We start from the raw sequence: 242,127 nt of genomic DNA, 5'->3' as shown, positions 1-242,127 counted from the left end.
GTGCTGAGCAGAATGGGATAATGACATCTTTATCTCTTCTGGTGGTGCCCTTATTGATGTAACCCAGCATGTTGCTGTCTTTCTTTGTTGCAGCTGCACACTGTTCACTCATATTGAGCTTGTTCTTCAATGACACACTAAGCAAAGTGGATATTTGTTTTCAAACCATTTATTTATTTATTTATTATGGCTTTCTGGTACTATATCAAAAAAACCCTTACCAGTCCCTAGATGCTGCTGTGGGGAAATGATGAAGACCCAACTGCTCCACTGCCAGTCTTGTACAGCAACAGGAGGGAGGAAGGGCCAACCCTGAAACACAGATGCCCATCTGCCCTGTGCCAACTGCCATCTATGCTTGTATACAAGACCTGCTACAGCAGTGGAGAAGGCTGGGAGCCCAAAGTTAAGTCCAGCTCCAACTAGATCTGCCACCCATTTTATAAAAAGTGGTCACAGATAATAGCAAGACAATAATGGCATTATGGAAAAAGGATGGCAAGTGCATTAAAGGCTTGACACCAGGACACCCTGCTACCAAAACTACACAGGGTCTGTGCTAGGCTGTGTGAGGTTGGGGGCGTTACTGTTATAGAGAACTCAAGCACACCGTAAGCTAAAAGGGGCCTCATTAGCAGCGCCACTAATGTCTGCAGAGATTTCTGGGTTAACTTTTAAAAGTGTCAGAGAAGACCATACGAACCAGACAGAGTGGCAAGAGAAGCATGATTCAAGTGATGAAACATGAGTGTCTATTGCCATTTTTAAAAACCCAGTATGGCCTGCCAGACCTCTTGTAAATCTGTTTCGTATCTGCCAGCCCTCTGCTGATGTCTCACATTCCCAAGGCCATAAAAAATGTCACCAGGTGGTTATGTGTAAGCACCTCACTCCCACTATCAATGTTCCAGAGACATTTCTAAGGGAGCGCTCTTGGGCTTTGATGAAGATAAGTACTGATTTAAGACAATTACAGCTAAATATGAAAACAAGTGTAATTCTGCCAGTCTGGGCTGTCCCACATGGGGGGCAGCAGGGTGGGATGGGATGGAAAAAAAAATAAAAATAAGTCAGTAATAGCCTTCTGATCTGATTTTCTACAGCTCTTACATCAAAGACAGGAAATGAACCACCAAAACAGAGGTTTGGCTTTCTAACACTGTAATTCCAGAGACAGACAAGAAGCTTCACGATTGTGAATGAGCTCCAAGTTCTTCTCATTTCCCATTCTGTCTCTCTGGTGGCTGAGATGAGCATAAACCAAGCATACAAACCCGTGAGACTGACTCTCAGATATGACAGCTGGTGGTAGACAGCAACTGGGCTAGCGCAAACAGGAAATTGTTACCAGAGAGGCAGACAGGATGGCAGCCGTTGCAGGCTCCATCCTAAACTTCTTTTTCTTTGGGGCATGTGGCAGATTTGGAGCTGCTCTGCAGTTATTTAGGAATACCATGCATTAACTTAGTTATTAGAATGTTTTCTTTCCTACAGCTATGCTGGTTTAATTCAGTCACAGTCTGTCTAGAAAACCAGGCAGGAAGAAAAAGCATGGCAAAATATGTACCACTTCTTTAAGAGTTAAAAGCCTACTGAAAAAAGTAGACCTTTTGCTTCAGATTAGAACTGTGGTCCCTCCCAGTCATTCTTCCAGAGTCCAACCTTTCTCTTACGTGGTGGGAGTGTTTTATGGAAGAGAAAAACTCAGCAAAGCCTAGAATAGCCTTTATGTATGAAAGCAGTGTTCTCCAAGACTCTAGATCAGGGCCAGCAGTATTATCAGTATTCACTCTGAGGTACCAACAACCTGATTCTGTCTTTTGAAAAATGCCAAATAGTGTCTTATTTTTTTGTTACCTGTAAAATTTATCCGAATGGACTCACAACAGTCATTCAAGTTCAGTCTAGGTGTAATTTCTTCTTTTAGAGAGAAGGTTACAATGAGAATGAAGTACAGGGAGCAGCAGTCAGTCAACTCTCCCTGTGATAAGCTTTCTCTGAAATGGTAATCAGATTTTTTCTTCAGTCCTCATGAGCCTAGAATGTTGTATGAAGCCCTGCTGAACTTCTCTTTACTTCCCTAGTTTGTTCAAAATGCAGCTCTTGGAAGCTTCTTTCTAAAGCCCCAGATAAGAAATTTACTTCCTCCAAACATGAAATTGAGGGCTACAATATATACTGAATGGATCACACTGAAAAAAAAAAAAAAAAACCAAAAACCTTTTAACCAAACTTTCATAGAAAGTAATGGGAGTCAATAGTGCAGAATGATGTCAAAGAGCAGGAAAAACTGGACACAAAACATCATTAACAGGCTTCAGTGAGACACTATCTTTACAGTGACAGGAGGCATTATTAGAAAGGTCTACCTTGTCCGGTGACAATCACACACTATTTTATCAAAGGTTAAAACCAAATACAGGTGGCAAAAAATGCCATTATCTGGAACTTCCTAAGCACCAGGGACAAGGTTTTCAGAATAGCAAGTACAACGTCATGATCTCACACTCAAAAATGAATCCTTGGTTAAAAATTCTGGTCATCTAAAAGATTATACTAAAGCCAAAAGTTTGTACTAAAAGGTAAAGGAACCAACACTGGTGTTTCCTAGTGTTCTTTGAGAGAGATGTCAGTTACCTAACTTAAGCTGAGGGAGGCTCTTTAAAAATTTTTAGCAATAACAAGGCAAAATAGGTAACTCGCTGGAATCATGAACACAACCTTTGGATTTGCCATCGATTACTTTAATGCAGGTATATTTCTTTGGACCAGAATATCCATCATATTATAAATGACTTTAATCTGAGTCATATTATACGTATACACATTTATGCTACAGCAGATCTTAATGGATCTTCTGCCATTACAAAAATAGTCCCTTAGATTCTTAGCTTAAAATCAGCTCCTGCTTTTCCAAGAGTTAGTCTGGCATAAAGCTTACTTTCCTAGATGCTGTGCAGCACCACAGCTGGAAAGATGCTGTTGCACATGTTGTTCCTTTTTACAGGTTGTTTTGAGATAGAGGTCACTATCATTTAATAGGAATATTCTTTTATTGTATTACTTATGTCTCAAGACAGGATACAGTAGTTTTGTTAATTGTTGAATTCTTTTACAGGTATTCACCTAGTCCCTCAAGAATACAGCCCATGATACTTTTTTCACAGGTGAGATAGAAAGATGTCAAAATATGAAGCCCACGCCACCTGAGTAAACAAAGACCAATAAAGAGTCCTCTCCCACATTCATTCTCCTCCAACAAAGAAGCTGAAGCTAATTCCCTTGACTAGTGCAAGGGCCTGACCCTTCCCCCTAGTCCCAAACTGTTACCACTACTGGCCATCAGCAAAGTAGACAGCTGTGAGTTTCAGGCTGATGGACAGAACAAATGGCTTGGAGTTCATTTGAAATAGGGAAAAAATAGGGAGCTAATTTTGATAAAAGAATGAGTTTAAAGGTCTCAGGAGCAGGGAAAGAATGTAAGCAAGGAGACAGGAATGAGACAAGGAAATGATTATGAATGTGCTAAAAAGAAAATACAAAGCTCCTCAGGAAGGGGAAGGTTATTCAAGAGGGAGGACAGGGGGAGGAAACAAGGGAACACACTGGCAAAAAACACTGACAAAGATATCTGAAAAAGCACAGCAAAGAGAAATTAGGGTAAGTTTACAGTTTTCCTACTAATATGAAAGTTTTATTCCCTCTACTATTATTTATTTTTCATGTTTTCTCGTTGGCTGTAAAAGAATTCTCCAAGTTCTTTGAGCCAGTCAGTATGACATACACTAGATAAGAGAGAGAATCCCTCAATAAGTGGCAGGATCAACATCATAGCTGCTATCCTCCTAACTTACAATCAGATTTAATTGACAGCCTGGAAAAAGGCCATCAGAAGCACTTCCCAGTCTTCCTCTTGTCTTGTAAAAACAAGGAAACAAACAAAAAACAAACAGGAAACCACCTCTCCTACAAAGGCAGAACCTAGTAACAGCAGCATCAGACCCATAATTGCTGAGTAAATGACAGGAGATTGGGGAAAAAGCAGATAATCTTCAATTTATCACTTCACTGGTGCATAGGTGTCAACAGTCCTGCTATGTTTATTAAATCAACAAGCAGTCCTGCAATCTATTAGCTACATCTCTTCAACTTTATAATGCTGAAATGTGTAATTAATTGTGTGTTGGTGTTATGTTATTTGTTCTAAAGTCACAAAAGCTAATCCATTTCTGTGTTCTAGCTAGTTGACTAGCCTGGGAATCTTTGTATATGTTGATCATTCAATGCTAAACAAGTGGATTATTTACATAGAGAGTCATACAGAAGACTTGTAACTCAGAAATTCTGTTCTTGTAAGTACTTTAAAACCAGCTGACCTTAAAGCAAGTGACTGCGTGAATCCAAAAGAAAATACGCTAAGAGAAGATAGCTGGAAATTTCAACAACCTTTTAATCCTCTCACAGTTCTTTATATTACCATTACTCTTCAGGAAATACACCATCAAAATTAGGCAATTACAAACAGATGTGTGGTGTATTTTAAACCCTTGTCAATGTCCTGGTTACTGAGCTAGAATCCCAAACAGCACAAACCCCATGAACTTAGGGGGTCATAATGCTCCCTCATTTACTCAGTTCAAGTAATAAGAACCATATACTACCGGCTTTATTATCAGTGATATCACTTGTGCACCAAGACAGCACTCATCCTACTTTTGTAAGATTTTTTTTTTTTGTTGTCTTCTCTTGGAATAAGTATAATTTATCCTTGATGATGGAATCAGTGTATGATCCTCTAACCACTCCAAGAAACTCTTCATGCCAACCAGCAGCATAAATGAAACACCATAGTATGAATGTAACTTTGAAATAAGCTAAATCTTACAGTAATTTTGAATGCAATAGACATGACTACACTTCAGAGTTGAATATGTACCACCAAGATGAATATACAACCAATATGAATTACATCACCATGGAAACTATGCACTCCTGATGTGTGAAACATGTCCAAACATTTACTTTATCTTATAAGCATACATATGTAGTTCTCAAGTACAAGGAAATCTGCATTTTGTATTTTTAAAGCTGGGTGAATGAACAAGTATAAATCAGGAAAAATATGAGAATAGAGAGGAAAAAATGGGGGACAATATTGCTTTCAGATAGGAAAAAATGGGGGACAATATTGTTTTCAGATTATATGATGTAAGTACAAACAATTTCATTGAGATTAACATCTTATTAAAACAAAAAAATGAAAGCATAACTCACAGCCTGAACCTAAAAATAGCCAAAGTGGGATTCACCTCATTACCTGCATCAGTCAAAAACTTAGGCATATAAACTCTCCTTTATAGGTAGGCGTCTATTCCAAGGCAGTCTTTCCACCTCTTTCTGTAGTCAGCCTTTCCAAGGGCAAACTCATTCTGCCTGTTGAGGGCACCTACTTCAGGGTCACCATTCCCCCTTCGGAGGGAGGTACCAAAATTTCAGATGACTAAAACTACACAACACAAATCTAAGGTTTCTGTTACTATGACTGCTTCTCAGTATCCTAATTTACTTAGATGACTGCAAAGATAGTGAAAACCTACATCAAATCTGGGATATCTGAGGTGGCTAAATTCTGAAATCTGGCTCTTCGAATGACATTCCCAGCCTTTCTTCAAAAATCTTAATATTCAAAAATATGGAAAATATTTTTATTACTAGCTTCTATTGCTCTTTACAGAACTCCCTGGGAGTAGGAAACACTGGCTCCTTTTTTGTAACAAAATATGAGTAACATTTAATTAACTGATTTATGTATATTTTATTCCTGCTTAACATTAAAAATAATTTTTAAACTACACAAAAAAGATAAAATGAGAACTAAAAGGTACATGAGGGTCTGGGAAAAAAAAAATGCACATATTCTAGAGTAATCAAATTTATTTGGTTTGCTTTTCAGGCACATAATTTTAGAAAGGGATATTCACAGAAAAAAAAATCAACTGGGAGAAAAACATGACTAAAAATGTTCTGAGAAAAATGCAGTCTGTAAAAAAGATGCTTTATGTCTTTTTTACAAGGCAAATGAACTGAACCACATGAAAGACAGAATTTTTATATTACGTTAAATCTTTTATTAAGCTTCATGAGAAATATTTCTGTTAAATGAGACGTTAAAAAAGAAAGAAAAAAGATCCTCCTCATACTTGATTGCTATTCCATCAATAGCTGATGCACAATTAGAGGAAAAGGCACAACAAGCCATGAATTTCAAAATAAAGGTAAAAGAAAATAATGTAACAAAAAAAAATCTGTAAATGTATGAATGTTACATCATTCCTTCAGCTAGCTCAAATTTGTATTTACTCAAGTCTGTGCAGACTCCTTTTTCTGTACAAATAAAACAAGTGTTTGAGGAACCTCTCTCTTTTTTATTTCCCGTATCAGTTGAATTAACTTGTAATATATTATTACTTTTTAAAAAATCTAGATTCCCTTCTAAGTAATTAAATACATCTTTCTGAAGAGAAATTAATATGTTTCAGCAAGAAAAGTTCTGAATATAACCAGATAAACCCAGCAACTATAAGAAAGGCCATTCAAACTTTAGTGATAACCTCTGTGTAAAATCACAGAGGTCTGCTCAGCTAGAAACACTGCTACGACTGCCAGATTGAGAAAATAGTAAAAACTGTCTTTCTGGCAGATACTGTGGTGGTATGCTGCATCTCTAAAAACAGCATATCACTAAGAAGTTGTAACAGAACTGGCTCTCTCATAGGTATGTAGGATACATCACATACCTGCCATCATGGTGAAATCTTGGCACAGCTTGTTTGTGTTCCAGAAGGCAATCCAAGTCAGGCACTTGACCAGTCCGAACGCAAGGCCTAAGAAATAAAAGCAAAAAATTCCGTCAGCATTCACATTTGCAGTGTTTGAAAACAAAGATGTCTTCCATGTCATGCTATCAATCACCCTGCTTTTATGCACTATCTATCATTTAGTTTGTTCCATGACAGAAAGGGCAAAAAACATTCAGACCTCATTTAGGCTCATACAATTCAACAGTGAGCTCTGAAGAGAAGAATTAAGTCCACATATGATTGAAACATACTGTCATGAGCATTTTGCCAAACCATCTATCATCCTGGCACTGTACATTGCCACATATTTTTGTATGCTACTTGATAAAGATTTTCTAGCCAATATACCCATCTGTCATGTATGTGAAAATAATCCCATACAAATAAAACAAGAGAAATATGCTTAAGAAGCTAGAAAAAATTTGGTTCTGTAACACTGAACATTTGAAGTTTTATGAACGTCTAACCCCAAAATAACTTTGTTACACGTTATTAATTAAGAGTAAATATTTATTGAGAAGTTGTACAAAATATCTTTGAAGACTAGAGCAAATTATACAAAGCAAAAGGTATTTTAAAATAAAGATACATTGAAAATAGTTATCCAAAGAGAAAATCATCTCTAAAGCTGAAAATTCAAAACTTGAAAGAGTCTGGTATGCATTATAATTCAATCTTGATCTAGGAGATCAAAAGGCTATTGCCACAAAACTTATCTGTGGCAATAAATCTCCAGAAGCAAAGTTAGAGCTCACAGTCAATGGAGTAGAACAAAAGACAACTTTTAGGGATTGGGCAATCTGCTCATGACAGTGAAAGAATCAATTTGCTATAGACAGCTTCCTTCTTCTGCTACTGAATGTACTGGTAACTGATTATTTTTAACTTGGATATCAGACTTCTGGAAATTTAAACAATACTTCACCACTACTAAAAATAATGGAAAACTACTCAAATTCAGTTTATAGGGTGAAGACATAAGATGTCTGTGTTCACTCAAGTTTTTGCTATTTTACTGAATTCAAGCTCTAAACCAAAATGTTTTGGTTGCCAAAGACATGCCTAAGTTGTCAAAAAGCACTTAGTTGTAACCTATGAAAAGCACTGTGATCACAAATGAAGATGTTACTTTTTCTTCCAAGGGACAATGAACTTGTACTCAGTTTAAAGGTGAAAAACATACACCAAAGGAATATTTTTACATTTAGTAAAGCTATGTATCTTGTAAAATCAAATATCTAAATCCAATTCTTAAATATTGATCTTGTATAATAAGAGCTTAACAGTTTATACTAAAGTGATACTACAAAATTGAAATCCTCGATAAATATTTATACTATTATAAGTCATAAAAAATACATGCCCTACATTAACTTTGTACAAACTACTGAAATATTTGCAGGATAGTGAGTTCTTTTCAGTATAAGGCACTAAAATTCAGCAGACTAATTCATCTCTTCTGAATGCTATACCATACAGAACATGAGTTGTGGAATACATTTTTACCATCCTAAAAGTCTCTAAGAATCTTTCTTCGTCACTTGCAGTTATTCTTCAGCACAAAGTTAATTAGGAAGCGCTAGCTTACATTTTACTTCTTTTTAATCAAAGAAAATAAATGCTACTTCCTAGGCAGGTCAACATAAAAGAAATTAAAAACCTAAAGTTACTAGCTATTATAGTTTAACCTGCCAACTGAAATTATAATAGCAAAAAAGAGCTGATACCCATTTGCTACTCCTTGACAAACTAAGGCATCTATGTATCATGAATAAACCATAGGAATGCTAATGAAACTAGGATCCGTGTGTCTCCAGGGTATCTGCAGAAATCCATTCTGAGTTGCTAGTGCTACACAAAGTGTATAAATTTGAGTGAAAACTTTCATGGAGTTGGTAGCTGAGTCCTTGCTGTCATCAGATACCTCTCTGAAACTAATCTCTGCAATTGGCATCTTCATGAAGAATCTGAGAAAAGAAAGAGGATCTGAACTACATATGTGTGGGAATTAACTATTGATCTCCTGTATTTCCTACAGATTACAATCTCAAAGAAGGATAACTTAAACTTAAGTTTTTTTTCCTGAATACATTAGGCTCTTTTTTTATCTGAACTGCAAGTGATGTAGAGACTTAATTTCCCAAAAGAAAACGTTCTCATATCTCTTCTTCATGATTTTATTAAAAAATAAAGTGCAAAGAAATTGTTAGGAAAAAAAAAATTATTGTCTAGGAGAAATCCTGCTCTTTGTGCAGGACTGGTGTAAGATGCTCAATACCAGCTGAAACCCTTCTGATAGAATATTCAAAAATGCCCTGAGAGTCAGTGAGAGAAGTGCCCACAGCCTTCAACCCATTTGGAAGTAAAAGTCCGGACACTTCTCAAGAAAGAAACTATACAAAGGGCCCTATAGAAAGAGAAGGAAGTCCTCTTCATGCATTTTGAGTTTCACCTTCTACAATTAGACACACTACACTGAAAATCATTATTGGCTCAACTTGCTGCTATGGAAACTGTACTGGGTAGCTATTCCCCTTTGGCAATGGAGATGCTCTGATTACAACAGATGAAGGAAACTTGAATTGTCTTTGTTTTCACCTGACCTAATGAAAATTTGTACGTTGGCACTCAAAACAATCCATCACTGTACTTACACAAAAATAAGTTAGAAGAGGCCTCTGTAAAACGTGTCACCATTTCTTCATGTTTTTTGTATGAAAAGGACAGAATAAAGTAAGTTCTTTCAATTAAAAAAAGTGAAATAATGAGGAGTGAAAGAGCAATAGAGAAAAAGAGACTCAATATTAGCAAAAGTGCACTACTGAAAGATAGTGCCTAAGCTTAATAAAACGCAATTTACATGGCCTCTTTAATTACTAAGTTTGGGCATTGGTAAAGTCTGTAGTTTAAGTCAATCTGTATATAAAAATCATTGTTCATCAATACAAATTGGATACATGGTTCAAATACAAAAAAATTAATCCTGGTTGGTTCTACACTTTCTTTACCATATCTAACCACTAATGATTCCATATTAAAGAAGCATTTCCTGAACTACAATTATACTTGCCTGAAAACAGCCATTAAATACTCAGGTAGCTGTTCTAGGAATACTCTTCCCATTCCCCAGTAGAACTAGTTACCTGTGTAGCTGTTTATCTTTGCTCAGCACACTGAAGAGTGCATGGCACAAGACAGAATGCTGTTCTTGGTACATCGCAGCGAAAGGGCACCCTTCAACATGATTCATGCTCATGGAGTTAAAAGACAAAAGACATACATCCTGGCTTATGCATTTTCTTTCACAAGACTCACAAGATCTCAGTATAAATGAAAACTGTATTTGCAATCTCCACAGAAGATTTTACTTTAAAAAGGAAAACTCATAGTTGTGTGTATGTACAAGTAAAGTCTCCTTGCTTCTAATATAGTAAATAAATTGTTCAGACTCCAGTTCCCTATAGATAAATACGACCTCTGTAATTGCTGTCAAGGTCAATGAGAACAGGCTAAGTACTTAGATGCTGGATATATAATTTACATCGGCGTGGAGCAATTTTAACATGAAGTTTCAACTTTTCTATCCTATTTGTTTAATGTTCATTCAAATACTACACTTTTGAAAAATTGTTATTTTGAGGAAATAAAGTTAGCAAGTGAGTCTATTTGGTAACAATTTTTGTCTTCAAGTATGCGTGCTGCCTTTTCTGCAGCCCTTTATAGCAAGATTTAGAAGAACTGTAGATTTGAATAGCTAAAATTAAAGTCAAATGGTATCACCTTCCCTTCTAAAATATCAACAACCCCAAGATGCTCCAGGCTGAAAGAGAAAACAAAAAAAAAACAAACCACAATCATAAATGAGAACTTTATTTCCTCACAATTTGGTGATAATTTTCTTGTGCAATTAGTTAACTGTTGTTAACATTTATTGAATTTAGCTGAAACGCCTCAATTCCAATGCACAATTTGCAAAGTTCAGTCTCTGGGCTACATCTGTTAACAAAATGTTGCTAAGAGAAAGCAGATTTGTTTAGGTTAGATGGTAATGGGTTCCTGAAATATTCCAGTAGCAAGACTGCATTGGTAGTGAAACTATAAATACCTGTAATGATGAATTCTGACCCAAATGTAGGCTTTATTTACCATTCTTATGTAACACCTCCTTAAATCCACTTGGTGCAGTTTCAAGATGAATGTGACCTGGGATGTTAACAGAACAAAGCTGATCCACACCTCATTAACCAAACCAAAAGAAGCAAAAAGACCAAATTCACCTTCTCTCTTTCTTTTACTTCACACCTGTAGATAAGAAAACACACAGCTCTGGGACTTTGTGAAGCTGATCATAAATGCAGGAGAACAAACAAACAAAAAAAAAAAACAGATTACCAAATGTGCCCATTTACAGCTTATAGCTTTGACCTAGAAGAATTAATCAGCCTCCAGCTGGAATTCATGCAACTCTCTGGGCCCAGCCAGTCAGTTTTCAATCTACCTCACTGTCCACTTAGCTTACTCATATTTCCTGCTTGTTCATTAAAATATTGTGAGAAATAGCATCAAAAATCTTACTGGAATAAGGCAAACATCATGCATTGCTCTCCTCTCACTCATCAAACCAGTCACCTCATTACAGAAGACTATCAGGTTGGTTAAGCATGGTTTCCCCTTCATAAAACCATAATGAATACTTAAAATAAGCTTCTTGTCCTTCACATTTCTGGAAACTGTTTCCAGGATTAGTTGTTCCAACACCACCTCACCTCCTGAGGCTGACCAACCTGTAATTCCCCTTCTTGAAGTCAGCGGTAACAGTCCTCAGAAACATCCTGATTACCACAGCCTTTCAAAGACAGTCAAGTTGCCTTGCAACAACATCAGACAGATCCCATAGCACTCATGGGTGCAATCCATTATGCCCCATGGACTTACCGATGCCCGATTTTTTTCAAGTGTTCCCTAACCCGACTGTTCTTCACCAAGAGAAAACTTTGCTGCTTCATACTTTTCATTGGGTCTCAGGGACCTTGGATTCCTGAAAACTTGTCTCTGTATTAAGGGATATCTTAACATATTTACCAAAACCAAAGCATTTCTAGATAAAATTCTATTCCCAACTCAGACTGCATATGAACAGTAGGATTTTCTTCCAGTACTTCTCTATCCATAGTTATTTTAAGTTAGGAACTGCTATTGCACTTTCATGACGTTAAGATGATATAAAGTAAAGAAATACTTCTGAAATCAAAAGAAAGTTTATAGAAGAGCAATTTCATTGACTGAGCTATTATTAAAAAAAAAAATAATTAAACAAAATTAAACAAAAAACAATTCCAGCTTAAAATACAAGGCCAAGCTGGATGGGGCTTTGAGCAACCTGGTCTAGTGGAAGGTGTCCCTGCCACAGCAGAGAAGTTGGATCTTTAAGGTCTCTTTCAACAAAACTATTCTATGATTACATGAAACATTAGGTTACAAGAAAACTTCTATTGATTTTAGATGAGTAGCTAAGTATATCAGTTACTTTTAACAGTGATGAAAAGAAATACTACCCTCACACATGAGAGTTTTTTGACTGTTGTATAGGATTCTTTCCTGATGTGGAATGGAAGCCACAAGCAGATTCAGAGTAACTGAAAGACTAAATACGGAAGCATTAAAAAATATACCACTGTAGTGAGTGAAACCCACCAGAAAAAGCACCCTGTAAAATTCATACAAAAAAAAATCTGCTCCCTTGAGGTCAATCCAGTTCAATCAAGTTCATTAATGTAAGCATAGTAAGTCAAGCATTTACCTAGGTTTATTTTCACTCTGTCCTCCTCCCCTCCAAATCTGAAGTTGCATTACATTTCATTGAGAAAGTGGTTGTGAAAGGAGCTCTGAAATGAGTATCTATTTCTCAAATATGCAACTGCAAAACCACATGATATATGACCTGGGCTTAAGATTGCACATGGTGACCTGGGTTTAAGATTGCACGCGGCAACTTTTGTTATTCACACAGGGGACAGAAAGAAGAAATAAACACATTAGTAAATTTAGATGGATAAGAACAATACACAGCAACAGAGTGAAGGACTGATATTCTATCAATACTCCAAATCAATGCTTTTCACAGTACCATCTGACAAACATCATTTAATGTAACATTAACGGAAAGTATAAACACGATATACAGACATATGCACTTCCAGATTCTGTGGTTATTAAAATAATTTCTAATGAAGGCTTGGAAAATGCCTTCAGGGATACTGCCAGGTAAGATTATGATGGTGTCTCTGCAAGATCTTGATAACATGCTTAATAACCATTGAAAAACAAGAAATTCTGCTGTGCCAGACTTCAATTAAGGACAAACTTTGAAACTAGGGGGTTTCGTTGTATACACAAGAAGGCTGCAACAAATTACATACATGCATCGTAAGTACCAGAAGTGTTCTTTCACACATGAAAAAATATTGTCTGTTGAGGACAAAAGAAAGTATGGATCCAAAATCTGGGTGCCAGACATGCTGCAAAACTGCACAAAAGCATGGAGAGGGGAAGGAAGGGGAAAAAAAGAACGCAAAACCAGAAAAAAAACCAAACCCACACAGTGACCATCTGCAACAAGCCAACAAATACCTCAATGAAAAGCAAAGTTTTTCCTTAGTGACAGCTGGAAATAGAGTAAATGTTGGGACCTACTGTAGACAGAAGCAAAGATGACCCCAAAAATGTAACAGGCCTATTATGGAAGTGACAAGAAAATAAGCTTTACAAAAATCAACACATGGAATGGAACTGTTCCTCCAGCTAATAAGTGCTGGGTTTTTAAGTATTAGAGATGTTCCAGCCTTCTCTTCCCCTTCCCCCCACCCCTTCTTTCTACAGGGAACCCTCGAGAACAGGGGTGGGGTGCCCATCAGGCAGCCTAGCTAACAGTCCCAGAAGTAGTTATGTAGTTATAAGATGTTTACCAACCAAAACCACTACCATTGTCATGATGCAGTTAAGCAAATTAAGTTTCTTCAACGATCTTTGCTGCAAGCCTCTATATTCAAATTTTGTGGCAAGTCTTTTCTTCTGTGATCTTAATCTAAAAATTCAAAATGATGTCATTAATAAATATAAAATTCCATTAATCTACAGAAAAAATATATTTCTTCCATCATAAAATAATAACTTAATCCCATGTTTCCTTTCATTTTGTACTAATTGCAAAGACAAAGAATCAGATGCCAGCATTTGCTTGCTTCCTTGACTTTTTATTTAAGGGGTTTTATGAGTTTTAAAGAACTCTAAGAAATACTAACCTCAGTATAAGTAGAACACCTAAACAAACCCAAGTTACAGAATTAATTACAGAAGCAAATTCTCATGACAATTTTCACAGGTTTTCACTCTGGATTCATCGTGTATCAGAAAACTCCCGTAATGTATGTACATCTGTATTGCTAGCCCTCTTTGGCAGGGGAACTCTATAGTTACAGACACAACAGAAGTATCATATTGGAGAAGGCCAGACATACATGGCCAGAACATAATCACCAAGCAGAGGGCAATAACCTTGGAATAGAAAAAAAAAGAGAATGGCAAATCTTGTCATTCGCAGTAAGGAGGAAAGCCATTCGCTGCAAAACAGAGAAAAACCAATTTAGAAAGGAGCCCACCTAACCTCCAATTAGCTATAAAGTTGTTCTTTCACTGTGTATGGTCTGTGTGTCTTTAGGAGGAATGTTAACTTCTTGCAGCACGTTTGGACATGTAATCAATTTGGGATCAAAATAATATTCCTGGCTTTCCTATGCAGTAGTAAAATATAGCACCAATAGGTTTATCAACTACTGTTTACATAATATGACTCATAAAGTGTTGTTTCAATGCCATTCTTCCATACACATAAGGGGGGAAGATAGTAACTCCATTCCCAAATGAAAGAGTGACATCTATTCAAAGGTGGGGAACCGCCTACAGACACCAATTCAGTAGTGCTGCACCTGTCCACTTTAGACCTGAATTTGACCCAAAATACCAAACTGGAAGAAAACCAAATAAGTTATTTGAAAATACTTCATTAAAAGTAGTGAATGCATTAAAGTCAAAATAAGAATCGTTATTCTCCAAATACTAAGTAGGTTTCACAATTAGAAAATTTTTTAATCAAAGCCTACAAACCATTACAAAAAATACACGATACATACTCCCCTATATGTACATAAATCCCCAACATCCGGTAGGTATTCTACTTCATTTTAGCCATGGAAAACAGAAAAATTCAAAGCAAAATGATTTGATTATGGGTTTATGTCAAACCTTGACAAAACCCAGAATACTGAGCTCCCCATTATCATTATTTTGTTTTAATGCTGTTGCATTAAGGTAAAAATCTGTTTGCTGCAAAACCTTAGACAGGGTTCCCCCAAGCTTTGGGCAGAGATTGAGTTAACTTATAGCAGACACTAAGCTCACAACCATCTAACAAAATGAACTGCAGTGCTGTTATATTCAATGGGTTTAACAATGCATGCCTTATATACATGTAGCTACAACAGGAAGAAATTTGTATCATCATTTAACTCATGCTTAAGGGGGCCCGCAGGCTCAAAGTGACGGACAGCTCCAGCTCCCCAGACCTCAGACACCTCATCTAGTGCAACTAAAAGATACTTCGTGGTTGCTACAGCTTCAGTGACTTGGGCGAACAGTTTAAAAGTTCATCTGCAGGCTATACAGGAGTCTCACATTATAGAAGACCTTGAGCTGGGATGACATCAGCTGCAAACATTGAACCTTCTTTCTCTATATGAGGAAGAACACCCCTACTGGTTAAGAAAAAGGGAGAAAACTGCACAGTCTGAAGCAAATGTCATTTAATTTAATAACATAATAAACCCAAAGAATCTTCTTGTTTCTCAGATGTACTTAGGGCAGTGAAAGTAATCACTGTTACGCATGTAGCTTGACAATGATTAGCTCAAACATGCTTTAAAAAAAATGCACAGTTGTTCAATTAAAAAAACAAAAAAAGAAGACCAATGAGCTGCACCCAGTCTGCAAGTATTTCTAGAACTTTGCTCTGAGTGTCCATGTATATATTGCAGAGAGTTTACCCATCAGTGTAATCTGACAACAACAAACAAAGATTTTAATTTACCTTCATAAGAATACTGTCCACCATAGAAGTCTGTCTCATGTTTCTGTGATACTGCTCTAATTTCAAAAAGCATAAAGGGACACTTAACTGCCTGAAGAGCAATTTAGAAGCCTTCTCCTCCCCTCTTCAGTAGATTTCATAGAGACTTATATTCTCAGCGATCTAGATGTTCAACAAGAGCTGAAAGCATTACAGTTTTTCTAATTTTCATGCCTATCTGCCTCCATTTACCACCCTTATTGCTTCAGACATGGTAAATTCAGGATGTAATACGCAATTTACCAACTCTTTCAATGAGTTTTAGTAAGTGCACTTGTAAAAAAATAAAAAGTTGGGGGGTGGGGGAAGAAAAGCGAATTTTACTTCTACAAGTCCTTCGGGTTCCATACAGATTCAGATATGGGTGAAGATAACAGTCCTATGCTTTATAGCTGTCTTTATTATTTCTTTACTGAAGCAATAAGTGACTACATGCATTTATTTTGCCTGTTATTTCTATAATTTTCAAACAAAATCTGCCTTTGCCTACAAGCACAAAGCCTGTCTCTACCTACAACTCTCTTAAATGAGGGTTCTGTTAAAGGAAGGGAGTCTCTGTACTCCTAGAAGAAATTTGTCTTCAAGAAATGCAAACAAAAAGATGGCAAACACCTGGCAAAGTGGTATTAGAGTTCTTTACCACTGGCAGGGGGGAAGGTAGGAAAGACTTCATTGACACAGTGGCTGAGAGCTATGAAGAATAATTACAGTATGAGGCTGAGAGAAAACGAAACACTGGATAGAGTTGCTGGGAATCTTCTATGGAGTAAAGTCAGAAAGCACAAGGACAAGAAACGAGATAGCAAGACAAAAAGTGAACAAAGGCACTGGGAAAAAGATTGTGTGAAGCAGAAACAGAGGCATCTCGTTACACACAGGGAAAAGAAATTGCAAAGGATGCAGAAAGGTATTCAGGAAATTACATCAGGTAAGCAGAGGTCCCAAGCCAAATTTGATTTACAATTATACATATGCCTTGATGCTGCTTGCTGCCTTTTAGAGATTCAGAGATTATTTTTAGGAAAACTGAGACAATTGTCACCTGAAATTTTTATTTCAGAGTAACATTAAATGATCAACTGACTCTGCTTCTGTCGCTCTACAACATGCCATATCATTTAAATAAATGCATTTTGAAAGGACAGATTTTCAACATCATTAAAATAACATATTGGGGGATGGGAGAAGACAGCATTTACACCAACATGACTGCAACTGAACAAAATGTGAAGCAAATAAATCATTTGGCTGCAGTTACAAAAAGCAATTTAGCCACTGGAATTCCATGATGATTTTCTGCTTTCTTGGACAAGAGGGACATGAAAACCTGCTACTGACATCTAAAACACAAAAGAGTATCTGTCAAAATACTGCTCTCTGATCTTAAACTGGCAGGCTTGCAGAGAACAACTCGTGCTTTTAACTAAAGAATGAAAAAAATCACTGCAGCAAATGTTAATACTGCTAACTTAGCAATGCCTGTGTATAAAATAGAATGAAGAAAATCCAATTGATGATCTAACAGTCATGCAACTTCTTTGAGCCAATATCCGCATTTTTGAGTGGTCACGTGAATACCCTTCCCCTCCACATCTCAGCTAAAAATGAGACACCTGTCATATGCAATTACATTACCAAACACAAGACAGAAGCAAAGAATGTAGGACACAGTAAATGAGATAACATTAGTCATTTAGTTTGAGTGCAACAGGCAGAAGTATTTGGGTCAGTGATATTAGACACACATGACCAAAATTAACATAAATAATACAAATTATTAAGTAGAATGGCAAATATTTCAAAATTAATAGTTTGAAAATTAAAAAAAACAACAACAAAAAAAAAACAACAAAAGTTTACAAAACTTGCAATCATTTGCAGTAGTTTCCAGCACTATGCTGCATAAAATAAACTAAATATTTTGTAGACTACACTTGGTTTTAAATTCTATAGTCCACAGCCTGAGAAAAACACACACAAGCTGCAAATAAGTTAACTCAAAAAAATGCATATTGCATGGACTGAGGTTTTCCTGTTTGAGCAAATATTGCACACCAGGAGTTCATACTATTATTTCTTATAGAAATAAAATAAAATACACAATCCCAAGAAGCCATTTCATACTAACCATTGTGTATCTTTTTCCCTAAGAAACCTCATAGAGAAAGTAGTGAAACAGTGACTGAGGGATTCCAGGGTGCTGGCAGAACTCCCTCATCTCAGAAAGGTCAATTAGACACTTGCTAGTAGGAAAGGCATGCTGTAAATAGAGCGATGATTTGATAAAAGATTGCAGTTAGGTTTGTACAGAAGTGGAAGGCAAAATCCCCAAAGGATATATTGGCAACTTTGGTCTATCAATCCAAAATTACTGAAGATCTTGTTTGTTAAAGAGGAAAGGTGATAGCTCGTTTCATCTTGGGTTTCTAGGTTTTGAGTGTTGTTAACTATCAGTCTTGATTATGCTTATATACTGTTTGTGATGATTGATATACCATAGCCTCTATTCTCTGATGTTATGCCAAATTTCAATTTAAAACTAAAGCAACTGAACATGAGTAAAGACTTCATAGGGATCTCAAACTCTTCAAACAAAAACCTTTGAAGAAAACACAGACCAACTCAAATACTAGGCAAATTATTCCTTCACTTCTTCAATGTGTTTCATAATCACAATATTGATTTTATAGATTTATTCAGAAAACTAATATAAATGGTCATGAACACCTAAGCAAATTCTCAGTTTTTACTTAAGCAAATGTTGGCTGATTCTTCATGTCATATTCACCCAGCTGCAATTAGAAATATCTGCAGCAAAGGCCACACCAAATCCCTTGCTGACTAAGTCTTCCCTATAGAGGAATATATATAATAATATTACATATAATCTGCATCTATGGCAATACCCATCTGTTTATAACAAGCAATATAAAAAGGATTAAGTAGGATCTGTGATAAAGATTTGTTCCAATTTAGCACTTCTTAGATGATATGACATCATAGTTAATTCCAAACCTCTTGATGTAGTTAACCTGATTTATAAGAGTATCATATTCCCACTTGGGTACAAGAGAAACAGCATACTAAATATGACAGCTGGCACCCCTCCCAAAGAAACCATCAAATATTCCATTCAAGATCTTAAACTGTAATTACCCATTTAAAAAAAAACCCACACATGAACATACCCATTTGCTGTTTCAACAAAGCACTTCTAATATTAGAGTTACAGCTCTCCCATACAAATTAATTCCTTGTTTCACTTTGTCATCATGTATGTAATAAGAGATATTAAATTTGAATGTAACAAAAATCACCCATTATTAATAGATTGCATTAATTACCTTAGTAATGACTTTCATTCTACAAAACAAGGAACACTTAAGATTTTAGGATGGAATCAAACTTTCATTGAGTCAATGCAGCCAACTCATACATATTGTTCCCAAAGTAGGAACCTAAACCTAAATTCTTTCAGGGCAATTGGTGCAATCTCTCGTAACTGTTGCAAAATGTAGCCTCTTCTATCAGTTCACTTTATCCTATATTTTCAAGTATTCCTCCACAGAAGCTTTTGCCATTGACTGCAGCCTCTAAGTGAAGAAATAAAATTTCCTTCTCTCAATTTGTGCCCCAGTAGAACAGATAGCATGGCCAATCTGCACAAAAATAACAATAATAATCCAGTTAAGCACTGCACTATTGTTTCACTAGGCATACTGCAGAAGGAAAACCATATCAGACAAGTTTTACATAAAATCCCAAATGCAAGACATTATAGGAAAAAAAAAAGTTATTTTAGCTTGCTCAGAATAGAACAGAAAGAATATGAAACCGTCTCTACTCAATACCTAAAAAGCAGACAAAAATATACTTACTAAATTCACTGCATAAACTCTCCATGTACCAGTGCTGTTTCAACACTGCTACACTCCCTTTACACCCAAAAGATGAAAACAGAAATAGCTTAGTATTCAGATGTCTGCAACTGTGAGGACTGGAATTCCAGTCATTTGCTCTGTTAAATCTAAGCAAAGCTTGATGATCTTATGCAATACTTGTTTCATGGATTGCATCAAACATTTATTTTGTGAAAGATGTAGATGATTTTAAGTAGAGATTTTATCTTTTCAGATCCTAGTCAGAATTAGCAGTACAAATGTACAGGGTGTTTGGCTGCTACTGAACTGGTTTGGTTATGTAACACACTTCTTCAACTGAAAGCAGGGAGTTTGCACTGGTGACACCAATAATGAAATACGATCTTTTTGTTGAAAGGTGTAGGACATAACTAAAGCCATAAATCATTAATCTTTCTGAATGCAAACTCAAAAGCATGCTTTTCTTTCCCTCGGCTGGCCATCAAACATCCATCCTCAGTAGGGCCAAAGCACACAGTTCTTCCAACGGATACTTCCAAAATATCTTTTTCCACAGGATCTGCTGCGGGGATTTAGTGCTGTCCCTGGACCCTGTATCATTTTCTCCTTTCACCATTTTTTATTTATTTTTTTCCCTTCTCTCTCGACTCAATACCCCACAGCAGCACTACAATTACACTTCCTCACACTGCAAAATGGGATTTAATCACCTTAATGGACATAGGAGCAGAACAATATGAAAACTCTATGGAGGAAGATTGTACTGTCTCTAGAAAGATGATTAGGCCCACATAGAATGCACCTTTTGACATGCATGACAAATCTTGTTCTTCAAGAGACAATCTACACCCCTTAGAAGGCAGACTCATTCAAATTCAACTGTATTATCCCTGAAGAGGCTACAGTGACCTCCACTTCGAGTATCATATTAACACTTTGGATTAAAATATGGAATTTGGGGGAAGAGAGAAATTAATTGCAGGGGTTGGAAGAGAATTCATTCTGTAAATAGAAATAGGGTCAGGGCAAACACTGTCAGTGAGCTGTCATTAAAACCACTTTTCTGTTGCTATGGATAGCTAGTTTTTCTAACAAAAAATTATAAAATCAGGCCGATGTGTGGCAGCATATAAAATATATTAATTTTAGTTAATGTTAAGAGTAGCCTATATCTTCAAGAAATTAGAATGTCTTTTTTTTTTTCTTAATATTACTCCAGAAACCCCTTACAAAAATCTGTAACATGCAGGTGGTATGAATTTCAGAAATTGAAGTAAAATTTGTTTCCTTAGCGACATAGGTTATGGAACCCAGCCATCCACATGTGATCTGGAATGGAACTTGGCACAAACATATTTTAGCAGACAGCATTTTGTCTCTGAAAGAGATACTCCAAAAATTTGGTTTAGCAATGTCTAGGTAGGTGGTTTTGACCAACGCAGTGAGGCTGCAGCATGAACAAAACCCTTTACAGACACCAAAGAAATGTCCAGGAGAGACAGTACATCCACAAGAAAGATTTTCTTGCTGTCTGATAAGGGCTGACCTCACACATTATGAAGATAACAATGCAAGTTCTTTCATTTATTCAGACATTCCTTCTTCCAAACTGCTGTTAAAAACTTGGCTAAGTGTTTCAGTTTATTTGTGATGGGCCAAGCTTCTCTTTCCCTCAATACAATATTCCTCGTATACTTCCAATAATCCCTATGCTTCTACCACCACCAATTATTTTTGCCTTGCCTACTTGCTGGGCAAGTGCTGGTCTATGTCATAGCTGTAAGGTTGCTAAGGCTGCGCTTGCAAAGTGACTGACAGCTGTACCTGTTCTGAAAGTGAGACCAAACAGAGCAGTCTTCATTTCTGATGCTTCAGGGCTGCACAAGGCCTTAGTATATTGAGCAGGCCTTGTGTAAAATGCAGTACCAGAACAGCAACCCCTCTGTCAAACCTGCTTAAAACTGGTATCAGTTCAGAGGTTTTTAAACAGGTATATGGAAGACAGACATGGCACTATTGACTAATTCTCTTCTCCTTAGAAAATCAGGTTAAAATAGAAGTTTGGGGTACTATTAGTTTCAAAGAAGTTTTCCTCGGAAATTACAAAACTAAGACGGGAGTCCAATTCAACAGCACTGAAATTTATAGTCTGAAGGTTTGAGTTTTAAAATAAGAGACAGAACTACCACAAAAATTCTGTGGTGCATGGAAGATGGGACATATTAAAACTCTGGTTTTGTGCATTTATGAAAGCAGTTAAGAAACATTAGCCAAAAAGATTCAAGACAACGGAACAGCTAAAATGATTACAGGTGAAGACTGTAATGTGGAAAAATAAGCATTTCGTGGAAAATCACAAATATTAAACTACATGAATGAAATTTATAATTATTAATTTTCTTTATAAAAAATAATTTTTAAAAATTAAATATTCTGAGTTACTAGCGTCATTTTCTTTGTTTCCTGTTATGTTTCTTGGTTGACTCACAATCCCAGATAGGGTCTGATCCAATAAAAGTTTCCAGATGTATAGCTCATGTTTAATACTCCACCTATAAATAAATCTTATTCCCACTAGTTACTGTTTGTATAACCCTTCTGAGTTCAGACTTTAAAAATAAATAAATAAATAAAAAGAGTCCAAATCCATTAGAAAGTTATTAACTTCCTTATTCCCTGTCAGAGATAAAAGAACACAGGCCTAGGCCATCAATCAATGTATGCAGATCATCCATTTTAGTAAGGTAAAATTCCCTCTGACATCCATGGAAGCTGGGATCTCATCCAGGTTATTAGCAGTCTGACTCAGGACCACTGAGAAGGGGAGTGTGGGATATAGAGTGACAACCTCCTGAATCTTTCCACTGCCCCACGGAAATAGTCCATTCTTAGGTGCTTAGTCTATGCCATTGTGCATTACCTACCATCCTATTGTTAATAAATAGCCCACAGATGTTAAAGGGACAGAATAAAGCTTTTATCCAATTGCGCATGTAACAGAAAAAGGAGAGCACTTAGATTTACTTACAGCATTCTTTCACTGGCCCACAAGTGGAGCTAGCCTTCAGTTTCATGCAATACAGTAAATTGTTTTCCATGCCACCTAGCAATCTTTTAGACATCAATTCAGTTATTTCTGGGTTTTCTTATCACTTCTAAACCTTCCTTGCAACTCAGTCCAGGAGCTCAGCAAGATAACAGACATGGCTGTGCTAAAAGCTACTTTCAGAAAACTGCTGTAATCAGGTCCACAATGCTGACAGGTCTTCTATGCCTCTTTGTATGCCAAGAAATCAAATGAAGCCTTTTAGTGAGGCAAGAAGCATGATGTGATCTCCACAACTTAACTCTCTGCAAAACCAGTAATAGTAGCTTCTACTATTACACATAAATCCAAAGTGCCTCTCAGGTAATTCACCCTTTCTAGACAAGCACAAGTAAATATACACACTGAAAACTGCTATAGAAGGATGTTCAAGGATCTCAGTAGATTCTTCGTCTTCTTTTCTCTGTTTCCTTGCAACAGAACAACTGACTTTTTTTGAGCTACATCATTTTGCCTCTTTTGAGGAAAAGAAATCAAGTATTTTCTCCTAAAAATAATTTTAAAGTTACTTTATTAACGTAAAGAAAACAGAAAAGTAAAAGTAATAGCACATTCCAGACAGTTTATTAAGTAAAATACAAAAGCACCTCTTGGGTGCTGGAAGCATTCATGTTTCAGCCTTATGCCTTTACAGTGGCCCCATCATGTGTTAATGATTACATATATTCATTCACTACCAAAAATAGTTTCCTCTAGAATTATGAGCAAAGAACATTTGTCCACAGTGAATTTCAAGCTTGGCTAGTCTTCTTGGGTTAGAGTTACTCCTAATTTTACAGTGGCAAAAATCCAGAAGTCAATTTTGTGTTAGCAGTTTAACTTTTATGTCAGAAAAATGTATTCATTCATTCAAAAGTTAGGACAGTAGCAGCACCTAAACTTACAATCTCTACTTTATCTGTGGAACCAGGTATCGCAATATACAGGTTACTACACCAAAATCCTAGTTAGTTTGTCTGGAAAAAGCATCTTTCTCTCTCCCTCTTAGCTTCTCCTCTCATTTTGGTCTCCTCAGGAAACCTCAAGTAAGATCTTTTTGATCACTTTCACATGTCTTAAAAAATTAGTATATACTATCAATACTGAAACATTTGCAAGCTTAGTAAGTAATGCTTACAAAACCAGTAGAAAGGGAAATATACAAAAAAAAAAATTCTACCCTTATTATGCTGTCTTACAAAATATGAGTGCTGGGGCGAAGAGGGGAAGTTGCTGCACATTTTTCCAAGTACAGCCATATATTACTTAAAGTGTAAAACATTTTACACACATTTTAAAAGTTAGCTGCATAGAAGCCTTTCAAAGATTTCTTGGTGTTGCTTTGAAGTCCTCTATTCAACCATCCCTCCCCCCCCCCCCTTTTTTTTTTTTTTTTTTTGGATGCAGAATAAAATTGCTCCATTCCTGCTTGGAATCCAAAGGAGAACAGGAAGTAATGTTTGAGCTCCATAGAGATTCATTTTTATTTGCTTACAGGACGTGGCGGATTCAAAAACTGGCTTCATTTTTCAGTATCCTTAAAGGACCTAACTTTTTCTTTTTTTTCTTTTTGGCAGGGAGCATGGTTGGAACTTCAAGTTCAGCCAAAATAGACAATAAAACAGTAAGAAGGCATAATGCCAAAAATGCAAAGGCATCAGCGTCCAGAGCATAATTCCACCCTTTTTTCTCTCCCCCGCCCCCCCCCCCCCCCAATGATTTACACAGGAAAACGTAAAAAACAGACAGAAAACTCTCTTTGTCCTAAAATGAACTTCTCATAGTTTAGAACAGCCTAGGAACATCTCAGACCCACTGGAGGCGAGCTAAAGAATGATATTGCTCATTTAAGATGACAGATTTTTTTTTTCTAATCCATATGTTTTATTGTTATGTTCTTTTGAATATCATACTTTGTTCTGCTTCTTGGGAGAAAACATTTGTATGGAATAACAACATGTGGAATCTCTCACACAACACAATATGAAATCTAGTTCAAGTGTAGCCTTTTTTTCCTTCTCCCTCATGATACACAGTTTTAAACATTTTCACTGGAAGTAAGTCTGTGCTCGCCTCTAAGCCAAAAAAAGTCCCAATTCATTTTAAAAAACAATTTTATTGTGGCAAAACTGAACTATTTTTTTTTTTTGAGGGTCTAACCTGCAAATAGTGCTGTGAAAATGATGTGCAGTGACCAGCAAATAAGTAAAGCTCCTCTGCAAGGATACGTGCAAATGTTTCCTCACATTTGCAACAGGAAGCCAGGCAGGATGGGTCTGGGGGAAGGTCTGGAAGCCGTATAGCAAAAGTGGAGGGAAAGACAAAAATAGCTTTTAAAGAGGATATTGTCTTCCTTGCTGCATTAATTCTTGTTTGGAATTAGAAGCTAACTGTTCAGTATTTCCTTTCCATCATATAAAATTGAACCTATATAATTTGCAGAAAATATCCAGAATCCACACAATGCCTTCTATTTATTAACAGGAGTCAAAGAACTACCTCTGCAGAAGCATGTCTAACTCAGAAACAAAAAAAAATGGAAAAAGAGGCTATCTTCCTCATCTAAGTAGTACAAACTGCAACTGAAAAAAAAATAACTTTCTGAAGAAAATAAAGAATAACTCTGACACTTACATTAAAAACAATTAAAATCTCAATTAGAGAAAAGAGGTAGACTTCGGGAAGGGTGCAAAAGTGTTTGTGAAGCCAAACACTAGAAACCTGGGTAACCGTAAGGAAAAACACAGAAAATACCAGCAAAGCACTGAGGATTTAAACACCTGGTTTTCACAGGAACTGCGATATGAACTCATTTTGAAACACGTGGGGCAAAATGGCACACTAGTCTGAGCTAGTGAAAATACAAATCGTCCATCAGGATTAGTAGGAGCCTACTAGAAACAACAAGGCGGGGGGGCACGAGGGGAAGGTGAAAAGGAAAAAAACTGTATCTGAGAAAAGTTTCAGGACATTGACATTTCAGGCTGCCATGTTAAGAAAGGAAAATGTAGCAGGTACAGTAAATTTAGATACAAACCAGATGGCATCAGCCTTGCGTTGATCATGTGAATAAACCAATGCAAAACAAAACAAACAGCAAAGCAATCAAAAAAAAAACCCCAAAAACTTCACACACCACACAGACAATCAGGCAAGTAGACCCAGAAAGGATGAAACAGTTGGCTGCTACAGATTATTTAACAAATCCCTGTAATTTTAAAAAGATGAACACTAGATCATCCATCAATTTGGATGCTCAATACACAAGTATTTGCATGAGATGCAGCTTGTTAATGCCATCTCAAAGAACATATGAAGTTACAAGTGTAAAGATCATACAGTGTTTTGGACTAATGTAGACTTCCAAAAGAAAAACAAAGTTTAAAAAAAGAAAGATCACAATGGAAGCTGATGATATAGCTGGTAAAACATACCCACTAGGATACCTAGGTTTCCAGACGGAAAATCAGGCTTTTGAAGCTCTGCTTCATGTGAGTCATCACAGTATCTTGTGAAAATTTAATTTGAAGTCTCTCATGTATCCATTCTACAAAGGAAGTCCTGCTTCCTGGCTTCACTGTAACATCCCATAATGAACTGTAGCTGATGTCTAGCAGTACATTGTGAAAATGCACCAACCAGCACAATCATTCACTATGCTGTGGCCACAGGAGTTGTGAGATGTTGTTAAATGTGTATCAACAGAGCCTTCTGCAAGCAAATGCGCACACGCTCTGCTTGCTCTCCAGGTTGGCTGGGTACAAGTCAAGTCTTAATGCAGCTCAGGCTTAGTGCTGCACTGACAAAGATGTATTGTTTTGAAGCAGACAAAACTAACACCAGAAGCAATGTAGGCCCACTGATGAACGGGATGGGTGCCCTGGTGACAGAAGATACAGAGATGGCAGAGTTACTGAATGCCTTCTTTGTCTCTGTCTACTCTGCTGCAGGCAGTCCTGAAGAGCCCTGTACCCCTGAGACCTTAGACGAAGTCAGGCCAACGGAGCGGTTTGCCTTAGTCGATGAGGAATGGGTTAGAGACCAGTTGAGCAATCTGGACATCCATAAATCCATGGGTCCAGATGGGATGCACCCACGGGTGCTGAGGGAACTGGCGGAAGTCATTGCTAGACCACTCTCCATCATCTTTACCAAGTCTTGGGAAACGGGAGAGGTTCCCGGGGACTGGAGGAAAGCAAATGTCACTCCAGTCTTCAAAAAGGGCAAGAAGGAGGACCCGGGTAACTATAGACCGGTCAGCCTCACCTCCGTCCCTGGGAAAGTGATGGAACGCCTTATCCTTGGTGCCATCTTAAGGCATATCAAGGGTAAGAGGGTTATGAGGGGCAGTCAACATGGCTTCACCAAGGGGAAGTCATGCTTGACCAATCTCATAGCCTTTTATGAGGAAATAACACGGTGGATGGATGATGGCAGAGAGGTGGATGTGGTCTACCTTGACTTCAGCAACACATCTGACACAGTCTCCCACAGCATCCTCACAGCTAAATTGAGGAAGTGTGGTCTGGATGATCAGGTAGTGAGGTGGACTGTGAACTGGCTGAAGGAGAGAAGCCAGAGAGTTGTAGTCTATGGGGCAGAGTCTAGTTGGAGGCCTGTAACTAGTGGAGTGCCTCAAGGGTCAGTACTGGGACCGGTATTATTTAATATATTCATCAACGATTTAGATGAGGGAATTGAGTGTACTATCAGCAAGTTTGCTGATGACACTAAGCTGGGAGGAGTGGCTGACACACCAGAAGGCTGTGCTGCCATCCAGCGAGACCTGGACAGGCTGGAGAGTTGGGCAGGGAATAACTTGATGAAATATAACAAGGAAAGTGTAGAGTCCTGCATCTGGGCAGGAACAACCCCAGGTTCCAGTATAGTTGGGGAACGACCTGTTAGAGGGCAGTGTAGGGGAGAGGGACCTGGGGGTCCTACTGGATGACAGAATGACCATGAGCAAACACTGTGCCCTTGTGGCCAAAAAGGCCAATGGCATCCTGGGGTGTATTAGAAGGGGGGTGGTTAGTAGGTCGAGAGAGGTCCTCCTTCCCCTCTACTCTGCCCTGGTGAGACCGCATCTGGAATATTGTGTCCAGTTCTGGGCCCCTCAGTTCAAGAAGGACAGGGACCTGCTGGAGAGAGTCCAGCGCAGGGCAACTAAGATGATTAAGGGGGTGGAGCATCTCCCTTATGAGGAAAGACTGAGGGAGCTGGGTCTCTATAGTTTGGAGGAGATTGAGGGGTGACCTTATTAGTGTATATAAATATATAAAGGGGGAGTGTCACGAGGATGGAGCTAGGCTCTACTCAGTGGTAAACAATGATAGGACAAGGGGTAATGGGTACAAACTGGAACAAACTTCTTCTCCGTGAGGGTGACGGAACACTGGAACAGGCTGCCCAGGGAGGTTATGGAGTCTCCTTCTCTGGAGACATTCAAAACCCACCTGGACACATTCCTGTGTAACATTATCTAGGTGTTCCTGCTCTGGCAGGGGGATTGGACTAGATGATCTTCTGAGGTCCCTTCCAATCTCTAGCATACTGTGATAGTGTGAAATCTTAAATGTTTTGCATTCAATTATCTCCAGGCAGAAGGCTAACCCCATTCACAAAAGACTGCATATAGGAGCATATGAAATTTTCAAGTGCTTTTTTTGTTAAATTTTCAGCTTAAATTCCAGACATTACTCAAAACTGAACTCCAATTTATCCCATGAATAAATACGTTACTCTTCAGCTCTAACCTGGAAATAATACACAAGAAATAACGGTAGTCAGTACAATACAAATAGCTTGAATCTTCAGGGTACTATAAACCTAGTCATAAGACTGTGGTGTGTACACTATTTTAAAGTGGGAGAATATTGCTGCAATACAGTCTAATAAGAACTGTCTATATACCTTTTGTATCTGTAAATGCAAAGGGCAATTGCACCCAAAGAACTTGGAGGTCTCTGTAGCCTCATGTGGGGGTCATTTTGGGGGTTATTTTCAAACTTTTTTTCCTTTGTTTCACTGACTTCTAATGTACATACAAACTACAGCTGGAAAGAACCATATCATAATACATGCACCAATTCTGCAGTAATACAAGGTGAAAGGGCTCCTCCAAGTTCTAGAAACCTCAAAGAGAGCTGAATCCAGAGCCGAAATGTTTTCACACAAACAGGACTCATTCAGCATTAGCAGAAACTCTCTGTGGGCTTATTTATGATGTCCACATTCTCTGTTAAAGACCTAAGAGTTAAAAAAAAGCCCATCCCTGCATAGTCTTTATTAACCTTCTGAACACACTGTTCAAATGACAGCAGAATAGTTAAGTGGCCTAGTGGGCCTACAACCAAGAAAGCAAGCTAAGGCTGGAGGAATGGGAACCAAGCCAATTGTCTAGACAGCAGGCAAAAAAACATGCTGGCTAAATTTAATCAGCTGCCTCCTTTATTTTGTAAAGTGAATGGGTAGATTATAGCCAGGGTGACACATAATTTGTGATTGAAATTGCTTGCTTAATTGTAATTTAAAAAGAGATGAACTTCATCCCAGTTCCATATCCATCATTCTCATACTTGCACATCAAACCAAGAGCCATCTTCAAAATCACCAGCAGCTGCTGAAAGCCTCCATCTTCAGCAGTGTCTCTTCACTCCCCCTACCTTTATAGATTCTTTTGCTGATCCCCTCACCCCTAAAAGAGAAAAAGAAGCCTGTTTTCAGGCTACCATAAGTTCTCTGCTCTCCACAGAAGATCTTTTAAAATCCAGACTGGCAGCTTCTTTCTTGAGAAGGGGGCAAAGTTGGCAAAGGACAAACAACATGATTTATAACATCAACTGACTACAATCAGTTGCACAGATGGCAGTACAGAACAGCTGGCAGGACAGCAATGAATAGTTCTTATTAGTGTTCTGCTATTTAAACTCAGTAACTATATCCAAACTGTGATGCAAAGGCCCTAGAGGAAAAATGGTGAAATTCTAAAGCATTGAGGGGAGTGAGGTGGAAAGGCAATAAAATAAACTTTGACACTCAGTTTAACCCCTCTCTAAAATTTAAAGTGGAATTTGTGATTACAGACCCCCTCAAGGAATACACTGCCCTTCCAAAATGAAGTGTTAACATAGTTTTTCTAAAACTGCCTCTTGCCACCACCATTTCTTTGTCCTGAAGAACTGAAATTTGAGAAAAATCAAGGTAAGTAAATCAAGGTAAGATTATCTGCAATCACTTATTTTTCATCTGTAATGCAGCCACTGAAAATCCCAGTGGAAATCTTAATGAATATTTGAATATTGACCAGTTCTGTTGTTTAAAACTTCAGCATACTTTGATGCTGCTCTAAAGTGATTGTATGCAGAATTGACAAAGTTTTGCTTAAAACTTTAACAAAAGTATTCAAATGAAACATTTAATGCTGAAATATATACTGTATAACAACACCCTTTGTAATTTTTTTTAAATAAAAGCAGAATTGCCTTTCATTACCTTCTCAGTTTGAAGTAAAATAGTGTATTATGATCCCTTTTTAAAAACAGAGAATTGTATCAACAAGACTTCTTGCCTAACGTGAGGATACAGCATAAAAAGTTAACAGCATTAGAGCTCTTTTTTAAATTTAAAAGTAGTGCTCATATGTATGTGCTGGGCAATATTTTCTGAAAAGTGCCAGTGAGTTATAGCAAGCTTATTAATTCCAGCAGCAATAGCTAAGTAAATAGCACAGAATATACACTGAAAACATATTCAAAGATCATTAATCACAAGCATCAATGTTAAAAATCCTATTTCCTGCACTCAGACTCAAAGAACATATATGTATCATGAAATTCACACTGCAATTCAAATAATCTCCATTTCACATAGCATCAGAAGTGACAGACCAAGAGTTATTTACAGGCTTTTGATCAGATGCCTGTAAAAAAACAAATAAACTTAAGAAAATTGCATCTGATTCACAGATAATCTTGATCAAAGAGATTATTTAAGTGAACTGCTCGGATCACAGCAGGCCCCCATAATCACCTCACAGTATAAAATACTGAAAAATAAACACTTTTCTGCTCACCAAAGGAAAGCATGGATATAATTTACCGAATCCACACATTGCCTGTTAAGAACGCCTGCTAACACAAATCTACAATAAGCCAGTAACAACAAATAATTATATGAATATGTGTGTGTTATTTGTACACACTCAGCCTGGAGCTTAATTAAACCCCTCCAGGTTTAATTTTTTTAATAGGTACAAATATTGAAAGGAAAAGAAAGAAGAAAAGAATTCAGCAAGTGAACCTATATGGAATCAATAGACTGCTACTAAGTTAACCTGTAATATATAATACTGCAGACTAATTGACTGTAAGTCAATTTGCAGGCTATTATGTTCTGTATCAGGGCTGCATGGGGTTCCACACACCTGCATAACACAAGTCAGCACAGATGAGAACCACACTATAGGCAAGAAAGTCTTAAAGGAAACAAAAATAAAAATGAAAGGATCCTGTTCCTCAGTGTTCTGTAGAGCTTCTGGGATTATTTCACCTCTCAGTTGAAGCTACCATACAGCAACTACCATAACAGATAAAACTAACTTCACTACATGGCATGGGTTGTAAGTGTTTTCTCTCATTCCATATTCAAAGCATATAGCATCTAAAATACAGTCTTCTCAGAGTGGACTTCATCCTTTGTTTACTTAACTTGGGTGTATGGAGGAAGAGGCCAGAAGGCACACATTATGAACATTGAAAGAGCAAAAAACCCAAGATCTAGAGGCAAAGAAAAAGTCTTATACTCATGAGAGAGAGATCAAATACTTATGCTAGCAACTTTCTAACAATCATAAATTCATGCCAATGGAACAGATGTAAAAAAGGTAAGGAAGAGATTATAAAGAAGTACAAATAAGCTAGTATAGCAAACTGATATGTATCCGATTCCAGGGACAAAAGTTAAATGAATAGACATGTACTGGCAAAAGGCCAGCTCCTAACAGAACACAAACCTCGTAAGATTTGAGTTCTGCTTTTAATTTCAAACCCATGAACTTTAAGTGGATTTGAAATCAGGCAAAACATGTTCACCCATTCCTATTTATAATAGCAAAGACAGACAAGCAAACTCTAGTTTGGGCACTGGAAAGGCAGGCAGGGACACAAATCATCCTTTTGCTTCCCAACCTGAAGTCTGGTAGAGCACGTGTACCCGGCTTTAAAGACAGCACAAAGGAGCAACTCACAGCTGGCAAAGCCCCTCCTGGAAGACTTCAGTGTACAGGCCTGCAGATTGTCTTAAAAGCCCTCTTTTGTCGGGTTGTTGTTGTTGTTAAGTTTACAAGAAAAGGTTTCTATTCAACAAGGCAAATGGGGGGGGGGGCGGGGGGGCAGGGCATCCTGTAGAATTACAATGCAGGCAGGCCTACTTGGAGACCACACTGCACACATCACAGCAATAGGGTTACTGTAACCACTGTGGTTTAACAACACAGGATAGACAAATTTGCAGAGATCTGTAACAGCTCTTAGTAGGCAAACAGATACAACTCGAAAAGAGAAACATTTTGAGCACGCAACTGCTTCTATTCAGAGCTGAAAAAAACCTGGTGTGTCCAAAATCTCACTTGCAGTCTCATCAGCAGGTCTACTGCAAGATATTACTCCTCTCAACAAGCTTTTTTTGGACAAAAAAAAAAAAAAAAATTGAAATAATATGTAAAATGTTACTTATGTTTGGAAGCCTAGAAAAGACTTCAAGACCGAATGGTAAGCACACTATTAGCTCTGGCTCTGACGCTAGCGCCATAATTTGTTGCACCGTCTTTTACTGAGACATCTCACCCTTTACCTGAAAGAACGTATAACACATTCTCTTTGGACAAAATTATTACCATCACACTTGGATTTAACCTAGAAAAGCAGGTAAGAAGAAGGTATTGCTGTAGTTGGAACCCACTACAGCTTGGTGTCCTATGTCATCCGTACCAGGTCTCTGAAACACTGCATCCCCCTCTGGAATAGTCGGTGTTACGTACAAGTAATGTGATACTGTACAGTTGTTACTGTCTTAAGCAGAGAATACTATAACTGTTAATGACAAAGAGGAGCATGAAACTCATTCTTCAGCTTTTTCTTCTTTCCAGTGAGTTCAATCAGAGCAAATTCTTTGGCAAAAAAAAAGTTAACAAAAAGATCCAAGAAATCAAACGTAAATCTGGTAATGTGCCAAGAGGGGAACAGAATTGGCAGGCTTTATTATTAAATACACTTTGTGTTATCCAACAGATCCAAGATTAACATACAGATTGGACTCTGTACAGGAAATCTATTATATTGACTGCTTTCAAGTTATGTATATTGATGATTTCAGAAAGATCAAATACCTAACTCTGGATGCCTCATGAATAAACATGAATAGGTTTCTGTTTTCTTATGTCTGATATAGACCTAGGCAAAATTTTTCCATGGAAGCTGCTCCTCAGCAGTGAAATAGGTTTTCACTAAAACTATCTTTTTGTGAAAAGTATCTGCTTTTGGGCGCTTTCCTGCAATGTAATCCAGCTAGGAAACCAGGACCCTAGAGCAACTAAGCTTATTTTTATAATCAAAACCTGAAGTTCTCATTTTTTCATTTTAAAGTTGTAATTCTGTTTGGTGGGAACTCTTTTCTGGTGAGGCCTTTTTTGCACATTTCCATGCAGGGAATATATTTCTTAATATTGGTATATTTTAGCACTTAGGTTTAGATTTTACAGGTGCAAACCAACCTTTTTTTCCAGTTTTAGTTTTCCATTAAGCAAAATTTGCAGAAAAACACTAATCTCATGAGACCACAGTCTGTTCTAACCTTGTTCAGAGCTAAGCATGACAGGTACTTGTGGACTTCCTGCATCAGTCATTGGCCTTCCTGCTCAAATGGAGATCAGAACACCATGGGTTCTGAATATGGGACCACCCTATCTTCCCCTTACAATTGGCTGCATCTCACTGCCCTGTTCTTCTGTGAATCAACAAAATCCTGCAGAAAAAGGGCTTTCATTAATAGGGCGACTTAATATTTTTAAACGCAGTTAAACACTGCAGTTGACTGCCTGGAAGGCCTTAGAGTTTTTACCACCAGATGCTTCAAGACAAACACTGACAAACTTTCTACGGAAGCTGATCCTGCACTGGGTGACACATAAAAGACAGTTCAGGTGATTCCTCAGCCATGTTCTCCATAATTCTACAACTTGCTCTAACTGACTGTAATGGAAATTGGACAATGACTTCCTATACTAAAGCTTAAAAGTAGTGTTTAAAATTCTTTTTAAAAGTGATTAAACTGTAAAAAGGTAGTGTTTGGTTTAATCCCTTGCCAATTAAAATTAGATTGTATTTAAAATAAAGAATAAATGTTAATACTGATTAATCTCTCCATTTTCAAAATCAATAAAATCTTAAATTAAGGTCTTTTAACCTGCAAGACTCTTCTGTGTAATTTTGAGAAGCCTCCTTTTTATTATTTTAACAGGTAACAAGTGCCCCTAGACAGAAACCACGGTACCAATCCGCAACCAGACCTATGTGTTTATGGAAAAAGTGCTAAACCCTGAAAAGAACTGATAACTGAAGAGTTGCCACAAACTGCTTTGTAGCTAGAGGAATAAAATAACTTTGAACCAAGCAAATTGCTTTAGACTTGAGAAAAATCGGTGCCTAGAAAATCTACATCTAATAAATAAATCTCCTTTTAAAACTTTTATATAAATATTGCAAGATTCAATGCTAAGAAGCAAACCAGTGTAACAACTGACTTTTCAAAGTAATGATTTTCTGGTTTTAGACATTTTTTATGAAATAAGCAGCCCTTACATGCCAGGCATTTTGAATTTAACTAATTTCAGAGCTATTTTGATTTATTATCTCCTTTGGAAAGTACTTTCAAGATACTGGTCAACAGATTTCTAAGATTAAGCTAAGAGCTACATTAATCATAAGCACTTTGTATCTGTTATTCACAATTAAGAAAAATAAATACAAGGTGTACAAATATTTTTTTCTTTCTCCCCTCCCTAAACTTTTTAAGATTGTAATCATGATAATTCATGATTCTATGATTCTATTCTATGATCTTGTTCTGTGAGACAGCACTGACTAATTTCAAAAGGACTCCTTACATGATCAGGTTTACTTGACTGTGCTACAGAAGCACACAGAGCTCCTACAGGCACTATCTATTCAGTTTAACATGCATTATATATAATTACAAAATAGATAACCACACTGGTTCCATAGTCATAAACTTTTAAAACTGCCTTTATGTTCCATAAAGAAGATCTATGTGTTTCCAAACCTGCGGCTGAGTACTAAGGGGGATTCACAAGTAGGTTATTGGTTTATGACATAATAAACTCTCTTTCATGGCATAGTGAGAAAGTGGCTCTCAAAGTAGTTTCAATCATGGCGTCACAACCCAAAGAGCTTTAGAATAACTAGTTCCAGCTAATTATATTCCCCACTTTCTAAACTGTCCATATAATGGAATATCTCTTTTAGCCATCTCTACCCAGCAACAGTGTTAGTTTCTCCGTTATCTCAGGACAAAATTCCACCCATGCAGCTATCTTTTTTTTTTCAGAAATACTGCACTTCTTCCCATCTACAACACCATCCACATCCTTCAAATTTTACAGCCTAGAAAGTATTCCCTGTTTTCACCTTGTTTGCAGTGCTCTCCCTCTCTTCCACTCACCAATGATTTTCTTTACTGTGCCCTTTTCCTCACCATGCTTACACACTTAAAGTCTGGAAAAACTACAAGGACAAAATGATTAGTGGTAGAAATAAAAGTGGATCTACAGGATAAAAAAGATATCAGAGCAGATGACAATGTAATTGCTACACTGAAAGACGAAAGAGAAACAGGGTTTGCCCAAGCTGAAAATAGAAAAAAAATGCTGGAAAAAGTCCACAACTGAAGTGGGAATACAGTCTACACCTTTTAACAGTCAAACCAAGACCCTACTCCACACCATCTCTCTCAGATGGCATGAGAAATTACTGCAGACACAGAGAACTACAGGATTCAGTTCAGCTTTTCATATTTACTTAGCTGTGGGATTTACATGTAATTAAGCATCATCTTAACTATATACCTGCTAATAGAGTTCAATGCCATCCTGCATACTGGAGGACTCTTTAGTACATCACTCCTTGGTCATACAACATATATGCAACTAGAACTGTGCAGAAATTGGTGAATTGGAAGAACAGGTAACAACTGTAACTAAATAACTTAATGTCATACTTAATAATCTCATAAAATCATCCAAAGTTCCAGCAAAAACCACAAAACCCACAAAAATTTTCCTTATGTAAAAACTAACATTATTCTTTTTTTCTGTCATCTCAACCTCCAACATTTTGAAAAAGCACCAGTCTTAGGCCAACAAGAAGATTGATTTAAATTTGAACAATGCATAGGTCAAATGAGAGTGTGACACATTCCTTTTTATAAAAGATGATGCCATTCAAACTGGAAAAACAGCCATATTATTTTCCATTCATTTACTTTAAGAGAAGTATAATACACTGCAAACATTACTTCCGCAGCAGCAAAAAATTAGAACTAATATACAAACATTTCCTAGGGAAAGGGTGAATGCAGGGGGGATGACTAATACACACAGCTCAAAAGGCAAAGCCATTAAATCCAGCTTACAAGAATCATGTGTCTGGAATTAAAGAGAAAGTATAGGATTTCAGCATGGTTTTCACTAAAGAGAAAAAATCCTCTCCCTCACTTTCCCAAACACTGAAAAAGCACACTATAAAAGACATTTAGAAAATTTATAGCCCACTGTTTGAATTGCGTTCTACACAGCTTGTGATGAAACTGTGTGCCATATTTCTTAGGTGCCACTCAAATATCTCATGTTTTGCTGCTTGTGTGCTGCATACTTCATTATTATATGGAAGTATAATTTGAACCCCAAAACATTCAATATTTTTGAATTTAGAAGAAAAATGTGGATACTGTAAAGCTGAAATGTTTATTCTTGATTTTATTAAATATCAATGCAGATTGATATTTGATAAAAGGTGTACATTGCAGAAGAAAACATTCCATTTTAATTGTGAATATTTCAGATAAAATTTGTTTTGGATTAAAAATACTGAATTTGGACTAGAAAATGTTGAAGGAAAATATTCAAATTTATTCTCAGTTGTAAAAGTTCAAAGTCATTGTTATTATTTGCTAAGTTGCTTCAAAAATTAAATCTGTAATGTCTTACTGTTGCTAAATCTGCATTAATATCAATAAATACTTAGGTGGAAGAATTTTACTTGGAAATAAAAAACCAGTATTGAAGCATCTTTCAAATTGAATGAAGTATAGTCTTTATTGGAAATGTAACAAGTAGCATTTTTAAAAGCTTATGTTTTTGTCTCCATATGGAACAGAATTTAGTTACCCACGGGCTTCCTTTTGTCCTTCTGACTTTCTCCATTTCTTATTGTGCTCAGAAGTGAACTTGGAGGTTGGCAAGAGTTACAAATTGCATGTTTGTTACAACACTCCAAATTACTTGAACGAGACAAGGAATAATACAAGGTAAAACTAAAAACATAGCAAAGCCACATAACAAGCAAAATCAAATTTGTTTAACCCACAGGCCTCCTGGAAGCCAGGAAAAAGGGTCAAACTCCCTTCCTTTCCTGGTTTGGACTGAAACATGAGCCAATTTTTGGATTCTGGATGTGATTTGTTTTACTAGTTTACCTTTTTGTGATTACCTTTTCCTCCTTTTATAATGAGCTGGGGGGAGTACCTCTGCTCTTCATGTCCCGTCTTACATGCTCCTGGTGGACCAGATTTCCCCCTCTTACAGCCAGCTCTTCAGCTGCACCTGTCTGCAGCAATTTGTGGGATAGGAATGCATGGGCAGGAATTCCTCCCACCATTCCTCCAGATAATGGATGGAAGAGAATCTCTTTCCCACTCATCCCTCAGGTAATGGTGGGTGGAGTCCCATTTCAGTTCCTCACACCCTTCTCCCAGTCAATGGACACTGGAGTCTTAACTCCTCCCATCCATCTCAGAGAAAAGAGATAGGTGGAATTTCATCTCAGCTTCTCATAGCAATCTTTGAGACAGTGGACAGTGGAGTCTGATTTTGGATCAGTCTCTCACAAATGGGCTTGCAAAAAGTTGGAGAGCTCTTCAGAAGAATCGGTTCAGGGATAGCCACACATCTGAGTTTTGACTGCACTGTTCTGTTCCCTTCTCCCCGAATCCCATAATGAGTTATTGGTGTATTCCATTTCTATTCCATGACTTCTATTTCATTTCACTCCACTCTATTCCATTATGACCTGCTCCATTCCATTGCATTCCATTCCATTCCATGCCAGCACCTGACAATGCAGCCATCACAATGCCCCAGGACAGGATAAAAGGGAGCAGCCTGCTGGGTCCCCTGGCAGAGGTAGCACGGGGCAGCCCTAAGACATCCCAGAGGAAGGCCTTGAGCTTCTGGAGTTAGCTACAGGAGGCTCAGGTAGAAAGAGCAGTGGCTGGTCGAGGCTGCTGGAGGCTCTCGCCTGCAAGGCCAGATCGTGGTGGGAACAGCTTCTTAGCTCATGGGAGGGATAGCGGTCCTTTTCAGCTCGATAGCCATGGCCAGAGCATAGGAATGTCTTCTTGAGGAGCACTGTAGAGCTCAGCATCCTCATCCCCCCCAGAGCCAGGGGCAGCAGCTGTAAGCAATAGGATGCAGAGGTGTTGCCAGGGATCACAGTGCTTCTGTCAGAAGTCCCTGAGGTGGCTCAGTGGCTCTAGGTTGAGGAAGAACAGACCTTGGGTATTTCCTGAGAGGTGTGACCAGCCTGTGGACCAGGAGCAGGTTCTGCTCACAGGTTCAGGGATAGCCAATCACCAGCGCTGGGGTCAGGAAGGAATTTTCCCCTGGGGCAAATTGGCACGGGGGGGGGGGGGGGGGGGGGGGGGAGGGGGGAAGGCTTTTTTTCCCCACGGAGGACCTGAGAGTGTCCCCAGGGGTTTTTCGCCTCCTCCAAAGCTGAGCACAGCCCCTTCATGGGGCTCCTTTGGGCTGTTGTGGCCCAAAGGCTGCTGCTCGTGCTCCATGCAGGGGGCCCTCATGCCCCACATCTGGGGGGAGGAAGCTTTCTGGCCTCCCAGGGTATTGCGTGGGAGCTGCTGCTTGCCCTCTATAACATTGAGCACATCCCCTTGTCAGGGTTCCCCTTTGAATTCGGTTTTTGCCTGCTGCTCTTGCACCTCCAAGGTGCCCTGGCTCTCTTTAGCTCCATTGCTCAGTGCAGGCTTGGAGTGGGAATGAGCTCTGCTCTTCCCTTAGCTTCATCTCCCTGGGCGCTCTGCACAGCAGCTTGTGCTTGGAAGGGTTCCAGCCTTGCTGCCCCACCAGCAGTTGCCACTCTTCAGCTCTCCCTGTGTGCAACACCAGTGCCAGGCAGGCACAAGAGCACTTTCATGCATCCCTGGCCAGGAATCACAGCAAATGAGCGAGCGTTGGGAGTCAATTGTGTGCTTATCACCAATAGGTGTCATGCTTTGGGAAATACCCTGTGCTACCATGTGCCTTCTTCTTCTACTTCCTCTTGCACATTTGTGTGTGGTCAGTGACAATGCTCTTAAACAATAACATCAAACTTTCATGTTGGATATAAGGAAGAAGTGTCAGGGTGCTAAGCACTGGAACAGGTTGCCTAAAGAAGCTGTGTGTGCTCCTTCCTATGGCGATGTACAACACCACCATGTTGTACAGACCCTTAGGTGACATCGCCTGGCATGGTATGAGACCAGGCTGTACCAAGCCTTGGGTGACATGTTTCTCGTGTGAGGTGTCCCTGAAAACGGCAGGGTGGTTGGAATAAGGTGCCCTTGAAGTCCTCTCCAAACCTAACTATTCTATGATTCTAGAATGTAATGATTCTAAAAGAACATAAACTATAAGGAACCAAACAAAATCAAATGGAATAATAAAATAAAAACTTGTTGCCACATGAAAGCTTTGTGATTTGTGTTCTTGAAAGCGTTTTTGGAGCTGAAAATCCCTGACATTGCAGAGAAATCAGCGTCACTGTTATTCAGCTCAGGGTGAGAGTAAGGAATAGAACGGAATGGAACGGAATGGAACAGAATTAAATGAACTACACTAGGCTAGAATTGGTACAGGTTATGTTATGCCTACAATTATGCATGACAAGTGATGCCCTAGGTCTAGGGCATCCACCCAGGAGAGCAGCTCTCTGCAGTGCAGGTCCCAGAGCCATTCAGGAGACAGGGAAAGGCACAGCTACAACATGGCTCAGGCACGGACTGAAGGCCACAGTCTGAGCTGAGACACATCTTATGGGCCCTTGGCAGGAAGTGGTGGGTCCCAGCCGCTGAGGCCTTAGAACACCCCCAGAACCCTGGCAGAAGTAGACCTGCTCTGCTCATAGGCTCTCCTTTAGACACTGATAGTCAGCCACTTTGGGGACAAGAGTTTTGGGCTGGATGGATCTTCTCTCTGACAGAGAACTGTTGTTCTCAGGCTCTCATGTTTCAGTATGTTTCCCCAAGGGAAACAGCTCAGACATTTCTAGAAATGAGCACGAGGAAATAAAACCAGGTTCATAGGGAACTGAAAAGGTATTGCTCACTTCAAAAAGATTTGGACCCATTTGGTTGAGGAACATGTCCTGCTTCAGACTGAGGCTTCGAGCCTTGCTAGTGTCAGAGATGTGGAAACCCAGCTCAACTGGATGAACGCAGAAGACTGCCAAAGAACACATTCCACACCTGCTTTTTTGCAAATCAGATCACATGGTGGAACCATCTCGAGACAATCCACAGCTCTTACCCCATTGGAAGGTACACGCCTCCTTCCCAGAGGGTGATAGAGTGAATGCCTCAGCTGGGATATGGTTATGGGTATTCAGTGCCTTCTGCTAGTGCAAGGCATACCTCCCGTATGAAGATAGGCTGAGAAAGTTGGAGCTGTTCAGCCTGGAGAAGAGAAGGCTGCGTGGAGACCTCATAGCAGCCTTCCAGTATCTGAAGGGGGCCTATAAGAATGCTGGGAAGGGACTCTTCATTAGGGGCTGTAGTGATAGGACAAGGGGTAATGGGTTAAAACTTAAACAGGGGAAGTTTAGATTGAATACAAGGAGGAAGTTCTTTACTGTAAGGGTAGTGAGGCACTGGAATGGGTTGGCCAGAGAAGTTGTGAATGCTCCATCCCTGGTGGTGTCCAAGGCCAGGTTGGACAGAGCCTTGAATCGCATGGTTTAGTGTGAGGTGTCCCTGCTCATGGCAGGGGGGTTGGAACTAGATGATCTTAAGGTCCTTTCCAACCCTAACTATTCTATGATTCTATTCTAAGTGTACAAACAAGTTTATACATAGACATTATCCCACTACAGTAAAAGTTTTGATGCAACATTTGGTGCCCAGGATATAATCCTGGAAGAGGTTCTGCCACTCTCTCACAGGATTTCATGTGTATTTAATTTTTCTAATGACTTATGGCTAGAGACCACTTAAAGGAAATACAGTTCTATCTTTATACACCAGCAAAATAAATAATAGTGTGTCGTGGTTTAAACCCAGTCAGGTAACTCGTTCACTCACTTCCCCCTTTTTCTTGCCCTCCCCCTGCTCTCGGAGGGACGGAGAGGAGAATCGAAAAGAATGCAACTCCCACGGGTTGAGATAAGAACAGTTTAGTAACTAAGGTATAACACAAATCACTACTGCTACCACCAATGATAATAATGATAAAAGAAATAACAAGGGAAGAGAATACATCATCTCACCACCAGCCGACCGATAACTCGCCCCCCCCCAGCCCGACCAAGCTCCGACCGATACCTCCTCCAACCCTGCAGTCTCCCAGCCCTTCCAGCTAACTCCCAGTTACCTCCTGGGCATGACGTGCTGTGGTATGGAATATCTCTTTGGTCAGTTTGGGTCAGGTGTCCTGTCTCTGCTTCCTCCTGGCTCCCCCTCCTCCCTGGCAGAGCATGAGGCTCACAAAGTCCTTGGCCAAACCAAAACATCACCTATCAGCTCTGTTCCCAAGCTGAAAGTCAAAACACTGCACTGCACCAGCTACCAAGAAGGGGAAAAATGACTGCTACTGCTGAACCCAGGACATTATCCACCCCTTATTCCATACCATTCACGTCATGCTCAGATCCCACATTTTCAATATACCATCACTCTTATCTCGGTGCACTCTTATCTTAGTGCATGGACCAGTCCCTATAAAGCTGCTGTGTCCATCTGGTCCATGATGTCAGGCTCCATCTCTTGTAACAGTCTTCCAGAGCAGGAGAGACTGTGTGCAGTGTTCACGCTCGTGAATAACCTGGGCAATAGTGTCCATTGCTAAGTCCACCCCTCGATCATGAGTCCATCTCTATGTTGCATCTCTGCTCTGATGGCCTGAAGTGCCATGGGCCCACCAGGCTTAAAATAATTCACTGTCCCCTTCAGCAGTTTCTGCAGCTTGTTGCTGGGGACTCCATACAGCTGCCTTCCATCTCCGACGCTTCCAAAGCACTGGAGGGGCCCAGTGGACTAGATAGTTGCCCATACTGTCCCACACACCCTGCCACTCATGACTGTCCAGCCTTGGGGAAAATCTCTTGGTCCCCCCATATCCTCGTCTAACCCCAGACAAGACCCAAACCTGACTCTGCTTAACTTTTGAGATCAGACAAAATGGTTGTGGGTAGAACACAGTCTGTGTGTGTGCCAACATGCTGATCCCCATCACAATCAGCAGGCAGGTCCCAAGGACACCCAAAGGCCATTCAAAACCTTCAGAACTCTCAGTTGATGCTGCTGTACTTGTCACTGGGGCTGGTGTAGCTGCTGTGCTTGCCGGCTCTCCCACCACCAGCTTCTCTTTTCCTGAGTCCAGCTCTTCCTCCTCTGCCTTGCTGGGAAATGCTGCGTGGTCTCCTGCATCCTCCTGGGGCTCGGCAGGCGGCTTCCGGGAAACGCTCTCGGCCGTCGCGGGGCTGGGCTCGGCCGCGGTGCTCGGCTCTTCCGCGGGGCTCGGCTCCTCCGCCGCCTTTTCCCGCTGCTCGGCAGCTGCCTCCTTCCGCTCCTCGACCGCCCCGACCTCCTCCACCCGCAGCCGTCCCCTCGCGGCCTCCGGCCCCGCTCCCGCCGCCGCTTGGTCCCCGGGGCCGCTCTCCTGGGTCGCTTCGGCTGCCGCCGGCTCCCGGGGCCGCTCCCCCTCGGCTCCCCGCAGCCTCACGAAGATGGAGAGTAGGGTGAGGGCCAGGACGGTGAAGAGCAGCCGGACGGCCAGGTACAAGTCCACGGCCACGTCCGTCCCGCCCTGCTGCTGGAGCCCGCCCGTATTACAAGCCATTGCCATAAAGCACAGTGAGACAAGAACCTTAGCCCAGGCCCCATACTTGATAAACACTATCACAGCAAATACCGGCTCTACGTAAGTTACAACATTCTGAAGCTGTGAGATCAACAAGAACAACTCTGAGAGCCAATAAATCAGCATTGTGACGAGCTACTATTAATCCAGTCAGATCTGTCGTTATCTCAACCCCTCGATGCCCCACGTTGGGCGCCAAAAAGAACTGTCGTGGTTTAAACCCAGTCAGGTAACTCGTTCACTCACTTCCCCCTTTTTCTTGCCCTCCCCCTGCTCTCGGAGGGACGGAGAGGAGAATCGAAAAGAATGCAACTCCCACGGGTTGAGATAAGAACAGTTTAGTAACTAAGGTATAACACAAATCACTACTGCTACCACCAATGATAATAATGATAAAAGAAATAACAAGGGAAGAGAATACATCATCTCACCACCAGCCGACCGATAACTCGCCCCCCCCCAGCCCGACCAAGCTCCGACCGATACCTCCTCCAACCCTGCAGTCTCCCAGCCCTTCCAGCTAACTCCCAGTTACCTCCTGGGCATGACGTGCTGTGGTATGGAATATCTCTTTGGTCAGTTTGGGTCAGGTGTCCTGTCTCTGCTTCCTCCTGGCTCCCCCTCCTCCCTGGCAGAGCATGAGGCTCACAAAGTCCTTGGCCAAACCAAAACATCACCTATCAGCTCTGTTCCCAAGCTGAAAGTCAAAACACTGCACTGCACCAGCTACCAAGAAGGGGAAAAATGACTGCTACTGCTGAACCCAGGACATAGTGCTATCTGCTATTTCAGCATCTTAAAGTTATTTTAACACTTCTGAAATGTTACAGAATGAGAGCAAAAATATAGAAGCTGCATTTCTCTATTCACAATTGTCGTGGTTTAAACCCAGTCAGGTAACTCGTTCGCTCACTTTCCCCCCCTTTTCTTGCCCTCCCCCTGCTCTCGGAGGGACGGAGAGGAAAATCGAAAAGAATGCAACTCCCACAGGTTGAGATAAGAACAGTTTAGTAACTAAGGTATAACACAAATCACTACTGCTACCACCAATGATAATAATGATAAAGGAAATAACAAGGGAAGAGAATACATCATCTCACCACCAGCCGACCGATAACTCACCCCCCCAGCCCGACCAAGCTCTGACCGATACCTCCTCAAACCCTGCAGTCTCCCGGCCCTTCCGGCTAACTCCCAGTTACATCCTGGGCATGACGTGCTGTGGTATGGAATACCTCTTTGGTCAGTTTGGGTCAGGTGTCCTGTCTCTGCTTCCTCCTGGCTTCCCCTCCTCCCTGGCAGAGCATGAGGCTCACAAAGTCCTTGGTCAGGGTAAACATCACTTAGCAACAACCGAGAACATCGGCTTCACCAACACTGTTCTCAAACTGGAAGTCAAAACACAGCACTGTACCAGTTAACACAAAGGAAAAACATGACTGCTACTGCGGAACCCAGGACAACAATGTACTCCTAAGAAGTCAATACACTCTCAGCTTCTCTAAACCATTTCAACACTTCAACACTTTTACTGTTGCACAGCAAAAAAAAGGAGCCTGTGAATGGAGTGTATGTACCCACTTTATCTCTCTCTGTATGCTTCCTCCCAGTATTGCCAGTAGGGTATAGATAATTCTGCTTCTGTCCAAGTTATCTAAGCAGAGAACAGCCTTCACTCTTGGCACATTACTCAATTGCAGTGTTTTCATAACCTCATTAGCTGTCATGCTTCTCAAAAGTGAAAAATGTTATATAAATAAGACAGAGTGCTGGATTACAGCAGAACTTTGTCAGTATATATTGTTAAACAATCATTCATCACTAAGCAATGGCATTCCTGCTGCAAGAATTTTTTGCTTTAGTTTATTTTAAGGGTACACAGAGAAAATGAGAGGAGACAAACACCTGAAATTATCAGCACTGATCTCCCCTGAGGATGGGACAATGACTGGTTAACAGAGTCATGCTATACAATGAAAGCAACTATTCTAAGCTCATGAGGGTGATGATTCTGAAAAGTTTAAAAGAATTTTACATAACTTAACCCTGGAATGCAAGAACAACTTTTTCTCGTGTACCGTGTGGAAAGCAAGAAGTATTTGTTGCTTGTTTCTACACATAGAGTGGCTTTGCTAATAATAATGTGGCACCATTTCCACATACAGGTTTTGAATAAACAACATGGGCAGCCAAAGCATGCTTGCTGAACTAGTTCGTGTAAAATGTCAATACATTAATGTCCATATCTAAAACCAACTTTGATACTAGTTTTTTTGTTGCACAAGGAAGCAGCAATAAATTAACACGTCTTGGTCTCAGGGAAAAAAAAAGAAACACAATAGCAACAAAAACAAAAAAAGAAAAAAAAAGACAAAAGAACCTCCAACAAACAACAAAAAAAACAACAAATGAACAACCTCACCCTCCCCCCCAAAAAAAACAAAACAAACAAACAAACAAAACAAAAAAAAATACAAACACCACAAAAAAAATAAAAACCCAGACAGGATTTGGGCTTAAGAACATGGATTAAACTACTATTCACTATCAAAGAATTGCAAAAAAAGGGGCACTGTCTGAGTCTTCATAATTGTACGACTCAGCAAATTAACTGTAGGTGTTTGGTTTATGAAAATTTTCCTAAACATTTAAGCTAGCAAAGAGAATTTTAACTTAGCCAGATCAGAGCAGCTACACCTAAAAGTATGTTAGCAGAACAGATGAAGACTTCAACAAAGCCAAACCAAACCAAACCAGAACAAAATAAGGCAACTGACACTGAGTTAAGTTAATATACACTTAACTCCAAAAAGAGCTGCAGCCAAGAGCATGCCTGACCATACCTTACGTCCCTAAGATAATTACTACTGGGAGATCCTTCCTTTTCTCCAGTACTGAAAATGTACTTCTTAGATTTCAAAAGAAACCTGGTGAATGAAGCTTCCCTTTTACTTCTGTCCCAATACAGAAACTGATATCTGGATATATTCTGAAGGAAGACAGTGACAAATCTGAGCTGAAAATACAACACTTACCTGTCTGATTTTTCCATTTATTAGAAAAATATTTAATTCCATTCTTAATATGTATACAAACATTTTCTTTATGAACTAAAGAAAAGGAGGTATATGACTAATAAAAAGAGACTAACAAACCGGTAGCTGGATCTTTCATGCATATTCCATTGTATTAGTCTACTCAGATACTGTGGTTTTGTCACAGGCAGCATGATGGAGAGCTGCCAGCAAATACAGGTGGCATTAACAGCAGTTAGGCTGCTGTTTTGCTGTAGTCATGAATACACGATAGCCAGGTGAATTCTTTTTATTTACAAGCCAAACAACACTCAGTGTTGAATTTTTTTCTCCTAAGCTTCTGTGTGCTACGTTAAAATACCAACAGATGATAAGAAATAAAAAGAGAAACAGTTATGAGAGTAAATTTAGTTGTTTGCATTTTAAAATTCAACTTAGAAGTCAGACCTTTCAGCATTCCCTCTTCCATCCTCACTTTAAAATATCTTGGATAAAATTTGTAAGGTTTATTTTACTGGAAGTATCAGGAAGTATTAGCAGACATTAAGAATTATTTACAGAGTCATACAACCGCCAATCTTATTTGGCTCTGCACTCATCTTTTAGTACTGAACTTGTGAATCATTTGTTTTACAAAAGACAAGCTATTATTTGGTAGAATAATGTAACAAGCCGCAGTGGAGCTTCTGGTAATGATGCCATCTGACCACAAGTTACTTTTTATTATTACTAATATTAATAGAAGTAATGACCTAGACCAGCATTTCTCATACCTGAGTTGCAACTCTCAATGAAATAACAGGAAGATGCAAAGGGTGGGAGGCATAGAAAGGTAGGGGGAAATTTAATTAAAAAATTAAGCCATATAAAAAATAACAAGAAAAACAATAAAACCAAATTACCCTGATTTAAAGCTGGAAGTAGCTCTTTTCCTCCAGGGGAGTCAGAAGCAGCTATAATTATCAGCTGCACATATTTACACTAGCTAGGGAACTACCAGCTCCCCTCAAATGCTGGCAACAGCTCAGTTCCTCCCAGGCAATATAGAGAGTATTTACACCTGCAGCTGATAATTACAGATGATTTTCATGCCTTTTTCCCCCAAACACCCTAAGGAACTTTGCTGCTGCCAGCAATTATAGTACAGTAGTAAATTTTTACTTGGGGATTGCATAAAAGCAGATGAGCTCAAACAGTATTCACATTTGCAAAAAATCTGGGAAACAACTCATCTACCCTTATCCACTATTTCATCAGTGAAGAAAATCTATGTTGGTTAATACAATTAAATATGCCTGAAACTAGGACCATGTTACTTCTCAAGGTTTGTAGAAAACTTTTCCGTCTAGATATAACAGAGTCATACAGTAATTCAGGGCTAGAATTAACACAGATATACAAACACTAACTTCAAACACATACTACAGAAGACTTTGAGTTCTTATTGCTTTAGCTTGTTCTACTTTAGCATTTGATCTAGTAAAACCATACTGTCTCTCTCCTCAAGCCATCACTGTTTCCAAGAAACCATCCAAATCACGAAGGTGGTATAATATAACGACACAGTAGGGACATAGGGTATTCCTGGAAGATTTCCCTACAGGCACATGGGTCACAGTATTACAAAAATCATTAAGCTTCTAAAAATGTGCTCTCCATCCACACTTGGCTTAGATCATTAAAATGGAAAAACATTCTGTGCTGGCTGCTGCCTGATTTACCACGTAGAGTGGCAGATTTTCAGATGGTGCCTTTATGTAGGGGGTAATCCTTGTCATTTGTGAATGATAATATTACTACCTTAATATAATAAAAGTACATGCAGCAGTAAGTGACTTTTGGAAGAGTGGACTGTTTTATGCTGCCTAGTAATGCTTTGTGTCCTATTTTTATGCTATGAATTTATCAAGGTATCACTTTATGTGAATGTAGATTCTTCTTCCTCTCTGCCCACCAGACCACTCATCATGAGGTTATGTTTGTTCCTTAAGACTGACTTTATATTTTTTAATTAAAATATATATTTCTGATGCATTCTTTTAACTGAAAAAAATAAGACATTTCCCAGGGGATCTCTTATCATATAGAGGGCAAAGGTGTATAGCATTGCTGTATGATTTTAGACTTAGTTTTTTGTTTGCTTGTTGGTTTTGTGTTTTTTTTCCTGTGAACAGAGAAACACAGTATTAGTCTGACAATTTTCAGTTCTTCTCTGAATTTATATTATATAATGTAAAGCAGACCATTTAAAAGAAAGTATCACCCATGTACAGTCTCAGTATGAAAATTCTGAAAGTCTAGTCAAAAGAATAATGGCTGAGTATTTTTATTTTTTAAAACCATTGGTTATTTTCAGGTAATTTAATTTCACAACTTCACCTATTCAACATTTGGAAAGCCTATAGATTTCAAAACACATACATCACATCTTCCCGCTTCTATGTACTTACAACTATATTCAACTAGGAATGTGCATCTGTGCCAGAAATAAAACTCAAACCTCCTTCATAATTTAAGTTTTCTCCTAATTGATTTTTAAATTAAAATTATTTCATATCACAGTTAAAATAGGCTCTTTGTTATTCTTTTTACATTATTACACACTGAATAATTATTGTAGCTTCCAGTGGATAATTGCACAAACATAACTACTGCAAAGTGGACACTGATGTAGCAGAGGCTGTAACCCCACATTCCTCACAAGCAGCCCTGTCCTCCAAGCTGTCATGGGACAGGGAGGCATTCCATAGCTACATTCCCTTAACCACTACAGGTCTCTCAGCCTCAAGAACCACCCTCTGCCTTCACTGACAGATAGTTGGGGGTGTTTTATAATAGTCATTTTGTCATAAAATCCTACCTGGAGGCAAGGTTTCATTAAACTACCTTCCAGCAGGTACAGTAAGCCTTAAAACTGTCTTGTGAAAGGATAGCTAATGTGTACTTTGTTGAAGCAGCTGTACCTTACAGGTTACAGAGGACAACCAATTAAAATTAAAGGCCTTAAAGACAGTAACATGTTTATCTGTGATCATGTGCTAATTAGAATTCTAGTTAACTGAACTAGGAGTGTTTGATCAGGACATATAGAAAACATCTGCAAAGTTTGAGATTAATTCTGAGTCATATTTAAGGTCCTTAAAAATTTAGCACTACAGCGATAACGTTTTAATGTTGTACATATGTAATATATACGTCACTACTACTATTGTAATGCGTATGAATGTATAAGTAATTAAATGTCACTAAGTCCATAGAGTTTTACATAGAGCAGTAAGTTGTCATTATTTTGAACTTATTTCTTCATTACATATGACTAAATAAATAAAGACTGGTCACCCATATTGTGCCCACACTCAGGCTAGTTCAGTAATGGGTATTAACAATAGCTTGGGAGAGACATCATTAAGGAGCCCTGCAGAACTAAATGAGTATTTGTCATTACTGAATCTACTTTGTGAGAAGGAAAAACAGATCAAAAACAGACTTCAAAATGCAAAGTGAAATCGCATTTGAAGGGGGAAAAAAAAATATAAAATGAAAAGAGGAAAAATTAAAATAATGAATGAATCAAAAAATAATTACACCTACACTGCTGGCAGCTACTAGGGATTTACAACTGTGTTTACATTTATTAATAAGGGCTTCCTGAAGAGGGAGAGATTAAGAAAAAAAGTGAAATTTAAATGTCATTGACAATTAATTCTTTCCTTTTCCCTTTCCACCCCACCTGACAAAGTTAAATCTCAGAAAGAAGGTCCTACTTATGATCAACTAGCATATGACAATCTTAATTTACCCAGAGCAGGTAACCAGGCCATCCAGAAGATGAAAATAACTACTGCCCTTCAACCTTGTTACTTCCCAAATGCCCTAGTGAAGGATGCCACAAGCATCTATTTCATCACTTGTGTCAACCAGCCTACACTCCTACATGTACCCCCTCTCACCACCACACAGCCACCTTCTAGAGCCCTTTCCTCTTCCCTTAGCAGAGATCCTTCCTCAAGCTTTTCCCACCCTTCTTCCCAGTCACTTTACCCCCATTAGCAGGGAGAGAGGACACCTTAGGACAGAGCCTCCCTCCCCATCCATCAGGTCTGTCCCACAGCCTGCTTGCTGTTCCCAGCTCCTACCAGCTCCTTCCTTCTGTTAGGCCTCCTGAGCAGCCAGGCTGAGCTGGAGATGTTCCCTTCAGTCGCAGTCACCCCTCTCTAGGGAGCAGACACCGTCCCCTTAATACCTTTAGTGTTTTAAGGGCTCGTTGATGGGGAAGGGGAGTACTTTTTTTTGCTGGATCGTTGGGTTTGGGGATGGTTCTCCAAGATCGCTCTAACCTTGTGCCCTCCACGCACCACCTCCACAGGCAGCTCCAGCGGGACGTAAAGGACCTTCCCCACCTCAGCTGGGCCCGTTCGCAAACCGCCTCCCCTGGGGCGGGTGGGGAGCTACTGCCACCCCTCTGCTTGCGCCAGCCTCCCTTCCCACCCTCCACAGCGGGCAGGGACCCCGACACCTGGACAGAACCCTGAAGGGAAGTACCGCCATCCCCGAGCCCCGGACCCCTGAGGGGAAGTGCCGCCATCCCGGACACCCGGACTCCTCAGCTACGGCTCGGGGCTCCCCCGCCCGCCGGTGTGTCAGCGTCCTGACCAAGCTCCCGCAGCCCCACTCACCTCGGGCCCAGCCCCATGCCGGGGGACAGCGAGCACCGCCGCTGTGCACCTGCTGCTGCTGCCGGCGGCGGGAGAGCGGTCGCTGGGCTGGCGCGGCGGCGACGGCGGTGCAGGGGGGAAGCGGGCGGGATGAGCGCTTGGGAAAGCGAAATTACATCTGAGGGAGCTGAATGCGGCAGCTCAGCGTAAGCCCGAGCTTGGCTGCAAGGAACTTCGCACGCCGGCGGAGTGGCTTCCCGCTAGCGGGGACCCCTCACAGCGACCGCAGCCCTCTGGGAGCTGAGGGAGGGCGGGCGGGAGCGCGGCAGGAGAGGCAGCGCGGCTTGCAGCAAGGAACTCTGTGAGGTGATGCACAGGCAGTCACCGCAACACAATACTCGTTTCTGTGGGGTGGGGTGTCGTATTTTGCTGCACACTGAAGAAACAGAATCACAGAATGGTTTGGGTTGGAAGGGACCTTAAAGCTCACCTAGTTCCGACCCCCTGCCATGGGCAGGGACACCTTCCACTAGAGCAGGTTGTTCAAAGCCCCATTCAACCTGGCCTTGAACACTGCAAGGAATGGGGGAAACACTGCCAAGGATGGTCCTCTGCCAGCACCCACCAAGTAGAAAACTCACCAATTTTTGCAGAATTTGTCACAAAAGGAGAGGGTATTAAAGGAAGAGTGAGAAATTCAACACAAACAAGACATACTTAAATATCCCTATGACTTTGCAAGGCTGAATTAGCTGGATTAGAGACTGAAGGCTCATTAATGCATTTCATATTAAATAAAACTCATCTGGAAAAGAGTGTACTTATTCCTAGGCTACTTTACAAGACATGGCCCTGACTTTGAGCTTCTGAGTAATCCAGCACAGTCCCCACAGTCTTCAGGTATGTACAAGGTCTGAGTTTATGTCACCTCCAAGACAGCCACTCTGGGATAGAGAACCGCAGTGCAACAGGTCCTTGAGAATGTGGAATGAAGTGGTTTGGTCAGGGTGCCCTGGTCTAACTTGGAAACACAGAATTTAAAACAAGAAAAAAGCAATAAAATATTTCCTACGCCAATTCTGAATGTATCATAAAAAGGAATTATCAAATTACTTTATTCAAAGCTGCATAAAGATGTCAAGTGATGGTTATTTTCTTGGGTATCTCATTTACATTTGCATCCAGAGTCCCAAAGAGGTGAAATTTAGGTGAGGATCTTTATATTTGTAATGAAACCTGTATTTTTTAAAAAAGAGATCTTTTATTTATTCCTAAATTATAGTAATAATAATATATGTAATAATTTGTTTTCACAATTATTTTTTCATATATGCTAAACTTCTAAGAGAACTTCTCTGAAATCAGTTATTTAACATAAAGTTAACATAAAGTTAAAGTGAAGAAAAGCAAAATGTGGATGTTATAGTTTATAAATTGGGGCATAGTTGTAGCTTGCTGGTATGGCATCCTTAAAATAATCTGCAGTCTTCCAAACTATGACGATCTAGGTGAAATGTAGCTCTTGCCTCCTCTAACCAAGCTTTAGTCTCTGTTTTCAGACAGATTATTTCCTATTTCATTTAGTAAGTATATAATTTATGCAACTTCTCTCTCAGTACTTAATTTGGAGTGATCAAATGCTAGGAGTAAATTCTTTTAGTGTACAGGGAAGAGTTAATTCCCAATTCACAAAGGAAAATTGTTCAAGTGGATTTAGGTGTCCACACATACAAAAAAATATATAAATGAGGCTTTCACTTATGACTGGAAATACTGATATACTGAAAAATTTTTAAAGCATGGGTATGTTGGAAATTCTACAGACTTTATAAATAAATTAGCAATGTTTTGTGTCAACTTTTGTGTCCACTTTTGTGGATTAGATGATTGTGCACATGTTATGTGTACAGATAAAAAGAATTATTCACCACTCACATATCAATCTGAAACCCTAAGATATTCATTGTTATATCCTAGGACCCTTACTTTATTAAACTTGAAAGCATTAGAGAAAAAGAAAGTGTAGTAGATCACACATTTCTTTTTTTTTCTTTTTTTTTTTTTTTTAAAGAGCTAAGAGAAAGAGGCTTTCACCTTTTAACCCAGTTCTGCAGATAGCAGAGTATTTTATCATATGTTCATTTATGGTAAAACAGAAGCTGCTCTCTTGACCACCAACTAGAATACAGACCCTCAGTGCCTTAAACACCATATTATGAGGTCATTCTTAGTCTTGATTTTTCCATCTGTGGTCCAGGGAGCCCCTAATTCCCTATGTACCTGTCAGTGTTTCCAAGGAGACTAAGCAAGCAAAATACTGCTAATTTCTGAAGCAGCAATCAGGGCAAGTGCTACATTTGTTTGGAACTTGACCTGGTGTCACCCGACACTGAAAAATGGCCCAGAAAACTCTCTGAGTTTCTGCCTTTTTCTTGTTTTGTTGTGTTTTTGTTTTTCCTGATGCGTTGTCTGTTTCAGGAGTAAGAGAATTCTCATCTATTCATTTTTTGAAAGGATCAGTCCTTAATCCCCAAAATGAAGCAGAACAGAATGTAGTCTGTTTATACCATTTCCTAACTTTCATAAGAATTTCTGCAAATATATGGATATGTGCTACTCTCTTAGGGCCATTGAAAAGCTGAGCCAAGCAGGTGGATTTCTATACCTCTGTGAAAAACCACAGATATCAAGGGGCTTCAGCAGGCTTTGGAGATCCACCTGAGTGGATCTGACTGCACAGCTGCGGTCATACCTCTAGACTGTATAGAATTCTGCAGCACTGCTTCCATTCAGCCTCAAAGGTTTGCATCACTTTGAAACCTATTAATGCAAATAATGGCAAAATCTCCATCTGAGATCTTGATAGGTTTACAATAAACCCCATGCTCAGGCTTTTTAATCTTCCTTCTGAGTTGGCTATGTAGATTAGCCACAGAGCAAAATATCTCAATTGAGCTCACAATCTATCAAGATTTTTGGAGACAAACCAGAACTGAAAAACTTCTGTTTAAAATTAAACACCTCCAATTAGAAACAAGTAAATAGAAACATTAAAAAGAAGTTACCAAAAAAACTTCAACAAAAATCAAGAAGTATCAGTGTTCTGTGGCTGCTACAGTCATTAACTGCTATGCTTTTAGCATGATTCGCAACAGTCAGTGCACTGCTAAACTGATTATTACTGGATCCATTTCAATGTAGTGTGTCACAAGAGGGTCTAGAATATTGTGACCATAGGAGGATCGCTGTTTGGGAGCGCTGAGATTAAGTGTATGCCAAAAGCGTTAGATTTTCTAACTGCTGTATTAGTAAAGATCTGTATTATTTTTGTCAGTGCTGACATGGAATTAAAGGGAGCCAGAAGATTAAAACCAAGCATGAGTATGATTAAAAATCTACACATGAAAATTGCTGGTTTATTTTTAATGCAAGAGGACAGTAATATAGTTACTGCTGGCTAATAATTGTACAGCTTACACAAATACTGAAATTTCTGGGTTAATTTAGTATTTTACAGGTCCAACCCAAGCACAGTTTTCAGCTCTTCAGGATATCACCACTCCTTAGGGAAATTATAAAATTACTACTTAGAGAACAGAATGCCAAAGACTGCAACCAGATTAAAAACAAACAAAAAAAAAAACCAAACAAACCACAAAACATTGCTTAACTGCTTAAGCAAATAAAATAATTATGCATGTTAAAATGGCAATTAATTTTTTCTTCTACATCATGGCTTAGGCCAGCCATCACAGCCATTAAGTCAGAACCCAGAATAGAGCATTTTACAATTGGTTAGATATGATGCAGTAAAAGGTTACCTCATCAGGCAGTATTTTTCATTTGGTAGACCAAATCTATACCATGTTGTAGCAAATACTGTATTGTCAGTTTCCTAGTTAATGGGCTCCATAATCAAAACCAGCATAAACACAGGGGTATGTATTAGATTCTTTAGCATTCTTCCATTTTAACATGGCAGAACAGTGCTACTAATGCCTATACAAGAAACTTTAAAAACATGGTATTTTTAACCTGGCACTATCAGTTTAATGGCTGAACAACAAGGAGAGGTAGGGAAGGGAAGAATTGACTCTGCTATGAATTATATAGCACTAATCAACAATATCCACCAAACTGTAACATGAGATGGCCTGCTGCACCAGACTGAAATCTGCTGCAAACATATTCTAGGCACCTCTGGGATATATCTATAATGAGAATGATGGAAACCACAAATTTAACAGGTTTTATTTAGTACTATCATATTTCACCGCACTATAAAGCATGAGTGCTTTGAGCAGGTGACTTTACCAGGTAAGCATATTGTCAAAACTTGTTTCAATAACATATTTGTTTTTAATAATGCATTAGTCTATAATAACTTACAATAGTAACTCAAACTGACATTATCTATAAAGTGTAAGATCCAATACAATTCAATTAAACACCAGTCTAACATTTTTTATGCAAATTACTTTACTCCATCTTGCACGTTCTTTTACCTCTGGGGATCATTCTCAATTTCCTTTTCTGTAGCTTTTCTAGCGCTACACTGCATTCTGGTAATATCACCACTGAAGCTGAAGACAATATTTCAACTATTAAGCCTACCAGAAAATTATAGTTAGATTTATATCCAGTTTAGTCATACAACTTTACTTTTCAATGATTTTTCTAAGTATGTTTCCATAAAGACTAGAAAGCTCAGACAGGACACCAACATAGTTTTCAGTCTATTCTGACTTTCAAACTAGTTTTCAAGTATATTAATAGCCTTTGTACAAGCATATTCATTAGAAAGGAGGCTGTTAGCATATCCTAGATTGCCAGGCTCTTCCCATTTTAAGTCCCAGTTGCTTATAATGTTGTCAAACATTATAAGCTTGGGCTGAAATTTTCCATGCAATGTCTGTGCCTCAAGCTGAGATGTGTTGGAAAATTTCAGCTAAAAAAAATACAACTGTTTCCAAGAATGAGGGTAGGGAAAAAACATTCTGTTTCACTTGTGGAGAAAAAAAAAGGAGGAAAGAAATAAGTAAAGACATTTTCGCTGCAAAGCTCACTTGCTGTCATGCACTGCCCTGAAATTGGCAGGAAAGAATAATTTTGTTAAGAATTACACTTTTTTTTACTTTCCCCATGAAAATCAACCCAGTATGGGCTACTTACAAGCCTTTGAAAAATTGTGGCCCGTGTGAATTTACTACAACATGGGATTGGAAGGAACTGCCTAAGGGCTGAAATCAGTCCCATGCAGTCATGACAAATGTATAGTAGATGTCCAGGTCCCAGAGCTGCACAGACAATCTTGGCATGGGCTCCTGCAAGTCCTTGGCCTCAAAACATTCTTATTATACTCCTCTGTTACAACACACTGAAAACATGAAGCATGAGGCTAAAGCCATTATGCCAGTTTGGTACAGGAAGAAAGCAGCAGAAGCTGGAGAAAGAGATGGGAAAGAATTGCTAATACAGTCACTTGAACTTTCAAGGTGACCTGAGGACCAAACTGCAGGGCAAACTGCAAGGCTACACAGGAGGGCAATTGTCCTTTGCAACCTGGGGGTTGGAGGGGAGAGAATTCCTTTTGACCCCAGATCTGGGCTTCATTTCCAGCAGCACCCATCAGTGGCAATTACATGCATGCTGACAAGATTTTCATCTCTGGTCTTAGCATTCCTGGGGTGTATATGTGAACAAAAAACATGACATCTCTCTCCAGTACTTTTAGTGACTGACTGCTGCTGACACAGAGGAAGAATCTGGTTAATTCAGAAAACAGAACAACAAGACCTAGCCGTGCAGCAGCAGCTGCAATACTTACAAAGGAAGTCAGCTGGGAAGAGAAACCTGGATTGGACTGATAGTGGTTGAGCCTGTAGGAGCAAAGGAAGACTGCGGTGCCCAGCAATTCACATATGGCACACACATGCCATTTTCAACTTTGATATCCAAGTGATTTCAAGAGGCAAGGCTGTCCTGCCACCAGCTTTTCAAATATACAAGCCAGCACTTTTCTGCAACCACAAAAGAGCAGTTTGCTAAGACTGTGACTTCTCCGGGATATTCAGCTTCATAAGCCATGATAAAAAGATGGTCAGGATCCACTGCATCTTTATAGGGACCAAACTTCTTATAAGGGTTGGTCATAAAGAAAGAACAAAATTCCAGCTTATCTGATCTTGCTTTTTGAATTGTATAACTTGCAATTGCTTCTTGTTTTGGTATTCTTAGCTGATTCTGCCCTTGTTTTACAAAGCTGTGGTACAGTCATGCTAAAAAAAGTACTAAAAAAAGCACCTTTCATGGTTTCTTCTGGTTTCTTCATAGGGGCAACACACAATCACTCCAACAGAGTCTAGAACATTACTCTGTTATTTTACAAAAACATCTGATGTGAACAAAAATTCTTTGTTGTGTCATAAATATCTAGTTGCACCAGCCCAAACTTTGAATTGCAAGCATCAAATGAACTACATGGAGATCTAGTGAAGACGGTGAGAACCAACTCCTAAGTAACGATTATGGCTCATTTCCATACCAGCTCAGGTATTGCAATAAACGCTGCAGTTCAAGAGATTTGGGATGAGTTTCCATACAAGTTCATGAAAACTTAATTTTTGCATGTGGAAATTCTAGAACCATTGCTGTTCAAAATTAAAAATAATATAAACCTATTTTCTCCGCATATGCATCCTACAGGTATGCCACATGCATTTAAAGAGAGATACAATTATAGTATGGATCACATAAGCCTCATGTTTGTTTTCTCCAGATTCAAACCTTCGCAGCACTGCCCTGAGTGACAGCCCATCATGAACACTTGTGGTGCAAGGACAAAATGCTCCTGTGATAAATTCACAGCTGTTTCATTCTGCCACAAATAGATAAAAATGAGTATCCTGCTGAGCCATTGAAGACAGACATTATACCACATACCAGTGCTTATTCACATTCAACTTTGGATGGCGCTAGGACAGCTGGAATATATCCCTGCCTGCTTTAGCGTCACTCACATGTATTCAACAACTGAAGATGTTGTGGTGATAGAAAATGGTGAATGGAAAGGGGTAGTTTGTAGGCCTTGAGTTCAGGGCAAAGCCTTCAAGTCTACTTGCTATAGAGGAGTGCTACAGAAATTACAGAAATCAGAGGATAAAGAACTACATCTGCTTCTGCTGTGTAGGTCCTATATGGTGGAAATAAAATAATAGTAATCTTCTCTACAGGTTCAAGAACCTGATCTGAGGAAATGCAGAACTGTCACAGCTGGAACTAAAGTAATTGAGAATTGCAGCTTAGGCATATAAAGTGCACTAATAAAGCTACAAACCCTTGAAGCTCAGGAACTTTGAATTCAGCATCTGGCATTTGTGAGTGCTTTTAGTCTCATAATTCCTATGAAAGACTAGGAAGCTGTTTGGCAGACCAAGTAGCTTAAGAAGGATGGTTTTGTTGTAAAGGAGGAATACCCTTTGTTACCTATGACTGCCATCCCATTTTATTAATCAGTTGTGTATGGGTATGTATATTTGGACCCCGTGTGTGAAAACACATCACAAATTATCACAAGAAAACCCCACAAAATAATAAATTGAAGAAAGGAGAAAAGCCATTTTACTACATCTTCCACAAAATGCTACCTCAGAAATAATTTGTCCTCCCTTTCTACAAAGGCTATCTTGAATAAAGAAGAATGAGTGCAGGCTTTTTAGTGTGTGGCAACTGTAACAGTGTTTGCATATATCAGAGCGTCTTTGAAAATCATCCTACTATTACTTTCCATTATGGGATAGATAGATCTTTTAACCTTGAGGAACTGCTAGTGAATCATACTGGTAACTGCACTTCTGTTTTACCCATTTGGAGTAGAATCAGAATTTTCTAATTGAACAAAACCAATTCTAAGTCATGTCAATTTTGATACTTCTTTAAGGAAAAGTCAAGCATAAACTAGGAAGCAATATTTTCAAGTGGTTTTCTTTCTTGCTCAACTAGCTCAAAATGAACATCCAGACATTTTCATGAAGCATCAACCTGAGAAGAAATATTTTTAGTTCCAAAAAATGTATTCCGTGCATAGATTCTTTTAAGTTGTATACAGACAAACTGGGAGCTCTGAATGGTCACAATTCAGTTAAATTGTAACACCTGTACCACAAAGCTATCCCTCTAGTAGCACATAAAAGTAACATTCCCATCAGATATCTACATCACGCTACCACGTATCAATATGATCCCTATGCTTATTAAATCCTTAATGTGATTTTAGTTTAAGAGTCAAGGTGTTTCATTTAGGATGAAAGGGCAATAGACTTCATCACATACTTTGCTGCTCTCCAAGTTCACTTTCTTTTGCATCTCATTTTGCTTCATTCTTACTTGTACTGGATACCTAGAAACTCTAAGAGGCCTTTGTTCACGGAAAAACAGTTGTAGGATGAGCACCTTAATTTGGTTTGTGAACCTGCTACCACCTACAGTCTGCATTGCAACCAGAGAACAATTGAAGAGAAATCAAATCAGAGAACAGTATAGAAATCGTAAGTCCTGCTCTCCTCAGGGTAAGGCCTCAATTTTTATTTTTGTTTGTTTGTTTGTTTCTCTCCTTTTCAAATATCTGCACACTTTAAGCATCACAGTCTTTAGTTTTGCATATGGACAATTTGAAATAAACTTTTGTGATTAAGTTAACAAAATACCCTAAACTAGAAGAGAAAGGTCTCAGTGCCATTGAGCAGTCTGTCTTAAGTCTCTTTCATCCAAAGGCTTTATTGACCTGTTGTAAAAGTTAGCATGTGCTAGTGATTTATCAACACAGAAGAGTTAACTCTGTCATACCTTGAACCACTTGAGGAGGTTTCTATTCCACAAAGAAAATGTTGCATGCAGTCATCATTCCTGAGCTAATTTCCAGGCTAACTACACTTCTTAAATTTCTTGAGTAAAAGCTTGATCTGTCAAATTTATTTTGCACAATTCTTTGCATTGATTTTGTTTAGATAGAACTCAAGAAGGAAATCAGGATCAACTACAGGACATGTAATCTTTGTTAAATATTTAAGGAACCTTAGCACAGTTAAGTTTTTTTCATGTGGGAAGAAATCTTAACTATGCTAAGGCACTATAAACACTTAAGTCTCCCTAGGAATTTAAAGAAGCCCAGCTACACTAGGACAATGTAAGAGCTTAAAGAAATTTTAATTGGTTAACAAGCCATAAATTCTTAACCAATCTTAAAAGATTTAAGGGCTGTAATCCCAAATGCTTGATTCTTTAACCAGTCAAAACAATCAATGAGGTAAAAACTATAAGTCTCTGAAGTTCAGTATATTTTTCCTTTGTATCACTAGGCCAAAGTCTGCATCCATGCTCAGCCAAACCTTTGGTGGTCAGAGAGCTCAGTCTACTCTGAATTAATTATCTCTTTGCTACTTGAATGAATTCGAACTAAGAGCACAATCCAAAATACTGGTTACCTGAAACGTTACCAGAATCTTGCCCCAAGCTTCCTGTGGTACTCACCAGATATGTTTACTTAGGCTCGACCTAATACACCTGCAGTCAAGCACTGAGCTGCCTGCCAGTCTCTCAGATCCCAATTCAGTGCCTAACTAGTGATGGGTCCTGTGATCTAGAAAGTCTACGAGTCTTCATTAAAAAGATGTATTGGTTGTATGCCTGAAAACTATTTCTAAATGAAGCTGAACTATCTTGTTGGGAAAACACAAGAAATTATAGCACTTCCTAAGAAAAATGCAGCAAGCAGTTAATGATCACTTTCAAAATGAGTGCTCCAGACATGTTAGTGAGTTGCATATCAAAAGGCTAAAATAAAGTTCCTATGCCCTACATGGTAGAGAGTTGTAACTACCATTGCTACATATATTTACAATTAAACTATCTGCATCCTTGTCCACCCCATCCCCTAATACGCTATTGTTAAATAACACTTATTTAAAAACTTAGGCATAGCCTAATTATTACTTTTTAATGGTTGGCTGATGACTTTTGTTTTTTTCTGATGGTAGTTGATACTAGTAAAATAATTTACTGACCCTTCCTGGTTAAATACCATTAGGCCAAAACCTCAATTTAAGATCATTTAATAGGGCAGTCACTATAGACAGAAAGCTGTGCAATCAGCAAGCCAAAATGGGTGCAGGGATTAAAGCAATGTTCCAGGAAAATTTATAAAATTAAATTAACTAGGTTTATTTAAAATATTATAGCAGTGTGTAATGGCTCAGAAAAATACATATTTTGCAATTTTAATAATTATTTCAGGTGTTTAAAAACACCTAATAAATTTGGGCATATTGATCCTATACATTGCTGCTTCTAAGTCCTGCAGATAGAGAAAGATTGTCCCACACACCTCAACATTTCATTAGTGGTAAGGCTATGTGTATGTCTTCTGACTTCTTGCACAAAACTGGTTTATGACTATTAAGAGAGTCTTATGAATAAGTAGTAAATTTTGGCCACTGTTTGTAAGACGGAATCCTACTGGCTCCTTGATATAGAAGGGCTTGATATACCAAGGTCCTAAATCTGTAGGTTAGAATAATCTCTCAGAAGAGATATGGTTATATTGCCAGTGAAAGGTTAAACTGCATTTTTTTTTTTCAGCTTTGAAATGAATCAGAGGATGTTACTGAAGAGCAGTTATGCTTCTTATGAACCACTAAACTACATTTGATGGGGGGTTTTGCTTGTTTTTGTTTGCTATGGAATCACTTTAAGCAGCAGCAGCTCATAACTAGATGTTGTAAAGCCTGGCTCAGTTGTTGGGTGTGACATAATGCAGGTGAACAAACAATGAATGAAAAAAACAGCAGGTACCAAGTTTTTGCAGCACTGAATGAAAGTGGAATAGACAAAGCCTTAAAAGAATAAAAGGCCTTAAAAGAATAAAGGCCTTTACGGCCTATAAAGAATTAAAAAAAAAAAAAAAAGGATGAAAGAAAACCTTGTAACTTTAGCCCTGTCTAAGGCAATTATCAGCTGAAAAGTTGTGAGGTACACAGGTAGCGAATGAAAGAGTGTGTGCAGAGACAGCAATCTGGTTCTGAAGCCACATAGAAGGCTTGCAATGAGAAAGAAATACAAGGAGGCCGGTAACTGTACATCCTGGATGAGATATGATTGTAATACACGTGTATTAGGCTTACTGAAGTGGATCCACATGTCCTCAGAGTTTTCTGGTGTTACCAACCGTAAGTACCCAAAAGTGCAAGTCAGTCTTCAAAATATGATGACTTAAAAATAACTAGAGTTATAAACATAAATACCTTTTTTTTTATTACTGCCTTTGTGTTCAGAAACGAATAAAAGTTTGTTTCAACTTTTTTCTCTACAACCATGAAAACTATAAATCCTTATTAAAAATACATTGTTTAAAGAGATGACAATTGTGTCTTCTATTACATAAATTTAAGGGCTGGGACAAATATGCAGCTTCCATACGTATGAGCTAATCTGCCTAGATTCTTCCTGTATCAGTCAGTTTTACTGGAACAATCTGTAATTATGCCCTTCATTTAATGTTTGCTGTTGCCTCAGTGTAACTCATTTTAATAGTGTAATTGCCATATATCTCACAAATCATTACTGCTCGAACAAAGGTTGGTCCCAGGCCTACCTAAAGCAGGAGAAGAATCATTATTACTTTTTATTATTATTCATAACCAGAATATTGCTTCTTTTTATCTAGCAAGTTAATTCCTAAAGCAATTGAGATCTAAGAAACCATGGTGATCTATAAAATACCTACTTATTACAAGTTTTGTGGATTTTGAACAAAAACATTCAGATATTTAAAAACTGCAAATTAAATGCTATGTTAAATGGGATAAATACTTTCGGGAAAAGCGTATTTGTATAAAGGCTAATTCTCTCCAGATTGTAAAGGTGCATATTTTACCTATCTGTAGACATTTTTGAAGGACGAGTTATGCTTTTTAGCTAGGAGGATAGGTTAACTTTTCCATCCTTCATTATTGCTATAATCGGATTAAATTGAACTCCAAAACTGAAGTTATTGAAGTTATATGTATTATGTATGTAAATGTCACATACACACATAGAGACATGTATCTATATTTCAAGATTCTCTTGGCTGGCATGAGGAGAAGGATGGAAGATGGACTGGCAAAATGATTGTAGTGATCTCAGCTATCAGCTACTCAGCCAACCCTCCTACCAAACCCAGGAAGGCTTCTGCTTAGCCTTATTCCACCCTGTTTGGTTTAAGCATGGCTCAAACTCCTTCTAGCTAATTCTTTCTAGACTATTTTGTCATGTTCTGGTTTAGCTGCATGCTTGTTTTTCCAAGGCTGGATTAATCCAGGCCACTCAGGAATGTTTTGATACTTATTTTTTTTATGCTGCTCATGGCATCAATTTGAAGTCATATTTCTGATTACCTTTCTTTCTGTATGCTTATTACCACTACAGATCCTAGGGCTATTGGTCTTTTGGACAGTTAGCAATTGCAGCCATTACAGTATTTGTCCTACAACTTTGGGGAAAAGATACTGGAGATGAACAGATCCTGCTAGACTGGAATGTTTCCCTTTCCTTCCAGCTCATTGTACCAAAGGAATAGATTCTCCCAGATGAATCAGATACTATATTTTCATACCAGACACTGATGTGTTTGGATATTTGTAATTAATAAAAAAAGGTTGTGACCTGATATTTACTGAGTCAGCGTTGATGCCAAATTAGTTGTTTCACAGTAAAAGCTACCCAACAGGTGCCAAGGTTGAAGCTAGTAAAAGCCTGTGAAGGTTATATTGTTGAAATGAGTTGGTAACTCTGCATTTAACAATTTCCAATTAAACACCAGAGTGGCTGTTTCTAGAAACCCACTACGCATTTAGTTTCTGTTTGTGCTCAGTAGGTCTCATTTATGTCATTATTGTTGCCTGTGTTCAGTAACAAGAGACAAATAAAAAGCTTCTTTCTTTTCAGAAAGGTCACTGGTTGTGTTTCTACTTCCAATACAAAAATTTGTACTGTGAATTCTTGATCTGTTTCATTATCTTGACAGCTTTCATACCTCCCAAAAGCTATTTATAAAATAAAGGTGGGGATTTTTGTCATGGCATGGTGACTTTTCCCAGCTATTTGCTACTTATCTGATGCCACAAGGAAAATAATTAATGAATAGTCTAGAGATCTAGTGAATTTGAATGCATATTTACATTCTAATGAAGTCCATAGGTCTTAGGCACACAGTTGAGCACTTGGCTGTGTGTCTAAGTAAAAGAAAATCCACAATACAAAAAGAATGCAAGCTTGAATACACGTTTTCAGAAGCGATCTCTGTAAAGATATATTTCTTTTCCTGGGATATCGTCTTTACTTAATAGTAATATTTAATTCTGAACTTATCTGCTCGTGAAATATTAGAGAACCAACAACATGCCACCTTCTCTCTCCTATTCCATATATGTGCGGAAAGGAAGTTATCTGTTGATAGACCAACATATATAATAAGGTTTGCAATACTTTTCCAGCAGTAGACATGCTTTATAGCTTCTGTAACAGCACAACAATTGTAGCCTATTGTATTTTTTTTTCCAGTAGATTTATGTTAAAGAAACGAATCTCCATTTGTCCAAATTGCACAGGAAAAAGGCAAGTGGAACTAATTCTAAAATCTTGTGCAGGTGTTAAAATAACTAAGTAGTATTGCACCTATTCCAAAAATGCTACAGTAAATACATCATAGCAGTACAGTGTAGTACACTGCTGGGTTCACTGGGATGTGCCCCCATTTGCTTGCTGTCGCCAGCCAGCCCAGAGAGCTGTCTTTGGGTGGTCAACACTTACACAAATAAAGTTGGAAAAACCTGAAAAGAAATTATGGGGTTTTATATGCAGTGTTTTCAGGACTCTAACCCACTCCTCTGGCTCAACCTGCTATTGGGCTGTCCCACTTTGCCCTTCTTCTGTGGTTTGCAGCTGAGGGGCAAGATAGAACATAGCCCCGATACAGCTCTCATAAAACTGGATTGCTGCAGGCGGTCAGGTCTGTAAATAAATCGGAGTAAGTTCAAATCATGGATAACATGGCCCTTGTTTCTCCTCAGAATGCCTTCCTTGCAACTCCAGTTCCTGCTGTGCTGCTGCCAGGCCTCACATATCCACCAAAGGTCAGTGCTCCTACATGCCTGCCTGGCTTCTGGTTGCCCTCCTTAGAGAGCAGGTTGCCTGAAGTTGCTAGCATGTGTCTTTTTATGCTGTTTGGGCAGACAACCTTCAGGCTTGGTGGAGGCTGACCTAGAAGAACCAGTCACGCTTCTTCGGTGAGGATTTACATTTCTGCACCGTGACGAAAATGAGTTTGTGCTCCGTCTTTGGGCTCTCCAGTAGCATCTGGAAGAGCAGCTTTGTAGGCACATCAAGCGTCTATGCTGCCGGAGAAGAAAGAGTAAGATCCCAGAAATATCCTATAAGCCAAAATGGCCATTAAGAATCTTTGTTAATTAAAGATCAGCTATGCTCTGATAGGTATCTGTTGTATGTTATTTATCCATTCTTCTCCATAAGTGCTGTGAAGAGCATGACCAATCAGTTAATTCATATAATGGCACTTATATAACCTGGTTTGTAAATACAGCCAAGCAGAGACAATGTCATTCCTGGAGCTAGAGTATTTCAGGAATGATGTCAGCCAGTTCTATTTATATTACCCAGCAAAACTATTTTCTAAAAGTACAGCAAGAGGCAGTGAGAACCATCAAGACATACAAGCCTGAGATGGACGGATCTGCCCATTAGGTCACCAGCCTTTAAACTGGTGAAGCAGGTTTAGATTGACTTGCTTAAATTGCATCTTTAACTTGGTTTTCAATATTTGGAGACTACTACACAAACCGTTATCCAGATTAATATAGAACAGAGGGGCTAATCTCAGTTCCCTGAATTTAAGACCAATATTGAAGCAACTGGGGTAAGGGAAAACTGTGTCTGCAAAAGAAGAAATTACACATATGAGGACTTCGTGTGTATCACATCACATTAATTTTAATCTAAAGAAGAATTTTATATCATGAAAATTCAAAACCCAATAATAAAACTCTTGTAGCATCTCTGTTAGCTAAATAAACAACATATTCACTTCTAGAAGTCCAGGATCATTCCTCTGACTTTACTTAGATGTATATGTGTATGACCTTACATCTTTTGTTAGTTTTCAGTATGAATATGGAGCTGGAGACAAATGGCAATGTCACCTTCAGTCAGGGCTGCAAAAAAATCCAACCAAACCAACACCACCAACAAAAAAATACTACCAAAAACCCCACAGGACACCAAAACACCTTTTCAAAAGTGAGGTTTCATGAATGTGGCAAGTCATCAGACCTTTATAGTCTTTTCAACTGCACTGGAGGTGTGGAAAACAATCCCTTTAAGACAATATCCCAAACAAAGACTTGTGGTGACGTGGGGGTTAATTACAAACAACAGAGGCTCATTATACATTCCACAATGTTGTCCTCTTACACAAAAGGCTCTCTCACTTGTTAAATGTCTAGCCTAGACTATCAGAAATTGCATTACACTGCTGCCCCTCCCCTTATTCCCGGACTTTCTTACCCTGGCCTTTCCCCCCCACCCTTCCTCCCATCTCTATTGAAAGATAGTAATTAAACACTAAAGCCTCTCAGTTTCTGCAGCACTGCAGGGGAACTCCTCCCTGTAATAAGCACCAATTACTGGCTGCGACTGCAGCTGATGAAGGATTATCCTCTCACTCGGCTACGGCAAGCTCTAGAGTATAATCTTCAATTAGTTCAATTCATGTAGCACACTGGCAGGCAGGCCACTACGTTTCCCACGACTTACACAAACAGCCTTTCTTTGACACCCCCCATCTCTGCACAGATGGTCCCAGGACTGTCTGTTGCAAAGTTCAGTGCATCTGGCCCCTAAACCCACCTAATGCAGGCAGCAAAACAAAGACTGGGACTCAAGTGCTCTACAGTACCTATTTGTTTCAGTAACAGCAGGCTTTTTTTTTTTGCCTTCTTTTTTTTTTAATAAAAGAAAGAGAAATTATTCAAGGAGTCAGAAAACAGGTGGATAAACAAAAAACAACCAACAAATCTTCTGGACCAATGCTATAAATCACTTCTAGTCATTTTCAACTGTGTTTAAATGTTTAAAAATCAGATCGTATATTAATATGAATGATATGGCTGCAAAAGGCAGAAGCTAAGGAAGGCAAAATTAAAACTACAAGTCTATTTTTAGCTCTTTCTCTTTGTGCTCAGGTACTGCAGATATCCTCTAGAAGTAGTTGGGGGTTTGGGTTTGATTTTTTTGTGTCATGTCTGTTCAGTACTTGTAACAATGGCTGGTTTGAACTCAGACTTATTCTGGGCTCTGATGTCTTGTTTCTGCATCCTGATATTTTGTACGGTCTACGTATCAACTTTCTTTAATTGCTGACTCTAAAAATAAATGCAGTGTTACTTGTTTAAAGAAAATATTTAAAAGCAGGTAAAGTTTAATTAGTTGTTGGTCTGCCTTTTTCTGTTTGTGATACTGGAAGGTTTTGCTGTCTGACAGCTAAAAATAATAATTAAATAGACAAAAATAGGTTAGTTCCACTGATGTCATCTCATACACTGACTAATTCTGTTGCCCCTGCCTTCGTTTCAGAGGAGCTGCCAGGACTGTAAGGAAGGCTGTACCTTAAGGCACCCTGCTTGTAACACCTACTTTTATGACCTAACATTTGCATCCAACAGATGCAATTTCCACTGCTGCCTTCATGTGGCTGCCTAACCAGAAAAGAAAAGGATTTTTTTTCCAAAAGGGACGCTTGTCTTCACCTGTAGAGAGGTTGTGCACTGTTACAGGATGAATTACAGCAGATAGTTAGCCATATTACGAAAAAAAAGAAACACCAAACCAATACCATAGTGATAACTGAATTGATTCTGCATTTCCATATAGACTAGATGCAGAGGCCTCCAGTCCCAAGCCTATTGGTCAAAGAAATTTAGCAATATAAAGACAGTCTTTCAAAAAATCCACCCTACCATAGTAATAAACATCAAATGTGCATTATTAAAATTATTCCTTATCTCAGGACATCCATTTTCAGGAACCTGAGGAGAAGCATCTTACTCCATACCTCATCCCACTCCTTGGGTAGGGACGCTGCTCAACATGTCAAGTTCTACAGACCACATCATAAGCTGACTGCATCTGTCTGAGTACCCAGACTTCTAGGACAGCTGCAGTACAGTTATATAGAGTAGGACAGAGTTTATGAATACTTAACTTTTTTCTATTTTTTTTAACCAGAGCACAGTAACTTCTTTTCCAACCTAACAAATTTTATGCCTTTATGTACTTAAGGTGTATGGGCTGTTATATGTCACCAGACCTGGGAAAGCGCCCCTATGTCTGAAAGTGTTTCTGATTTAATTCATTGTTTTGGTGGTTTTTTTCCCCAACTACGTTTAAGAGATTAATTTGTAAAGCTTATCTCAGTCACATCCTTATACTATCATTTATATCGTCCTGTTGAGGATACAACCATCTACATTTCAACCCCCCAAAAAAAGAAAACCCAAAACAAAATACACAGACAAAACCCCCAGATTTGTTTTAGCTGGGCTGTTTATTTCAGATAGTGTGGCAAGAAAGCCAAAAGTAAAATGTAGGTCCCAGTTTATGAAATGCCACATACCTCATGCAACTTTCAAGTAAACACCTTCTAGCCATTCTTCACTCTACCTCTCTTCTAATTCCTCAAATTATATAGTGCTGAGATGTTTTCACAGAGAATAAAATAAAATAGAATCAGCCATTTCCCTAAGGAGCATTTAGTTTATAAGTGTGTTTTTCAAGATAGAAGTTGTATTTGCAGTAATTCAGACTTCTAGACTTCAAACACCCTAGGTTAGTATTGTGTAAACATATGCATGGCTTCCAGACAGAGGCAGAATACTAATAAAGAGGCTCTGAAAGAGAATACCTTTCTTATTTTCTATAGGCCTAGAAGTTGAAGGAATCCAAGTTACAGATTTCTAATACTGCGGTGGATGATTGAGGCATCCTGCTACCATGAAAACAAGCAAATGTGAAAGAAAAATATTCTGTAACGTTAACTTTCCTTTGTGCTGGGGGCTCGTAGGAAAAAAAAATGAAACAAGACAAAAAAACCTCAGCAAACAATGGCCCTCACTTGTCATGTGGACAGTTTTTAAGTGTGAGGCCTTACATACAAGTTTGTGTCTCACATCTGGATGTTGAAATGAGTACTTAGTTTTACTAAAATCAGAAGACCATCTTCAGTGCTGCTATAAACACCCAACTGCTGGAATCTGATCATATTAAAGTGTCATATTTAAAACTGCATTTGTCACAGGACCAAAATTAAAATCATGGAAGATTTCTTTATTTTATAACTTGGTTGGCTGACAGTGTACTGAGCCTGAGATCCCACCAAGCTTACAAACCTCACATCTAAGCAGCTGAGTTCCTTCCCTGACTACCTGAGCACTTTAAGTTTAAAGCTAAAATTGCCTGATGAAGCAAAGATGCACGTGGGAGAAGAGCACTTTGCATCTGAGCTTTCCTGACTTTGGTTGTCCTCTTTCACCTTCTCCTTCCAATATTTCTCCCACATTGAACAACTTGTTTAGCTCACTACCTGGACAAGTAACATAAAATAGGCTCATGCTCTCCTTTGTCCTGGGCATTTTTGTCAGAGAATAACACAGAGTCTATTACAAATAAGAGAAAAGTTTCCCCCAAAATGCTGTAACCACTGAAATTTGAGGAAATAGAAAACAAACTAAAGGGAATTAGTGGAAAGAGTCAAGTGAGCACCTGATCACTGACCCTTGGCAGCTATAACCAGGGGCAGACAGCAGGTCATGACCATCATGCAGTGCAAGTATTGCTTCTACTGCATAGTGAAAGCGATCATGGGTATTATACGTCCATTCTTCACGCAGTTTGGAAGAAAAAGTAAATAAGTGAAAATTATCAGGCCCATAAGGATTTAAAAAGTTGTAATGCACTGAATAGATAAATAGACTCTATACAGTAAGCACAAAACACTGATCAGAAAGTATCTCAAGTTGGATGGGACCCAACAAGGATCAAGTCCAGTATACTGAGAATGTTAACCTCAGGCCCAAAAAAAATGTTTTCAGAATTGGATACATAGTGTTTGTAACAGACAGAAATCAGAGTATATTCATATGAAAAGAACTGACACCAGTATTTGCTGAGGACCCTTTTTTTAACTGGCAATTTTCTTTGCTCAACCAGAAAAAAGAAGAAAGGAGTACAAGTAAGCAATTGTAATGCTGCCTTAACTCAGGAATTCCATCTTAGTAAAATTAATCCAAATGATCTACTTCCTACCTTGGAACCCTACCATTAACTGGTTATTCTTGAATGATACTCTAATCTAGTTTAAACTTCCAGTTTGGGCTCTAGACCCTATCAAATGCCATTTTCAATTAGCAGTAAGATAGCTAATACAGGAACTTAACAGAGAAATCACTTCACCTCAATCAAACCATAGATTTTTTATATGTATAAATGTGCCTATCTACATATATATCTATCTGCAACCATGCTAAAAGTGAGCTCACATGCAGCACTGGGAGCAAACAGGCGGAACTGGAGGTCTGTTTTTCACTGCAGTGCGACAGTCTCACTGCAGTCACAAAGATGTGGTGCAATAGCTCAAACAGTGCAGCAACGGCTGGACACAAGTTCTGTGGGAAGGACAGGCTGGGAAAATGAGGAGGGGGAGTTGCTCAGTATGTGAGAAAGCAGTGGGAATGTGTGGAGCTCTGCCTGGGCCAGACAGCAAACCAGCTGAGAGCTTAGGGGTCAAGTTTAGAGGGCAGACAAATATAGGAGATGTGAAGGTCGGTGTTAACTATGGTCTGCCTGGTCAAGAAGAAGCCATTTTCAGACTACTGGAAGAAAGAGGGTCACATTCACATGCCTTGGTCCTTATGACAGGCTTGAGCCTCCCCAGTATCTGCTGAAAGGCAGCACAGCAGGACACAAGCAATCCAGAAGGTTGCTGGAGTGCATTAACAACAGCTCCCTGAGACAAGGGGCTGAGGACCCAACAGAGAAGTGCTCTGCTGGGCCTGCTCCTTACAAACAAGGAAGATCAGGTCAGGAAAGAGGAGGTTTGGGGCAGCAAACAGTGAAGTGTTTGTTTTAAGCACAAACCAGCAAAGAACAGCAAGTTTCAGACACCAATCACCTGCTTAAAGTTAGGTGCATGCTTAAAAGCTTTCCTGGACCAGGGCCATTATTGGCCATTAGGATATACACTGGGAGAAAAAACATGCCAAATCGGTTATAATGTGTCTAAAGAGCAAATTGTGTCTTCAAGCTGAACATACATTGTTGTGCTCTGAGTTGATGAAGCATGCATAATTGTAGTGTTTGCATTAAACAATGTACTATGTTTCATGTAAATACCGTAAATAGGAGGCAAGCTGAACAAAGAATGCTGTCATACCTTTTAATTGAGAGTGGGAGGATTTAAGTTTAAAATCTTGTTGGATAACACCAATCATGCTCCTTTATAAACTGCTGAAACATTAAAGGACAGCTTTCTCTCTAGCACCCTAGGAAATAGAAATAAAGCATGATGTGTTATTACTGAAAATATTTGTAAGACATTTACAAAGCCTGCAACCAGCATTATTAACTGCACAATAACAGGGGCTTTATTCATCAGGATGTGCATGTGATTTATTCCATGTAAAAATCATTATCACAAATATCGAACATGCAGTGGATAATAAATGACAGGGCAGTAATAAAACAAAAAGAGCTTTGTTTCAGGACACAAAAGCAAGTTGACCCTTTTGATTTATTTGTTTTTCTAAAGGAAGGAAATGCTCATTTAGCAGATTAAAAATGAAATAGGGAACTTGAACGACAAAAATCTTGATGAAGATGGTACTTGTTAGAACTGTATGGAAAGATAACAAGTGATTATAACAGAAAATGTGAACAGTCCAATAAAAACCACAAGTATGATCAAAGCTGCGAAAAAAGCAATTAAGCCATTTTGACATCTGACTGAAGTGTTGAATGCGTGTGTGGATTTGAGGCATTTAAACTATGTTCACAAACACTTCTGTTTACGGAGCACCTATTAGCATAATTTTCTTTCATCTTGCCACATAAAGCAAAATGGAGGATATTTCAGGAAATACAGTGTCACTGGATTAATCAGACTTATGTTGCTACACTTTCATGGAATACATGAATTTTACATTCCTACAAGAATGACACCTGAAAATTACACAATGGTTGGAAGATTCATTGTAACACAGGGTCTTTCAATACAGGGTGTAAGAGCAACTCCAGAGCTTGTACAATTTCCTTTCAGAGAAACTTCTTTATGTAAGCAACTGAGCTATCCAATATGCAAGCATAACTGGAACTTTTTTTCTTTTAAGGCTACAGGAAAAAGTGTTAATAGCTTACTCGGTATCTAAATCCAAGACAAGAATTGGATCTAGAAGGCTGTTTAAAGTCTGATACAGTGTAATATAATAAAACAGATTGAGGTTAGCATCAGATTCAATTGCGTTAGACATTGGTTTGAGATGTAATGTTAAGAACCATAAGATGATAAAGAGGACATAGTTGTTTCTAATTGTTACCACGTTTTTGATGCAAGATCCAAACTGACACAGTCGAAGGCAGTTTTTGCATTGATTTTAGTGAAAATGGAGTTTCCTGCGTATCATCTGTACTCAAATGCTTGATTCTTTCTTTTTAAAGTTACTATATGAGGAGTTTGACAGGAAATATAAACAAATGGTAGTAAGTAAGAGCAAGACATGACTTCTTCAGTGTTTCTTTGTGGTGTGCAAATATAAGGCAGGGCTTCAACTCTAGACATTTCCAGGGAAACTTTGGACAAAACATTCTGTTCTCCAGCATTGCAAAGTCAGCTCTACTCATCTGAGACCCATTACACTGAACACAGAACAGAAATACCTCTGTCACCCTGACTAACAGGCAAGTAGAGGTTGCATTAAAGAGGTAAGGTTTCAATACAAGATTCCTGCATGCACTGTCCTGGAGGGGTAGCGTTTTGAAACACAGGAAGATGACAAAAGTTCCAGAAAAAAAAACCACCAAACCATCAGCCAGTAAAATCCAGTGGCCCCTATTCTTGTGTGTTCGTTGTTTCTGAAGGCGTGAAATAGTAATAGAAAAATAACGTTTCCTTTGTAGAAAGCACTTTGGAAAAGGCTAGGAGAAGGCAGCTGGTATCCTGCCTTTTCACCTACAAGTGTTGACTGCATCCTTCTCTCATTGCTCCTTTGCACTTTGGAGTGGTGGAAAAAGGCAAACAAATGAAAAGAGATAAAACTCTCTCAGGTTGGTTTGCCCTGATGCCATGCCAAAAAGAGACTGTGAAATGAAGCAGGTGGGTGACCTTGTTTCTAGACACTCTAGTTTTGAGTGAGGGCTAAAGTTCAACGAACTATGACATGGTAAGATGAACACACTTGTTATATCCAATTTAGTTAAACATATGCTGACAAATATAAATCAAAAGCTTCATGATTTCAGTTAGAGGCTACGTTATTACAGCTGAAGTCTCAGATCTTAAGAGTAGTGACTACAGCACACTAAAGATGAAAGAAGTAGGAAAAAAAACTAGCCACAAGGAACCACTGATGCAAAAAAGCTTCGATTCCATGCAGCCCCCTATGGACACCTAAAAGACCCCATCATAAGCCTTGGAAATGGACAATTGTAGATACGAGTGTAGACTTGACAGTTTGGAAGGAAACCACTGAATTAGCCCTAGAGAAAGCTGTCAGGCTCTCCCAGCTCATGAAGCCTAAAACACTACAGGGCCTGTTCTGCTGTCGTTTTTGCCACATACAGCTTGGCTTTGGGTGTCACGTACAGCACGAGTCACCACGTCACTCCCACATCCTGCAGAAAAGAGCAAATCTCACACTATTTCTTAGTGAGACAAGGAGGAAGTTGCCTCCCAGAGGGGTCTTTTTTCCAAAAGCACTAATTACAGCCATTCTTGCTTTGAAAAGCTTACATTCTCCCACTCCTTGCAAAACATGTGCCACACTTAACTCAGTGTGCAACTGAGAGTACTGTGAAGAGAGGCTTTACAAGACAAACTTGATCATATTTCTGTGAGTCATATGATTTCACTGGATGAATATAACTCTTCTGAACTTCACCCTTGCAGGGTAGAAAGTTGGATATTGCCATGTTTGCTATCCCCCTCCATAGCTAGTCTAGATAGGCAGCTGTCCAGTTCACTTTTCTCATGCTCTCCCCCTCAATCACTTAATTCATCCCCTGACAGCTTCCCTTCTCATTTTCCTCTCTTCAGTTTCTTACACTTCACATTTTCCTTCTGTGCCTTGTCACGTTGTTCTACCTCTTCACATCCTCCAGCATGTATGCGAGTATACACCCCTCCTCTCCACAAGCATTTCCAAATTTCTTATAACATCCTGGCTAACTTCTCAAAACACTACTTCTACTTACTGCTCCTGCCAGTATCCTAATAACTCCGCGTCCACACCACCCTGCCTGGCCTCCCTGTCATGAGTAGCATGCTACCTCATTTCTCAAAAGCAGCTCACCTGCATCCTTTTAGAAACACAGTCTTGCCAATCCTAGACATTAAGCAATCCTCATAGTAGCTCGAGCTACAGAGATTTTCCAGGAAACAAACAAAAAGCTACTGTAGAATTATTTTTATATTTTTCCAGTTTTTTGAGCTTTTGTCTTGGATTTTTCAAACTTTCTCCAAAAACACATAAGCATCGCAGCACTTTTGCATTTTAAATTTATAATAATGTTATAACTCCCTAACCTTTTAGGAATAGAAATTGCCTTTTTGTTCTGTTGGGATGGCACCTGAAGTCCTGCCAACAGTGTTAGTACAAATGCTAAGAAACACAACACTGTCACTTGGCTTTGATTCCTTGCAACATGCTTTAAATTGTGGTTAAATTTTCTTGAAGGTTTGAGGAACAGTCCTGTGACTATGACTTCAGCTATATGCTTGCTAAAAAAAGAGTAGTGAACATTTCAGATTATGCTACTTCAAAAGAACAAAAGTAGCAAGTTAGTCTCAAGAACTAACTAGTGTAAAGAACTGGAGAGAATAATTTAGGTGAGGATGCATTGTTTTTTTTGGTCGTCTTTATTGCTACATTACTAAAATGATTATTCTGGCACAAATCATACGGAACTAAAAGTTATCCTACTGGGATATAGACAAATAATTTCTTCAAGGTTTACACTGCTTCCACATCCATTGCAAGATAAATACAAGACCTTAAGGTAAAACGTTTGAAACACAGACTAGTAAGAGTTTAGCTGCGCCTCTATATATTGATTTCTTTGTAATTTTTTATTTCAGGTAATTTGATATTTTTGAGACTTGTAGCGGTCATGTTGGAGGATACTCACAACAAGGATCAAATCTGTTTTGTTTCACTGCCAAATACTGGCAACATGCTGAGAAATATGTAATTACATTTACCATGTGATAATCCCTTTACATGCTGTATCTATGGTGATATCCTTTCTAATAAAGTCATGACAAGGGAAGAAACCTATTGTATGAATGAGAAGCCTACAGGAAAATGATGAAGTGCACTGACCAGCTTTCACCCTAATGTCCTTATTATGCTGCTCTTGAAGGAATAATCACACCTGGGGCTAAAGAGATTGCTGTGTGGATATCAGCCACGGGTCACTGCTAAGCTATTCCCTGGATCAGTTCTCTTTAAAGTCAACAGTAAAACTTCCCTGCATGTCATTGAGAGCAGATCCACTCACCTTAAGCTCACAGAAAACAGAAATTAAAGAGAGGTTAGATAGTACTGTTTGCTACTCGTATGTGTTGGGCTTGAAAGAAGTAAGAAGGGGCAGCATTAAAAGTGAGCCACTTGAGGCTCAAACTGGAAGAGACCTGCAGAAAGATTCACTGAAATAATGGGATGGATCTGCTACCTCCAGAAGCAGCATAGACAGAAACATGGGGCTGCATGCAGGCAGAAATATGTATTATTGTTATTATAGAATTAGGTTATATTAAGAATTGTGTCATTCCAGCCCTTTCTGCAGCAGACAAAAATAAGAGGAAATACCAGTACTGCAGGTATTTCACCAATACTCAGTTATTCCAGCTTGTGAATAACAGATGTATTTGTCAAGAAATCATTGAAACTTCAGAGCTGGCTTTGGTAAACCGTGCAATCGTGATAGAAAAATAATTGCAGAAAGAGTAAATTCAATATTAACAGTGTGACACATAGCTGCACATTTGGGAGGGGAGAAATCAAAGTGCACTCTGAACTGTGTTTGACAGAATCAGAGAAAGTGGGTGAAATAGAGTGCTATATCATTATAGATAGTGCAGGGAAATGTATTTTGGATTCAAACTGGAGGCTGTCAAGGTAGAAATGAGGAGAACAGTCATCTGGTTATTTTAATTGACCACAACTTGACTATGAATTGCTGATATGATGCAGCTATAGAAATATATATTGGGATTCATTCATGTTTCCCTGAAAAAAAATTATGAAACCTATTGCAAAAGCACTCATGAGACATCATGCAGAATACCTGTGTGCTGTTCTGCTCATACGAAGACAAAAAACAGAAAGCCATGTTACCAGAGGAATAGAAAGTAAACTGCAAAACAGCTTGACTTGCTTAGCCTAGTATTAAGTAAGACTAAATAGGGGAGTCTAAAAGACTGCAATCATTTGAGATCAATAATAGGAAGAAGAAGGATCATTTAAATGAAATAAAATGTTAACCCAGTAGAAAGTGATGCAAAATAGGAATAGAACTAGTCTCAAAATTAGAAAAGAAAGAAAGGTTCTGGACCAGCCAACTTCTTGAGACATTAAAAGCAAAGTATCTCTCTACTAGTAAGGTTGTGGGATGACCTTACAACATACTGGCCTTAGGCTTGGAGATCACCTAATCACAGAATTGTGAGGGTTGGAGATCATCTAGTCCAATCCATAGATCTTTGCCAGTCACACGTTCCTAGAAGGAGTAAATTTAAAGACAGAGTTAATGAGTAATAGGAAATTGGAAAAAACCCACAGAATTTTAAGGAAGCTACATAATGAAACTGAGACAATATAATATGCTTGCCCTTGGTTTTAGCATCTCTTAATTTTAAATCCTCTAACCATAAAACTCTGAATTTTGGTTACAAATTTGAGCATATAGTTGAGTTTATATAGTTTTGCTGAAAGACAGCAATGAACTAACTAAAAGAATATGAAAAGCACATGGGTGATGGTTTATCTGATGGACTGAATTTATAAGGTAAATTCAAACAGTGAAACACATTTTTACTGGAGTTTAATAATGTTGTTTTGGAGTAAGACTGAAATTCTTTGTAGTTTCAGTTTCATAACACTGCCCAGCTGGAATTTCCATTTCAAGTTATTATAATACAAAGCTTTACAGTGGTATTTTAACTGTTCATTTTAGATGGTTTTCACACAGAGAAGTTTATTTGAATACCAGATATACTGTAAACATCCTGAACATCTGGTAATTAAGTATAGTGCACAGTAATCTCCATAAAGCCTCTATCTGTGGTGAAATCTTTTTAATAAATAGTTGATAATGGAATGAAGCCATTAAAAGAATTACAGCACACATGGGGAAGTATAGCAATTATTAATTCCACAGCATATATAAAAGCTTTTAACTGTCCATTTTACCAAGAACCTTTAAGATGGGACTATTCTGAAATAAGTGTCAGCATAGAAATATCCCATTTGCAATAGAGAAAAAATAGAGCCCTGTAATTCTGCCAGATTATTTTCCTAACTAATCAACTACCCAGTGAACTCTGTAAGTTCTCAAACTGTTCATTCCCCACTTCATGACAGCATAACCTCAAAGGTTTTCTCTAATCTGGCCAGGACACAGTTTTCTTTAAACAGTGGGAAGGAAGGGTAACTTCTATTTCACCCCCTTGTACAAAATACTCCACCATGCAATAGTTCACGTGCATCATTTGGAGTGTCCATTTTCACCCTCAGCAGCAGCACAGAAGTTGTCTTCTCTGATCAGAGTGAGAACTTGTCTGAACAAATGCGAGCACCTACCCCTCCTTGTTGAAGATTTCTTCAGAGGACTCTTAATATAGTGACATTGCGTAGATATGGATTTGTTTATTCTATCAGCAAACTGAAGATGCCATTCTTTGAGTTCAATTCACTGACAATTCACAATATCCCAAACAAGTCGTTATACCACCAGCTCTCAAATTGCATTACCTGATTGCCACCTACACTTTATTTCAAGAAACCCATAAGAAGAAACAGTTAACAGAACCTTTTTGTGCATCCCCTTCTACCAGTGTCTGCTTAAAAACAAAAATAATTTTGAACTTTTTTATAGCAACTTTTTCCCCCCTTGTGTTTATCAGTGATTCTTATTCTTAAATCCAGTAATCCAAGGCTGAGTTCATCATCCACTTTAAGATACCAGACTACAGGTTTGAAAAGTTGCATGCCTCCAAGTTCATAGGGGCAACCTGTTTATACTACTGGGTGTATTTCAACTTCAGTTTTTTGAATGACTATTTAAGGCCTCCTTGTACTTCTTCCAGGAGTGCTGGCACATTGTTTAAATCACTGGTATGGCTCACTACCTTATTCTGTATTTTAGCCAGTAAAGTTCCTCTACCTTACACTCCTCTGTATTTCCATTTATATTTTTCTTTAAGAAATCAGTGTCATGACAGCGTATGAACCTGGTTGACAGTTGTCAAGCCAAATGTGAATTTATGCTAACATCAAATATCAATGCCACATCCCAAGCCATCCACATCCACCTTCACAGAATTTCTTCGGTGGCATATCACTTTCCTGCATACATCCTGTTCTCAGCTGCAAATACTTTCACTTCCATTTTACTTCACATAATGATGGACAGGAGACTGAATGTAACCAGTGACAGCCATATTCTTCTAACGATGTTTATCAAGACACCCCCTCACTTTCTAAGCAAGTGACATCTCAGCCACAGACCAAGGCAGGGACATTCAGGTGCTTGTGGAAGTTCAGCAAAATTGTTCCTTGCGTTAATTCCTAAAGCTGTCTTACCCATCATGTATGTATATATTCCCATGTTCAAAAAAGTAGTAATACAGCATTGTTTCTGAGGAGCCTTAAAGCTTGTTTCAATCCTGGAACAATCAAGCAGCTTGAGTCTATTTTCAATGCTGACACCTCACAGAAAAGGGCTAAAATATAGGCTAAGTTTTTTGTAGCAAAACATCAAAATTGAAGTGTAAGTATATTTCCAAAAATACTAAATCATACAGCTTCTGATGAATTCACTGAATCTGATGTAAAACAACATGGGAGCCCAAATTTACACATATAGATTCAAAAGCACTGGTCTTAATTATCTTTGAACCTCTTTGAGTCTTTCACTCCTACTCTCCTCCAAAAGAAAACCGCTCTTTCATGTGGTGATCCATCCAGCTGTACAAACAAAGCACAAGTTGCACAAACCTTGAGTTGTTTGACAAGCAATTTATATCAGGGAGAAAGACAGAAAAGGAGGTATTTCATGAGGACTTCAAACTTCACATTGTCCTGACTGCTATTGCTATATTATATTGTTAAAGTATGGTTCTCCAATCAGTTCAGGACATCTTTGCCTGTGTTTGACCATGTGTGTCTTGCAAACAACCTTGGAAGCTCACAGAAGGTGAAGCAGGTGTTAAACTCTTAAAATGAACAAGAATTTTAGTAGCTGCATGAGAATAATGCAACATAAAGAGTTATTTCACCACCAGCTCCAGAGCTGTAATGGACTTTTTGGCACAAAAGAAGCCATAGGGGTTCTGTTCAGAGTTGTTTTTACTACTTGGCATGCTCCTCCTTCTTTAACTTTTAGTGGCTTTTCTCCAACAATAAGCAAAAAAAGAAGAAAACCTTAAAAGAAAGGAAAAACTGAATAAATTTATTAGAATATAAATGTATTCAGGGAATAATTCCAAAACATTATGAATTGTTGGTGCCAACATCTATCTTTGATTTTTAAGCTCAATCATAACTCTTCTGAACAGAAGAAATGTGCTTTTTTCTCTTTTTATTATAGGTATAGTAAAAAAATCATAATAAAAATCTGTATACCCTGGAATTGAAAGGACTCGGATTCAGAAGGTTTCTCAGCAGAAAAATAAACACACATTTTCTGAAATTTCTGAAAATCTAGGAAAAAAAATTAATAACTTTGTAGCCACTGACACCAAATAAAGTTTCAACTGCCATTTAAATAAAACAAAACAGGATTTGGAGTGCTGCAAGAATTGCTGACTCTATCTGAAAATGCATGGTTCCAAAAGTCCTTAAAAATATGAATTGTTGTCCGTAAAAACCTTGCTGTTCCCTTGAGGACTGCTTATGTGTGCTACACACACAGTACTGGAAACCTCGTAGGTAGCAAGGGAGATTTTGTTTGGTTTGGGGGGGGTTTAATCTTTGTTTTCCATTAAAACACCAGTGCCAAGCTGATTAAGATCTGTCACTTGCATCAAATGATGCTTCTATTATCATACTGGAGAGAAGGGGCAGGGGGGAGTGTGTCTCATTTTGCTGTTTGGGTCTTTGGATCACATATTACATAGTTGATATGACAATCTGGTATATTTATGTTTGGAATTATGGGAAAAGACTTACACAGAGGATGAGTTTTGATTGGTAAACTTACTAGTTCATACTTTATCGATTGGAAACCTACCTCATGAAAACAAGCAATGGAAAAAATTACGAGTGTGATAAGTCTTTCATAAGGATACCATACAGATCACCACAGCTTCTGGCCAACTGTTGAGAAGTGAATTATTAACTTGTATAGTCAATAAGAATCTTCACTAGAAAATCTCAGAAGATTCTAGAGAAAAAAAAAAAAATGAAAGATTCAAAATCCCCTGTGAAGCTGCCTTCTTTGAAGAGGAAAGGCAGTTTTCCACTTCTGCTCTTGCCAGCAGAATCTACCAGAAAAGACAGATATATGGATTTGTGCACACTCTGGGGGTTGCTCACATATTTGTACCTACTCCAGTGTAAGCTCTGTTGTGACCCACCAAGACTCAAGTATGGTGGAACTTGTGCTTCCTGAGACACAACTAAATAGCTCAAGAATGTATTACAATTTTGGATTTCTACACAAGGAATTTTTGCTGGTACTTGAACACTGGTGAGCAGGTCCACCCTTGTAAATGAGAATTCACATGAATTTTCAAGGTGGTAACTATACAATCAAGACATGGTCCAGGCCAGGATCTGACATTAGAGCAATTCTGGCTTTAGACTCCTTTTGTCAGATAACATGCCGCAGCCTATGTGACATAGTGCATTTGTCTGCTATGCATGCTTTGCCAGTGTCTAAAAAGTTGACATATCAACTCAACATTAGTTACCAGATCAGTTAACTGTTCACAGTGCTCTGACATTACATTGGATCAGATATCTTCTGTTCTCCTGCACCCAGCACTAAGGTGGCTCAAAAGCCAAAGGCAGCATAACCTCCACATTCTGCTCCCTGTCTAAGTTGACATAAATGTGGTAAGGTGCTCACATTTGACTCAGATTCACTTTGTACTGTGGCTTGCTGTCAGGCAAAGCTGATTAAACCAGAGTGATCAGAGATACATGTCATAAGGGACTATTACAACCAGATCACCCAGTAACTATCCAACCATTTGTGCCCTGAGCTCAAAACATTTCAGCTGAGCTAGAGCACATTCAACAAGCCTTTATTCTATGATGCTTTGAAGTTTGATACTGTGCTACCAAATGAACTTTTAGATAAAATTACGAAGACTGACCTTAGCTTTCCTTCAGCAAGGCTGTTATCTGACATGCCCAGTTCAGCAGATTTAGCTTATTTAGAATATGGAGGTGGAATGTCTTAAGAAAGTAGTTTGCCTTGATCCAAACTAATTAAGAGTGACTATGACTGAGCAGTTTAGATAGGTTTGCCATCTATAATACTGCTTAAAATTCAAATCCTATGTATTTATACTAATGCTAAACCAGTCTAACTGCAGGTGCTACCCACTGAAACCAGAGATGAGCCTGCCTTCCCAGCATTATGCCTTTACTTCAGAAGTACCATCCTATAGTACAACATTCTAGCTGCTGTACCATTTCTGCGCTGAAAAGAAAGTCTGCACGCTGAACTGCTAGCTTGTATCAAAAAAATACCCAAAACGAAAGGAAAACCACAAAAAAAGTTCCACTCATTGCTTACAGTACTCACCATAGCACTTCCATTCTGGTAAGGTTTTTTTAAGGCAATTTCTTCCATAATTACTCATTAAAGCTTGTTGGGAAACAGACATCTGTATTTCCTTCTATGCTACCAGTTCTGTGTTATATTGCATTGGCCTTCAATTTGACCTGGGTCTCCCGAGTCCTGAAAAAAATTTAATTTCTTTATGATACAGTCAGTAAACAGAATCCAGCACCAGAGCATTAAAACACTCCTTAAAGGGACCTGAAGTAGTAGCTGCATTCCTACAGCAACCACATCACCCTTTGCATGTCAGAAACTGCAAACTGGAAGAGCTAAATCCACAGAGAACTTAAGCAGTTATGTGGGTAACCACACTGCAGGAGGCTTTTCAGGTGAAATACATTCTGCTGTAATAAGGTACTTCACACCTTCTTTACAAAGACAGCTGTCATATATTATACATAGATATATTCAGTACATCACGTTTCGTATATTAAATTAAAGCTTTAACCAAGCTCCAGGATTTACATGAATACAGAATTGTAAATAGCTACCTACTAGCAGTGAACTAAGGAGAATAATAGAGAAAAAACAGACACTAAGCATATAGCCTTGTCTCAAGGGCTACTTGTAAGGCTACCTCAAGTAACTCTCATTAAAAGGTGCATGGGGTTTATTACATAAGACAGTGACACTATCTCTGAATCGAAAATGTTTCTGAAGAGATTACTAAAGCAGTGAGCCAGATTTCATTTACTGTGAATCAGAGTTGCTTGGATGACTTCAAATCACCTTTTTAAGCAATTCAGGCTCTAACCCAGGAGTAACTTTTCTTTCCAAAGATGGCAAGAGTTTATTTCTTGTTGATTTTCTGTCACCAGGAAAAGATTGCACGGAGAGAAACTGCACAGGTAAGCCCACATTCTTATCTAAACAACACGCTACAGTGCAAATAAAAGGCTTAATCTAGAAATGTGTAGATATTACAAAGGTGCAGGGCAGAGGCAGAATATATGCACTTCTAAATTTGACCCCAGTGGAAAGGTTTTTCCTCAGTTTAAACTGAAATGTTGCCTTTTCACATAAAGGTCTACTGTTATGCATTTTTTTCTACTGCAATTTAGCCATGCTTCTGCATAGAAATCTTTGGTTTCAGACTATGGGATTTTAAATAAACAAGTCACATGTCTCAAAGTACTGTTAGCACAATTATCGTGCCTTCACTCCCTTCCTCTCCTGAGGGGCTTAGGTATTTATATTGAAATAAAATAGCAACAGTGTCCTAAATCCTGAACTAAGATTCTATTCTGCAATGTCTTGTGCAAAACAGACCAAAAGGCACTCTAAAAGTTTGGGTTTTTTTTAAAGTATACAATTTAAGTAGGCAACCTGAAAGTTTTAGTTTCAATTAAATAAATTATTCCACGTCAAATATGAAGGCATGAGGGTCAAACATATAGAGGTGGAGATCCATCAGGAAGAGGTATCTAAGGTTAGTAAATGGAAGAAGTGGGAAAGTACACCTCTGACTGTACAGTACAATAGACCTTCATAAGAGGAAATGTTGTGTAGCCTTACATCCCACAGGAAGGAGCTAAATAGGTTGTAACACAGCAATGGGATATTCCCCTCCTTTGTTTTGGGGGCAAAGTGCACATATGACATTGTTTACTCCGTCAGGCAAGTGAGGTCTCAGACTTACAAGTGTGCCTCAAAAGCTTCTTTGTTTAATGTGAATAAAAGAAAGTAGTTGCCTTAGGCAAGTTTGACATCTCAATTGACAGACTAACCACAACCACAGAGCTGTACATGGTGGGTTTATCCTTATAAAAAAAAGTAACTGTAAGGTCTTCCCTAGGCCAGAGCAACAATTTCTTGTCAATTAACTGTGATGTTACAAAACTGAAAGGGAGTTAAGGAAGCCCACTACATTGCAGTGTTACCAGATTCCAGGCTGGGTATTTTTCATGGGTCACATTGAGAAAGCTGAGAGAATAAAATCTGAAAGAAAAAGCCTTTCCCTTCTGGGAACAGTGCAAAGAATATAAAAACAAAATAATAATAGATGCTGTTTGTTCACCTTATATATACACTAGGTAGCCTTCAAAATGAACTCCAAAGTATGCATACAAGTGCATGACTTACTTTCTTAAATATACTGTCACACCATTCCAGTAAAGTCTTTAGGCACTTTGATCACATACCTCCTAAAATTACTGCATACCCTTTCTTGTGTCTTGCAATTAAAAACATTAAAAGAAATCTTTCTATACGGGCTTTTTTGTAGTCTGTGTATGTTAAACCAAGTAAGTCTGCCATCTCCCAGTACGATAGTACTTTAAGTCCTCAAACTGTAGTGACAAGGGTTCAAACTTAAACAGAGGAAGCTTAGATTGGATATAAGGAGGAAATTCTTTCCTGTTAGGGTGGTGAAGCACTGGAACGGGTTGCCCATGGAGGTTGTGAATGCTCCATCCCTGGCAGTGTTCAAGACCAGGTTGGACAAAGCCTTGGGTGATATGGTTTAGTGTGAGGTGTCCCTGCCCATGACAGGGGGGTTGGAACTTGATGATCTTAAGGTCCTTTCCAACCCTAACTATTCTATGATTCTATGATACTAGCATGATACCACTAGCTGAAACACTTTAGTAGCTGGGTATCAATGATCAACTTTTTAAAGTATTAAACACATGGCTCTGCCCCCCTTGACCCCAAACCACAACATACAACTTTGGTAATACAAAGTAAGCAACCCAAGTATAAAAAGTAAAAACTCGCCTCAGTCTGTCAGTTGCTATTTGCACTCAAAATAGGTATCATGCTGGCAAAACACACTAGAGTGCTTGAATAAAGAGCTACTCCAGTTATCTCCCAGCATCTCAAAGTCTGTACGTTCACATAATTATAGCCAATGAATTGTTTCACAATATCGACCAAAACACCTACTGATTCAGGGTCTCAGTTGCTCTAGATAGAAGCATGTATGGGAGAAGAGGGGACTTTTCTGTTTGGTTGTTCCCTCCCCTCCGCTTACTGCAAACCCAAAGTTACACACCTCTGGAGAACCTCTCAAAAAATAATGAGGTCCCTTAAAGAAATTCATCACCAAAGAAAAGATGAACTATCAGTAAATGAAGCTACAGCTACAGAAGCAGGCATACTCTCTTGATTATTATTGTCAGGTATCCCAAACTATTTAATTCCAGTGACACCTACTCAGTTTTCCTGATCCTTTTTCAAGGCGACACAAGGTGCTTTTCTGTAACAGAATGAGGAGTGAGCAAAGTGCAAAGACAGCAATATCCCCATCCCAAATCCAAACAACACCACTCCCTTTCCTTCACATTCACTTGAAGACATGCCATAGTCTCATCCTCATCAATGCCTAACATAACACACTACGCATCAACAAACCTACCCTTGGTCCTCTGCACAAAGGGTATCTCTCTACTGATCATTCACAGTATGCCGGCCTCACCTAAGCTTTAATGGAAGATTATACAGTTTATTACTCTTTCTCCAAAGTGGCCAGTCATTTAAAGAGCCTATCAAGAGCAACAGGTTAAAAAAGTCTGTAATCACCACAATGAAGAACAGCAAAATATACTTGCCAGGTTTTCTTTTCATCAGCAGTGACAAAGTATAAAGCAACCGTTCTCCTGCAGTGAAACCTCTGTTTTACATCACCAAACTAACATTTCACAGCTTATGAAATGTTATCTTGCTCATCTGTCACCAAATTGATGAGCACAGGGAAATTTAAGTTACCACTGCCTTTGTAACATGCCTGTACAGGTGCAGAAATACCGAATTGCACTAACTCAAGAGGCTGACCACAATTACTGTCTGTTGCTAAGTATTAATTACAATTTGCTTGCAGTCTCCCTGGCCCAGAACATCATGAAACTTGTCATTTACACTTCCTTTTTGCCAAGAGCCTCAGGAAATTGAAATAATATCTATTTTCCTTTAAGTTGTTTTTTATGGTACTCTGTATCTGGGTTCATAATTCTATTCTTTTATCATTATTCCACCTGTGAAACAGCCTCTCCTTCATCACATTCCCTTGCACCTCCCGAGCTCCTGCTATTTGGGCATAATACCACCACACCAATAAAGACAACCTACAAGAACATTTTACCAAAGCATGTATCTCCATAATGCTTTATAGATTCCTTCATACAGCCACAGCAACCTTTCACAGCTCAGCTGTCAAGGCATAGACAGCCCTGATGGGGCCATCACACACCACGTTGGGCATTTCTGATAGGAGACTTATTAAGCCCTTTCTGCCACCATAAGTCTACGCCTGTATTTAAGTGATGTCTCTCTGTCTAGTTCTCTCTATCCATGGAGGAGATCAAGGCAGAAATTGCTGCTGATGGTTCTGTAACTGTAACTAAGAAATAACTTGAAGATGATTAAACCCAGCCATTTTCACCTTTTCTTCAAGTGTCTGTGACAGCAAGCCACAGCACTGATGAACTTGCAGCTCCAGGTTTATATTTTGGCCAGGGAAAGGCAAAACAGCTTCCCTAACCCACCCACCCCTTTACTTAGCTAGAACTAACATTATGCATAAGATTTAGCCTACTACACCATCACATATACAGCACATGAACTGTTCAGCATTGGTAGCACTGTTATGCCCAGTTAATACCTTGCTCTGTGCTCCTCGCTTGCAGGATCTTTGTCTCCTGGGTGGCCTTTCTGCTGATAATTCAAAGCGACTTTTGACAAGGCTGCATTGAAGTAGGACACACGGCCAAGCAGTACAAGATGACAGGCAGTGCATTGTTGGGTGATTACCATATGCCTCAGGTGGCAGCAAGAGGCTAAGCGCAAGTGACTTCAGCCACCCAGCAAGTAAGGTAGTCCCCCTGCCATGCACAGTTTGGAACTGCATTCTGGTGGGAACATCAGGGAAATAAATCAGCCATCTGCATTTAATGGGTATTGTGGGAACAAATACTATTGTTAAAGAGTTCATTCAGAAACAATCCATAAATCAGAGAGGATGTTGAACGATGCCCTTTTTTTTGTTGTGCTTTTCCACAAACTGTGATTGTCTATTGACACAATTAACAAGAAACACTCTTATATTTTCCTTGCAGGAAAAAAAAGTCATGTCCCCCCTCAAAATACAATACCTGCAAACCAGGGCCTGTTCTCCTTAGAGGCACAACTCATGAAAACGTAGGCATTAACCTAAGCACCCAGCCACAGCAGGACTCCCAGGGGGACAAGCCAACTGCTAAGGGTGACCCTTGTGCAGTGCATGCAATGCCCTCACCCCTCGGGGTGTGAGCAGGGCTGGGATATTGGAAGTACCCATATCCACTGATGGTCCCAAGCCAGGTGAGGTAAGGAGTTATCCTGGGCTTCATCCAGAAAGCACAGTTAGGGGCAGCACAAAATGAGCTTAGAAACAGGGCTACCTATTACAAATTATCCAGACACAAAAAAGGACCCAAGACAGGACTGGACACAAAGCTACTGCAGGATCCTTCCAGAAAGACCAGTCATGAGAAAATAACTGATAACAATCGTAAAAGGGCTTCTAAATGGATTAGCTGAAGTAACTCTTGAAGTTGGTTCTGTTTCAAAGGAGAGATGATCAACAGGTGTATTAGAGCAGCACCACAATGAACCTGACACATCTGAAGACAGTTATCTCTCTTTTATACTTCATAAAGCACACCAGGATTTGGTTTGGGGCTTTTTTTCATGGCATGAATGAGTAATTAGAAAGCATCTGCAAGGTGCCATAAATGGTGAGGAAGCTACTGAAGTCTTTAAATAGTAGTAAAAATAGCATATACTTTGAGGGGTTATTATTAAAAGAGCTGATGCCTCTATTTCTAGATGTGGAGGACTGTGTATGGGAGTCTGCCACATTACCTACAGAAGTATGTGAAAGCTTTGTTAGTGGAGGAGGTTAGCAGATCCCACCTACAAGGCACTGTGTTGCCATGGTATAGGGCAACCTACTAAAACTACCTCCTATCTACCACCACAGTCCCTGGAAAGATTTTCCTGATAGAGAGTTTTGAAAACAGATGCAACAATTTCCCTACTGTGAATGACTGTATAGTTCTAAACCTTTGTGTTCCCATCCTCTACTGAGATTTCTTCCATTTAATTCTGACCACTTGTGCTAGGCTTGGTTTCCTGTCCCTGCAAAGGCCAGCTCAAAGCTAATTTCCCTTACTGTCTGCTGCACACATAGGTATAGGAACTGAGTACTCAAAAGCCGGATTCATGCGTAATCATCTTAAAACACAGCCAAGTCCCCCACCCTCCAGACTTGACAGGAAACAGAGGACTTAGTATCATCATGGCTGCTTAGTCAAGCAAATAAGCTTGTTGCAAAGAGCTGACAGAAGCTGCTGGAAGCTCAATTAGTTACCTGCTAGGAAGGCTGTCCTGCTGAAGAGATGATGTTAATATTGTTTCAAGTGTGGCTTAAGTGACTCCTCTGTTGCAGAATACCTGTATCCTGGGACAAAAGTCCAGCTAGTTTCTGATGGGCACCCTGCCATCTGAACAGATGGGTGTGAATGTGGGCAGCCACAAGTCCTCCAAGTACATGTATTCTGTGTAGACACCTGGAGCAACATTACTAATGGGAATTCTCTAAATGTCCCTTAACCCCAAATTCCTAAATCAAGCTTTATGTATGTGTGTTTAGAGAGTCTGCATCAATGAGATCAGACCACTGTAGACCGACTACAATGAACACATGTATAAAACCTGACCTCTATGTCTCCCTCACAGCAACAAACACACCTTTAGCATGGACAAGTAACAGAAAAACATCTGCAGGAGGTAGTACTATTTTATTTTCAATTGCTGACCCTGGGGCTATGTTTGCAACGAGGCAGGTGCTGCTCAGCATCTGTGTCATCCAGTGTTCGGGAAAGAGTGAAGAGTTTGCCCTTTCTATATAATTCAGGAAAACAGGAGTTCAGGGGAATGCAGACTTCTCTTGATATCCTGAGCCCTCAGATGGCACTGTGTTAATCTCTGAAAAGCATTTTTGTCTCCAAGGAAGGAACAGCTTCACTCACTGTGATGGGAGGAGAAGTGCTTTCTGTTCAAGGGAGTTAAAGAAGTCCTGTAGGACTTGTAGTCCTGCTAATTGTATTTATTAGATTTCTAATCACTCAGGTCACATTTGAGCTCCCCTCCTGAAAGTGAAGTTAAAGAAATAGCTTTGATACAACAGATGGGCATCTCAGGCTGTATGGAAAGGGCAATAATGCCTCTTAGCAGATAGGGATGAATTGGGCTATATTGCTTTTCTCCACCATGAGACTTCTTGGTGGGTTCATGCAGTGACTGGACCTCCATGAAGCTCCAAGCTGTTTTTCCATTGTGCTCCTGCAAAGATATTCCTAGAGCTTCTTTATCTCTGGTATTCAGGACCATGTGCAACCCTGGATCTACACTAAGGCTAAGCAAACCCATACATATACAGAAAATGTACTTCCACCTGCATTGGGCCCCATGGAATTTTCCAGGAAACCTGGCCAGAGCTTTGTGTTTCTAATGAAACCAAAACAGTTTTTAAATCCAGCTTCAAGCTTCATTGCAAATATTTCTCACAGCCCTGTATAGCAGGAATAATTACTGTCCTTATTTATCGGGTAGATTATACAAATCCCCTAGTAAGTAAATTGTAGGATTAAGGTTAATGTGCTAGATTAAGCTGACACATTTATTTACTTCCTCCCAGAAGGAAAGACTAAAGGACGGTGATCTATCACGTGTATTAATTCAACATCTAACCCTGCCTCAGCTCCAGTGACTATCTCTGCAAGTGCCAAGTCTCGACCTAGCAGATTCCAGTGCAATACTTCATACACAAAAGTCCCGTTGTCTCAAATATTTTACCTGTTCTGCTCCTGATTTTTCAGATGGTAATGTGTAGTACTTTTGCAGTGCCTTCCCTCTAGAGTTTCAAAGGGCTCACAGTGAATTACACCTGCATTCACCCCTCAGAAAGCACCACTTATTCTCATTTTACAAGTATTCACTCTAATTCAGAGCCTAATGCAAATTTTTTCCATGACATGTCTGGATGAAGGGAACAATTTGTGCATGATTCAGTGTCACTGGGTGCTTTGGGAGTCCCTTATTGTGATTTTTCCTATTGTAAAAGCCACAATCCTGGCTATGACAATATCCCAAACTATACATACTTCGGAGCAAAGAGGCCATCTGGATCTCCTACTACTCTGTGATACTGACACTGCTGTTGCAGTCATGTTACCTGTGTGTTGATGCTGCAGTTGAGGACACTAATGAAAAGACAGATACCTTGTGTTAGCTCCATAACATCAATGCATGAATGTCTGAATAGGGACCGGGCTGCTTTGCTTTTCAAGCAAGTATTCTTCTCATCTGCTTTCCTGTATTTATTCTCTGTAAGTAACCAAGTTGCATCCAACAGCACTGCCTGAGCACATCACATGAGTATCGGATGATGGGTAGCACATACTGTCCAGAGTTGCCCAAGCAGGTGATTTTCTGCAAATTAATGTTAGAGGTTTTATGTAACTACTGAGATGGAGACTTCCTGCAGCATGTTGTTTGTGCATCCTGGCAACACCTAACTAACCAGTGAAAGGAGGAGACAGAAACAGATACTAAATGGAGAAGCAACTTTCTTACGGTCACAAAGGATGCGGCAGAAGCAGGACTGGTCTCCAAAAAACTGACCTCCAGTGCCTAAACTATTCTTAAGGTTATGAACTGTTCAATAGTGGGATGTGGTAATGCACTGAAATACAAAACACTGCCTGATACAGACATGTCTTTTCTCACCCCAGCACTAGTGACATGCCTTATACACTCTGGTAATCCTTCCAGGATAACTTGGGAAAGCCATCTAGGTGCAAATGCCACATAGATTTGCACAGCAGGTTAGGAGCAGTGCTGGAATTTACCTGAAACCCAGTGACATGAGCATCTGTCTGTTCTTCCCTTTCAAATAAAAATTTCATCCCCACATACTGGCCCCAACAGGTTTCTATATTTATCTATCCTTATTTTAGGAGGCCTGCAGGAGAGACGTATAGATTACAGATGTGGTGCTCCTTGTTTTAGCTAAGGTTTCCAATAGGGATAGTTGTTCTGGGACAGAATCCCAGCCGAGAGTCATTTGCTGTTCGCCTGCCAAAGGGGACCACAAGTATTGCCAATGCTCTGCTTGACTTAGATTGAACAGTTCACAGCCTCTGAGGAAGGGGAGGAAAATTCCATCATGAAATAGTTGATTTAAAGTGCTGTATCCCACAGTGACAGTAAAGAGTGCTTGCTAATAGTAATGCAGCTTTCAGAAAGAACTTTAAGTTCAACTTTCAAAGGCTCAAATTAAACCTCTCCCTCAGTTCAAAACTTCAATGAGTTTTGGACAGAAAACCAATTCTGATTTCACAGCTGATGCCAGTTTTGCAAATGGGACTGGTTACAGAGAGGAGGAGGAGGAAGAAGAGATTCCAGTGACATATCCACCTCCCCTTCTCTAAGCACGGAGCAAGGCATAGCTTTTTCCTCAGTCTACATGCTTTTACTAGCACTGGACTAGCTGCTCCTTCTCCATTAAAAGCAATGGAAATTTTACTCCTCACTTCAGTTAAGGGAGAACTAAAGCTGTGTGACTTGGTATAATTACAGAGATAGTGTTTCAAAAGGAAACAAGGATCAGATGGCTACATGAGTTACATCTGGCTTTGAAAGTGCAACCCTGCATGAAGTGGAGAAAGATGGAGTATTTCAGGGGTTTTGATACAGAAATCGCAAGTATATGCCTAATTTAGCATTCTAACTTTCCTTTCATTAAGTTAGATTCATATCAATGAAGATAAATCAATTTTTCCTAGTGATAAGCTAATAGATACAAGGAATATGATGTCTAACATAAATGGTGTGGAATGGCCACAAAAGATACATCAAATATTGATACTTTTTTTTTTTCCTAATGAGATGTGGCCAGTCAGCTGTCACATTAGTCAGCTGACCTCTAGATTGCATCCCTCTACAGTATGACTTAAGTAAGTAGATTAAAATTTCCCATGACACGCAGGAAAATGAGATGATAAATTAGACCCAAGTGGCCCATCAATATATACTGGAACACATGGCTGCACCAAAACCAGAGAATCACAGTACCAAGAGTCATCAGCAACCTGTCACAGCTGAATTTTGTAGAAGACGAGATCTGTGATCAAAGGCTGAAAAAAACATCCCCCTCAACCCTGCCCCCTTCCAGAGATCTGGCACCACTGGGTCAGACCGCATCCCTCCAGGAAATTGGGGCATCAGGAGCTGGGAAAAGGAGGGAAGTCTGTCCATATTGAATAGGAAATCCCAAAAAAGTGGCCTGCACAATGCTGTATTTGATAAACAGGCTAATTCACAGTTTCCAGTCTCTCATTCATAACTAGCACAGATGGTTAATTTGGAAGGAAGGATAAAAATGCTGTCTTCCATTGACTGCGAGTAACACAAATGGACACATCTAATTGGCATGTTATTGCTCTATGGTGCTTTCTAGGTCTGGCATAAGAGCTTTCACATCTTATGACAGTTTCGGGCTTATGCTTTGTGTTCTTGTAAAATGTCACGTTACATTAGATCAGTAATTTCATGTAATACAGTATGAGACACTGCCACTGAATTAACATGTTGTAGAAATATTTTTAGTTGTTCTTTTTCCTTGGAAACACCTCCTGGCTCTTATCGTTCTGAAAAATAATCTGTGTTGACATATTGTAAGGTAGAAAGCAGAGTAAGAACAACAATTATGCAAAAAGGTTAAGAAACTTGAAGGACTAGTGAAAACGTATCTTTAGGGATTTGCAGCCCACCCAGGAATTTTTTCATGTTGAATTACCACACTATGCAAAGTATGTATTTTAATCGCTGGGTAAAGTGCATACGTGTAAGCCAAACTGTTGAGAGAGCAGCTGCAGTACTGTTACCACAATGATATGCAAGCCACAAATCCTGTTGTTGAAACAGGTTATTCATGAACTGCTTCTGTGACATCCTCTGTCTGTGAAGTTAGTTGGGCTTTGGGGAAAAGAAAGAACATCTGATGTTCTGTTTTACCTCTTCGGCATTAACTCACTGACATTAAACAGAGACATTTATTACGCTTGTGGTTTTAACATTTTAAATCTGCACATATTTCCTATATATTCATAGCCATTGTGTAGGGATGATGTTGTAAAAAGCCAGCGCCTCACTGATATTGCCATGAACCAAGTGTGCAATCACCTTTAAGGGGAGCCTCAGTGAATCACAGAGGATTTCACCCTGTTTCACAGAATAACTCAGGTTGGAAGGGTCCTCTGCCCAACCTCCTCCTCAACACAGGAGCAGCTCTGAGGCCAGACCAGGCTGCTCAGAGCTTCACCCAAGTGGGTCTTCAAAGCCTCTGAGCATGGAGGCTAGATACACAGCCTCTTGTCCAGCCTCTTTCATTGCTTGACTTGCCTCTTGGTGGGTTTTTCATACCCAGCATGATCGTCTCTTCCTCCAACTTGCATCCTTTGTCTCTCATCTTCCTAACAAATACCACTGTGAACAGCCTGGCTCCATCTTTTTGGTAACTTCCTTGTGGGTTGCAGAAGGCCCTCACTTCCCCCTGAAGCCATCTATTCTCCAGACTGAACAAGTCCATTTCCCTCAGGCACTCCTCACCAGACAAGTGCTTTAGCCTCAGACCATCCTGGTGGCCCTCCACTGAACTAACTTCCTTTTATTTATGCCTTTCTTTTATTGAGATGGATAGGTAAAACAGTATTATAAGTGTAGTCCAACAAATGCTGGGTACAAGAGGATGGTAACTTCCCTCAGCCTACTGACTGTGATCCTGTTACTACAGCCAAGGATGCCATTAGCCATCATCACTGCCAGGGCACAGGACTGGTTCATGTTCATTGCTGCCTGCCAAGACCCCCTGAGCAGAGCTGCTCCCCCAACCTGTATCATTGCAGGGGGATTCTTCCTTCCAAGGTACAGGACTTTGCATTTATTGCTGTTGAATTTTGTGTAAGGTTCCTGTTGGCCCATTCCTCCAGGCTGTCTAGGTCCCTCTGAACGGCAGCCCTGCAGGCTGTCAGGTGTATCAGTTGCTGCCTCCAATTTGGCATCATCTACACACTTCATAAAGAAGCACTTCATCACCTCTTCCAGGTCACTACTGAACAGGATAGGTCCCCATAGACACCCTTATGGTGCTCCCCTTGTTACTGACCTCCTGTTGGAGTATGACCTATTAATCACTACCATCTGAACCTGATCATCCAACCATTTTTTTACGCATTTCTTTGTCAACCCATGCAGACCATAAAGTCCTAACTTGGGTACAGCAACATTGTGGAGGACAGTGTTGAAGCAGAATCAGGTATGATTTACATGCTTGGTACTGTCTCTTCTCTGCTCTTCAAAATGAAAGGCAGCTCAGCATGCTTACTATCAGGAACCTCAGACCTTCTCACAAAGCTATACTTTCACCACCACAGAATTTAAAATATGCAATGATTTATATGTAAAATACACCTCAGAGCTCTAGAGACAGCCACCAGCAGTGAAGCAATGACTAATACTGATAAGACCATGACCTCGGCATGCTTAAGAACCAAGGAGCTAGGGGAATCAGTAGCTACATACAGACTAGTAAATTCAGTGCCTGAGCTGCTTGTGTGTCCTGAGGCAGGACTGACTGCGCTGTTACTACAGTCACTGGCACTGTTTGGCCCGGGCCAACTAAAATTCTTCCAAATAATTCCTGGCCACAGTTTGACAGCTGAAACATCCCAGGGACTGATCCCAGAAGGCAATTTGCATGCAAATAACCTGGTTTAGGGACCAGGAATTTACTAATGTAAGTGTGGGCTGTTCCAGACCAAGGGGTACAAGAGACACCCAACTCTCATTAAGGATCTATGACAATTAGCCATCCATTTTCATGTAGTGGCTTGCAAGATCTAGAAGTCTGCATCTCTGCCAAGATAAAACTCCAAGTGGCTGTGTCTAATGCTGGGCTTAGCAGGCTGCCCATCTCTACTTGCATTCCATTCATGTTTACATACTCACTGGCTCCTGCATCTGACCAGGACACAGCCATGCACCGACAGCCCAAGTTATCTTCAGCAGATGAGTGCTCCTTCCCAGGAGGTAGAAGAGTGGGAAACAGCCTGGAGCTGAAACCTACCTTTAGGAATAACTGAAGGATAACATCCAAGCTGGTGGGAGAAATCCCCAATGAGATCAGAGTTTTTTCATTGCATTAGCTTTGTTGATAGAGAAACAGTCCCACAGATGTGCTGAACCATAAAACACATAAACACACAAGTAAATGTAGCACAGATATAAAAACATCAGTAATGGGATATGGCTTAAATGAAAACATGGACAGAACAGCTAGTTTGCTGTAATACCAGACTTTTGTGTTAAATAAGTGGCTTTTAATTACACCAATGAAACTTCTCTTTTGACAGGACTGGTGAAATCTCTTATGTATCTGTATCTGACATGAGGAAGAAAAGAGGATTACTAGCTTTCAGTCATACATTAGTGTGCCACCAGGAGCTGTGGGGTGCAGAGATCCTCATGCCACCCCTGCCCAGGAGGCGACCTTGGTGGGAAGAAGCAGAACTCAGCTGTGCCCATAGAGACATTGCAACCTGCAGGAATGGGACAGTTTGTTGTGCTTGGTTTTCTTGTCACTTTTCACTTTCTGTGCTGGCTCACCCTACCAAAGCAATCAGGATCACAATAAAAAAAAGTCATAGCACTTCACTCCAGTGTAGATACGCCGTAGGCCTACCAATTGGTCTAGGCTGTTATCAGTCAAACACAGATCTCTTGAGTACATAACACTTGTGTCTGCATTCAAGAACTTCTCCAAGACTGTCTGCCTGTCTCATTTGTTTGTTGACTGATCTGTGTAACGGAGCAGTCAGGTTTGCATTATGGTGTCTGCTTCCATGACAGAAAGCTCAGACTGGGAAGTTTCTGCCTTCCAGGCTTTTAATCAGTCTCCTTGTGATCCCAGGTGTGCCAGGACAGCTGTTTTTGCAACCCTGCCTTGAGGGAGGAATGGGACTTGAGTTTAGCTTTGCCAGAAAAGCTTTTGAGGCTGGACAAGATACTGATTTTATACTAAGATAAATGGTTTGGTACAAAGATAGCAGCAGTTGCATCTCTTCTCAGGAGCTAAGCACTGTCTGGGGTCTATGACTCCCAGGTTGCAGCTCTTCTTCAGAGGAAGACTGAAGGAGGAAGCACAAGGGGAAAGCTGATAAACTGGACACAGGACAAAAAACAATCTCTCTCTGCATTAATGATGGTATACCTTTCATTCCAGTAATGCGAAAGCCCAAAAGAGAAGCAGGACACTGAACACCTTATTAACGTGGCCAAAATGAAGGTTCAGCTCAGTTATCTGTAAATGTTCCCACAACCTTATATAACATCTGTTTGTAAACAGAAGATCCAGTCATACACACCCAAGAAAGATGTCACCTACCCTGAGTTTCATTTTTATCTATATCTGTTGCACATATTTTTGCTGGAGTTCCAATAGATTTGTATTTCTGACTGCTCAAAGCACACTGAATTGACTTTGCATTGGCAAAGCACAGGGAAAAAAAGTACACCTAGGAAAGAGTGTCTAATTCTATTCCTTAAGTTTTGTCATGATACCATTTAAAATAACCTTTTTGAGCTTTTAAATTTGTATATATGTATATACATTTACTTATTTGCAAATGCATATCCTAAAATACGATGCAGAAGTGTCTTTGCCCTTCTATTAACTACAAAGGGATTTTAGATGGTGAGATCATCTGTCAACATCTATCCCATAAATGTTTAAATATGGACAGATGAGAGTGTTATTGATTATCTGGTTCCTTTATTCTGCAAATTGAAGGCTAGATGAATAGCAGTTTACCAGGAGAAGCATGAACTCAGGCACTAAGTTGTCAGTCACACCCAGTCAATGGAGAGGTAGAAAAATATCTTTATGCTTAGTCAGCAAGAAGCAGGGAAGTTAGGGGTTGGTTCTGCTGGATGCACTACCCTTCTCTTTCTATCCTGAACTGTTGTATTGCACTGTCATCTTTGGATGGACTGTGCAAATTATTTGTGTGCTTTGAGTTCTCTGAATGTTTAAACTCTTGTATAAATGACAATTAATAAAAAAAGTGTGCTCTAAAGCTCACAGAAGCCAGTATGCAGGTGTCATAGGCCTCGGACAGCTCTGAATCAGGCCCAGTGCTTTTAGTTCTTTTTGAAATGAGAACATAAATCTGAAATGTTTTACAAAAAGAACCTCCTATTCCAATGTAACAAAACTTGTCACATTTGCCTGCTCAGGAAGTTCAGTCCTTTATGGGACCAAATTAACAACTTCTGTGCCTGAATGAGATAAAACTGAGCAGAAACTCCTTGTGGGAGGCTTTTCAACTATTTGTTAAAAGCATACAAAGGTGATATAAAATTATTCTGCTCCAATTCATTATTTCTCTAGATTACAACACTTTTTTGTTGTGCCAATGCATTTTCTAGGACTGGCCTTTTCCTTGATTTTTTCTAATGGTGGCATCTTCTGGAGATCTGTTTCCTTCACGCTACAGCGCTACACAGCTGCCCTCAGGAGCATCACATCTTCCAAATGCCATTTTAAACTACATTGATAAATGACACTAGCCTTCATGGAGTTTAAACTCTTTGGACACATCAAGAGCAATGTGCTGGGCAATTCTATGAAGCAAAATAAGGCCAGATGCCAGCTTCATATTATACTCATATAAAGTCAGTATTTGCTGGCTTCAGGTGATCTCTCAGCAATAGGACTACAAATGAACTGATAGTATATCTGTGATGTCTCGGAGTTTTACGGTGCCATCATCCACATATAAAATCAAGACTTGCAAGTAAGAGTATTTTGACTGTGTCTATGAAGGCAGTAACTTAAACCTTCTTACTCGTTCTCTGTTTGCCCATCTGGAATAAAATGTCTGAGGACAAAGAAATTGGAAATTTCACCTGTAGAGACATTGTAAGGACAGAACCTCTAGCTATAAAAACAGTCCAGTTTTCCCTTTATAAAAATATGCTTTCACATATCCTCCACTCTCTTGGACTCTATCTATATAATTTTGCCATATCAGAAATGATTTTTTGACACTGGTTAAAAAAAACCTCTTCCAACTAACACAGTTTTTCTGGCCACCAGAGAGAGAGCAATTTTTCTGTTAGCACTTGCCCTGCATTCCCACCCCCACACCTCTACCCCCAAAACCCACAGTGGGATCACGCTATGTTTAAATGTGGTGTAGCCTATAGACACAGAACAAGTAAGGGCAAAGAAAAAAGGGAGTAAGGAACAGTTTGAAGAGAAGGAGATCATAAAATCATTGGACCTGAAGCTTAAAGATGTACCAACAGGTTTTGCTGTAGCAATGCAAAGCTCCAGGAAGACCTGGAGTACTTGAAGGTATGTGTGGACTAACAGCGGTTACTAGTGATTTTTGTGTTCCTGAAAAGGATACAGCATAGGAGCTATGCATTACTACAGAGCTGATGTTATTGAAGAAGCTGTCTTGATCTGGTATAACTATGCTAAATAATATTTATAAGTATTTGGTTTATTATATTGATTATATTTTATTATTAAGCATTTCAGTATTTCCAGTCCTAAGCATTTACAAAGATCACAGGCTTCTCTAGAAGGAAAAATTAGATTGGTGACTTTGAGAATTGTGATAGGTTTTTTTTAAACAAATTGTTTTGAGGTCTTCTTTGCTGTCTTTTTTAAGAAGTTAGATTTCATATACCAAATTTTTCTCTATCGTCAAGTATGGTTAAGTGGTGAATGCTGCAATTCTGCTTTCAGAATAAGGTTTCTTTCACAGGAGATGCAGAAAACCATTAAGTGTAAGACCATCAGGACCAGCAACACTGAGTATTTTTGGCTGCTTTTTTCAAGTGTTCATTGTAGGGATTTCATTCTTCCTTTTATTTTAGCCAGCCATGATGTCTATCCTCTAAAATGTTCCCCAAATGCATGTCATATATTCTATATTCTTAACCAGACAACTAATCTCACTTTTATTGGGTTTTACCACACAGAGGGAATTCCCTCTGACTACCAGTCCTTCTAGTCTAGAAGACTGCACTAGGTAGCTTCTAAACAAAGGGGATAGTTGACTTGTAGGAGTTGACTTAGGTGGGAATTGTATCATTACATACAAGTAACATGAGGGGAAGAAAGCACACAAACCTGCTTCTCTGCAGTCATAATTTTGTTGGAAGTCAATCAAGGGAACAATTTCAAATTGCCATCTATCTTTGTCACTGCCTCTGCATCAGAAGTAGATCAAGTACTGCCTGCTGGGGAGAATACACAGCAAAAGGTTAAATCCTACTGCTACTACTACTAATAAGAAGATAATTCATGCTACTGTAATGCAAAATAAAAGAGGCTAAAACCAGATCAGCACATGGCAATCACGCTACTTGAAGTCTGGCTTGTTCATGCAGTCACAAGAGCTGAGGAGAAGGATGCGCTATCATATGCCAGTGGATCATCCCAGGCACGAATCTACTGCAGAGCTTCTTCATTTGCTGCTGCTTTAGCCATTAACACCTTCTCAGCAGGGTGCAATAGGTGAGACAATTTCACCTGCTCAGAATAAACAATCTCTCAGTGTGCATGAAGTTACACATTCATTGGCAGAAGCTTGCAATAAATCTTGGGTAATGATCTAAATGATAATTGCTCTGTATAAAGGATTTTTAAAAATAAAATCCACATTTACGAAAGTGAATGTAATAGTAAGTGCTTAAAGTTAAGCACCCTTTAAGAAGGAAATAGTCATGGCTTCAGTTTTCCTGCCCATAACATGGGGATAATGTTACATAGCCATTTTCTAAATTACTACAGGATGTTTAGATAGGAATTTCTACATCAGGGCACGACAGTGCTATTTTCAATCTCTCTCCACACAATGCTTCCAAAAACATGCCCTGCTTACAGTGCCACATAGTCAAGTCTGATTGAAAAAAAAAATAAAGGAGATTGAATGATCAAGCACACATTACAGCTGTGCCACTGGGTCAGTAAGTGAGAACTTAAAATAAGAAGTTCACTCAATAAAATATTGATTCTGGAAACAGATTACAGGAAATCATACTGTACCACTAACTTAATTTATGAGTGTTTATATTGCAGGAATTATACCAATATATCAAATACAATGCCTTCAACCTTAGTTCAAAAGAGAATTTTATCTCTAAGCTTTAACAAGAGGGTTGAAAATAATTCAGATTATATGGGCAGCATTTTAGCAACCCATTTGCATCTTCTTTAAAAGCAACACTCTAATGCATGATGGTTAAGGATCAAGTTGGGATTATGTGGAGAATGTTAAACATACACCAAATAATACATCTGTTTTGAATAAAAGATGCTGCATAGAGTTCCAGTTCATTTTTTTCAACTCTGCTGTACGTGTTGTAGCTGCTAAGTGAAACCACACATCAGATAAATATATCACTTCAGCAACAGATCGCTAATCAATTGTCTGACATGTTCTGAAATATGTGGGTTAAAAATGCTTGGGGGCAAAGGCTTTTCTAGCTTGGAAAATAAAAAAAAAAACACAACCCTGTTTTATGTTCTCTTGTGGTTCGTTCTTCCGTCTCTGAACTTCTAGGAGTGCTACCCTTGCCTCTAAGCTGGTGCTAGACCATTTCTCCCATGGTGGGAAAGCAGCAGACCTTATACCATGTTCTCTACCCACTTACAAAAGGGTGACTGCAGTCGTATTTGCTGACCTGTCAGTCTCTGGCCAACAAATAGATTACACTTAATAAGAGATCCACTAATATACTCTGGTTTATTGCTGCATCTTATGACTTGAATATTGTTTTGAAGCAATCAGGTTTTTGTAAAAATTTGGAAATTCTGATAGAATCATAGAATCACAGAATCAGCTCTGTTGAAAAAGACCTTTAACTTCATCAACTCCAGCCGTCACCCCAACACTGCCAAGTCCACCACTAACCCATGTCACTGAGGGCCTCATCTACATGAACACTTCCAGGGACGGTGATTCCACCACTGCCCTGGACAGCCTGTTCCAGTGCCTCAGCACCCTCTTGGTGAGGAAATGTTTCCTAATATCCAGCCTAAACCTCCCCTGGTGCAGCTTGAAGCTGTTACCCCTTGGCCTATCACTTGTTACATGGGAGAAGAGACCAACTCCCACCTCACTCCATCCTCCTTTCAGGCTGTTCTAGAGAGCGATAAAGTCCCCCCTGAGCCTTCTCTTCTCTAGATTAAACAATCCCAGTTCCCTCAGCTGTTCCTCATCACACCTGTGCTCCAGACCCTTCACCAGCTTTGCTGCTGTTCTCTGGACCTGCTCTAGCACGTCAATGTCTCTCTTGTAGTGAGGAGCCCAGAACTGAACACAGGATTCAAGGTGTGGCCTCACCAGTGCCCAGTACAGGGGGATGCTCACTGCCCTGGCCCTGCTGGCCACGCTGCTGCTGATACAAACCAGGATGCCATTGGCCTTCTTGGCTGCCTGGGCACAAGCTGGGTCATGTTCAGCTCTCAATCAGCACCCCCAGGTCCTTTTCTGCCCAGCAGCTTTCCAGCCACAATTCTCCCAGCCTGTAATGTTGCATGGGGTTGTTGTGGCTCAAATGCAGGACTGGGCACTTTGCCACAGCCCATCGATCCAGCCTGTCCAGACCCCTCTGCAGAGCCTTCCTTATCCTTCATCTAATCAACACTCCCACCCAACTTGGTGTTGTCTGCAAACTTCCTGAGGATAAATTTACTAGAATTTAATGATCCTGAGGTAAATTTACTGATACTTGGATTATTATTTTTATTTAATTCTTCAATTATAGTAGGAAACTGAAAACTTTCCATAGTATATAGTTTGTCAAAATTACTGTGGTTTTAATTTTCATTTTTTTTCGTTATTTAAAGGAAAATAATTTTAATAATGTCAAAACATTACACAATAATATACCAATGTAAAATATCTACATTATCAAATATGTGCCATAACAATATCAATAACTAGCATGACTAGTTCCTAATATTAAAACAAACATACTTTTAACCTTCAATACTTTCATTGAACCCACCATTTAGCACTTTTCCTGGTCCTGAACAGGAGCAACCAAAGAAGCCCCCATGTAGCACCAAAGGGCTGCTCACCATGGGATATCACTTTCCTCACTGTTCCTCTGTCAGCTGACCTTTGCGCCCACACCCACTACCCAGCTCTGTAGGTGCTTCCTGTACAAGGAAGTACAGACCTTCATCTCAGGGCAGATGTGACAAATACAAATCACAGCCCACCACAGACCCTGAAGAGCTCCTTTGCCTTATGAGCACTACAGTAAACTCCCATGATGCCTGCCCAGTGAACCTCCACACTGTGCCCCAAAGACTGTTGTTCAAGCTCATACTCCTCTCACTCACTCCCTTTCCCAGCCATTAGACCACAAAGTGGCTGCCTGTGAAGGTGTATTTCCCAACACCCTCCTCTGGGCCACTCTACAATCTCAGGAATTCCCATTAGGCCTTGGACCATTTGTAATGAATTGTCCAGTTACGCATCCCTTGACCATACAAGGAACTCTTGCATGCCCTGAATGCTCTCCCAGCTTCCAACTGGCTCCCTTGGGGACTAGAGATATTTTCTATGTATTGACTAATTTAAACTATTTAATGCCTTCTACTTCTCATACTGGAGAAAATGGTGAACAATCACTTCTTCACTCCACTCCTATTGTATCATCATTCAGCAACCTGTTTTCCACAGTGAAGTGCTTTGAACAATTGATTTTGATCAAAGAGCATCACAACCATGTTCCTCTGTCTGCCACTGCTGCAATCCATCTGAGCCTTCCCACATTCACCTTAGGAAGAAAGAGTAACTAAAAAAGTCTACCTACACCAAAGGGTCCTGGAGCTTCTGGCTCCCAGGAACTTGACCATTCCTATATCTATCTATTCCTATATCAGAGGCAGAAAGCTTAGTGAAAAAACATTAATCACCTGCCATCCAGACTGATCCTGGGCTGACCTTTGAATATTTCCTCACTGGTGTAATTCTTTGTGTTTTTCTGATAACCTAAGGCAGATGCATGTGATGACAGAAGAAATATTTTGAACCTGATATGCTGCTAGGTTATATAGGTTTGTGCTGTCCTTTTGCTCTGACTGTGAAGCAGGCAGAGAGAATTCCTACTCACTGTAGCATCTGCTAAGCAGTGGAGCCATTTACATCCCACTGGGATATGTCTGAAGACCCAGCTCCTTTCTATTACATAGAGCAATCCCCCTAAGACAGACTCTTTAGCATAAAAAAGCTGCCAGTGCAAGGGCATAAATACTTGGTGTTCCTGAGGCAAAGAAAACCTAGTCACATCAGCAGATGTTCGTGCAGCCAATGGAAACTGGCACACACAAGAAATGTAACTTCCAGGGAAGTAAAAAAAAATTATTTATGGAGTGGGAAGTTTTCAAAGGGGCTCATGCAATCCAAAGGAACACTTACTACCAGCTCTGCCAATGAGTCTCGCTGTATTCACAGCATTCGTTCTCAGTATCTTTATCTCCTCTTTATTCTCACACAAAGTACATCTAAACTACTGCCCTAAGTAAGTTTCAGCCTAGGATCTGTCTCCAGTTACAGACACTGTGTGTGTTACATAAGTACAGCCATAACAGTGGTACAAGGTTTGCCAACTGAAGGAGCTTTTGCACCATTGTAGTTATGCTAAGCTCTGAATCCAACATCTTAACCTGGCAGCAGCTTTCTCCTGGCAGCACAGCTGTGTCCACACCAGGAACTTTGCTGGCTGAGCTTCACTGTGCAGGTGGGATTTATTCATTTTTATAAACTGTGTGAGCAAAACTTCCTAATGTAGGCCTGGCGCTAAAGGGAACATCTCCAAAGTCTCTGATCTAAAAAGCTCCATTACCTCTGCATGTATCAATAAACTGTCTTGTCCCTCAACTCCAACTATAAAACAAATTACCATCCTCCAAAAAAAGGAGGTGAGAAGACTGGTGATGCTGATGGATCACAGGAACGTCATAACTACTTTACTAGCTTTTCTGTGGTAGCAACACTTGATTCCTGCAGTAACAAGGCAATCAGTGAAGCTTCTTATTTCTGCTGGTACGTGAGAGACACGGGATCATGATGCACATTACAGCTGAGCTGGCTTCAGCTTTGGAAAGCAGAGTAAAAACACCCATTTTTTTAGAACCTGTAGGACCACTGCCAGGCAAAGGCTCTTTTAAAAAAGGGGCTTAGTTAATTTGTTTAATTACTAGGCTTACAGATGTCCCGCTTTCAATTCTAGTACAGGGATGGGAAAGTTACATGAAATTAATATGCATTTAGAAATGGATCAACACATTGAACATTAATACCAGATTGTCTGTTTATTTGTTGATATTTAGTATCTTTTTACTATAGGACCTCATTAGCCTTGCCAGGAAAAAAAAAAAAATACCCTCTTTGGAAAGTAAAAAACCCTTCTTTGTATGAAGCTCCTCAGAAAAATAATGTAAACTGGACATCTTACAGTTTGATAAACAGCATCGAGTAGGAAGCAAAGTGATATGAAAGGGCTTTTCTTCATGTGCCTTGTGTTGGAAATGACAGTTTGCTCTTCCTTATAGTTACATGTGGGTCACTTCAGTATTCCATTTTGGAAAGCCACAGTATATCCATCATACCTCACTCCAGAGAGTCAGATAAAAAGATTACTCAACAAAACAGACACAAAGAAAAAACAAATAATATGTCATCCCTATATACGCATTTGGCTTATACCACTTTATCCATCTCTTTTAAACTGCTGTCACTAAGTGAATCCTCCACTACCCTTAAGCACCCTGTAGCCTTTTACAGATATTTTTTCTGATTCACTTGATTTAAACATGAAGAAACCTTCACTGAGAGAAATTCTGTGACTCGTGTGACAGCCACCTTGAACCAAGACCAGTCAGGCATCTAAAGTCATGTGCAAAATAAATGAAGAAAAATATTGCCAATGCAATATTGACACTGGTCATTTTATAAATCAGAAAAATGGAAAATATCTGGAAACATAAAATGAGGCTCTTTCTATTTGGGCAGTATATTACATGGCCTTGATTACTAAATATGTGTGTTAACCTGACAATTGTCATTTTAAGTGAAAAATCATTAAATGTACAGGATATGTAGAGCATAGCTAAAGTCCCACCCCTGTAAAAAGCCTATCTTTTGCATTTCCTGACTTAAAAAAGCACATGAAAACTTGATACCTTCATAAAGTCTTCAATATGGTACTTTAATAATGACTCAGAGTTATGTAAAGTTAAAATCCACTGCCAAACACTAAAGTTGCCAAGTTAACACTGACTTGCAGATAACCATTATCACAGTGGAGAGTTTTTCCTGGGCAATAACTTATTCACTGAAAATGCAGTTTTCACAAATCAAATCAATCCTTAACTCATGTCAAATCTGGCAAATACATCTGAACATTTTTTTTCTTTATTAATTCAGTAGATTAAGAGCATTCAAGAGCATGACCCTACAGGGCAAAGGTTTACATCTAAACTGGGATATCTATTTTGCACTTTTTTTATTCCCCAAATTCACTAAAAAGGAGATCTGACCATTTTGTCTTTTAATTCTTCAGGTAACAACTCACTGGGCTGCTAGTGAAAGGAGAGAGGAAAGGAGCAATAATGAAAATTACCATCTACTCCTATTTATCCACATATATCACTCTCTCTACTTTCAGCAAAAAATGGCCAAGAATACTTTATATAAGACAGTTATTTTAATATGCCGTTATTAAAATGTTTAAGTTTGGTTCTACCTGAACCAGTGTTTAAAACCTCAGCATGGCTGCTGAAACCAAAACATCATTTATTCGCCTGGGGTTTTTAAAATCAGTACCTCTAGTAATGCAATTTCATTTGTTGGAAAAACTGTCTTGCAGAGCCCTGCCATATGCAGAGAAACAGAAAGGGATCAAACACAGCCAGGATGCAAAAATCTCATTGCTGTGCATATGCAGAAATGGGAAGCAGAAACAACATTAACAATCAGTAACTAAGAGAATACAGACCCTAGCTTTTACCACAAAGCACAGCTTGCAGGCACTGTATCCAACATATTCATCACATACAAAAGCAAATTTTTATCAGTTCAAATGCCTCACTTCCATATGTCATACTGAAGAAAAGATATACAGTCAGCATCTGAACTGCCTGGACCAGGTACATGGTGATTGATCAGACTGACCACACGCCTTTGCCGAGATCAGCCTCCCTGAGGCTGCATTTAGAATTAATCCCAGATGATCCAGATTAGAGAGAGTTGAAACCCAGATTAGTTACCACTCCCATTTAAAACACAAACCCAAGAAAATTATATTAGTATATTTTACAGGTTTCTAAAACAGTCCAAGCCATTTAACTGACCAAAGAAGGTTGAATAAATTGCAAAGAAGGGACCTGTCTGGGAACCTGGATTTCAGGGTTCGTGGACACCTTATTTTCTTTTCAAGTTTCCTCTTTTAGACCTTTTAAAAGAAAAACTGGTTTTAGAATGTAAAAAAAAAAAAAAAAAAAAAAAGAAGGGAGGAAAAAATATTCTCAAGAATCAGCAAATACTCTCTAGGGGTTGTTTTAGGCAATTCTAATTTTACAGTTTCCTCTTCACATTGGATAAGGATCTTGGATAGTGTCAGAGATTTGGCATGTGCACAAGATCTTGGCCTTGGAACATTAAGTTGTCATAGCTACTTTGGATGGTTTCTAAACATGACCAAAACCTCCACAGAATCCTTCCCAAGTTTAAAGGGTTTTTTCTGAAGAAGCTGGTTCTGAGTGTTTCAAAGCAAGTCTCACTGTTTCACCTATATGTATCGGTACACCTAAATCAAAGAAAAGCAGTCACTAAACCAATGACAAAGTGAATTTCAAAACAAATAATTAAAAAACTTTATATAATATAAAATATAATATATAATTACAAGGAGTCCAGGTCTGCTTAAGAGTGCCATTCCTCACACTTAAACAGTACATTTTCATTGTCTGCAGGTGAGTTCTCTTTAAAAAACAGGAGTTTGCAAGACTCTGTGTGCAACAGAGTTTTTCAGGTAGAGTTTATCAGTTCTTTTGAAAATAAACATTTTTTTTTATTATAAATTAGGAAAAGGATGAGAGAAACTACAGGCTAACTAGGAGAAGGCACATCTTCTGAAAATAGAAGAAAATGGTCCTTTTATGCAGATTCTACAATAAGTTCTGGTTTGGTTGTAGCAATGTAAAGGTGGAATAAATTCATCAATACAAGAGAAGCTGAGCTGGAATTATACCAGAACAGCTGAGAGCAAAGCTAGGCCTTTAACTGTACATTTTGTTCAGCTCTCCTATGACTTGAGAAGAATCAGCAGCTCATCACTACTGGAAATATATGAAAAGCTAAGTAATTTTCTTCTGGGCCTAGAGAATATGGTATTAAAACCCTTTGACACAGCAGAAAGAACATTTTCCAAACTGTATTTTACTCTAGATCTTCAGGTTAGTCTCTGTTCTTTTCTGTTGTCAATGAAAGAGGCAAGAGCAGAATAAATCCTGAGCTTCAACTGTTAAAAGAAGGACAGGGATTGTTGGTTCCAAAGGTAACTACAGGTAAGTACACACCAGTCTTCTCTTGCAGCAGAGAAGATAAAAAGGGCAATCTCATAAATGGAAATAGATTTGGAACAAGGTCTTCAGCGAGAACTATTGCCATAAAATATTGATATTGAAATAAAAAACAAAACAAAAAACAACAAAAAGAAAGTGAGCTTAGTAGGTTAGGTCTGCTTTGAATAGGAGGTTGGACCAGATGACCTCCAAAGTCCCTTTCAACCTAAATCATTCCATGATTCTAAACAAACTGGACTTTTTCTTGTAAACATATTTGTTCAAGAGATTAAAAGAGATTTAAAAATTGATATTGATTGGATAAGTAGTTACCACTGCAGCAAAACTTACAAATCATCGCTTAAAAATAGCAAAAATATTACTTCCTCAGGAATACAAGAAATAATGACCTTATGGTTTCATCATTCAAGTACAGTCTGCTGTGTTATATAATGCATAACTCTTAGTATTTCCCCTAAGCTTTCCCACTGATGAAACACATCGTTTGGGTCATGTATATCACTTTTCTCTCAGTTGCAGTCCTCGTGTTCCAAGAAAACAGTGCTGCTGAATAAAATATTTTATGAATGTTATATGGTAAAGACCTGTTGGAGAATGTTTCAGTGGATAACTTCTAGGAAATCTAGTCTTAATGTGGGATATGCATCACTCATGAACTGGGCAAGTAATTTTTATTGCCCTGTTGGTTAATTATGTTATAACTGCTAGCAATTTTTCATCAAAACAAGAGGCTGTTTTACCATATTTTTTACCTTCTGCTCCACTGGAGTGTATTGGAAAGTATCACATACATAGACAGAGAAGCATTGTTAAATGGTGATATTTGCACTTGTAAGTTCAATCTAAAATAAAGCTGCTATAAACCAACAACAGAATTGAATATAAGGCTGACATTAAAGTAAGGGAGTGGAATTTGCCACAATGAAGTAATGAAAAGTAAAATACTGGCATCTTTAACTTCAGATGTATATTAAGTGTATAACAAGTAATATGTAAAGTTTCTTATCTTTATCCTTTATTGTATTTCTGTTACTTGACAGTGCTTAGGTTCCAGCTGTGGATATGAACTTGTTTAGGTGAGGCATTAAACAAAAGCCACAACAAGATGATCATGGATACTGTGCTGATGCTAGTGCAGGTGTACAGTCACAGTCTTGCATTGCTTCCTTACTACTTCCATCCCACTAAACTAATATGCACAGTGAGAATCCCTTTTTCTGTCAAGAAAAAGATTACAGTCAAAATGGACTATTTTGACTAGTTTGGCTGTCCCACAAATTTGAACAATAAATATAGTATTTCTTCATACTGCAGTTAGAATATGCCCAAAGAGCTGTTGGCAAAAATCAGGTAATTTTTCAGCTTACAGTTATGTGCAGATCTATAATCCTATGAGCTATTTTGGTATTCATCATATCCATCTCAGTGTTTTGACGTGAAGCTCAGTCTTTGTATCTTCATGCAAGTCTGAACCAGCAGTTCAGGTCCAGAAGGTATGGAAGGCACAACTGGCTGTCATTACTAGCTGTTAATGGTTAAGCTTACTCCTTTCCCAAGGAGAGACTGAACCACTTTCAGTGATTAAAGGTAGATATCAGTAAACACTTTCAGGACACAATTATCAAGCATTTTCACTCCTCTGACTGAAGGAAGAGAGCTACTGTTAACTTAAAGGGGTTTGAGCTTCTGCTGATAGCTATCCTCTAACACTTGAGACCATTTTTGACCAACAGCATATGGATCTGCTCTACATAGTACCATTACAGCCCTAAAAGAGGCCTGGTTAGGATGTTCTTCAAGAACAGGCCCAAAGGAAAGGTTATTCAACTGCTATGAAATACACAGGTACTGTTATAGAAGTATTTTCTGTTCTCTCTGCTTTCATCATGGCTTTGTTGGTAGTATTTCTTTTTTCTCTGAAGAGGCCAAGAAGCCTCTGAAGAGGCCCACAGAAATATGTGTTTCCTTCATATGGTTTTATAGCTTGACATTGTTGACTTTGATTTCCCTCACAGTACAACCTTAAACATTTTTAGGCCATACACATCTTACAAGGAGCAGCAGATATTTCCAGAGACAATGAAAGTGCAGACTCCACAGAATCCTCCTTTCTCACCAAATTTATGAAGCCCCTTCTCACATCTTTTCTGTTGCTTTGTTTTGATTTTTTTTTTGTTTCTTTCCTTCCTTCCTTTTCCTCTTTGTTAGTCATCATCTACTTGGAAATACGGATTTAAAAGATGAGTCTGTCTTTCTTCAGAGGAGGGCAACTTTTTGTCAACATTTGTAAACCTAGGCCACTACACAAGATGCTGTAAAGACACCAACTGTAAAGACAGCTCTCCTGAAGAGGTAACACTTAAGTATCTGGCTAAAGACCACAGCTGAATACAATACACACACACACACAAAAGAAAGAAAAGACAGATTTGTAGTGGCAAAAGTTCAGGTAAATTGTCACTTGGATTGTATTCCCCTATTAGAAGATCACTGATAAGACCTGAATGACTACATGACCTCTGTTCAGCTGTGCTTCCCCAGCCAAGCTAACTGCAGAGGAAAGCAAACAATTAATTCATGGAGATCAGTTTTTTCCTCAGTGTGTCCCTAGGTTAGAAAATAGGGTGCTGAGCAGGACACCACAGCAACTCAGGAGCACAGAGAGAATCAGTTTTGAACCCTGGAGTCTCTGTACATCTGGAGAAAAAAACCTCCCTGACCTTCCCAGAGAACAATTTTTTGAGTGCTTTTTCTACTGTTCTCTCACTTAAACCTGTTTAAAGGTGGCTTTAAAGACTCAAAGATGAGAACTGAGAGTTCTCTGAGGTCCCACAGGAAGAAGACTTGGCACAGCTGGAGAAGAAAATGTTTCCTCTTTCCCTGTCCATCCTCCCTCTTCCTACCCCTGCCTTACTATACAGTGACTCTGTACTCTTGGAATATTTTGATTTGAACTTAACTGTAACCAAACTCTACACTCCACTCCACCAAGGCTAAGCTAAAAGGCCTGATGAGGAAATGCTGCTGGGAAACATCTGTGCTTTGTTTTATGCAACCGAAGAGTTAAAATTATTTGCATAAATACCATAATGTATAAAAGCTGTGAACACCCAACTGTAATGTCAGACTTCCAAATTGTATAAATGTATTTGTCTCTCATATTAGTAAATGTTATTTGAACAGAAATAGCACATTGTAAAAGCCTAACAAGAAGCAGTCTTTCTGATGACGTTTGAGACTTCTTTGCTCCACTGTATGGAAATATTTAAGACTTAAAAGGTTTATATTACAACATAGCATTCAAAATGGCTCTGTCCTCTTTCCCAAAAAGTCAGAGGTTTTTTACCGTCAGCTTCAATGAAAATGGCATAAGGGCCAATATACATTTTAACATGATTTTTTTTCTTTCTTTGTTCTAAGAGTCAAAAGTTTCTCCAAAGGCCCCTCTACCCCACCAAAAATAAAAAAAAACAAACAAAAACAAACAAAAACCAAGCAAGTTCTCAAGCACCAGTCACTGTCATGGCCAGACATTAACCATTAAGACCTCTGTGCAGGTAGCAGGAAGTAGTGTCTGCATATCAAAGTTCCACCACACATAGCGCATTGGGCACAGAGGCAAGCAGTGTATTTCCAGGTTTCTTACTGCAAAGTTTCTATTGCCTTTCAGGATCCTTTCTCACAATATCCAACACACCATCTAATTTGCTCTGAGACAAACATTCTCACTTTACACATACTCACTTCAAAGATAAAACTCAACATGAACTAGTAAGTGATAAAATCTGATCCTTGAAAGGGATTTGAGTTTGAGTAAACTCAGCAGCCTTTGATCCATTTTCTTTTTTCATGATTGACAGATGCCAAATTAAATAAGACAAATGAAGAAACAGTCACATAATTTTTTTTAAACCCATGTTTTAAGTTAAATAATGTGGGGACAAACACTATTTCTATTCAACTGAGTTTTTCCACCAGCCTCCAGTATTAAAATGTTTTTCTTTGTTGTTCTGTAATATTTTGTGCTTTTTTTTTTTTTGCTAGGTAATTTTTTCGATCATGCATTTTGCATTTCTGTTGAGCCTTAAGTGATACGTGAGTAGCAAAAGCATATTTGTTTCTTGATAAAATTTACAGGAAACATGGAGATTATATGTCCTAATATTTAGTTTATTCTTCCTTCTTCTGTTTTTCTTGGTTGGGCTTTTTTTTTTTTTTCCCTGTATTTCAGATATTTGTCTGCTATGGTACCCTAAATACTAATGTAATAGCAGGTTTTCTTTAAAGTATCCTCCACTGCATTTCTTAGCACTCTAGTTTCCAAAAAGCTTGTTTAACATCCCTTAAAATGTCAGTTGCATCAGGACACCAATCTCAAAAAGTGAGCAATTATAACCCAGGCCAGCTTCATATTTGCCCATCTTTTTTAACTGCATCCACAGGATTTATCTCACCACAGACATTCGTCCTGAACTGCTGGTTTTCAATTGGCACACCTAAAAGCTGAAGTGAAGAAAAAAAAAGGCAAGAAAAAGAATGAAAAAAATGACATTTCTCAGTTAGCTCTGTGGAATCATGCATTTGAAGAAAACTGAAGGAAAATGAAACTTGCAACGAAGCCACTGAGCTGGGATAAAGGTGATTCTTTTTCTAGTTGCTGGTTTGGTCAAAAAATTTTGTTGAAACTGAAGTATTGGCTAGTATGAAATTCACTTTCCCCAAGATCTGAGATGGGAACAATAATAATAATAAAATTATTATTAATAATAATTATAACTTATTTCTCTTCCTTTTTGTTCTGACCATTTAGTTAGAATTATAAGCTCCATTGGAAGATACTTACTGTGCATATGTCGAGAGCCCACATCAATAGGTTCTTGATCTAGTTTGGTGTTGCTAAATGTAGCAGAAACACATTGGTAAAGAAGAAGACATGTTTATGTGGCTCCTAAAAGTGATACTAAAAAAAATAGTCTGAGCACTTTTTAATGTGGTAGTATGCATCGTATTAGAACATGAGTCACCCAATATCAACGTTCAGGCCTGCATCTTCTTTTTAATATGTAAGCAGCAAGTAGTTTCTGAAACGCTTGCATTGTAGTTTTCAGCTGAGCACATTTAGGCAAGTAAGGGGGAGGTGTATAGTATAAGCAGCTAAATTGCTTCCTAAATAGTTAAGTGGGAATGAACATTTGAGGAGTCAACTGCTCATCGGAATATGGAGTAAAATGTTTGGAAACAGACTGCTACAATAAGTAATAATAAAGATTTTTCTCATCTGCTCTTTATTATAACTTCTGTTCAGTACTTTTATAGATACAGGTATATAAAAACACAGACATACCATGCATGAATAAAACAAGTTACACTGAAAAAAACCTTCCAGATTATCTTCCTCATTTTTTTTTTCAGTGAATAGCCAACCTACATTGCCATGCAAACTGTGCCTCGCTGTGTGAGCAACAATATTTACGTATGCAGATAAACACAAGAAGTGTTCTAGCTGAAGTTTAGGGTTTATAATCCCCTATGTCTTCTATAATTTCCTGAAGCATTTGCTGTTTGGGCTGAGGTTCCTGATTCCCTTACTACTCTTCAAATTGTGGCAAACGCCTCCAGCATGATACTTCCACCAGTTTAAAAGCAGGCAGGTACTCAGTGCCAGGCACAATGCAACCTTGTGTGCATGCAGTTGTGCATATGCCAGCCTGTCTGAAGAGTAAGGATGCGACAACAGCATCAGACAGTCATTAAGACACAGAAACCCATCAGGCACAAATAGGATACTCTTGTAACATGTCGCTGTTACAGTTCCTGTGAGAAAGCTAGGTTTGAATTTCCGTTGGTCTCGGTGTAAAAAAACTTTGACCGTGTAGCATTAATACTTCAGGCACAAAGCTGAATACTACAGGTGTTAAAGTGAAATCATTTTGAGTGTTTTACTTGCTTCTTTTCCTCTGGTGGTGTGCTTCAGTGTTGTTATGTTTGAAGAGCCCTAAGTGACCCTTTAAGCTTAAACACAGCCAGACAAACTTTTATCCCAGACAATTAGGAGGGAAAACACGGTAATGTCACGCAAACGTGATCCAGTGACTTAATTAGAACCAAGTTAGCAGAGACGGAGAGAAGCTGTAAATCTCCTGAGACTCTTCAGGGGGCTGTTGCGGGAGGGTGAAGCCCTTTGCAGCGTTAGGAAAGGGCAATACAAAGGAGGCAAAAACACCTTCCACAAACCCAAACCAAAAAAAGAACACCTCACGTTTTACAAAACAAAAGTGTTAAAATAAGGCTGTATATTTTTAAAGAGAAGGGTTTAGTAAGCCTTTAGGGAGAGGCCCCGAAGAGTTAATTTCCAGCAGCCCTGGAAAGCAGGCAGCGGCCTGGGAAGGCTCCCGGCGCCCTCTGGTGCGAGGCAGCAGCAGGAGTGGAAATTTCCTTTGGAAACCAGCTTTGTTTCAAAGTTCAGACAGATTAAAATGACACTGAAACGTGCCGACGGGACGAGGGGTGATTTCTCCGAGCGACGAGGCGGGATAAGGGGAACCTTGCTTGGGGGAGCAGCTTAGTTTTGGGGGTGATGGGGGGAAGGTTGCTCCGTTTTTTTTTTATTATTACTATTATTTTGTTTTCTTTCTTTTCCCCCTCTCTCCTTCCCCCCCCCCCCCCCCCCCCCCCTTATTTCACACACGCATCTCCCCCCCCCATTTCTGCTTCGGAGTGTCAAGTTGAGCCGGCTGCGATGTGTAGAAAGGAGCCTTGAAAATCGGGCTGTGAATAAAAACATCGCGGGCTCTTCGGAATAATGGTTGCAGCGTGACAAACATCTTTCAGAAAAAAAAAACCAAACCCAACCAACAAAAGCCCATGCACGCCTGTTTCCCTCCGGTCTGGAGTTTCCAAGAGAGGGCCAGCCTAAACGAGCACGGAGGAGAAATGTCTTCTTCCTACATGACTTTAATACTAAAAAGGAAGAACGTCAGATAGAAAAAAAGCCATTCTTGATTTCAAGCACCTCTCCCTTAAAACTGAAGGATGCTGCCTAACTCAAATAGACACTCTTCTTTGAATTGCCAGAAGAGTGAGAACCGCTCTCTGCTCTCAGGGTGCGAATTAAGATTTTTTTTTACATCTTTACAATAAATAACAGCAAGCCATTTACAGCTACTTTGGAGAAACAAAACGCACAAGTACACACAAAAGGCTACCTCTAAACGAAAAGGGGCCGGCACACCTGCTGGGGAAATACAATCTGGGCTTAACCCCTAAAAACAAGGGAAGAAAGTGATGGAGGAGTGGAGGGGGAGATGCTCCTCTGGGGTGGGCGATGATCCTCATCGGTACCTGGTTAAAGGAATGATATTAACGGGGTTTTTTAGCTCCCCCCTGCTCGCTTATCTTCCTTTCGACATCCTTTCCACTGGGGCAACAAGCTCTGGGTTTCCCCTCAGCTTAAGATAAATTTACCTTAAAAAAAAAAAAAAAAGTTGTTGGGTTTTTTTCTGCGGTTTTTTTGTTTGTTTGTTTGTTTTTCTTCTCCTTAGGAGGCTTAAAAAAAAAATAAAATAGGAGGGGGTTGGATTTTCTTTCTTTTTTTTTTTTTTAGTTTTTTTAAATAAGTGCTTTGGATTATTTTTTTTTTTTATTAGGGGCTTTTTAAATAAGCGCTTTCACCTCCCGCCCTAACAACGCTTGAGAAAATTTGGGGAAAAAAGCGGCAAGTTCCTGGCGGCCGCTCGGTTTTTTGGATGCCAACCAGAACACGTTTCATTGGGGAAAAAATAAAATAAAATACAAAAATGAACAGAATCGATTTAGTAAAAGCCAGCAGAATTCTGTAGGCAAGGAGCGGGTGAGGCTCCGCAGCTAACCTGGTTTGTAGACATGCACACATGGGACTCTTATACCCCAAGCTCACCATACAAGTGCTTTAAAAGGGGAAAAGATATTTCTCATATATACATGTATGTATATATATATTTATTAAAGGACCCATTTTCTTAGGCAGTAATAAGGCAAAGCAAACTGTCGACGAATATTTGTAGGAAGGGTCATGTGTAGGCGAATTTGTCCCATTTCTAGGACACAGGAAGAGCCGGGAGAGCAAACGCCTGCCCTGACGACAACGTTGTGTGAGGACAGACCCTGGAAATCAGTGCTTTGTGGACGCCCCAAAGCGTCGTTATTTCTCGCTAAATAACATTTTAGAAGAAGCTCCCCCATTTTTTTAGTAGGAGGGATGCGGGATTATTTGGAAGCAGTAGTAAAATGTGGGGAGGGGGGGAAGAGAAATGAATACAGACGACAGCTCCCTGTTGGGAAGCTAATGAACATTACAGATTATGAAGGTTCAACTATCAAGGGCTGCTTTGCCGCAATTAGTTTTATAACATAAACATGTAAATACAGGAACTTATTAGGAAACCATATCGGAGTTTATCTGGAAATGATTGGAAAGTAAAAGACTATTCCCAAAAACTGCAGGTACCTTCCAGGGAAGGCTGTTGTGCTGGAGAATTGATAGCAGGTGGCCAAAAAAATAGGGCCGGGGGAACACAGCAACGTCCCCCCTGCTTAGAAGGCAACAGATACGTTTCTAAAAATCCCGATCACTAACTGTTATTTCTGTAGTTAAAATACTGGCCAAAACGGAAGACGTTAAAGATCTGTTAGTGACAGGTTATTACGGACATTACGGAACATTTAAAATATGACCTTACCATTTTAAGAGGTAAGCATTTTAGGAAAAAAAAGAATACAATAGCTATCAATTTTCCCTAGTTAGAAATCATTAATTTTAATCAAGTCTTTTTACAACTGCGACTTCATAAAAAAAAAAAAAGAGTTTAGTCATTTTGCTCATAGGTTGTTATCTTTTATTATTATTATTTTGGACTTTTACTGTTATGGGTTTGGTTTTAGGTTTGGTTTGGTTTGGTGTTTTGATTTTTCATCCACTTTGTGCCCGTGTTTATTACTATTAATAAGAATTTCCAGAAGAAAAAGAAAGTACATGGATGCGATGAGGAGGGCCTGACCGTACTTCTTTAATGAAATGAAAGACAAAACTTCTAGTGCCGTCCGTGGGGACAGAACAAGGCCCTACGAGAATTACTGAAGGGGGTCGCCTGTGCCGACGCCTGATTTCTTTTCCTGTCTCCCTCCAGCCTTGCGAGCGGAGCTGGATGCCCAGCACACGTTATCCGATTCTCCGGCGACCGCGGCAGGGCTTGTAGCCGTCTGTTCCTTCCCAGGGAAAGGCTCCTCATTCCGGTGGGAGAGCCAGAAAATCACCGGGTCTCTCCCCAACTTCCCCGCGGCCACGGGGGGGGGGAAAGGGACACGCGTGGCAGCTGTCAGCTTTGTCGCCTCGGTGTGCAGGGAGCCGTAGCAGGACCTGCGGACAGACAGCAAGACCGACCGACAGACGGTATAGCGGGCTCCCTGGTCGCTCAGGAAGCGAGTGTTCCCACGCAGCAGAAACGAGCCAGGGGCTTTGCAAATACTCCTTCCACGGGGAAGAGAAGAGGGCTTAAAGTGAATTAACAAAACCCCTGCAATATTCTGCTTTCATTCACCTTTCAAATAAATTATTTTATTAACGACCCATTAACTGTTTTAATGACCCGTTTTATTTAATCACCAACCGTCACGAAACTTATTTATTTGAAACTTCACTGCAATTTCCACTATCCACTTACAGTGGGTATAATATGCAATACTAGATGAAAGCGAGGAGTCTCTCAAACAGGAAAACGCAGTTAGTCCCACATGCTGCAAGACGAACACTACACTTAGGCTCCCAGTTCCATTTTTAATACAAATAAAACCATTTTCCCACTTGCTAAGCACCCACTGCTCCTGTTGATCTCCCTGGAAGGTGTTTGAAACTGAAGCCTTAGGAGAAAACAGGCCACCTTTTCCATAAGGGCCTAACTATGGATCTAAATAGCCTAAATTTAAGTACCGACATTAACAAACTGAAAGCCCTGCGACTTCATTTTAATCCCCAATTCACTGTACCACGCTCCGAAGATGACAAACAGATGTGAGCACTGCAGAAACGCTGTGCGAAAGTGAAAGCCAAAGGGAAAAAAAAAAAAAAAGAAAAAAAAATCTATCATGAACAAAAAATTATTTTAAGGAATGTTAGCACAGTGACAGCCGCACTGTCGAGCACAGCCTGTAAACTCGTTCACTCCCTCTGGAAAGAGAGCCAGTCTATTCCTAATAGGAACCGTAGAATTATAGAATGGTTTGGGTTTGGGTAAGGGACCTTAAAGCTCATCTAGATCCAGCCTTCCTGCCATGAGCAGGGGTACCTTCCATTAGACCAGGATCCTCCAAGCCCCATCCAACCTGGCCTTGAACACTGCCAGGGATGGGACAGCCACAGCTTCTCTGGGCAACCTATTCCAATATACATCGGAATATCGGCAGCGTGACACTGTAAATAACCGCTGCACCGGCACGTCCTCGGCCCGCCGCGGGATGTGTGCGGAGCAAGGGCCACTGACTAGTAACTCTGCAGCAAAACTGCCGGGGAAGGAGAACAGAGATGCTCCCCGACAGACGCGACTTCTTTTTGTCAGGGTCTGCCCTTTGCAAATCCATGAGACTTTTGCTCCGAGGCGGGGGCTCCCTAAAAAACACCCTCAGTCCCCTAAAACCTAACCGCTTCGGCGGTGTTGCTGAAACCTAACCCGTTGCAGGGTCCTGGTACGCGGAACAGGTTAAGATTACGCGGGAAGGGAGGAAACCACGGCACGATCCGGGGAATAAGGGCAGCAGCTGGGACCAGGCAAGGCCCGTTCCCTTCCTTCCCTGATCCTGACATTGGCAACAGAAATAGTTAAAAGAATCGCCGCAGGCCTGAACTCGAAAGAATGAGAGATCTCACGAAAGCAAAGAAAAATATATACACTCCATCCCCCCTCCCCTCCAAAAAAAAGTCCCCAGATCTGCTGGGGACGGGCAGTCAGCAACATAGCACTACGTGTTCCTAAGGACCGAGCTGCTGCTCGGATTTTCCTCCACGACTCTTCCACCACGGAGGGAATGAACCTTCTTCCCCTTCCCCTGCAATGTCTCTTATCTTTTCTGCACGAGGCAGCAGTCTCATCTCTGCACTAGGCCTTGTATAACGTCCTGAAATAGCGCAGCCCTAAATCAAGGGGATATCCCAAAACTGAGATATTCCGATTGACATTTATGTTACTAAAAAAAAAAACAAAAAACAAAACCCAAACCTGTATCTTTAAATGTACCGGGAACAAATTAGACCCGAGGTACTGCAAAGTCTGTAACAGAAGCAGCTTTTCTAGCCAGGCATTGTCTTTATGTCTGGTTTATACAGTGCTTAGTAAAATGGATTAAACAGAACGATCCCTCGGCGAATCTAAGCAGTGTGATAAACCACGGTGATAAAATATGGCCGTACCATTCTCTACCTAATACCTCCGGATTATTTTGTAATGGTACATTCCCCGGTTAATACCTCTGCTCATGACTAACGACTGCGGGGTTGGCTGCCAGAATTAAAACGCACAGTCTACCCGGGGAAAGTTTTAAACCCCGGCACCCATCTTCCTCTTCACAAACGGTTAAAAATGCAGAGTTCAGGAGGTGTAACGATAAACTCTCGTTAAAAAATAAAATAAAACAAGATAAAGTGACACGGGAGCAATGCATAGACTTTAAAACATTCGGTGTGACTGGTTTTAAAGAACTAGTGCGATTTCAGCAATCTTGTCTTTAAAGTACACTTCGGGGACCCTGAACGTTATAGGTTCAACTACCTGGGAGGCAAAGGGCAGACCGGGGCACTATGATGCTTCCATTTTGGTAACATTTTCTTTCTTTATATTATTATTTATTTATGTTTAGAAATAAGGCAGTACAAAGCGAAAGGAGACCAGGAGCAGGAACAGGCGGGTAGCTCCACACAACCAGCACAAGCAGCACGCAGGCTTTTTCGCCCTTTTAAAAAGTCACCACGAAGGACCCGGTTCCTGCGCATTAAAAAAGCCAGTGGAGGATAGGAGTACCTCAAACAGTAGTAACAGTAGTAACAGTATTAGTCTGGGGACTGGGAGGGAGTAACCAATCGGTCGGTGTGTGTATGTGATCTCCCTCAAAGCCCCGGCTGCGAGGTTTCCGCAGACGCTTGGTCATGGGAGAGGTGGGAGAAAAGAGAGGTCTGACCATCCTTCAGATGGCCACAGCACCACTGGGTTCTCACACGGACGGAGAAAAAGTCAAAGCCCCGCCGCGCCCGTTCAGCGACAGCGCTGCAATTTCAGAGAGCCTAAAAGTTAAAAGAATAATGAAGAAGGAGAATCGCAACCCCTCTTCTGTATTTTCACGAAGGGCCCTCCATGAAAATAAACCTGTCACCCGACAGTCGGAAGGGGAAGGACCGAAAATAGACATGTCTGTGCGCTACGATCGGAGACGGCAGCGGGGCGGATAGCCCCCGCCTCGGAAGCCCGCAGTCCCGCTGCCCGGCACCTGGCGGGAGCCCCATCGCTCTCCCGCGGTACCCCCGGGCCGGGACAGTCCGCCCGGGCGCTGCCCTCGTCGGCCTGGAGGAACAAGGCGGGCGCAGAGCGGCCGGGTCCTGTCAGGGCTTGCGGGCGGCCGGGAACGGGGGGGGGAACGGGGGACGCGGACATTTGCCTCCGGGCGGATGCGCTCTGCGGAACGCACGGCGCGAGGGAGGGGGGAGAGGGGCTATTGAGAAAAGCTCAGCGAAGAGAGAAAATGGAGGAAGGCGGGACCCGGCCCGGCAGCAGAGCCGAGGCGACTGCGCCAGCGCTCCGCAGCTGCATGGCGGCAGGCGGGGCGAGCAGCCGCGCGAGAGGAACGGCGTAGCGTTTCTTTGCCGCCTCCAAAGGCGACCCGAGCTCCGTGCCAAGGGGATAGCTGGCGAGCTCCAACCCCGCCCGCCTTCGCCTAACCGGGGAACTGCAGCTCCGCGCTGCCTTGTACCGCACTGCCGGCCTGAGCCTCCCCGGACCCGCGTCTGCCCCGCCCTGTGTGCGGGGCTGGGGGGGGGGGTTGCGCATGGGTCACCCAGCGCTAAAACAGAACCTGCTGGGGACAGGGCGATGTACTCAGGCCCTGCAAGACGACAGGGTGCCCCGGGGACACAGGGCTCGGCCCCTCACGGAGGGTGAAAGGCCGCCGGGCGGAAGCCGTACACAGCCCTTTCCAGAACGTTCTGCGCGCTGACTGACAAGCCGGCGCAGCCTGCGGCGACCAGAGGGCGCCCTCTGCTGTCGCGTCCGCACCTCATCGCATGCCCCCCCGCCGCGGTGGCGTGGAGACGGTTAGTTAAAAACGAGAAAAAAATCAATTATTTTGTGAGGAAAAAATAATCCGACAATGCTGATTTGGCGCCCTACAGTACATATTCCTCCTCCCACACCTGCTGCTTGTGTAAGTTTTGTCAGGATTTTGTTAAAGTGTTATTTACAGCCTGAGTGCTCTAAGGGAAAAGTGCTGAGTTGAAAAATAAAATTAAAAGTTGAGTTAAACTCAGCTGAGCAGCGCAATATTGTTTTTTTTTTTCAATTTTTTTTTTTTTTTTTAAAGTACTGTTTTGTCACCACTTTATGGTGGTTTATAGTTCCCTTAAATGGCTCCTGGTATCAGATGGCAAATGCTAAAAACTGTAAATCCAGCTTGTCTAATCCAGAGTTTAAAATATTCTTGTGATGTCACAAAATGATGGTTTATAAAATATTTTCAGTTAATTAGGAAGCACTAAGAGGATTTCTGCAAGGAGGGAAAAAAAAAGGCGAGCAGCTCAGTTTGAATTATTTATGCACTGTGAACTATCATGGTTGCTGCTGAAGCTTTTCAAGTACAAAAACAGGGGCTTTGCTCGATTTTCACTTTTAGCCCTTAATTCTTTAATTATTCAGGCATGCAAATTCCTGTGAACTGGGATTAATTATGCAGGTAATCAAGGTTTTATTCAAAGTTTAGTTTTAAAAAGCAAAGATTAGCTGATAGTACGGTGGGTGTTGCTGTCACTGCTCATGCACTGAAATACTATTTGCAGGTACTATAACGGCTTCTGATTTCATGGAAGCAAAAAGGGGGATGGATGGATTCATGCACTGTGCAAAACAAGGAATGCCAGCTATGGCAGCCTGGTGGTGGTTGGCTGGCACAGCCCGCTGTCTAGCAAGAGTGAAGGATGTCCTCCACAGGGATTGAGTGCTCATTGTCCTTTTGCAGGTATGCATACACAAACATGTACCTCATGGTGAAGAAGTGGGGAGGTCAGAGGCTGTTTCATGGAATCATAGAATGGTTTGGATTGGGAGGGACCTTAAGGATCATCCAGTTCCAACCCCCCTGCCATGGGCAGCGGCACCTGCCAGTAGACCAGGTTGCTCAAAGCCGTGGCTTTGAACACTGCCAGGAATGGGGCAGCCACAACTTCTCTGGACAACCTGTGCCAGTGTCTCACCAGCCTCACAGTAAAGAATTTTTTTTCATAATATCTAATCTAAATCTCCCCACTGTGAGTTTAAAGCAGATTGGGACAGTGAACTGAAAGAGAGAGGCAGGAGGAAGACCCTTAATTCCACCATTTTGTAAAGCTGAGCTGGCCTCCACTGGGGGTGGCACTGGTACTGTCAGGGGTCTGTCTCCAGGAAGGTGCTGCATTCACCACATGATGTTGGGGTGCTGTATTTAGCTGCCCTGCTCTCACTTATTTTGCTAGTGCTCCGACACTGAAATGGCATTATCTTGGTTTGGGTATTAGATGATGCTGTTGTGTGTCACTGTTGGTGTTACTTTGTGGTACTTTTGACAGCATCATTTAATAAATGGTAGGTACAGTGCAATGTTTATGTACAGAAGTTGAGCTTCTCTATGTTACAGCCTGCCATTGCTAGGTACATGTGCTTTGACACCCAAACAAGTGTCATTGTGTTTTCAGTATGACTTACTACAGTAGAACTACAATTTGTTCCGAAAGACCTTCTCCTGACCCCTCAAACTAATATATTTTAACATGGAACTAAGCTTAAGTCCCTGAAAACAGCGAAGGTCAGGGCAGCAAGTGCTGGAGCCTGGCCAGGATGCTGCCATCCACCTTGCTTACAGGTGTTGATCACTTTGGCACTTCTGGCTTTAAGATGCAAAGAGTTAGAAAGTCCAGATTTGTTGGTTCTGGGTGTTCTGGGTGCTGCTTAATCACAGGTGCCTTTGATTAGTTAAAAGAACTAAAGCCATGACCTACAAAACACTTTTTTGGAGTTGGAGAAAGGAGTTGTTATATGCCTGTGTCAGAGGAGCTGGATCTGAAGAGTTAAGGAGTAATGTTACTTTTTTCATAGTCCAAGGAGAAGAAAATTATGTTTATTTTAAATGGCAGAGTATTATTTTAAATGTTAGGATAAGAGTTAGAGGTCTGTGGAATGGGCAGCCTGAGTCCTTTGGAGGCCTCGTGACTCTCATCTTCCTCACCCACCCCCACGCCCCCCCCCCCCGGGAACTCCCATTCCACTCCAGTTGTTCAAGTCACCCTCTGGGAGCAGGGAGGGGTCCACACTATTAAAAGAGCTATTTTATTTCAGACTGACAAAAATGCAGGACAGCATCTGCCTCCTGCATGCAGAGCAACTAATAAAACCTTTTAGGTTCTCCCTACCAAGGTAGCTTCCTCAAGCCTCCCTCACCAGCCACTCCTTAAAGTAGAAAAAGGAAAACCCCAACCCTAAACCACTCTTCCCCCACCAACTAATCTGCTGGCAGACATCCGGAAGGAGAAATGAAACTCTTACTTTCCTCAAAGTTTTATTTTTTTAACTCACTGACAAGAGTGGTCATTAAGTAGCATTTACAATGTGGCAGTTCTGACAGTGCTAGAAGGAAAAGACAGCATGGGGGATACCAGTACAGCAGAGAAAAAGTCCACACATTTTATAACCAGTCACATTCAGTTAGGTGAAGATCATAATGCAATTTATTATACAGAAAATTATGTAGAAAATATAGTATATATAGAGTGACTATTTAGAAATAGTAAATAGCCTTCTCAAAGAATAGAAATAGTAGTGCTCATGCTAATCAATATTAGCATTAGTATTAGCATAGAGTTTTTCAGCTAGCTTGAGGGAAGACATCCTATTATGAACAGAACATGCAAGTTCAAGCGCATTCTTTGTTCTGAAGATATCTTCTGCAATCTAAGAAAAACCGCTTAGAAAAGGAACATGATTAAAAGAAATAATGACTAGAGAACGTGTATGCTTGCATCTTCTGGTGACATTTACTTGAGACAGGAAAGGAAGAGAGGGAGAAAATGAGAAATAAAGCTTACGAAAGATCTGATTCACCCCCTTATTTTGGCAAAACATGATGAAATGTGAAAAAAAAAACATTGTAAAAATGCGCACAAAGGAGAAAACCATCAGTACTTAGTCATGGAATTATGACATTCTGTTTACTTCACTGTAACAGTAAGGTATGATATATTGTCCTGATTTTGGGGCAGTTTACAGATGGTTTACAGAATGCCCACATTCAGGACTTTCAAGTCATAGGGTTGCATGCTGTGCTGTACTTGCATCAACATAGCTATTACGGTGCAAATCCCTTTGTAGATACTGTAGTATTGGTGTGACTTCTGAAGAAACTTCCTGCCTAGGGACAAAAGGGGGTGGAGGGATCAGAGGTCTCCTTTTCTCCCTTATGTTGCATTCAGTTTCTCAAAGCATTGTTTCTCCTGCCCCAGGGATGGAAGCCACTTCCAGCTTTGGGTGGAAGAAGAAGGGCCAAGGAGCTGATCTTCAATTGTACGGAATGAACAGCAACAGATGGAGAAGTAGGAGACAAATGAATTGTTCCTTCCTTTTCTGTATCTCTTTCTGGATTTAATTATCCAGGGATTTTGTAGCTGTCAACTGATGGATGTGCAATCTACCAGTGCCTGCTGGCTAATCCATTTTGGGGCTTTATTAGATTGGTTGAAAAATGATTGAATTAGAATAATATTCTGCTGTAAATAAAACAATAGTGGGAGAATAAGGAAGTCTATGGAAAAAGTGTTATTGGTATCAACAGAAGAAACTGAGTTTCAATTTCTAAGGGGTAAATCTGAGTATCAGTTACATTAGTGCAGCACCACAGAAAGAGCTGGGCTTGTTCTTACGAGACTGAGAACTACATAAAAGAAAAAAATGAGAGACAGAAAAATTAGCAAAAAAAAAAAAAAAAGTCTTGTGGTTTGGTAGGAATCCAGATAGAGGATATTAAATTTGGTTTGTGTGGCCAGTAGCATCTTGTAAACCCAGATGCAGAACATAGAAAGTCGTAAAGCAATAGCAACTGGAGGAAGAGAAATGGGAAGTTGTAGACCTATCAAAAGAAATAGAAGTGAGTGCCTTTAAAAAATGAGTACTTGAGGGTTTGCGTAACTGGAGATCTGTCTTATGCCATGAGAATATTTTCTCTGTGTGAAGTTTCTATTCAATGAATTGTACTCAAATGTGTATCCCTGTGTATCCATTCTCATGCTCTTACCTCTGAATAATAGTTTACTCGTAGAGCAGTGATTTGGAATTGAGCCCAGAGTAAAATGAGGCTTTTTCCATATATCTTAAGGTCCAAGAAATCTTGTTTAATGTTTGGGGTTCTTTTTAAGTATCTTCTGCTTAGTGCAACAAACACACTGGGTCTTTTAGCATCAACGGTATGCCTTTATCATCTTGAATTGTTTCCTCTTAGATATATATACATACCAGTTTTGCCATTATCTTGGCTGAACTGAGTCTGACTCAATCTACTCTTCCATTTTCTCTAAGTAACTGCAAAAAGAGAGTATTTTTTCATACAAACTGCATACTGAGAAACAGAATGGAACAGAACAAAACGTAACAGAGTTAATATTTGAGTCAGAAGTAACCTCCAATGATCATCTAGTTGAACTGCCTGACCACTTCAGAGCTGACCAAAAGTTAAAGCATGTCCAAATTATCCAAATTTGGACAATTGGGGATTGTCCAAATGCCTCTTGAACACTGACAGGCTTGGGATATTGGCCATCTCTCTAGGAAGCCAGTTCCAGGTCTGAAGTTTTGAGAACTTCAGTGCTGTTAGGAAAAATAAGTAAATAATTATTTTAGTATCCAATATTTATGAAGGGAGTAGAAATGGCCACTGAAAGCAGAAGCAGTGTACTTTCACAAAATTTCCTGAACACACTGAGTGATTCAGGGAGTATCAGTATGTCTCACAAGATACATATGGTATCTTCAATAAGATAAGCCTGATCTCCTTAGTTGTTTCTGACCTAGTTTTTCATCCATATCAGTAATCAAACAAGATAAAGAAAAGAAGGCCTCTTAGGTGAGAATACCAGCAGCAATATTGCGTACAAGAAGCAACAACTGATAGGCTCACTATCTATGGATTACTTCTGAAGGAGTGCTGTCCTGGGTTTAGCAGTAGCAGTGCCTTCATTTACAAATTGTGCAAGAGTGGCCGATACCCTGTCCTTTATGTAGTAAAGTGTTAAGTCTTGTCAGTAATAACATCAAAACATCCCTGTTGCTCTTTGCAAGCCATGAATACAAAGGTCTAGCTCACAGTTTTGGCATTTCCCATTCAGCAAAACTGGCTCAAACATCCAAAGACAGTGGTATATTTATATCTTTTGGCTTTCTTACTGCCTCTTTTATTATCAGCCAAATCTACTGCCATCCGTTTAGATTTTGCCTCACTAATAATACCACTGCTGTCTTTCATAAGAACTACTTATGACTAGATAGCAAAGCACATAGAGAAGGAATTAGCATGAATATCCCCATCTCCTTGCTGAGGCAGGAGGCCCAGTGATGGAAATGACTCACATGAAGTCACTCAGTAGGCCCGTGATTCAGTGAAGACTAGCACTAGGCATGCCAAATTCAGTGTGTAGTCAGATTTCCTTAATGTCATGACAAACTCCATGAACAATGAATTGCTGAAGTAACCTGTGACAAAGAATTAAAAGACCAAAGGCGCCCACTTGCCAACTGTTTGATTTCCATGGGTAAAGGTTGTATTTTGCTACATTCTCAGCAGGATGCCTTGACAGACAAACTATGTAAAGCAATTACAACTGAATTGGTCTGTCAGCATCTACAAGGAAGACCATCAGAAAAGCCACACCAGTCTGAAGGAGAGGTAACAGATTTTAATTTCAAAAAGGGTGCTATAGCCAGGAAATTATTGGCAGAGAGTCTTGTGGATTCCAAAAATACTGCATTTGCTGTGGAATTACACTCTTGAACCCAGCTTTCATTTTTACTCTCACAATATAGTTGTCAAGTTACAAATTCTTAAAAATATCAAAGAAATACTGTATTTCCCAAATATTTTTAATACAGTGGTTCTGTCTACTGAAGTGCTTCTCTTTAGTTTGCTTCCAGAATGTTTTCTTTCCTTCACTCCTGTTCCAATTAATAAATCTCTCATCTTTTCATTGTCTGCTGATGTTCTTATGCACACCATTTTTCTTTTATCACTGTTCTTTGTGAATGTCTCTGGGGATTACTACCTTACATTTTCTGTCCTCCTACAGTCTTCATCAATGTGTAAGTGGGTATACTAGCCAGCCTTAAAGCTCTTTGATACTACTGTCCTATACTGAATTCTTCCATAGCTACAGAAAACAGATTGCTCTGTATTATGACACCCAAAAGTAAGATTTACTGGTAGGGCAATCTAACAAGAGCTTACATAATGCCATTCTAGCAAATGACAGACAATTAAGGTTTGATTTCCTCATTACAGAAGAAAAATATCCATGCAATGCAGGGAAGTTGAAAAGAAACTTTCTAGAAAACGGCACATCCTACTTTTGATTGTTTTTTGTTTGTTTGTTTTTTAATTTCCAAAAGTAAATGGACACCTACAGCTGTCAGCCAAAAGAGGGTTTTCCCCCCTCTACCTTCATGCTCCATTGATAGTGAGAGATGTCTGTGGTTAAAGTGGGACGTTGCCTTTAGAATCAAACCAAGCTGTGACTTTCTAAAAGAAGAAAAAGTAGGCAGTGAAAAAAGTATAATAAGGAGACATTTAGCCAAGGGACTATGTTTGGTAAAAGCAATAAATATGTTCTCAGTTTACAGCTCATGGAGGCTCAGTAGACAATAGCATAACAATCAACTATAGTTTCAAAGATCCCTGTTGTACCAATCAAAGAGCAAAAGGCAAAAGTCTGTGTTAGCTCTGGCATGCACACAAACAAGCCCATAATGATTCTGTGAAAAAAGCTATTTATCACTTTAGAAGGAGTGATTTACTCAACATAAAACTCCCCTGCGTCCAGAAGCCCTGAAGACACAATAGGAAGTGGTGAGGAATATCCCCCTCACAAGATTTCAGGGCTCTACTCTGGATTTGGGGGAGGATGTTGGGGACTAATCACTTAAGCTTGGTAACTGGCAATTCTGTGTTGTGATGCCAGCTTGGGAAGGACAAAGAGGATGTCTCTTGTCTAAACAAGAGACAATCTAGCAGTCAGGATTCCCAGATTCTTGACCACGTTTATTCTCTACCTAGACCAGACCATAGCCAGTAAAAAAGGAAGAATTATCATTGGCTTACATGCATTGTCATGTGTATAGAAAACATGTCTAAATATTTCCTGGTGAGAACTATGTTACATTTATGTTGAAGCATTTTCTTCATTGAGGATCCTATGAGTGAACATAGCTACTTCATAGCTACTCTTTACATTAAAAAATCTCCATTGATTATGTTGTCCCACCGTTTCCTACTAGCACAAGTAGCATTCATTATTAACGTTAGCCTCCAATTTGCTAACCCTTGTAGGAAAATGTACAAAAAAGTCACTGGCTGAAAGGGCTGAAAGACTTTAATGTATAGCCTTGGTGTGAAACCTGTCCATCCTACAGGAACTGTTTATACTTTCTCCAAAGATGCTCCAGTTCTTCACTTTTTTGGAGACACAGATGCGGGTGCGCAGGTACAAGCACAATGGTACCTATACTTGTTTCCCTCCTTCTTTTAAAAAGGCAGAAAGATAAACTGATTCTAGAAGCTTCACAGAATTGAAGATTTTGTACTAAGGCAGGGTCATGGAGACTTCATTTGCTGAAGTCATTAAATAACTGATCTCTGCTCTTTGATTTACACGTCTTGCCATCATGGATGATAGGTATCACAGAAGCACAGTACCTGCCAGCCCAGTGTCTTGCAGGATTTGTTTTGTATCCTTTCTTGGGTAACCTGTCCTTATGCTTTGCAGCTTTCAGGGAGCACACTGTATGAGGGGAGAGACAAGGGCTATGGTGGCCATGTGATGATTTCAGCATAGTCACAGGATCTTAGAATGGTTTGGATTGGAAGGAACCTTTAAAGGTCATCGCTCCAGTATAGGTGTCATGCCAGAAAAGCATACTGGGGAAGCTTCTGCCCTTTTGGGCCCTTGGTTTGGGAAGAATTTTTTTAACATCTTTTATAATGCATGTAAGGTTTGGTAGGGCTGCACCCCGAAAAAATGCTGAGAACCTTCAGGTCCAATGAAGGTGATGAAAGAGCAGAGGTAGTCAGTATCACTTAATATTTAGACCCTGGTCTCTACAGAACTCTTGCACTGAGATTAATCAGACACTGGGTTCAGGCAAAGAGTTAAATCTGAAAAGTAAAGTATGTACTTTTAAACATCTCATAAATTGCTTATAACTGCACAAAATACCGCAGGGTGCATGTGAGCACCCCCACATGAAGCTGAATTGCAGCCAGATAAAATATCCTGCAGCTTTCGCTGATAATCCTGATGAAAGAGAAGCTTATTGTAATAGAAAGAAAATGTAGGAAAGATTTGTAGATAAGTGCCCGTTATAATTCAGTGACCTGGGGGAGGACATGACACAAACAACATAATTTGATGAATCGTTGAAAACTGTAAAGGAAAGAGGGGCAAACCTTTCTGGATTATTTCCAAAGTCTGGCCATTTCTGTATAACTAAGCTAATATATCCAAAGCAATTACATCATATAACTGCCGTGCAGCAACATAGCTAGGTTAGTCAAAACCTGATACACAGAGGCAAAGATTACAATGTCACTGTAAAAGAGACAAATGTTTTGTAGGACAGATGAAGTGTGAACGAAGGTTAAACTTTGCTGGACACAGCCTTATAAAACTACTCACTAGGCATCATCTTCACCTGAAAACCTTTTTAATGGAGCAGGGTTTTTTTTAGATTTAGGGCACTAGAAATAGATAAAACTCTTAAGAAGTAGGTTAATGAATGGACATGTATCTCAGTACTGTTGTTACTGTACCTTTAAATGAAATGCTGTCCCTCCTAGGTAAGAACAGTAGATGGTCCTTGATGATGGCTGGGTGGAAGAGACAGGAAGCTAAACAAACCAATGTCCTTATGTTTGGCTTGGCAACATTAGTATCATCAATCCTATGCTTTCAAAACCAATGCCTGAACTCTCCCTTCTCCCACTCCCATTATTAGATTTACTTAAAAAATCAGGATAATTTAAAAAATAGCAATTCTAGATGTGTTTTCTTTTCTTAGAAGGGCATAGTTTCTGGGAGGAGGGGGAAAAAAAATCACATTTAGGAGTTTTTCTTGGCATCTCACACGTATGGAAAAAAAAAATAATCCAGAGGTTCTCATCTCATTTGTTATTTAGAAATATCAGGCATTGGAAGTCATGCAATTAGCTTTTAAAATCTGGCAATGATGTATGGTCAAGTGTATATAAATATGAATCATCAGAGTAATTTTTAAAATTGTCATACAAAAATTTGACAGATTATACTTTGATTCCAGACAGGAGGGCACATATTCATACAGATTTATCTCAAAATGGTAAGCAGTATACGATAAAACAAATTAATAACTTCAGTGCAAACAAGGCCTATAAAGGCCTGTATTTTTATGCAGAGATGATTGCCAAGTCTTTTAATGAGGTATTCTGAGGAAAAAAATGAATGTTTAAAACTCAATTACAATATACATAATATGACCCAAACCTATTGCTGCTGTTATAGTTTCTTACTGGTTGCTGAAATCTGTTGAATATTTTCTTGATATGTAAGGAAAAAAAGATGCTATTACATGGTTTTCTGCACTTACTCGTCATCTTTCAGGACGTTTCTCTAACAGGGGACCGCACCAGATAGCTAGAGCGGTTACAGCAAGAGACGGATGTGCACTTTGACTCAAGACCTGAGATTTCTGGGAAATGTAGTTCAGAAAGCAGAAAGGAAAAAAAAACACGGTTGTGGTCTGTGGTTTTTCAATGTCTTCTATAAAAAGAGAATAGAAGAGATTAAAGAGATTCCTTTTTAAATAGCACAAAACCAACAGTAGAAGACGGTGCTGATTACAGATTAAATTTCTAGACTAAATTTATTTTATCTTAATTCTGGTATGAACCTTGCTGAACTCAATATTTAGTTTGCATTCGTTTGGGTTACCTTATGCAAGCAGCAGACTTGGGTTCAATGAAGTTGTCTCACTGTGTTACCTGAAGGGTGGAATGAAAGCTGTTCACTGGGTTCAGTCTCTGAATTGCTGAACTTTAGAAATGTGCTAAGACTTCTTTTATTAGACATTTGCTTTGTGAGGACCAGTGAGAGCACTTGTTACTGCAAGATGAAATGGGTCACTTCATGAAATCATATCTAAAAGGAGCCTTGGTGCTTGTAGCCTGCAGTAGGATCCTGTACTACTAAATTTCTATAGATGTTTATTTAACCTGATCTTAAATCTGAGGAAGATTTTGCTAATTCTTAAACTAATTTTGTCTAAATGCTGCTCAAATTCATTTATCCCCCGTGTCTGTGTACATCAGTTCCTTACCTTGCTATCTTTGTGATGTGTTTTTGCACATTTGAAGACTGTTGTCCTCTCTCTGCTCAGTCTATGTTTCTGTAAAATGAACAACTGATTCAACTTTTCTTCATGGATCATGTTTCTACTCAGCTTCCTGTTGTTCACCTCTGGGTTGCCTCCAGTTGATCTATATTCTTCTTGAAGCATACTGCCCAGAAGACACAGTTAATCCATCATTCTAGATTTCCTACCACTGCAGAGTAAAAGGATTAGTTCTCATACAACATGTACATTCAACGTGCCAATTTATTTGGAGTATTTAACCTTTTTTGCCATTATATTTCTTAGTCATGTTCCATTTTAACTGCTGAACCTTCCTCTGCATCTTTCAGACTAACATAGTCAGTTGAGTAAGAAGCCAGCTCATGAAGAATAAAGAATTTAAAACTATATTAAGTCCAGTGCAACAAAGCTAGTAAAGATCTATTTAGCAAAGGGGGCATTAGTGGGAAAGTCTGTTAGTTCCATCTCGTGCTGGTACTGCAGACATGTATAATATATACAATTCTACATTTCTGTGGCTTGAACAATGCCTCTCAGCTTCGATGAAGCAAAGAGTAAACAAAAATTTTCAAACCAGGATTAATCTGAACAATGTGAAACATGTGAAGCAACTGAGTCTGGACACCTATGTTACTTATTAAACTAATTTGGTGTTAAACTGATGAAATGTTAGCAGGCTTAGGAATTGCAGGAAGACAGATACCCTGAGAAGCAGAAAATATTCCAGGGAATGAGATGTAAAAGAGAGAGGGGAAAAGAGGAAGAGAAACAGGGAGGGAATGAAAAATGGGAAAGGAACTGAAATGAAAGCCAGTGGTAATCAAAGGTGTAGACAAATGCTGTTGTGCGTAATACTGAGCAATGGAAAGTTCAGTTGCTAAATAAGACCAGATTCAGACCTTGACATTGGTGCAAAGTTTTTATTGCCATTAATCAGTTCTGTGCTGGACACCTTGCCAGATGTATCTCAAGAACATAATCACCTATGAGATGAGTTTCATGCCCTTCTTCAGAATCACAGCTCAAAGACCAGATGACTGAGAACAGGGTCTGGGATCAGCTCCCTGAAGGACATCATGGGTCTTAAAAAAAGCTCTAGAAGCAGAGGGTGGGTTTGATAGTCTCTCAGAAAGAATGGACATCTTAGGCCTAGGAAGCTGCTGGGTAAATGAGAAGAAGTAATTTAAGAAAACACTTCATGTGCAAAGGCCTGGTGACATGCATACAAAATATTAAAGATTAGTAATAGTAAGTGTATATAGTTAATGGACATTTGTTAAGAACACGTGTAAATTGTATGTAAGATCCTGGTCAGCTATGAGATACCTCTTTTTGTATGCTTCTTATAGTCATTCTTCTTCTTTTAATTCTTTTCTTTCTTTCTCAGCCACTATGCTCTCCGTATTTTCCATGAAGAACATTTTCACACTTCGTGTTAGATGAAGCCTTCATCTACAATTGCGTGGAGCAACAGTGCCAGACAGTGGCTGGCTGCAATAAATGCAGCTGGATTTTCCCTATAGTTAAGATTTCTGGGACCTGTAACGAGCCTACTAGTTACCTGTGATTGACCTGAGCAGTACAAAAAGAAGAGAAAGGATTGTAAAGTAGCCTGTGGCAGAGGAATCCCTGCTGTCTGCATTCCTCAGAAATTTCACGGGATTTGTTCTGATTTTTAACACTACACTTGGAAATAAGCTCCAGGGAAGATGATGTGAGTTGTGACCAACAGTTTAAAATTCCTTTCCCCGTCAGCACTGCTCATACTTCCATTTACAGAGCTTTACAGTGAGCTGCAAAACTCTCCTCATACTGTGGGGATTGCTCCTCCTGGTGGGACAGAGTCCCTGGTCTGTAAGGCCTTACAAGCTGTAGTAGCTTGGGTTGGACTAATGGCACTGCGTCCCTTGCAGCACAGTATGGGTGACATGCAGTCTGGAATAAAACAATACCCCTGTCTTGGCCAGAGAATCTAATTCCTGGCATTTCCTTTTTTTAAGGAACTGACACCAAAGTTACCCTTGAGTTACTGCACCCAAGAGTTACCTCCTGTTGGCTAAGCTGTCAGAAAAATTCACAGCACACTGGTGACTTCTCAAGGTCTTCTCCTCCCTTGGTGCAGGTAAAACCTCTCCACTTGGAGTGGGAATAAATGCATTTGTGGTGGATTGGGGAAGATCAAGTCCAATAGGCCTTTGAAATATCTTGCCACAGGAGCCATTTTACCAAAAGGCGGTGGGAACAGGCAGCAGTGTGGTTTAGATGAATTTTCCTTCATCGGGTTTAGAGGAGTGAATGTTAAGCTTTGTCAGCAGAAGGTCAATGGGTGCAAAAATTAATTACTTGAGTTTTCAATTGAGTATATCACCTGCCATGACAATTATTTTTGATGAGTAATAGGTAATGGTTGTGTACAACAAGAGCATTCAGCAGATGGTTTCAACTCACAATGCTTTTGTATTTATGAATATTAATTACCTTACTTGCAGGAAGTTTTGTACCATTTCTAAGGTAGTATTTGTTTAGAGTAGTTCAACAAGCTTTACATATTTTGCCTATAAAGTGTCTATATGAATTCCTGAACGCTAATGTGAGAATTACCTACTTTAATGTTCTACAGGGGATTTTTTTCTTAAACCACAGAATTATTAAGCTTCATGAAATCTTATCCTCAGCCTAAGCTTTCAGCAATAGTTAAACCAATATTTGAAGGAAAGAAAGTCTCTCATTTTCCCCCAAATCCAGCATCTCCAAATCAATTAGCTGCAGGTAACAGTGGAGTAGGGGTCAAAACCACAAAAATATTATGCCCTGTAAACGATGCTTATCTCCAAGCTAGTTTATATGCAAACTAGCTTAGTTTCTGTTGTCAAAACTTCTTGGGTTTGCATGGTGGCATGAGGAATACTCACTAGTTAGAGGAGGCAAGTAGGACACACTAGGATGATGGTTAGCATGCAGTCACTGAGGAGGTGGAGGCAATCTGCAGTCCTGCTTCCACGGGTTTTGTGAGAAAAAAAAAAGCAAACAAACACATATAAGTGGTCTTTGAAGAAGAATTCTCACAACTAATGGGTGTGCTGCTGAGCCCCTCACTCTTAATCCCCGTGGCCAGCCAGTGTCCAGTTCCTATACAGAAACCGGCACATCTTCACAGGGAGGGGAAGCGTGCCCCTCCAAGACGGTTTCCACACCGGAAACCAGGTCCAGGCCAGGGCTCGGGAGCTGCGGCTCCATCACAGCCCAGCAGGAAGGAGGACTCTGCCATCGTTTTCCCCCACCCCGCCCCACGAGTCCTCGATGCTGACCCTCGCCCCGGTCGCCGCCGCCGGCCGCCCCTGGGTGGCGGTGTTACCCCGCAGGACGCGGTCTCGCACGGCGCAGGGGCCGCCCCGACTCCGCTCTCCGCTGCCGTTTGCGGAGCCTGCGGCAGAGCCTCCCCCGACCGAGGCCGCCTCAGCCCTGCCGCCGCCCGCCCGGGCTGGACGGAAGCTGTGACTGCCCCGAGTCCGCCATGGCCGCGGGCAGCGCCCGCTCCTAGGCTTCTGGGGCTCGCAGGATGGAGGGGGGGGGGGTGTCTTCGCCTTCAAAAGGCTTTAAAAAAGAGGGGAAAACCAAGAGGGAGTGCTGCATCTTGAGTGCACTTCTGGGTGTTGGTCGAAGAGTTTGGATGGCAGCTCCGGGTGAAGTTATGAGGCTCTTGGAAAAATGGTTTTTCAAAAGGGAAACACGGCCTCATCTCACATGAAAATCCTTCAAATATGGTGGGGTGGAGTGAGGGGGGATTGGAATTGGGTCAGTGGGGGTGAAAGGGAGGGAAAAGGCCATTTAGATATAAGAGTGTGAAGGGAAGCCCCAGCATTTTGAAAGGACAGGTTGTTCATAGTTAAGTATTAGGGAAAATGTAGCAGAAGCGGTCTGGATAGGGGCTATTTGCCTGCTGCAAGAGCCAGAGCGTTGAGTATTAAGGAATAAGCCGTGAGGAATGCGGGGGGAAGGCAGAGTGAACCCCATCAGCAGGGATGGGGTGTGAAGAGGGCGGCGGGAGGAGGGCAGGCTCGGCCCTCTCCCTCCGGCCCAGGGGACTCTGCATGTACACTACAGCGGGGCCTTTCTCTGTCCTTCTGCTCCCCCTTTCCAAGGACAGACTTGGTGCCCCTAGGAGCCCCTGTGTTCGGGAGCTGTGTGGGTGATGGCAAGGTGCGGGCAGCGTTGGCTGTGTGAGTCGTCTGAAAATGACTTGAAATTTCACACTGCGTCTCTTCAACCACAGCAGCCTGGCCAGGCTTTCAAAAATCCTTTGTTTTCTCCCTCAGGATAGATACTTTACGATGAAGTTCTGTGCTGAGCCTCTTCTGCTTGCTTGTCACTGCCTGCTTTCCTTTCAGCCTTTACTGGTGTGTGTTTAGCCGATTCTCCTTGAGAGATGCCTAGAGCTATCTATGCTTACTGTTACTTACATGCATATGTAAGTATGTGTATGAGAGGGCATAGGTGCACGGGTCTATCCATTTCTATATAACTTACCACAGCCCACAAACCTGTATTTGAGTGCTATTTAAGCGTGCATATGCATGCAGGCATATACTTCCAGACAGGCACACATTGTGTAGTAGAATTAAATAGATAACTCCACAGAATGCGGGAATAAACTGAGCAGCTCAAAAATCAGTGAGAAAGAAAGAAAAGACAGAGAGAAAGAAGTAAAAGGCAGAGAGAGAGAAAGGAAAAGCAGAAAGGAAGCCTTACTTGACTTAGTGTCTGAACACAAAGTGAGGTTTTGTCTTGCCGATTAATGTCTCTAAGAGCAGCAAACTGAATATCCTAAACTCGTGTTAAAAGCCAAGCATATGTGTATCTGAAAGGGGAAAGAATGTTTTCTTGCTGTGAAAAATGAAATCGAATTTAGTGACAGGCGTTTGTGTACAGCAGCAGGGTCAGACGGCCAAAGAGCCTTGACACACACCCCCGCCTGTTAGGCTATGGTGCTGTAAGCAAACAGGGGTTAATGCTGCCTCTTTTTGATTAGAAAGGAAAAAAAAGAAAACGAGAAAGAAAGGGGGGGGGGGGGAGAAGAAGAAGAAAGGGAAAAAAAAAAGGTTTTAACAATCTCTTTTTCGAAGTCCATACATTGCAAATCCAGCCGCGTTACCATACTAGAGGAAATGAAAAAATGCTTCGGTTTGAGAGGACGAGTCCTTTATTTCCCTTACTGGATACGTTTCATGTGTTTTCCCCAACACTCAGGCTTAAGGACATGCCTTCTGAAACCCAAACACACGCATAGCTCGCACCCTCACATACACACGGACAGATAAGATATGTATTAGATCCTGACACATACGGGGTGGGGGGAAGAGCAGGGGAGAGAGAGAGAGGGAGAGAGAGAGAGAGATCCTCCTACCTGGAGCCATAGATTGCAAGATACGTAGTGTTACCTGGGGAAGTCAGAACAAGTAAAAACACATTGAACTTCAGGGCTCTATGAGGCAGTTGATCAAGATCAGTGCTTGCTCATTTTCTCCCTCAGACTGTCTGTCTTGGGTTTTTGTTTTACCATTTTGAGCAGCTCTTTCTATTTTTGCCTCCCTCTGGAGCCTTCATATTGGAGCCGGTTTCGCTCACCATGGCTCTGGGAAGAGCTGCTTATCTGCACGGTGTTGATTTTTTACAGTTCGGCCGGCCCTGCTCCCGGGTAGCTTCAGCAATACTCCTGACTGGGATTTAATCGACAAGATCAGTTCGGCTTTTCGTGCAGTTTTTATGGCTCAGTCCATTCTCTAGATCATGCACAGAAACTTTCGCAAGTGGATTTTCTACGTGTTTCTATGCTTTGGAGTCATCTATGTCAAATTAGGGTAAGTTCTTCTGCACGACAAATCTCCTTGGCTTTTGGGTCACATTATTACGGAGTTGTGGACAAAATATTGCAAAGAAAAGGAAAATCGAAAGAAAGAAAGGAAGGAAGGAAGGATGGAAGGAAAGAGAGAAGGTGACTGTTCCTCTCTGTTTGTCTCCCCCCTTTCGCGGGTGCCCAGGCGGTGGCAGCCCCCGGAGCTCGGCTGTGCCCCCCACCCCGGCCCCGGGGCAGCCCGGTGCCCGGCGGTAGGGCGCTCCGGCAGCGCCGAGCCTGGAGAGAGCCGGTGGCGGGTGATGACGGATCCTTTTCTTTTGTACTGCTTAAGCGAACTTAAATATTATCTCTGGCGTACAGTACCCTCCGTTAAAAAAAAAAAAAAGAAAGGCAGCCTGACAGAGTTAACTCAGCCGCTGCTGCTGGGACAATAGAGCAGAGCTTAAGTATTAAAAAGGCGAAAGGGGCGGGAGGAGGGGAATCCCTGCTCTGAACCTGCACTCGGGGATTTGGTTTATGCAGGCCTAGACACAATTTGCGTTTCTATCCATCACGCGGACGTGTTGAAATTAGCTTGACAACTGGTCCGGCTGCCTCCGCGCTGGCGCGCCCGGCAGGCCGGGCGGGCTCCGCCGAAGGCCCCCCTCCCGGCCCGCTGCCCGGGGACGGCCGGCAGCGGGGCTCCCCGGGAGCCCGCGGCTCTTTCCTCGGCCTTCGATGGCAGCAACCGAGCTCACTCTGTTATTTCAGTTGCCAAGTTTCTCCCTCTCTGCCTCTCCCCCCGTACCTGTATGCCCTTATTAATATTGCTCGTCGCAGTAGGCTGACTTGAGTTGAATTTCCACATTCCTGAGCCTCAGCCGAGTCCTTACCTGTCGAGCTACAAACTCTTTAAAGCTCTTGTCTTTGCATAGCTGCGGGATTTTTTTTTTTTTTTTTTATAATGATCAAGAATGCATAAGGTGAGTTGCAATCCAAAGAAACGCTCCCTTCCCTCCTTGAAATCAATAAGTGGAGGAGGGGGGAGCAGAAGGGCAGCCCCCAAAGGCGGGAGAGCAGGGGGGCAATTCCCGGAGGGACGGGCCAGCCGGCACAACGGCACAGCGTCCCATCCCGTCCCGGAGCGGGAGGGCAGCGGCAAGAGAGGAGCTGCCCGCCTGGCCCTGCACTCCCCGCCGCCGCCGCGGGAACTGCTCCGGGCACGATCGATGCGCGGCGGGGATGGCCTCGGAACAGTCCCGTCACCGCTGTCAACAGCCCCAGCAGAGGCGGAGAGGAGGAGGAGGGGGCTGCAGGGGGAGGGAAGCTGTGAGAGGGAGCACGCCAGAGTTTGGGATTAAGGTTACACCGAGGGGGGATTAAATCAGGCTCCTCGGGGGTGAGCAAAAAGGGTCTGTGCGTTCCCCACCCCCGGAGCTCTCCCAGCTGTGGGCAGCAAGGACAGGGCTACTGCGGTTGCAGGCACCAGTGAAAGCCACGGGCTGCCTAGCGGAGGGTCCGCAGCAGGTTGCTCGGCGGGCAGCAGCCGTGCATCCCTGTGCTTGTTTGCCTATTTATTTATTTATTTAATTTATGGCCCGGGTCTCTGTCCGCCCCACTGCCACAGATGCCGCCGCGGAGAACCCGCGGAAGATGAGCGGAGGGAGGGCGGGGGACGCTCTCTGCGCTGCCCCCTGCCCTGCCCCGGTGCGGGGCCCGAGACCACCCTGCCCCTGCCGTCGAGCATGGCTGGGGGTAGCCCCAGATCCTGCCTGCTGGAGACAGGAGGATGCTCTCCGTGCTCTGATCCCCGCGGGGCCGAATACCTGCACCGCCCTTTGTCGGAGTTGTGGTCGTCAGCGATGGGCTCTGGCATCTTCTAGGCTCAGATTGACAGGGGTTTAGATGAGAAGTGAATCTGGTGAGGCTATGTATCCATAAACGAAGCGGTGACTGGGTACCCCATCTGCTTCAATAGCTGGGACTTTGTACAACACATCCCTCACAGTGAGGCAGGCGGGCTCAAAGAAAACGCTTTCCAAAATTAGGGTAATGATATTGCTATTGGCTTTCAGTGCGGTTTTATTTTCAAAGGGAACAGAAGATTGGGCACATGTTAGAGTCTGGAAGGCAGATCTCTTTTCGAAATTGCTTGTAGCTATTTTAGAAGGGGATTCAGAGCAAAAATCGCAAGAATGCCGTTGGTCTGAGCCTGGAAGTAAAACTGAGTGGACAGCAGAAGCAATAAAAGCCCTTACAGAAACCCTATCAGATCTATCACCATGCCTGTAAGGCGATGAGGATACTTCACTTTCTCTGAACAATAGGAGAGAAAATTGCTCGGAGGTCCAGGGCTACTTCTAGGCTAGGCATGTGGGATGCAATTATTTCCTCTTTCATCAGCCACTGGAACTACCATTTTGTTGAAACCATATCCTTTGAATGTAATGATACCTTTTCTAGTGAGCTCTCTGCATAGAAAAGAGAGGGGGGAGATGAAGTCAGATAAAACATAGTTTGTCTTCCAGTGCATTAGGTTTATTTTGCAGCATGAAGGAAAAAGCCGCTGTGCCTGCGGTAGCAAGGAGCTTACACTTGGAAGATCTTTGTTGTTTGTGGTTTTTCTTTTAGTTTTTCTTTGCTGCGGAGCACGTGTTCCTAACTTAATAAAACGTGCTAAAAGCTCCACTTCCAGTGGCAAACATGAGACCGAGGGGGGAGAGAAAATAACGCAGTGCGTAAGAATTCACCCAGTTGTCGGACGGGGCGGGGGTGACATAGCAAGGGACCATATAGCGGCTTCCGCTATATCCAGTTAGGAGGAGAGAGCAAGATCCCTCTCAGGTAGTCCTTCCTCTCAGGGAATTCCCGTTGTTCCCACTTCTATTTCCTATCCCAAGTTTGCTGGAGAGAGAGGAGTGAGGTGAAGCATCCCTTGATGTTTCTGTCGATGACGTTTCCGTCCAGGCATCGAAGCGTAAAGCGGCTGCAACACTGATGGCTCCATGTATTCCCTTGCGAAAATAGATCGCATCCAATACTGACCTTGGCTAGCAGAAGGATCGAAACAGAAATGTTCCCTGCGAACATCGCAGAGCCCTCGTCTCCTATTTACTTCATAAACACGTCTGAAGTTAAAAACCACAGCTGTACCACAGATGCAAATCACAGCGGAAGCTCTGAGGATAAGTGATGTGACCTTCGGCAAGACGGAGCCGCTGGCAGTGCCCGGATCTCGGCTGCTGGGGCAAAACCCACCCGTTTCCTCTTCATCTTCTCTGGAGGGGAAGAAGTGTGATAGCCGGGCCGGGAAGCCGGATTGACTCCCATCCCCGTCGGGCGGGAGTTCAAGGTGCGGTTCGAGAGATTCAAGCGGCGGGAGCTGGCGCTGCCCGAAGGGAGCAAAGAAAGGTGCCGGCACCCCTTTGGGCATTCCGGCCCAGGTTGTCCGCAGCACACTGCTCCCTCCCAGGACTCCCAGGGACGCTGCAACGGGGAACGGCCCAGCCGACCCAGCTTCTCTCCCCTACGGCGAAGCTCGCATTGGCTTTGCGGCGTTTGCAGCAAACGCCAACGAAATCCCGCGCCTCTCTCCCATCTCCAGGGCTGTCCAGCCGCAGGGAGCCCGTGAGCTCGTTCCCTCTGGTTACCCCGGCCCAGAGGCCGGCAGCGGCTGGGGCGCAGCCTCGACGGCGGACACCACGTGCAGCACCAGGAGCCCCGGCGAGGCCCCCGCAAGGAAACCCGCGGGATTTACGCTCGGAGCCCCGTACAGAGCAGCTGAGGTACCAGGGTTGCCTGGCGCCGTCTCCATGGCGGAGCGACATGCTCTTCGGCCCTTCCACGGGCACCCTCCTTTGTGCTGCTACCGCCGTCACTCCTCGCCCTCGCCGCCAAGCAGACCTCCGCTCATGTTAGGAAACTCATCGTTCTCCTCCTTCTTTACCCCGGCACTAGACTTGCTGCTTGGGGAGGTACAAGAAATACGCGATTTAAAGCAGAACGGATTCCAGTGGGTTGCTAACCGGGCAGACCTTCAAAAGCCCTCACTGGCTTCCGACGTGCTCTTGTGCCGAACACTCTCCAGGTTTGGGGTAAAAAGGAAACCGCAGCTGGGAATGGACAGATAAGAGAGAGAGAGGAAAAAAAAAAAAAAAAAAAGAAAAGAAATTCTTTATTCGTGCCTGCTCTGCTTCATCTGCCCGAATATGGTGTCAGCAACCATTCTAGTGCCGTTCTGCCCCTATTTTGTCCCAAATACAAGTGTTTGTGGAAGAAGGAACGACAGCTGCCGAAACGCCCGTATTAGGTGTCACCGACAACACCCCCTCCTCCAGTGCCACATCATTTTATTGACAGGAATATATTCGGCTTCAATCAACAAAACAAGTGCACTTCTCACTATCCCCGGCTGACATACATATAGAACCCATTTAGATGGAATTTATCAGGTTATTTCTATCATCATCATCATTAATAATTTTTCGACTAATAACTGGCCCGTGATTTTAGAATGAAATTTAACTTCCCGAAAAGAAACAGCACAATTGGTTTTGTATTTACAGATTCCCTCTCTCTACACAGCTAAGCTGTGGATAAAACCAGCTTCGATCCCAGAACTGTGGAGATGGGTAAATTGTCTTTGTTTCAACTGGACTGGGTCTAACTCTGATAGCACCGGTTCGAAGATTTCCAGCTCCAGCATTTACTTTGCATTTTGACGATTAAAATTTTTTTTGTCTTCTTTCCCCCAGACACCTCTTTAAAAGCAGATGTATATTTCAATACATATCCGGAGCCGAACAAATGCTAGAAATAAAACATTAAAAGCGGCTACACCGTTATCCTAGTTCCCGTTCAGAGCAGCTGCCTCAGCCCCGAGCCTGCGTGCCTCAGAGGGAGAACGGGCATTACAGAACATTTCAGTTTACATATACATGCACACATACACTTACAGAAGTATAAATACAACGATTTTAGAATCTTACAAAATTATAAGTAAGACGATTCTGTGATTACAATGACTGTTGAAAGGCTTAATCTGCCGTCCTTTGTTAATCGAGATTAGCAGTTTTCTAAAGGACTTCGACTGCTCCAGGGTCTGTGCTGGACTCGTAGATGAGGGTGGTTAAATGACACCAAACCCCGAGAAGATTTTTATCGCATGCTGGGAGGCAGACAACGTTTTTACACCGGTTCTGCAATTCCCGTTCCATCTGAGGGAATATTTCGTTGTGTCAAGGAGGCTGCTGCACCCCTGTGCTGGGACTGGCTAACCGAGGAGGTGTTCCCAGGATATTTGGAAGAGCACTTGGACAGGAAAATTCCTTCAGTCATTAGGCAATTAACCTGAGGAGAACATTTACAAACGCTACGGACAGAGGAGAACTCGGAGCCTGGTTCTCGCTGATGTCGGCTGCATTTGTGTTAAATTATCTGCGGCTCGCGTTTCTCTTTCTGGGTTCGCTTTCAAGCTCTAACCCTGCTCCCCCGCAGCGCACGTCTTTCCACCGTCTCCCCCACCTCTAAACCGCCTATTTTTTGTTTTCCCCCCCCCCCCAAAAAAAAGGGGGGCAATCTCCAGACGAAGCAAAGAGCAAGAGCGACTGTCTCATGCACGGTTGGGCTAAACGGGGCGAAGGGCTTCCGTCCGCCGAAGTGGGGAGGGTCGAGCATCCCTTGGCCTCGAGGAGCGGCGGGGCGAGGCAACTGACCTGCCGGGAAGCGGCTCTTCGGACCGGCATCTTCTCAGGAAGCAGAGAGGGAGAGGGAAGAGAACAGATGAAAGCTCTTCTTGCGGGAGCAGTGAGAAGTGCGGGGGGCCGGGAGCCCCCCGCTCCCCTCCTACCCCGGCTGCTTCATACCAGTCCTTTCCCTCCCCTTCTCTCACGCGAAATCCAACCTCGCCAGGAAGCTACGAGTGTGCATGTTTTTATTTCTCACTCAGGCGGAATACGACAACATGTGAGCCTTTTTGGGGTTTTTGCCTATTTTTTTTTTTTTTTCCCCCTAAACCGGAATTGAATTTTCACCAGCGGGGACAAGGAGAAGCAGATCCCTGCTGAGGCTGAAGGGACGGTGGAACTCTTCAGGGGACCTGGGGCAGCCGCCCATAATAAAATAATTCACCGAGACCGGAGCTGGGAGGGAGCTGACAACGCCTTCGGGATATACCCCTCACGGCAGACGCGGGAGCGAGCTTAAAAATGCCCTGTGGTAGGGGAGAGGAGAGCCTGGGGAGCGAGGCGTGCAGCGAGGGCTCAACCAGGGAGCGTGGACCCATAGCAGCCCGGGCAGGATCAGTGTCTCTCCATTGTCATCCTCCCCTTTAAAAAAAAAGGAGAGGGAGAGAAAAAAGTAGGCGGATTGCAGTGTCTGACTGCCCAATGGCAGCCCCGAGTCTCAGGAGAGTTGTAGAGAGAGGGAGAGAGAGAGAGAGAGGCACTTTCTGCCATCCAAATCCCTTAAACCATCCTCATTCCAACACGAGAACCCACTGTAACAACTTCCAACCACTGAGACATGACAGGCAGGAGCCCAGAGGCAGCAGCAGCAGCGAGAGCCGCAGCAGCAGCACACACTCTGCACAGGGAGCAGCATTAGCACCAGGGGAATACTAGACACATCAATACAAACAAACAAACAAACAAACAGACAAAGCCCCCCCAAGCCCAAGGGACTGGATTCCAACTCAGATTCAAGCCACAGCAGACACCAAAAAGGGTGGGGAATTACGACCAGGGGGGGCCCAGGAAGGAATAACCAAGGAAGCGAACTCCAAGAGTGTAAACGGGATTCAGCCATGATCCTTTTTTCATCTCGCAGTGTGTTACTCTCAGTGTATTACCCTCAGATTTTCCTCATCCTTACCAGTGGGAGTTACCTGTAAGTGATCCAGATTTTTTTTTTTTTTTTATTTTTACAAAATACTGTTTGCAATGACCCCGCTAGCAGCTACCTAAGGGCAATGCGCAAAGCGAGCAAGAGGGAGCTGGGAGAAGCCAGCACGGGCGGCAGCTCCGTGAAGTGCGTGGTGGTGAGGATGGTGGTGGCTGTGGCGGCGGAGGAGGAGGTGCTGCTGCTGCTGCTGTGCTGGCGGCGGTGCTGGCGCTGCCGGTCGGAGGCTGCCGGGGGAAAGTGCACAGCGCCAGGTAACTCCCGGGGCTGCCCCGCCGGCGCGGCCGGGGCGGCGCACCTTGGAGGGCGGCTGGGCGGCGGGGCACGGAGCGGCCGGCGTCTCCCCTGGGGACTCCGACCCCGACTCCTCCTCCTGCCAAACCGGAGATGGGCATCGCTTCGCGCTCGTCGGGGGGAAGTGTGTTTCTGCGCGGAGATCCCGAGGAGCTCGGGGCCGCTGCAGCCGGCGGCGGGCGAGCCCCCGGCGGCGGAGGCTCTTTGCTAGCCGGCTGCTTTCGCTCCGGAGGGATCTCCAGTCCCGCAGTTACAGCTGGCTCCAGGACCTTTTCCTTGTGAGGAAGGGGGTGGAGGTAGGGGTGGGGGAAATGAGAGTCGGTGGGTGGGACTGCAAGGAGTTTCGCTCTCTTTTTTTTTAATATCTATATCTGTATCTAACATTGCGGTGGATAAGGAGCGGCTGGGTTAGTCTGTGCGGGCTGCGGAGAGAGTGCCCGCCGCCCTGCTCCTGCCGGTTACCCGGCATATCTCTGCCTCCGCCGGGCGCCGCGTTAGGGGGTAGAGGGGTAGCGGACCGGGGTCGCCGCCGTTGTCCAGCCGCGGTGCCGGGGGAAGCTGGTACCGGCCGGGGATTCTCGCCGAAGCCCGGAGGGGGTGGTGGGCAGCTTTCCCGGTTTTCTGCTCTTCCTCACCCTGAGAAAGACCTGTCCGAGCTTCGGGGCAGGCGTGGGAAGAGGAGGGCGAGGGGGGCGACAGGTCCTGCGGCCGGTGGAGCCGGTTTAAAAGGGGGAGCCCTCTCCCTCCCTTGGGCAACCCCCCAGCGCAGGGGCAAGCCGTGCTCCTCCGGTCAGGGACTCGGGGATCGGGTGCGGGGAAACTCTGGGGGTGGCAGCGGGGAGGTCGGGTCCGGCTCCGGCTGCCAGGGGGCCGTGGCAGAGGGGCTCCCCTTGGCCCGGGAGAGCTTTGGTCGAGGACGAGGAAAACCCGCCTCTGTATCCCCTGCCTCGCATGTCGGGGCCAGGCGGATCTCCCTTGTCCTCCACCCCCGTGCTGAGGTCAGGCTTTATGGCAGCCCGGAGGGTGTGAAATTTGAACTTCTGCCCCTAAACTGCATGTGGATTTATGTATATGTATATATATTATATATATAATACCTTTTCCACCTGTATACATGCACGGAGCACATGCACATAAACAAGCACGTGTGCGTGTGCTCCTGTGTGTGTATTTTCCGTGGGCTACGGAAAAATATAACCCACCGCTATGGAAGAAAAGTAGGAATAAACACACCCATGAAAAGAAACTAAAAGCCTATTTTTACATTCTTAATTCTTAATGAAATGCACATGCCTTGGCTACCGATTTTTGAAGGCTCTTGGTTTATGGAAGCCCGTTAGGTTTAATTCAGCCAGAGCTGCCCGTTTCTACTCACAAGCTGGATTATGTCTGCTGGTAGGTGACCAATAACTTGTAAAAAATTGCGGTGCTTTTTTCTTTTTTTTTTTTTTTTTAACAGGAGAAAGGAGTCATAATAAATAAATAAATACACCCTTTTTAATATAAGCGTAGCCATATTTTTCTCAAACCCGTAGGAAATTACTATCCTACCAAGTTTTCCTTCTATAAATAGTGCAAATCTTAAAACAAAAGTTTTAAACCGCACACCAGATGCTGGGATGCTAGCGGTTTCCCTTGCTGTGTGACATAATTATAAGGTCCGAAAGCAAAAGCTATAGAAGTATAATAATAATACTAAGGCGACTGCTGAGGGGAAATACAAGGGAAGCAATGCCTGCTTTATTTAGAGCGGGCTTCTTGGGGATCTTTTGAACGCTGCCCCGCGACAATGAGAAGTCGTTGAGGATAAATAACGCTCCCTCGCCTTTCCCGGTGCTATCCCTGGTTCATCATCCCCTCAGCGGCGGGTCACTTGGAGCTGGACCCAGGGAGCGGGAGCCGAGGCGGCTATTGCAGTCCAGCAGAGCAGAAGGGAAAGGGATCAGGAGGTGAAACACAACAAAGCGGAGCCCCAAAGCAACGCGCACCTCCCTCTCTCCATCCATCCCTCCCTCCATCCATCACCCCGGAGGGAGGGAGCTGGTTGCTTCCTCGGAGAGAGACTGTCCGGCCTCCTTTCCCTGCTCCCTGCTCCCCCTCCATGCCACCCCCTGGCCTGCTTGTTGCACCTCAGCCGTGACCCCGCTTTTCTCCCCTGCAAGCGGGGAGCCGCTGAGGGGAGAGCCGGGCGCGCCGCGATGCTTCGCCTTGCTCCCGGTTGAAAGTTAAAAGAGGAGTTATTTCAGTGCTTAATGGATAGTAGCCTAGCGAACTTGTGGTGTTTATCTTGTGGGTAAATATACTTCTCTGGCTTACTAATGGTAGCTTTTGAAGATTAAAGCCTGTTCGAGTATTATCTTCTGGTGTCTGTTTCTGCTACCCGCGCTCTCTCTGGAGGGGAGGATGCTTCCCAAGCTGTTATTTAGTGAGCTCTCGTGGACTGTCAATGGTTATGTTAATTTTGCCCGAGATCTCTATCGTCTTCTGGCTGTGGGAACAAATCCTCGGCTTCGGAGCTGTTGGTCCTTTAGGGATAAAGACGCAACTACCGGGGCAGTTAAGTAGAGCAGGAGAGAACGGAGAGCGGGGTATCCGTTCGTGTTCTGTCTCTCCCGATGTGTGTTCGGTGGGGCGAGCGCGATGCAGCTCGGCTATTCCACTAGAAAAGCTGGAAAGCATAAATCCTCTCGTGCTGAAAAGGGATTTTCAGGGCGAAAAAGACAATGATGAAATGAAATTTCATTTTCAGAATGAAAAAGGCACTGGGGCCTCAGTGTTTTGTGCGGGGAAGAAAGTCAAGTTATTGTAGACTGTATTCAAAATCAGTTTAAAGAACCAACTCCTTTATAAAATTTATTTCTGTATTGTAAGTTTGCTATCTGATGAAGTGATCTTCTTCGGCTTGCCTACTAACATCTGTAAAAATGTAAAAGCTTTTTCAACCAGGAATAATTGGTGTCCGACTTTCTGAAACAGAGAACGGATGGCAGCTAGAATAGCTGGTAGTAGGATGACTGATGCATTTTAATGCTCTGGACATATTTTGGTAATCCAATTACATATTTAAAGTATAAAACTGACATTCAATACTATCAATGTAATTAGTATAAATGTCTAAAACACAGGATTATGTCTAACACCGTCTGGCACCATTTCTTGCAGTGCATCTTTTGAGTATCTATGTGTCTGTACACATAGACAGATTTAGCTTCTTCTAAAGAAGATGGTGCTAGTCTAACTTTCCATTTGTGTACTCCTTTCACTGGTCATCTTCTTTAGGGTTAGATGTATTCAACAGCAACGTGAGAGTTGGTTCTTAAGAAGCTTATTTCAGGGATTATCTGTGGGTACATAGAGTTAATTCAGTTATTTGCTATAATGCAATCAGGAATAACTTGTAAGAGAGTGTGTACGTAGGAATAGCAGCATAAATCTTTAAATCAGCTACATAGTCTAACATCATAATGCAGGAAATAATTTGTATTAGTGAGAAGATATTACTGGCTGGTTAGGAAATGTAGAGGGAGAAAAATCCCCTGCACGTTTTGCATCCATCCTGCTGATGCTCCCATGTCCTTAGAATTCCACATCTTTTACAACAGGTCTTCTTTACACTCGTGGGAAATGGCTTAGAAGGGATGCTTGTTTTTCATATGTTTTAGAAAAGTACTTATTCCTAATCCCTCAAGATTAGGACTGCTGGAGATGGTCCCTGAAGTTTGTCTCTTAATCTGTGGAGTGCAGGAGGGAGCTGCACAAGCAGAGAGCAGCCAGACTGCTCTGTGGTGAAGATCCTTCGAGGGTATAGTGGGCACAGCTTCACCGTTAATTTCAATGCTTCCATATTAGCTGGCACAGTCAGGGCTACACAGGCTGGCCCACTTTTCCCATCGCAGTTACATCAGCTGCTGTGATAAAACTGTCTGTTATGGGAACAGGATTATCTCTGACTCAGTCACTGGACTACGGCATAAATCCATTGTTTCCCTGCTTTTGCACCTCATTCCTCTTATAAGTGAGACTGTGTACTCTTTAGGGCAAGCTTACCCTCTTGACCTCTATTTGTACAATGTCCCATGCCTGGGAAGAGCTCTGTTAAGATCCTTAGATATTCCTTTTACATGGTACTGTAATACTAATCATCTATAAGAGGTTTTGGAATAGGACTTCAACTCTACTGTCTCCCAGAGATGTGCTGGCTTAAAGACAGAACAGGTGAACCTCCAAAGGCTTTTCAGGATCATCTAAAGCCAAATGCTGTTCATCAGCAGAAACAAGAAAGATAAAGAATATTTTCTTGCTGGGCTACCATAATCACTGTCAACTTGGCTTACCTGCCTGATACAGCCTATTTCCATATATTGAAGCAGCCACACAAAGATGGAAGAGGGACTGTGATATGACTTCTTGACAGCTCTAGAAGATAAAGTCCACAATTTCTCTGAGAGACCCAGATTAAAATTGCCTGTCTAAGCTCAAAGAGCTCTGGTAAATCTGTGACTGGCCACCACTATCCCTGACATGGTCTATGTCAAGCACTCAAGTTCTGAATATCCTTGAATCTAAATGCATGTGAGTGTAGACAACTCTCTCGATCTTTTGGGGCAAGTAGGCTCTGGGAATTGAATGTCAACAATGCCTTAAAATTGAGAAAAAGTAACAACTTCAGTAATTATAAGGAAAGGTGGCTGCATCCATATTTTGTAGGATGACCACATGATATTATTACATATGTTGCATTACTAACATAATATAACAAGTGACTATAAAGCAACATGAAATATTCAGATGAGTAGGTAAGATTAAATGCAGATATGCTTGCCTATTAAACAAAGAACAAGGCTAATCCCTCAGAAGACAATCTTTCAAAGGAGGTGTTAAAGAGCTAAACAAAGTGAGCTGCAATTATACAGTTAGACTGACAAACACATTTTATGTAATGGAAAAAAATGCACCATATGTACCTGGCAACATGGCATGCTAAAGGTAGAATGTTGCCAAGTGTTTTCTCAGTGTATGAGACTATGCAATTTGGGCTGAAATGCTGCCAGAGAGATTCCCAACCCCCTAAACAATGCAGTTGAACACACTAGTCCTCCCAAGCTACCACAAGCAACAGAAAGCTGGGACCAGCTATAGATCAAAGGAGTTCTGCAGACTTGCTGACACCATGCATTACAGAACTGGTTAATGTTGCAAGCTCAATTTCTTCAGCCCATAATCTTTGTATGGTGTTTACCCTCAGTGGACTTTCACTGGTGCCTTTCATGCATGCTGGCAAAACACCTCTACCTGTTAACGACTGGACAGGTGGTTTTTTGCAACTCTACATTCACCGGTCTGCTCAATTCCTCACATTATTTTTGCTCCTTCCTCCTTGATGCTTCACTGCCCTCCTGTATGGCATTACCACAACCTGCTTCAGGTTGGTATAGTATTTATATAGTATTACAGCAGCACTCTACATGGGAGAGTTACATGAGGGCCAGCCAGGCCTCTAGTCATGAGAACCATGACCAAAATAGCAATGCACAAAAGCAAAATCTCCATGGGTTCTAGGATTATGCAACACACATGTGTGAATAACCTGGCAATGAACTGAACAAACTTGCCCCTGAAAGCTTCAGGTTTACAAGCCCAGAATTACTTGGAAGGCTAAGAAAGATGAGGGGCTTGGGCACAGGAGTGCTCCGGAAGAAAAGCCAAGGAAGGCAGGTTCCTGGAGAATGTCTTTCAGTCCTTTAAGGGTTATTAGCACCCTCTCCTTCTCTCTTACTCTCCCTTCAATCCTCCCCCAAAGATAAAAGCATTCATTTTCCTTCCATTGTGGAGAGCTGCATAGGACTTACTAGCTACTTCTTGCCAAGACGACACCTATATGTTTCCTAATGCATAAGGAGCATTGTGCCTACTTTGATGTACAGCAAATGTGAAGTTCTAGATACGGAAATTCGAAGTATTTTCTCAGTAAGTTTTTCTGTCTATATGCAATATATTTCTATGACTTCTCTCTTAATATTGTTAGGACAAACCTGTCATAAAGCACTGAGTTTTCTTTTTCACACTTTCAGGCTTTCTTTCTAAAAGGCAGTTTTCTTGATAGTGCAATGGAGCTGAAAGTTAGCTACTTCTTTCAGCTCTAATGGAGTATAGGCAGCTTTTCTAAAGTTGAGATAGTTAAGGCCAAGTAGTTGTTCTTGTCATAAAAAAAAATCTTTCTTCCACGAGGAACTGACAGCAAGATGATTATCACCTATTATTTATTTTACAGTGAATCATACCTTCTTTAGAAAATACGAAGACAGGCTAAATTAGGGAATTGTTGTATCTTTTGTTGGAAATAATTTTAATAGTGCATACAGTTTGTACCCATGTCAGAGTTACAGTTTTAAACATTTATTTTCTTTTTGGCCTATGCTTGTGGATCAGATTTCCCTCATGGCAGGAACCCACAAAGGATAAAATTCACGTTTATGCAAAAATCCTGCTTAATCATCATGGTGACATAGTCTTTGTTCCAGCTGTTTGTCCAAGGTCAAATTTCACCCTGAGTTCCTAAGTAATAAGAAAAAAAGGACATCCGGTAGTACAGAAAGTGTGCAAATTAAGGCAAAAGCTAGCCTTGGATGTTTAACATGCGGCAGTAGAATTTTCCCCTGTGAAGTAGCATCAAGTCCACTTATCATAGTACTGCATGTCCCCAAATTTTTATCTGAAGTGGAGCCACCCCGTTGCTAATGAGTGGCACCACTTTCAAAACTGATTGAACTCCAGGGACTTTACTGGCTGATTTGTGGTGCAAAGGTAATGCTGATGAGTTGCATCTTCCACCAGCTCGTACCTGGACTGCACAGCAAAGTTATTTTAAAGCTATAGATCTGTGCAACATTTGGCGAAGCTCCTGTATCTTGTCTTTTTAGCTCTGAGTGCCTAAGGCTTCTCTTCCTTGGAGTTATATCCACAGCTGAGTAGGTTAATAAAGCAGGAGAAACTGCTGCAGTCAACGACTGATTCTGGTACAAGTGAGAGGAGAACCAAATAGAAAGCCAGGAGAAGCCTTGCTCTTCCAATATCCAGTTGAGTACAGACTTGACACAGTCTGCCATATTATGCAAGTTAAAGGGAATGTGGCCATAGTTCCCAAGAATATACAGCGAAAGCAATATTAATCGGAGGCCATGTCAGACAAAACCCCAAATCAGTTCTGTGCTGTAGAAAGAATCATTACGGCCTCTGGTGCCAATAAGAGCTGACATAAAAGCAAATGTTATTTATTTTTTGAGGGGAAAAGCACTTCAAAAGCACCGCGGCATTTGCTCGTTATGTGCAAGGCATAGTGGGGCAGCCCAGCTTTCAAAGCTGAAAGTAAGCGTAAGCTATAAAGATACAAACCACTCTCTCCCTGCAAGTAGGGCCTGGAAAACAATTTGAGGTGTATCTAATTTAAAATTGTGTAAGTAAGTGCTGCAGTCCTGGGCCTGGATATCATATCTACCCTCCTAATCTGGCTGAAGTTAGACATAATTATGAAATGTGATTACTATTTAATAATAGTTTCTTTCATTCATGGATCGTAAGTGAATTAATCCTCCCAGCATTCAAGTGAATTGGGCAAGGATCATTTCGCTCACCTCTGGGGTGGAATGCAGCAGCTGCAATGTAGCACACGGTAGAGCTGTATGGACATGCAGGACTAGCGCTGGTCCTGTCATCCCTGGCAGCAAGGCAAGAAAACATATGAAAAAGTCCCTCTAAAGATTATGCTTTTTCATGACAGGTTTCACTCTATGGTGAAGACAGGCAAGGTCTGAGACTGGACCGATACTTGAGATGCTGAATAGCAGTATCCTGGCTTGTGCCTGCCTCCGTTTCCCACAGCTTTAATAGGCAATAACAATGCTGGCATGGCTTGGAGGTAGGGGAGGGGCAGGAGAGTGAAAGCTGCCACAGCACTTTGAAAACGCAACACCTGGTGTAAATGTCACGTCATTACTTTCAGTGACTCTTTTCAAACCACAAGTATCTGCAACAGCATGATTGTCTCATCTGAAACAGGGCATCCCTACCATCTACTTCACCACCATGTCCAGCATGGCCTTGGGGAGAGGGCAGGGAGAAAGCACTGCTTACCAGAGTCATGAGCATCACTTCTGACAATGCCTCCTCCTTCCACAGCAGCAAGCCAGACAGACACCACGGGCACAGCAGGGCCAAGGACTGCTGCTGGCCTTGGGGTGTGCGGTGGCCTCTGGCAGGCTGGGTAGCAGGCAGGACATGGTTAAGGGAGTGCTGAGGGGAATGGCAGCATCTCTCATGACTCCTTTGGCTGCTTGCCAGGGAGCCATGTGACTCCTTGGTTAAAAGAGTCCTCTCAACCATGAGGCACTTCCCCCCTCCTCCCCCTGGTTGTACCTTTTCTTTTCTGAAGTTAAAAGAAAACAAAACGTACCCACAAAACTTTCCACATTAAAGATATATTGTAGTCTGATGACTCAGGGTGAGAAATTCAAGGGGAATGAAGAGGAAGGGGGACATTTCTGAATCAGACCTGTTGTGCTGAGCCTTAAAGGAGGGGAGGATTCTGCTAGATGGAGAGCAGCACTGCTGTACAGCACAGTGGGCAAGAGCAAAGGATGGGGCTTAAATCTATTCCCTACAGCTGTGGACTACTGCTAACTCTGACAAGAGTCCAAATGGCTAAGGGTGGCAGTGCAAACAAGTATGGTTTCTTCTGGTTCCTAGCAAATTCCATTTTCTCCACTCCCATGGACTAGCTTTACAATTTTTGGTTGTTTTTGTATTATTGGCACCTCTCATCACAGTATCTGAGCACTGCCCATAATAATTATACTTGCACATCCCTAGCAGACTTCCTGGAGTCATTTGTTCTCCTCCTTTCTCTGTCTCTGGGGAAGCTCTGCCCAGGGTAGGTACTTCTGAGGGGATGGATGGGGTCAGATTATTGTTGTTAGTGTCACTCTGGTTATGTTGTAAAAGATGTATCAAAGAGGAAGTTCTTGCACTACGACCTAAAGGTCATCAGAGCCTGGATTAGTCTAATCTCCGAAAGTTTGTTCCCTAGACAGATCCTTTCGACCGAGAGTAACTTACCTCTGGGCTCAGAGCTTTGTCTTGTGTTTTATGATCTTTGTTGTTCCAGATGAGCCCAACAGCCCTGACAGAGGTCTGTTTGGTCTGTCTTTTCTTGCTGGGCAGTGATCCACTAATTTCTGTGTGGAGGTTAGGCTTCACACCTTGAACTGGAGATGAAAGAGAATAGGAGAGGTGAGGAGGACTTGAATGCAGAAGCAATATCCATAGCGTAACCACTCCTGGACACATGCAATCTACTTTGAAGTTGGTGTGCTGTTTTCATGGTCAGAACACTTTGGAAGTCATAAAGCCTGTGCGTCTCACTTTGCCTTTGTCCTGTTTTTGGGAGCAAAAGGGCAAAACATTTTGAAATTGCCAGCCAAGTGGTTTTCCAGGCTCACCCATCTGTTTGGGACTCTTGTAGGCTGCACTGAGGAGTTGCAAAAGCTGTGGCTGGTTCAGGGATGTCCATTCACCAGTAACTCACAATGCAAGCTGGGCTAAGGGTGGGGGGGGTGGGGGGGGGTGGTTCTGGACAGGATTTAGAAACAACCTTTGTACCCTCCAAACACAGTTATGCTTCTGAGCAGAACCAAGGCATCATCTTGGTGTAAATGTTCATTTTTAAGGAATGTGCTAAAGATAAAAATGTGTGTCTGCCCCTGTGTGCTCTTCTCCCCACCCCAGCCAAGCAGTGTGCTAAAGCCAGTTCCTCAGCAACAAGACTTGGCAGGTGGCACCTGATGAGATAATCATGCCCCTGGGACATTAGGAGGCATGAGGTGCAGCCAGGTGCTCCTAATCTGTCCATGGGTGTGATTTTCCGTGGTAACCACACCTTCAAGTGTTGTCTTACTGCAATTAGGAAATTTGTTCAGTTTAGGTCAAGTACTTCTATTAGGGTGCTCTTCACATCTAACACGTGTTGGCATGGCAGGAGCTTGTGGATGTCCGGGGTCACGCAATGCATGGCACTGAGTGGTGTTCCTTCAACTAGCAGGGAAAGGATCCTACTTCTCACCACTTTGCTATCTGCTTATTTCTGAACTCAGACCTTCCCTTCATGAAGACCCACTCATCTGAGCACTAATTCAGGTGCATATAAATCCAAATGGAAACTGTTCTAGTGGTCTAGTGGCAAGTGTCCCTGCCCATGGCAGGGCAGTTGGAGTACATAATATTAAGGTCCTTTCCAGCTCTAACCATTCTGTGATTTTATGATTTTATTTCCTATGTGTCACCAACAAGGAACCTTTTAAGAGTTTGTTACTTTAACTTCCTGGGATTTCAATTTTGCAAGAAGTTCTTTAAAGACCATAACATATGAGGGCCTTATTGCAGCAAAAATCAAATGACAGTTCCTTCTTGTAGGTAGAAAATGCCTTGCTTTCAGGGGCTGGCTTGCATTTCAGTCTTACTACAGGTATGGGAGCTAGGTGTTAAATCAGTCTCGTAGTGAAAAATACCAGGCAGACACCCATGTTCCTACCTTATTATTAAAGACTTTATGTAATATGGTCCAACAGACAATGAAGCGCTCTGGTTATCAGAGAGGTGAATAGGAAGGGGAGGCCCCCAGCTGCTTGCAGAATTTGTTCCCCATGTCTCCACTTGGGCAGAGCTGCCATTGCTTGTCATGTCTGCAGCAATACTGTAAGAAGTATGAAATAAAACACACAGAAGTGGCTTCAAGTACTGCCAAGGTCTTGGTGTGACTCTGGGGAAACCATTCCCACCTTTGTCCTCTTCCAGCATTGCCTGCTCGGGCTGCAAGCAGGGGAAGATCTTTCTCTGTCTTCACACAGGAAAGCACATGCAACATCTCAGGAACTGGCCCATCACTCAGGTAGCCTAGATGCTGCCTCATTCAAAGTTTAAGTTTAAATTTTGGCTCCATCCAAACTTTGCCTGAATAACTGCAGGATTTAGCTTGCAGTATTTTGGTGGGATAGTGCTGTTTATTGGAAAGAGGGACTGGTGTATTTTACCTCTCTAAAATGAAAACCACTTTCGGTGCTAACAAAAGTCCTGCTTTTCTTCCTATTGCAGAGATACATTTTTTGAGGTGTATCAGGTCTTTGCTTACATGATAGTTGCCATTGTATATCTAATTAGAAATCAGCTTTAGCTTTTTGACAACAGCTGGCACAAGTCATATTTCACTCTAAGACATCTTGTGAGATAATTAAAGCGATGACTGACAACATAGCACAGCAAAAGGAATGTTTCTCAAAAGTAGAGCCACATTACAGGTTGTAACTGTACACATTTTGTTAAATGCAGCCCTGGTAGTAGTATAACTACTCTGACTTTAATGTATTCCCCAGAAGTTAATCTGGACTATTAGTTTTTGAGAGCAAATCCTGAAATTCTCTCAGTTTCTGACTTCTTTTTAAATTCATGTTTAAATGCATGGGCATGAATATACTGGTTATGAAGGGTGCCTGAATCACAGCCCTGGAAAATGAATTCCTCTCCTTACCCACAAAACCAGTGCAGCACAAGCAGAGGGTGTGTGAGCTTCCCCACTCCACCCCATCCTTGTGTCTCATCCATGACCTAGAGGGGCAACCTCTAGCTAGGCATAAGCGGGTGGCTCAGTCTCTGTACTTATTTAATCCTTGGCCAACCTGCTAAGGCTGCCAATAAGGGTGCCAATTGTGGTGGTGGTTTCTGTGATGTGGATAGTCGTCCACTGGGAACTGGATTAAGATCATCAACTCATTTCAAATACTCTAGGCCACAAAGCATCTGCCAAACAGTAACCATTTTTTTGGTCACTACTGACTTGGGTCATGTTTGGATCAGCGATGAAAGGCTCCATATCCCAGCACCAATCCCCTGAGCTGTAGAGTTTCCCGGAATACTTTTTTAAAGAGCAAACACATTATTTATTGTCCTGCATTCTACTTTGATCTGCTGATCTGCTGTACATATTGACCCTTTAAGGTGCATAATTTTCGTTATTTGATTGTAGAGGCTTCAGATGCTGGAAAAGATTTTGGAAGATGACAGGTGGCAGATCCATGTGGTGTGATCCAAAATGAGCTCCCAGAGGCAGTGGTTACACACTCTGGCACCTCATCTGGTGTTGTTTTTGGATCTAAAATTGATCTTACACCTTCAAACTTACCACAAAGTCCCCCAGCAGGGAAACTGCCATTAAACTGAAGAAGATCACATTGCTTCCTTTGCTCTTGTTTTTTTCAGAGATAGCTAGACATCCATGTCAGATCTGTAACATCAACCAGCTTTGCTGGTAGCTCTCCCAGCAACAATTATATTGTCAGTGGTCCCTGCTGAACCCACCGTAAACTTTTGTGTATACCCACGAGCAAGCCCATGTTGTTGTTGCGGGATGACTTATTTCACAGATGCTGCAGAACTGCGGGAGGCAGAGGCTAAATCATTTGGCTCAAATCACACAGCCCAGCAGGGCAGAAAGCTGGAGTGGAATTTTCCTGATTTCAGCCATGCCCCCACATTATTAGCACACCTGAGAGTGGAGCTAGGGCCAGCTGAAATTCTTAGTTTAGCTGGCAATGAATAATACTACTTCTTGTGGCAGCTTCTCTTTCCCAGAAGAGACCCAGTCTCAGAGAATGCCTGGGATGAGAAGCACATTGTCAGCAGGCTGAGGATATGTCTTTCTGTTTTTCCTTGGATAATACAAAGCTGTGCAATATTGCAATCAGCTCTCCCTCGAGCTGATGCAAATCCTAAGAGGTGATTGGATTTTTCTTTCCAGGGGTTGTTTGCATTTACGCCAGCACAAAGGCACTACTTTGCTTGCAATAGTTCCTCAGAATAGTGAGTCACCTACCTTGCTCTCTATTACATGTGGAAGTGAAGCATGCTGTGATATCAAAGGAGTGACTGCTCAGATGACACAAAATTCTGAGCATATCCATTACAGCTATGGATGTTCAGAATCAACAGATAGAGTTAAAAATGATATTATTGAGTCAATGGTATTTGTGAGGCTGTAGTAGGATCTGCTTTCTATCACACAAGAAAAGTGCCAGCAACAACTTGCCGGTAGATACCTCCAGTGGTTTATTGGTGTTAGACTGGGAAACATATATTTTGGATTTCCTCTTCTTTTGTTTAAAATAATAAAAAAAAAATGTTTTATTCAATATATCTGAAGGGGGGCTATAAGGATGCTGGGGAGGGACTCTTCATTAGGGACTGTAGTGATAGGACAAAGGGTAACAGGTTAAAATTTAAACAGGGGAAGTTTAGGTTGTATATAAGGAAGAAGTTCTTTACTGTAAGGGTGGTGAGGCACTGGAATGGGTTGCCCAAGGGAGCTGTGAATGCTCCATCCCTGGTGGTGTTCAAGGCCAGGTTGGACAGAGCCTTGGGTGAGATGGTTTAGTGGGAGGTGTCTTGGTCCAAGTCATGGCTCCATCACTTGGGCAGAAATTTAGTCACCTGAGAGCAGCTTTTTTGCAACTTAGCAGACTCAGCATGAGGACCACAGTCTGGACAGGAGCATAGCCAGGAACCAGGAGACAAGCATGAAAAGAAAGCATGAACAGAGCAACTCAGGAGAGCTCAGCCCAGAGCCTCCCACTGTGCTGCTGAGGCTTATTTGTCCCCAGAAAGGATGTGACTGACCATTGCTGGTCAGGAAGAGAGACATCAAAGGGCAGAGCACAACGCATAGCTGGCTAGTTTCAGCTAGCAGAGGACGATCCCCCTTTGGAGGAGGGGAGAGAGATGCAGGAGAGGGAATGTAAAAGAGGTAAGAGACAAAGAGCAATTTACATCAATAAGAGAATTTGGCTCTGGAAGAAGATTTTCTGCATGGCTGCTCCACATAAATTGTGCTTAGCTCTACAGCTGCAGGATTTTGGGGTGTCTGATGAGGGTCTTTAAAGACAATTTTACTATTTAACTCCCATCCATGAAACCAAAAGCCTTATATGGGTACAATTTTAAGTTTAGAGATTCGAAAATGCTGTAATACCAATGGTTAAAAAAGACATGAATTAAAGTGTCTGTTTACAGGATTTAATCTGTGAATATTGGGGCAAATGTACTCTTTGCCCTGAGAGTCCCCAAATGGAAGGCCTAGCTACAATACATAATACTACAATTCTTCAGTCACAGCAGATGCTGTGTAACACTGGTGTAAGGCTGAACTGGGACAGTCATTGCTGAGGGGATGCTCAGCTTTTCTTTCCTGTAGAGCACGAATTCATTTCAAAACCCAAGCTTTCAGGGGCTATAGCATTGTTTGTGTGCAGCCAAACCATGAAGGATTTTCTTCTCAAATTAAATTCAGCTCTTTTCTTCCAAACTCTAGAGCTAACTCTTTATATCAGCTGACTGGGATCCAGTTTTTAAAATATATATAGGAGCTATTGCTTGGCACAGAATAGAGTCATTGTTTTTTATCACATTCATGCACTACCGTGGTCTAGTTTATTACTTTGTAAACTATTTTGGGGATGTATCTTTGTTTATATAAAACCAGGTCCAGTACCATGCATATTTCACATCTTTTCTGTTGTTTTCTTCATGGACATAAATGTGTATAAAGGGTTTACAAGATTCAGAAAGACTCTGGAGAAGGTCCTTCATGACTGACTATGAGTGGTTTGGGGATCTTCTTTTTAGCTTTGTTCAGAGTTCTTTTTCCAAAGTTGCACACAGTTTTACCTGAAATTGGTGCCTGATATGCGCATACATGATTACAATCTATGTCTCACAAACCTAATTCTCAAAGTTTCACTCAGCAATTTTCACTAGGGACATACACGTGTGGACTTAAGACTAGACAAATGTTAACTCAGGCTGGCTATTGTATCTTATCCTTCTGAGGAGCTCAAATTAAATTCCCTGAGATGAGCAGAGAAAGACTGTAATTTGAAGTAAACTGTTTTACCAACTCTAATATCAGTGTAGTTGTGCCGGTTTCAGTCTTACAATCACAGAACCATATTTTTCTTTTTCTCCCACACCTCTATTCCTTCCAATATTGTTTCTAAAATAAAATGATTAAGGAAGGAGATAACTGCTAGAAAAACACATGAAACTGAAAGGAGTCTCAGGAGCCACTCATGGTCCCTGTTGGAGGATTCTGCCCTTTGGAATAAACATCAAATGTGAGGTGAGATTTGAGACCTGAGATGTGAACCCCAAAACATGTTTCCCAAAGACCAGGAAGTATCTGACAAATACCTGGAGAGAGATTTGCTCACATGTTTAGCAACACACCCTGGCACACACGTGTAGTCACCCAGGCAGAAGAGTAAATGCTAGCTCCAGTGCTTCCAAGTTGAGAACACATATCTGGGCAAACATAGGTTATTATAGCTCTGGACAGCAAACCACAAAGGCATTCAAAGAATCACCACCACAACATTTTACAGAATATTATTACAACTGTCACCAGCAGTTCTGTCAGAAATCCGAAAATTGCAAAGGACAAAATTTAACTACTGAGGAGCAGGGAATTCTCAAAATTTGTCTGGCAGTATGCTGGCACGTTTCAGACCAGATGGAGAAATGCTGGACTTTTCTGCTAACCATCCTGCAGAGCACAGGGGAAAAACTAGTATCGGAACAATACTCATCTACATCTCTTCCTTTAAGATCAGTATTGCACTACCTCTGAGCTGGACTGTCTCCAAGGACTAACTCAAACACTGTTCTTTATTGAAATCTCATTGGAGCTGTGACTTTGGAAATCATAAAAGAGAAAGAAAATGGAGCTGTGCTCAACTGGCTTATACCTGCATCACCTGCCCTAGCAAAATACGTCGCAGTAACACTGCAGTTAAATTAATACCTGTGAGTTCACATAAGTCATCTGGTTGGGCATTACCTTTCTCCATGCCTCCTTGATGCAAGAGGTTGTCAGAGGAGAAGTAGAGATTTGGATATAAGGATCTGGGAGTTGGCACTTCTGGAGCTTGGGAAGCTTCCACAGGAAGGGTTTTGGTGGCTTGAACCCTTGGGATATCTTCTAGACCTTCCTTCTTCTAGGAAAGGTGCAGAGCTTAAATTCCTTCCTTAAGTCCCACAGCCAACAGTGGCTTTATCCATGCTGCAACCCTTTTAGCTGCTACTTGAGCAAAAAGCTATTTATGAGCACATTGCCTTAAAGGTTCTGGTTACACTACTAGGAGTGAAATGGTTAAGCACACTAACTGCCATTTTTACCAGATTTTTGGAAAAGCAGTTTTATAGCATGAACTGTGCAGCTCACAGTTCTCTCAGAGCTGTTTTCAGGTTCCTTGCAAACTGAGTGGAACAGTAAGGTTACAGTAGGTTGTATGTTGAAGGGCTAATGATCTAGTGAAGAAATTACTCAGGATCAAAATGGTGCTGCAGCTTCCAAATAGCTAACAAAGACACGTTAATGTCATTGGCCCCGATTACTCTGTGTGAGAGCCTGCTAATATATGTGCAAAGTGTTGCTGTGTGTGTGTAAACTTCTGCCAGCAAAGCACTGTTGCCTCTATCATTGTATGCTCAAGGATGTTTTCCTGGACACCCACACATGGCACAAACAGATGCTGTGGGTGCTCCCCAATGCTGGGATGTGATTGCAGCCAGACAGTGCCCAGGGTGATGCCGGCAATGCCTACCTTTCGTGTTCTTGTGTGATGCCCTGCATGGAAAAAAGATTTACCCTAGAAATACCCGAGAGTGTTATGAAACATATTATTTTTGCTACTGGTCATGCCCATTTCCTTCTAAATCCATGTGTTTTTAATATTAAGAATTCAGGGACATGTCTGTAATACAGTATACACATTGTGGAGTTGTGAAAGTGTCCAGCTGTGCAAAATTCAGCTGGTGCTGCCCTAATGATGTGTCAGTTGGTGTAGATCTGGAAACTGAAGTTCAGCATCATGTCCTCTCATTTTGGTTCCAGTGCTGGATGGGATATTTGGCTATCTAGCACAGTAATTTATAACCAGAAGAAAATGCAGTTGTACTTTTGTAAGTGTGAAAAGTCTCCTAACCTACAGTCCAGAAGGCGAAGGAGATTGTGTCATTGCAGCTGCTTTTCAGACACCCTAACGCAACTACCTACAGAAAAGTGCGGATTGCCCCAGAGTCAATAAGTATGATTGTGTAAGGCCTAGAAATTGACAGAAAAAAAACTCCTAGCTCCTCAGTGGTACAGCACAATCCTTTCCAGTGGTAATGACTTATAAGATATTACACATGAAGCCTGTCAATCATCCAAAGCTGACTTCTGCACCTCTGACGTAGGAAATACCAATTGTGGGGAAATATGTTTATTTATGTACTAGTGGTTTTATAACTGCTGCTTAGGTTTGGAGCTTCAGAAGTAGCTCCAGCAAGCCTGGGTTAATGGACTGAGAGGAAGAGAGGTGCAGGATAAGTAATGTAGGAGGCATTTCCGCAGCTTACCAGCTGATATCACCACAATGTAAGTGATATCAATGTATGTGCTGAACAAAGCAATCTCTTGTATTGGGTTCCCGCCTAGCTCAGTTCAGCAAGAGGCTGACGTTTTGTGGCCTAATCTCACCAAAGTACTTAAGGCTGGGAGTATCCCACTGGCTCTGGTTTGAACACAGTTGGAACATATGTGCATTTAAAACTTTCCACATGCTCTTAAAACCATGCCTAAAGCCCATGCCTGGTGTGCTCAATGGGACGAACACTGAAAGGCTGAGTGTCATCAGTAGGCACTGATGACGTGTGTGCTTCGGTCACAACATGCTCCCTCGGGTGGGCAGTTGTTTCACCAGACTGTTTTCAGTTACATATTTTTCCTGACCAAGGTTGTTTAGTTTGTCTCTTTGCTCTCAGAGAGACCTTTGCTTGGACAGTTTGAGTCACTTTTTAAGAGCTGCTTTTAATGCAGGAGCTCAAGCCGATTTGGGAAATCAGCCTGCAATCATCAAAATCAACAAATCTGCATATTGAACACACTGAATGTGTAACATCATGTAGATACCTAAAGGAGATATGAGCTCTTTAGGAAATCAGACTGCTCCTGTGCTGGAAATCTGGCTTTCAATTCTTTGGAAAGTCTGGATGCTGAACAGATTTCCTTTTAGTTATGTGTCTCTGCTGTCATCCCTAGCACTGTTAAAATCTTACTGAAAATATATCTTCCTCCCTGAAAGCCTGGAGAGCATTCATTCATTCACTCACACGTGTGCTACTGTCCGTACATCCAGCTGAAGATGTACGCATCTCCCAGCACTGAGTCCCCTCCCAGTACCTCTTCTCACAGAGCTGCACCTCCAGCTGCCTCACCATCCTACACGCTGAGACGTGTCATGACCCTTTATTTTTGGTTTCTCCAGCTCTGCTGCAGGGATGGTCACTCCTCCCCCAGCATTGTCCTTTCCCATTGCCATTCTAACATTTGCTATTTATTTATTTTTAAGCTGGACCTCTGCTCTACAGCTGCCCATACAAAGTAGCTTCTAGCAGGGTCAATCACCAGCACCAGTGGAGTTCCTCCTCTACCACTGTCTCCTGGTCTAGCAGGGAAGGAAAGGGAAAAACATGTGCACAGGCAAAGTCCTGTGCAGGACAGCAACAGCAAGGCAACAATAATGAGCTCTGATACTGACCCTGGTTTCCTATAGGCATATTACCACAGAGGACAGTCACTTCTTTGGAGTCCCCAGAGACTCTTGTAGACTTAAAAGGATTTTGGCTCAGGCCACCTTCACCTGATACAGTCATTTGCTTCAATGGGATAAATTAAATTACTTCAGTTCCCTCCCAGATTGGGGAACAGCTGATTGAAGGGGAGGGTGTGGAGGTTGCAGTGGGAGGGAGAAAGAGGGAATAGTCTTCTTTGAAAGTAAATAAATGCTACCACTTCTGCTAATTGCATAAAAGTCAAAAGCTAAGAGGTAAATGGGAGTGTAAGTCTGAGATTACTTGACAGCCCTGTTATTCAAATGCAGAATGCTCTATGAAGCAGGTACAGAAGAGCTTAGTGTTAGAAAAGGCTCTTATCTTGTTAAACCACTCATGTGTTACAACAAGTCATCCCCAACCTAACAAAGATTAGTGCACCACAAGCAGCACTAAAAACTATAGATACTAGAAACTGTAACAGTGGACCCAAACGTCCCCTGGTCTTTGGAGAACTGGCACCTCAACCCAGTCATATTTCAGACCCCTTTCTCATGAAACATCTGAAACCTACCTGTCCGTATGTACCTGTGAACATGCAAAGTACTCTTTTTGATGTGAAAACTGACTTTCCAGTCCAATTAATCTAGTGAAAAGACTCCTGCCGTTTTCAGTGTGGCTGATAATGCACATCAAGCATTAATATGTGGGCCAGAAGGATGGCAGATACTGCATCTTCTGCTTGTATTTTGTAGCTCCTATTAAAGACAAGGCATACCAGAGTGCCTCATCAGAGACTACTTGCTGTGGAATGGCAGAAAATTGGCCTCAGTGATAACATCCAGAGTTGTTTTCAAAGTCAACTGGAATACATATTTGTGTATTTTTCCTTTGAAAAATTCAATATGCGGAAACTGCAGTTGCTCCATGATAAGAGGTAAACAGAAGAACAAAAGGAGCTGTGAAAGGCAGCAGCATGTTGCAATCCATTTGAATGTTTATCTGCAGCAACATGCAGAGGTAGATTCATACACCCAAATTTAGGCAATGAGGAGAGACTCTCAAGTTAGGAGTCTGGTCTCCCTGGGTGCCTCCTATAGTTAATGGAGAAACAGGCAGGTCCATGGGGTAATTCAACCCACCTCCTTTCTGAATCATCCTGGGAGGTGGCTGGCTCTTTTCTTGATGGTAGAGGGAACCTGGGGTGCCTGGTTGCCTAACGCAGGCACCTCTGGCAGCACTGTGAATGACACAGGAAATAGGCCCCAGTGAAGAAGGCTACCAAACCTCTTTGTTTAATTCCCATTAAAATGAATTAGACCTAGTCTGGCTGCCTGAATCATAGAATCACAGAATGGTTTGGGTTGGAAAGGACTTTAAAACTCATCCAGTTCCAACCCCCTGCCATGGGCAGGGACACTTTTCACTAGACCAGGTTGCTCCAAGCCCCATCAGAGCTGGACTTGAACACTGCCAAGGATGGGGCAGCCACAGCTTCTCTAGGCAACTACCCTTATAGTGAAGAATTTCTTCCTAATGTCTAATCTAAATCTCCCCTCTGTCATTTTAAAGCCATTCCCCCTTGTCTTGTCATTACTTGCCCTTGTAAAAAGTCCCTCTCCAAATTTCTTGTAGGCCCTTTAGGTACTGGAACACTGTTAAAAGGTCTCCCTGGAGCCTTCCCTTCTCCAGAATGAATAGGTCCAACTATCTCAGCCTGTCTCCACAGGAGAGGTGCTTCAGCCCCCTGATCATCTTTGTAGCCCTCCTCTGGACTGGCTCAAGCAGATATACACAACCCTCTTGTGTTTGGGGCCCAAGAGATGGACATAGGACTGCAGGTGGGGACTCATGAGAGTGGAACAGTGGGGGAGAATCACCTCCCTTGACCTGCTGGTTATGCTCCTTTTGATGCAGCCCAGGATACTGAGATGCAAGAGATTTAGAAGGCTGCAAATGGGATGCTGAAGAGGAAGAGGACCAAACTCTGCTTTGTGCCTGTGATAACATGATATGCATGGATCCCAAGTAGTGTAAAGGAAAATGAAGCACTGGCAGTCTTTGTACTCTATGGACTTTCAGACTGATGAATTGGAGCTGTAAAGGCCCCTCATAAATTAGAATGGTCATGAGGTGCTGCAGCGGTAGCATCCTTAAGGCTGTTGGACCAAGTAGGGTGATAGCAACATTTTGTAGAAGGTGGGATAGTGAAGGCTTGTACCAGCCCACTGCTGTTCAAGAAACGAAACAAACTTCTTAGCCTTTATTACAGGTTATCAATGCCATGGTCAATGTACATGTAGGGAGGAGGCAGAGCATACCTCTTTTAATTCAGGAAAGGGGCTCAGCAGCAGTTTGAGGAGGGGAAACACAATCTCTAGAGCTGAAGTGAGCTTGGGACTTCCAGGCAGTGAGGGTGAGTCACAGGGAGGGACAGAGAAAGAGAAGCGAGCTCAAATCTGGGAAGGTAGGGAGTGTGGGTGGAAGGTGAATACCATGAAAGAGCAGGGCTGCTTTGTGAGTCAATTGAATCCGACAGACACTAATATTTATCATAAATACCAAAGAGGCTTTAGCAACCGCAAACTCTCAGAAAGTAGTAAATGAAAACTTTTTCCTGTGGTTAGAAGGACCAGAGAAGACGTGAGCAGAGGAAAAAGAGATAACAGGACTGCGAACACAAGGAAAGGGGTATTAGGGAACATGACATAATGGAATAAGGATTAGCAGAAATTATGTGGCATGGACAATGAGATCAGATTATTAGCTTCTCCAGAAAGATGGTGTGTTGTTTTTCCCAGTAATCTCTTACTAAAAGGGTGTTAGAATGCATGAAGAATACAAGAAAACCCTGTCTTATTTTAGTGGCTTTTCTTTCCGTAACTCCATGAGTTTTGGCCATAAAGCACTGCAAGATATGTTTTGGGTTTTTTTAAGTGCTACTTCATTTCAGTTTTATGTGTCTTGCTTGCTTTGATTTTCAGATGGCAATGAATGCAAGGGTTACAATCTATGCAGGAGTATTTTTAACTCTGAAAGTTTCTTTTGGGGAGCACTGTCAATGTGGAGACCACCATTTGATCCTTTAAATTCACAACATGATCTTTAACCTGTGGGGTGCAATAGCCTGTCAATGATTAATTTCTCTTCTTTCTTCAGAGAATGCACTGCAAGGTGAGGGAAATGCTAAGCATTCTAACAATTTTCTTACATAGCTTTTTGATTTTAATAACAAAACAGACATTGTGAAAAAGAAAAAAAAAAGAAATGCATCTTTGAAGGTAAGGCAGCAGTATGACGCCTAGGACAACACAGATATTTTGCTCTGGTCCTTTTAGAATGATATAAAATAAAGCCTAAACTTTGGGCGTTCCCAACATACAATCACAGAAAATCACAGAATGGTTAGGGTTGGAAATGACCTTGAGATAATCTAGTTCCAACCCCCTGCCATGGGCAGGGTGATCTCACATTAGACAATGTCGCCCAAGACTTTGTCCAACCTGGCCTTGAACACTGTATATAGAAGTGATATTCTCCATCTCACCCCCCATTTTCTGAAGGATATATTACAGTGAATTTCAAATATAATTGTCAATGCTGGACTCTAAACCTTCTCATATGATTCCTGAGGTTAAGTAGAGCACTACTGAGAATGGATGTAAAGGTGACAAATGGCCACAGCTGATATAAGTTAGGACAACACATACAAGCCAAAGCAGGGAAGGAAGATTTTTTATTTGAAATTATAGGAGGGATCATTATGCATTTAATTTGATGTCGGGACTTTTCTGTGACTGCCTCAGTAATTTCAGACAAGACAGTTCAGAAGACCTTTAGAGATGCTACAGAAAGGGATACTGCCCTGTGTGACTGTTTCTCTCATAACCTCTAGAGTGCTCTTGAACAGGAATTTGCAGCTCACATCAGAGTTGTGTCTGAATTTGGCATGTGATAGCTCCAAGTCTGGGTTAAAATTTCAGTTTAGAAGTTTTTTTTTTCCTGGGAACTGCCAATGGATCCTGAATGTGGCTTCTGCCTAAGTGCGCATTGGCGTATGATCTTTAATTCACGGGCACATTTTGCTACAGGATCCCTGCCTCAGGAGTGCATGCTCTGGGGTGTTTACTTCAAGGGACTTTGGGTTGGTTGGGTTTCCTCCAGGGCTGTGATAGTCTGGGGGAGAGTGGAAGGAGCCTTAGGTCAAGTGTTTTGAGTGTTGCTGTTGGGACCGTCTTCTGTTCTTTCCCTGGCCCAACTGCCTGTGTATTACTAGATGAGTAATTAAAACTTCCTTCTCTCCCCTGCAACCCTTAAAGCTAATAGTAGCAGTCCCTTGTATCTGATTGCTTGATTCAGGTCCCAGGATGTGACTTGCTGTGTTTCAGACAAAAAAAAATTATTTTGAAGGCTGGTGTCCTAAGAACTGTCCAAGTGAACTCATTGAATCAGTGAATACTTTATAGCTAAATTCTGCTAAATTTCTAAGGTGGGAAGAATCATGTCTCCTCTCCTTAAAGGGATACTATGAAATGATTTTTCTGTCATTCTCTCACACATTGTGTTGATCAGCACTATGTAAAAGCCAAAGTCAAGCCCAGAATTCATCAGTAAAATAGAGTTTGAAACACTGATAAAGCCTGAGGTGGGCATAGCAAACAAGGAGACAGCAAGATAGAGTAATTCCTCATCAAGGGAATGCATCCACCCTGTGCAGGAAGTGGACAGACCTATGGGAAATAAGGTTATGTTGCTGTTGAACTGCAGGCTGTATCACTGTGCACACACAAAAGACAGATGAACTAAAGTTTTGCTGTCAGTTTCCATTCTGGCATTTCCTAACTTACGTGTGCTTGACCGTATGACCTTAAAATGTTAGGATAGAGTCACTTTCTATCCATTAATATTTTGTATGCTTACAGGGAGAGAGAGACACTGATAGAATGAACTAGGATATGAGCCCCTGATGGAAGTTGCCTTTTTTATTTATTTATCTATCTTATTTTAGGGAACAGTTCTTTCCATATTTGATTTTCTGAGGCTTCTTCTATGACATATTACAATATGTCACTCACGTTTATATTAGCAAGTTAATTGAAGCCTGTTAAATCCTAAAATTTAACAGTTTGGGATTTTAGAGGCATTGCCCAAATTCATCGCTCTTATTACTCTAATGACTAATGACTAAGTGGTATTTAGCTTATTGCACACCTTTCATTTTGGAAGGTTAATCCTGCTAGCCTTACTCACAATGAAGAGATACATTGACTTGGCTTATTACACTGGACTCCTTTGTGTCGACAGCTCAGTAAATGAAGAGAGATATTTGGATGCCTTTGCAGGGAAAAAAAAAAAAAAAAAGAACTACTTTGTGCTTGCCAAAGAAACAGAAGCATTCACAGGGCAAATTGAAACTTTGCCGCAAAACTTATGGAAAACTGCTAACCGATAATTTCACATGGCAGTTTGCTGAGTGCTGCAACCTGCTTATAAGATCTTCGTTATATCCACGCTAACTCTTGAATTCTAGGTCTTATTAAAACAAGGTGTATTTTTAGATAAAGATGTTAGAACACACTGTGATTTCTACAGCTGATTACATTTTGCAAGAGAAGGAAAGCAAGGTGAATGGCTGTGTGTGTGTGTGCATAGGTACGTGTGCCTGTGTGTGCAGGTACCTGTAACACAGGTGGAGTTAACTATTATTTGAAAGAAAAAAAAAATCAGTCCTGGTGATTTGTGGTTTGGCTTTGGTTTTGTCTTATGTTTTATTTTTAAGAAAAAAAGACAACTTGTAAATGTGCAGCCTGCAAAGCAGTTGGCTGCATGATGCCAGGGTAAATGAAGAAGGGTGGTAGTAAAAGCAGGATATCATGGAATACATCTGAACAAAAGAGTGGGGTGACCTGAGCTTGACCAAAGCTCATGGAACAGAGATATCCCAGCTTGAAGGTGATCAGCCCAAATTCTGCCTAGGGCAGTGTTAGTTGGAAGACATAATCATACAGTGGCTGCTGGGGGCTTGAGGGGAAAATGGATGTGACTTGGCAGCAGCTCCTCCATGGGTCCCGCCAGGCCACTTCTGTAACTTGCAGCAATTCTGCTGCTGTTTCTGTCATTAGCTCCAAGGCCAAGTGGTAGGCCAGGAAAGGTGTCCCTCTGAGAGGCCCTTAGATTGTGGCTGAACTTACAGAGTTTGGGATTTTAGAGGCATTGCCCAAATTCATCCCTAGCTCCTCACTGATAGTGAATGTACTACTCACTGTAGTACCCTCCAGCCTTTGAACACCCAAAGAGAGTAGGCAACTGGGAAGAATATAAGCCACAAGCAGCAATGGGTTAAATTTACTATCTCACCATTTAACTATCCTGAGGAAAAGCACTGAGAATTCTTAGTGAAGAAAGAACAGACAGCTATGTCAGTGTCGAAGGGCAGAACTCATTTAATACTGCAGAGGTTTCAGTTTTCTTTTTGGCTGTCGTTTGCTTTTCTGTGACAAACGTTAGTGTCTGAATCAATGACTGGAAGCTCAAAACAGAATCACTCAGATTTGTGACAACAAATGTTGCAGCAGGAGTCACCTGAGCAAACCACTAAGGGTAGTGATGGGCTGTTCACCTTGGGAAGTGTTAATGTAAAGTCTGGATCCTTTCTGGCATGTGCTTTAGTTCTGGGCTTCTCAGATGAGAAATTTGTGATTTCTTTAGGGATCAAAAGAAGAGTTGGGTGATGCTACAAAATTCTAGATGGCAGCATGCAGCCACTTGATTCTTACAAGGAGAAGGAGTGAGAGGCAGTGCAGATATGGGTGTCTCATGTTTGACTAGCTAAGGCACAGTGGTGTGGATTCAGTTTATTGGTAGGAGCTCAGCTCCTCCACCTCAAAGGGAATGTGCAGAGAGCAAGGAAGGAAAGGACAGTGAAGCAGAGGTGTGTTATTGCCAAGTGAGGAGCCAACATAGTAAGCATTTATAAATTCACAGAACTTCTACTGTATTTATACTTGGGCTGCATCTATGATAAGAATTTGAGATATAATATATTCTGTATATCCTTGTCTTTAGCAGGAGATAATTGATGCACAAACTAACATTGACATCTTAGGCATGTAGATAACATGTTAGTTAATGTTAGTCTGTTTAATGTAGCTGAATTTGGAAATGATCTTTAAGATGGTATTTCAGAGACACCTGAAGGGTATATTTAATATTTACTGTACCTATACTCGTGTACCTTCTCTGGAGTTGTAAAACACTGACATACTTTTGGCAAAAAGTGGAGTGGATGGCTTGTTTTAGAATTACTGCTAAACTGAACTGAACTACTGAACTGAACTGAACTAAACTACTGAAAAACCGATCAGGATCATTTAAAAGAGTTTGAAAAGGGTAATTTGGATGGCAGAGGGAAGCTCTAGAAATTATGGTAGTCTTTAATGTTTTAGTGCCTCCCTTCTTTGCTCTCAGCTTGTTTGCTACTGGTGGTACCTATCTGGGAGTCAGTTGGTATGTGCTTCTAAATTTTTTTTTAAACTAAATTAATGCCTAGCACTGAGTCTGTACCATGGAAGAGATTACAAGAATGGGCAAGTCACTGTCCTGGCCCACATACCGTCTAGGAAGGTAAAACAGATGAATGCAAGGAAGCAGGAAAGAAACACAAAGCAATGAAGTGGCTTGCCTAAAGGAACAGAGCAAATCAGAGCCAAGACTAGGACCAGATTTTATTATTTTTATTGAGTATCTGAGCCACTGGACAAGTAGCTCTCCACCTCTTTTCTGTGGACCTCCTATAAGAATACCTAAGCAAGGAGAGCAAGCATAGGCTGCTTTTCAGGACCAGGAGACTTGATACCCTGCACTTATTTGATGCATCCCTCACGCAACCCAACTCAGGTTGTGAACATGGAAGTGAGCTGATACCCTAAATGGGAGCAGAGCAGTGTGAGATCAGAGTCTGGTTTGGTTTTTTTTTTCCCGATTTTCTATGAGTCTGTGACTCCAGAGGACAATCTCTCAGATTTCCATTTCAAATCCTAAACATATGGAATGATCTGGCTTATTATTTCCATAGTTTGATATTATAGTGCTAAGGTCTTTCATACAGAAAGACAATATAAATGTGAAAGTGGTAAAATATTGCACTAAGTATATGCTAGGGACATGCTCATGTCATTTAGAAGCTGTAAGCCTCTAAAACATGGAGGATACTGAGGCAAACAACTAAAACCAGCTAAACTTAATCTAGTGTGCAGCAGCTGCTTGGTTTTGATCCTATCTAAAGACGTATGTTTACTGGAAACTATAGCTAACAATTTTCTGCAAACTCCTGTGTAGAGTTTTGGTCCCCTCTTTTTACATTGTGCTATAATAGCCAGAATCACTCAGCCCCAAAAGGAAATAGGTAATTCTGCAAGTTTCGATAAGTACTGACGAGTTGAGTAAGAGTTTGCTAGGTACTGTCATGCTAGATAATGCATGTGAAAAAGTTAAAATGGTATGGAGCCATTTAAGTTATTCTCCACCAGCTTTTCCATTCAAGTTCATGAAAAGATTTGTGAAGCAGAAGATGCTTTGGTTTAATTGCTACATTCAAATTCAAAACAATCCTTTTTTTTTTTTTTCATAGTTTTGTGTCTCAGTATTCACATTTCTCATCCATTGCTATTCTAGGATTTTTCAGTCCCTGATTTCTTAAGACCATTTTTATTTGTTTCACATAGGACAGGTTTGAAAATTATTTGGTTTGCCTGTGCAGTGTTTCACCATGCTCAGAGGAAGGCTCAGAAGGTGTTAGATCCCACCAACAGCTGATGCTAGTTAAGAAAAAGAAATGGAAAATAGCATGTTGAAAAAGATAAGTGTGGAGTAGCTACAGCTACAATTATTTGGTAAAGTTGCTGTACGGAAATTACAGATCTTTGATTCCTGGCTGCAGTAACTCACAAGATCTTCACAGGGACCTACTTCTTCATGTTTTCTTTTTAGTCATCTATACCAGCATCAGGTTACTCTTTGGCTGCTTTCTACACAACCTTCCTTATGATTTGTCGCAGGTCAGGACAGCTGTAAGCTTGCAAGTCAACAACTTGCAATCAAACACAAAGATCTCAACCACCAGGAAGATAGTCTGTCAAGAAGACAAAAATAAAGGTACTCAGTGTTTTACCACGCTTTGGAGTAAGGAATATTTAAGTCCATGCCTTCTAGCTTGAAGTAACAACAGTCTAAAAATATTAACTTACTTTTGTGAGTTCACAGAATTAAGTGTGGGTGATATTTGTGCAATTTGCTGTATTTTGTGCAGAATTTGAAACCCATGATGACACAAGGACATTGAAAAGAATTGGTGACCAGGGAGACAAATTGCTGTAGACAAATATAATCACCTTTTTATTTTTAAACCATTGATTCAGATCATGATGAAACTAGTAGTTTTGAATGACAGGAGTTGGACCAGCCTTGGCATAATTTCCAGCAGCCCAGAGCACCACAGCTGCCATTATCTGCCTTTGCCTCATTGACAGTATTTACACAGAATTCAAAGAGTTAGTGCTTATAGAAAAGGAACTACCTCTTCACCCTGAGAGAGGATTTTTCCATGTCAGCACTGAATACCGTGGTCATTGGGTGTGCATAAGGAAACATGGAAGGGAGAACATAAATTTCTAGAAACTTACCAAAACACATGTACCAGTGTTTTTTTTATCTCTCATTCTTGCATTAAAAAAATACACAAACTCTATCTTGGAAAACCTGGATGAGAACCTCTTCTATAACTGGAAAAAAACATCAGGCAAACACCCACTATTGAATTATTACTGCTTTCTTTTTTTTTTGTGTGTGTGTGTCTATGTAGAGTTTTATTTTCCTTTGTGATCCATGCATTTGTCATGCTGAGTCACCTAAGGTCAAGTAGCTCAATCGTCTCTGCCATACTGCACACCTTTTTTGTGCTCATTTTTGCTATTGCAGCTGTTGGTGTCACCAGAACATGCTTAGCTTGGATACCAGTAGCAGCACAGTGTGGTGCTTGGCATGAACTAGAAGCCATAGAAAGCACAGATTCTTCAGGCCAGACTGCTTTCTCTTCTGGCCTCTTTACATTGCTCAGTCTCTTGCATAGATCTTCTCATGCTGCTGTCACAGCTATGACCACATTATGGACGTAGATGACACTCTTAACAATAGTGGGCAGTGGGTTTGGTGTGTGAAGTTTCTTTCTCCTAAGACTTCCAATTTTATCTTCTTTTTCCTATCTTATTCCTGGAAATTACTAGAATTTCAGCCAGGTCTTGCTGTAGATTTCAGTTAGTAAAAGTGACTTTAGTAGGCTGCTGTGTGTTAGGATTTCATCCCAGAAACTATTTTGTTTCTCTTTTGGGCTTACATTTTTCCTTCTGAGTGACTGACTTTTGTCACAGGAAACATTTTTTTTAATGAGCTTTTCTCTGTGTTAGAGTTTAAGAAGTGAATGGATGGATGATAGAGGATACACTGTGCTGAACATTTGGCAGAACTCAGAATAATGCCTTCATCAAGAAACTGATGTCAATGTTTATGTCTTTCAGTGAAGTAGCACAATGGTAGTTTTAAGCTTCATAATGAAACTGGCTAGGGAACTGATAATGACATTTATGGTTAAAAAATGGTCTATGGTATAAAAATCATTATAATGTCAAACTTTCTGATGTAAGTCTCCAGTTCTGTGAAACACATCTTCCTCTATTAGCAAACCGAAGAAGATCACCCTCTTCCATGCAGTGTGGATTCATTCGTTACCATTACTAGAAAGCCCTAATTTAAGTTCAAAAGTAGTGAGCCATGTCTGGCTGTTATGCCACCCACAATGCCTCTGTGATAGGTTATGGCCAAAATCCATCCTGGCTACATTTCTGTTCTCTGGTCAGAGAGCATCCTAACAAAACCACAAAATCATACACCTTTTCTTTCTGAGTTACAGAGACATCCACCTACACTTTGAATGTGTTGTACATAACTGAGTCATGAATATATGATATTTCTGACCCTTCTGAAGAAGTTCTAAAACAGTTGCAGGCCTCTGAAATGTCTGCTCAATGTTACAACCATGGGATTTTTCCACTGTGATATAGAGTTAAACATCAAACCATGTCTAAATTTCTAGGTAGAGTCATGCAATTCTGAATTGGAAAATATCAGCCATTTAGCAGGAAATAACCAAATTGACTCAAGTGATCAGCAGGTTTCTTGTCCCCCAGCTTTATCAGAAATAAACTAGGATTGTCGCTGTACAGACCAAATGCAGAAAAACTGTTTAAACAGACAAAGGATAATACAATATATGGTTAATACTTTGTGGAATTTTACAGACACAAGTATAGTTATCTCATTTTCCATCAGTTCTCTGATTCAAAAAAAGCCAGAGGATTTTAACACCACGAGAGATCAAGCCCTCTGTTTCATCTCTGGGAGGCAACATCAAACCGTAGGACATGTGTCATCATTTATCACCATCTATTTTCATTGTGAATTAGGCATTTGATATTTCCAGAGAAACTGGATTTTAGGTTAGCATGAGATCGCATTGTTTTATTCTACAACAAAGGCTTGCCAGCTTTTGGAAGTTTATTTGCGGTGTTTGGATTTTATTATCAGGATCATGCACCATATGGGTTAGTTATCAGATTCCTCATGAATTATAGTTTTCCAAACACCAAACAAAAAATGGGTGATTTTCTTACTCTTGTATTTCTGTATGACAGAAAGAATGCTGTGGATTTTTTTTTTTTTTCTGGTGACAGGAATTTTTGAAGCATAACAAACAAGATGCACAAAAGAGGCCTGAAGTATACTTTAAGACATGGCATTAAGGTATTATTTTATACCACCTTTTTTTGTGAAAGCATTCAAAATGTTCTCTCTATCAAAGTTACTGAACAAATATGTACGGTGATGGCTCACTGCAACTACTTTTTCCTTTAAAATAAAGATTTTTACAGCCTTCTGGATATTTTTGAGAACACACCAGAAATCAGAATAAAACACTCCACTTAGAAAGCACTATCCACCACAAGAAGAGCCTTGGGAGGATGGATTTTGAACAGCATGAACTGTGATTTTTTTCCTGGATGTCTGTGGGGTGGGCTTCCCCACAGAGAAAGGCAGTTTGTGTCTCATGGTCAAATTTACAAAATAAAAGAGATTTCTGTTGACCCTCCAAATGGGTGGCCAACTCATCACAAAGAATTGTCTGTCAACTGAGTAGATTTGTGATAGGGGTGAGTGGTCCTACTTACGGACTGAACCCATGACCCCCTAATCCTATCTCATGTGTAGTGCCTGCTAGACTGTTCAATGGTCATTACACCTGGGTGAACAATTTGGACAAAAAAATAGAGTGATTCTGGGGATTAAAGATCCAAAGAAACCAAAATCCAGCTCTCCAAGTTTCTTTGGGCTTTCAGCTTCCACACAATATTATATTAAAGTGATGTTTTTCCCATATCACGTTTGTTTTGCCGTGACAGCAAACTTCCATCCTGCATCCTATAGACTGAGCTAGGAAAGCTGAAGAATATGGTACAAATCCTTTGCATTTGAGCTAGAGAAATCGGAGTTTTAGGACTCACTTTGGTGGAATAACATAATGGTAATCCAATAAAATCAGGCACTTTGATTTTTACTAGTGATTAAATGCTCAGAAATTGAATAAAAATGTAAACCCTGGCTTAATTCTAGAATTGTTTATTTAAAGTGGTATTGGATAGGAAGCTTTATGCCATATTCTATACAAAACCCATGAATTATAGCAAATGCAGAAGCATCTAATGATTTGGACTCTCAATCTTAACTCCTAGGGCCCCTTGAGCATACAAAGAGACTGCATTTCAGCCTGCAACTGAAAGACACTTTTTGACCAACACATGTCATTCTTTACAACTGAAACTTCTTTGGCTTTGTTTTGAGACATGAGGGAATGACCCAGTAAGGCTGGATGTGATGCCACCTCATTTCTCTATGCCAATTCACAGATCTCTAATTAGAGCAATTCTTCTGTGCAGTTGCTCCAATTCTCAGAAGTGCAATGAAACCAAAACAGGTCAAGCCTACTTTGGCTACAGCTTACTGGTAAACTCGTTTTCTCTGCTATAATTCCATTCAGTACTGCACCAAAACTTTGTTGGGATGTATTCAGATTGTGTATCAGTGGGAGATGTCATATGCAATATATTTAAGACTCTTAAAATAGGTATTTTTATAACATAACCTTTTTGTATTTTAATTATGTAGTGAAGATACTTTTACTTGCCAGTTTACCCTGTCTCCAAAATAAAACCTTAAATATCAAGCATAATTTATGCAAATCATGTTTCTACACTTTTTACCTTACTTCCCCTCCATCTGCCCCATGTTTTCAAAGTCAGATGCTGCAACTCCCCTTATTTGCAAATCAAAGGAGTGCTGATAACTGGAGGCTAATTGCACAACTGCTATTCTTCCACTAATGAGGGGGTGAGACACAAGTTCAAGGAGTCAAAATATTTTTGCAGGGCCCATTTAACACAGCTGCAAGAAAGCCTTAACATGGGCTGTGCACGAACCGAATTAGAAGCAATGGAAACTCACTGTAACATGAGGATTAAATAGTCACTTCAGGTCTGAAGTCTGTTTCTTTCCTCCCTCCACATGCACATATTTTCAGATTTGGCAGTGTTTTGCTTCATTTTCCTCCTATGTCATTATGAAGGATACAGAGGAAGACCTCAGGGTTGAGCCAGTATTGATTTTGATACACTTGATAAGTTTACTCTTAATACAATACCAATGATTTCTCAAATCAGCTCATCCCCCCTCACCTACAACTATACCAAGGTGTGGTGGTTAATCTAACATGGGTAGTCAGGGAGCCTCAGCCTTGTAGATGGCCTGAGGTCTCTGGCCCTTAATTAAGTCAGTGGAGTTGTTCATCTCCCCCATACAGGACAGCTTTCCGCTCTACCAAACACAAGAGGATCAGCCCTCCTGCCTTTTCTGCTATGTGTCTTTTCAGACTGTGAAGGAAGAAGGGACACTTTGGGGTTTGGTTTGGGATGTAATTACATTGGGATGTAATGTTGGTGAGTAGGGAAGGGTTAGAGTATGATATAGAAGATACCCTTTGATCACAGTTCTATAGAGGTATTGCCTAAATTAGAGCTAAGGGCAGCACGCAATGAGTGGGTAGTAAGCAGCATCGAGAATGGCAGTAAATGTATGGGGTAGAAAACCAGTTATCTTATTATTGTATTGCTGTGAGGAGGATAGTGCAGTGTACTTCCTTCAGTGCCAGTCATAATCAGTTTACCTTCTGGTGCAGGAAAACATAGACCAGTGAGAGGGAACACTGAAGAGACAGAGCAATAGAAATGATCAGAGGTCTCATGCCTGAGAGGAACAGTTGAATGAGGACTGTTGTGCTCTGCAGAAGATTTATAAAAAATTCAAAAGACTGTGCAAGACCTCTGGGGATGAAATATTCTGTTTCCATTGGAAGTCAGGGAAGCAGCACTAAGCTTTAGTTTTAGAAATTTGGGGAAAATTAAGTTAGGACATTTTTATTAAGTGTACTGAGTATCTGTCAGGAGTGAGAAAGGTGCAGCTGATCCTGCCTCAGGGAAAGTGGAGGGACTACTGTTTCCTCAAGCTCGCTTTCTGTCCTATTTCCTCCCTTCTGTCGTTAATACTGTGCCTTCCCATCACCATTCAGACAGAAGTGATTACCACATTGCTTTCTCACAAAACTCTCTCCAGGGAATGCAGCTCATTCAGTCTCCAGCATTTGTGGTCTTGTAATATCCTAACAGGAGCCTTTCACTGTAAGCGTCCAGTGGCCAGCTCTGCACACTGCTGTGCATACAGATGCCAGCCCAGCAGAGTGCTTTAGCATGTACTTATGGATCCTTCGATGCACACGTTCTGCTAGTTCTTTTAGAAAGAGGCATTTGCTTTATTTTGCGTGGATTGGCTTAACACCATATACGAAGGCATGTCACATTGTCTGGGTAACTGCTGGGACAAACTAAGGATGCAGGTTGAAGGTTTCATGCCTTAGAGCATGTCCACGACTATTGTTGGTATAATCACAACCCTTCGGTAGGTAAATGCCATTAGGGCTTAAGGATATTTAAGTTGTAGGTTCTCAGGAAATTTTGATAGTTTCACAGCTTAACTGTAGTCTATGGTTCTGTTGTTAGCTTTTCTTCTTTAGAATGTTTAAGTGTAACTCAGGCAGAAAGGTTATACTTTATCAATTTCTATTGCACTTAAGGATAAAAAGGTTAAAAATGTCAGTGGAAAAAGGATGACAGCATTGGGATAAAAACAGAGTAAGTTATAAGCAGTGAAGGAAGATTTATCAGAGTGTGAAGCTGGCAGAAGATGACTAGAGTGTGTCTCAGATGTGGCTATTAAGCCATGCTTAACCTTCCCTCAGTGCTTGCTGACTGAGACTCCGTGTGCCACACCATCTGCCTATATACCCTACAGATTTCATAAGATCCATTTTTCTGCAGCTGTTTTAGTACCACCTCTGCTGGCTCAGCTGTGAATCCCAAACATTTGTTATCACTTCTTTGAATATGTTAGCTCTTTGGATGACATGGCCATTAAAAGGGACTTTTCCAAATTATTAGATTTAGAAAGAGAACTGGAGGAAAAATTACATGCAAGATGCCCATAGCCAACAGAATCTTCAGTTTGAAGGCAAGAAGCAGCTATATTGAAGTCAACATGCAACATAACAAAAATACAGGGAAATGCTTTCATGTGTATGATTGTCAGTGTGTGTGTGATCTTCTGAGAGAAGATTTTGGGAGGAGAAACATTTCATCCAGCTGCTTTCACAAGCTTGTAGTGATTTGCAAAAAGCCAGAGACACACCCAACACGGGCCACTGGGATAACACAGATGCACGATTTTTATGGCTGCCTACCAAATTTAGAAACTCCCTCTGGAAAAACAACTCAAAATGGCTTTTGATAATCCTTCTGCACACCTGAAATAAGCTCAACAAGCCAGGGAACTCGGAAAGTTACTCTGTGGTTTACCATGGCTCTTATATCACTCAAAATTAAAAATTTGAAATAAGCAGCTGAAAGAAACCTTAGAAATTCATGGATAGCACTGCTGGGTGTTACATTGTTTTGCACCAGTGTTGATGGTTCAGATTACAAAACACAGCGTTTCTGTTCGCAGAAGGCTCACGTGCTTAATAAAGTAACATTTTGAGTGTTTGGACGTCTACGAGGGAGATGCATTTTTAATATTTTACAGTTTATAAGGGGTTCCCCACCTTTTCTTTTTTTTTTTTTTTACCCTCAAGGCTTTCTCTGACCACAGTTATTTTATAGCAATGTCCAGCTGCTCGGAACAGATTCGAAGGGCTGGTGCGTCTCACGGTGTACTAAGAACCAGACTGTTTCCTTCTTTTACCAACATGAATAACCTCAAGTAGGCAAACTGTCTCACAGCTTCAGTGGGGTAATTCATGTAAGGAAGTTAAGCATAAATTATCTATCCAATGGATCAGAATTTCTCTTTGCATGATTATCAGGAGCCACTGGGTGTTTCTCTCGGTGCAAGGAATGAAGGCCTGCTCCACAAAAGCAGCAAGCAGTTTTGCTTGTGGTTGATTGTGATGGTACAGAAAGGCTGCAAGTGTTTTTCACACTAGAAAATAAAGTTCACTAGACAGACTGTTAAGAGGTGAGACTAGTTAACACAGTAATAGGCTATTAAAGAAAACATTTTGCAAGTGCAGTTCAGTTTGGTATTTGTTCAAAAATATGCTGTACTTTTTATTCTGCTTGTAGACAAATATTTATTAAAAGTATTCCAGACCTATCAAACGCAGCATTTCTGCACTGTTTCTTAGGTTTCTTAGGTACCTGCCTTAGTTCAAAGCTTCTAGCTCATTGATTCATTTTGGGATTTGATGTTTACTATGAAATCTTCATGCAGGTATATATTCTAATACATTTACTTAGACTGATTTACAGCTTAATAGCAAATTTCCCACTGAAGAAGATAGGACTGCATGACCAGGAAAGCAAGAAAGGTGGCAAATATGCATCTAGCATGCTGAAATCTGTGAGAGATCTCTTGGATTTAATATGCTGGTCCTAACAGCATTTTCTTTCTTTAGATCAAGTCTTTATAAGATCTTATCTGAGCTGTGCAGGCTGATGGGGATTCTCAGGGCACCTTTGTCTGAGGCGTATGCTCACCTTGCAGCCAGCCTAGTGAGCTCATTTAAAGCTATCTGTCTTGCCATAGCACAACCTCCTGGTTGCTATATGTGCCCTGGGAGCAGTTCAAGTGCCAGGCAATCGGCCCATGCCCATCTCAGGCCTATGGTGGTTGCACTGAAACTTCTGACAAGTTACCTAAAGCTACTCTGGGTATGTCTGCATGAGGCTGAGCTCACGGCTGGGTGATGGTGCAAAATGCCTGGTCTGAGATGCACGTTGGCTGTGTAACTGCTCTGCATCTTCAACACCAAGGACAGGAGGGAGGCTGTATTTGCCATGTCACTTAAAACTGAATGGCTGCATCTCTACTGCTTCCATTAGCTTGTGCCTGTGTAATTTTCTGTTTACTCTCTTTCTGGTTTTGCCAACCTGACACTTAGTAATGTGACATGGTGTTTTGCTTACTGGTAGCAACATGACAGCACTAACCACAGAATGGGTGCAGGGTTTCTAAATCAATAGACAAATATTAGAAGAGACAAAATATCTTGATTCCAAAAGCAGATCACCTGGAAGAAACAGCTATGTAATTAGCTGCTCTGAAAAAGGGTAAAGAATGCATGCGTTCCGGACAGACCTGGAAAGGTCAGTGGTTTCTGCTTCTGGGACTTTGTGTTTCTTTTTCAGTTTTTCCCACGTCTCAGGAACAATGCAAGTGTGTTCACTGTAAATGAGTGTACACCAACTAGTGTAATTTGAGGGAAAGGCAAAAGTGGGCCACTGAGGAGGAAAAGTCAAGGAGCCAACAATTTGCCTGGTACACTTGGGTACTGGCAAGGATGTTCTCAGTCCTCTCACTCACTTCCTTACCTCCTGCACACTTGCATGGGAGAAGCTTCCCTTCCTCTGATGGTGTGTATCCCAAAGCTTGACCAGTTGTAGAAAAAAATCAAGAGAAGACCTTATGCTCTTCATCCGCTCTGTTGGCAGACAACAGCCTTGCATTAAGTGGGATAATTAGAGCAGATGAGAACAACAAAATCTGCCACTGGTTTGAGCAATACACCCATTCCAGATGTAGAAACAGGTGAGTAAGTCAACCTGACAGCATCAAGCCTGTTGGGTTTTGGGTTTAACTTTGTCTGTGGATGTTATTTAATTTCATATTCTGATAGCTCATGGCCTTAGCAACGACTAAGCAAACCACTATGAAAACAGTGGTGAGGAAAGGAAAAGAAGAACTAAATCATGACTCAGAGGGTATGGGTGTATTCAGTGTACAAAAATTTGGTATCACTGACGAAGTGAATTCAATTTTTTCTCTTCTGCTGCTAATTCAAGACCAGTCAGTCAGCTTGATTTATGGTCATATATCTATGCATAAATAGCAACCTCCAGTGGTCATTTAGTCCAAATTGCACATTTTGTGTGGGGTCAATATGGCCTCTTCACCTTCCTCATGTAAAAGGACCTCTCCGTATGGCTTTTCAGTGTAGCTTAGAGCTGCATATATGCTTTCGTACTCACGATTAACAGCCGCTGCAGGGTAGTCTTAAAATTAACACGAGACTGAATTTTCTAACATATTGGATCATTAATAGATTTTCAGAATTCCTTCTCATTGACTGCTCAAAACTTGGCTAACAAAAATGAGTTCCTACCTGAACCATCATAGCAGTAAAACCAGCTACTTTCATTTTGGGAAGCAAGTATCTTCCTTTCCTGTGGACCTCTTATTATATGTTTTCCTCTTTCAATTTTTGTATCATATTCAAGGAAGCCCTGCGCATGCAAATCTAGAAAATTAAGATAAGATATACTTAAATGCTAAATGGAAAACCCAACAAAGATGTATTTGAAAATTTATTCTACCAACAGTCCATCTTCAAGAGTTTAAATCTACAATGCATACCTGCTATTAACTAAATTAAATTATTTATAATACTATTAATATTATTTAGTAATATTTAAACATTAATATTAAATAAAAGTAAATGAATGACATTTTAGAGAGAGCTAACAAGGAATATATGCTTCTGTGCACGAGAACTGCTCTAGCATGATTTCAGGGACACACCATGACTGTGATCAGACCACAGATTTCATCAGATCTCAGAAATTAAGCAGGGTATTGTTTTGTCAAGTCTTGGACTTTGCCTGAAGGACTTTCTCTTCCTCTTTTAACCTTTTCACAGGAGAGATCGAACTGCTAATCTTTGGTCAAAGCCAAAATATGCACTCCAGTTATGCTTAATTAAGTCTGGGAATCGAAAAGGTTTGGAAAACATCCATATATATGCATAAATGTGATTAATATTCATTCTTATTTGTTATATGAGAAACATAACAAAAGCATAGGTTTTACATCTTGAAGTATGAAATATTTATTTCTCCATGATATTGAACTGTTTTTGTGTAGAGACACAAAAAATCTGTGGCTGATCTCTATTGGCCATTTTAGTATTTCATATTGTATTCCCCCCTCCAGGGGAGCTGCAATATCCCACCACAGTCATTCTACAAGGTAATTTTGCTTTTCACTGTGGTGGATCTCTATTTAGCAAATAACTCTGTAACTTTCTGTTATATATCAGCATGAGTTTTTCTAGGGCTAAAGGAAAACAGAAATGGGGTGGAAGGCAAAAAATAGCACTAGACATGAATACCAACTGCAAGAGCTCAGCAGACATCGTGGCAGCCAGGAATGGTCATTTTTGCTACTGATGGTGCAAACTGCTTGGTATGTTGCAGGACATAACACAGGTGTATGGATGCTTGCAGAACTGAAACGGTAGGTCCTGTTAATTTAGTTTATAAAGCCTTAGGGAGAAAAAGAAAAAAAAAAAACAAGTGTTTCAGTTTGATTTATAAATCAGTTAAAAGCATGCGTTTTAAAAAAATCAAATAATTTTATATTAATGCGACTTTTCATTAAACTGACTTGGATAAGTTCAGCTATGCCATGTGTGTCACCGTCCTCATCACTAGTAAGACCAAAGCAGGAAAATTCCAGCCTTTCGCGAATTGCCCTGTGCATGCCAGCAGAGCTGTTGCCTTCCTTTGCTTCCAACACAGGCCTATCAGTTTACTCTGGTTTAGAAAACTGAACGCTTCTTGAAACCCAGATTGTTTTGGAATCAACATTTCCCACACTTCAGCTATTTTAACATCCTATTTTAACTTTTATTGATTTTTATCTGTACAAGATGTGAATGTTTTCTACGGATAATAAGATGTCCCTAGAATGTGATTGCAGACAAGCAAGAAAATGCTTGTTATACAGTAGTTTGCTGTGTAAATTCAGAATGTCTGCTGTAAGACAGTAAATGGCCAATGTAAATGCCCAATGCAAATGCCCAGTGCAGTAGGACATATGAGGCATGTGAGGCATTTCTGTTTTCCATGAGTCTTCCCTTGGTGTAAAAAAAATACAGGTGAACTAGAGATGTAACAGGTCTTCAAGAAATCCTACTGTTATGTATCAAGTTGTCTCACTGACTGATTAACAAAAATTAGTGTGGTGGACCAGGCATGCACTAAGATATGTGTCAGCTTAATATCAGATTGGATTGCCATTTTAGGGGATAATTCTCAGGAGGCATCATACCAGAAATAGAAATACTACCTGTGACAAAGAGTCACAGATACTTTTGCTTTCTCTTGCTCCAGCATGAACAGGAAGAATTAGTGAAAGGCTGGTACCAAGCACTGATGGATCTGTGACAGCTGGTGAGTAGGAGAGTCAGATTTTGTCCCTAACCACTCCCAGCCCTCCCACTTTGGCATAATGCTATTTAGATAAGGAATAGCTCCTGGGCCTTTGGTTAGCGCTTCAGTTACCTTACGTTAGGAAGCCAAAGTGAGTAGTGCTCCCCAGCTAGCCTTCATTTCAGGCTCAGGACTGCCAGTATTCCTATGGTTTTGTACAGCAACTAAAGACGCAGTGCAACTAGTGGAAGGTGCTCTGTTGAGTAATGGGGATTTTACCATATTCATTTCGGCTCATAATGTTCACATCTGCACTATTTTTTCCGTTAGTTAGTGTAAGCTTTTCTGTGATAAACAGTAGAAAACCATTGGGGTAAATGCCACATCAGCAGGGACTGCATAAACACATCATCTCCAAGGAGCTGAAAAAACGCAGGCCCCAAGGACAACCCTCTTCAGAGCCCGTGCATGCTGCTGCAGTATCGACTGTGAGTGTGTGTGGTCCTAGGGGCAGCATGCAGGCCACCGCCACACCAGTGCTGTGACCTGGGGACATCTCTCTGCTAGGCAATGTCTCCCTTCCTTCCCCCTGAAGCCAAATCATTCACTGCTGGCTTCATAGCAGTCATCCTGTGTCTCCCAGCTGGCAGGTAGGAAACGGTGTGAATCCAAGGTTTTGCTGATGATCCCTACATCAATATTGCACATAGGGATGGGGTCCTTGCTCCCACTCTGCTCTAAAGCAGGCATTTAGCCTGAGGCATGCTCTGCCCTTGTGTGAATCATTCCTTGTCTTGCCTATCCCGTTGCTTCCATTTTGAACATAATCTAACAGGCTCTCTTTTTGGGTGACCTCCTCAGAGAAATATCTACCTTTCATTTGATGGGAATAAACACGTTGCTGTGCACAGCCTCCACATCCAAAGGCTTGTCTTGGAGCCATATGAGTGCACCACAGGACAGTACCAAGCAGCCTTATTGGATTTCCGTTTCAATAACACATGCAACTGAACAACGATTTCCCAAAGCCGGCAGTGGAAAACAAAATTGAAAGCCTAAATATATGCAGATGGCATTCAGAGCCCAGGATGCTCCTGCCAATTTCTGCAACTGATACACTCTCAAAATATTTACTTAGGAATTCTTAATTAAGTAAACCATTTGGTAGTGGTGTACTGTTTCAGATGTGTCGCAGTGTCACCACAAAATATCTCAGTGGTTCCTTCTAACAAAGAATCCATTATGGGGATTTTTTTATCAGAGACGGTGGGGTAAGTTTTCTGTACAGCGCGCTGAGGTTTGAGCCATGAAGCTCCTTTGCCGTTAATGGAATTCATGTGGCTAAATCCCTTCACTCCTTGCTGAAAATGAACCCCCTGCCCAACAGCAGCTTCAGGTGAATATCGAGTAGCATGGTTAGGGGTGAGATCATGGTGACCCTACGGCGCCTATTCCAAGTGCTTGCAGTAAGGCTGGCTCAGTGACTCAAGGGGAAAATGTGCACTGTGCTGCTGTGCAGCCAGGAATACAAATGAGTGAGGGTGTCAAAAGAGAAGGTGTAGCTCCCGGGGCCACTCCTATTCGGCAATAAATTTTATTTGCCCAGGGAGCAAGGATTGCCAAGAAGGATTTTTAGGGCTTTCTTTTTTTTTCTTAATCAAAAGGTTAAAATCAGCTTGGTTAAGTGCTTTACCTATATGAAATGTGTTGCTGGCTTAATCTTTCTATTTTACATCTTCTTGTTATGTATTTGTCAGAACTGAATTTTAAGATCCTTGGAGAAATCTCAGTACGCATCTGTGCCTGTGTTTGGGGAGAACTCTGAAGACAGGTTAGCTATACAACAGTCCTATTTCATAATTTTGTCAAAATTCAGATTTTTCTAACAACAGTAAAAATTAGAATTTTCCTCATGTAGCGCATGTAGTTGCACAACTGCCCATTATAAGGATTTACTTTATATATTTGTCACTTGTGCAAAGACTCTAAGCTGCTCTATAAACTACAGCTCAAGTGATGACCTTTCTACATGTGAAATTCATCTCAAGTTGCAAGAATGTAATAACATTTGAAATAAATGAAATTACTAATATGCTCAAGTTAAGCAAATGCCTACCTTTGCAAATGTAAACTAGACACTCAAGAAAGCAAATATGAAAGAGGAGTACATTTCTGTTTTGTCAAGCAATACTGTATTAAATTTTATATTCTTAAAGCTCACGTGTTTAATTTCTGAAGTGTTTTCAAAGATGTTTGTTTTTATGAACTGCTTGGAATCAATAGGAATTTTCATGGTTATGATCTTTCAATTTTTCTATGTAACTGTGTGAAAAGGAAAACTGTAGTGTTTAGGTCCCGGAGAGAAGATACAACCATAAGAGAAAATGCATTTTGAGGGAAAATTTTAACTTTTTGCCACAGTAGTAATTTGTCTTTGGATAATTAAACAAGCATTACTTCAGAAAATAAGCTGAAAATTGTCTCCCGCTGCCAGGAACTTCTTCTTGCTATGACTGCAGTCATAGTTACTTTTTCAGAGAATGAAAAACTTGATGTTTCGAGATTCTGATGTAGAAACCAGGCCTTCCAAAACATTGCTCACCAGGTTTAGCTTGTTAGAAGTTTGAACTGCGTGGTCCATCCAAGCCTAGTCCAGCGTCTTTTTAATTTGGATGTAATTCTCTTTATAACTATGGGTCAATTTCAGCACTGGTGTTTCCCTTGGATTAATGACTAAGTGATGAAGGAAGGTAAAGACTTTCTGTATGCCAGGGACTACTGTTAATTGCTTAGGAAATGTAACATTATTGCACTAACACTCTTTAGTTGGATAAAACCATGTGGATGATGTTTAGTTGGGTAACTCATGTGGATGACCCAACATAAAACTTTGAAGCTTGTGAGGGATGAGGGATGGTTGCAATTACCATAAACTGCACCAGAAATCTGAACAGAACATTGCACTCAAGATTTCCTTGTGATAAGAATCAAGGAAGTTTGCACTGCGGAGAAAGATTAGATGGGAGAAGATGCCAAAATGTGGCATGGGGATCTGCCTTTTTACAGTTCTAAAGTGAAATAATCTCTATCTAGTAGAAAAAATAATATAGCCTTCAACCTGCCAAGGGGCAGAAGCACGGCACAACCCTCCTGAATGTGTGACAGATGCACAAACTAAGGGGTGCCACAAGAAATAGTGGAGAGGAAGCTTGAAATGCTGTTGGGTGCATTTCTTTAATATAAATAAAGTTTTCCAAAACCTCAATTTCATGATTCAGCATTTCTTTTGGCACTGAAATTATAGTAACAATTTAAAAGTAGGCTAAACAAGTCTGAGGGAATATGCTGGTAAGTGCAGGCTGGAGAGGGGGAAGTCCCTGGAAGTAATAATAAAAAACTTAAGACCCCCTCCACCTCCAATAATTGCAGTTTAATTCTTTTAATGAGGAATGTATTAAAGAACTTTACAAATGTATAATAACTGTAACATCCTTACAATGCCTTCTGAGGCAGATATGATCATGCTTCTTTTCTGGATGAAAATACAATCCTTTGACCAAGGCCTGCTCCAAAAACAATGTCAGACCAAACAATACACTCCTTAACCTAATTATGAGACAGTAGCAATGTATATAGAGGAAGCAACTAAACTGAGAATTATATGTGGGGTAGATACTCTGGCCAATTCTTTCTTGCTGTCTGGTGTCTAAAAAGTCATAAGTTTTTGCTGCTTAACTTGAGATAATAGTGGAAACTGTGGGGGCTTAGCACTTTAAAAAATATGATGTCAGAAAGTTATCTATCTCATACCCTTTATAATAGATTTTATTATTTTTATTTTTGATTAAAAATATTTATGTAATATAAAAATATTTTTTATATATATTTTTTATCTGTAAGTTGGTCATGTGGGCTTAGTAAGTCAATGACTATTGGGCAGTCAGAAAACAGAACTATGGGGCTTGTGAATGTGTGCTGAACATCAACTTCAATTTTGCATGACTGTGCATGCCTGTTTCATAGGACCCAACCCTGTATTCCCTCAGGGTTAGGTTTTCCTAGAAGGGTCAGTGTCCGATACAGCAAAGCCAGCTGGGGGGGATGGGATAAGGATGCTGCAAAGCCTAAAACACACAGGAGAGCTGCTGCATATGCCATGCCAAGGAGGTGTTGCTGTCGGGGGGGGCCCTGGCTGTTGCTCTGCTCTGAAGAATGGCTGCAGAAATTCACCCTTTCCTCAGCTGACCTGCTGCCTGCTCACCCCAGCAGTGAGCTAGTGGCTGACTTGGCTTCCCTTCAGCCTACCTTAGGGGGAAGAACCATGGATTAAGCTGTAATGGCAGGGTCCCCTGTCCCTCTTGCATCTTCAGGTTACTTACTCTGTACAAGATATCTTTCCCTTTTCATAACTTTAAAGTCACAGAAGGGTCAGACCTGGATCCTAACATTGCAAAGGTCAGAGAATCTTATTTCGACATCAACCTCTTAATGTTGCTTTTTTTTTTTAAATGATTGTCGTGCCTTAAAAAGTCTTGATTTAAAGACATCATAATTTAAATATTTTATTCATTCAAGTAGAGGTGGTCCAGAAAGAAAAAATTGATCAAAACTTGCATCTTGGGGACTCAATGGTTCCAACCAGTGCTCCAGCTTTGTTGCTCAGTACCCAGAAGTAACGTGAACTAAAGCTACAGGTCTGAGTACTCCTGCTCCAAATGCTGTGAGTGGTTGGAGCTGCAGCTGCATTTTGTTCTTATTTTTTTTTAATAGGTAGTGCCACAAGACGTGCATGCTCTATGTTTGCAATACCTTGTCGCCATATCTATCAACGCCCTCGCCAAGCCATAAATAAAAAACCACAATTGGTGAATTTCTCATGGTTTGTTAACTTTGGAAAAGATGCACAAATACCTATTAAAGGCAGAATGAATCACCATGGAATTTCCATTCCACAGTAAACGTGCTATTTCATTTTGGCCAGGGAAAAGTTCTCCATTTCACCCTTTTTGCTCTGGCTTTAGTGTAGTTTATTGGAATGGCAAAATGAAACGCACTGATTTCATTGAAATGCAACATTTATGTAATTTTGCATTTACCTTTGTGATGAAGTTGATACATTCCTATAAAATTCTTTCATTTTGTTGTTCAGTCAGCATTTTCCAAAAGGAGCATTTCTAGAGGGAATTTTTTAACACTAAGAAGAAAGGCTTAAGTGAGTGCTCAAGATGGAGAGAAAGATAGTGGGGAAGACAGTCTGTATCCTGTTACTAACCTATTTATATATGGTGACTTCTGTTACTGTGAAACCACTTAAAACCAAGGTGCTGTGGCATGATCTGGGCAACTATCTTTACGTTACAGAGGCAGTCAACAACAGGATTTGATGGGCAAAGGAAATTACCCATATGATCTAATACTAGGCTGGAACAAGCTAAAGAGAGGAAAGGGTTTGTGGAGCTACTTTCTTGCAGGTGTTGAGAAACAGTGACGTTCTCATCACCCCAGCCAAAAAGCAGGATTGACAGCTGGGCAGCGTGGCAGGGGTTTTTCCAGGATTTGGTTGTGTAGCTGTCTCAGGATCCACTAGATCTTGCTGTATAAGTCTTGAACACAGCTATACCACTCTGGTCCTGCTGACTTGCTCAGAGCCAGTTGAAGCGTCACAGCATGGGCCTGGCTGGTACTCGGTAGATGTGACATGAGGCATCACTGAACATATAAGCAAGTTGTCTTGTTTTTTTCAAAGTATTACTACTTAAAATGTCACCTGTAAAGATGTAAAAAAATGAGCCTGTAAAGATGTTGAAAACTGAGCTGGAAAATGAAAAGTAAATAAGCTAAAGTGAAAACATATGGCAGGTGCAAGTTATATGCAAACTTTATAATGAATTCTGAAAATATACTTGAAGAATGAAAATTACAAATGTTTCTAGCCTGGATGGCACATATTAAGGATCCCTCCTGTATGCTCGATGATATTTGCCAGATCTAAAAGTACAATTATGCTGGTGAACTTTCATGAATCATGACTCAGTACCCTGAGTGTAATAATGGGTTGGTATCCTCAAGTCATTCTCTAAACTGTGCTTAACAGTTTCAAATGGGGGATGGATGAACTGGCTGTAGTAACTAAAATGCTGAACCTGAATCTATGGAAGCCATTCAAAGCAGACATGAGTTTCAGAGATCCGTGGATGATCAGATATCACAATTTTTTTTGCTTTTAAATGTCTTGCTTTCCACATCTCATCATCTGATGGGTCTGTGTAGGACTGGAAGCAAAAGTGCCCAAATTACATTTCTCTGTTGTTTCTGGCACAAATCAGATCAGGAATTATTGCAAGATTTCCAGCCCTTTTTTGCCAGACTGAGAGGTTGGGATAAGTTGGCGTAATTATAGGAACCCAACTTCCAGCCCTTGCCCTTTTGCCCAGAGCCTTGCCTGTCACATGGCAGCACGTGGCAAAAGCATTTAACAGCCTCAATTTGGTTATAACATTTCTTTCTGCTCTTTTTCTTCAGAGCTTTGTCATCTGTTGTGGCTTTAGGAGCTAATATCATCTGCAACAAAATCCCAGGCCTGGCCCCTCGGCAGCGAGCAATCTGCCAGAGCCGCCCCGATGCCATCATTGTGATTGGGGAAGGGGCACAAATGGGAATCAATGAGTGCCAGTACCAGTTTCGGTACGGGAGGTGGAACTGCTCTGCGCTTGGAGAGAAAACAGTCTTTGGACAAGAGCTTCGAGTAGGTAAGGGTGTCTCTAATATGGTGCTGAAGTGATGTGTTTGGGCTGGTTTTCTTTTTAGCTTTCTCACTGCAGTCTTGGAAAAGCTTATAACCTCCTGGTATTTGCCTACTGTAGTTCAACAGTGATGCTCCCGGAACAACTGCGGTCTGTATGTTTTCACTCATTGAAAAGTAACTGGCAAGAGGCACAAAATCTCTAGTGATCCGTAGATGAAGTCATTAATATTTGTCCAACTTCATACCCAGCAATGACCCAGATGCCTGCACAGGCATACAAGGACACTGTCATCACACTTTGTGAAAAATATTTCCAATTCTCATACTTTTAGAGGCTGCCATGATAACCATGGTACATATTATGACCAATAAAAAGGGAACTAGAATTAACTCTAAAAATCCCTCTGCAGACCTCCCAAAAGCTGAAGCAATGAGAGAGTCCGACTAACTGATGGTGTACAAGACACTAGCTTTACAGTACATGGCAGTGATACATATCCATTTTAGTGCTGCTAACATACTGTAAAGAAAATACTGCAGGTGATTTGAGGTAGGAAACCCAATCAAAAAAATAATACAGGACCCTGGCCTGACAAGCTGTTAGCTGGTAGAAGTTAAATTGATCCCTTTCCATTTATCCTGTATATGATATTATTTCATAGGGGAGATTATGCAAATTTTTCCAGTATTGAGATTATTATTTTCCTCATCACCCAGCTGAGTATCCTTAGCTTACTCCTGACCTTTCCTCTCTTTCCCAAGGGCTGCCCATTTACCCTTCCCTGTACTGTCTGCTGCTCAGTGTCAGGATAACATTTTGTAGTGTGTGGCTCTCACAAGGGTGCTCAGAGTGATATCTTCCGACTTCACAGTGGGGTTGTAGCCTGTTCTTATGTCTGATCCTTCTTAAGGTGACACCTTTTTCCCGAGTTCAATGGTTTGGGTGAGTCTTGTGCCTCCAACACAACTAAATGTGGTCAGACATAAGAATTCATTAAAACTGTGTGGAAAAAAGACATAACATTTCATCCCATCTGTGCAAAAAGGAAATGACTTACATGACACTTTGGTTGTTACTGGAGATCAAGGTTTTTTTTCTTTCCAACACCCTTGTGAAATGGACAGCAAAAGATGAGGTACACTTGACTCAGTGATCAAATTAAATACTTTTCAAAGAAAGTGCAAGTCTGAGAGTCTGGCTGAGGTCTGGGGTTTTTAAAGGCACAGTGGCCCAGCTGTAAAGTGTTATAATGAAATAAATCCATTAACATCAGGGAAACTGACCTACACCCATACAGAATCTGTCATATTCTGTGAGTATTACAGTATTCTGTAATACAGTATTCTGTGAATATTACTCCACACCAAATCACAGAAGTGGAGAGGGTTAAAACTAATAATAAAAAGACTGAGTAAACCAAATCAATTGCAAAAGAAAAGTCTGAACTTTCTGAACTTCAGGAAAAGAGTTAGGTAGAATTTGGTTTTGATTCTGTAAAGGTGGTGGTGAGGCCTTTGCTCATTAGTGTCTCTTCACCCATTTGTCCTAAGATATTTTAAATTCTGTTTAGATAACACTTCTTGTGTAACTTTTGTTTCTTAAAGAGTGTGAGTGGAACACATCAAACATTCTCAAGACAGCATGTACAGGAAATAACCTAACATTTGACTTTTACCTTCAACTTTAAGTGAATCAATGAAACATTTAGCAGGTTCTCTTGACTATGAGAAGCACAGGTCTGGTCCTCCTTGGTTGGTCTTATGCTTTCTTGTCTTAATTTGATGTCCAAACTGATGATGTTGTCAGAAAATACATAGCTGCTAAGCAGGCTAGCATTATAACTTTTCATGCTACGTTGTCTTGATCTGCCAAAGCTTGCAGCCATGCTCTGACCCTTGGACAAATAAATTCTCTTAACTTCAGTGATATCACTTATGTCCTTGAAGTGGCATACTCTGAAGGGTTATACCAGAGTCGGTGTCATCACTAAGATTCCTGGTGAAAAGGCTTTCATCACTTCTACTCTCTTCTTGAAGCTGAAAATCTTGTGGCACCTCATCAGTTCTGTCCTTGTACTCATGAGCAATAATCCTCTTCCCCAGGAACTCCTTTCATTCTCTGAAACCTTGAAAGTGAGTGCAGTCCAAATGCCTGAGGAGGACTACAAATCATGCCTTTGCTATAATTCTTAGCATTTCTATAGAAAATAAGATCTACAGGGAGCAAAAATTGTTTGGCATCAGGATGGACTGGCTATCAGGTTGGTCAGAGTATACATAGTTTGAAAAATCCCAGTGTTTTCTTGAGCCACTTTTCAGGCCATGTTTGCCAAAATGTTCACCATATTCTTGACCTCTTCACCGAACCTGGGTGGTTTCTTGGAAGTCTGAAATGACTGATGTGAAATTTGGTGGGTTCTTTTATGGCTTAACCCAAACACAGATGAAACTTGGCAGTTGCAGCTGAGTTCTGCTTTGACATTTGTTGGGTGTGAAACCACACATACTGTAGCGGATGGAGGAGGTTTACATGACCCCTGCCAGCTGAGCCAGATGAGTTCCATGCAGGTCTATAAAGGATCCCATAATCCACATGTCTTTATTTGTTTTATTAGTGGAGGAGCACCCAGAGATGATGTGGTCAGTATTTAGGAAAAGGACAGGGTTCAGGAAGTGGTGTTATTACACTGGGGGTGGGGAGGGAATAAAAAAAGGACAGAGCTAAAAAAAAAAAAACCCAAAACCCACTTAAAGGTACCAGATACTTGTAAGCATATATATTCACTTGTGTAACAAAACACATCTGCGTCTGACACGTACAGAAACACTAAACCAGACATTTGGTTCTGCCTGAAGAAACTGAAGAAAGGATTGACACTAAAAAAGACAGGCGTGTTTTTCACTTCACACCAAAGGAAAGCTCATTTAAATTATTCCCAGAACTGCTTAGGGATATGAATAATCATAGAATCATATCATAGTTTGGGTTAGAAAGAACCATTTTTATGGGAAAGAGGACCTACTCTTTAGCCACTAGGCCAAGGCTCTACCGCTAGCACTGACAAGTGCAGATTTACAGCTATTCTAATTTGCAACCCCACGCAACACTTCTCCCTCAAAATTAAAAAAGCAAACCTCCAGACTCACCCAACATGCGGCTTCTCCAACAGCTGTACATCTATTGCCAGTACCGTTTCCTGGGTGCCATTATGCTCCAACCATGCATGTCTTCCAGCCACACCAAGCAGCAGCCAGAAGGCATGACAGAAGAGCAAATGTCAATCCTTGTGACTTCTGGGGATCCTACTATGCCAGAGGAATCCCCTGTGAGTTACCTAAGCTGGATTAGTGATGAGCTATTTTTTCAAAGTGAATGAGGGCTGTACCACCTATACAGTATCTGGGAGTCTGTACTAAAAACAGTTAAAATAAATAGTTTGGAGGACAGAATAACAACTGCAGAAATTATGTTAGGCATCGGGTATTCATTTTGGTATAAAAGATTTATAGCAGTCAAGACAAAAAGTGACAGAGAGATACAAATTAGTAGCATGAACAAAGGATGTAGCATGGAATGAATTAGCCAAGCATTGTGTTTAGCTTTATTTGGTATATTTATAGCTGGGAACTTTTCTGTAGTCTTGCCATCCCCAAAGAAAAGTCATTACTACATTCACTTGACCCATCCTGTTCCTGTACATGCTTGTATTTGTCACCTTCCTGCGCTCAGTTTTCATGCCAGCTTCTCATATAAGGTCATCTTTTCCACTCTCCAACCATTCCTCTGGCTGTAAGCCTCTTTAAAAAATTACTTCTGTAAAGATAACCTCTTGGGTTCAAAAATTAATTGGTTAACGATATATCAATTGTTATTATTGATGAGTTGAAAGAAAATTGTCCTAACTTTTTGAAGGCAAGGACTCAGATCTAGAAAGCAAAGCCTCTGGTTGTATCAGGTTATTGATGCAAAAGAGCACTAGAGACTGGTGCCTATTCCCACAAATGATGGCTGAAACAATCTATCATGTAAGTAGCTCTAAAAGTTACAGATAATAACAGTTGGGAGCAAATAACTCCACACAAAAAAGTAAGGATTGCAGCTTCTGAAATATGGAGTCAGAATCACTCATGGAACTGAAATCTGCTGTTGTTCCTTGACAGTGGATTATGCTGGCTTATTATTTGTGCATTGACAATTTCTGCTGAAAGTCTCCAAATTGATGTGCATATAAACAGACTGCTCTTACTAGTGCCAAATCCAGGGCAAAAATGAGGTGTTTTGAGAAACAAAGCTGTCAAGATATAAAAAGTAATCTGTAGATACCTCCTTTTCAGACACATGATGTGGAAAATGATCATGATTTAGTAGTATTCATTTGGCTGTACCATTGATTTGGCAAATTGTTGAACTGGACACCTGACAGGGAAGAATCAACAGATAGAAAAAACCCAAGAGTTCTGATTATTATTATTATTTTTTTAACCTTTGATGTTTTATATTGATCTGTATTTTTCTGGCACGTTGAAAGGCTGCATCTGAAGTGATGCTACCAGCCTGCTTGCTGTGTGAAGTTTAGGAGAGCAATGTCTTAAGCAGCTTCCTGTAACCACACATTTGCTCAGCTTTTGATCCGTGTTCCAGGCAGAAAAGATGAGGGGTGGGAGAGAAAAATACAGTTTTAAAGGCTGACAAAATCTGTTCATGGATTTTATTAACTCACAGGTGAAGAAGACTGCAAATAATTTTGAGAAAGACAATCAGAAAATAAAGTTGGACTTCATGGTTATATACAAGCATGCACTTGTACACATGCACACATAAAGTGCTAAGAAGACAGCATACATTTGAACAGAAGACCAAGAAAGGGAGGGGAACATCTTCTCAAAGAAAGATACTCATTAAAAAAAGTGATTCCATTTATATTTGCATGGGAAGCAGGTAACTAGTCCACATTGGATCCCAGTGTTTTAGCTGCAGGCCTGAAAGTACAAGGGAATTGGGCATGAAAGATACGTATACAATGGTGTTGTGGAGAAATGGTTGGCATCTTATCATACATGCTGAGGGGGTGTCAGCCAGTAAATTATTCTTGGTTCAGGCCATATATAGGCTTAATTAAATTTGGATTCGCACTTGTATGAATCTAGTCATTTTTAGTCTGGGCTATAATGGTGGTTTAACCGAGATGCCAATGTTCATAAACACTTCCTACCAAAAATGGGAGGAGTAGACAGGCTCATTATTGTCCAAAAATGGAAATTTGCATCCAAGCAGATACATTAATCTAGCACAGTACTGTCTAGCATGGTATGAGTTGGCCAACTTGGAAAGCTTCTCTTTCAGTACGAGCAGAAAACTTCCAATACATGAAGACAGGCGGCATTCTTAGGAATGCTTTACAACCATACTTGTGCTTTAATGCTATCAGCAAATCAATAAAGGGAACTATAAATGAATCCAGATAGTTTGCCTAAAGTAAGTACATTTCTATCTCAGTTTTTGCCTTTCTTTCCTCCTTCCATTTCTTTTCTTTTACTTTATGTTCTCATTTTCTAATTTTTAAATCGATTTATGCTCTTAGTTATGTATTTATTAATACTTAGTAATATTCATATATCAGGTTGACTGTATGTTTATAATTCTAACATCTGTGTGTTTATTATGGGAAAATCTATCTTTACGGACTTGCATTATATCCAATAAAAACAATATGGGGGAAAGAAAGGAATCATACAGCTGGAAACAATTTGGAGGGGGAAAACTAGTTGGAATTAGGTTATTTTAAATATGATACAGAGCAGGGTACACACTTCACTGACGGAAAGGCAGTAATTATCTTTGTCATAGCAGTAGGTGCTATGATTGCTTTAGGTATTTGTCAGTTACCGTGAACCTCAATTGCACAGTGGCTTTTGATTCAACATTGGAAAAATTTCTGGGGTTTTGTTATCACATAGTATGGTCCCAGACAACAATGATGTCCTTTGAGCGTTGAAGCAACTGATCAGAAAGAAACTTGTTTTCAGTAATTTGAACTGGATGACTGCGTTGGTACTAGGATATAGTAAAAGCATTCCGGTGTGAGAGGTGGCTTCTCAGGGGATGGCATTGGCTTTCAACTCCTAGTGCAGCAGGCTGCCTGGGATGCCAGGAGAGAAGTGCACAGGATGCATTCAATCAGCTGAAATCTGTATATGGACTAGGACTGAAATCTGTATATGGACTAGGACTGTGTGCAAATTCCATATGATCACATAGGATCAATAAAACCTGGGACTTCATTACTCACATGCCTACCTTGGAGTGACTGCTGATGTCCATTTCACGAAGTGTCATGTGAACCCATTGCATTTGCAAGTGTGATTTAGTTAAACTACTAGATGCTATAAATACCATGGCTAATTTAATGAGCTGTGGCTTATGCAAGGGTAGTTTTTAATAGAAGCATACTACTATATCACAGGATGTATAGTTCTTCATAATTTAGAGACAGCGTTTTCTCATTATTAGGCTGAATAAAAGTAAAAAACCCAAGACATGCATAGTGAACCACCACTGATACCAGCTGGGTAACTGAGAGGCAGGCAGAGGCAACTCATAGAAGCAAACGCCCACCAAATCTGACTATGTGCTAAGTATGCTTATTTTGCAGGGAAGATTTATCACACTGCAAACACTTGTTGCAAAGCCATCTCTTAAAATGCCTCAGAGCATTCCTTTTCACAACTGACGTGTTGTTGCTGGAAGGAGAAACAAAAATATCCTTAACCTTAAGGATATCCTGTATATTTGTTCTAGCTTATTAGATATATATTATTGTAGAAGGACTTCAGTTATTTCAGTGACTATCCCACATGTTGCCTTACTAAGGTAGAAAGGCCATTTCTGGAACAAAGCTGGCTATTCTGCATAAAGACCCATAGAATCATAGAATAATTCGGGTTGGAAGAGGCCTTCAAAGGTCATCTAGTCCAACCCCCTGCAATGAACACACCCTTATGTCAGATACCCTAGAGACTGTAAGGTAAGTACTATGAGGCATCCAAACTGCCTTATGAGGACAGTTTTTTTCAATACAATTCATCTTAACAGAAAGTTAAACAGTGGGAAAAAAGCTGCAATATAATCTAGTAGTTACAAGGTAAAGTAAATTCGATTGCTATTTTAGTTTGCTTTATCACCTTTAGAGGAAATTAAGGAGTTGATTCAAAGAGTTCATTCTGACTATTGAATGGTGGATATGATTTTTACTATCACAAGTAGCAAAGCAAGACTGTAACCCAAGTCCGAATAAGAAAATAAACTTCCCAGCTGGCAGTAGCTGAGTTTGGAAAGGATTGGTAAAAAAGTTATAAATTCTTAGCACAGTAGTTGATTCATATTATTTTGACTGAGGAGACAGCCTCCACACTGAGAGTGGTAGGTTCAGACTCATCTTCATTTTAGTAGTTTTCTGTTACTTGGAGGTTTTTAGAAAAATAAGAATATATTTCTATTCTAAGGAAGCACTGTTGTTAAAAGAAATAAATACACTATTTTGAGACGATGGACGATTCCCAGCTTAGTGAAACAATTTGAAATTCGTAGATGAAAATTTCTTTGTACTTTAAAAATTTCTTAGATGCCAGAGCCTGATAAGTATCTGGTGAGGCTTTCACATTGTTTTCAAAGCACTCTGTAAATCATAGATGAAGAGATAAATGTGAATGGGCAGTACCAATTGTAGTTTATGAGTTGACAGGTATAAATTTTGTTTGACTGCTAGAAAAGATGTAATTTTGCTACATCAATATTATCATCTAGATCTCCTTTTCTTTGTCTCTCTCTATATGCCTAGCATATATAATATGTATCATATAATAATCTCCAACCATGAATAGACAAATTTTTATATTCCCCAATTGATGTTCTCTACTCTCTAGCCTTTTTGTAAAGTACAACTGTCTAGTTTAAGTGTATCTCAGTTGTGTTTTCTTTTTACTCAAGGGTCATGAGTTGGAAGAAAAAATATAAGTTCTCTCAAATTAAAATGTTATTGCTGGCATTTAAATATTTACCTCTTTGGCAGCAGGCTTGCTTTAAAAGGCAGACATCCTTATTCTAAACATAGCACTAATATGTTAATACAATTATTTAACAAATTCTGCATGGCTTGCAACTGGATGAGAAATGGTAGATGTTGACCTGAACAAAATCTGGAATTTCTATCCTGAGGGAAGTGCTACCTTCTAAAACTTCTGTTTCATTCCATTTTAATTCAAAAATGAAGATTTTCTTGGAATGGATCCTTTTCTGTAGACATTTTTAAACTAAAAGGCACTGACGTACTTGACTCTGAACAATATGATTTCTCTTCGTTAGAGCACTTAATTTTAAATCAGTTAACTTCACTGATGTAAATAGATGCAAGGAACTGAAACTGGAGAAACTCAAGCCTCTCTATCTGTCTCATGATCTCTTGCATGCTTCCATAGATATTCTAATCTATATGGTTTAATAACACACTGCATGGCTTAATAAGAGACATCACATAGCATGACACGCTGTCATCTTGTGACCTTAAGCCCCAGGTGTCTCAAAAAACAATAGACAGATGTGGGGATGCAGTTTAATACTGTGTTTCAAGGGTTCCAATCTAAGCCTTTTTTTTTTACTAAATGAAATAGCTCCATTTAAGTGTCAGTACGGAAAAGAAATATTTTGTTGGAGAAGGGTGGGTACTTTGGGTTTTTGGCATTCCGAGACCATCCTAATAAATATATAATTAGCTGTAGGGGAAAAGGGTACTGTTATGTATAATGGGGCTTTATAGACTGTCTGTAAGGACCTGTATCTCTGACCATTTGCTCAGCATTCACTAGAGGAAAAATCCTCATTTTCTCTTGCTTTTAACTTCGTCTTTAGCTACTCAGGATAAAATTTTCCATGCTAATTTTCTGGTTTGCCTTGGGATGAGTGAGTCAGAGGTCCTGTGGAAAAGATAGTATGCAAATTCTAGGCTATTAGTTAATTGAATACTGTACCAAAATTTGGCTACACAGGGCTAATTTGCATACCAACATTAATTTGGGCACTTCCTTACTTCCAGCTTCCACACTTGGAACATTAATGTTCTTTTAATGTAATTTTTTTCATGTCACTCTGTAATAAAATTGCTGTCTGTAAATGCTCCATAGCATGCTTGACTCAGTTACCACCAGTGTCCAGGTCCTGTTGGTCAATGACTTACAATATAATGCATGCTTAAAACAGGAAGGCAAATAACATTTAAAGTTAAATAAAGTGGTGCTGGGCTTAATCCAAAATGATGGGGGTCAAATTCTGATCCTATTGCTGTCAGTAGATGTTTTGCCACTGCTTTCACCAGAGCCAGGATTTTAATAGCACTAAAAAAGTCTCCTGGCTTTTGTGTACAAGCAGAAGTTCAAAGTGGAGCTGCTTCTCATAGGAAGGACTCAGCTAAAAACTAATTAGCTAAATGGAAATCAGCTATAAAATGTTTGACTTTTTTAAAGCACAGAGCGACTTTGCAGACAGGCAGGTGCTGCCAAGTCTTGCCACTGAAAGGAAAGGTCTTTATGTAAGATGACAGGTACTGTGGGACAGCAGCTAAGCTGCTGGTATGCGATCCTGTGATAACTTGGGGTTCTAATGACTTTGAGATTCCTTGAGCTTTACTACTGCGGTTAGCTATGTTGTCAAAATCTCTTCCCTAGAATTACAGATGATAGGTTTGGTCGTCTAGTTCAACCTCTAGATCAAGCAGGACAGGCTAAACATAACATTAGACTTCAGAGTTACATGTGTAGCAGCATCCCTCCCTTTCCTCCCTTGTTTTTTGGGATACATTCTGTTTGGTAAACCATCTGTTTCTAAATTGAAAAGCTTGAAATGCACAGAGAGGCATTTACAAACATTACGAAAAACACAGCATTTGTTGATCTGTACATTTTGGTTTGCAAGCAAATGTTTTAGCATTCAGGTTTAGCTAGCCAATCCGTGCAGTTTGCTCTCTTGCCTCCAGTCACGAGCAATTTCTTTCTCTAATGAAGTAGCTGGAGTATCCTAAAATATTACATCTGACAAATACCTTATTTTCTAATTGACAAAATTTCCTTCTTGAGTATCGTGCGTGACTTTTAAACATTGGATTAAATTACCCGTGACGGTAGCGTATTTCTTACTGCAATATTGTATGTCCGTAACTGTGAAGTACAATATTATTGTTACTGATATGAGTCAAATTAAGATGAAAGAAATCAAGCAAGCAAGCAAGAGGACTATATAATTTATTATTTGGAGGTTTGAATAAAATGAATCTAACGTGGTAGTGGTAAAGTATTTCTTCTCTCAGGATTCAAACTGGCCAACAACTTTACTCATACTCTCTGCTTAACTTTAAACCCTACACTTTAAGTCCTATTAAAGAGGCTTTGAAAGTGGTTTGTTTTAAATGCATGCCTGGATATTCTGCAGAACACAGAGTCATAGTGAAAGCCAGCATGCAAGACTGAGGTGATGATGGGTCCTTCAGCTAGTAAAAACTGTTGCACCTATGCAGTTTTGATCAGATTTAGCTTTAGGATTGAAGTGTATCTACATGACTTTTAGCCACATGTGCAATCTGTTGCTATCTCTAATGCTCTCTCCACTGCAGAGGTTCAATCTCTGTTTTCTGGGATTATGAAAGAAAGCAGATTCCTAATACTTAACCAGTGTTGCTGTAAGAAGTGTGTTTGGATTACTGAGGAGTCTTTAAGTAGTCTTCTTTCACCCCAGAAGGCTCACTGGTGCACTGGGAGAAGACACTTTCATCTCTAGATAGAAGTTCAACAGACATGGTCTTAATTGCTGTAGACCGGAAAACTCTATTCAAGCTGCTGAAATGAAAAAAGTTTACTCATGCATCATGATTTATTTTTACCTGTTCACTGATTTCTTCATGACTACATGGAAACTTGCTTTCTGCCTGATTCAGCTCCCACTCATCCTGTTCAGAAGAGGTCTCTATGCAAAGACCCATTTGACATGGTCAGCGCAACCTTACAGTTTCTGAAGGGAATGGTACAAGAGGTAACAGTGATTTCTGTCACTGTTGCTGAACTAAAGGGCTTCAGACAAAGGCAGAAAAATGAGGAGCCCCTTCCTCACTTCTTTCCTTTGGCCCAGTTTCATACCACATAGCTCCAGGCATTTACACGAGATGTCTAAGATAGGAACCTAGTCAGCCTGTATTCCTTGTATGGTCAAAGAAGAGAGAGAAGCACTTCCAGAGGATGATTTGGATCTTAATTTGACTGCATGACTGTCCCTGTTGACTATCCTGGGAGCTTAGATTCCCTGTTTATGTATCAAGTTTGTTAATATCTAATTTTTGTTTGACTGTGAAATTTTTCCGCCTCTCCATGTATGTTTCTTAGGGGAGCATGTGGTCCTCTCATAAAGTCATACCTGCTCTCCCCGCATAGCAGACATGGAAACTTGATCTTCATTTAAAGTCCTAGTTATTCTTGGTACTCATTCACCAGTCGTACCTGCAAAATTTGCCTTAGCTGACGACTTTCAGACAGATACTGGCTAAAAAAAAGAAAAAAAAGCTGCAACCACAGACATAACTCCACCAGTGCTATTTGGAAATTTAAGAACAAGTGGGAGTCCAAAATTACCACCAGATGGTGCACCTATTTAGCAAGTGACAGAGACATGTTCCACAAGAAAGGGTAGCCACAGCCTCCAGCAACCCATCAAGTTGCTTCCCCTGCTGTTTATTCTCAGCTAAGATATAAAGTGAATGTGTTTGAAACATGGACCTGCAGGTCATACTATTCTGTTACATTTAATATGGAGTATGTTTTCAATCTCCGTGATGGAAGCCTTTCAGCTGCCTGGCTAGGGACCTGAGGAAGTAGGAAAAGTCTAGCAGATCTATGACTACACATAAAGGAAGAAGGAAAGAAAATGAGGGGCCAAGAGCAGGAAAAATTGGTGATGGTGAAGGGCAGTGAGAAGGCTCCAAAATTAGAAGTGGTCACCACAGAACATTTATGCACTGCTGTTTCATTAAGTTGGCTAGTTCTGGCTATTAATGGTAGGTAGCTGGGAGAAGGTTGAGGTCAGTGCATTTCTGAAGGATAGTCTTGACGTCTAAGTATTTTGGAAAACTGCCAGTGCCAGTATCCCAGGAGAAAACACATGGGGTATTCTATTAACTGCATTAAAAAGGTGGTAAACTTTCCTAAACAGTGAAGTGTTTTTTATTCTCTAGCTGCTTCTCATTCCTAAGGACTTGGTAGTCCATACTCAGGGAAAGATCAGCAAAAATGGATAAGCATATATTTCTGCCATATTTCTCACAAGACCATGTGATTCAGCTGGATTTGCTGTAAATCAGTCCATTATCATGTGTAGGACATGAGTAGGCCTTTCTTCCCATTCCACTGTACTTGTTTTGAAGAAGATTCTAAAGTAATATCTAGGTTCTTGGCAATCCTTTTTCATGAACATTATAAAACTGATGCAGAAGAAAATACTGTGAGTCTCTCATTCATTTGCATAGGTGTATCTTTTAGTGCTTTTTATTGTTTTGGCATGTTTTAAAGGGTGCTGCAAATAGAATTTACCATATTGCTAGAGAATGATTAATTAGAAAGGTTGTACTTTTAATTGCAACTTGATCAGTAAAGAAACATTCGAACTGAAAATTTCCTCCTAGCAAAAATGAAAACATTTGGGTATTCTTTAACCTGAAAAGTACTCATTCAGAATGGATAAAATAATTCTTCATTCTCTTTGTCCAAGCTGAGAGGAAGGCGTCACCTCAAGAAGCTCAATATAATTCCCCTCCTATCATTTTTCACATACCCTGTGGCTCCTAGTTCTATGTGAGAACTATCATTTTATGGTTAAAGCATGGACCAGGAGATAATGGACTTGGACTCTGTTCTCAGCTGTGCTATATACTTTTCTTGTGACCCTAGGAAAATCATTTCATACCTTGCTGTCTGGAGACTAAAGATGACTAATTTTAGTGGGGAATTGAAAGGCTTAATTAATGTGGACTAGCCTTCACTTAAGCATTTGTGAGATACTTTGGGATCCTCAAACATAAATGGTTGCTGTTAAAGTCTTCTTATCCAAACAGGAAGCAAAGAACATAAATGTTGTGTAGGGATCTGGTCTTCTAGAAAGCAAGTCCACGCCTGCAAAAAGACCACACTGAAACATCTCAGTAGAACATGCCTGGTAATATTATTAGCTTAATTTGCATATGAAGGAAGTTTGGAAATGTCAGGCAGCTATCCACAGAGCCTAAACTCAAATTTCAAATAGAGAAAATACTTATGTGTTCAGTACTTACATGTAACATGAAAAAAGAGAATAAAGCCCACAGCGAGAGTAACTGCTGGTTACTTACTGTGTGCTGGCTGTATGTGTGCTGTGATTCTTTGAGTAAATCTGCCTGTCCAAGACCCTCTTTTTCTAGCTACTGGTGCACAGTGACATCCTGACACCAGCAATGGGGCTTGAATATTTTTTCCCTCCTTCCCTTTCTTTTTCTCCTTGCTGTCTCCCATTTTCTTTCATTTCAGCAGTTCAGTAATGCTGAAACCAAGTTCCCTTCCCTTTTGTTTGCTTTTCCCTTGTCTATTGATCAATCATGTTGCTTTATTACAGACTCTGTAGTATTAACTACAGCATAAACAGAAGCTCTTAGTAGGAGAGCTAGTTGGGATTTCCCTGCCCTCTTACACAACTGAAGTTTCTGCAGCACCACTTTCTTGTTTGTTTTCAGGGATTAGTGGCAATATTCCACATACTGCTGACATAATGAGGCATAAGCTTCGCTCAGAGAAGGCAAGGCACCACTGATTTTTAAAAGACCCTAGACTGCTGTGCTACTAAAGATGGGCATGGAAAGTTTGGAAGGCAGCAGACTTTCAGACCACTGACCACTCAGATCTGAGTGGCACTAAGATTGCTGATGGGTTTTTGCACAGCATGAACTGTTTCCATGAACACTATGTCCTGCTCAAAGTTAAATTCAAAGTGTCTGTATGGAATATCTCATATGCATGTGTGTGCTGTCACTTTGCGTTAGTCAGAGGAACATGACATCATGTGATAGGCAAGAACACTACTTTGTACCATATAGCCTAATTCAAGGCTTTTCACGTGAAACATTTGTTTTGTTTTGGTTTTAAGACATTTGCTTTTCTAACTGCTCTGTTTTAATTAGAGCTCAACCTGAACCACAAACGATAGATTTGAACTTTCCCAGAGTTCAGTGGTGTTCAGATCTGGCTTTTGGTTTGGCCCATCACAAAGACAGGGGTCAGCTTCAAAGTTCAGATCTGGAAATGGGCAGCTACAAAGCAGGGGGCCGAAAAGATAATTTAATGAAACCCATGTCTCACTTTAATAGTGGATTTGTAGTAGAGACACTTAATGAGTTTTTTAAACATACCTGTATGTAAGCAGTGTCTCAAAGGCTGTTGTTAATACTCATTTATCTATTTAAATACTCTTGTATTTATACTGCAGAAAGGGACTTTTTCCTTCTTTCCTGGTCACAAGGCCTGGATCCTGGTCTGAAGCTGAAGTACCCTAAAAACCTACATATTTTGCTTCTGATCTCTGTTTAAAAGTCATCCTTCAGTTCTAGGTTATCATACTTAAAACCAGTGGAAGCTCTTTGACGGCTAGAAATGTGATATTTATATCCTCATAGCATTTAGTTTTTTCAGCTGAAAGGGCAGCTAACTCACAGAACTGGCATCTGCTCATTTGCCAAACTCTTGCAGGCATGGACCAGCTTTTTAGGTGAGCTTGCTTAGTATAAGGCAAAACACAAGCTTAGCAAAACACAAATAATAAATAACAACCACTGTTGTTATACTGGATAAGATAACCGGACTGGTACGGTTAGCTGGACAGGTTCAGATTAAACACTGATTCAGTATTTAATATGAACATTAATTAAGTATCTTTCATGAATCCTAAGACTCATACGATTCTTCCTTGTTAATGTGAATCTTGTCACTTCCCAAGTCCTGTCAGGACCAGAAACTCCAGAGCTGAAAATAAGACTTTGCTCTTGTGATGCTTCCAGACTCATTTTGCAAACCAGAGAGGTTTGGACCAGAATCTAAACTTTGTGTATTTATCCAAAACCCTGTGAGCTCTTTACTCTTCTAAATCTCTTTCATATGTGTGATTTTTGCCATGTCTTGTTCACTGGGTTTACAAACTCAGCTAGCAGACACTACACTAAGAAGCATAGGCATCATTACTTGAACCTAGCTCTCCTCCCTGAAAGATTGTCAGGCAAGATAAATGTGTCAGAAATATGAATGCAGCCACACAAGCAGTGTTGGAGCATTTGGAAAATATTTAAGCAAATTTCATTCCACCCTTCCACAGGAACTTTCTTATTTGCTTTTCACAAAGTCTGAGCTTTGATGAGAGTAACTTATGGGGTTACTGCCCAGCTGTTTGCCCTGTGCCTGGAAGATGTGACCTCTGCAGTGGAATTAGCAGAGCAGAGCACAGGCTTATACTGAAGATCTACAAACCCAGCCTCTCTGGTGCAACCACCAAAGAAGGGCTAGTTTGCGTTGGATTGTATACTAAAGCCGATGAGGCACAGTCCTTCTGTTGCCATGAGAGCTATCAAGAGAGTGATAACATCCTAAACAGCCACATCAAGACTCACCGCATCTCACCTGCCAAACTCTACTTTGCCAAGAATGTGCCAGAGAAACACATTAAAGCCCACACACCTAAAGGATGAGCGGTGAGTCACCAGTGACAGTGCTCATATTATAGAATTGCTTGTGAAATTTGACATGTTGAGTTGGTCCTCTAAGGTATCCTGCCAGGTATTAGAAAACCTGCCAGGAACTTCTGTAAGCAACAGATATGTAGGAAAACCATAATGAGCAATATACAGAATTATCCTCCAGGAGACAATTCAACGGCAAATCCCAGCAAATGCAAGGAGAACCTCTCCGCTATGTTCCTGTGCAGAATTTTACAGAAAAGACAACATCCTGGTATATTATTTGATACAAATTATTTTTCCTGTTTTTTGTCAGGTTTAAGAAATAGTCTTCTGTCTATGTTTACACAGTTTTGAAGAAGGCCACCTTGAAATGCAGAGTTACTGAACAAGATGAAAGCATAACAATTTCTGTGTCTGGAAAGCACTCTCTCAGGCACACAGGAGCTGTTTATCCATGATCACTATGTCTGAAATGCTTTTCAGAGGCCCTAGCCTGGCTGTCACCATTTCTGAGTGGGCAGTACTTCCTCCATATTCATTGCTATTACCACAAAAGGGTGTGTAGATCAAGGTAATTCCAGATGTAGTTTAATTTGTAGTTATTTGACATAACAGTCCTCTTGTATTGTTGTTGCAGTGAAAGCTACAATGTGAGGACAGCTATTTCTCTGGATTTAGATTGGAAATCTGACAAATATTTAAATAAATATTTCTTTTTTTGATCTTGTCTCGACCACATAGATGCCTAGTATATGAATTTCAGTTAAATGAAAGATACTGATGCTCTGCATAAATCTTATTTTACAAATGTCATGACTAAGCAGAATTAGTACCTTATTTTATATAAAAGGATTCTAATTCTGTACTTGATAGAATCAAGTTAAATGATACTCTGAAAAAAAAAACATAGAAAAATACACTAGAAGAATTATGTTTAGTAGAATATCTTTATCCTAATCAATGAAACCAAGAAAGTCATCTTCTGACTTTTAATGTAATGAAATCTTTTTTTCCCCAGTCAGAATATAAAACAGGATAATGGACTGATAGTGGAATGTTCAAGGGTGGGATCTCCTTTTCTAAAACCACCATATACCCTCAGCAATTACACTTAGATGACTGCTGCCAGCACAGTTGGAAAGGCTCACTGTGCAGCAGAATCTGGCTTAACTCTCTGGTGGGATAACTTTAGACTCTCTCCCTTTCTTTGCGTTTTCTGCTCCCAGTTTTAGGGCTTCCCTATGCAGTTTGATGGCTTCTGGAAGTCTTGATTTTTGGTGTCTGATTCTCTCAGTGTTTGGTAAGCCTGGATTCCTATCCCAGCCACATGGAAAATACTAGGTGGAAGAGTATCTAAAAGACAGGCTTTAGAGCCAACATCCCTTTGCAGATTTAGCTCTATTTCCCTAGCTCTAGCCCTATAGATGTAATTAATTTTGTATACTATAAAGATTGGCATCTAATCTGAAAACAATACCTTATACCTGCAAAATGTCTTGGGCTAGGCTTGCTAGCCACTGCGGTTGCTTTCTATGTTGCCAAAAGGGTATTTCTAGATTAATACATATATATATCAAACAATTGTGCTGGCTTCCATAAGAAGCAAGTACAATAAAAAGTCCATGTTGACAAATAGAAGAAGCCAGCTTTTAAGATCCTACTTAAAGTTGCACGTGTCTTGCTAGTAGTCAAGAAACATCATCAACTCCAAACTGGGACATGAAAACATTTAACATCTCTCTGAAACAGAAGCAAATGCAACCTCAGCAAAACTTATGGCAATTAACTATTTTTTGAAATTAAAAGTAAAGGAAAGATGTGGACCTAATGATATGCAGGTATGGTGTGTGAGTGCAGAATGTTAGGAGTGGACTCTAAATGCTGTGTACTTCTCTGGTAGGCATGGTGATCCTGAGCATTGCTGTGTCCAAATCCCTTTATGACTCTGGCAGTAGATGACCAGTTCAATACCTTGCTATAACAGAATGTAGAAGAGCAGAGCAGAGAGGTCCCAGTCCCATGAGGTGTTGCTTTTTTTCTTTGAGTTCTTCCATCCCACTATGAAGCTGCATGGACATCCTCCCTGAATTTGTTTCGGTTGTTGGCTGAGAAGTGTACAGCTAAATTCCTCTGTGGTCTTCCCACAAAGAGAATCCAACAAGAGGACAGTTTGTTCTCTTACAGGTCCTTCTGCCATATGACTTAACCTCCTTGTGCCCCAATGAAAGAGGGGAAATAGTCTTTCTTCTGTTGTCTTGTCTAGTTGAGAGATGCAGCTTCTTAAGACAAGGACTACCTCTTCCATAGACAGATTTATGTCTAACAGCAATTTCAGCTATGTATGATTTAGTACATTTGATTTAATTATTATGGCAAACTGGTACTGCCCCACTAGTAGGGTTTGTGCAATACATTGAAGTAACATTCATGATTTAACTGAACTGCCTGAAGAAATTCTGAAACAAGAGCTGAAATTTCATCTGCAGCTTACATAGATACACACAGACACCCACCCACAAACACTTTGCCATGCCCAGGTATAGGAGCTTAGTGCTTATAACTACTCATAATTCAGTGAACTCTTTAAAAGGTGTTATTATTTAACATGTCTCTGCAGCAAAGCACAGGTGTGCACAGTGATTTACAAAAGAATACAGACATGACCACTGCCCTCAGGGCTTTGTTATCTAGGTTAGAAGTGACATAAGATAATACAGGAAAAGATGACTTCATGCAAATGGAAGCACAGATTTACTTTGAAAGAGATATTCTTCAACATAGGATATTTATGTCAGACCACTGAAATGATTGCAGTGAGCTAATTAAAATACTGACCCAGAATAAAGTCCACTGAGAAGGTCTGATTCTGCAAGGCAATATTTTCTTAATATTCATAAGCATGGTAGTAGGGATAACAGAGTATTTGAGAAATTGGGCCCATAGCAAAGTCAAATATAATCACAGAATAACAGAATAATGTAGGCTGGAAAAATCCTCTATTGATCGTCAAGGAGAACATTCATTCTGAAATGATTCATTCACTACAAGCTCAATCCACATACATGAAATTCTCAGTGACTAAAATGGTTTGGTAGCAATGGTAGCAACCTATCATGATCTTAAATCAGATTAGACAAAATTTCCCTTGCTGTGCACCACACCGGTATCTTAGAATATCTTTAAAAGGCCATATATTAGTGCACAAACACTGCCAAGAGCAAACCTAAAAAAAAAAAAAGAAAAATATGTGCCCACATAGCTGTAGATTCCCTTCCCTTTTTCTTAATTATCGCTTTTATTTCTCTCTGTGAAAGGCCCTTGAACAAAGAGATCATAATGCGCTGGCAAATCCTACATATAAGACCTGTTACAGTGAATAGATTGAGGCAGTTGAATTATTAGACTAGACTAGACCAGACCAGACCAGACCAGATAACAAAATCTGCTTCCTCATAACCCCATTTAATTTAAGAATGTTAGCATGCTTTAGGACCTAGTTTCTCTGAGACATGTTCAGGAGGCTATGCTTTCCAACAAGGGGTGCAAAGAACCTTTATAAAAAACCCAGTATGCTGCAAGATATCTCCAGCTGAGCTTTCACATATTACGATGTATCAAACCACTAGTCAGCATTGAAAAGAAAAAGCATCAAACATTCAGCAGGGAATCATTAAGTCCCACAATGGGACGTCAGCAGGTCCAGAAGAGAACACAGGCAGGAGACAATCTCTCTGCTTCAGCTATTGCTTCCCACACACTACTTCGATAGTATTAGCAGTAGCATTGTGAAAACACAGCCGGCTGTGACACTGCACAGGCTTTTTTCAACGGTACAGTGTATCTGGGAACTACCCCCTCATGTGTACTGTGTATTTCTCAAGCCATGCTCTTGTGCATTCTTTAAATGAGTGCTTTGCACTATGTTCTGATTAAACCCTAACAAAAAGAAGCAATAGTGCTTTTGGATAAAGACTTAATTTTCCCATTTTCTGTGAGAATGAAATACAGATCGTTTGTTAGGGCTGAGTTAGTAAAAAATATTGGCTACAACTAATATAGTTTTCTTTAGGGGAGAGACCAAAATATTCATATTTCTTTGGGCACTTCTAAATATCCTTTCAAAGATCTAACGCACTAACCTCACAGGAGCTGTCCCAGAAAACTTCACCAAGGGACATACTGCCAAAAGACAGTGAAAAACACAACAGAACTTTGGAACAAAATGCTGACTATTGTTTACAGTTGCCAGGAGTTAACTGAATATGTTTAGGGGGTAATTAAGTAAAAAAACCCTGCAAATTGCTGGAAGCCTCGTTACAGACATCACTGTGGAAAGTACCACCAAGCCTTTAGAAAATAACCATGAAATTGGAAAAATGCTTGAAAAAATGTGAAAAGCAGAGGCGTAGTAAGTAGTTCTTTTTAATAGACATGCTTCCAAAAGTATATAAATAGTGACAGCAAGGAGCTGCAAAAGGCGAGTGTGAAATATATCTGGCTCACGCACAGCCCATTCTAAAATAAAATTTGACAAACTCACATGCGCACCAGAAAACAATCCAGTTGACAGAGTGACTCTAGACTGATGGCCAAAATTTTGGCACCTCTAGCCGTAAAAACTTAGTAGGATTCTAGAAATGAAAAATGCTGAATAAAAGAAAAGCCTGTAAATAAACTATTATGCCATAGTACTACACATCGTTAGCTTTGAAATCAGCAGTGTGCTCTGTCCCAACCACGTCTGATCAGAAATAGACATCATGAAGACATATAGGAAGAAGCAGCTGAAATCATGTGCAACTCCTGCTCTATCTCTAGTCTGACTTAACAAGATTATTTTAGTTAGACCATAGTAGAAAACAGGGTTTTAGGAAGGAAATTGAGAATGAACAAATATTGTAAAGAGAACATTACTCAACATGACCACCAGAAGACTCCAGCAGGTTTGACCAGAAAGTCCTGCCACAGCAAGAGATATTCAATCTGCACCAGATTAATCACTCAGAAGTACATCTGAGCACAGGTGCTACAAGAGGTACCTTACAACCTCGGGTAGCTGTATAGTTATGTGTTCATGTATAGCTATACGACCACAGGCTACAAAGTAATTCATCATTCAGTCAGTACTTTGTCAGAAGAAAAAAGCTGGTCCACTTCTCAGTGGAGTGGACTCCTGAGGAAAACCTAAACCAAGAACAATGTCAAGAAAGCCAAACATTTCTCGCATGAGCATTCACTAAAAAGGTCAATGGTGAACTGATGGTTATGGAGCTAATATCATAGACAGAGGAATATCACCTCAGCATTAGACAGAAGGAAGTATTTGTCCAGGCTGAATGCTTTCCAGGTAGCTGCCCTCTCTCTGCACGTTTAATGAAGCCATTTTAGAGTTATTTGTCCTCAGAGTCACTAGTGCTAAAAACCAATGGAGAACTCTAATTAAGAAGAATGAAAAGACAAATGTATTGTCTCTGTCTAAAAGAAAAAAGGAAAGGAATTATAGGACCAATCAATTTAACATCAGTAAATGAAAAAATATGGGAACAAAACCCCATTTGTAAGCTCATAACTGAGAACAAGGAGATGAGTAATAGTCAACAAGGATCTGTCAAGAACAAATCATATTAAACCAACCTAATTTCCTTCTTTTGCCACCCAGGGCCTCAGAGGCAGAAAAGCAGCAGTTTATACCATATATCTTGGACTTAAGTGAAGCTTTTGACACTGCTTTATATGACATTCTCATAAGAAAACTAAGAAAATGCCAAATGGGTACATACCATCTGGAAATCATAATTGAAGGGTATTTATCAAAATAAAAGGATGTGCGAACTACGTTTCCTTCTGATCTCTGTTGGAACTGGTACCAGTCAGTATTATACTTTTGACTTGACCAAGGAAATAAGCGGTACCCATCGAATTTACAAATGATATCCAGCTGGGGATGACTGCAAGGAAACTGGAGGAAGTTTGGGTCAAAATTGAAAATTATCATGGAGAAATGGTCTGGAAAAGAAGAAAAAAGACAAAAAGACAAAAAGAAAGAGGAGGCAGATCAGAAAGACAAATACGAAGATCTGTACGTGGGAATAATCAGTTACACAAATGCAAAATGGGAAACATCTGGTGTGATAGCAGCTGCACAGAAGACTACTGCAAACTGAGTAAGAGTCAAAAGTGTCCTGCTGCTGTGAAAACACCATGCTGGCATGAGTAAACAGGAGTGTAGCATGTGAGACATATGAAGTGCTCCTTCTGCTCTAACCCTGAGCAGGGAAGACCTCAGCTGGAGCACCCTGTCACATCTTTGGCACTGCACTGCAAGGCACAGGCCAGCCAGCTGGGAAAGCAGGGGGAATGATCAGAGCTCTTGAAAGTGATCTGCAAGGACTGATGATGGAACACATCTAGGAACTGGTGGAAGTCTTTAAATATTTAAAGCCTACTGCTAGAAGAAAAGAGTAATCAGTTCTTAGCATCTGTAGAGAAAGAAGCAATGGGTTTGCATTCAAAAAGAGAGTTTCAGCTTCATATTAGTAAAACATGTAATAGGGGTCCTGAAGCACTGGAATAGACTGTAGAACCTCCGCTACTGAAGATCTTTAAAAACAAGATAAACAAAAAGCTGTTGTGAAGGACATCTGCATTATTCGCCTACATTGAGGGTCAGACTAGAAACCCTCTTGAGGTTCCTGCCAGCCCTGCATTTCTGTGTCTTTTTTTCTGCTTGTACAAATTGATTTCAGTGGTCTATAGCCCTGATATGCAGCAGTGGGTATAGTAAAACAGAAGCATAGAGAAATTAAACCAATCCCTTCTTTTAGATTATAAACCAAGAAGCCTAAAATTAATTACACTGAAAATGCAAATAGAGGAAGGATCTGTGTCAGACAGTAAGAAAACTCTCACTGACTACTATTGCTCTTGGATCGAACCCAAAGAGAAGAGCTTGTAATATTTTCCTTGAGAATTGCTAATGAATGTGTTGAATAAAATACAAAATTACAAAGGAACTAAACTTGTCCATAAGTCTTCATCCAAACCTACTTGGGTGCTGTTCTTTGAGTTTTAGTTTACTCCTCTAGATGCATCTATTGTCTTTTGCCCATAAAAAATGACTCAGTGTGTCCTCAACTTTCATTTACAAAAGAAGACTTGCTGAAAAGGATAGGTTTGGCAAAAAAATCTTCTGCCTATAATGCCTTCATTTCTTCTTACCACTGACCTATATTGTATTGTGTCATATAACCAATCTGGTGTCTTGTGTAATTTGTTTTGTTTAACAACAGTGTATTGTCTTCTTTTTCTATCATTGTTGATCCAAGATTTAGCAAATTACTGTCTAAACAGCAATAACAGCTAAACAGCTGCAGACATAAGACATTTCAGAATGATGTGTGGAGTAGCAATATTCTCATATAGTTGCTCAGAAAAATAGATGCCTTGCTAATACCTATGAAAGAGTTAAATTTTAACTCTGTACTTACAGCTAAATGATCAAAATATATATTTAACAAATATGATTCTCTGCTTGTTGTGGTTACATGTTGAAAATACACTGCTGAATATATGTATGTTCATGTACAGTAAACTACAGCAATTATGGATAATGTAATAATTTCCACAGCAGACCATACTAAATTTAGTGCTAACTTAGCAGTCTAAAATGTAGTCTGAGATGACATCTAAATTAGGGGTAAAATATAGGCTGCTCCATGACTCCAACAATGGATAAATAAGCTCCTCTCACCCTATCTGCCAGAAATCACTCGTTAAGGAAGCAATGATCCAGTATCTGTCTCTTTGAGCAGCAACTGCCCTCATTGTTGGGTATTAGAGCACTTTTAAAATAGAGCCCTAAGTTAGAATGCAAATGAACTGGCAGACCACAGGCAAGACTTTTCTTATGGCCTAGCAGGTTGCAAGAAGCGACCTTCAGCACCTTCACCAAAGACAAAAGCCTTCATTTTAATTATCACTGGTGGTCATCTCCTATTAGATTTATTAGATCAGGCAGTTATCAGATCAGACAGAGTAATATTCATGTTACTCATGAAAACATTCATTCTATGTTTTGTGAATTAAGTCAGAACTGTCTTCTTTGACACCAAAGCAGATACTCCTAACAGTGAAAAGGGTGAATTTAGGGGTTTCAATAAAAGCCTAACCAGTTCTTTTCCCCTCAAAATAAAGCCTTGGCAGAATTATTCTGGTCTATGTGACAGAAAACTTTAAGAAGTCATAGAATCATAGAATAGTTAGGGTTGGAAAGGACCTTAAGATCATCTAGTTCCAACTTCCCTGCTGTGGGCAGGGACAACTTACGCTAAATCATATCACCCAAGTCAAACAAGAATTTTTCATCTGAGACACAGATGATGGGCATATACAGCCCATAACAAGATGCCAAGGGTGTTCACTGGAAAAAGAAAATTCTAGCTTCAAAGTTGGGTCAAATCCAAATTTGCTGTTATTTATAAGTATTTCTTCTTTTCATGAACATTTATAGAAAGACTTGTCTCTGTTTTGTTGCAGAACAAGAATATTTTTGAAATCTCAGAAAATTCCATAAAATGAGATTATTGTTCTCCATTCAGGTATCACAGTAATCATTACTTAAATATTTTTAGCTGCCTAACAAAGACTTGCTTAGAACTGATTCCAAGTGATGACATGCTAATGGAAAGCTTTGTGTACAGCAGACACATTATTTGAGCACAGAGGTTCCACTCCCTCCCTCCCTCCCTCATCAGCATTTTCTGATAGGCTCTACTGATCCCACGACTTTAGAGAACTGCTGAGGTAATGGTTACACTGAAGTTCAAGGGAAGTTTTGGAACATCCTTTAGTTAAAAAACCTGAAGCAAACCCCCCCTTAATACTTAGCAGGACAACTTAGCTTGCAAAAAGAATCTGATTTTCAGTCAGTTCCTCTTTCTGAGCCCTACTTATTTTAGAGCTGCATTGAAACAGAAGAGTAATCTCTTGAGTCAGTATGGTTTCCATTTAACATTATCCCATGAGTTGAGATAATTTCATCACTACTATAGCTCTCTAGTGGGTGAAAGAAAGATGTTTTCCTCTATTCCTGAAGGTAATCAGGGGTATAATGGGAACAAGGAGGGGGCAAAGGGAAGATAAAGACAGGATGTTCTTTGGTTTTACAAAACTCATCAAGGCAAGCACAGTGTGAAAACTCATTGACAGGTTGCAGATACAGTGGGATGATAAAACGGCTTACCTTCTACTGTGGGCACATGTGGAATATATTGAGCTTAAACATAAAACGTAAGCAACCTCTCTCTGGCTAATCTCTGAGTAAATCTACAGAACTGTAGGTCACAGCTGCTATGTTTCCTGATAGAAATATATTTCTGCTTGTTTATAAGCCATTCTACATGTGTTCAAAGGTGTCTGAACAAAAATTTTCCTGGGTCTGATTTTGCATTCTCGTTTACCCTCATCCTGAAGAAAAGGAAAACATATCACTATGTATAATTTCTATTACATCTCATATTTCTAATATTTTGATTTATAGATGAAGAATAGATTAAAAATCAAACCAAACCAAAAAACAAGATGAAGAAAGAAATCCTTCAAGACAACAGCATACATGTTAAAACGTGGGTCCTAGATTTGACTTCAGCTGATGGGTAAAGAGGAGTCAATATTGATATGCATTTTTAGAGAGCACACTAGGAACTAGAACAGTGGTTCCCAAACTTTTTTGGATTGCTCTCAAGCCTCAGAATTTCTCGTGGACCACCAGACATCATTATCATCAAACTTTTAATTGAAAACACTATTAAAAACAGTGTTTAATATGGCTCTGTGGATTAGCTGTGAACCCTTCACCGTGGCCTCCTGGACCACCAGTGTTCCGCGGACCACGGTTTGGGAACCACTGAACCAGACTACACACATCGTACACCCCAACAAAACACTTCTGTGTCTGAAAGCAAAGTCAGTCCTTCTATTGCATGATGTGCTTAAATAATACACAAGTCAGTTCAACTTTCTTGTTACCTGAAGAACACAGCACCCTTTTGTTTTTCTCTCACCTTAAGTTTCGGTTTTTATTGCTTTGGAGAAACAAGCATATGGTGCCAAAAGACAGTTTATGATTGTTTCTTGTAGGATCTTTCTCATATCCGGCAGGGGTGTAACCTTTCAGGAAGCTATCTATGAAAATAAGAAACATAAACCATAAATATATATATATTAAAAAAAGACCATAACCCCCCCACACTGTGTGCTGGTCATTCCAGAGTGGTTATATTATCTGTGAATCCTAAAATAAAAAATTAGAAATAGCTTCTGAGTTGTTTTGGTTTGTGCGTTTTTCCCTCCTCTGGAAAATTTGTTATTTTCCTTCCCAAATCCATTAATGATGTTAAAGCTCTGTGTGTGGTCATTAAGGCATTTCAGCAATTTTCTCAAATTCTTTACAGTTATTCTTTGGCTCCACTATTACAAGATTGTCTGTTTCTCACCAGATAAACACACAGAAGAAAATGATGATAGCGCTGAGAAGGGAACTTTTAGTGAAATGGTATAAATAGGAACAGCAAAACACCAAAGGCCATGATCCAGCCCTGTGTTAAGTCAGTGACAGAGTGTAGCCTCACATGAGAGCAAGAGTGGACTACAGCATCCCTTTCAATTGCTCAGCCTCTGCATCTCCTTGCTTTTGTGCACCCTGCAGGCAACTCAGCCAACCAGTGTCTAGTAAAGAAAGGGGGCTTATTTACCTTCCTTCATATACTCAGTATCAACAACTATAAAATGGAACTGGGAATGAGTCAGGAAACTTGGCAAGTAGTGGATTATAGCAAAAAAAAAAAAAAATTCCTAAAAAGACTAATTTTTTTTTTTTTTCTAAGACTCTGCTTCCGTGAGAGTATCTCACTTGCTTTGGACAGGAAATAATGCTGCCACAGGACTTCCATAATTCTTGCATGTTCAATAGCCAAGGTAATGCAGAGGTTTGAGTTAGAGTGGGCGTGGAGAAGGGTCATTACAGCAAAACTAATATGCAAGAGAAGTCAGCAAGGGAAAACAGTAGCCTCTACTGTAGCTTGAAAGAAAACAAAACCTACCCAGCTGTTTTCTTTATAGGCATGTCTTGCAATACTTTTCACACAGCATCACTAATGGATGTTACTGGAGCATTTATAAAGGTGGATTAATAATCTTTCCCTCTGTCCTAGCCCTCTTGCACATTTTAAAGGGTCTGGTATTTTTTAATGTTGTCTGACTGCTTTTCTTTTTCCATGCAGTGCAGTTAGGGGTACCTCCTGCTTTCCAGTGAGCATTGCCACCAGTGACTCACTTATTATGCATCTGAAATACTTAAGGTTCAGCTTGCAAACCTGACTAGACAGTGTAAAAACAAATCATGTTGCTTCACCTCACCACTGTCCAGACTCATTGCCAAATTCCCCTCTGGCAAAGGGGGTTAGGTGGGACCATCAGGTGGCTTGTGCTTGCCTGTGGTAATATGCTCCAGTTGCACCAAGCATTTTAAATATGTATGTAATTCAGTAAGAATGAAAAATACGCACTCAGTAGTAATGCCCTCTTCACATTGCTGCCTGACACCATTGCTGTAGATAACGTGTGTATTGATTTTAGTAAGTGCGTGCTGCTTTTCTGCCAACCCATCAGCTTTTGGCTTCTCTCCACAGGAAGCAGGGAAGCTGCGTTCACCTATGCCATTACTGCTGCTGGCGTTGCACATGCTGTCACGGCCGCCTGCAGCCAGGGCAACCTCAGCAATTGTGGCTGTGACCGAGAGAAACAGGGCTACTACAACCAAGAGGAGGGCTGGAAGTGGGGAGGCTGCTCTGCGGATATCAGATATGGCATTGAGTTCTCCCGGAGGTTTGTTGATGCCCGAGAAATCAAAAAGAATGCACGGAGGCTGATGAACTTGCACAACAATGAGGCTGGAAGAAAGGTATTCCAGAAAGGAGAAGGGATGGGGAAACGTGCGCTGGAGGATGGGGGGAGGCTGGCTTGGTGGCAGGAGGCATTCCCTGAGAACTTACCCCTCTCTGCTGTTATCCCATACCCACATCAAGTTACCTGAAGGCATCTAATGTTTACATTCTGCTGCTGGCTTTTTTCTTCCGAGCTGGCCATGTATTATAGATGCTGTCCTAAATGATTCTGCTTCCTAAGCCTTCTTTCCAGTCCCACCCATAACAGAGAGGGCTTTGCTGGAGCTGTTTGGCATAATGATAAACCTTTGCTTTTCATCCCTTTGCAAAAACCTAGCAAGAGATTGCCAGGGCTTGTGATGTGACAGGACTGCGCCTGCATTGCTGAACTCCCACAGCACTTGAAGCTATTTATTCCATTCAAAACAAAACACTTCTTTGACCAGAGCTCTAAAGAAATACACACTTCATAGCAAATGCACAACTGTCAGTTTCTCACTGGCAAGCTACAAATGGCTGCATAAGTGTCCCTTTGGAAGAAAAAACCAGTTCTGTATCTGCAACCATAACTGAGTTGCTTGCAGCGGAAACAGTAAACATTGTGGAGCTATGCCGATTTATGTCCATTGGATAACAATCCCCAAAGCTTCCCCTTTAAAAAATATAACAAATATTTCTGCCTAATATATACCTACCTCAGGAAAGATTTTACTACACCCTTCAAAGTATTTTCCCCCAGGTAAATAAATGCTGCTTCTACCCCCCAAGTGTTGTAGGAGACTCCCACATACCACTCCTTCACACCTAGCCCCAAAGTTGGACTGAAATTTTCTCCTCTAAAACAGTGTGTGCTTTCAGTCCTACAGTGAGCAGTAGCCACTGAGGTGGGCAGAGATGGCTGAAATGGTACAATTCATGGTTGAACTCGTTGAAGTAGTACAAGTATCTTACTGCCCGTATTTTGTTTTTAACACTCAGTCCATGCAACAAAACCTCCTGGGGGGTTCAGTTGGCTCTGCACTGAAACTGAAGGTGGTGTATGGACAGTTATTCATTGGGATGGAAAGTACTACATAAACACAACTTGGTGAAAGAGACCAGTTATGGGGCATAATCTGAAGTGTAGAGACAGGATCAATACTCAAATGATGGTTGATACCAAGGTCTTCAGACAGCTGACTGAAGAGCCAGACAGAAAAACATCCTTAAGAGAGGCACAATGTTTTTTTCCAAAACTTGCTACCACAGGTGTAAGAGCACCTGTATGAGGTGCTCTTGGAAGACCAGAAGCTTGGAAGACCAGCTCCAGGTCTGACCACTTCTCTTAGCCTAAGTGTTTCACCTCCGCATCATGAATTGTGTTTGGATGCAAAAGATGGAAGCCGCATGTTAAACTTGCAAGGCAGCATTCATTACTGCCAGATGCATTATTAATCCTGCTTAAACTGGCAGTCTTCTGTAGTGGGCGTTGTGCCACCCCCACAGAGATGCTGGTGCATATGTCCTAGTTGTAATAGGTTACAGTTAAGATGTGAAAGAGGGACAAAAGAGCAAAAGTGCATACATAGATGGAGAACAGTGAAGTCCCTTGCCCAAGGACAGAAGGCAGCTCTCTATGAGCCAGACACTGATCCTAGGTCCCTCAGTTCTAAATATAGCCCAGTAACCACTAGACCACATTGCTGATTCTTATTAAGAAAATTATATTTTTACTTTTCATCAGCATTTCATAAGCAGGGGGACATAAACAAACCAAAGTGTCTGCTTTTACAGATATTGCTTGTAGCAGCATTAATGCAAATGCATTTCTTTCAACATTTCCAAAACCTTTATTTTTTACAAGTGCTCTTACAAAACAAATAATAACACTCTCTTTCATGTTTTTGAGACAGGAATAAAGAGGCTTGTAAATACTGGCAATATAGTTGTTTTTTTTCCCAATACATTTTTTTTTATAGATACCATTAAGGAATTTACCCACTTTTTTGTTGCTGGCATTTTTCAGTAGTTATTCATACCCATATATATTGACTGTAACCGTTAATGCATCTGGTCACTTTCAAAAGCTAAGGATGACTGAAAGAATTTTGTGTAGCTTTTTGTTTTTAAGCACAATCCATCAAATCCCAAGGAATGTGCTCACATAAAAGATGGTTTGGGGGTCAGGTTTAGAAATAATGTTGGTGTTATGACATACATTCCCATGAAATGAATATGCAAAGTTGTACTCTATATAATACTTAGTGATTTTGGTTCATCTGAGATCATCTGCTATTTGTATAAATAAGACATTCTGAATTTGAAAATGACTAAAAAATAAGGTTAGAACAGAATTCTGGAAGTTAGGATATGTTTTCTCTGTTTCAGAGTTGGACCTTTGCAAAAGCAGCCACAGAGTTTCACGCAATCTCAATGTGAAATCACATGTCCCTCCCAAGAATCCAGGCAAACTTGAAATCTGACCTATGCCTGCCTAAATTCAACAGTTTTGAGGGTCCAGGACAAGCATGGTTTGGATTGTGAGCCTAATACAAAATCTGAAACGAGGAGATTTGCTTATGTGTGATTGTCATTCTGACATTCAAGTCAGAAATAACTGCAGTTATGTCTGGAGACTTTCTGAATCTCAATACCAAACCTCCATTTTTCTTCCCTTTGCCTTCCAAAAATCTTAAAACACAGCCAGAAAAAGCTTATACCTCCCTGAGTAAGACTGTAAGTACCATCCTGCTGACCTGCATACAACTTCTTTTAAAATTTGGAAAAAGTTTGGAACCATGCTTCTGGTTCATAACTGCTATTATTAATGGTAAAAGTAAGGATATTTTTCTCTTGTTATGAATAGGAATAAAAAATAAGAAGGAAACCATAAGCAAATCAGATTTTTATTTTTTTTTACACCTTTGTTACTTCAGAAGCTCTCAAATAATCTCTCCAACATTAAGGTAGGAATGCCAGGACAGTAAAGGAAATATATGCATTTTTAGCTTCCTAAAGAGATTTCACAGCACTTTAACTATAAAAAAAGAATTATGTTTATATCTGTAATGTTAAGGCTCATGGTTCTTATTCAGTCTTACCAAATTGGCTTTTTGAGTTAGGTTAAGAACAGCAATAGTTAGCCAATAAATCTGCTATCTTTATAATAGCTTTTTCTTTAAATCCCAGAGCCTCCTATGACAGAAACATGAGGAAAAAAGGATACAAAGAACTCCCAAATCCACTTACAGTTATTTTCAACTTGCTCTAAAGTCAGTGGAAAGCCCTTGATGACCTCACTAGACCTCTACCAGGTGGCCAGAACATCATTGCTAGGATCATTATCCATGACTCTGACCACCAGTTTTGCCCCCAGAGCAAAACCTGTTGCATGTGCACCTCTTAAGCCATCGCATGGACTTTTGCATGTGCCAGCACAGGAATCTTGGCCACCCTCAATATCCCCCAGCACTTGTCCCAAACATGCCTGGGAGTCAGAGGCATTTGTAACTATAGCGGTGACTATAATGTTTTGCTCTCATAGGAATGGTTTAAAAAGCTGGCCCGCTGGTATTTCACTGTTGTTAAAAATAGAGTTCTGAGGAATTTGTCTTTGAGGAAAAAAAAAGCATGCTGAATAAATAATTGCACAAACCTTGCAAACATATGAGGGGGCAAATAGTTCTGGGGGCCCTTTAACTTGATTCTGGGGCTGAGATTCTCAGCACAACACTGATAAAGTACCTTCTTGGAAAAAAGACAATATTTAGGCTTTTCAGGGAATTTCTGATGACGGTGGAAAGAATGAATCCTTTAATTGCTTTGCATTGCATCCCCTAATGGCTCTGCATTGCATTTCTATAAATTGTTTCAGCTAATGGCGAGTTTGTGAAGTTTCTAACAAATTTGTAATGAATAGCACCAGTAACAGAATAATAAACTTGCCCTTGGTGCCATTTGGAAGAAATTAATGCTTAGTGATTCCTGGTGACATGAGATGCTACTGATGGAAGATTTATGGTTTGCGGCAAAACAGCGCCATGCTGTGTAAAAGACCGAAGCAGCTGGCTTCACCACCAGTTTTTAAATGTCCACTATGATTCAGGATGGAAAGTACAAGTATGGTAAATGAAAACGAGGCCCCAAAGGGAGACAAGTGTAAGTCTAATGCAAATGTGACTGAAAGAATGGCATGTTGCAAATCTGAATGTTTACAGAGAGATCTGTGGGCAAAACTTTGATAGAGTAATGAAAAATTAAATACCAACAAAACCAAGTAAGCTTTGATGCTGTTTTATGAGACAGCTTTCCACCATGTATTTTTAGAAACAAGCATTTTTATTCTGGGATAAATGAATTTAGAAAGAGTAACATCTGGGAAGGCACACCATTAATCTTAACTTTTTGTTGAAAGCTTCAAAACAATGAGCAGCTGTCATGGGGAATCTCAATTATAAATAAGGGGTTTTCTGTTTATTTGTTTGTTTTTAGGGGGGCAGCTAAAAGAACAAGCTGACAAATTGGTAGCAGATCACAGCTTTTACCAAAAAGAAAAGAAAGAAATGTTTCTAACAGATTATCAATCAATTATGCTCTTATGATAGACAATGACTGCGGTTATGCAGACAAAAAGCTGGCCTATTTCTTTCCCTTCCAGAAACACACCCATTACACTGACTGCCAGCAATTCAGCCTGGTACCATCCCAATATTTATTTCTTTGTAATATTGATGGGTTTTTCTTGTTCTTTTTTTTTGGAATACCTGGAAGGTGATGACATTTTATTTTACATTTGAAACAACTAAAGTGTAGGGACAAAAAAAAAGAAAAAGTAATTCAGAGTCTCTTTGGAAGAGATTACTCAGTTATTTGGGACAACATTTCCATCTCAGCCATGGCTTGTTCTCACAGTTCCTGGTGCTGCAGGACTGTGGTACTGGGAAGGGTTTTTTGCTGACATGTTTTGGCTGTAGGGCAGCTAATGAGGTGACCTGTTGGTCACTGTTCATTAAACATGTATATATATATACCCCCCCCCCCCATGCATATATGTAGAGTGTGTGTGTGTATATTTATGCGTATTTATACATATTTATATGCATTGTGCATAAAATATGTAAGAAAGTGTTGGCTCATTTCACTCCCCATAAAATATTTAAATTAATAAAGTCACTTCTGCAAGATGCACAACATGACCTAATACATTGCAGCCTGCTCTCACTGTCACCCCACAGGTCACAAAGATGCAGTGAAGCAGTGTTCAGGAGAAGACTGGATAAAATGCTCAAATTCACTGTGGAGGCTGAATCCGAGTTTCAAAAGTGAAAGCCAACTAAGTTTATGCTCCTATAAGTCTAAAATATTCTTAAAAATGTGACTTTGTTTCTTAAGTCATTTCAGTGATTTAAAGAATGTGACTTTCCAGGTTTTACAGGCCTGAGTCCATCATTCGCTGAAAGTTTCTTTCTCTGAAAGAGAGAAACTAATTCACTGCACATCCCTTGTGAGACCACTCATGAAAGAAAAGCTTTTGATAGTTCTATTTCGTAGCATACTTTCCACTTTCCCACTTAAATTGATTTGCAGACAGATATAAATCCAATTTCAAAAAGTTTGGTGTTACAGCTTGGGTGGGTTAGATGGATAGCTAATGCTTATCCATATGTCCTGAACATGCAAGCTTTGGCTCAAAATCTCATGAGGATAGTTCTCTTGCTTCCAGTTGGGCTGGATTTACTAGCTTATTTTTTTCTTCCAGAAACACACCCTTAACATTGACTGCCAGAACCTACATCTGGTACTATCCTACTTTTTTAACATTTTGCTTTAAAATTAGAGGGGAATAGCCAAATATTTTAGGACTTGCTAAATGGTTTTATTCTAAAAATGCACATGCCCATGCATACAATGCAATGTGTGCAAGACACATATCATCCACCAAGTAAAAAAATCACTGCACCCCTGCAAACCTGACATCTCTATAAAGGCTGACAGAATAAAACCATCAATGAAATACTTTTAACCCTTTAAGATAATATTTAAACGTTTACCTTCAAGTTTCACAGCAAATTCCACAGAAAAGACAGTGAAATACTGCAGTCACACTTGGTTTGGGGGTGATGTGAAAACTGCTTCTAAAGATTTTTTGGGATCTTTGCGATTCACTGTAAAAATATAATTCAGAAAGTTTTAACCAATTGCAGCAGTTTATTGGTCAAATTTAGCAGCTATTTTATCTTCTTCTGGAAGGCAGGAAAGAGGCACAGATGAGTTAACCTCTATAGCCCATCTTCATATTAATAAAGAGTTTCATCTCAGAATCCCAGGATTATTTTCTTGCAAGCTGAGAGGAGAACTTGGGTGGGCATTCTTCAGTTTGTTTTTCTTTTAAATGCATTTAATGGGGATATTACGGGAAAGAGTGCCTAACCTAGGGAGGCAGGTGAAGGGTAGGAGGAGGTGAACTGATTCCTCTTGCAGCTCAGGGGGTCCACAGCCCTGCTGAGCTCTGGTCAGTGTCAGGAAAAAAAGCCCTCATGCTGTGGATGGATACTGACCTGCTGCAAAACAGAGGCTCCCTGCTCCCATAAAACTAAACAAAAAGGAAAACAGGGATGTGAGAAGAGGCTCAGAAAACAGTAACTCAGTTTCTCATCTCCCATCCCACAAAGTATAAATACTGTTTTGATGCTTGATGGAACAACCTCACAGAGGAGCAGAAAGAAAAATATGTCAGCTGAAGCACTCACTTCCTGCTGGCTCCATGTTTTCTCTTTACGGGGCTGGGCACAGCCCAAGGAGTCATGGCATGAACTGCTCAATTTTGGGCTCTGTGAGCTGCTATTAATGGATAATATTTTCAGGACATTTGTACTGGAGTGGCATTACACCCTGCTAATGTTAGTTACACCCCTGGCTATCTGCGTTAAAAAACAAACCCCAAAACCCCAACTTTGTTTCCCAGCTTGGTCCATGAGATCAGCATTTTGTCAGCAGTCGTGGACCCTAGTCTGCACTGAGACTAAGGTTACCCAGTGCCTATACATCATCATCGACAAGCCATCAGCTCTCATGGCTGCAGCTGCATGAGTATCAAAGGGGTGGTGACATCTTGTGACCAGGATCCACCTCTTTTGTTGTTGCTATTACCCAAAACAAAAATTGATCACTTGCATATTTGATGGGGGAAAACTGAAGTTTTCTATTTCATTTTGATGCTGCAGTCAAAAAGTAATATGGATTTTGTTACATTCAACATCTGGTCCAAAAATGTGCATTTCCACTAAGGAAAACACAAACCAGAAAAGGCAAGCCAAAACACACACACACAAAATGTTACTATTGTTTCTACATATTTTATCCAGATAGGATTTTTAATATGTACAGAAACTGTATCTGATGTTATGCAGTTGGGTCTAGATATGGAACTTGAAAGCATGAATTTCTTTTCATGAGTATCATTTTGTTTTATTTCAGCCTTTGCTAGTCTTTTCTACTTAACTGGCAGCGGACAACCCTCAAATTGCATTTTCAGTGTATGATTTATATAGGTATAAAAATATGTGGGATAAGAAAGCTTTAACATTATATTTCACAATTCATTGAACAAAGTAGCAGTAGTTAGAAAATTTTGCTTGGCAAGATCATACTGGGGTGGGAGTGGGCCTGTGTGTGGAAAAGGGACTTAAGGAATGTTCCTACCATTAGTCTGAAGCAGTACAGTCCAGTGATGGGAATTTACTCTGGGAGGTAGATCTTGCTGTAAACCATTCAAGATTAGATATGAGGCACTGACATATGACAAATGAAACTGCTGAGAGAGTGGGTTGCACGAGCTAATGATTTTCAATCTTTAATCAGGCACCTACCTTGGCATAAGGTATTAGATTTGAGTAAATAAATACCTTTAAGGCTCAGGGTCAAAGCTTTGATGGGAATTTTGCTGAGGAGAATACAGCAGGAGGGAAACTGAGGAAGAAAAATGTTATCTGCTCTTCATTCACAGCATTGAGCTAACAGGGGCAAATCCTGGCACCTTTGCCAGTTTGAGTGGCACCTTGCTGCAAGCGGGAAGCTGCTCAAGATACCACGCAGATGGACATACCTCTGTGAAAGTCAGACCATGCTGGCTTGTCGGCAAAGGGAATACTCCACTGCATCTGGGTGGAAAGAGAGAAAAAAGTTGCTTAGAATCTGCTTAGTTTGGGCCTTGTATTCCCTGACCTCCAAGTTTTTGGGCACAATTTTATACCCTCAGCTGACTGTGGGCACAAAAATTATAGCATTCAGGAATTTAACTACCTGATGATTGGGCCTGTGCTCAGTGTTGTAACCCCAAGCATTCCACATTCATGAGAGAAACCTCCAAAAAAATAAAAAAACTGTGAGATTGGCTTCAAGATCATGAATTAATACTTCTTGAAACTTCTGCTTTTCTTGAGCCTGTGTGGCTTGTATTTGCAAGTTCTTCCACCATCATAAACAGTGGGAACCTTCGAAAAAATACAGCAGTGAAATCAGATTTCTGTACAGCAAAATGACTTGTGAAACTGGACCTTCAGGAAGACAAAACCAAAAAGAGAAATCACGGCTTAGGATAAAGTTGCTGGACATTGTACTACAGAGGATGCCAGGCAGTGCTGTGTATAAATGGCAGCATCTCAACCAAATTTGCACAGAGAGGCAAACGTACACACACACATCCGTATATAAATGTGCGTATACAAAGATACCCGTACGACACCAGAATGGTTGATATCTTTGTCTGTCAGGAACAAAGACATTTTCTGTTGTATTAGGGAAGCACACCAATGACAGAGATGAAGGCTCCTTGGAACAGTGTCCAGTGTGTTCAACCCACACAAGAATAAGGAGTCTCACAAGCTTCACCTCCTCCCACTCTCTGAGCAAGTTACTGACTTGGCCTTTTCAATCAAATAACAGACATCAAAAATACACCCAGAACATGACAAAACATGTACTTTTCACCAAGATTTACTACTTGGGGAAAGAGGAGCATGAATCAGATGTGGCAGACCTATCCCATTGGCAATGCTTTCCTGGAAGTCCTTAGATCTTAGTACTATTTGGCGAAGGTGTAGAAAATATTACCTCCATCCACCTTTTGTCATGGATTTTACTGCAATTCTTGTGGCTGCAACTGAATGTTGACTAGTGGTTGAGAAAGCTGTAGAAACAGGCTAGTTTAAAAAAAAACATATTTCAGCAATATCAAGCAAATCTTACAAAACTTTTATACCTCTCTACATGCACATCTAAATACCAATAGAATATATTAACCCAGTTTTGTGGAACAGGATTGGAATCTTGTTTGTGGGTCTTCAAAAAAGCACGTCCTTTTGCACAGGACAGTAGAGATAGAGGAGACATCAAAAAGATGCTGGAGTTTTTCACAAGGCATTCCTTTATTCACTGACACTGAAATTCTGCCTTTTCTTTTCTAGAGTAGTTGCAGATATAGGAACTTCTCTAACCTGGTAAACCTTCCTGGAAATCAAATTTTCTGTCTCTGATAGGTTAACTTGACCCTGACCTGGGAAAAGCCTGTGGTTGCAGAAGGTCTAAGGTATTCTTGAATAGGATGCTCAGCTGTCTTGTACTTGCTACTGTATGTTGGAAAGGCAGAATTAAAACCAAATACTCTCTTTAATATTGAAACCCCAGAAATTGGGGAAAAAGCAAAACATACAATTTAAGTGAAACTCAAACAACTCAGGAGGGTGCCCTCTATTTGCAGGGATAACCAGATCTGTACAGCTTTTATTTTAAGGCCAGTTTCTTAAGCAGTAAGCATTTTTTACTCCCTTCTACTTCATTATGCCATTGTACTCAGATTTCGGCCCTTTTATCCTTTGCCCATTTCAGTCATGTTCTGGGATCTGCAATGAAACCACTGCAGGAGATGGTCTGCAGCATCAGTAATGCTTTAAGACAAGCTCGGTAGCTCATATTTCTCTGTTAGCATCCCATTGCAAAGGGGAAAGATCAGTTTGCTTTGTTCTTAGGCCTTGATTTTCATAAGCTAATGATGACTGTGGATGTAATTATGGTCAGGCTTCAGTGGTAGCACAAGGGCAAAAAACCAGAAAGGCGCTTCCACAAGGCCAGTTTCCCCTCTGCCATGCACAGGGAGCGGGAGGGCATCTGCCTGTCTTCCCCCAGGCATACACCCATACCCAGGGAAGGAGGGATGTGCCAGCCATAGCCCAGCTTGGCTGCAGCAGAAGCAGGAGGTGGAGCATGATCCTGAGCACCCACCAGTTTGGGTCCCTTCTAGGGAACATCTGATGCTGGATTAACCTCCTTGAGATTAACCTGCTCTATCAATAGCAATAAATGCTCCCATTTCTGTGCAGTTTACAGATGAGCAGGACCCTTTAGTGGATTTTTCCTCTAATGTTGCTCAGTCATTGCTTCAGTGCAAAAGATATCTGAACACTTGCATGATAGTCAGGTAGATATTGCAAGGAGTGCTGTTTTAAAGGGGACGGTATACTCTGTGGGTTGAATAGTTAATAGGTATTGCCGCTGCCACTATAGGCAACATTTTTCATTAAGCAGTGAACACAAATGCCTATTCAGCCACACAGTATATGTTAAAGCTGTGATATTAAAAAACTGTGATATTAAATTTTTTTTTAAAATGCCTTTTGAGCATTACTGACAGCAATTAAGGTTAAATATTCTGAATCACTTAAGAAAACACTTTTTTCCTGTTTTCAAAATGAAAACGGTTTGAAGCGTGTTTTTTTAAGTCACTGCAGTCCTATAAGTTACTTTGGCTCTAAAGACACGTCTTCTGAAATTTAAGTAAATATTGTCCACTGTTTGGAAACAGAATGAAAACATTTTCTAACAAAATGATAAAACACTGCATTTCCAACCAGGCACCGCGTAAAACAAAATGTGTTATAAGCATTCGACTTGGTGCTGAGAAGATTTATAAGCATGCATTCGAAAAATTTCAATCAGCAGTAATGAATATTCATATGAACTAACAGACAGATTTAGGCAAGTTTGCAATATCATTTTCTTGCAGTAACAATATGCAAATGTCTGTACACACAGGTTCTTGAAGAGAGAATGAAATTAGAGTGCAAGTGTCATGGAGTTTCAGGTTCCTGTACAACTAAGACCTGCTGGACCACGCTTCCTAAATTCAGGGAGATTGGATATATTTTGAAAGAGAAATACAATGCTGCAGTGCAAGTGGAGGTGGTACGAGCCAGTAGACTAAGACAGCCAACCTTCCTGAAGATCAAGCAGATTAAGAGTTACCAGAAACCCATGGAAACAGATTTAGTGTATATCGAAAAGTCACCTAACTACTGTGAGGAAGATGCTTCCACAGGGAGTGTCGGTACCCAGGGACGACTCTGCAACCGTACCTCACCCAATGCGGATGGGTGTGACATGATGTGCTGCGGAAGAGGGTACAACACACACCAGTACACCAAGGTGTGGCAATGTAATTGCAAATTCCACTGGTGCTGCTTTGTGAAGTGCAACACGTGTAGTGAGCGGACAGAGGTGTTCACCTGCAAATAATGGTGTCATGTGCAAACAAACAGAACCAATCACCACGAGTGAAGAAAGTGGAGTACAACCAACGACGACAGCATCATTTTGCACATCTAATCTTCTTCGGGAAAAAAACCCCAAACACCACCACAACAACCACTCCCTCCCCACTACTTACACTTCAAAGGATGGTGCATTTTTGCTGGCTGGCTGTTGTAACTGCTTTGGAAACAAGGGCAACAGGATTAAGGTGATGTTGACAAACACATGAAACTTTTTTTTTAAACTACAATCTGGGTGTTGCAGATTTTCGTGTGTTTTAAGTTATACATATCAGAGAAGCTGATCACATTGCAGCTCCCATGAAATTTAAAAGAAAAAGACTCTTTCTCCTATTTTACAACAACAAAACCACCAAGCCCTGTGCAAATAAAGACCTTTTTTTTTTTCTTTTTTTTTTTTTTGTTTTTAAAGTAAATGAAATCTTCACTGACTAGAACACCGCAGACTTGCTGCAAAATCCTAAATTTCTACGAAAGCAGGTAAAGAGAAAACAGCTGGTAGGGAGACAAAATCTGTGGCGGAAATACTCCACTATCAGTTTGGAAAAAATAACATTCACAAAATTACATCAGCTGCCAGTGACACTGGAACTCTTTGAATGAACATTAAAAATAATTATTTATGTTTTTAATAGTATCAAAAAATTCTAAGCACTAACGGGTAGCTATGTCTTAATTCTGTACTAAATGTAAACTTATTGGAACTCTGACTATGACTTTCGTATTTGGTTCTCCCTAAGTTCTTCAATGCTACTGATCTCTTGTCACTCCACTATTAGAGTTCAATTACTGTAGGCCTTAAGCAATTACCAGAATTGAGCAGAAAGATCATGCGAAACTGTGGTTACAAATGCTTGATAAAGACTTTTCCCACTTGCCTCCTGATTAAGAATGACTCTTTTTAGACTCAGGCTTGAGGCATGGAGCACCTGCTCTCAGCTCCTTGTAGGGAGTTTTAGGATACAAAGACATGCTTCGACAAATATCAAAGGTTTTGCTTTGCTGTTAAATGCACTGGCAGAATCTTTCAAGCATTGTGTTTTGCCTTTACTGGTTGAAAGTTAATATTACCAGTAGCTTTAAGTAACTTATGCTCAGTATGAACTGAGAAGTTAATAAAAATATGGTAGCTAAGCTCTACGTTGCTGCAACCTGTGAGCTGTGGTGGCTTCATGAACATGAGAAAGCTAAAATATGGGTTCGTCTGTGTTGTTGTTATTCTAAGGTTGGAAATAACGTACCCCGTGGTAAATACATGAATGTTAAGGAAGAAACTGACTTTTTACACCAGCACTCAATTCTAATTTACACACCTTTTCCCTATGAGAGATTTAAAGAAAGTCCTCAGATAATTTACTACTGTAAAATCTAGTGTTTGTAAACCCAAGAGTCAGATATGCCCACTTATAACACAGTGCATTTAAGCACATAAATGTTTGCTTGTAGCAAGGGTCCCTTCCTGATTTTCTGAAAACTGGGATTAAAAATTTCCTAACATCTGCATATCTGCATTTCTAGATTTTGTTTCATTTTATTACTTTTATTGAGGGGCTGCGCAGCCATGGGCCCTCCCCACTTGACATGGAAGCACTTGCCACACCACATGGTGCCCTTGGGGCAAGGGGCTGGTGGAGCTACTGCTCCACCAGCTCCCATGCTGGATATGTGAATGAGCCAGGATTACCTCCATATTTTATGGGCCTGCATTATCAAAGGTAACTAAATACTTGGGGACCTTCATTGAAACACTCATGAAGACCTGTCTTTCTGACCCCAAGCACTTACCCTCTGAAAATCAGAGCCCTTTGATGAGCCTGCCATGGAGCAATCCAAAGTTGAAAAGCTCATTTTTTATATTGTTGCTGTTGGTTTCTAAATGCCAACCATGATGTGAACAACCCCATAGAAGTCAACAGGGGCCCCCCAAAATGCTAGAGTCACTCCATATAATTTAAGTCCCTTTGATTCATGGGTATTGTTGTTGAATAATAGTGATATACTGTACTTTCACTACATTCTTGACAGGAAGCAAATAAAGCTCCCAAGCACAGTAATGCACAGTCTTATGGTACTAGATACTGTAAATATATTAGAATAGTATTTGTTAAGTACAATTGAGGAATCCAATTAAGTTATATTATTGTATATCGTTTAAATGTCTATAGAGTATTTTAAATTATTGTGAACTACACTGCGTTAAAAAAAAAAGGTTATATATTATAACACCAACCACTCCGAAAAGTGGACCAAAGTGACACTTTCTTTTTTTTTACATACCCCAATTTCAAATAGCTTTGTCAGCTACTGAAACATCATGATAACAGTCCTACGACTGGATTAGCTGTCTAGAATTTGATGTTTCAGAGCACCCTATACAATTTTTGTTTTTGTGGGTACTGTACGGCACAAAGCAGGGGATGACCATGGGAATGCACGGACTTGGAACTTTGTCCCAGGAAAAAACAGGTTTGGTCAGAAAACACCATTACCACTAATGTACTGAAACATCCCCCTCCCCCCCAAATGGCAACCTTTTAATGAAGGTGTCTATGAACAGAAGTGGGTTACACACAGCTTTTATTTTAAAAGATGTAGTTTGATGTCAAAGAACTGTGACAATAGAGGTTTGAATGCAACCAGCAACACAACATGGTTTAACCACACTTTAGCCATGACAAAACTCATAAGACTGTATGTTATTAAAGAATTTAAGAGCAAAGATCAATTTGTTTACTATGTTAATGTTTTATGGCAAGCAGAAAACAAAAGATAAAATGTGTGTCCATTAAAACTTACTTTATTCCCCTTCTAGTTCCCTTTCTTTTTGTTTGTTGTTCATTTAGAAAAAAGAAAGAAAACATCAAGGCCTTATGCAAAAGCTGTTTGTGTGAAGGCTTCTCTGGAAGACAAATGATAGGCAGATTTCAAGTTCAAAGCAGTTTTTGTGTTTTGTGAGAAATAATAGTGAACGTGCCTGTGTTTGGTATCACAGTCCAAAGTCAGCTACCTACACCAGTAGCACCAGAGAAATTGGCACAAGCACTACCAACCTTGCTATTACTAGAGACTTTGGCTGGCTCAAATGAGAAAAACATAAATGTTTTGTGACATAAAATGTGGCATCCAACACCAAAATGTTTCTTGGCCATGAACCTCACATAACAGATTAGTGAACAGAGACGAGTAAGAAAGAGATGTAGAGGAGCAGCTTGAAGACCCTGACTTCAGCACTTGCACATGTTCCAGTTCACTCAAGCAAGTTATGGAAACATCTGAAAACCCCACCTGAATCTGTATCTGAAATATTTTACAGCATTTACCTTGATCAGAATAGTAGCAACCTCTTTGATACTGAGAATAGTGTCTTCGTATAAGAAATCTAAAGAAAATGTACAAACTTTGTTGTATTTGTCTCTCAGGGAAGATATCCAACTATAGATAAAGGTATAGCCAAATTCCACATGAACTAAGTCCAAAATAACTTCATTAAAATGAACTGAGTTGGCCTGGGTTTATAGCAGCATAAGTATGTACAGCATTTTATCCATGGATGCCAAAGAAAACACTACACCTTCTTTCTAATTACATCATGGGAAACTTGTTAATAGAGCTGAAGAATTTTTTATAGCAAATGGTACTATTACATTTGTTTCTATGATGACATCTGGAAAATAGATGAAACTCGTCAAAGGTTTGTAAATCTTTTAACAAAAATGAAGCACATTGCAAGTAGGTCACTTAAAGTTTTAAACATATTTTCATGGATTTCTTTCTTAATTTAAGGTCAAAACCCCAAAGTGATACTGAACATAACAAATCAAGACCTTCCCTTGTACCATCTTTCCCATGGAAATAGCGCATATGCCTTTCACTATTGAAGGCACAATTGATGTTCAACAGAAAACGCTTTCTATAAAGATACAGATAATTTGCATTCATAGTGATTTTCATAACTGGACAGAATGACTGCACGTTTCCTTTCCAATCCTCCAGACCTTTTGTTCCAATGACAGTTCCCACAGCAAAGGCGGTACAGTAAAGACCCAATATTCTTCTGAGTGACTGCCACAATGAGATGCAGGATATACACAGCTAAAACCATGTATAAAGGCAAAAAAACATCAAAGTTGGAAAGGCAGGGGAAGTTGTAAGCAATTTCAGTTTGTGCCACTGTGATATTGTAAGAAACCTCCTGCATGCAAAACAAACAGCATTGTAGGCTGAACCCACAAAAGTTTTTCCCCTCAAATCCAAAGTTCCCATCTGCATCTCTGCACCTCTGCACATTCCGACTGTTTCATTGGAGAACAAACATGCCCAATGGCTGCCAAGTATTTTCCTTTTGGTGTTATACTTGCTATTAGAAAATTGTAGGGGATCATTATCTGACAGGGGACATGAAGTTGCAAATTCAATATCTGCATTTCATTTTTTAAATAAAGATCCAGTTTTTTTTTCCCCTGCACATTCTTGCAGTACAGATGCATGTGCTTTAAAAGACTTGTTTGGTGAGGAATGAAGACGTCAGTTTACACACAATACGTGATTGTTGTTTGTACAGTGTTGCACAGAGCACTGAAGAAGAGGGAATAATAATGTTGTAAATTCAAAATCTTTAGTTGTGCTGTTTTTACTGAAAGCAATACACTAGGTATTACCTATTTGGACACCCTAGTGAGATTCCATTTCATACAATGGTCCTTTCCATAAGTTGGTACTATGAAAGGCCAAAAAATTTGGAACAATAAAGTGCCAGGTCCTCTCGTTCGCGCTGTAAACAGACCATACATTCAATACAGAACCAGCTTAATGACAGTTAAACTTATTCATAGGTATTAAAAACAATTAACACATTTGTTTCATAGGCAATCCCAAACAAATGACACTGCAACAGACATTGGAAATATTTGCATTGAAAGTTAGCTATATGATTAGCCTCTGCCTTCATTTGCCCAGAAATGTAGGGGAAAGCCAGCATTTTAGATCCCATACAACTAAAAGGAATTCCCAAGGAGATTACAAGATTTTGATCTTATTGTTTAATTCCTGTGGCTGAGAATGAAAAGGAGCATTCCCTCAATCTTTGGGTAAAAAGAAAACCAAAGGCATTTTGAAGACTATTCACACCACTCAACTCAAAAGACAGGCTAAGTGAGCTGACAGCCTCTCTAGACTTCCTCAATAGGGAGAGCAAACTTGCTCTGGGGGAGGCGTTAGATCACCTCTGACAGAACCTCTTTTCCTTCTCAACTGGAAAAAAAACCCAGGGAGACCCACTGGATAATTTATCCACTGAAATTAAGTACCAAAAATTGTATCATGTGAATGAACTCTCATTTCCCCTCTACCGTTTGCCTCAGCTGCTCTTGGGCACTAATTATATTTTCCTTAGTTATTTTTTTTCCTTTTTTTAACTGTAAGCTCTATTATTTTATGTGTTGTGGAATAGGTACTCCATTATGTCAGTGAAATTGGCTTTGTTTTTCCTTTTTACTGCCACCCTGTTCTCGTCTCTTCCAACCGATCTCCAACTCCTGATTTTATGCATGAACTATTTCCCCACAGAAATTATTTCAAAGAGAATTCTAAAAAGCCAGACAATTATCCTGTGATTTGATGAAGCCGTTCCCTACAAAGCAGCTTATTTATGATTTTGACTTCCTCTTAATATATGCGCTGTGCAGAGAAATCTAATCCAAAGGGTGAATGTTTAATAGTATTATGATACTGGTTGTGAAGGATCCTAAAGGGTGTGCATTGCAATGCTCCCTTGGTTATTTCATTGGAGTGCATCCAGGCTGCTGCTAGCTCATCAGGCTACGCCGAAAGGCTCTTGCAGCAGCTGAATCCCAATTACCTGCATGGATTGCATCCTGCCATTAAAGCTGAGTTCAGCCTCCAGGTTAGGCTGGCTAAAAAGGCAGTGAAATTTAAGTGTCACACATTTTCTGTAGTGCTAGCCATCGCACAGAATATGGTTACTTGTCTCAACACCTTTCTGAGGTATTATATGCTTTAAAGAAATATATACTTAGCAGTACTCATAAGAATTAGCATACCAAGACAGAAGAAAAAAAGGCACTCCTCAAATTGCATCATATATCCCAAACTGCACACTTAGCACACATGTATTTCCACACACATGTAAAAATATATGTAAATATATTAAAAAAAATATGTGTGGGCATATCTGAAAAATACACACTGCAGATATTCAGAGCAATTTACCTCCTCAGTATTTCCCTTTTCAAAGAGAGTGGATTTTGCGGCCTCTTACTGAAACAGAGGGATACAAATTTTCCACATTTCCTTCCAGATGTACTGTGTCAGCAGCACCATAATAACACCTGATAGTACTTCTTTCTTTCATTTGCAGGTCTTTTTGTTTGTAGGTCTCTAAGAAAAGAAGAAAAGTTCTCATTTTGCAATGGGGGAAAGTAGAGATGTGTGAAACCTTTTTCCTCCTTCACCTAGTCAGGAACAAGAGGAAGCCTAATTTAGTTCTAAATCACTTGCCAAAGGCCCTAGTAAAAAGAAAAGTCAAGAGTTAGGGCCGCAACCCAAATGTTCTGGTTTTTGGTCTGGGGCTGTCATTACTAGCCCTACCCACTCTGGTTACTACAATGCACAGGAGTGTTGTGATGAATATACGTTTATTGGCAAGCACCTCATAAACCTTCTTCCTTATCTCTCTCTTTAAAATATAAGCTACTTAATATTTGCCCCTGGCTGGTATCAACAAATGTGTCATGATATGCACTTACTTTGCACCCATGTTAACCTTTTGAGCAGACGCAGCACTTTCAGTCAGAAAATCATCACCGGTATGCTCTGTTAGTACATTTACAGTAATGAGTCAGATAAATGCTTTCTGTTTTTAAAAGGGTAGAAGCAATGCAGCAGGACAGGTTTGTCCACCCACTGCATTTTGTTCCAGCAATTCTGGCACAGAGCTGCATCTAGGATCAAATAGTCTTAGGAAGCCAACATGCCAAGCTTGAACAGTAAACTAATGTAAATATATAATGGCGTGGGAAAAAATCTTTTGTTTGTTAATATTAGGTGATACAGAATATCTGTTGTTCAGGACAAGGAACCGGAGAACTGTTGGATTACGTTCAGCAATACCCAGCTGTCTTTCTTTTTTTTTCCTGGTGCATAGGTTGCTTTCCTCTCTGTGCATTTGTATGTGTGCATACTTGCAGAGGGACTTGGGAAGCACTTAACTAAGTCAATCCGTTAATAAACTTTTAATTTTATGGACAAAAGAGGAGGGTGGAAAAAAATAAAAAGCATTTAGTGGGAATCTCAGAAAGAAATACCTGGAGATGAGTTGCAGCAGCATGGTAAGAAAATATGTGCTTTGGAAGTTTCAGCTGACTACCTAATCCAAACCACTCCTGGAGGAAGGAGAAGGAATGAGGAAGTCAGTTTGCGGTCACCAGCTTCTCTGCCTGTGATATCCAGTACATAATTATTACAGGGCTACAGTTCAGCCAGCTTTTGACAAATGAACTACCAAGAGTTTTCTCTGCATGTTTTCTATTCAAGTGTGTTTAGTCATAAATACTTGGTTCTAATGGCATTTTCTTAGTCAAACAGAACCACTCCTAAGCATTGATAATACATTTTATTCTTGGTATAAGCCTCTGAACAAGATTCTTTTATTCTGGTTGAAGGTCTTTTTACAGAAGTGGAATATCCTGGATTTTTTTCCACCCACACTGATTCTGACTACTTATACCCCTAGTGCTATTCATCTCCAGATGCTTTGCAACAGTTCATATATTCTGCACTGAAAAATTTCCATGAAATAGAAATAGTCCGTGTGATAGCCAACAAAATTATCATATTAATCTTATAAGAGGAAAAAGTAATAGCAAAAGGACACAGGCATCAGGTCAGGACACCAGATTTCCTGGTTCCCAATGACTTTACTCATACTCAGATTATCTAGTCTTCAGGTTCATGAAACAGAAACTCCTGAGTGCATGTAATGCTCCCATTAGCTCATCTAGAGGCATCTCTATTTTAAAGGTCCCTGTAAATACCAAGTTTCAGTCCCAAAGATACAAAGTAGGAAGCAATGAGCCGTAAACCATCCCTGGTAGTGCTACCCTATGATTCGGCTGTATTTGAAAACTTAATGCTGAAATGATAATTCTGAATTATTGAACCATTTTTGTAGGCTTTTGACTCTGTATGAACAATTCATGTATATGTAAAACACATCTAGTGAGAGTACCAGCACTGACAATTTTTACTTTCAGGTACTCCTGAAATTTTCTCCCCATCCCTAGCTGCTCACCAGCAAAGAGAACGTACAGAAATCTTTAAAAAAAACCAACCCAAAACCAAAACCCAGTCAAATAGATGTTTTTCCAAGGACCTGCATTTGCTCTCCTTTAAAAACATTACCCACAGTTTTCTGTTTAAAACCTTTTGCATTCAATAGATGCCTCTTTTCCCTAGATGGGTTCACTTAAGCTTCTTTCTCTACTTCAGCTTTTTAGTTAGCTACACTCCCTCACAATCTGATGCCTGTTCAAATGTCTACTCAAGCTGAGACAGATCCAAAAAGTGCTTGTAGAGGGTGTTGGCCACAGTCCTGAAAGCCTTTCTGCTGGCACTTCAGAGCAGTGAAGTGTTTGCCTGCTCCCATCGTCTCCAGCTGAAAGAGGAGGGAACTGAGCTTACCCTTCAACCGTGAATGACTGCAAGGTAAGACACATCAATTTAAGGAGCAGTAAATCAAATCAGACTCTACTCAAGCTCCTGGCCTGAAACTTGTCAAAGGTGGTGGTTTTCACCAAAACTTGAGGATGCTGTGACCTAAATGAGAGGGTTTTCTAAGTCCAGCTTCAAAAGTTATTAAATCCCTCTGACTATTGAACACCTCATCCTAAATATCCCATTTCATTTCTGAAAATTTTTAAACATGTTTTGTTTAAAAGCTTTGAGTTTAGCACAATTCCCATGTTTTACCACCCTTCAGTAATTCAGCTATTGAAAATAGACCTCTTAACAGGGGATTTTCAGGATTAGTCTTAAACTGATAGCATAGCTCACACACTCAACAAAAGCACCAGGAAGAAAAAAAAGCCAAACAAACCATAAAAGCAGTCCCATAAAGATTAAAAAAACTGAAAGAACTGAAACAATGAAGTCTGTGACAAACCATAATTTTGGCACATATCCTATTCAGTATATAATTGTAAGAGTTACAAGGCTGGCATGGTTGCATACATCCATATTCATGAATAGCTTTCAGGGTTCATTTTTGTGTGCATGCGTGTGATGAGAAAATAATTTTACTCCTAGCTTAAGGAGTATCTTTCTGAACATTTCTGTTCAAATAATGCCCGTAATCTTTCTTTCCTCCTACCTCAGGTAAAAAACCTGACCATGTGATCGTGGCGGAGTTTTGTATTTCAGTTGCAAAAGAAGACGGCTCCTTCTTTTTCTTCTTTCTAAGCCTTCTCAGATGTACACTATATATTATAAGATGTCATTCTTCCAAGTTCAGACATCTGAAACAAACAAATCTGGAATATACCGTCATCTTCTTCTCAGATGAATATGTAAAGCCAAAAGGCGTTAAGAGCAATTCTGTAAAGACAGTGGAAATATTTAAAAAAACCCAAACCTACACAGAAAAATACGATGTTACTGGGTGGACTTAAGATCTCATTTCTGAAATACTGCCCAATGGCTAGCTAGTTTCCCCTTTTTTGTCATCCAGAAAACCTTCATAAAACTCAATCTTAAGGTCAGGTGTAACAGCGGACGTGTCAGGGAGACCAAATCAAACCTGGGAAGCCATGGAGCATACGCCAGGTGTAACAATGCACAGACTTAGCAGGCTTTTTAACTTCACCACAGCCATTTGCAGAACACAGTTATACTCGTACCACTCACCAAACCATAGGCAATTTATGTCTGGAGTTATTTTCAGCCATGAAAAGTGCTTGACTTCACCACACCATTGGGCAGTGACTACTTCTGCATCCTCTGGGGGAGGAGAGGGCAGAAGGCGAACCTCCAGAACTTAACTTTGAGAGCTACAGACAAACAAGTGGAAAACGAGCACTCTGGCACTGGTGCACTCATTTCTCCTTATCATGTCACCAGCTCAGGAGAACACTTGGCGGCATGCAATGGAGAAATTAGTTAAGAGAGATGCAGCTGGTGCCTAAGCATATTCTCAGGTGACACCGGTCTCTGCTGAAGCCCACAGCATTTAGCCTCTGTTATTTGGAAAGCCTGGTGTCATAGCTGATTTCCTGGTGCTTTATCAAAAGCCATCGGTGTCTTTCTTTCCAAGACCAGCAACAAACCTGTGCGAAATAAACACAGTGCCATGAGAGTGTGCTGTTACACATCTTCAGCATGGGTTGCGGAGTCACTTGAAGTGTGGAAGAGGCAAACAACCAAACCCCCCCCCACACCTGATGAAGCAATTATTCCACTTGTGTCATTTTGGCTATGGCATGTGTCAGGAAATCAAAGGCAGATGTCATCCACTCAGGGGACTGGACTGGGATTGCTGCCCTGGGTAGGCTGCTCTGCAACTAGCAAACAGCCATGGCATGGACCGAGGAGCCGGAGAGGCATAAGCCCAATCTTCAGCACACCTCACTGCCTTGCTTGCAGCTCACGCTGAGGAGATCATGTTTGCATACTCAGGGCATGAATAAAGGCGAATTTTTCCAAACTATTTTAATGTAAATACAGGGGCGTCCACAGCTAACCAGCATGGCAGTTTGACTGGGATGACTGCCAAGGAACAAACTTAATGCAATGTATTTCATTTACTCCCAAACAATGGGTAAATGGCACTCTTTTGCTGTTTAAATGGCATACCCACCGCTGTCTACGTGTCTGCCCACAGGTGTTATGCAGTACGAACACTTACCGTCTGTTAACATAAATTTGTTCACTTGTGTTTGCTTCCCTCTTCCAGCCTGGCTGCTAAGCCTATCAAAGGTCCCAAGCTAAACAAGTACAAACACCACTCGCAAAGTGTGTAGGCAGCAATTAAAGCACACCGAGGTAGGGTGCAGCGTTTTAATCACACTGGCTGATGGCCAAGGAGCTGCAGAAGTGAACCGTGCTTCCCCAGCCATGGAGGAGGAAGGAGGAGGAATTCCCTTCATGCCTCTAACGTGTTGCTATCAACACTACTCATTCACTTCAGAGCTGCACCCTTGTCTGCACCTTTTTACCTGCTGGTGGATATTCATGCGCCTATGCTTGAAACATCCCTTCACTGCAACTATTTTTGCAACCATATTACATAGGAGTAATAGCCCATTTTTTTCCCCT

The 242,127-nt window shown here is 40.5% G+C and overlaps 1 protein-coding gene and 2 long non-coding RNA genes across 7 annotated transcripts; 2 read left to right on the top strand and 1 right to left on the bottom strand.

Moving 5' to 3' along the window:
* Nucleotides 1–5,170: 5,170 nt before the first annotated feature.
* Nucleotides 5,171–47,558, bottom strand: LOC134172112 (uncharacterized). Its single transcript, XR_009967835.1, has 3 exons — nt 47,367–47,558; nt 6,798–6,884; nt 5,171–5,500 (listed from the first exon to the last, which is right to left on the bottom strand). It is a non-coding gene; the product is annotated as an uncharacterized LOC134172112 (long non-coding RNA).
* A 73,763-nt stretch (nt 47,559–121,321) lies between these two features.
* On the top strand, nt 121,322–125,736 carry LOC134172111 (uncharacterized). Its single transcript, XR_009967834.1, has 2 exons — nt 121,322–122,469; nt 124,982–125,736. It is a non-coding gene; the product is annotated as an uncharacterized LOC134172111 (long non-coding RNA).
* An 11,481-nt stretch (nt 125,737–137,217) lies between these two features.
* WNT7B (Wnt family member 7B) lies at nt 137,218–233,613 on the top strand. Of its 5 annotated transcripts, none has more exons than XM_062634937.1 (4): nt 137,218–137,980; nt 191,274–191,500; nt 218,966–219,237; nt 230,288–233,613. In XM_062634937.1, the coding sequence occupies exons 1-4, from the start codon at nt 137,910–137,912 to the stop codon at nt 230,765–230,767; spliced, it is 1,050 nt and encodes a 349-aa protein (XP_062490921.1). In that variant the 5' UTR covers nt 137,218–137,909; the 3' UTR covers nt 230,768–233,613. The 5 variants fall into 5 exon arrangements, with proteins under 5 accessions (XP_062490921.1, XP_062490920.1, XP_062490924.1 ...); XM_062634936.1 differs by lacking the exon at nt 137,218–137,980 and adding an exon at nt 144,415–144,840; XM_062634940.1 differs by lacking the exon at nt 137,218–137,980 and adding an exon at nt 144,907–145,106.
* Nucleotides 233,614–242,127: the final 8,514 nt, after the last annotated feature.

Source organism: Pezoporus occidentalis, unplaced genomic scaffold (assembly GCF_034315485.1).
Source record: "Pezoporus occidentalis ecotype Australia unplaced genomic scaffold, CSIRO_AGI_Poc_V1 ctg44, whole genome shotgun sequence".
NCBI classification, from domain to species: Eukaryota; Metazoa; Chordata; class Aves; order Psittaciformes; family Psittacidae; genus Pezoporus; species Pezoporus occidentalis.
The sequence above is the reverse complement of the archived record's forward strand: the minus strand, read 5'-3'. Positions and strand labels throughout refer to the sequence as shown.

What these genes read in the sequence shown, in the direction of transcription:
- WNT7B (XM_062634936.1), top strand. Translation starts at nt 144,758, where the DNA reads ATGATCCTTTTTTCATCTCGCAGTGTGTTACTCTCAGTGTATTACCCT. An exon ending in CTTACCAGTGGGAGTTACCT is followed by an intron (nt 144,841 to 191,273) that starts GTAAGTGATCCA and finishes CTTTTTCTTCAG; the next exon opens with AGCTTTGTCATCTGTTGTGG. An exon ending in ACAATGAGGCTGGAAGAAAG is followed by an intron (nt 219,238 to 230,287) that starts GTATTCCAGAAA and finishes CTGTACACACAG; the next exon opens with GTTCTTGAAGAGAGAATGAA.